The 248,847-nt window shown below is 53.0% G+C and overlaps 32 protein-coding genes, 13 non-coding genes and 3 pseudogenes across 46 annotated transcripts; 22 read left to right on the forward strand and 26 right to left on the reverse strand.

The window, feature by feature from the left end:
- Positions 1–3,201: 3,201 nt before the first annotated feature.
- LOC129063939 (sodium-dependent phosphate transport protein 3-like) lies at positions 3,202–18,911 on the reverse strand. 2 transcript variants are annotated; one of them, XM_054565058.1, is made up of 12 exons: positions 18,840–18,911; positions 12,870–12,980; positions 11,597–11,808; positions 9,821–10,054; positions 9,650–9,737; positions 7,527–7,613; positions 6,120–6,238; positions 5,833–5,994; positions 5,250–5,382; positions 5,018–5,165; positions 4,243–4,333; positions 3,202–3,865 (listed from the first exon to the last, which is right to left on the reverse strand). In XM_054565058.1, exons 2-12 carry the CDS (start codon positions 12,895–12,897, stop codon positions 3,731–3,733), a joined length of 1,437 nt encoding a protein of 478 aa, XP_054421033.1. In that variant the 5' UTR covers positions 12,898–12,980; positions 18,840–18,911; the 3' UTR covers positions 3,202–3,730. The 2 variants fall into 2 exon arrangements, with proteins under 2 accessions (XP_054421033.1, XP_054421032.1); XM_054565057.1 differs by lacking the exon at positions 18,840–18,911 and adding an exon at positions 15,995–16,215.
- Positions 18,912–24,987: 6,076 nt separating this feature from the next.
- On the forward strand, positions 24,988–32,435 carry TRIM38 (tripartite motif containing 38). Its single transcript, XM_054565035.1, has 6 exons — positions 24,988–25,533; positions 26,254–26,349; positions 28,789–29,019; positions 29,843–29,865; positions 29,950–30,062; positions 30,279–32,435. Exons 1-6 carry the CDS (start codon positions 25,126–25,128, stop codon positions 30,800–30,802), a joined length of 1,395 nt encoding a protein of 464 aa, XP_054421010.1. The 5' UTR covers positions 24,988–25,125; the 3' UTR covers positions 30,803–32,435.
- A 6,296-nt stretch (positions 32,436–38,731) lies between these two features.
- H1-1 (H1.1 linker histone, cluster member) lies at positions 38,732–39,391 on the reverse strand. The gene has a single exon (XM_054564833.1). It carries the CDS (start codon positions 39,389–39,391, stop codon positions 38,732–38,734), a length of 660 nt encoding a protein of 219 aa, XP_054420808.1.
- Positions 39,392–43,050: 3,659 nt separating this feature from the next.
- LOC129063805 (histone H4) lies at positions 43,051–43,471 on the forward strand. The gene has a single exon (XM_054564870.1). It carries the CDS (start codon positions 43,104–43,106, stop codon positions 43,413–43,415), a length of 312 nt encoding a protein of 103 aa, XP_054420845.1. The 5' UTR covers positions 43,051–43,103; the 3' UTR covers positions 43,416–43,471.
- Positions 43,472–45,793: 2,322 nt separating this feature from the next.
- On the reverse strand, positions 45,794–48,350 carry LOC129063812 (histone H3.1-like; annotated as a pseudogene).
- A 741-nt stretch (positions 48,351–49,091) lies between these two features.
- On the reverse strand, positions 49,092–49,533 carry LOC129063779 (histone H2A type 1). The gene has a single exon (XM_054564846.1). It carries the CDS (start codon positions 49,528–49,530, stop codon positions 49,138–49,140), a length of 393 nt encoding a protein of 130 aa, XP_054420821.1. The 5' UTR covers positions 49,531–49,533; the 3' UTR covers positions 49,092–49,137.
- On the forward strand, positions 49,368–50,336 carry LOC129063797 (histone H2B type 1-B-like; annotated as a pseudogene).
- A 3,823-nt stretch (positions 50,337–54,159) lies between these two features.
- On the forward strand, positions 54,160–54,621 carry LOC129063778 (histone H2A type 1). Its single transcript, XM_054564844.1, has one exon. It carries the CDS (start codon positions 54,196–54,198, stop codon positions 54,586–54,588), a length of 393 nt encoding a protein of 130 aa, XP_054420819.1. The 5' UTR covers positions 54,160–54,195; the 3' UTR covers positions 54,589–54,621.
- Positions 54,622–57,782: 3,161 nt separating this feature from the next.
- H1-2 (H1.2 linker histone, cluster member) lies at positions 57,783–60,994 on the reverse strand. The gene has a single exon (XM_054564835.1). It carries the CDS (start codon positions 60,955–60,957, stop codon positions 60,319–60,321), a length of 639 nt encoding a protein of 212 aa, XP_054420810.1. The 5' UTR covers positions 60,958–60,994; the 3' UTR covers positions 57,783–60,318.
- A 10,208-nt stretch (positions 60,995–71,202) lies between these two features.
- Positions 71,203–78,328, forward strand: HFE (homeostatic iron regulator). Its single transcript, XM_054564825.1, has 6 exons — positions 71,203–71,284; positions 75,428–75,691; positions 75,814–76,113; positions 76,826–77,098; positions 77,188–77,301; positions 78,173–78,328. The coding sequence occupies exons 1-6, from the start codon at positions 71,203–71,205 to the stop codon at positions 78,211–78,213; spliced, it is 1,074 nt and encodes a 357-aa protein (XP_054420800.1). The 3' UTR covers positions 78,214–78,328.
- A 5,876-nt stretch (positions 78,329–84,204) lies between these two features.
- Positions 84,205–84,578, forward strand: LOC129063802 (histone H4). The gene has a single exon (XM_054564868.1). The coding sequence runs from the start codon at positions 84,218–84,220 to the stop codon at positions 84,527–84,529; it is 312 nt and encodes a 103-aa protein (XP_054420843.1). The 5' UTR covers positions 84,205–84,217; the 3' UTR covers positions 84,530–84,578.
- A 2,766-nt stretch (positions 84,579–87,344) lies between these two features.
- Positions 87,345–87,983, reverse strand: H1-6 (H1.6 linker histone, cluster member). Its single transcript, XM_054564836.1, has one exon. The coding sequence runs from the start codon at positions 87,981–87,983 to the stop codon at positions 87,345–87,347; it is 639 nt and encodes a 212-aa protein (XP_054420811.1).
- A 2,617-nt stretch (positions 87,984–90,600) lies between these two features.
- On the reverse strand, positions 90,601–95,751 carry LOC129063783 (histone H2B type 1-C/E/F/G/I). The gene is made up of 2 exons (XM_054564850.1): positions 95,339–95,751; positions 90,601–90,983 (listed from the first exon to the last, which is right to left on the reverse strand). The coding sequence occupies exon 1, from the start codon at positions 95,725–95,727 to the stop codon at positions 95,347–95,349; it is 381 nt and encodes a 126-aa protein (XP_054420825.1). The 5' UTR covers positions 95,728–95,751; the 3' UTR covers positions 90,601–90,983; positions 95,339–95,346.
- A 292-nt stretch (positions 95,752–96,043) lies between these two features.
- Positions 96,044–96,503, forward strand: LOC129063776 (histone H2A type 1). Its single transcript, XM_054564842.1, has one exon. The coding sequence runs from the start codon at positions 96,069–96,071 to the stop codon at positions 96,459–96,461; it is 393 nt and encodes a 130-aa protein (XP_054420817.1). The 5' UTR covers positions 96,044–96,068; the 3' UTR covers positions 96,462–96,503.
- A 3,743-nt stretch (positions 96,504–100,246) lies between these two features.
- On the forward strand, positions 100,247–102,640 carry LOC129063853 (ubiquitin carboxyl-terminal hydrolase 28-like). The gene has a single exon (XM_054564942.1). It carries the CDS (start codon positions 100,247–100,249, stop codon positions 102,638–102,640), a length of 2,394 nt encoding a protein of 797 aa, XP_054420917.1.
- Positions 102,641–117,428: 14,788 nt separating this feature from the next.
- Positions 117,429–118,181, forward strand: LOC129063770 (histone H1.4). The gene has a single exon (XM_054564834.1). The coding sequence runs from the start codon at positions 117,485–117,487 to the stop codon at positions 118,139–118,141; it is 657 nt and encodes a 218-aa protein (XP_054420809.1). The 5' UTR covers positions 117,429–117,484; the 3' UTR covers positions 118,142–118,181.
- Positions 118,182–119,092: 911 nt separating this feature from the next.
- LOC129063796 (histone H2B type 1-M) lies at positions 119,093–119,474 on the forward strand. Its single transcript, XM_054564863.1, has one exon. It carries the CDS (start codon positions 119,093–119,095, stop codon positions 119,471–119,473), a length of 381 nt encoding a protein of 126 aa, XP_054420838.1. The 3' UTR covers position 119,474.
- Positions 119,475–137,968: 18,494 nt separating this feature from the next.
- On the forward strand, positions 137,969–138,409 carry LOC129063785 (histone H2B type 1-C/E/F/G/I). The gene has a single exon (XM_054564852.1). It carries the CDS (start codon positions 138,000–138,002, stop codon positions 138,378–138,380), a length of 381 nt encoding a protein of 126 aa, XP_054420827.1. The 5' UTR covers positions 137,969–137,999; the 3' UTR covers positions 138,381–138,409.
- A 2,037-nt stretch (positions 138,410–140,446) lies between these two features.
- Positions 140,447–140,581, reverse strand: LOC129063979 (small nucleolar RNA SNORA70). Its single transcript, XR_008528411.1, has one exon. It is a non-coding gene; the product is annotated as a small nucleolar RNA SNORA70 (small nucleolar RNA).
- A 724-nt stretch (positions 140,582–141,305) lies between these two features.
- Positions 141,306–141,685, reverse strand: LOC129063801 (histone H4). The gene has a single exon (XM_054564867.1). The coding sequence runs from the start codon at positions 141,652–141,654 to the stop codon at positions 141,343–141,345; it is 312 nt and encodes a 103-aa protein (XP_054420842.1). The 5' UTR covers positions 141,655–141,685; the 3' UTR covers positions 141,306–141,342.
- A 6,121-nt stretch (positions 141,686–147,806) lies between these two features.
- Positions 147,807–149,080, forward strand: LOC129063773 (histone H1.3-like). The gene has a single exon (XM_054564839.1). The coding sequence runs from the start codon at positions 147,856–147,858 to the stop codon at positions 148,489–148,491; it is 636 nt and encodes a 211-aa protein (XP_054420814.1). The 5' UTR covers positions 147,807–147,855; the 3' UTR covers positions 148,492–149,080.
- LOC129063774 (histone H3.1) lies at positions 149,081–150,133 on the reverse strand. Its single transcript, XM_054564840.1, has one exon. It carries the CDS (start codon positions 149,905–149,907, stop codon positions 149,497–149,499), a length of 411 nt encoding a protein of 136 aa, XP_054420815.1. The 5' UTR covers positions 149,908–150,133; the 3' UTR covers positions 149,081–149,496.
- Positions 150,134–151,011: 878 nt separating this feature from the next.
- Positions 151,012–151,443, reverse strand: LOC129063777 (histone H2A type 1). Its single transcript, XM_054564843.1, has one exon. It carries the CDS (start codon positions 151,441–151,443, stop codon positions 151,051–151,053), a length of 393 nt encoding a protein of 130 aa, XP_054420818.1. The 3' UTR covers positions 151,012–151,050.
- Positions 151,444–151,764: 321 nt separating this feature from the next.
- On the forward strand, positions 151,765–152,176 carry LOC129063787 (histone H2B type 1-C/E/F/G/I). Its single transcript, XM_054564855.1, has one exon. The coding sequence runs from the start codon at positions 151,765–151,767 to the stop codon at positions 152,143–152,145; it is 381 nt and encodes a 126-aa protein (XP_054420830.1). The 3' UTR covers positions 152,146–152,176.
- A 2,778-nt stretch (positions 152,177–154,954) lies between these two features.
- LOC129063784 (histone H2B type 1-C/E/F/G/I) lies at positions 154,955–156,381 on the reverse strand. Its single transcript, XM_054564851.1, has one exon. It carries the CDS (start codon positions 156,331–156,333, stop codon positions 155,953–155,955), a length of 381 nt encoding a protein of 126 aa, XP_054420826.1. The 5' UTR covers positions 156,334–156,381; the 3' UTR covers positions 154,955–155,952.
- A 240-nt stretch (positions 156,382–156,621) lies between these two features.
- On the forward strand, positions 156,622–157,095 carry LOC129063781 (histone H2A type 1). The gene has a single exon (XM_054564848.1). The coding sequence runs from the start codon at positions 156,669–156,671 to the stop codon at positions 157,059–157,061; it is 393 nt and encodes a 130-aa protein (XP_054420823.1). The 5' UTR covers positions 156,622–156,668; the 3' UTR covers positions 157,062–157,095.
- A 9,369-nt stretch (positions 157,096–166,464) lies between these two features.
- LOC129063854 (histone H2B type 1-K-like) lies at positions 166,465–169,364 on the reverse strand (annotated as a pseudogene).
- Positions 169,349–179,410, forward strand: LOC129063813 (histone H3.1-like). Its single transcript, XM_054564878.1, has 2 exons — positions 169,349–169,702; positions 179,046–179,410. The coding sequence occupies exons 1-2, from the start codon at positions 169,363–169,365 to the stop codon at positions 179,360–179,362; spliced, it is 657 nt and encodes a 218-aa protein (XP_054420853.1). The 5' UTR covers positions 169,349–169,362; the 3' UTR covers positions 179,363–179,410.
- LOC129063767 (histone H1.3) lies at positions 173,744–174,523 on the reverse strand. Its single transcript, XM_054564832.1, has one exon. The coding sequence runs from the start codon at positions 174,473–174,475 to the stop codon at positions 173,810–173,812; it is 666 nt and encodes a 221-aa protein (XP_054420807.1). The 5' UTR covers positions 174,476–174,523; the 3' UTR covers positions 173,744–173,809.
- A 4,528-nt stretch (positions 179,411–183,938) lies between the features above and the next one.
- On the reverse strand, positions 183,939–184,279 carry LOC129063810 (histone H4). Its single transcript, XM_054564876.1, has one exon. It carries the CDS (start codon positions 184,274–184,276, stop codon positions 183,965–183,967), a length of 312 nt encoding a protein of 103 aa, XP_054420851.1. The 5' UTR covers positions 184,277–184,279; the 3' UTR covers positions 183,939–183,964.
- Positions 184,280–187,605: 3,326 nt separating this feature from the next.
- LOC129063855 (uncharacterized) lies at positions 187,606–193,503 on the reverse strand. The gene is made up of 5 exons (XM_054564943.1): positions 193,073–193,503; positions 190,760–190,874; positions 189,185–189,318; positions 188,615–188,639; positions 187,606–188,132 (listed from the first exon to the last, which is right to left on the reverse strand). Exons 1-5 carry the CDS (start codon positions 193,477–193,479, stop codon positions 187,638–187,640), a joined length of 1,176 nt encoding a protein of 391 aa, XP_054420918.1. The 5' UTR covers positions 193,480–193,503; the 3' UTR covers positions 187,606–187,637.
- Positions 189,043–189,452, forward strand: LOC129063788 (histone H2B type 1-C/E/F/G/I). Its single transcript, XM_054564856.1, has one exon. The coding sequence runs from the start codon at positions 189,071–189,073 to the stop codon at positions 189,449–189,451; it is 381 nt and encodes a 126-aa protein (XP_054420831.1). The 5' UTR covers positions 189,043–189,070; the 3' UTR covers position 189,452.
- Positions 193,504–194,808: 1,305 nt separating the features above from the next.
- On the reverse strand, positions 194,809–195,207 carry LOC129063780 (histone H2A type 1). Its single transcript, XM_054564847.1, has one exon. It carries the CDS (start codon positions 195,205–195,207, stop codon positions 194,815–194,817), a length of 393 nt encoding a protein of 130 aa, XP_054420822.1. The 3' UTR covers positions 194,809–194,814.
- A 305-nt stretch (positions 195,208–195,512) lies between these two features.
- Positions 195,513–195,923, forward strand: LOC129063794 (histone H2B type 1-C/E/F/G/I). The gene has a single exon (XM_054564861.1). The coding sequence runs from the start codon at positions 195,513–195,515 to the stop codon at positions 195,891–195,893; it is 381 nt and encodes a 126-aa protein (XP_054420836.1). The 3' UTR covers positions 195,894–195,923.
- Positions 195,924–203,504: 7,581 nt separating this feature from the next.
- Positions 203,505–203,933, reverse strand: LOC129063800 (histone H4). Its single transcript, XM_054564866.1, has one exon. It carries the CDS (start codon positions 203,870–203,872, stop codon positions 203,561–203,563), a length of 312 nt encoding a protein of 103 aa, XP_054420841.1. The 5' UTR covers positions 203,873–203,933; the 3' UTR covers positions 203,505–203,560.
- A 1,013-nt stretch (positions 203,934–204,946) lies between these two features.
- On the forward strand, positions 204,947–205,018 carry TRNAM-CAU (transfer RNA methionine (anticodon CAU)). Its single transcript has one exon. It is a non-coding gene; the product is annotated as a tRNA-Met (tRNA).
- A 1,111-nt stretch (positions 205,019–206,129) lies between these two features.
- On the forward strand, positions 206,130–206,202 carry TRNAR-UCG (transfer RNA arginine (anticodon UCG)). Its single transcript has one exon. It is a non-coding gene; the product is annotated as a tRNA-Arg (tRNA).
- Positions 206,203–208,806: 2,604 nt separating this feature from the next.
- Positions 208,807–208,888, reverse strand: TRNAS-GCU (transfer RNA serine (anticodon GCU)). The gene has a single exon. It is a non-coding gene; the product is annotated as a tRNA-Ser (tRNA).
- Positions 208,889–211,844: 2,956 nt separating this feature from the next.
- TRNAQ-UUG (transfer RNA glutamine (anticodon UUG)) lies at positions 211,845–211,916 on the reverse strand. The gene has a single exon. It is a non-coding gene; the product is annotated as a tRNA-Gln (tRNA).
- Positions 211,917–212,427: 511 nt separating this feature from the next.
- TRNAS-UGA (transfer RNA serine (anticodon UGA)) lies at positions 212,428–212,509 on the reverse strand. Its single transcript has one exon. It is a non-coding gene; the product is annotated as a tRNA-Ser (tRNA).
- A 388-nt stretch (positions 212,510–212,897) lies between these two features.
- TRNAM-CAU (transfer RNA methionine (anticodon CAU)) lies at positions 212,898–212,969 on the reverse strand. Its single transcript has one exon. It is a non-coding gene; the product is annotated as a tRNA-Met (tRNA).
- Positions 212,970–213,328: 359 nt separating this feature from the next.
- On the reverse strand, positions 213,329–213,399 carry TRNAG-GCC (transfer RNA glycine (anticodon GCC)). The gene has a single exon. It is a non-coding gene; the product is annotated as a tRNA-Gly (tRNA).
- A 2,738-nt stretch (positions 213,400–216,137) lies between these two features.
- On the reverse strand, positions 216,138–216,209 carry TRNAW-CCA (transfer RNA tryptophan (anticodon CCA)). The gene has a single exon. It is a non-coding gene; the product is annotated as a tRNA-Trp (tRNA).
- A 1,570-nt stretch (positions 216,210–217,779) lies between these two features.
- Positions 217,780–217,852, forward strand: TRNAR-UCG (transfer RNA arginine (anticodon UCG)). Its single transcript has one exon. It is a non-coding gene; the product is annotated as a tRNA-Arg (tRNA).
- A 2,480-nt stretch (positions 217,853–220,332) lies between these two features.
- TRNAS-AGA (transfer RNA serine (anticodon AGA)) lies at positions 220,333–220,414 on the forward strand. The gene has a single exon. It is a non-coding gene; the product is annotated as a tRNA-Ser (tRNA).
- A 1,964-nt stretch (positions 220,415–222,378) lies between these two features.
- Positions 222,379–222,450, reverse strand: TRNAM-CAU (transfer RNA methionine (anticodon CAU)). Its single transcript has one exon. It is a non-coding gene; the product is annotated as a tRNA-Met (tRNA).
- Positions 222,451–223,420: 970 nt separating this feature from the next.
- Positions 223,421–223,492, reverse strand: TRNAW-CCA (transfer RNA tryptophan (anticodon CCA)). The gene has a single exon. It is a non-coding gene; the product is annotated as a tRNA-Trp (tRNA).
- Positions 223,493–236,344: 12,852 nt separating this feature from the next.
- Positions 236,345–240,251, forward strand: LOC129063856 (butyrophilin subfamily 2 member A2-like). The gene is made up of 6 exons (XM_054564944.1): positions 236,345–236,692; positions 237,020–237,301; positions 237,575–237,754; positions 238,101–238,121; positions 238,216–238,242; positions 239,629–240,251. Exons 1-6 carry the CDS (start codon positions 236,386–236,388, stop codon positions 240,249–240,251), a joined length of 1,440 nt encoding a protein of 479 aa, XP_054420919.1. The 5' UTR covers positions 236,345–236,385.
- Positions 240,252–248,847: the final 8,596 nt, after the last annotated feature.

Below are 248,847 nucleotides of genomic sequence, written 5' to 3' on the forward strand. Positions count from 1 at the left end.
TGACCTTGTCAGAGAGCAGGGCTAGGTCGGCTCCCGGCACAAGTCCCATCATGTAACGTGGTCTCCCAATTTAATTTTTAACTTCCCTTTGAGGTGTTCATGCGTGGTTGGTTCTTGCGTGCTTCTTGGTAGAAACAGACTCAAGATGTCTCTGTGCGTGGAAAAATTTCAACTTTGCTTCATGTCTACAATCAACTTTTAAACACTTGAATATAGGCAGCACTATATCCTTGACTGAGACTTCTTAAATACCCACCTTCTTAAAAAGTCTAGATGTTTTCCTTCAGAAAAAGGTTGCTTTTCAAGTGGCTGTGTTTTGGCGATGAGAATCCTTAGAGGACTGAGTGCCCGCGTCTCCCTTGGTATCATCACCCCTGCAGGCTGCGGACAGGCCGGGGAGCGCGCGGCGGGCGTGGGCTCGGGGTCCGGGCGGCGTTTCCTGCCTCCGGTGCCCACGTTGCGTTGCCCACAGCCTGCTGTTCCTCGTTGTGAGAGCAGGCCGGGCCCTCAGGCGGGCACTCTGTCCCAAACCCCATGGCGCCCGGTAGTGACGCAGGTGAGTCGGGGGCAGCTGCGAAGCTGTCCCATCGGGGGAACCTTAGCCCTGAAACGGGAGACTTGCCCGGGTGCCACGGTCGCCTCGTGGAGCCCATGCGCCGCATCACGTCGGCTCTGAATGCCTGGCCCTCGCCCTGATTCCGGCAGGCCCTTCCTGCTCCAGGGTCGAGTCAGGCTCCTGCTCGGTGTCACCAGCCCCGTGACAAAGGGAGTCCAGCTGGTCATCCAGCTTGTACTGGAAACTGTCTCTGTGATTTTGCCTTCTGTTGCTCGTCCCTGGCTGAGCACAGAGGCGGGTCTCTGGTTACCTCCACGATGCATTCAGTGACGAGTTCAGCTGCTGTCCCCCTGCCTCTTCACACGGGGCCCAGGAGGGCAGAGCAGCTCCCGCCGCGGACACGGCCAGTCTGATGGCAGAGGGCAGAGAGAAAATAGGGGAAGTTTCTGGCTAAAAGCAGTACTTGTCCTGTTGGCTCAGCATGCATTGGTAGAAGTGAGTCACGCGAACAGTGTCGATGGTAACGAGATGGAATTATAAACCTTCGCGTAGGTGGGAGGCGAGGATGCGCAGGCGCGCCCTCTGCGGCTCGTGCGGGTGGACGCGGGGTCGGGAGAGCTGGGCTGCTTGAGCCACGGCTGCGCCCTGCACCGTCCCACCAGGCCCTCCCACCACAAAGCCGGCAGCTCCGATCTGCTGCTTACCTCACGTGTGAGCACTTTTTTCTTTTTTCTTTCTTTCTTTTTTTTTTAATTCCAATGACTAAGTGTGTGTTGTTTATTCACTTCTTATGCGTGTCTAGTTTTGAGAGTGTGTTGTTACTTCCTTTTGTCTGTTATTGCTTATGTTGTTTTGTCTGCAGATTTAGCACAGGTTTTGTGGCCTCGCGACTGTCACTCGTGGTGGACCATCGGCGCTCCCGCTGTGGAAGGGCGCCAGGCGAGCCCATGGCAAACGGGGGTCGGTGTGAGGGCGTTCTCAGCGGCTGGAGGCGGGTGAAGCTCCCGCCCGAGAGACCGCACTTACGTCGTCTCTCGTCCCTCTTGAGAGAAGCCAGTGTAACGTTTCCTCGTATCCCTCCAGCAATTTTAAAAATATCTTTTCTTTTTAACAAAAAGTATTGCATGTTGCATTTAAAAAAATACATTAATGTGCCTATTTTTCTTCTTATCGCTATTTCAAATAAATTTGAGAAACAGGAAAAACTGCCCAGTAGCCATCAATCTAACACAACAAATATTTTCAATCATATGTATTTATTTCTCTGTTGGTTCTTTTTTATTCCACTTTTTTAAAAAAAATTTGATTGGCAATCCCAGTGCAGATAAAATTCAAGGCGAGTACTTTGAGATGCTGCTTTTTCTCTGTCACCAAACTTCGGGAGCACAGGGGGCTTCGCCGTTGTTTTCCGTTGTGTTCACCATTCACAGTGCTGTTCCGCATGTGCGCTTTGTGTCCGGCCCTTTGCTGAGACTGAAAAGGAAAGATGGTCACCGCCCCCTAGAAGGTGCCATTCAGGTGGAGCAGGAAAAGGCGCAGGACTTTACAGAAGGGGGCCAGGACTGGGCAGGGCGACTGCCTCCGCCTGGGAGTGTTTTTAAAGGCCCCTGGGAGGGCGGGGGGGGGGGGTCAGGGTGGGTTTGCACAAGAGTTTCCAGGTGGGAAGGCACGTATCTTGCAGGAGGGACATGGGAGACTGCTGGCTGGGGAATGGGGGAGGGACGGGGTGTATGTGGTGGCTTGTGCCAAGTCCTGGGGTTTGGTGCATTCCGGCGGCAGGTCCTCAGGACACGTGGGACGAGGACAGGCAAGAAGACACAAGTCTGGGAACAGGAGGCCAGCAAGGGGGGCAGGGAAGAGAAATGACAACACTGAGATCAAAGCGTGAGGAGGGGGAGGGTGGCGGATGCTGGGCAATCCTTCCCAAGGGCAGCGGGGCAGTGACCCGGGAAGCGCTGAGCCAGCAGCAGTGACACACTCGGCGCCACATCTCCTGGTGGAAAACAAAGCGTCAGGGGTGGAGGGAAGCCCAGGCACAGGGAAGGGTGCCTCAGCCAGGAGGCCGACAGGAGCTCCTCTCCGCTGGCTGGGTGAGCCCAGGTCCTCCCCTGCGGTTGCCCCAGACGTCTCAGGGCGCTGGGAGCTTCTCGCCTGCCTGGGGCAGCGGCGAGCGCGCCCGGAGCCCCTCGGCGCGGGCAGGCAACCCGGGAGCCAGGACGGACCAACGCCTGCGGGGGGTCGTGGTGCCCATGAGGACCTTAGGAAAACAGGGAGTTCCAATGGCCACTTTCGACCTTGAAGCGGACCTCTCTGGTGTGTGATTCGCCTCCTCCGTCTTGCCCCACAGGCCTTCGGTGTCCTCCCCGTGCCGATGGTCATCTCCTGTGCCCGCGCCTCTGCCACCTCCCTCCGGAGCTCAGTACGCGCCCACCTTGGGAAGTACCCCCACGGCCTGCACACTGCTCAGGGCACAAGCTCCGATTCCGCCTTCTCTCCCCGATGCCCAGGGAGCCCCGCCGTACCCTCTCCCCCTGGTGGTTCATCTCCTGGAATTTCACCAGGACACGGAGATCCCTGTTTTGCCTGATGGAAATAATCCTAACCCAAATAATTTAAAAACGGTCTATTTAATTTTAGCATGCGAGCTTTAATAGAATTTAACCATATAAATAAACATCCAAGTTTCACAGTATATAAAAATAATAAAAATGTTAATTCTTCGGATTACAGATTTCGAACCCCGCCCCGTGCGGAGCTCGGTAACACGGCTGCGGCTCTCAGGCGGTCCTCGCTGTGTCCGTAATCATCCCGTGGAAGTTCTTCTCAGTGATTAGTTTCACGTAGATTTTTATTCGCCTGGTACTTTCCAAAGAGGGAAGCTCAAAGGCAGCAGGAACTGGCGTTTCGAGCCTGTCCTGCAGCTGCCAGCCCTGGCTGAGCGCGAGGAACTCCGGGGAGTGTCGAAGTCAGCGGTGCCTGGGTGCTGGCCCAGACCGCGCACTTGGGGGCCCCTGGCGGGGCCCCCGGGTGCATGTGCGAGGCTCCCCGGAAAACTCCACACGCACCCCAGAGTCGGGAACTGCTGAGTCGGTGGCGGAGAATACAGAGGGAGATCGAAGTGAGAGGGGGCGGAGAGGTTGCCGGCCGGTCCCCGTCTGCTTGCGCTCCGCGTCCTCAGAGGCCGGCGAGGCTCCTGTCTTTGGCCCAGTCCTGGATGTCCGCCCGCCCGAACGCGAGGTAAAAAAGCAGCCCGCACACGTTGATGGCGGCAGACAGGAAGAAGACATTCCTCCACCCGGACACCGAATCCTGGGGACAAAGAGCGGAATTGCCAGTCTCAGCAGTGCCGTCCCCGCCGGCCCTCCAGACCCTCCGACTGGTGCGCGGCAGCGCTGACCGCAGGGAACGGAGGGGCCAACATGCGGTGACCGCCTACCTCAGGCTATCAGAGGAGGTTCCGCGAGCCTTGGAAACAAAACGACTCCCAAATGCACACTGGGTTCTGGGTTGGGATGGATTTTTCTTTAAAGTGAAATAAACTAACCTACCCTGGTTTTGTGGATTTGGGACCTCAGCATTCATGAAAATACCTCATTGTCGGTGCTTGCTGGTCCCCTCGGACACTGTGCGTCCCTGTGCCCGAAACAATACCTGCTGCTGGCACCTGGTCAGTAAGTGGGCCCCACCTGGCTGATGAGGAAGCCGGTGGCGGTGGAGGAGATGATCCCCGCGACGAGCCCGAACCCCCGCGCGACGCCCATGAGGAAGCTGGCGTACCTGCGGAGACGACGCCGGGCGGGTTTGCAGGCAGCCGCGTCCTTCTTAGGAAGACAGCTTTTCCGCAGCTCAGCTTGGACGCACTCCCGCTCCCACGGCGAAGCTGTGCTGCCTGGCGCTGCGTCTCCGTGAACTAAGACACCCAGGGCAGCGTCCCGAGCGCCACCCGGACACCGCCTGCTGCCGAGTCAGCCACTGGGGGCTGCTCCACCCTTCGGGCGCCCAGGCGCCCTGCAGCAGTTGGTGGGGTGGACAGAGCCCAGACTCGGGACAAGCTGCCTGGGCTTCAATCCTGGCTCTGTCTTTGGGTGGTGCTGGGCGTGTCGCCTGACCTCCTGAGCCTCAGCATTTGCCCCCCTGCTGCTTGGGTGCGGGGACAGCCGCCTTGTGTGGCTGTGAGGACCGCGTGTGCGGCCACGCGAGAAACCGCCGTGTCCCCTGAGGGTCCAGCTGTCGGTGAGCGTGTACGCTGGTGGGAGGGGAGGCTCCCAGTACCCGGGGGCCTTTCCCTGAACAGCAGCTCCGGCTCTGCTGCGGAGGCTGGGGGCGCTCTTGGTCTAAAAACGCCTCAGCTTATGGCCTCATGCTCACATTTCTAGTCATTTGTCACTATTCTGCCACTGTATTTTAAATGTCGTCAACGCGAGGGCCGGGAGGCAGGGAACTAGCAGGCGGGGACGTTACCTGGGGGCGATGTCCAAGCTGTTGACGATGAACCCCGCGTCACACAGGTTGCTGGTCCCAGGAATTAGTATCAGCAAAGCTATGGTGGCCGTGTGGCTGGAAGCCACGAAGGGCAGGGCCACGGCACAGAGGGACGGGAGGAGCAGCCCTGGACAGGAAGGAACCACGTCAGGACCCGCTCAGACCATGCGCAGAAAGGGGGCTGTCCCTGAGCCCACGCGCCTGTCCTCACCCAGGGATGAGAAGAGTTTTCGTACGGTGACCAATCTGAGGAGTTTCCTGGACAGAAGGAAATCGGCCAGCTGACCCCCCAGTATCGTGCACGTCGAGGCAGCGACAAAGGGCAGAGAGGATAAGACGCCGCTCTGGAGGGAAGACACGGATCCGGTGAGGACCGAGGGGCACAGGGCACCGATGTCACGGGCCACCGCCAGCCTGGCGCCCGGTGGTCCGAGCTGTGGTGAGGGGGTGAGCATCGCCGTCGGGGGCGGGGGGCGCACCGCCTCACGCTGTCTCCGGAGACAGTGATGCTCAGTCCTATGGGAACCTGAGGGATTAGGACTCGAGTGCGGCCGTGCAGCGCAGCGGCTAGGATCACACTCTGCAGCCGCTCTTCCCCGAGCAGCCACACTGCCCAGGCCAGCTGCCCCGTTGTCTGTCTTGCTGCTGCACCCTGCATGGGGACCTTTACGGCGCCTCTCCTAAGGCCGCTGTGAGGGTTAATGGTTGCAGACAAGGCCAGAATGGAACGGGAAGGGATGGAAATACTTCTCCCACGGCCACGATCATTTCACGTGGTGGTGAAGCGCACTCACCTCTCTGATGTTGACATGCAGCACAGAATGAATGTACGTCGGCAGGTACGTGATGATGATGGTGCAGAGCCAGAAATGGCTGAAAAACCCCATGAAAATGGCCCACAGTGGCAGGCAGCGGACCATGGCCTTTACGGGCACAGACCGTCGACAGGAAGTGGGCTGAAAGGAAGTAGCCAATCAGCGTGGGGGCGGGGGGGCTTTGAACAGGCCAGAGGGGCCCCTTCCGGGAGCCCCGCACCACCCTGCGGCCTCTGTGTGGCCCTAGGCAGAGGGGACCCCGGTACCTGCTGAGCCAGCGAGGACACGATGTGATCCTTCTCCCTGACGCTGATGCACGGGTGCCGCACGGGGTCATCGTAAATCACCGTGAACCACAGGAGACAGCACACACAGCCGATGCCGCCTGGAAGCCGGGACCCTGTTAGTCTGCAGGCAGCTTTGTGAACTGGGGGGGTTCCCTCTGACGTGCCCCCCCCCCAACACACCCAGTTCACGGTCACTCCATCTCGAGGACCTCAAGTGCCCACTTCTTTATGTCGATTCTTCTACGAATCTCCTTTTAACTAAAGCTCTCCCAGCACCGTCTCTGAAACAGAGGCTCGGCGGTCAGCCTTGAGCCCTCTGGAGACAGCAGGAGCGCGAGCGAGTGTCCCGTGGCCCAGTGGACTAATCCCTCCGAGGACTCGGCGCTCACAGTGCCACGTGCCATCAGCGGCAGATGTTAACTCACACCTTACTGTCTCGTTTTGGATGACCCGAATAGTCAGGACTGAGGAAGAGTGCCATCCAACGCACACGGAGTGGCCTGCATAAAATCTGCGTGGCGAGGAGCAGCCTCTAACACATTTGCAAAAGACCGTGCATGTGTGCCAAACAGCACACTGGCAACGGGTTTCCGGAAGAAATACTTCTTGATGGTCCTCGATTTGCATCCTTGGACCCAAGAGACCTGGGATCAGCATCGTTAATGAGAGAGCCGTCCGGGCCCGAACCACATTCAATGACACCATTCGGTTGTAACAACAGAAGAGAAACTCGAGTCATTGCTGAGACTGGTCATTGGAAGAAGGTTCTATGTTAAAAGATTGCGGGGACTCGTGTTCTTTAAATTCCCCCTAATGACTGGATCCATCCACTCTTTTATTTGTAACAGGTAAGTCAGGAGCTATGATGGTCTATGTTACGGAACGGATTCCGTGACCGGAGCATTTCACAGTCTAGTGGAGACAAAGAAGTTGAAATAGATAACCAGACACCAGCACGGCCTGGTGAGAAGAGGCGCACCGAGGGCAGGGCGGCTGACCGACAGGACCAGTCCCGGAAGTCCCACAGGAAGGTGCGTTCACATGGGGGTTCACCAGATCCCCCCCGTGGAGAACAGGCGAAGGGCATCTGGCAGAAAGAAGAATCGTCCTGAAATACGAGGCCGCTCTGACGGTGTAGGCACCAGCGCTGTGTCTCCGCCACGTGTAGGAGGCCCGGCACGGCAGACGGCGGTGGAGACTTTACAGAGCCGTCCTCGGTTTCTCCAAAGCCGGCGACACGCCGTGCCTGGCCAGACTAGAGCGAGAGAGCTACCAGCCCTCACAGTCTTCGTCGCCTTCCGTTTGACAGAGGACCCTTGCTGTCATGCGGGAAGAGTGTGGCTGAACGCTTGGGACAGGGACACATCGGGAGGGAAGGTGACTCACCAAAGATGTAGAAGATGAAAGGCCAGCCCAAGGCCTGTGAGATTAGTCCCCCCACACAGAGGATGATGAAGGACCCAAACGCTGCCCCTGAAGAGAGGAGGGAGAAAAACACCTATGAACGTCGCGAAGGCTGAGACCCAGGTGCCTCTCTCCCTGGACAGCGTCCCGACAGGGAGGTGGCAGACGTGTGATTGCTGGGTGACGAGAGTCTTACCCCTCAGATCTCCCCAATAAAGTCATGCAAAGGAAATGAGAACTAATAACAGTAACAGTAACAACAACAACGAGCCCCCAACACTTCAGCGGCTCCCTGACAGCGGCCGGACCGAATCCACACCCGCCTGTGTTTCCTCCTAACCAGCTATGTTCCGGTCCAGTGTTGGGGACGCACTGGAAAGGCAGCATGTTGGGGACAGACAAGGAAAGGCTCACAACTAAGTTACAGGCCCTGCTCCCAAGGTGGGGCCAGGCCAGTTGGAGAGAAAAGAGGGAACAAAGTTCACTGGCCCGAGTACAGATCCTGGAGTCTGAGCGTGATTTACATAGACCTGTGGTAAGAAACGCATTTTACACAGCGACGCAATACACACACAAACACAAAACGACACGCACGCACCCCTCGAACAAGTCTCAAGACTCAGAACTTAGCCTTACCATGCGCAATACACGCCCATTCCATTCTGTTCCATTCCATTCCATTCCATCCATTTCTAAATACTGGCTTTGACCACCTAACTGACTTTATGATCCTGCCAATGGGTCCCAATGTGAAGAGAGGATGCAAATTATAAGTGTAATAAACTACAATGCTCTCTGAAAGCAAACAGGGGGAGAACAGCGATGGCGGGCTTGGGAATTGTTTGCACAGCTAAGCCGGAGGGTGGCTGGCATTTGGTACTGGAAGCTGGAGGCACAGGGCTTTTCAGGAAACCCAGCAGAGCTCCGGAAGCTGAGCGCTGAGCGCTGCGGGTTGCCTGCGCGCACTGGGGCGTGATGGGGCGTGATGGGGCGGGCCCTTGGCAGCCTCCCGGAGCTGCCTGTGACCCGGCCAGCAGGAGGACCATCTGCCTCTGCGCTGGCGCTGGCAGGAGAGGAACAGGCTGAACATTGAGCGGCAGGGGAGCAGACAGGGCCAGCTGGGCTCTGGGGAGGGAGCGTGGCTTGGTGGGCGGAGGCGGCTGGAGGAGAGGCAGCTGGCAGAGCGGGCAGAGCAGCGGGACACACACACACTGAGGGGCCTGACTCTGCACCCGAGGGCCGCCTTGGAGTCAAAGTCGGCAGGGGGCGCCTATTCTATTCTCTGCTATTCTCTTCCATTCTCTTCCATTTCTAAATACTGGTTTTGACCACCTAACTGATTTTATGATCCTGCCAGTGGGTCTCAATGTGAACGGAAGAGAGGATGAAGAATATAAATGTAATAAACTACAATGAGCCTGGGGAGGCTGGAAGGCAGCCGGGTTCTGGCCTCCAAGGGCGCGCCCTCAGGGCGTCAGGCGGGCACGGCAGGGAGGAAGCGTCCCTTCTTAGTGAGATGCTGCACTTTGTCCAGCGTGGTGACAGGGCGCACTGTGTGTTGGGGTGGAAGGAGGGAGCCCACGGCAGGGGCTCAGACTGTGGTCCTACCTCCTGCCGCCTTTTGCCGGTGGCTGTGGGGCTACTCACGCTCTGCTTACTGCCACTCCTTCCTTTGTGAAGGGAAGTCAGACACAGTACGCACAGTGCACACGGGAGGGCTGTGAGGGTTTGCTCGAGCCCCCTCCTGAGATGTTTAAATTCTGCCTTCCAGCCTTTCTCTCCTTTCTGCTCTGAATTCCAACCTGAATTCTCACTTCTGTGTCATTGCTAAAGGGTGTTTATACTGTTACTTGATCTTTTCCCACTTACACAGTTGCTCCAAGCTCTACACTGGCTGCCCCCGCGATGCTTTGCCAGTCACAAGGGCCTCTCCGAGCCTCCGTGACTTCCAGCTCAGATGGATCTTCCTTGTCTGCTATGTAACCGTGTTGTTGAATTTGGGGGACGCCCTTTATCCCTCTCCCCCAAACCGTCCCACGTGTCACAGGGGCGACGTGGGAGGGTGAAGGGCAGGGCATGGCTGCGGCCCGCGGAGGAATCCCTACCTGACCCCGCGATGCTGGTGAGCTTGCTCCGCTCCAGCGGGGGCGCCCACTTCGCCCAAATGGTAAACTGACCCGTCCAGGCCATTCCCTGAAATGAGAATCGTGAAGCCCTTGGGTCGCGCGTGGGATGCGGGAAGCTGTCCCCGCCGCTGGGAGAAAGCACCTGGGTACCTGGGCCATGCCCTGGACTGTGCGAACCACGATCAGCAAAGCCACTCCGAGGTCGGCGGCCCACGGCGTGAGGAGGGTGAGCAGGGAGGAGATGAGCAAGCCGGCACCCAGCATCTGCTTCGCTCCGAATATCCCCGCCAGGTACCCGCTCGGGATCAGCGTCACGATGATCCCGTAGCTGATGGAGCTGAAGATGACGCCCTGGGTCGCAGGGCTCCACACGTACTCGGAGGTCTGGGGGGAAGGGAGTCTTTGCTGAGAAAGCCCGTGCCCCAGCCAGAGCTGCTGGGGTGGGGCAGGGCCCTGCAGCAAAATGTCAACGTCGGTTTTTCTCTACTTTTTATCCAGCGGAAATACTCCACCTTTTCCATTTACCCCATTAGACCCCGAATTCACTCCTTTCCCAGGGAGAAACAGCAGAGGAAGTGAAAGAGAAAACAGACAAAGGAACGATTCTGCCCACAGATGGTAGGGAGATGAAAATGGAGAGCAGACAGAGGGAGGGTTCATCTGCGAGGGAGCCTCCTTCAACTATTTTGCATCTGGTCAAAGTCAGGTGACATGTTGACTCTCATTTCAAAGAGGGAGGGAGCCGCAGCTTTCCTGAGCTCTCGTGGAAATCAGTGCCTACAATCAGGTTTAGGAGCGATCCTCTGTCTTGCAGGGCGGACTTCCTAACACTGGTTTTATGTATTAACAAGGTCACATGCTGTTTGGGTAGCCCACTACATAAGAAGTCATCACGTTATAAATTGAAGGAAAGAGCCAAAAGGTGTGAAATATATTTCATCCACTTAAATAACGCAGGCTCTGTGATCTGTGTCAGAATTCCCGTTGGAGGATGAATTTCAGTGGCACAGGGACTTGGAGAGGAGGGAAGGACACTTTGTTTGGGACGGTCCCAGGAAGGCAGCAGTATTTGAACTATCCTTTGAAGAATGACTACGGTTTGTATTTTTTTAAAAAAGGGAAAATTTACTCCCATTGAAGGACACAGAAAAGCAGGCTTCCAGCGTTTGAAGTGCGACCAAAGGATCAGAAGTGGACTTTCCTGTGGCGCAGGGGACCGTGCTGAGAAGTGGTCCGCGCTCCAAGGAGCGCAGCGCGACTCGGGCAACGGGCAGGCCTCCCGATTCTCGAGCCCCGGGGGGCGGAGTGGGATGACTGGGAGGGAGGGGGTCGTGAATAAGCTGGGCCCGGGGAACGAGCTCATGAAATACGAGGGTGGCAAGACGTTACAGCTAGTGCAGAGGAGAATTCAAAGGACCACAGAAAGTAACGCTGGAAAATATTTTAAGTGCATGGCAAAACCGGCCCATTCAGCTGAGGGGCAAATGCGGAAGTGTCGCTGGTTTTCCACAGGACAGACTCAGCCGCAGAGCTTGGCACAGAGCCCTCGGCGTCACCATCTGTCAGTGCAATTTAGAGCGTAAAGCGACCGGAAGACACACAAAGGTGCGGCCCCACGCGGAGTCGGGCGGAAGGATGCGCTTAGACGGGCCTACATTTTCCTGGAGGACGCACCGCAATTTGTTCCTTTTTAGAAGCTTTCACATTTTTTTGCCTGTATTCCTCCATCTTGTAATTATAAGGACCTCAGTGACAGATTATTTTTTATCATAGAGTTCATCCAGGGCTCAGAGAAAGATAATTTCAGTTCCGAAAAGTTTGTTATCGAACATTCACACTTCTCCGTCCACGGAACGGCCGTCAGGGTCCCCCCTCCCCCTGGCGACCACCCCACCCTCCCGACCGGGGCCTCCCCCTGGTGCTCACCTCTGCGCCGAGCTCCTGGCGGGCCCTGCCCGCGTCCTTGAGCGCGTCCGCCCGAGGCCCGTCCGCAGAGGCGTTGGCTGCAGCCGGCTGCTGAGTGCCGTTGACCATAGCGATGACGGCGATGCTCAGACTCACGCGCTGCGTGATCATGGCGAAGTTCGACAGGTGCATGACCACGGCCAGGCCGCAGCGCAAGGAGCAGAGGTGCGGGCCTGGGGGAGGGCGGGAGGGCGCAGGGAGGCCAGATGAGCTGCGCCTCCCACTGAGAGCGCGGCAGTCCTGCGCCCGCCCCGGTGCCCGAGACCGCCGCCCTCCTGAGTCCCCGTCTGCAGTTGGCGTCAGGCCGGTGAATCTCGGGCCTTATAATCGAGTGAAACAACAAAGGGAAGCAGACGATAAACACAGGAATGGCTCAGTGAAGGCATTATGTCACATGGAGTGACCCCAGGGGAGATGGCAGAGCGGGACACGGAACACTTCTCCCAGTGGCAGGCCCGGGGTCCCGTCCGGTGTGCCTACCCGTTGACCAAAAATGTTGGCAGTTTATACTAGGCAGCTGCCTTTGAATGGAGCTAATCAAACACCCAGGACCTTCTTTTAAAGTTTCTGAGGACGGAGCGGAACTGAGCACTTCCACTAAATCTAGTGTAACGTTCACCTGGACTTGCCTTCGCATGTGTTCAGCTTTTTCAGAAAATTAACGTGGAGAACCATCTCCACCGAGTTTGTCGGTGACAAGGTGCTGGAGGAGCATTCAGTATGTTACAAGAGCAATGTTATTTTTTTTAAGTCTCATGACGTGGAACAAGGGGCCGCTATTGAAGGTTTCCCTGTGAATTTAGGGGGTTGGCGGGGAGAGAGAGAGAGAGAGAATTTGTATATTTGGAGAACTTGGACTAAGGAGAAGCAGGCGAGAAACTATGAGGAAAGAGATGAAAGTATGATGAAAGAAACCCCTTGACCGGCCAGCTGGCTCAGGGATGGATACAAAAGAATCACTTCCTGCGGACTGGAGCCTCCCAAGCTCAGGGGCAGAGCTCCCTACCCAGCGGGGACTGCAGCGCAGCCTGGGGTCATCCCTTCCCCCGTCCCAGGGTTCACTGGTCGCTGGCTTGGTTTCTGATGGGTGACTCAGCAGGGCTCCAAGGCCGGAGCAGCAGGTGGTGGGGCGGGGGCGGGGCCGACCCCCTGCCGGGGAGCAGGGACTGGAATGAGTCCCGGCGCCGCCTCTGCTCCTCCGCCAGGCAGCTGCAGACAAGGCAGGCGGCTGTACCTTTCCTGGGGGACGGTTTCTCGTCCATGTGGCTCCTCTGGGAAGTGTCACCGCGCGTGGAGGCAGAGGTTCCCTCAGCCCCGAATCTCTGTCACCACGACAGGCCTTGATCTATGGGAGAAAAACAATGCAGAGCACAGCGCGCGGGTCACTTTCTGTGCTTATTAAAGTTATTGCACATAAATTTAACAAGACCCACCCATGCCCAGAGGGGAGTTGATAGCCTACAGCCTTCGAGAGAAGAGGTGTAAGGAAGGGCACAGGTGAAGCATTTTGCCCCCAAATCCTGTTTGCAGTATTAGCTGTCGCCACGTAACATTAGAGAGACGTGAACCTGACAATAAGGTCTGTGAGTCCATATTCACAGATGGTCATTATGGGCTTTATTAAAATAATGCTCTCGGTAGCATATGGAGATGACTCTGCCCTTGTGTGCCACGCAGGCGCTGAGCCTGTGTTTCCACATGAACATCCATCCCCGGGGAGACCCAGACTCGCGCAGTGGCCACATCATGCTTCATGATTTTCTGCATTTACCAAGTGTTCTTTTTGCACACTTAGTCGTACACATACTCCGAAGCGGCTGAGTGCCTTGGAAGAACAGTAATTAGGCTTCGTTACCATGGTCAGCATAGATTCCCGCTTGCCGTGTGTGTCTGGAATCCGGGGAGTAAGATCTCCCCACTCAAGCTTTGAAGTTTTGTGTTTTGATTCCGATGAACCCAAACAGATGCCCACTCGCTAACGAGACCAGGCCGGAACCAGGGAGCTTGGCGCTGGTCTTGCCTGGAAGGCGCTTGGTCCTCCAGGCCCCAGGGGAAGCTGGTCAGCCCACCCCTTGCACCGGGATCCTGGCTGAGCAACTGGAAAGACGCCTGGCGGACCTGGACTCAGACCGTTTTCACGTCCCTTGTTCTGTTAGGTCGCAGACGTGGCGGAAGGCAGCTCTCGGCCTGGGCCTGCAGCCACAGAAACGTGCACTTTGTAAAGCTTTCCCACCGCCCTCTGCACATCTGCACGCCGAGCTTGGCAGCTGAAGGGACTCAGCAGGTCTCCGGCCAGCGCTCACTCCGCCCACGGGAAGGCTGCTGGGCACCAGCTCAGACAAGCGCCCGGGGCTGCAGCGCCGACTGAGCCTGCACGGGCCTCCCAGCGCCCGGCCTGGCTCCCCTGCCACCATGGCTTCTGCTCCGTGTGCGCGCTTGCAGCACAGGCGTGTTGTGAGCCCATAGGTAGCTTCACTCTGAGGTATTCTACACAGGAAGGGACAGCATTTTAAACTGTTTCAGTGTAGGAGGAAATTTCACGATGAAACTACTTTCAAGCTGAGCTTTTTGAATTCTGAAAAAAGTTAAAATGGCAACTCCTCTTTCTTGCTTTCTTGGTTAGCGAAATTGCATCACACGCCATCCCATCTGCTCCCTTTCCCCTCCCATCGGCTGCCGCCCTCGCTTTCGCTTTTATGGTGTCAAACGCCCCTTTGAATTCTGTCGCCGCGGCTAATTTGGCTTGTTGATTCCGTTTCCTTTGGATGAGACCAGTACAGTAAGTGGGCGGACATCCCCGACCATCCAAACCAGGGTCTTTCTGCGAGGCAGCAGGTTTTCCCAGAATAATCGGAGAAGGGCGAACTTGTGGGGTCTGCGTGCCGCCCTGACTGAGGCGCGCGCACACAGCGGGGCGAGGCTTGCCCGCGGCAAACGTGGCCCCGGACGGCCCGCTCCGCAGGGACACCTGCCCCGCAGGGACGCTTGCGGAACACAGAGGACCCCGCAGCCACGGCTGTGAGAGGACAGGGAAAAAATGGGAGTGAAATTAAGGTAAAGGAAAATTCCTTATTAGAAAAGTCTTTTGATGCGATAAAGAGTTGCATTTGATGTGAAATTCATAATCTAGACATACCGTTTGTGCACAAATAAGATTCGTTCTCCTCCCTGTGGCCTCGCACACATGATTTTTCTATTACGGTCTTTCTCTTGCCCTTGGGCCCCCCAGGAGTCAGCCTGCCTTGCGTCACCCCTGTGAGTGAGTCCCCGGTCTGTCACCCTTGTGAGTGAGTCCCTGGTCCATGCAGAGTAAACATCAATGGGGTTGAAAGAGCCCGAGCCTGCACTTCAAAGGGCCCGGTCTCTGCTATTCTGGGAACGAGGTCAGAGAAAACCAGAGCAGGTTCCGTAAGCTCCCAGGCTTTACCTGTTTACAGGAAAAACGGGGGCGGGGGGGTGCCCTGCCTAGGACTGCGGGGACGGGGAAGCAGAGGCGCGCGGCCTGCCTCCTCCCGTCTTACATGTGAAATGTGACTGACAGTAACAGCCACAGTGACAATAGTCACAGTGTTGGCTTCTCTCGGAGCACAAAATAGAGGCTTACGGCAAACAGAGTTCCATCAAAAGGCTTCTGGTCATTACATTGGTGTTCAACTTTTAAAATTGGGTTCCTGTGGACTGGAACCCACGCAAGGGAGGAGGAAGGGACGCACGTGACTCAAACACCAGAGAATGCGGGAAGATGGGACGTTGTCCATGTTAGTGGGCCTGCCTGCCTCTCAGGAGATCGGTGGCTCTTTCGGCGGCTTGTTTATGCCCCCTATGGTTTCGTTTATGAATTTAAACACGGAACAAAGGGCCCTCAGCGCGCGCCATGGGTGATCCTAGAAGGCAGGGCTGTGCCAAACAGAAGGTGCAGCGGGGCGCTGCCCGTGGGCGCCCACAGACCAGCTCCTCAGGGACCCCCTCCTGGGACCGCCTCGGCCCCGCCACCCCGGCCCCGGGCGAGCCCCGCTGTGCCGTCTGCTGGGTGCCTCCTGCCGGCGCCCCTGCCAGGCGCCTTCTACATGCACCCCGTCCCCTGGCCTGCACTGCTACGCACAGCTTGGCGCGCGTTCTCCTTTGCTTGAGAGACAACTCCAAACCCACCGAGACATCTGAAGACTCTTCTGTCGCAGTCACGTTCCCCAATCCCGAGCCTCGGTAGCTCAGATCCTGTGTTTTAATCCACAGTCTGCCCACTGCGGCACGGTGTCCCAGGGGCCACCCAGAACCCTCAGGGCAGCCACCGTGGTCCCCAGTGTCCCTGGCACTGTTGGCCCCCAAGCCCTGCTCGAGGGTCTTGAGTGAATCGATTACCTCTTTTTAGAAAGACTTCATGTCGGACCCAGAAACCATTCCCAGGCGGGGGTCCTTAGGCTGCCGTCCGGGCTCCTTCCCTGGACCCGCCCCCTCCCGCTGACGATCTCAGGTCCATTCGCAGTTATCGTCCGACCCAGAGAGGAGAGAGCCACGACCCTTCACCATGAAACCCGTCCCCGGGCCCTCGCGCCGAGGCCGCCTCGAGGTGCTGTCCGTCCTTCTCCCCTTTCAAAGGCTCCTGTAGTTTCGCAAAGGCAAACAAGGGCCACGTGGCAGGCAGGCAGCAACGGGTTGGAGGGCCGAGCCGGGCTCTGCGGCTTAATATTTAACCTCCCTCTCACGGGCTCGTGTCTGGAGTGCGTGGCTCGGAAGATGGCTCCACATCCGTCTGCTCTGAGCTGTGCGCACAGCCGGAAAGGGCGACGGGGCTCTCCTGCAGGGTGGTGAGCTGCGGGCTGGCGAGGCCAGGCCACCTTCGCGTCCTCGCGTTCCCAGCGGCCCTGGGACCAGTCACGTAGCCTCTTTGGACGGGTATCCCCATCGGCACAGAGGGCTATGATGCTGGACTCATGGGGTCGTTGGCAAATTAAATGGGGTGCCCGTGCTGACTGCAGGGGGTCTCCCCCAGTGAGAAACCCCCTCAGAAGGCTCCGTGCAGCCAGCGTGTCTCTCCTAGGAAACGGGCACTTGGGCAACTGTACTCTCTCCCCAGGAGGCTTCCCCCCACCGAACCCCGCCTCCGCTGGACACTTGATTCCTGAACTTGCGTCCAATTTGCGACTCTTAAAGTGTGGACTGTGGTTGCTGCTGGGCTTTCCCACCTCGACTCTCGATCCTTGTAAAGCCCGGCCGGCCAGCCGGCCCTTCCGGCTTTATTCACTTCAAACTGCCCTGGCGGAGTTTCCCAGTCCCGGTCAGTCCCGCCACGCCCCACCCAGCACCTTCGTTTAGCTTCTCGGTTCCTCTGCATTAGTCTCTGTTGCTGCTGTGATAAATGAGCGCGGACTTACTGGCTTTACACGTTTTTGCAGTTCTGCAGGTCAGCGGCTACGGGCGAAGGTGCTGGCAGCCCACGCCCTCCCTGGAGGTGCGAGTGGAGATGCCCGGCCCCCTCTAGCCCCGAGGTGCCTGCTCTCCTGGGCTCGCGGCCCCTTTGGTTACCCTCAGCCCTTTCCTTGCGCTGTGAGCCTCCTGCCCCGCTCCTTATCCCTGTAATTATATTGGGCTCCCTCAGGAAGTCCAGCACAGTCTTCCCATCTCAAAGTCCTTAACATAGTCCCATAGGTCACTTGCCCCTGCACCAGGTTCCCCGGGTCAGGGCGTGGGGCCCACACCCTCCCCTTTTGAGGAGCGAGTAAGCGGGGAGACTTGAAGCTACATCGCCTTCCTTGCTCCACATGTAAACCCTGGTTATTACTTATCAGAAAGTCCCACGCGCCTGATCAGCCAAGGACAGTAGCTAAAAAGAGGACAACGGAGGACGATCTTTGCCTCGTCCGCCCAGAAGGTGTGGCACTTTCTAGTTTGCAGGAAGGCGCAGCATGACCACGCAGGGGCCCTGGTAGGAGAAGGAGCCAAGGGTGGACCCCCAGAAGGGCGCCGTGGGCGGCAGGGAGAGTCACGCCCTCTCTGTTCTTCAGCGGGTGACGTTCGTGTAACGAGCACAACTCTGCGCCTGGATTCTGCGCGCCCCTGCAGGCCCCCCCGTGGCCTGAGAGTCGCTGTGCCCGTGGCTCTGAGCGCGGGATCTGGCCTTGTGTGTGTGCTCCACACACACGAGTCTGCTGAGCGGGTGGATGGGGGGCCGGGGTCACACGCCACCGGGAGCTGCCATTCCTGGGGCCGGTCCGAGCGCCTCGGGCCCGTCATGATGCTTACAACTCAGTGAGCTATGCACTGAGAGAACGCACGTCTGTAACATAAATACCGAGCGGAATGTAGCCCAAAAGGTCAGAGATTCTTTAAAAAATTAGGTCTCTCTGGGCTGGTCTTAACAGCTCTTTCCAGTCAGAGTAGTTCAATTCCACTCTTGTTGTTGTTGTTGTTGTTGTTGTTGAGAATTTACTGTGTCCCAGATGGGGCGCTAGCTTCAGAGAACAGCCGTTTGCCTCAGACCTGACCCCTGACTCCCCGAGTGCAGAGTCCACAGAGCGGACGGCACCCAGAGATCGGAAAGTGGCGGCAGCAAACAGCTCAATGAGGCCCCCGCCACGATGGGGGTGCCAGAGGGAGGCGTCCGCGGGAAGCGGGGCTGTGGCCTGTCCTCACCGGTGGTGGGAAGGATGGGGTGCCGTGGGGAGAGACCTTCCCAGAGGAGCAGAGCCTTGCGTGGGGATGAGGGCTGTTCAGCAGGAGAGCGGGTAAAGCACACACTGTGCGAAGGGAGTTTGGTGAACTGACCAGGGGTGTGAGAAGCATGAAAAAAAACCCCAATTGCTTTTCGCAATAGCAGAGGTAACCAGTCAGGAACGGAAAGCACGGTTTTTTATTGTTCTCTAGCAATGGCTGGGGAACTGGTAAGTTGGTTAAAAAAACAAACAAACCTATAGAACTAAACAAAAACCCAACACATTTAACCTATTCACATAGAATTGTGTGTGTGTAAATGCACATTTATCTTGCGTGCATTTGTAGACATGCACATACATGTATGTATACATGTATACATACAGACACACACACAGACATGTGAGACCTCCGGCCCCCCCAGCCCACTGAGACCATTAGCACCGCGAGCAATTCACATGCACAATACATTCAAGAAGGGCTGTCTTAGGGCAGCGGAGGAACACGTCGAGGAATTTTCTCAGCACGCAGAACAGAAAGACAAAGAAAACCGTACCTGAAAACGCTCTTAAGAGTCAGAGGTTGTAGACAGAGGGTTCTGTCTGTCCCTCCAGCAGCCCGATCCAGAGAGCAGAGTAGAAATATTTGAAGAGATAACTGCTGAGCTTTTTTTGGAATCAACAAAGACATCGATTTTTCAACTCCCGAGCGCACTGCACGTCCTGGGCAGAGCAGACAGGGGCGGCCCGTGCCTCTTCTGGGCTCTGGCTTCCGGTTGAGGCTCTTCTCCATCGTCCCACCTGCTGTGCGGATGCAAAGTTGTTCCTTTTGTGGAGAAAATGTTACCTTTGCGTGGTAAACTTTAAGAGTATCTTAAAATTCTAGCGGAAGCTGCACTTGACCTTGGGGTGGGCCTTCTTTGCCTCTTCCTGCCGTTCAGGGTCTGACCCCCAGGGCTGGGGCTAGAATGGAAACTGGCCCTGGTCCCTTCCCTGTGGTGCCTGGCGCGTCAGAGCTAGAGGCCCACCCAGAGCCCCAAGCCTCGTAGAAATACCTTGTGTTCTCGTCCGCGGATCCCCTTGGAAATTCTTCTCTGGGGACGGAGGGCAACGTTTGGTGCCTGCTCGAGGACTGGGGATCTCGGGCCGGCACGACCTTCATTTACCACTGTCGTTCTGCTTCCATGCCACTTTGCAGCCAGATGCGCGGTGCTTTCCGGTGCCCGGTGACATGAGCTCTGCGGTTCAGCTCGACTTAGTCCCCACGCTGCAGGGCCGCCGCGGCCCACTGCTTGGGGACAGAAACCTAGTTCCGTTCTGGAGTTTCTGCTTAGGGGTGTGTTCGCAGAGGCATGTCCTCGCGTTCAATCCTCCAACCAGACCACCCGCGGAGGCTGTGCTTCTAAAGGTATAAACCTGATCAAGCCCGCGCCTGCTTATGACGTTTGAACAAACCCCGGTCACTTCTTTCCCCGACTAGATTATCTGTAACTACAGAGTAGTTCTGGCATGTACACAGGCTCCTCCTCAGATCTCTAGGTTTTTCTTTTTAAAATTCATGCACATTGTGTATATGACTGAATGGGATAAAAACAAACAACATGTTCCCCAACTGCTGTGTGAAATCGACACTTCAGAAAAACGGTTTGCCATTTCCCGGGGGCCTGGCGCGCTGCGTGTGTCCAGACGCCTGTGCTGACGAAGTGCCGGACCCGCAGCCGAAGGTCATGCTCCTGGGTGTTACGTAAGTGGCTTCGTGGCCTGCTCTTGCTGACCCCTCACCCAGATTCCCCGCTGTTCCCTGGCTTGGAATTTTGTTTCTTTAAAAATTTTTTTAAAATATTGATTTGAGAGAGAGAGAGAGACAGCTATTTGCGAGACCCGGGCTCCTCCCCCAGTGGGCACCGGGCCACCAAGGCAGGCCCGGAAGATGCCTCTGGGCCTGGCTCCAGGCCTGGGGCGGAAGCAGGGGAGGGGGTGGCCCCACGCACTTCTTCCTCTCTGGGTCCTCTCCCACCCCCGTCTCCAGGCAACGCCGCAGCCATAAGTCTCCGTGAGGTGAAACTTCATCTCAGTCGGCGGAGCTGTGGTCTCAAAGTGGTGCAGTCAAAGCCCATTTCTTTTTTCTCTCTGTCGCCACGGGAAGAATGCAACAGAGTAAATAGAGTCCCAGCTTTCTGGCTGAAGGGCGTCTCAGAAAAGAGCCCCGAGATGGAAAGTGCCTGTCGGGGAGGCGCCGGGGACAGCGGCCCCCGGCCGCGCGGAAGGGTGTGGCCGCGCCCCCGGCCTGCGGCGCGGTCCGCCGTCGAACGCACGCCCCAGAGTGCAGACGTGAGCTGTGGACACACGACGCCGTGGACCCCGGCTGACCGGGGGCGGGGGCCACACACGCGAGAGAAATCTGGAAAGTCCTGGAGACTGAGGTGACCCGCAGAAAACCGGGGGAATGTTACCACACCTGGGATCGAACGGGGCCGCATGTTTGCTAAGGAAAAAGTAGCAATATTCCCAATAGTATTTAGAGAAGACCCCAGGTCTCATGAAATGTTATTTGAATGACGAGGGCACAAGCCAGAAGTACGGGCCTGTGAAGAACGGGGGAAGCGGCAACATCTCAAAAGGAAAAGGTCATCGACAGATGCCAAAATGGACTCAGATGACTTGGATGCTCAAACTTTCCAGCAAGACTTAAAGCAGCTCTTTTAAAAAGGCTCCAACAAACACTTGCAAATAATCTTGAAATGACTGAAAAGATAGAATGTCTAGCAAAGAAAAAGAAGATATAAAGAGGAGCAGATGAAAATTTCAGAATTAAAAAAGACAATGTAACAGTCCCTGCCGTGCTCATGGCGGATGCAGCCCGAGACCCCCCAGTGGGTGCCTGAGACCACGGGTGATGCCAAACCCTGTACAGATGAGGTTTTTCCTGATATACAGGCCCATGATGAAGTTAAGTTTATAAATTAGGTGCAGGAAGAGATTAACCACAGTAGCTAATATTAAAATAGAACAATTATAACAGCACACTGTAACAGAAGTTACACTCGTATAAACGGGCTCGCTCTTTCTCCGCGCCCAGTAATGTTCATATTTTTCAGTTCAGACCTACCCGTGAGTCTGCATGACCGTCTCTCCCTTGCAGCGAAGGGCGTGGTGTCGCTGGTGTCGGGGAGTCCCTCGCTGAAGTCCTTGAAGCAGCTCCCTGCTTTCTGGTGCCACTCATTGCTGCCGATGGAGTGGGTTTTCTCGCCTTTTACTCACAAATTAACACCTTTTCCCTCTTAACTAAGCACCTAACACACGAGGCCAGAGTTGCTGCGGTTTGGGGAACGACAGGCAAGCGAGCATGAATTTCTTTTTTCTTTTTCATCATTTCACGAATAAAAAATTCATTCTTAGCCTATGCAGATCTTAGCAATTTTTTCCTTCCCTTATGACACAGAGAACGGCCACCTTTTCACCAAAGGAAGCGCGTCCTGGCTTCTCTTTGGCACGTTCCGACCGCCTGCCCGCGTCACCGCTCTCACACCCCGGGGACGTTATGAAGGAAACTAAGAATTACTTGTTTGTTTATTTTGTGCTTTAGACTCAACATACAAGTGAAATCCTATGGTATTTGTATCTCTCTGTCTGACTTATTTCACTGAGCGTGATACAGTCTGGGTCTGGCGATGTTCTCACAAATGGTAAGAGTTCATTTTCTTTTATTGGGTAAAAAAAGCGAAGGGATTAAGAAATACGAATTGGAAGTTACAAAATAGTCCCAGGGGAGTGAAGCAAAGGGAGCGCAGTCAACAACAGGCCTGGTGCCGTCTGGGCACTAGAGTTTACACTGTAAATAACGTGATTGTCTAACCAATATGCCGCGCACCTGAAACTAATATAGAATAATACTGGCTGTCGACTGTAATTTAAAAACACGAGGGTTCCCGGGACACAAGCAGCTCCATACCTGGTAGTGGATCTGGTCGCAGTGACGCTGTGACGGAGGGGCAGGGAGTGTGCCCAGCCGCAGACGCGGTCCCCAGGCTGGTTCACTTCTGGGGCGAGACGGAGCCGGACGGCTCCGCTTCCTCCTCTGCTCACAAGCAGCAGGCAATTCAAAACGGATGAATTGCTTATTTCTGGAATTTTCCGTTTCAGACTTTTGGACTGGGATTGGCCTCAGGTGAAACAGTGGGAAGTGAAGCCGTGGATAACGGGGACTCCTGAACCCCTCCCCAAGAAAATCTCGCTGGATCGCTCAACAGCAGAAAGTGCTGACAGAGGAAAGGCGTCCTCGCTGGACCAGGGACTCCGGGGCTCATTCCTCCCCTGCACCCCGCCCCGTCTGTGTGCTGGCTGCCTCAGGAGCCGGGGTGTCCTGACCGGGGGCTGGGTCTGCCGCGGCAGGACGCGCCAGCGCGTAAGGAGCCTGGGCGGCTGACTGGCAGCGCTGCGAGCACCCACAGGGCTCAGGGCTGACCTGCGGCTCCGTTTGGGGCGGGAAGACAGGAGCCCGGTCCCCACTTCTGCCTCCAGCCTGAGCGGCTGGGCCAGCGGGACTGAGGCTGGGCCTTGACCCCCGGCCTTCCTTCCGCCTGCGTCCACAACCTGGAACCCTGAACCATGCACGTGTGTATTGCCTAAGCACACCTTTGCCGTGCACCGATCGTGTGTGTCCCTGCGGCTCCATTTGCGGCAAGGTCTTGTTTTGAGGTGGTAATGTGCTCCCCTCTCCCCATTTAGTAGTAAGTCTAGATTGGGTGGGACAGGCCTTTTGCTCTTACTGTAAACTGCGGAGGCTAAGTGTGGACCCCACGGTGTTTTCCCCAGGGGGCACCGGCCCTGGGGTGTCACGTGGCTCCCAGGCCCCAGCTGGGTGGTGAGTGGCCATGTGCTGTCCTCATCTGTGGCTCTGCTACTCAGTATCTGAATCCTGCAGACCGACCCTGAGAGGAAAACGAGACCCGGCCACAGGACAGAGGGGACACGACCATCACCAGCCTTTTCTCACCCCCCCCCCGCCCCCGCTCACAGTAGCTGTGAAAGAAAAAGCGACCTAAAAAAAGCAAAAAAAAACAAAACCCAACAACCCCACATCCGTCCAGAGGCGGATGGGTCCCCAGGGGGCTGGTGGCAAAAGCAGAAAGATCTCCGGCCAGAGCCCGTGAACTGTGCAGCTCCTGACTTGAGACGCTCCGTGCCGGGGCACAAGGTTGTTCATTGCGGCACTTGACTGTCCCCTTCGCTCCCGGCTGCAAAAGACGGGACCTTCCTCCTGCTCCTCCCCTCCCGTTCTGCGCCTGCTGAGTGGAAAGATAAACTTGGTTTCCTGGTTTCCGCCCCGCCCCTCCCAGGGCCCCGCCCCCACCGCAGTTTCACTTCCCCGCCGAGTTCGTCCGTTTGTCCATCCGCCCGGGACTCCGGCGAGAGCGCGCGGTCTGTGGTGGCCGAGGTAGGGGCCTCCGGGGAGGGACGTGGTACCTGGGTGTGTGGACGGGAGTGGCGGCCCCCGGCGGGAGCGGGCTCGCCTCTAAGGACAGGGCCGCGGGCACGCTGAAATGCCAGGCCCTGCCTTGTTGCCCTTTCGCTTTCACCAAACTCCAAGCTGCACACACCCCAGAGCACCCCGGGGGGAGGTGCATGGAGGCCGGCACAGCCCCGCGGGACCTCCGAAGGGCAGGTCCGGTCCCCGAGGGCACAGACCCCCAGCCATGGAAGGGGTAAGGGGCTAGTGTGTTCCCGGGAAAACCACCAGCCATGGAAGGGAAGTCCCCGGAAGGCATTCCCTGGCTCCCGGACGCTGGTCTTGCTCTTTAGAGGGAAGTCGCCTATCCAGTAACTTCAGTGAGTTCCTCCTATTATTTTCACCATTGTCAGTTCAAGGAAGGTCGCTCCCTAAACTGCCTCGCGCGTCCCGCCCCTCCCGCCCCTCCCGGGGTAGCAGGGCTGGGCCCCCAAGGGCGCCACTTCCGCTCTCCCGTTTCCGCTGGGTCCTCACTGGTGCCCGTGAGGGGTCCCGCTTTCCCCATGGGCTTCCACTCCCCCGGCCCTTGAATTTCCAGTCGCCTTGAATTTCTCCTGGGACACCAGTCCTGGCCTGGAGGACAGATGGCGCCTGTCCAGCCCTCCACGACCAGCCCCTCCCTGCCCAGCTCGGTCCAGTCCCTCTCAGGCTGGGAAAGCCTCAGAGGACACGCCGGTTCTCCTGGGGGGCTCATTTGCCTTCACGGTGCCCCGGCTGGGTGGTTGGGTCTCCACTGAGACCGATCACCTGGTACCTTTGTTCTCTGTGGGGTGGGAGTGGGGTGGAGAGGCTGGGGTGGGGCTGGGTTCCAGGCGGGTCAGCCTGGACTGCCTCGGTGGAATCCTTCACTAACAACCCAGTTACGCTAATGCTCCAATGAAACAGCTCTGGAACTAATCACTCGCGACGTTCCTTAGAGCAGGGACGAGCTTTGCAGAGCCTCCCTGAGCTCCGAGCTGTGGCCCCGCTTGCTCCCTGGCTCCCGCAGAACTTCGCAGGGACAGTTTGTCCCCTCTCGGGTTCTGAGAAGCCACCTGTGGCTGCTAGACCGGTGGGAGGGAAAACCTGAATTTTAAAGTCTACGTTATCTTAATAAATTCAGGGGGCCACATGTGATGGTTGCGACCACCTCCCCCAGCACAGCGACATTTTTTGCATCTTCTAAACTCCAGTCCATTTCTTCCCCCCGGCGGGGAGACCGCGAGACCCGTGGGGGCCAGTGGCAGCCCAGGCGCTGCGCAGAAGCTCTGGCGAGGTATTTCCTTTGCGGCAAAGAAGTCCTCGCTGGGTGTCCCTGGCCATAGACCCTGTGTTGGGGACCTTCAGGAAGAGCCATGGCGTCAGCCACAAGCAGCAAGAAGATGAGGGAGGAGGCCACCTGCTCCATCTGCCTGAACCTCATGGCCGAACCCATGAGCATCAGCTGCGGACACAGCTACTGCCAGGCCTGCATCCTGCACTTCCTGGACAACCAGCCCCTCCTGCTGCCACGGCCGGTGGTCTCGTGCCCCCAGTGCCGCGCCCCGTTCCAGCGAGGCAGCCTGCGGCCCAACAAGCAGCTGGGCAGCCTCATCGAAGCCCTCAGGGAGATGGACTGCGACATGTCCTGTGAGGAGCACGGGGAGCGGCTCCAGCTGTTCTGCGAGGACGAGGGCCAGCTCATCTGCTGGCGCTGCGAGCGGGCCCCTCAGCACCGAGGGCACAGCACGGTGCTCGTGGAGGACGCGTGCCCTGGCTACAAGGTGGGTGCCGGCGGCCGCTGCGCGCCGAGGCCCCGCGCCCTGCAGCCCAGAGCCCGAGGCCGCCACCCTGCCGTGTAGCCTTCCTCGGCCATCCTCCCGAAAACTGGGCTAGGGTAGGCTGGGTCCTCCCTGAATCCAGTCCCGGCCGTCCTTCCCGACCTTCAGCAGTACGCTCGACTCTCCTCGTGTCCACGGTGGCTGTGGTAACACGATAACACGTCCTGGCTCTAGGATGCCGGATGGTAGTTTATTGCTTCCCTTGTGTATCTAATGAGACACGGCAACGTGCTGGCCCAACGTGGGCATGTCCGAAAGCACAGGGGACAGAGACGCCACTTTTTAGGCGTCCTCAGTCCAGCAGGGAAGACAAACCAGCGGAAGAGCTGCGTGGCGTCCCCAGGTTTGGGTGCTACAGGGTGCAGGCGGTATCTGGGGAGCCTTCCAGAAATGCCTCCTGACAGGACACAGAAGCTAATGCATGTGCAAGTGTGGAGAAAAGACAGGGCGCACCGGGCCAGGGGGCCAGGGGGCCAGGGGACCAGGGGCGGCCGCACAGCCAGAGGCAGGGGACGGGATGGTGGGGGAGCGGAAAGGCAAGGAAGGGCTCCGTACAGATTCAGCGTCATGCTAATCATCTTGGTGGCCTGGGATCCTCCCCCAGGTGCCTAATTGAAGAGTCGCCCAATTGAATAGACTTTACGCCCCCTATTTTTCTTGTAGGAAAAGCTCCAGAAGGCCGTGACAAGATTGAGGCAACTGGGAGAGGAATGCATGAACCAGAACGCATTCACGAGGAAGCAAATAGCCAAATGGCATGTAAGAATGCGGGTTCTCTGTCTCCAGCCGTTTTCTGGCCTAGAACCGGGTGTCGGGGATAATCGGGCAAAGAGCAGTGGCCGTCTCACTAGAGTCGACCCAACAGGTGAAACCTCAGCGAGAAACCGTGTTTGTTTTTAAGCCCTTCGTTGGCTGCATTACGGGAACTCCCCGCCTCCCACCTTCCCGCAGCAGTTGGCCAGCAGTTCCCGACGCCTGTCGGGAGGAGTGGAATCCCTGTGCCTCTTTTCCGAGAGCCACCCCTCACCGGCTCTCCGATTCTCAGAAGAGGTGTGGGGGCCTCTTGACCGTGACACGTTGCCCACAGCGCAAGGTGCAGCTCCCAGCGGAGCGCATCGCTCCAGGCCGAGACCCCTAATTACTCAAACTCACGAGTCTGGTCAGGGAAACCTGCTGGTCTGTGCGGAGGACAGGATCGTTGGCTACAAGGGCCTGTAACCACAGACCGTGGGTCTTGACCATTTCCACGGCTGCCCAGCCCCATGGCCGGAGAGGCATTGCTTTACGGTCGTGCTTATGTAAGAGGACAGCTGTCTGTGACCCCATGGGACCGTAGCCGTTGTGTTTTGCAGGGGCCCCTTCCTACCTCTGCCCTGACCCTTTGTGTGCGAATACTAGACTTGGGCTCTCAGTGGACACTCTCACTGCCCTCGTTTCTGGGACCTCGGCAGAGGGGAGGGTCCGAATCGCGCAGTGTGCGTGGAAGCACCGTTGATGGCCGTCTGCCCCGAACACCCGCCGCGAGGACGGGCAGTAAGGGGCACCCAGTGCGAGGCTGGAGGAGCCGCTAAGGGGCATTGCGGTTCTTTATCTCCCCAGATGAAAGCCGAGTCCACAGGGTGTATATCTGGTTTCGGTCAGTCTTACACATGAGGACGACGAAGGGGACCCTGGGCCGGTGGATGAATATTTCTCAGTTAACCACAGTGAAGCCCCGCCGCCCCCGCCCTGCTTGCTGGACATCAGGCCTGTCCGAAGCCTGGGCTGAGTCCACTCTTGGGGCAGCGTTCATTCTGAGCTTTCGCTTCATGAAATTGCCTCAGACTAACCTTCTTCCATCCCTCGTAACACCTCGTTTTAATCTTTGTAACTCAGCGATGTCCAGTCCCTGCGCTGTAGGAATTTTTAAAACATGCAATTCCTGACCGTTCAGTCAGGGGCACTGACCTCTTTTTCCTCTTAGGTGGTCAAGGTAGAAAAAATGGCAACAGCCAACACAACAATACACGTGTGGTGTGAATGCCCTGTCCTGAACTGAAAATATATAGGTCACATAATAGAGCTGCATCTTTTTGGTCGTATGGCATAATGTGGCATCTGACTGGTTAATTCTTGGTATCAGAAATAACTTTATAAAAATATAGGTACCTGATATTTAAATTTTTTTTATTGATTTTAAAGCAAGTGCAGAAGGGAAAGGGAAAGGGAAAAAGAAGCACTGAGTAGTTGTTCCACGTATGGGTGCTTTCACTGGTTGGTTTCTGTATGTGTCCTGACGGGATCCGACCCACAGCCTTGGTGCTTTGGGACAGTGCTCTCACCAACGGAGCTCCCTGGCCAGGACGGGTACCTGATTTTTTAAAAAGTCACTTTAGAGCAAAATGGGTAGAAATTACTACTGTTGTTATTTTGTAGACCAATCAAAATTACACCTATTTTTGTCACATCAGCAAAAAATGTAACGTATTTTTGGCGTGCCGCAGGATTTCAGTGATTAGTTTCCATGTGCCATGAGGTGAAAGAGGTTGAAAATCGCTGTTGTAACCGATACGTTTGACCTGGGGTCCCAGTTCCGCGTGATTCAATTATCTGGCGTCCCGTCCCGCATCTCGCCGGCGAGTCCGGAAGTTCGCGGGGCCGCCCCGCGACGGTGCCTCCCAGGTGTGACCGCAGGGGGCGCTGGAGGCCTCGCCCGGCGCCGCGGCTCCCGGGCAGGCGGTGTCACGGCGGGTGAGCACACTTTCTTTTGTATGTGCCTGTGCAGTAGAAATATAAATAACGAAAATTACCATTTTAGCCTTTCTAAGTGCACAGTGCAGTGGCATTAAGTCCTAATAAGTTGAACAACCATCGCCCTCACCCACTTCCAGAACTTTTCATCTTGCAAAACGGAAACACTGTCCCCGTTGCCCCTTCCCTCAGCCCCTGGTCACCCCCACTTTGCTTTCTGTCTCTGTGACGTCGGCTGTTCCAGGTCCCTCCCGTAGGTGGAATCACATACTGTCTGTCTGTCTGTAAGTGTCTTGTTTAACTTATACTGGCCTCGAGGCTCGTCCATGATTTAGCCTGTCGGAACCTACTCCTTCCGGCTGAATAGCACCCCATCACGTCCACAGGCCCCCCACCTTGTGTATCAGTTCATCCAGGGATGGACCGTGGGGTCGGTTCCACCTTCTGAGCATCCTTTCTCGACCCCAGGAGAAGATAAATATTAAGAGGCAGAAGATCCAGTCTGACTTCAAGAATCTGCAGAGCTTCCTGAAAGAGGAGGAGAGGTCTTACCTGTGGAGGCTGGAGAGGGAGAAGGAGCAGACCCTGGGGAGGCTCACGGACAGCGAGGCCAAGCTGAGGCAGAAGAGCCAGCAGCTGGAGAGCCACATCCTGGAGCTGGAGGAGAGGTGCCAGGGCTCCGCGCAGAAGCTGCTGCAGGTGGGGCTGTGCACTCGGAGGGTGGGGGGAGAGGCGACGGCCCCCCGGCCTCGCTCACAAGGGGCTCTTTAGGGCGGGGAATCTAAAGTGATGCTTCTCTCAGCTGCAGATGGGAATCTGCAAGGCGGCCTCTGATCGTCTACGGGGCCCCTTGAAGTGAATCGGAAAACTGCCCCCTGCTGGGGGGATGCGGGGGGCGGGGGGCGCTCCTCGGCCAGACACCAGATGGCCTCTGCGCCGCATGCACAGAACCCTGACCGTCAGACAGTGTCTGGAGAAGCTGGTCCGGGGGAGCAGGAGGGGCGCCAAGGTGCGCGATGAGCTTTGCCCGAGGGGTCCAGGGCGCGTGCCCAGCCCGCTTCCGGCCGCAGGGAGGTGGGCCGCGCCTGCGGCTGCGCGCTTCACGCAGGACCGGAGGTCACGCGGTCAGGCTGGCAGTGTCTCACGGCCGCTCCACCCCGTGTGACGCCTGTGGCCGCCGCCCCTGTGCCAGTCCAGGCGCTGCGCACGCCTCCCCCTCCGCCGCTGAGAGGCTGACACGCGGTCGCTCACAGCGTTCACGCTGGGGGACGCGAGGCCAGTGAAGGTGGGCCTTGCCCGCAGCAGCGGGGGGCAGCTCCCCTCGGGCCTCAGCAGGAAGGGAGTGGGCTCGGAGTCCGAGGAGCGTCCTGCGTGCCGGCCACGCCAGGGGTCGAGTGGGGGGTGGGGAGCGCTGCCCGGGTGTCATCCACGTCTTGAGGTGGAGGCCACTCCCTGGGAGGGACAGAGTGGACCCACGAGTGCAGGTGTTCCCACACCCACCTGTGCCTTTGTTTCTCTGCAGGATGTGAAGGCCACTGTGAGCAGGTGAGTGCTGAGTGCGCGAAGAGGGAGGGAGGAGGGGCGCGCAGCTGGGACGCTCTGCTGAGTCTCGGCCTCTGCTTGTCCCAGGAGTCAGGCGGTGCAGCTGGACGCCCCGGAGGCCCTGTCCTTGGAGGTGCACACCTCGTGCGACGTCCCGAAGCTTTACTTCGATGTGAAGAAGCTGTTAAGGAGCTACCAAGGTATGGGAAGGCATGGCGCCCGGCGCTGAGGGTGCAGTGGCTCGGTTCGGTCCTCCCATTGCGCCCCGGGACCAATGTGGTGACTTCTGCTTTGTGTTTCCCAAAACGGAGCCTCGCAGAATGACCTGCCTGAGCTCTCACCGCTGGTCCGAAACATGCCTCACCCTTAAACCCTGTTCTTGGCAACAACAAATCATGTCTCTTTCCCCCCGGCAGTCAGCGTGGTTCTGGATCCCGACACGGCGCATCGTGAGCTCATTGTGTCTGAGGACCAGAGACAAGTGACTCGGGGCTGCCCCCAGGAAAATCTGGACATGTCGCCTAGGAGGTTCACCGCCGCACCCTGCATCCTGGGCTCCGGGAGCTTCACCTCAGGGCGGCACTACTTCGAGGTGGACGTGGGAGAAGGGACAGGGTGGGACCTCGGCGTCTGCATGGAAAGCGTGCGGAGGGACGCGGGCCTGAGGCAGGAGCCCCAGGCCGGCTTCTGGGCCCTCCGGCTGTGCGCCAAGGACGGCTACGTGGCGCTGACCTGGCCCCGCACGCCCCTGTACCTGGAGGAGCAGCCCCTGGTGGTGGGGGTTCTGCTGGACTGTGAGGCCGGAGCCGTGTCCTTCTACAACATGACCACGGGCGCCCACATCTTCACCTTCCCCAAGGCCGCCTTCTCCGACGTGCTGCGGCCCTATTTCCAGGTCTACCCGTACTCCCCCCTGTTCCTGCCGCCGCCGGGGGAGTGAGGCGGGCGCGGCGCCCTGGGCGGAGCCGGCACAGAGAAGCTGCGCGAAGCCCTGTGAGCAGGGCTTCGCGGTCTTCCCCGCTGACTCCCTGCGCAGTGCCGGGCCCTTTGTTAGTGGGTCCTTGATAAATCCGCCTGGAGAGAAGGGCTATGAGGACTGAGAGCGCCACCTATGGGCAGGCTGGGCCTTGGCCTCTGTCTGCAGCCCCCTGCAGCGGAGTCAGAGCTTGGGTTTCCGCGAGTCCGAGTCCGGGGCTGACGCCCAGGTCAGGAGGTCCGCGTGCTCCCACTGTTTTTTTAACTCTCGCTCGAGGACATGCTTGTTGACGTGTTTTTAGAGAAAGGGGAAGGGAAGGGGGGAGAGGGAGGGAAACATCAGTCGGTTGCCTGTTGGATGTGCCCCACCCAAGGGCTGCACCCACAACCCAGGCACGTGCCCTGCCCAGGGATCGCACCTGCCATTTTTGGGATTTACTTCCGCTTTACAGTGTGACCCTCCAGCCGACTGAGCCGCTCCGCCAGGGCCGGCCAGGGTGCTCGACGCAGTGGGAACTCGTGTGCGGAGCAGCGGCCGCCGGCGTTCCTGCTCACTGCGCGAAAGGGCAGCAGAACCGGAGCTGCGGTGAGTCTGGTGGCTGCCGACACGTCGGTCACTCTGAGCCCCGGCCCTGGGAGACAGAGTGAGTGCAGAGGCCGTCGGACGGCTGAGCTCTGCCCAGACCATCGCCAAGCACAGACTGAGAGCGGGCGGAGGACTGGCCGGCGGGGAGGCTGGAGGGAGGAGGACCGGGACAGGCCTCCGTCCTGCGAAAGGAGTGGACATTTTCCAGAACGTGCGAGTGCCCGCTCTCCTGGGACGTTTTCACATCTCAGTAAATAGGCGTTGCTGGCATGATGGCTGGTGGTCCCGACGCCGCCTGAGGTAGGAGCAGATCTCGCAGGGTAGGGGTTTGGTCCCACCCACCTCAGGCGCCGGTCACAAGCCCAGGTCATCACCTTGCGAACCTGACGGCTAAATATTGAGGTCCCCATGACGCCCTCTTCAGAGTCATCATTTGCTAGAACAGCTCACAGATCGCAGAGAAATGCGTTGTTTAGTGGTCTGTCATACACTAAAGGGTATGATAAAGGAGACAGAGGAGCAACCAGACAAAAAGACACACAAGATGAGAGCCAGAAGGGGCCCCCGCAGGAGGCGTCCGCCCCTGTGGCGCTGGGAGTGCCAGCCTCCCGGCACGTGCTGGGTCCACGAGCAGCAGCTCAGTCTTACACTTTCGGGATTTTACTGGCGGCTCCATCATGTGGGCATGGCCAACCATTAACTTAATCTGCAGTTCCTCCTGCCTCCCCAGAGGGTGGGGCTGGGGCTCAGTGTCCCAGACTTCTAATCCCATTAGTCTTTCTGGTGACCAGCCCCTGTCCAGGAGACCAGAGTGGCCCCATTAGGAAAAAAGATCCCTCATCAGCCCGGAAATCCAAGGGACGTGGAAGCTCTGTGTCAGGAGTTTTGGTCAAAGACGTGTTTATTAGAAGAAAACATGCTTCCTGTGCTTTTACCACTCAGGGTATTTCCAGGGACTCAGGACCTCCGTGCCAGGAACTGGGGGCAGAGGCCTATATGTATATTTTCCAGTACCGTGTATCATGTTAATAAACTTGTTTTTCCTCTTACGAATCTACCTTTTGTTAGCCTAATTTACAGGGCTCGAGTTGGAGAACTTAAGTGGGTAGAGGAAAAATATTTTTCCTTCCCCAGCGCAAGGGCAGTGTTACTTGTCCTCTGTCCTCCTCGTCCCAGCACCGACCCGCCTCCACAGCCTCAGACCCACTGGCGGGCTGAGGGACCCCCGCCCCTTGCGCAGGGGAAGCCGCAGGCCTGGTCCGGCGCCGCCGAGCCCCACCTCCAGGCGTCTGGCCGGTCAGGGCTGGACTCTGCCCATCGGCAGGGCCTGCGGTGCTCGCTCAGAGGGGCCCCTGTGTCCTCAAACGCTTAGGCGGCTGAACAAGACAGGATGATGATAAAAGAAATCACCAATTCAGGAAAAGGAATCCAAACTTTCAGTTGGATTGGTCCAAACAGTACTGTCCTGATTGGTCGGCAAGATGCAAATGAAGCTACTGCCGTACAGACACGATTGGACAGCGCAGGTCTCAGCCCATTGGTCAAGTTACAATCCCGGGAACTTCATCAGGTTCAGACCAGCTGGCGGGAGCCCAGGAGGCGGGCGGGCGGCTCGGCCCGTGGGTCTCTCCGGAGGCGCGGGCATGCGTGAGAGGCCTCTGCCAGCCGCAGCTGCTGCACGCCGGGTATGGATTTCACCTCCATTAACCACGAAGGGCCCTTTTTACCAGCATATTTCCTCGAGGTTCTCAGTGCCTAATACAGTAGTTTTGTCGACCCCAGGAGTGAATATGTCTGGTAAGAAGGACTCTTGGTGGCTAACTGGGCTCGTTTATGAACAGTCGCAGGCATTGCTAAACAGGGACCTGCCATGCTCTCCGAGCTTCCGGGGAAGCTGCGCCGAGCTGCCAGCCTCCCGCCCTGGGTTCCTGCCCTCTGAGCGGACCCCAGAAAGGAAAGCAGCCGATGGGCGAAAGACCGTCCTTGGCTGAGCCGGGCGTTGCCCTGGTGTCCTCATTTGCATCTCTGCTGGCCAATGAGAGGTGCTCCTCTCCTGCCAATCATACGGGAAGATTTGGAGTGCTGATTGGCATAGAAACGGACCAGTCGGGGGCGGTTGGCAGGCCCTCGCCTCCTCGTCTTAGCCAGCCTCACCTCGGCCTCACCGGGCGTGCTCGTGAGCTTCCACGGAAGGCTGCTCTTTCCGGGCTCCAGCTTCAACTGGAAGCAGTCCCACTGGAACTGGGCTGAACCCCAACACTGGGGGGAGGGGGATGGGGGCCGGCACTTCCCAGTCTCTCACAGCTCTTCTGTCGCGTGCCGTCTCATAGCTGTGCGTTTTCACTGTTAAGTTCTCTTTACCGAATAAAGGTCCTTCACTCCAAATCGGGGTCTCCTGTTGTTGAACGGGAGCTGATGACCCTCTGTCGATGGCTCAGAGTGGATGTGTAGTCAATGTCTGTTGGACGAGTGAATGAGTCCCTAGTCTAAGGCCTTTCATTCTTAAGCCTTCTGCCAGGGGTTGAGACCTTGTCTTTTTGTCGGTGTGTAGAGGGTAGGGGTCAGCACCCAGGACAGACACACTGGGGTTGGGCACAGTGTTTGAAGTTTAAGTGTCAGCGTGCTCTGCAGTGCGTCTAGGCCCTGGCCCTGCCTATGGCATTATGGCTTGCCCATGTCGCATGTTTATGTCATCCATGTCTCCTAGGGTCCATAGTTGTGTGGAATGTCTTCCTACACTTAGCGTTCACAGGTCACCTTTTAAGAAAGCTTATTCCTAACCCTATTGTTTTGTCCCCTCCTTTTTCCTGCCATCGACGTCCCAAGTGTTCCTCTCATCGTCTATCCACAGACATCCTCCATGTTTTCTCGGGTATTTTAACGTCAGAAGCACAAATCCTTCCGTGGAAATGCCTGTTGTGATCAACTAAGAAACCTAAGCAAAGAACAGTGTACCAGGTACACCTTCTACAAATTCGTATTATACATATGGAAAGAAATGTAAACACCATTATACTGTGTAGTTATTAGGCAAACACAGTGAGCAGTGTTATAAATACACTCAATGTGACCTTTATACACTTCACATATTATAGTTCTGTTTTCACCAGCTGCTACGAACTACCTGGACATCTGGCATGAGCCATTTTATTGTATTGTTTATCTGCTGAAGGGTTAGAAGACCTTGTCTTTAAGGACACTTAAGAGGAACATATCCAAGTTTTAATGACTGTACAGGGACAGCCTGGACAGATGAAACCTCAAGTGAGGGAGGGTGGAGAATGATGTAGCGCAGGCGGGAGTCGCCTGATGCTCACAGGCAAATACCCCCAGAAGCCTCTTCTGTAAAAGGTGCTCAAGAACGTACGTCTCCAGGAGATCCTTGGGAATCCTCCAGGGAAACGTAAGTTTTCTGAGTTCAGCTGATAAGGTGGGAGCTGTCCGTATTTCAGACCAGCTACGGCCTCTGTGAATCATGCCCTGATCCAAACTATTTCACAAACCTTCAAGTCGGTTGAAACCTAAACGTTTCATGTTTGATAACAAGAGTAAAAAAACACACATAGGACACCCGTATGTTTTCTTTGGATAACAGTAGAGTATGAGAGAAAAAATCATTTGCTTGGGGGCTATTTAATATTTAGCCTAACAAACCTAGTCAACACAGAAATCTGCTGATTATATACTATTGGGTTGGTCAAAAAGTTCATATGAGTTTTCCCATAAAATAAAAGATGCTTTTATCATTTTTACCGAGAGCTTAATTGATTTGGAATTTTTGAGTATGTCAGCTGTCTCTCACGTGGTATAATGTTGATCGTTCTTAATTAACATCTCTTTGGTCGCTATCAACTTCAACGGGGCCGCCCAACTGTGGAGCGTCATCCAGCAAGATCTCCAGCACGAAACTTCACAAATCACTTTTGACACATTTGATCAGTCTCAGCACCTTTTCCATACACTGCACAAATTTTTTCTTGCATTTTTAACCTTTCTTGAAATACTGAAGCATAATATGCCAAAAGTGTTGCATGTTTTCTTCCATCTTCAATATTAAAGTGGCTACTCAAAAATTCACCAATTTGAATACTTTTTTTTAATGCACGCTGATGTGGCAGCTCTCGCAATACAACCTAACTAAATTGTTTTGAATGAAGTTAAAGGCAACGAAGCACTCTTGGAGCCATCTTAGGGGAAAAAACCAAGCAAACTTTTTGGCCAACCCAATTGTTCTATTAAAGTAGAAATATGCTTTAGAGAAAAAGGGGGCGTTTGAGCTATGAAAAGTAAAATGCAAAATTGAACATGTAGTACGACAAACTTATGGGAAATGTACTCACGGAGCTACAAAAATTAGAATGTAATACAGAAAACTAAACAGAGACTCATTTTGTTCTGAATTCAAAAACTCTTTTTGAGCGGATAACCCTTTTTTCTTAAGAGGTCAGCCGCGGTGGACAGGACGGCGGCCAGAGGCTGGCCGCGGGCTCCCTCTGCTGGGCAAACCTGGCACACGCGGGGAAGTCCTCGTTCCGGAATTGCTTCTCTCCCTGTGCTAGGTGAGTGCTTCCCCTCGGGCTTCCATACTTGCCCCTCTCGAAGCCCCGCACCCCGCTTCGCGGTGTCACCCTGTTTACCTTGCAGTCTGGAGTTATTTGTCAGCTCTCATCTCCCGGAAGGCTCCCTTTCCCCTCAAATCTCACTCTGACTTCGACCTTTTGGAAACCTTCGCGGTTTCTATCCCGGAGCAGGCTCTCGGGGCACTGGGCGCAGGCGGGTGGAGGTATGGGGTGGGAGACAGGTGTGGGCCGGAGAAGGGGTGCCGAGAGGAGGGAACCCGACGTCCTGGGAAGGAAATGCCACTCCACAGCCTGGAGGCAGGAATGCTCACAGCTCCGGGCTCGCGGTTGTGGAGCGCAAGGCAACCCCGCAACGAGGTGAAATCGCCGACAAGCAATCATTCAACGATATTATGACGCCCCGGAAGGAACAGGAGTGGCTCCTTGAGGAATAAGTCGCCCGGCTTCCCGGGTTCTCAGCCTGTCAGGAGGGGAGGAAAGAACCCCGAGATACCAGAGGCCTGCATGCTCCCTGCCCCGTTCGAAAACAGGAAGAAGTCTCTGTGAGGAGGCCCTGGGAACCCCAGCTTCAGGACTGGACCCCTCGATGTCTTCCTTCAATCGAACATTCAAGGATATTCTATTTTAAGAGGTGACGGAGGCCCTGGTTGGAATTGCATACGCAAAGACCCTGGCGTTCATTTGAAACTGACATTGCATGTCCGGATGACTTCCCACACAGGAGAATGGGGAGCTATCCCTTAGAAGCCAAGCTCCATGATGGTTTTTAATCAAGGGCGTTCTAAGGTCAAAAGTGGAAGTTTGGGGTTAGGGGGTCACAGGTGAGGCCGATCAGTCAGTTCTTGTGCAAGACCCCCCGGGGTTTCCTTAGACCGATTAACGTAGTTCTTGTCATCTTGTCCGCGGTCCTCCTAACTGGGGTTGGGTGATCTCACCAGGCTGAGGACTCAAGATCACGCGGACATTCCATGATTGTGTGTCAGTGACATTAAAGCTAAAGGCAGAAGCTAAACATCTTGTAATCATTGTTTGTAATTAAAATATTTAATATTCAAAATTCTATATATCTAATAAGTTATATATAATATATAAATGAAAAGACATCATAGACCAAAAAAAAAAAAAAAAGGAAAAAAATGCCCAAATTAGAAAACTATCTGCAGCATGGGTGATAAATATAAGGTAAATTTTTTTTTATTATATAAAAAATCGCAATGAGACAAGAGAAAGACAGACTAACCAATGAATAATTGAGCAAAAGACCCAAGTCTTTTCCCAGAAGTGATTATTCAAATGGTTAATGCACCTAAGAAAGGAAGTGACCATGTGAAATGATTTTACACAAATTAATGAGACCACACGTCGATTGCTGGAAGGAGGGGCGCTCTTTTCAGGGTGCGTCAGCAGCATCCAGCTGGAATGTCAGAGGCGCTGTGACCTCGCATTGCCAGCACGGGAACGCCCCATCTGTTGTACCCCTGTCAGCAGCGGGAAATGGAAACGCCAGTGCTAATCAAGGGCTCAATACGCTGTCCTGCTTCACGTGAAGGAACTTTCTAAAAGATTATCTCGCCTGAAAAGACTTTCTAAAGGTTTTAAGAAAAAAAAGCAACATGCAGAAAAGTGTGCATAATAATATCACCATTTTGTAAATAACTCCAACTCGACAACAAGACAACCGTGCACGTGTACGGGTGGGTGTCCAGAATGTGGGGATGGGGGCTGGCGATGTGAAATGCCTGGGTGGCAAAAGTTAGGGTTTGGAGGGAGCCGTGCAAAACCATGGGAAGAACAAAAAGACCCTCGAATAAAGAGCTCCTGACTACTAAACGATTTGTATGCACGTATGTAAAAATAGCCTTACAACTACTTGAACTATGGTAAGTAAAAGGGATTAAACCTGGCTTATCATATACTATTTTCTCCTTGGGTGTGGAAAAAAAAAAAGACATTACACTCTGAATCCCAGAATTGAAATTTCTATAGCTTAAAGGGACAATGCTGCGAGTGTCGCCAACAATTTAATGTGGTGTAGTGTGCCACCGGGGTTGAAAACGCTGCACCCGATGAAATACGACCTAGTGAAGAGAGTGAGAATTTCAAGCATTACCCAATCAGGGCCGCTGTGTTTCTATAAACAGGAAAACCAGGTAAGGGTTTTGAGATCTGGCTCTGGGGCTCCATTGCAGCCAAGCACCTTTGTCCTCACCCCGACCTAGTGGACAGCCCGCAGGTCCACGTGGGGTCAGGCGCCGCACCGACAAGAGCACCGGGTACGGTCATGCTCAGCCCCGGGGTTCTGAAGGAGGCCCACCTGCTCAACAGTAACCTGTGTGCCGTCCAGGTCAGTGACTCCCGCCACGGCGAAGGACAGCTCGCCTGGAGGCGGGTGTTAAGCCACAGGTTTCACTGGTTTCTCCCAAAGCATTCCCCACGTTCCTAAGGCTGCTGCAACCAATGCCGCACACACAGCACTCCCGGCCTGGGCTGAAGGTAGTCTCCTTCGATGACTAGTTTGGACTGGGGGAGTTCATCTAAACAGACGAGGGGTCCCCAATGGGAATTTTAATTATTGGCAGTTCTGATGTGGAAGAGATTATCATGTAAGAGGGGGGTAAAAAATACCCACAGGCCAGAACCTTGTGTACTTAAAAGCTCCTTTCCAAGAGATGTTGGTGGCTCTTAAAAGAGCCGTTGGGTTCTTGGAACAAGGTTCCAACAGGAACTCCTACTTTTTCTTGGGTGCTGCCTTCTTGGGCTTGGCAGCGGTCTTTGGCTTGGTCACCTTAGCCTTGGCCGCTTTGGGTTTCACAGCCTTGCTTTTGGCGGGACTCTTAGCTACTTTCTTGGGCTTCACAGCCTTGGGCTTCTTAGGGCTCTTGGAGGGCTTCTTGGCCACTGCCGGTTTTCTGGCCTTCTTTGGCGTTTTGACAGCTTTTTTAGCAGCCGCGACAGTGGTCTTCTTAGGTTTCTTGGAGGCGCCTGTTGCTTTGGGTTTCGCCGCCCCCTTGGCGGCGCTGGGCTTGGCCTCGCCGGAGGCCGCCTTCTTGTTGAGCTTGAACGAGCCCGAGGCGCCGGTGCCCTTGGTCTGCACCAGGGTGCCCTTGCTCACCAGGCTCTTGAGGCCCAGCTTGATGCGGCTGTTGTTCTTGTCCACGTCGTAGCCCGCGGCCGCCAGCGCCTTCTTGAGCGCGGCCAGCGACACGCCGCTGCGCTCCTTGGAGGTGGAGACAGCCTGGACCAACAGCTCGGAAACAGAGGGTCCCGCGGGCTTCTTCTTGGCGGCTGCCGCGGCCTTCGCCGGCTTCTTCGCTTTCTTGCCGGCTGCAGGCTTCTCCGGGGCAGTGGAGGCAGACGGAACAGGGACTGGTGGCGCGGTCTCGGACATAGCGACAGCAGTAAAGAAATATGTCAATTCGAGAAACCTGACTGGCAGGAAAACGCTGCAGTCCCGGGCGCCTCGTATTTATAAGGCAGGGCCGCTCTGTGATTGGTGCGCGCGGCAGCCGCGCCCCCTGCCGCCGCGGGCGCGCCTTGCTCCTCCGCGGCTCCGAAAGCCGCCCGGGCTCCCTGGCCTCGGGTTCCAGGTCTCTGTCTCGCGCCCAGGCTCTAGGACAGTATCCTGTCACTACCGAGAAAAAAAAAAATACAAGAAAAAAATACAGGGGAAGGCCGGGCCCTGCCGCCCATCAACGTCACGGCGCGCTACCGTTTTTCCTTTTCTCTTTTTTTAAAGCTCTTTTCATGGGTTGGGGTGGGGTCCTTTTGTAAATGAGGCGGTCACATGAGTCCCAAGGGCTTCACCTGAAACTTCGCCTAGAGGAAGCGTTCTTAGGGACATTGTAATCCGGCAAAAAAAAGTATAAGGGACGGTTTGGAATTGCTGGGAGGGGAGAACAAAGAGCGGGGTGTGGGCTCACTTCTCATCAATACCATTGCTTTTCCCCGCGACGCCGAACGTAGGCATGACCGGCATTTGGTCAAAAGAGAATCAGAGAGAACACCAGAGCTCGCTAACACCGCAACTAACGCTCAGGTTGGACGTGGAGACAACCTGATGTACAACGTTTTTGTAATTACGACTTATTTTTGCAGTCCAATACACTTCACGACTGTCCTACGCCTTTTAATCCTTACAACGTACTCCAAACAGATGCTAACGTGTATGACCAGGGTTTGCTGTCAGCAATGTTTATTCAAAAGATTTGCGAAACTCAAAACCGAGCATCCGAGTCATTACCGAAGCACAGTACCCCTACGGGCACTGTGCGGGGGTTTGAGAGCGTGACATTTAGAGCGTGATATTTAGAGCAAGTTTCCTCGTCTTTTTTTTGTGGCTTCGGAAGCACTTAAATTCACTAGCAATACTAGCAAGCAAACCGCCCCCCAGCGGCAAGAGAGGAAGACGGTGACGTCACGTTCCCGCGCTGGGCTGCGGTTCTCAAACAAGTCCGCCGGGCCGGTAGCTGGGTTCTCCTGGTTTCTTCAGCGACGCCAAAGCTCATTAGTTGAGGGAGTTCGCTAATACCACGGTACCGAATACTTCGCCTCTATCCTCTCTAACCACTTTTTCCTCCCTCGCATTTTCTGGGGACTTTATGTTTTTAAAATGCATCACGAAATTGCTGACTCAGAATTTGAAAGAGGACAATTGGGACCACGTGTCTTAGTTTGAAGGACAGTCAAATATAGTGACAGGTTTAAATCTTCAAGATTGGAGGGTTTCTCATGTGAATATTGTTAGAAAGGTGTAGGTACATATTTGAGGTAATAAACAAGGCATCGAATCAAATGCAGCCTTTAAAAACAAAAACACTAGATTGAAAAGTTTCTTATAAAAATACTGGGTTTTGCCTCTTGTAAGTCCCTTAGTCAGGAAGCCTATAAATCAACAAATGAGGGACGCTAGGTCTGCTTTCTTAATGGCTGCTCGGCATAATGGACTCAACCAAATTGTAAAATCTGATCTACTTTATCGCAGTATAAAAGAGCCACATTCACGTCCTTCAAGGTACAAAAAATTTTTAATAACTATGGTGTCTTCGAAATCTTAAGTAGTCATCCCTAGGGTCTGGCATCCAGTGATTGGGTCAGCAGCTAGCTCTCTGTTTAGCCTTGATGCTCGACAGCGTCACAGTGACAGCCTGCCCCGGGCAAACTGCTCTAGGACTCAGGAAACGCGAATTTCAGAAAATTGGAAGTGTAGGACTCAGACAATAAACCTCTAAGAAATGGGCCTGATTACAGGGAATATTTCTCTGAGCCACTGTGATTTACTTGAGATTATGTCTTGTAGTTTACAAAGAAGTCCCTCAGTCAACCGGGGTGTCCAATCTTACGGTATCTCTAGGCCACATGGGAAAAAATGTCTTTGGCTATACATTAAACACTGCAACACGAGAGCGCGCGCGCACACGCACACACAACCTAAAAATGTTTTAGGTAAAACTACAACTTTGTATTGGGCTGAATTCAGGGCCACCCAAGGCTGACTGCAGGTTGGACACCCCCTTGGAAAACGGATCTCGTTATTCAAAAGGTTATAGAAATTTGTCACGTGATTCTGGGTCTGCAGTAGGTAGTGTGGACAGTATGTAATACAGGTATTACATACAGGTATTGCTGGGTGGCAATATTCCCTCCAGACACCATCCCTAAGAACTAAAATATAACAGAATTGACAAACTATGGTACCACTGAGCCTAATGCTTTCAGTTGTACTAGAATATAATGCTCAACGCATTGCATTCGGAATATGATAATTGGAAGGGCTAAGGAAGAGAACAAAAGTAAAAAATTGGAACAGCCAATGAAAAACGGGGTTAGTCAATGGAACATGGGGGTAGTCAATAAAACTGCACGGTTGTGCGAAATATTAAAGATGCACCAATCAGAGCCTGTAACGTCATAGCTTCACATTTCTCTCATCCAATCACTACACCTCAGGTCCAATAAATAAGAGCGGAGCTTCTGGACGACAAAGTTAGCTCCCGTGTTTGGTGTCTACTGTCTATTCCTTAACATGGCTCGTACCAAGCAGACGGCGCGCAAGTCGACGGGCGGCAAGGCGCCGCGCAAGCAGCTGGCCACCAAGGCGGCCCGCAAGAGCGCGCCGGCCACGGGCGGCGTGAAGAAGCCGCACCGCTACCGGCCCGGCACGGTGGCGCTGCGCGAGATCCGGCGCTACCAGAAGTCGACCGAGCTGCTGATCCGCAAGCTGCCGTTCCAGCGGCTGGTGCGCGAGATCGCGCAGGACTTCAAGACGGACCTGCGCTTCCAGAGCTCGGCCGTCATGGCGCTGCAGGAGGCGTGCGAGGCGTACCTGGTGGGCCTGTTCGAGGACACCAACCTGTGCGCCATCCACGCCAAGCGCGTCACCATCATGCCCAAGGACATCCAGCTGGCGCGCCGCATCCGCGGGGAGAGGGCCTAAGGTTCAAGATCACCTACTCATTCTCCCAATGGCTCTTTTCAGAGCCACCCACGTTTTTAAGGAGAGCTGGAAGGACGTAGTACTTCGCAGTTAAAATACACTTAGCGCTTGAGTGTGTAATGACTTATATAAATACCTGGTGAGTCGAACAAGCTGCCCTTTAAAACAACACAAAGTCAATAGGAAGCAAGTGAAGGAGTGAGAGAGAAGACAACGTATTGCAATAGTTGCTACCGTCTCAAGTAAAACATTACACCCGTCTGTCATTTACTACAAACTGCTCGACTTTTATTTCTACCTTTGATCTTTGTATTTTTATGGTTACCAAGCCTTGCCCTGGAATTATCCTTTTGCTTTTTTATGTATTCCTCCTGCCTATAAGTTTTGGGAATCTTGAGTTGACTCAGCCTACTTTCTCTTAAATAGTTAAAATTAAGAAAAACCAACCAATGCGTTTTCAAGCTGGGCTCTGACCCCTCCTTACCCGCCAGTTCCCGGGCTTGGAGGAGGGGTTAAGGGAGGGGATATGACGTCACATCTCCCGCCTGAGCGCTGTCCAATCTCTACGGCTGCTGGGAGAGGGGGCGGTTAAGGGAGAAAGGTGATTATATAAGAACCGGCTCTCTACTGCGTTGTCAGTTGCTTTTAGTTCTCTGCTTGCAAAGCAATGTCTGGACGCGGGAAAGGCGGCAAGGGCCTCGGGAAGGGCGGCGCCAAGCGCCACCGCAAGGTGCTGCGCGACAACATCCAGGGCATCACCAAGCCCGCCATCCGGCGCCTGGCGCGGCGCGGCGGCGTGAAGCGCATCTCCGGGCTCATCTACGAGGAGACGCGCGGGGTGCTGAAGGTCTTCCTGGAGAACGTGATCCGGGACGCCGTCACCTACACGGAGCACGCCAAGCGCAAGACGGTCACGGCCATGGACGTGGTCTACGCGCTCAAGCGCCAGGGCCGCACCCTCTACGGCTTCGGCGGCTGAGGCGCCCACTTACCCACCTGATATTGTCTTCATTAAAGGCCCTTTTAAGGGCCGCCCACTCCTTCGGAAGAGCTGTGCGCGCCTTTCGCGCTCTGGTGGTCCTGCAAACGGCATTACTGGGTTTGATGGCAGCGGGGTCTTAACCTTTAAGTAGTAGCCGCAGACCGGGTGGTGGTCACTTCAGGACAGGCCTCAGTGCGCAGGGACCCACGAGCTGGGCACCTCGGCCCATGGGGAGGGAGCCGGCGCTTCTGAAGGTGATCGGCTGCAGGAAGCAAAGGAGAGGTCCTTGCCAGTTCCGGACTGTCACTGGAAAACAAAGCCCCGGAGTCCCTAGTGTTTTTTCCCCCCTGACAGGGACTTCTTGCCATTTGTCCACTGTGAAAGGACGCGGAACCCTGGGAGCGCCGCGGACCTGTTTCAGGGGATTCAGTAAATATTTCTGCGACTGAACGGGTGCGAGGGTGCAGCTAGCCTCTCCCGGGAGGCGAAATCGATCACATTTTCAGTAAAAATGTGAGTGTTTTTGGTATATTTACTCTGGGGGACGTCACGAAGGATGGACATACTTTGGACTTACCCGTATCCCCCCCCCCCCCCCGCCAGGCTTCGGGCTGCGTGTCGCCGCTTCCCGTCCCCCAACCAACCAGGTGGGTGTAGATATAGATGTAATTAATCGGTCTTGCTTACGTCCATTCTTAGGTCGGGCCCCTCCTTAAACCTGACACTAAGCAGTTTCCTCATGACATTGAGTAAACCAACGATTTTCAAGCCCCGTATCTAGAATTTTAAGCGGCTGGGGACGGAGCAGATGGGGCAGGTCGCGATGGGCACTCGGCGCGGGTCCACGAGACGCCGGCGTCAGTAGCCCGAGCGACTGCCGCAGCGGCGGCGGGGGAGACGGCAGCGAGGCCCAGGGGAGCAGCTGCTCGGGGGGCGGCGCGGAGCCGGGACCGTGGAGGGGCCGAGCGTCTGCTGCTAGATCTTGGTGGCCGGGCGCGCGGAGTCCGGCGACACGGCGAGGCTGTTTGTGTTCACCAGGGGCGCCAGGGACTTGAGAACTACACCGCGAGCTTTGCGCTAGGCAAGCGCTGCACTGAGCCCAATAAGAGGGACAGTTGAGCTCCTTACAGTGAGGGCGCTGACCCTGCCGTAGCGTGATTCGGAGGGTGTGCTCTTCTGCTTCACCATGAAACGACCGGAAACACGGGACATTGTCCTCAGGGAATGGCAAGGGGGAGACTCGCGAGTTTTGCCCCAATGCCAAGGTTATCCTGCTTGGCTGCAGCCGAGCCATGCGGACAGACCTGGCCACACTGAGGGAGCAGTCTCAGCGGCGGCTTATCCCTGTTTACACCTAAGCAGGGCACAGTGTTGGCCAAGCAGGCGGGACCCGTCCTAAAGTGCTCGTCCCGATCCTCTGAACGCAGCGTGGCCACAGGGGCCTCCCTTGGCCGTGGCCATAGGCAGGGGTCCCATCAACTGTCAGGATGGCCAGATCGAAGGAATCGGAAGGAAGACTAGATACCCAAGGATGGAGCCAAGAGTTGCAACCTCCTGCGAGGAGCCGGCGTGGTGGGTGGGGGTAGGGCAGAGGGTCTGGAGCGGGGTGAAGGGCTCGATGGCTCTCCCGGTTGCACCCTGGCTTCCTGACCCCCTCATTCCGGCTGGGAGTGAAGGGCAGGCTGAGCGAGCCTTTCTCATAGGCAAAGGGCCAAAGGCGGAGGGCGCCATTCTTCTCCACATCCTCTCAGCATGGAGGGCACCTCCTCACCCCGCCCGCCCCCATAACCTGGTCCTGGCTTCCTTCTCTAGGAAAGTGTCCGCTCCCTGACTGCCCCTTTGCTCCTCTCACTTCCACACGTGTTCTCACTCATCCTAATCTCCAGGGAACATGCACTAAATTAAAAAGCAGGTGGAGAAGCCCCTCTCAACTACCCACCAGTCCTAGCTAACCCGAGCACCCAACAGTCCCAGATAAAGCACATGTCCATGGGGAAAAATATATTTCCCCCCCGAAAACATGCAATAATGAATAGTTAGGACATTGACCTCTTCTCCCTTAGATTAAAAAAAAAAAAAAAAAAAGCAAACACAATAGCATCCAGTGTAAATAATTAAAAATTACAGCTTTTCCTTTTGTCAGACGGCCAAAATCTATTTTTTGGTGTTCCACAAAACATTGGCAATTTGTTTATGTGTGCCGTGAGATGAAGGATGATGAAAATCCCGGGCCTAGATTAAGGAGTCAGCTTTAAATTTCAGGTCTCTAACTTCCTGAGACCGGAGAGCCTCCCCGCCTGTGTGAATGGGTTTTCTCCCGCCTTCACCGGCTTCCAACAATGGCTCCTGTGAACCCTAAACTTGTCCCCCCGCCCCGCCTTTTTCCCCACGGATCACTGAAATACAATATGAATCTCCTCAGATTAATAAATCAAGCAATTTTAACAATATACATCTTTTACAAAGTTCCTTACGTACTCGTTTCTCCTCTCACTTTTTGATTTGGAGCATTTCTCCCTACGTGAGTGCAGTCAGCTCAGGATGGGGAAAACACAAGCTTGGCTTGAGAGGGCTACCTGGCTTTACGGGTATCAGACTTAATACTGCCTTTACTTTCCTTAATCCTGTTCATACGTAACTACAAAACTGACCAGCACATACAATGGTGGCTTGCCTAAGTTTTTAACAGCTCTTCCCGAGAAGGAGTGGGTGGCCCTGAAAAGGGCCTTTGCTTTTGCTGCAGGAGATGATTAGTGGAAAAGAGACTCAGCCGCCGAAGCCGTAGAGGGTGCGGCCCTGGCGCTTGAGCGCGTAGACCACGTCCATGGCCGTGACCGTCTTGCGCTTGGCGTGCTCCGTGTAGGTGACGGCGTCCCGGATCACGTTCTCCAGGAAGACCTTGAGCACCCCGCGCGTCTCCTCGTAGATGAGCCCGGAGATGCGCTTGACGCCGCCGCGCCGCGCCAGGCGCCGGATGGCGGGCTTGGTGATGCCCTGGATGTTGTCGCGCAGCACCTTGCGGTGGCGCTTGGCGCCGCCCTTCCCGAGGCCCTTGCCGCCTTTCCCGCGCCCTGACATGGTAGATTATGGCACGCTGCGACGTTTGTCCTCAGCACTCGTTCCTGGAGCCTCTTAAGTAACAACTGGGCGGAGCTGGTGTGAAAAGGACCTGAAAAGGCGGAAATCGGCCCTTAGTCCCCGCCCTGCGTGTAAAACCTCATGTGTACATGCAGTTGGGAGATTTTCTGGTATTTACAAAATGAGACATTCAGAACAAGAGAAAGCCTATTGTGCATACAAAAGACATCACCTGTTTTATGTGTACGGGTTTAAAGATTTATCCATCCTATGGATATTCCTAGGTCATTTCCATTTTGGAATTGCAAGAAGCCCAAACCCCAAAAACAAAGAAATGTGGGCGGGGGGGAGAAAAAAGTTGCAAGGAACCCAACTAAACTTTGGGTTTAGAACCAGTGAACTGCTGCTCTGAAGCTATTGGGCATGTTTGTTAAGCTGAGTGGCCTCCATTAAAAGAGTAAATATTTGTTAATCATTTGTACTGTAAGCTAGATGGCTTATATAGCCAATTCCTAGCGTCCCGACTTGTTTCAAATACACAATATTTATAATACAGACAGGACTAAAAGAGATTTCATAGCATTCCCAATGTAACACCAGCATGTAGAGTGTGCTTTGAACAAATTGATGATCTACATTTAAATAATGGAGGAAGAAAGAATGTAAACTGCCAGGGGCTAATACCTGGTTTTTCAAGCACTTGAATTACGGTAACTTCGCGCAAGTTAGGTGTTCTGAATCTGAATTTTGGGTGGGTCCTGCACCTGGTACTTACTCAAGCAAGTCTGTAGTTTTTGTTGAATAAACTTGGGAGCAGCAGATTTTGGGTTTCTCGTCTGGGCATTGATGTTACTGAAGTGCAGAAACATTGACCGAAAAACCTCGTAACCAATCGCACTGGATTAGGAGCTCCCTCTTGTTACCATACTAAATACAAAATTCGTGGGTTCTCTAGAGATACTTTAAAACTTGGATTTGGAAAAAAGTGGGAAATTTACTAACTCAGAACTTCAGAAAAGGCAGGATATTCAGCTTCACCACTGAAAAGCATTCTGGTTTACTGAAAAAATGTCAACTTCCCAGTAGGGTGCAGATTGTGTACAAAGACGTTAAAAAAAAAGCTGTGTAATCTTACCTGGTTTACCTGTCATTCACTTCAGATGTCACTCACAGGATCATCGCGCTCTGCTAAAGGAATTGCTTCAGAAATAAAGCTGGCTGAGAAATGGGAAACACTAGCAGAAGGATATGCAATTCAATAGGTACAAGCGAAGCAATTTACTGACAAAATTTCTACAACCTGCAGCATGTTGTTCTGAACATACCACACTTACAGCCCTTAAAGTTGAAAGTGTGAGTGGCTCTGAAAAGAGCCTTTGGATGCAAGGCTAACGCAAGGTAGAGTGACAGCTCACGCCCGCTCCCCGCGGATGCGGCGCGCCAGCTGGATGTCCTTGGGCATGATGGTGACGCGCTTGGCGTGGATGGCGCACAGGTTGGTGTCCTCGAACAGGCCCACCAGGTACGCCTCGCACGCCTCCTGCAGCGCCATGACGGCCGAGCTCTGGAAGCGCAGGTCCGTCTTGAAGTCCTGCGCGATCTCGCGCACCAGCCGCTGGAACGGCAGCTTGCGGATCAGCAGCTCGGTCGACTTCTGGTAGCGCCGGATCTCGCGCAGCGCCACCGTGCCGGGCCGGTAGCGGTGCGGCTTCTTCACGCCGCCCGTGGCCGGCGCGCTCTTGCGGGCCGCCTTGGTGGCCAGCTGCTTGCGCGGCGCCTTGCCGCCCGTCGACTTGCGCGCCGTCTGCTTGGTGCGAGCCATCCCCACCTCAACGGAGCACTCGGCCGGGGCAACAGGCCGAGCGCGCCCCCTCGCCCGCTATATATAAGGCGAGCCCCGCCCTGATTGGGCCACGCACCTGCCCGTCACGGTGCGCGGTGACGGCATCGGAAGCGGCGGCCATTTCCTCTGCGCGGGAACCTCCGGGGCCCGCACGCCGGAAACGAACTCCTCCCTCGCCCCCTCGCCCCCGCGGCTCGTTCCCTCCCCCTTCTCGCCCCTCCCGTCTGCATGCCTTTTCTTTGCAATGTTCTTTGACTTCTCTCCAGAGAATGTCACGTACGTGTCGCCGTGATATGTTTGCCCGGTGCGACTGTTAAGCTTCTGGCCCCGACCCTGGGCTTTCCTTGGGCTGTTTTGAAAAGCCGCGCGCCAGACGGGATTGGTCAGGGGACGACGCGGGGCAACCCCGCGACAGGGGGCGAGAGGGGGGTTTCACGGCCCCGCCGGCCACGCGCTCGGTTTGCCTCTAGACGCTCGCCTTTGACGGAGCGGAGCGCTGCCCTCCCAGTCACGGTTTCCTGGCGGGTGACCCTGAGGCTCTCAGCCGTACGACTCACTGAACTAACGGCCAGCCCGGGGGCGGGGGGCGGGGTCTGGACCCGACCTCCTCCGCCACTACGTTCACGCCCCCAGGGGCGCTCACGCCCGGACGCCCAGCGGCAGGTGGGCAGTGGCGGCGAGGGCCCTACCCGAGCAGCCGCCGCCACGCGAAGGGAGAGGCAAGCCCTTTTGGTGAGAACGGGGGTGGCTCTGAAAAGAGCCTTTGGTTACGGTCGGGCGAGGTCCCACTGCTGCGGCTTACTTGCCCTTGGCCTTGTGGTGGCTCTCGGTCTTCTTGGGCAGCAGCACGGCCTGGATGTTGGGCAGGACGCCGCCCTGCGCGATGGTCACCTTGCCCAGCAGCTTGTTGAGCTCCTCGTCGTTGCGGATGGCCAGCTGCAGGTGGCGCGGGATGATGCGCGTCTTCTTGTTGTCGCGGGCCGCGTTGCCCGCCAGCTCCAGGATCTCGGCCGTCAGGTACTCCAGCACGGCCGCCAGGTACACGGGCGCGCCGGCCCCGACGCGCTCGGCGTAGTTGCCCTTGCGCAGCAGGCGGTGCACGCGCCCCACCGGGAACTGGAGGCCGGCCCGCGACGAGCGCGTCTTGGCCTTGGCGCGCGCCTTGCCGCCCTGCTTCCCGCGTCCAGACATAACAGTCTACTTAAATATGGCCCCAAAAGCTGCAGGCAATAGGCAGCCAACATGTGTGTACTAAGCTGAAGAAACATTATTATAGATACTTCTTGGATGGAGCAATCAGCAATCTGATTGGTTAATATATTGTGTCCAGTAGAAAACAAGTATGAGTTCCTTATTTGCATAGACAGCTCTTTCTTGAGCCACGGCAGGGTGTAGCCAATCAGAAAAGAGAACCGTCCAGTCTTTATTTACATAATGAAACACGTGTTTAAGGAGCTCGGAGCTCTTCATCCTAATTTTTATTTCGGGAATTTTGAGGATCAGTTCTACAGTTTACAGCAGAAGTAATGCCCGAGTCTTCTAAATCTGCTCCAGCTCCAAAGAAAGGCTCCAAGAAGGCCATTAATAAGGCGCGATAGAAAGACAAGGGAAAACATAAGCGCAGCAGGAAGGAAAGCTATTTTATCTATATGTACAAAGCGCTGAAGCAGGTGCGCCCTGACACGGGCATCTCGTCCAAGGCCATGGGCATCATGAACTCGTTCGTCAAGGACATCTTCGAGCGCATCGCGGGCGAGGCGTCGCGCCTGGCGCACTACAACAAGCGCTCGACCATCACGTCGCGGGAGATCCAGACGGCCGTGCGCCTGCTGCTGCCCGGCGAGCTGGCCAAGCACGCCGTGTCCGAGGGCACCAAGGCCGTCACCAAGTACACCTGCGCCAAGTGATGCTTTTGGCACTCAATTCCAAAGACTCTTTTCAGAGCCACTCACCTTGTGTACGGAAATCTGTAACTGCTATTTCTGAGCACATCTTGTAACTAGCTATGTTCTCTATTGAGTCCTGAATTCTAGCAATTGATAGTTGAAATAAACTCAGCTCAGCTTCGATCTAAAAGATCTTCTGGTTTTAACTGAAATACAGCTCTGTTGTGCTGTACCCAAGAATCGGCTATTTCCCATTATTTTTACCTCACTTCCTATGTCCCCCTGTCCTCGAAGTGTTCATTAGACTGTACCTGCAAATGGTTAATTTTCACCTCCCTGTCCTTCACGTTTCTGATGGAGAATATTGGAGTTTACCAGCTGTGTAAAAAAATCCTGAAGGGAATATAATCCTGGGCTTTTGGAGGGCAAAGAGGAGGTCTGGGCAGCACAAGGGGCAGGTACGGGTTCTCCTTCCCAGACCAAAAATCCTTGGTCCGGATCATTGAGGAAACAGCCAGCGAGGTCGCGCGTGGCTCGGGCACTTTTTTCATAGGGCATACCTCGCACCCTTTGCACACAGGTGAACTGGGAGTGTTCTCAAATTTCGCATTATAATTTTTTACAAATAGCAAAGGTCGATCTAAAATGCGTTTGAATTAGCCTGGCATCGCAGACGTCCGGGCTCCAATTTGGGCCTTTGACAGTTCTGAGAAGCCCTTAGAGAGTCAGTGAGGGTGGCCTCCAACTTTAAAAGGGGACAAATATTTTTATTTCCCTCCCTTGCCCATTTGGCACCACCTCTTCCCTGACTGGGAGGGCAAGGGGGGGGCGGGCACCAGGGGGGCGGGGCGGGGAACCGTGCATGGAAAGTAAGGGGTGCTGGTTTTGCTTTGTAAATTTTTGTTCCATAGAATCTGGGACTCTACAGACATTCCCAAACCGACAGGAAAGGCCATTGATTGGGGCGGAGGAGTCAGGCGTGGGCATGCTTTCGGGGTGGAAAAATCAGCTCTGCATTCCTTATTACAAAAGGAAAAAAGTATTTTCTTCGGTTTTTGAGGGCTACGTGGGTGTTAGATGGTAGTGTCTTTGTGTGAAAAAATTTAAAGTTAAATTTTTCAAAAAGAAACTGCTCATAAATGAAAATTACAATTTAATTTTTCCAGTGTCTCACACGTCTGCGGACCACTGGATGAAAATTTTTTTTTTTCTCGGCTTATGCAAAATATAGTGGTAAAAAAGGACACTTGTCTTAAAAAGCAATAACTTGTTGTTTGGACTGTAAAAAGACATCCCCCCCCACCCCACCCCCGAGAAATTGTTTCATAGTGAATTCATGCTACAGTTTAAGAACCATTGACCCTTGTGTTCTTCCTCTGAAGGAGGAAGATCCAGGTAGAACTATTTCTTATCCTATTCAAAATGATCTTTCCAGGAGGAATTATTTTCACCACATCTAGTCACGTGTAACTTTCCCTGTCTGCTTACTTTCAACCTCTCTGTCTTTCTCTCTCTCATTCCTCATTAATATCTGATATTTTACCTAAAACTATATTCTTAAATGACAAGCTGAAATGAAAGACGAGACCTCTTAAACTCAAAGCCAGAACTTTTCGCCACATGTTGTTATACCTGATAGATGTTTTGCAAGGGCACTAGGAATGAACAGAACAAAAAGGATGCCCAGACAAAAAGGTGCACCGCGGATCTACAGTGGGAAAGAGTGAGAAGACAGGAAAAAAATTATAAATCTTCACTACTTGGTTAATTGCATGTTGATTTCTTATTTGCATTTGCTGAACCTCATCTTCTTGTGTACTGGTCAGGCTCATCTGGTTAATGCTGCATCAGCAAAATACTGTTGTAAATTTTAACATTTATCAAGAATACCATTTAATAAAAACTGACAAGGCCTAGAGACCCTTGTCCTATCTAACACAAGGGTTTATACACCGTGGTAAACAGCCAAATTTTCTCGAGGTGCTGCTGTCTGAGAGTTATGAAGAAAACTAAAGAAAAATAATCTGGACTACATCCCTACCTCTCCTTACAGTCATAGAAAGTTTTGTCTTCCGCCCTACTCAACGGAGATGGTCTGAAGACAGAAGGAACTGGATTTGAAGACAGAGGGAAAGAGCTACTGGCCTGGGCAGAGTTCTAGGTTCCTGGAACCAGACGAAGTATAGGGAAACTATTAATTTGGAGGGAGGATGACTCACAATTCTGGAAACTAACAAAAAAAAGTCCACCAAAGGACAGGAAGCTGGAGGTCTAGAGGCGGTTCCTGCTCAGGGTGAGAAGGTGCAGTTCAGACCTAGGGAATGCACTCGCCCCTGCTTCCTGGCAGAAGTGAGGGCCTGGGCTTCTCAGTTCTTTCTTCAGTGTCTCTCAGCAACTTGTTTTTCATGTCCTTTCATTTTCGGTCAATAATATACACATTTAAATGTTTTAAGTTCCTAGGAAAACAAAGCCTGCCCATTATTTAAAATTAATACCTACTAAAGCCCTAACTGGTGTGGCTCAGCGAACTGAGAGCTGGCCTGCGAACTGAGAAGTCACTGGTTTGATTCCCAGTCACAGCACAGGCCTGGGTTGCTGTCCAGGTCCCCAGCTGTGGGCGTGCCAGAGTCAACCTATGTATGTATCTCTCTTACATCCATGTTTCTCTCCCTCTCTTCCTCCCTCCCTTCCCCTCCATAAAAATAAAATCTGAAAAAAAAATACCCACTACAAGTAATTTTAAAGAATTTAACTTTAATCCCATCACCCAAGACTTTTCACTGGGTGATTTTCAGCCACCGATTTTCCGGAAATTTTCCTTGTGGAAGGCTGTACATACAGATACACAAAAGTGGTGTAAGTGAGGCCATCCTTTTTGTCTTCCTTTCAGATGAATAAAGAAAAGTCCTAATAATTATTTTCGTTACTGCATTTCATTGTAGAGAAGTAGGGAATTGCTGATACTACTTAACCTTCACATTAAAAAAAAAAACAAAAACCCAAAACTATTTCTTGGTATATTCAGGCCACTGTAACCAAAATATTACAGACTAGGTGATTTTTGACAAGGACCATTAATTTCAGTGTTTTTAGCCCTCTAACCATAGAGGTGCAACAGGATATGGGGCACGACGGCGCTACCTGAAATAAGCTGCATCCTCTGTGCGGTGCCCACGTGGGACTGGAGGGTGAGGGGTGGGACCCCCGGGGATGATGGCAGAGGCCTTTCCGGCCAGGAGCTCAGCGTCCTTGGTGTCGGTAACTCGGGGTTTCCTTTGGCACAGCAAATAACCAGGCTGGGTCCCTCACTTCCACAACCTCTAAAATGACATCACTCAGGCTACATACCTTCAAGGAGATCCCTGAAAGCCTCGTAAATAAAAAAATGAATGAGGTGGAGACATGCTGTCCGAGGTCAGGCAGAGGATCACCCCGGTCCTCCTCTCCGGTTTCATTGTTGAAATAGTTTAAGGAGACTTGAGAGACAACAAGGATTACTCTTCCTTTCTCGCTACTTTCTGACGTCTAAAAAAGCTAAAGGGACGCCTGGCATAGAAGTACCTCTTATATGTGATCTACTTAGAAATTGTCCTTAAAGTATTTTTCTACAATCATGAGTCACATTCCCGGAAAAGTACTAGTAACCAAATGTCAGGAAAGTGAAAGAGCTCATTACTGCTGCATTGCGTGTAACAATAGTATTCAGAGAAAACCAAACCGATTCCATTATGAGTCTGAAAGTAAAGGTCCAACAGACTGAATTAGACTGGAACGGGAAAAAACACAACTCCAAAAAAAAAAAGCCCACAACGACCTCGCCAAATATGTAAATTAGAAAGACCGCCTCTAAGTTCCCATTGGTCATTAACAAATTGTATATGCCAACCTCCAGTTAGTATAAATATTTGTCTGGCTCTCCTTTTTCACTCAGTTCGCTTTTTTCCGGAAGGCATTTCCACTTTTAAGAACCATGTCTGGACGCGGGAAGCAGGGCGGCAAGGCGCGCGCCAAGGCCAAGACGCGCTCGTCGCGGGCCGGCCTCCAGTTCCCGGTGGGGCGCGTGCACCGCCTGCTGCGCAAGGGCAACTACGCCGAGCGCGTCGGGGCCGGCGCGCCCGTGTACCTGGCGGCCGTGCTGGAGTACCTGACGGCCGAGATCCTGGAGCTGGCGGGCAACGCGGCCCGCGACAACAAGAAGACGCGCATCATCCCGCGCCACCTGCAGCTGGCCATCCGCAACGACGAGGAGCTCAACAAGCTGCTGGGCAAGGTGACCATCGCGCAGGGCGGCGTCCTGCCCAACATCCAGGCCGTGCTGCTGCCCAAGAAGACCGAGAGCCACCACAAGGCCAAGGGCAAGTAAGCCGCAGCAGTGGGACCTCGCCCGACCGTAACCAAAGGCTCTTTTCAGAGCCACCCCCGTTCTCACCAAAAGGGCTTGCCTCTCCCTTCGCGTGGCGGCGGCTGCTCGGGTAGGGCCCTCGCCGCCACTGCCCACCTGCCGCTGGGCGTCCGGGCGTGAGCGCCCCTGGGGGCGTGAACGTAGTGGCGGAGGAGGTCGGGTCCAGACCCCGCCCCCGCCCCCGGGCTGGCCGCTAGTTCAGTGAGTCGTACGGCTGAGAGCCTCAGGGTCACCCGCCAGGAAACCGTGACTGGGAGGGCAGCGCTCCGCTCCGTCAAAGGCGAGCGTCTAGAGGCAAACCGAGCGCGTGGCCGGCGGGGCCGTGAAACGCCCCTCTCGCCCCCTGTCGCGGGGTTGCCCCGCGTCGTCCCCTGACCAATCCCGTCTGGCGCGCGGCTTTTCAAAACAGCCCAAGGAAAGCCCAGGGTCGGGGCCAGAAGCTTAACAGTCGCACCGGGCAAACATATCACGGCGACACGTACGTGACATTCTCTGGAGAGAAGTCAAAGAACATTGCAAAGAAAAGGCATGCAGACGGGAGGGGCGAGAAGGGGGAGGGAACGAGCCGCGGGGGCGAGGGGGCGAGGGAGGAGTTCGTTTCCGGCGTGCGGGCCCCGGAGGTTCCCGCGCAGAGGAAATGGCCGCCGCTTCCGATGCCGTCACCGCGCACCGTGACGGGCAGGTGCGTGGCCCAATCAGGGCGGGGCTCGCCTTATATATAGCGGGCGAGGGGGCGCGCTCGGCCTGTTGCCCCGGCCGAGTGCTCCGTTGAGGTGGGGATGGCTCGCACCAAGCAGACGGCGCGCAAGTCGACGGGCGGCAAGGCGCCGCGCAAGCAGCTGGCCACCAAGGCGGCCCGCAAGAGCGCGCCGGCCACGGGCGGCGTGAAGAAGCCGCACCGCTACCGGCCCGGCACGGTGGCGCTGCGCGAGATCCGGCGCTACCAGAAGTCGACCGAGCTGCTGATCCGCAAGCTGCCGTTCCAGCGGCTGGTGCGCGAGATCGCGCAGGACTTCAAGACGGACCTGCGCTTTCAGAGCTCGGCCGTCATGGCGCTGCAGGAGGCGTGCGAGGCGTACCTGGTGGGCCTGTTCGAGGACACCAACCTGTGCGCCATCCACGCCAAGCGCGTCACCATCATGCCCAAGGACATCCAGCTGGCGCGCCGCATCCGCGGGGAGCGGGCGTGAGCTGCCCTCGGCGAGTGGCCATTTCCATCCAAAGGCTCTTTTCAGAGCCACCCAATCTCACATAAAGAGTTGTGCCACTCAGTTTCTTAGAATTAGAGGACAACTGTAGACAGTTTTAATAAGTTTGTTATTTAGAATATTGCACGTTAAAAGTAAGTTTCTTGAAAGTAGAGGTGCTACAAGTATGCAATTTTTTAACATAATTGCGTTCTGATTTATTATGGTATTTATGCACTACCCAAAAAAAGGCCAAAGTTGGCTTTCTCTAGCAGGATTTCAATTCAAGGAATTGTCTCTTGAAATTTTGTCGGAAAGAAAGGAATATCCGATAGTGTCTTTGCTTTGTTTAATTATGCGCTACTTTTGTGTGTATGCCTACCTAGAGGCTCCTAACCACGTGCTGCTCCTTCTGTTAATGTAACAACCTGCAGCTAAATCTTAAACAGCTGTAGTTTTTAGACAATTCTCAGTCGAAAACACTTCTGACTCCGTAGTTTAATGGCGGTCTACCTAGAAGAGGACTGCAGCGCAGGTGATAGAACCTGGTCTCACCATTCAACAGGAGGTCCAGTGAATTTATGTAGCAGGGAAAATAAAACAATTCAAAATTCAATAGAATTTAAGGTGCTGAATGTGTCAGCGTAAGAAATTTCCAAACCTGTAGATAATTTTTATTCGCTGCCAAAACTGCCAACATGTGCCAGGGAACAAGATGTCACATGACCTGGAGGGCAGGTTTGCAATTTCTTTTACGCATTTGAAAATAGGGAATATTACAAGGAGATGGAAGAAAGCAAAACAGGGATCTGAATAGTTGAGATTATGCATGGTGACTAGTTGGAAGGGGAGGTCTGAAGAGGGATTTGAAAAGTGTGTTAACCTAGGTGTACAGAAGGCATGGACAACGCTTGTGTAAGGTGAAGCCTGGGAGTTAAAACCGCCCAGAGAATCTTTAATTTTACATACATGTATGTGTGCATTCTTGGATCAACAGCCACAAGAAGGAAGCCTGCTTAACCATGAAACAAATTGCCTGCTAGACTTTAGGGGAGAGGGTGTGATAAAGACATTAGGAATAATAATAACAATGTGTGAAATTCACAAGCGTAGTTGTCACCATGCTCCTGAAGATAACCTAGTAACTACTTTTCAGCTACAAAGTGACCAAGTGAAACTGAGGGTTTTTATTTAATGTGTAATTTTGGTTTAATATGTAGCTCCAGACCTCTGTTCAGTTTCTTCCCAGCATGCTCCCTAAACCTTGGCCCTTCCCCGCAACTCAGGCGGCCAGGAAAGATACCCAGGCCCTAAGGGCCACGGCGTGTGGGGTTCTGTTAGCGGAAGAGAGCAGCATGTCCTACGCCGTGTCTCAGTTCGTGAGCCCAGTGCTGCAGGACCCTCCTGGCCAGTTCCACACGAAACCAGACCTCAGGACCCGAAGTAACGATTTAGTGCTCTTATGTCACCCCTACCCAGTCACCAAGACCCATGGCCCCAAACCTCTTCCTCATGATGACTCAGGAATTGTGTTCTCTAAGACCCTTGTCCCTACACTGTGGGGAGTTGGGCGCGTCTTCGGGGCAAGCTGCCAGTTTCCGCTGGTTCCTGGTTCTTTCCACGCACCACGGTGTCTGCATTAACTGACCCTCTGCAGCACCAGGTGGCCAAACTCTTTGCTGGGTTACAAGTTAAGCCTTCATTGAAAACTCTGCCTGGGCGTGACTGACCCGCTCTGACGTGCTTGCATAGGAGCCCGTGATTCCTTACAGCGCCCATTTTCCATCCACGGCTGTAGAACTTCCCTCTTTTACCCATGCCCCCTGTTAATACGTACAAAAACATCAAGTTAAGTGTACTTTCTTTAAGATTCCAAATATAAAAAAGATAATACAGAGATCAAGACATTCTGAGGCCTAAAGCTTATACAACTTGGTGACTCTTAAAAAACTACAGCACTAAACTACAAACACAAAAGTGGATAGTGAATATTAATTTTTAATGGGAAAACGGATCGACTACGGATGAAAAGGCGGTTCTATGGAAATTAATCTCACAGGGTGATCTTAATGGTATTTTTGACACATTGGGTTTAACACATTACAGTTTAAAATTGATTTCATCTGATTCTTTGCTCCTTCGCTATGTAGCTATGAACAGACCTGCTTAGAGATTAATTAGCTCGCGTACAGGTTCCTTCAGTTAATGGTCGTGTTCCAAGTGCCCTCCACGGGCCCTCCAGGAATCCAGAATATCAGGGTGCCGTGTACGACAGCAACAAAGAGGGTAAAGTAGCTGGAAATGATGATGATAAGACATGGGAAGAGAGATATTTGGAGAAAAGTAGAAAATATTTGAACAATGGAAAATATAAAATGTTCTTGAGTACTAAAACTCATCTCCTGAGTTTAATTTATAAAAACAACAATGCGAATAAGACTATCAATAGGGCGTTGACTGTTTCTGAGTGGCTGTGTGGGGAACATCCCAAACTTCATATGGAAAAGCAAAGCAAGTAACCCAACAAAAAATAACCAGAGAATTTTGGAAATGAGTAATGAGAGTAAATCGGTTGTTTAACTATTAAAGTCACAGTAGAACACCTCAGTTTATTTAACATTCCATTGTTATTTGCAGTATCTACTGGGTGGGTTATAATTCTCAGCATTGAAGAGAGCTGTGAACAGTACTGAAAAACAATAATACACAGATATTCACAACAGTGAAGTGTTTATAAAAGCAGTAAAGTTTATATAAGCGGTACACACAGTACTTCACAGTGACATATATATAAAATTTGAAAAACAATTTTTTATATATACATATAAAATTTAGGAAACAAAAACACATTAAAAAAGTGTGCTCTCGAACCTTAGGAATGGCCAAGAAGATCAAAGAACAAAGCAGAAAACTAAGAATTAGTCCACCTATCCCTGAAGTCTAGCCTGAGGTAAAGGCCTCTCCGGTGGAGGTCGGTGGGCAGGGAAGGGAAGGCAGAATTGGAAAAGGAAGTAAATGGCCTCGGGGGAAAATTTACCTACATATACACATATCTAAAATGTTTTATGACATGCACAGAGTCATATAACAAAAATTATCCATATATTATTCACTTCCCTAACTGGGCACTAAAATACAGAGGGCTCGGGGGAAGTCTTTTCCTTAGTTCTTACAAAGACAACGAAGATTGACATCTGTCAGTCCGGTGGGGCGGGGCGGGGCGGGGCGGGGCCGGCCGGATGAACTCAGGGGTCAGCAGCACAAACTGGTGCGGAGATTAACTCCTATGGCCCTGAAGAGCGGAGCTGCAGGCCCTCGGGAGCCCGCTTCTGGAACTTGTCTCGAGAAAGTCTGTATTCGCCATAATAAACACAGGCCGCTGGACTTCCTCCGGGAGAAACGCTGTCAATACGAAAGATTCCCCCAATCTTTCAATGTCAATGACGCTAAAGCTCTTATTGGCCTCACCGCCACTCGAAGACACACCCAAGAGTTTACCCGTTGTCCTCAATCGTGTACACACATTTGGGTTGCGCGCGCACACACAAGAAGTTGCCTCTAAAGCGTCAGCTTTCAGATGCCTAAGAGGAGGACGGGTCGCGGCCGGGTGGCTGTTAGAGCGCAGTCCTGTTAAAAGATTGCGGGTTCGATCCCCTATAAGGGCGCAAACGGGAGGCTACCCATCGAGGTTCCTCCCCGCCCCGCCCCGCCCCTCCTCTCTGTAAAGTCAACAAACTCTCCCCGGGTGGATTTAAAGGAACACAGTACGGGGAGCAGCCGGCCAGGACAAGATGGCGACGAGAAGTTGTTTTTGATGCGCTCAGGTCTGTCACACCTATGTCCCAAGTTACAGGGTACGAGGGGCAAACCCCCCTGCGCAGCCGAACCCCGGCGCGGCAGTCTTTGCTCAAATGCGCGTTTTTGCGGCTAAACAGACGCGAATTAGAGCACACGAAAACGAGTCCGTCCCCCCTCTTCCAAGGGCAGAACGCCACCAACGCCCCCAGGAACACGATCCAGAGCAAGTTAAGTGCTCCGATGCCAGATGTATTTCTACATCTAGCGGAAAGAGCAAGCCCAGCCCAATAGGAAAAAAACCCTCAGAACGGGCTGCTGCCCAATTAAATCCACAATGAAGAGAACGGCTTCCAGGAACGCGCCAACCCACGAGCAGGCGGGACTTTTAACTTCCTGGCCCGAGCAGCTGGCTGGGAACGGCAGTTTTCCCATCCCCAGGTCTGGGGTGGGGCCGCCGCGGACGCTTCCGCAAGCTGCCGCGCCGCGCCAGCGCCGGGAAAGCTGCCGAAAAGGGCCCGGAGGGTCCTCCTCACAGCAGTGCCCGTCCCAACGCCGTCTTCCGGGGAAGTGGGCACCAACCTCAAACAACTTAAGAGTAAAATTAAGGGAAGAAACGAAGGAAGTAGGGCAGGAGTGCACAGCTCTTCCGGAGGTTAAGTGGTGGCTCTGAAAAGAGCCTTTTTGGGTTTTAGAAGCAGAATGTGACCTACTTCTTCTTGGGTGCAGCCTTCTTGGGCTTGGCAACCTTGGGTTTGGCGGCCTTGGGCTTAACAGCCTTGGGTGCGCTCTTGGCGACCTTCTTGGGCTTGGCAGCCTTTTTCTTTGGACTCTTGGCTACTTTTTTGGCCCCTGCAGCCGCCGCAGGCTTCTTCGCCTTCTTTGGGGTCTTCTTGGCGCTCTTCTTGGGGGTGGCTGACCCCGCCGCCTTCTTGGGCTTCTTGGCGGCCCCAGCAGACTTCTTAGGCTTGCCCGCGCCCGCCTTCTTGGCCTTGGGCTTGGCCTCGCCGGAGGCCGCCTTCTTGTTGAGCTTGAACGAGCCGGAGGCGCCGGTGCCCTTGGTCTGCACCAGGGTGCCCTTGCTCACCAGGCTCTTGAGGCCCAGCTTGATGCGGCTGTTGTTCTTCTCCACGTCGTAGCCCGCGGCCGCCAGCGCCTTCTTGAGAGCGGCCAGCGACACGCCGCTGCGCTCCTTGGAGGCGGCCACGGCCTTGGTGATGAGCTCGGACACCGGCGGCCCGGACGCCTTACGGCGGACCCCTACGGACTTCTTGGCCGCCTTCTTTTTCACAGGGGCCTTCTCCGCAGGGGGCGCGGCGGCAGGGGCGGCAGGAGCGGTCTCCGACATGCTGGCGATCAGGAACTTGGAAACAAGTGGCGAAGCGCCGATGGAGCGGCGCGGGCCGCCGCTGTATATATAGAGCGCAGGCGCGCGCTGATTGGTGCTCCCGCCGCCCTCCTGGCTGGCAGGCTCCGAGTCGCCGCGGTGCGCCCAAGTTGTGTTTGTTCCACTTCACAAAAGGGGGGAAATATTAAAATGCCCCGCACCAAACCACCCAGTTTTGGCCGGGGAAGAATCCCAGAAGCCTCAGGATTCGTGCTCTGCATGTATTTTTTCCGTAACTGCAAGGACACCGCGTCCAGGCGCCTGCAAATCCCCCAACTCCGAGGGAAGTCCAGGGCGGTCGGAGACCACTTTCTGTTTTTCTTCTAAATTACCTGTTCGCTCCTTTGCCCCCGAAAGTTCTTTTTCTCAGGGGTGGTTGGGCACATGTTTACCTTCTTTTGTGGGCAAAAACGAAGTGCTTTCTACTTACATTTTCACGGTAATTCTGTTTCTTCGCAAGGGAAGTAACACAGGTCCTCTGTGAATTCCGCGTACAGACCCGCAGGAACTGGGGACCGGGACAAGGTTCTGGACCAGCCCGGAGAAGTTAGGGAGGGATGGAAGGGGGCTCACAAGTTTCGGAGGAGTCCTGGGTGGTGGCAGGTGAGAGACTTAAATCTGGTTTGAAGACATTGAAGCTCTTTATCAGCCCCTCTTTTCATAGATGGGGGCGGGGCACACTTTGCACTTTCCCAAGGCGAGAAAGTGGGCTGTTTTTAAAGCTCTCAGGTTCCCCTCTGGGCTGTACAAGCAGGGGGTCTGGCCCTGAAGAATGGGGGTACTAAGGGGGGAAGGAAGACCCACGAAGCCTGCAGAGTACCCCCAATACACTCAGCAGCGACAGGCGAGTAGATCTGTTTTCAAAGAAAACAAGCAATTACTTATTTTTGCATGCTGCAATTAAGAGATGAATTTTGGCATGTGAACCTTCTAGGTTTCTTCCAGTGACACCATCTAACACGTCTTGATATACAAGGACACCCTCAAAGTGGGAACACAAAGGCCCAGATGGAAATAAGCATGTTTTTAATAAGAGATACATTGACTTATAAGATGAGCTGTAGATTGCAAACAGGAATAAAAATGGATGGTGAAGTTTTTAACAGATACAGGAAAAATACTAGAACATATAAATTATACCACCATGTCTTTTATCCATGAATTAACGTCTCAGCCCTCCTAAAGCTGGCCTTCTGCGTACTGTTGTGAAATTTGCTTTGCCACTTCAGGTTTTGTTACTTCATGCTTTGCCCTTTGGTTCAAAGCAATTGCAACTTATTCTTGAAAGAAAAGGCTGAGAAAACGTTCTGCTCGTGTATTTAATATAAACTTATGTCACATTTAGGACACAGGAAATATTGCAATGCACCAGAAATTCCCGTTTAACGAGCACATGTCTACATGGAAATATGTGGTAAAGGTGCCGGGCCTAGACTGGCAGTGAAAAGTGTGAGGGTGAGGGTCTCAAGGGAGGGGCGGCTCTTACTAAAATGCAGTTCTTTTTCAGTTTTAAAATGTACAGCGGTATTTTGCAGACACAGCTGCAACCTTGTGAACTTGACCACGCTCAGCCCACTGCCAAGAAGTCGAGTGTCATTAACCAAACCCGGTACGTTTAGCTGCCTGCAAGGAAGAAATCGCCCCGAACGGTCGTTGCCCGTGGAGCCTTCCGCTGGGCATGTGCCCAGCAGAGCACGTTCTCCTGCTGTGGTACTGCTCCCGGGTCGGGGTCCTTCCTGCTGCGTTAGGGGATTGGGTCCCGGGGCAGAGGGCGCCCTGGGGAGCGTGTGAAGCCCCGGCTTCTTTGTGAAGCAGGCCTCAGGTCGGGTTCAGCTTCCCATCTCATCGGCTTGATGCCCGATTCTCTTTTCTCCCTTCCTTCATTAATATCTAGCTACCTACGCCAACATGTTTAACCAAATAGCGCGTTTAGGCCGTGGCTAAGCCTTTCTTCTGGGAGACAGAGCTTTCACAATTACTCCTGTGCCTCCTTCACTTGCCGCAATTAAAAATAAAAATCTTTCATCCAGCAAGACGTGTGCGCCTTTGGCTCAGACGCTCCCAGCAGTGAACCCATTGTATTAGGTTACAAAAGGGTTTATACAGGTACGTTCAGTGATGAGTAAACAACGAGGCGTCTCTTTTAGACCAAGGACAACCCATGGTTCCCCTGCATAACATCCGTTCAACATTGGAACTGTCGACCGCTGATCGTGTTCTCGGCAAACAGCCTAATGACTCTACTAATGGGTGAGTTAGCAGCCGTAAAAAACACTAGACCTGCCATCCATCCCTGTGCCTTTGGCTCTAAGAATTGTAACAAGTTATTGAAACTGTACAGACAACAAAAGCACCTTGAACATCCTACCATATTTTGGCAGAAAGATGACATAAAAGCGTGCCGCTCCTGTGCCACTCTGTGTGCCGTGAGCCACTTCTCACGGGAAACTCAGCTCAGCGCGCAGAACACCCGATGCATTGCGGTGTGGGGTCTCGGTTGCCAGGTTCCTGGACCTCCCTGCACTAGAAACTGGAGACCTGGTTTGTAAATCAGCAGCGTGTGAAAGTGAGTCCTGTGATTCGGTCCTCTGATGTGACCCTCAGCTCGAAGCCCCTCCCTGCGTGCAGATCTGAAGCGTAGATCCCGTCCGTAGGAGACCAGCCACCTGGAGCCTTGCTCCCAACCTTCTGGCCGCATGGTTGTAAAAGACAAACAAGTAACCTTTCTCCAGATCCTGTAACTTGTGTGGGAAAAGTTATCTAAAACTGAGAGACAAGGCAGAAGCAGTTCCTTGCATCCTTTCACGCTGTGTGAGACGCTGTCCGAGTTCACTTTTGGCTCCTCGGACGCGCTAGGCAACTCCGTGCAGTACCACGGAATGGAAGTCACAGAAGTCATTTGCAGTTTTCTAGTATCACATTGAAATAAAGAGTAAACAGAAAGAGGTAAACTTCATTTTAATAATATATTTTATTTAACTTAATATTTACATTGAAACTATTTTTAGTTCAACATGTAACCGAGATCTTAAAAAATGAGATCATTTATGTTCCTTCTTTTTCAAATGGTGAGTCTTCAAAGTGCTGTGCGCTTCACAGCCATAGGACATCCCGGTTCCGACAGGCCACGTGACCGGGGCTCCGTGGCCAAACGTGGCCGACAGCTGTCCCATCAGACAGCACTGCTTCAGCCAAGGCTCACTTTCCTTCCTGTTGACTTCTCTAGGCCCGGAGCATGTAAAAATGGGACTTTCACTTATAGAAAACTGATACGTTATTAAGGGTTTTGGAGAGTTGGAGGAGGCAGGCGAAATGCGCAGGGCAGAGCGGCCGCTCCAGGAGGCGGTGCCCAGCTGGGTTGGCGGCGAGACCTGCACGGCCCCAGCGCCCAGACAAGCGTGGGAGGAAAGTGCCGGGTTTTCCTTCCCTTCGTCCTGCCGCCCCGTCTGCCTTTGCAGGTAGCTAACCTGATATTAATAGAGCTCGTTACAGGCCCCAACGGGGAATAATTAAAACCTTTTCCCCTGGTCGCCGAGGGATGCGGTGCCTAATGGCAGCCGCTGCACGGGCTTGTCTGTGGGCGGAGAGCACCGTTGTGCAGACCGGGCGGAAAAGAGGAAAAAGAGCGCGGCCTGGGCGGCAGCACGCGCCTGTGCCACACCAGCGCCTCCGCTCCGAGGCGCTGGCGACCCTGCCCCGCTTCACTCCCCCTCTGCTAAAGGGGGTAACGCTCCCCCCAGGAATAACCGAGGATTACATGAAGTCGCCTGCGGGTAGCTCCAGAAAACGGGCTGAGCCCGCCGAGTCCTGCCTGAGGTTTGCTCCCACTAGAGCCCTGTCCCTGGGCCCTCCCGTTCCGCGTCCCGCCCTGAGAAGGCTGGCATTCTTCTGAAGTTGCAGGGGTGGGTGAGAGAAGACCAAGCCCAAGCCCAAGCCCAACAAGTTGGTTCACTCTTTCCAGTGACGCGCACTTCCCAAGGCCATCCCTGAAGTGTCACGGGACCTAGGGACCGTTCCAAGCAAGTTCCACAGGAAGAGGATGAAGTGAAGACAGACAGAGAGAGGACGAAGTCTGCCGGCCAGGAAGGGGTGTGTGTTGGGCATGGTCGGTGGGCACGGAATGCAAGACCATCGCTATCACTCGGGATCAACCCCACGTCCCTGGGTTCCCTCCTTGCCCCGTCCTCTGTGGTAAACACCATGGCGACACCTGCGTGGTCACCCAGCCCCGGCTCCTGCATCCCAGGTGCGCGCGTGCTCTCGCTGTCCAGCGGCTGAGGCTGTCAGCACAGAGGGGGACGAGGTGCTCCGTCCCCTGCCCCTTTGACCGCTGAGCTTGCCTGGCCCCGCCTAAGTTCGACAGAACTGCTGGGACCACATTATCATTATGTTAGTTTGTTTGCTGAAGACTTTGTTGTTGTGCTTCAATGGATACAAGATTCTTATCCTTTTCATGTTTTCTAGTGGTAGTACTTATAATTTCCTCTTAGTTATTAAATAGCCCAGTAAAACTACTAAGACGGATTAGAGTATCGAAGGAACTGGCTAAGATTAAGCTGTAATATCTGGGTTCAAATTCCACTTTCGTTTACCAGCTATATCACGTTGGGCAAGTTAATTACTCTATGCCTCGGTTTTCTCGTCTATTAAGTGTCACAATAGTTCCTGTGTTGTGAGAATTAATGACAATATATAGTTTTTAGAATACGATTTGGCATAAATCTTAAGTACAAAGGTGTTTACCTCTTGCTGTTTATCCAGTGGACACTAGATGGCGCTCCGCACCAACCAATGCTTATTTTAGAAGCGATGTTCTAATTCTTAGCCTTCCTGTAATTACTAATCTCTTGTTATACCCTTAACAGTTTTTCATCCTTTTTGGTGAAAAGATATCATTATCCCCACTTGACAGATGATGGCCTCGAAGCCACTGGAAGCTCTGAGACCACAGGAAGTGCACAGATGCGCAAGAATAGGAGAGGAACAAGTTAAGTGTTCTGGTCTAAGTGGTCTAGAGAAATCATGCCGATGTCCGTTCATTTGTTCCACAGAGACTTCGCCAGCACCGGTCTGGGCTCACGGAGTAAGAGAAAACAAGGCCTGCCCTCATGGAGGGGTTTGCAGGCTAGGGACCTAAAAGAAAGTAATAGCGCCTGTGAAAAAAGGCACAGTGGACAGGCAAAGGAGAGAAACCTTAGACTCAGGGTCTAGGCAGAGGCATAGTCTTACAAAAGAACTTTTAAAATCCGAAATTACTTCATTTCTACAGTAACATGGCCACAGTATGAAGAAGGCTGACAAGAGAAACATGTTTGTGCAAAAGTAGGAACGCTGGAACTGGCTGTATGAGGTTCCTGGTTAAAGTACATGGGCTGTGAGGATAATGATCGTAATAATAAACCTGTTAAACACTATGTAATAAAAAAATAAAAATACACACTCTGTACTAATAAGGATTAAACGATTTAAAGCGGTTGTGACTTTGCCATGAGCCTCGGATCAGCCCGGCACCCTGGTTGTAACACGCACACCAAACCCCCAAACGCGGCTGCGCTCGGGGTCGGGTGCACAGAAGGCCGGCCCGAGAGCCCCGCCCCCACTGTGACGTCACCGGGCAAAACGTAAGTCGTTTAATCAAATTAAAACCACCCAGTTGCTAACTAGTCATTGTAAAGAGGTTTCAGGTGAAGATCTTAATTTTTTAAGAACTAATTTTTAACCTTTAAAGTTTCCAAAACTAACTGAATTGCTAAAAGGTAATTTCATAGACCCGCGTCCTGAAGGCCTTCGCAGCGGAGGATGCTGTTTGCTCCCATGGCCACTAGATGGCGAGCAAAGTAAAAGGGCCCCTTCGCGGGAGGGCTGATGCCAAGGTGCGCAGCTGAGTCATCATCATCAATCATTTACTTCGGGTTGACATTTCATTGCTCAGGAGATTTCAAAGCTCGTTTGTATACAGACTTTGGAGGGAAAGAACTGATTATTGCTCAAAACTGACGAAGCTGTGACCCTGGAATCAGGGCGCAAAGTGGTCAGACAGCGGCTGGCTCCCAGGGCCTCTGGGAAAAGTACTCCTTATAGAGATGGATTGTTACGTGGACGGGAAGCTCGCCGCGGCAGCTCCACGGACTCCGCCAGAACAATCGCTGAGTCGGAGCAATACAGACACCGACCCTGTGGTGCCTGCAACTTAGGCTAAAGGGGGAAACCTGGGGAGAGAACGGGCGAGAACGGGCCACGACTGAAACTGCCGTGCAGAAATGAGTCCCCAGAAGGAAATGGGAGTAGGGAGTGTCCCATGGAGAAGGCACTTCAGTGTGTCTCGACCCTGAGCAGCCATTAAGCGTTAGAAACCCGGCGACGGGGAGAGATTGCACAGGTCTTCTCTTTATATTCTTATAATTATGTTAATAGTGAGGTGACCCTGACAACGGCAACCAGTGAGATGACACGGAACCGTCACTGGTAGAGCTCCATCCGCCGACTTGCGACGTCACTGGTACCGTGAGCATGACTATATCAGCATGTGGCAGTAAACGTGGCTGGCCTGCATCGTAGCTCAGGCCCTGTGCATTCAGGGATCCATTTCTGGCTTTATAGTTTTATTCTAAGGATCATTTTATGAAGAAGCCGTTATTACCGCCTGTTCACCAATGAGAGAACTGAGGCTTAGAGAGCCAGCGACTCTGTGATATCACTTCGCTCTGCAGATTGGGTAGGACTCGCAGACGCCCACTCGTCAGACGTGCGACCCAATGCGGCGGTTTCCCAAAACTCAAGGCGAACGTGAGAACAGACTCTGTTGCTCTTCTTCTCATAATGAAAAGAGTGTACAGGCACTTTTCACTGGACGTGAAACACTGACATTTTCCCCTTGAAGTGCCTAAGGCTGAAGAGGAATTGTAACACTTTACAAAAGCAGGTGACGCTCCGGCCTCCCGCTCTGCGGCCGGAACCGGACGCTCGCACTGCGGCGTGTGGGCCTGAGGGCAGGTGCCCCAAAGTGTGTCGCTGCCCGCGGCAGGGCCAGCCCGCAGCCCACGGGCCACGGGTAGCCCAGGGTGGCTGAGAATGTGGCCCCACGCAAAATTGTAGGTTTCCTTGAAACACGATGAGATTTCTGTGTGATTACGTGTCACAGTGTATTTCATGCATAGACAGAGACAGCTCTTCCTCGTCCAGTGTGGCCCAGAGACGCCCACAGGCTGGACGGCCCTGGACCCTTCCGTCCGCCCTCATCTGCTTCCCGTGTATCTGTTAACAGTCCGTGGTCAGAGGTCACTCACGTACAGATCATGTGCGGGTCGGAAACCACTGCCCTCATTTAACAGACGGGCCGGCGGAGGTTCAGGGAGGCAGGAGCGAGGCCACGGTGCCGGGAAAGGCCAGGAGCAAAGCAAGCAGGACTTTGGACTCAGAAAACATTTGCACCGAGAAATGGCCTTGTCGAGAGGCCCAGAGGCTTGGGGACCTTCATCCCTTGCCCAGCTGCTCCTGCGGCTTACAGATACAAGAGAACTTCTCTAACGTTCCCTGACCCAGGAGCTCTGGGGACTCAGGGAGCCATGAGGTCTTCAGGGGGGTTTGCAGTCGGCTTCACAATCGAACCTGGATCATTCATTCACTCATTCATTCATTTCTTTATTCACTCTGCACCTAAATACTTACAGCAGGCCGTAGGGACAACCTCCTTGCCCGAGCGCTCTCTGTGAAAAGCAACTACTAGGAAACACAGTGGTACAAAGACAGGGTTTTCTCTCTGGACAGTGAAGTTGCAGGTGGTTTTTATTTCCTTCTTTTTGTTTATCTGGTTTCCATTGTTTCCCCTCATAAACACGGATGGACTTTGTGAGTCAACTGCTACAACGAGCGGTGTGCGGAAGGTCCTTTGGCAAACAGGAAAGTGACACATTTTTGTAAAGTTGCTGGAACTCTTGTCGAGATGTAGTTTGAGCTGCAGCTGCAAAGAGCAAGCCCCTGACGTGCCGAAGAAGCGACTCTCAGGTGGACAAGGGCGGGCAGGGATGGACGCGGACTGTTCTGCGCAGCCCCCAGGCCCCGCGGATCAGGCAGGAAGCCGTCACCAGGGCTCCCCAGACTTGACCGTGCACCCGAGCACGGGGGGCAGGGGGGGGCGGGGGTGCTCTTACAACCGATGAGTACACCCCACTCCTCCTTCTGCGTTTCAGGAGGTTTGAGATCTCCCTGGAAATTTGAGTTTGCCAGGGTCCGAGCGACTCTGCGGCCCTGGGGCTGACAGTTTGAGAATCTGGGGTTAAGAAATTCAGCTGCCAGCATGCCTTCAGCTTCACCCTGCCCCCGCCCCCGGCGTGGGCGAGCCCGTGGTTTCTAGGCACCCAGCACGCGCACCTGTCAGACTGTGAGAGCGCGTGCGCGTCTTCGGAACCCCTGGCCACACCCGGCCGTGCCCGCAGCGACCGCCAAGCTCCCACTGAACGTCGCTGGGGAAACGCTCGTCTGCAGTGAGGTGAACTGCAATGTCTGGAGAGCATCCCATGGAGCCAGGCCCTCCTGCAGGACCCGCCTGGGCCCCGGCCCGCGCCAGGTACCCCCGCGACCCTGCAGCTGTGATCGTTCACCAGGGGGCCGTTGCTTGCTCCTCCTCCAGGTGCCCTGTCTCCCTCTTCAAATATATAATAAAAAAAACAATGAAAACTCTGCCCTCCTTCCCCTCCCAACAACGTGGGTTTGAACTGCAGTCGAGTGAATGAAAGACACGCATGTAAGTTGACCTGGGCCGTTCGTACAGCTGTCGTTCAAGGGCCAAGTGTAAATGACAGGTACAGAGTCCGCGAAGCTAGAGGGACGGGAAGTGGCTCTGTGACTGGCCGGGTCCGGGCGCGGGGTTTGGGAGGAGGCGGCAATAGTGAGGACTGAAGGTACGGGCTTCTCGGGGGAAGGAATGAAAAAGGTCCCAAAAGCTGGCTCGGCTGACAGTTGTGAACAGGCTCAAACGCCCTGAGTTTTGCACTGGCCGTGGAGGGATGGAACGGTACGTATGTTATGTCTCAGTATTGCAGCTGTTACCGAGGCGGTAGGAACAGGAAAAGCAACTCCAATGTACTCATCACCGACATTCTGCATATGCCCAATCCTGCTTCCTATCCCTTTACAGTTAAGAGGCCCTGATTTCCAAGTTTGGCTTTTTCCCTTGGCCAAGATTTCCATACATGCCATAAGCATTGCTTAATGGGTCTATCAGGTCTTTAACGGTTTTAGGAAGATCAGATGCGTTGCATTTGATACTATGCAACGTTTGGAATGTCTAAGGCAGCGTTTCCTGAACTTGGTTGTGTGTGTTGCGGGGGGCGGGGGAGACTTTTACACTCCAGAGGCCCGGGCGGCACCCCCTCCCACGAACGCAGTCTGAGCGCAAGAGCAGGGCGTCTGAGAAGTTTAACGATTCTCCAGGTGATTCCAGTTTGCTGTGAAGTCTGTGAAATTTAGAAAACGGACGTGAATTGTGAAAGATGTTTCCATAGGACCTAATTGGCTCATCTTCTTGCTAGATAAGACAGGGGGGCCTCGGTGTCTGGGGGTCCTTACTAAATGCTATTCTTGCTAAGTCTGCAAATGGAGCGCAGTATGTTGCAGACTCAGCTGTAAGGAATGAGCTTGACTGGAACCCAACGAGGTAACTGTAAAGAATAAATCAAGGAGTGATTGCCCCAATAGTGCATATAATCCGTGCCTGAGCCTCCCTTCTGGGACACAGAGCTTTGGGTGTGAACCCTCCTCTTCTTCCCTTGATGCAAGGAAAGAAAGCTACCGACTGACAGCCATGTCTGGTTCTTAAATAGGACATCCCAAAACAGCAAACCCCTTGAGTTCAGCATTGTGATTCCATTAATTCCATGAAATCTAATGATTCTAACTCAGATACCAACACAGCCATATGGAACTTAAAAGTTTTGGCAACGTGTAACTGAGTTTTTAAATTATTCAGTATTTAAATATTTAGATCAGGAAGCCCTTAGCCGTCCTTCCCTGGGTCAGTCCCCCCGGGGGGTGGGGGGTGAAGCCCCGGGCGGCAGTCACGTCCCTGGTTCTTTCGCACGCAGGGCTCGGCGGCAGGAAGGACAGTCCACGTGCAGGAGCCGCACTTCTTCCCACCAGTGGCCGGAAAAGGATCGCAGAGGCCAGGAAGTTTAGTTCGGGGCACCCCGAGTCCCGCGGCTGCCGGGGATGGGCCCGCGAGCCGGGCGCGCGCTGCTCCTGCTGCTCGGGGCGCTTGGCGTGTGGACCACAGCCGCGCAGGGCCGGGCTCGTGAGTACGGGCGGGGACGCGGGGGTCGGGGGACGCGAAACCGGCTGTCACCAGCCGGCAGGGTGTGCCGGGCTTGGGGGGAGGCGCCAGCCGAGCGCAGCACCCTCCCCAACCTTCTTGGAGGGCCCGGCCATGGTGCGCGGGTGGGTAACGCGGCCTCTAGCCCAGTGCCTGGACCCCACTCGCCGTCCCCGCTCTGCGGAGCGGCGCTCGGACCACCGCTCCCTTCCGGACCTGACGCTTCCAAGGGTCAGTCTTTGCTTCCCTCCTAGAGGCTGGTCTCGGTTGGCGGGTCCCTAGATTTGGGTCTCAGGTTTCCTGTCTCTCCGTCACCTCCCACCTACGTCCGCGGAGGTCCCCATAGGGCGCCACTGCGGCCAGAGCGCCCCTCGGCCTGTGCACACGGGGGACGTCCTGGCTGGGGAGCAGCGCGCGGGGGCGGGGGGCGGGGACCGGCCGGCGGGACCTGAGTCCCACACTGGGGCGACCTGGGTGTCGCCGCTGAGAGGGTCTGCGGGGGGGCCCTGCTGATTCTTGGCAAGAGCTCTGCCTGAAGACGAAACTTTCTGTTATTTTGGAAGGGAAGGCCAAGTTCTGGTTTTCAGCCGGGGTGGTTGGATCGCACGGGTAGCGGCGCTGCCTAATCCAGGGGCCTTTACTAAGGACGCCAAAGACAGGACTGTTACCCCTGAAGTAACGACCTCAGTTTTCAGACCTTCTTGTCTCGGAGCTGTTGACTCCACTTTGCATTTGGGAGGAAGGCGCTGTTCATGCGGAGATTTTGCTTAAATGGCTTTCCCCAGGTGACCGAGACTTCAGCCGATCTGGCTTTCTGGTGCTGAGTACCGCTGCTGTTTCCAATGAGGGCTGACGGGGGCCGACCCTTGGGCGCTGGCTCTGGGTTCCAGGCTGTCACAGCCTTGAAAGGACAGGTGGCCGTGTGTCCGCTCTGACCGATGGCAAGGGGGCCTGCTTGCCCACTGGCGATTCTGTTCCGTGTGGCCCTGGGCTTCGGAGGCCGAGCCCGGTCCCCCAGGTCATGGCTGCTGGGGTTCAACGTCGCCGTGCATCCGAGGCTCAATCGTGTAGCATTGATGTTGAGCGAAGGGTTCATTGCGCACAGTGGGGGACAACCAGCTGTGGGGCTCTGCGGGACCCAGGGGGACAGCAGGGAGCCCCGTCCCTGCCCCTGACACCGTGCGCTCCAGTGCAGGTGGGGGTGACGACAAGCAAACAAACAAGAGGACCTGGCGCTCAGGTCGGTGCTCCCGGGGAGCACGGGTGAAGTCCGGCGGCCAGGACAGGCTGCTCTAAGGCCGGCCTTGGAGCAGGGGTCAGCGTGGGCTCGCGGACTGGGGTCAGCGCCTCCCAGATCCGCTGCGGGGACCTGGCAAGACAGGTTGAAGCAGGGCTCGCGACCAGTCCCCGGAGACGTCTTGTTGCTCTGGGGACCGTGGTGTGTACTGTATGATGTGATCAGCATCCTTACCCTCCACTCACTGGATGCTGGGTGTGGCAACAAGAACGTCCCCCGACATTGCCGATTGGCGCCCCGCCCAGTTAGGAATCACGGGCGGAGAATGCCAGGGCGCGGCGCGGCAGGAGCGCGGGGCGCAGTGAGCGCTGCCACGCCACGGCTCCGCCCGGGCCCGGCAGGTCCCCGCGCCTCCCGCTGCTGAGTGCACCCCAGCCGAGGCGCGGCAGGGCCCCGCGCGGCTTTTGGAGGCCGCTCTGCGGGACGCGGGGATGAGAGGAGCGGCCGTGAGGGCTGCGGAGTTGGGCGCCAGGCCAGGCCAGCAACGGCGGCTCAGCCAGCCGCGAGAACGGCTGTTTTCTGGAAACGTTGGCGGCGAATGTTGAGCCTCGGCTCTTGAGTTTGGTTAACAAAGAATTCAGAGTCAAGAACTCTGGCACGAGAAATTTGCCATGTTTGCTGGGTATAATATGTACTTTTTTGCCCCAATTTTTGAGGGAAAAATAAGGATGCACATTATATGTGCATAGTACTAATTCTGTATCTATATTAGTGCTCTTAATTCTTTCACTTATGCTTCGGTGTTGAAAGTGTACCTCTAGAAAACATAACGATGTCCGTATGCAAAATAATACCGTGGAATACGATAATCGGTTTTCTTTCTAAATACAAATAAGTAAAATATGGAATTAAAAAATTAAAATGAAAGATTGTTTTCCTAAAAGTTTGGGCCAAAACCGTGGGTGCACATTCTCCACCGGAGTGCACTGTGCACAGCAAAATATGGTATTTAGAACGTCAGAGAGGCAGAAGTGAGGCAGCTGGGCTACACGGACTCAGGAAACAAGTGACAGCAGGAAAGGAAGGGCCCTAGGAAGTCAGGGGCGCGGGGGGGGGGGGGGGGGGGAGATGAGAGTGTCACGGAAAGCCAGGCTCAAGACGCGATTCAGGGGACGGAGCAAGCCTTTATTCACACGCGCGGCTCAGAGGAGGCAGTCTCCAAATTCTGAGCCCCGAATCGGGGTTAGACGGGGGTTTATAAGCCCTAGCATTCCCGCGGGAAACGGATGGGCTACCCGGGCGGGGGAAGGGATTAGCATTCCGGTGGGAGATTGATAGATTGATGTGCTACCCGGGCGGGGGAAGGGACGTGAAAACGGGCTACAGGAACGGATAAGCAATGATTCACAGTTACCCTGGGAGGGGTCTCTGGCTAGGCTGCTCCTCTTAAGTCATCTTGCCCTTATCAAGAGGAGCGCAGCTGTGCTGGGTCCTTCCCCTTAAGTGTTCTTGCCTGTTCCCCAAAGTGGGGGTTTTAGGGGAGGTTGCAGGGGAGGATCTCAATAGAATATCCACCAGGGTCCTTGTCTCTACTCAGGGCTGGCACCAGAGTAGGGGTCATTAGGCGCCTCAGCTGGTCCTGACCTCAGCCACGTATCATTTTGCCTGCTTTCGCTGCTTTTCCGGGCCTGGAGCTGGAACAGAGCCGAGGCCTAGGCATCATCTCTAGCTTGGCCGAACCTCAGCAAACCCGAGGCTTCTTCCTAAGGAGATCGGAGCCTCATTGTCCCGAGGGCTAATGCTTAATGCCGTGGCCCTGCAAAGGCTGTGGGGCTTCTACGAGGCTACCCCCGGCCCCTCTCGGGGGTCCAAACCGCACGCCTAAGGACCTGGCGTGCGGGTGGGGGGTTGCCCTGGCGGTCAGGTCCATTTGCTTCCTCTGGGTTTGCCCCGTTGCTAGGCACCCAGGACTCTCTGCCCGGGTGACAGTCAGTAACGGCCTGTCGTTGCTGCTCTGCTCGGGCCTGTGTCTGTACGTGTGGAAGGAAGCTCCTGAAGGACCTACGCATGGTGTGACAAAGAGTCAAAGGTGACTGCTTGGCCTGAGCTACAGTCTGATTCTGGAGATGTGGTTTCTGAGGTGGTGACGGGCAGAGGAGAGTAGTTTGGGGAAATTGGTGGTTTGGACTTCAGCTTGCAGTTCCAGCCACCCACCCCGGGGGGGAAGAGCTGGGAGCACAGGGCGGAGGCCAGCACTCGGGCGGGTCCCCGGGCAGCCTGCGGGGAGCCCTGCGCCGGGGCGGGCCCCCTCCAGGCGCTGTCCCAGCCCCGCACGCCCTCCCTTTGCCGCTGAGGGGTGATGCCGGCAAACCTGCCCGAGGAGAGGCCTGTCCTTCAGTCGCTTTGGGAGGGTGATGAGGCCGAAGAGCTGCCCTAAACTGTCAGCGCGTCCCACAGCCCGCGACAGCAGGCCTGCACCCGAGAGGTTTAGAGCTTGAAGTGCTGAAACCCAGCAGCAGACCTCCTGGCCTTACCTCTGATCGGCTCTGAGTGCCGATCCCTGAGCTCGGAGCTGAGCTCTGTGCCCCGGCTGGGGGGCGGGGCGGGGGGCGGTCACCACGGGGCTTCCTAGAGCTGTTGGCCTGCTGGCCCCAGGGCGGTCTGTCCTCATGGGTGAGTGCGGGGCAGCCCAGGGTGGCAGCCACGCCGGGCAGAGGGCAGGCACACAAGGGAGCAGACGGGACAGTCACAGGGAGGAGAGGCGCTCATCTCTGCCGGGCCGGGCCCAGGCGGGCGGGGCCCAGGCGGGTGGGGGCAGGAGCCGATGCCGGAGAAGCGGGCGGCCGCCTGCCCGCCCTGGGCCCACAGACGCCCGTTGCCGCCCCCAGGGCCCCACGCCCTGCGCTACCTTTTCATGGGCGCCTCCGAGCCGGACCTGGGGCTGCCCCTGTTTGAGGCCTTGGGCTACGTGGACGACCAGCTCTTCGTGTCCTACGACCACGAGAGTCGCCGAGCAGAGCCCCGAGCCCCATGGGCCTGGGGTCAGGCCGCTGGGCCGCTGTGGCTGCTGCTGAGTCAGAGTCTGAAAGGCTGGGACCACATGTTCACGGTCGACTTCTGGACCATCATGGACAACCTCAACCACAGCAAGGGTACGTGCCGGGGGGCTGGCACTTGAGGTCCTGAGGGGCAGGGGGTCGGGAAGGAGTTTGCTTCCTGAGGTCTCTCCGTTCCTGCACACGGTAGAGACAGCGCCCTGCTCCTTTGGTTTCAGCCACGAAGGTGGGGGTGCCACCAGAGTCCCACACCCTGCAGGTGACCCTGGGCTGCTGGGTGCTTGAGGACAACAGCACCAGGGGCTTCTGGAAATATGGCTACGACGGGGAGGACCACCTTGAGTTCTGCCCCGAGACGCTGACCTGGACGGCAGCGGTGCCGGAGGCCCGGGGCACCAAGCTGGAGTGGGAAGTGAGCAAGATCCGGGCCCGGCAGAACAGGGCCTTCCTGGAGAGGGACTGCCCGGAGCAGCTGCAGCGGCTGCTGGCTCTGGGGGCGGGGCTCCTGGGCCGGCGAGGTACGTGTGGTGCGCTGAGGTCCTGCGCAGAGGGGTGGGCGCAGCCCGCCCTGGAGTTTCTGGTGGCAAAGGCTGTGCGACTCTGGGCGGAGCCGAGGTCTGAGGTTCCCGCCCCCAGGTCTCCACCTGTGAAGGAGACCTGAGTCGCGGGCCCTGAGCCAGACAGAGCTTTAATTTGTTTTCTCCATGCGCGTGGCCAAACATGTAACTGGTCCCGATTTAACCAAGACCCCCGCCTGCGTGTGTGCCTTTTAAGGGTAGGCGAGGCCTGCTTTCACGGGAACACCAAGGCAAGAGACTGCAGAGGGAGGCGGCCGGTCAGATGGCAGCAGGTGGGGGCCTGTCCCCAGAGCTCCGGGTCCTGCGGGGCCCCTTCTCCCAGGGCCACGCCCCAGGCTGCGCAGGGGAGGCCGCGGCCGAGCACGATCGTTGTCAGGGCGCAGGAAGGGTGCTCTGCTCCGATCCCACATGAGATGCTAACAAAGAGCAGAGGACACGCCGACAGGTGTGCGTATGGCAGACAGGACAGCACCACAGGCCGATGCGGCTGTGGCCGTTCTGCACGTGACACCCGGCCAGGGCAGAGCCTTGGACTGCTTTTAGCGCACAAACAGGCGCCTCCTTCCTCCTGCTGTGGAGGAGGGGAAGTGGGAGCCCTGGTCTCCTGGCGAGGGGGAGGACCCCCTCCAGATTCTCCTTCCTTTCCGCCCAGGGCCGCCATCGGTGACGGTGACTCGTCACGTGGCCTCCGCCGTGACCACTCTTCAGTGTCGGGCTCTGAACTTCCACTCCCGCAACATCACCGTGAGGTGGCTGAAGGACGGGCAGCCACTGGGCGCCCAGGACGTGGAGGCGGACGTGCTGCCCAACGGGGACGGGACCTACCAGGGCCGGGCGGCCGTGCCGGTGTCCCCAGGGGAGGAGCGGAGGTACACCTGCCAGGCGGAGCACCCAGGCCTGGAGCAGCCCCTCGCTGCCACCTGGGGTACGGCCGGGCCGCGGCTCACCGCACCTGTGGGGGGACGGAGCGGGCCCGTGGCGGGAGGGTCACGCGCGTCCACTTTGCTGTTTCAGAGCCCGCGATGCCTGGGCCTCTGGTCATTGGAGTCATCAGCGGGGTTGCCATCGGCGTCATTGTCGTCGTCACTGGAATTCTGTTCAGAGTCCTACGGAAAAGGCAGGCTTCCCGTGAGTAGGAGGAGGGAGGAGGCGTCAGGTCCTCTGCCCAGGACGCTCTCGGTCCCGCAGGGAGTGGGCAGCGGGCGGCCCGAGGGGAGGCGCGCCTTCCCTCTCTCTGTGGGAGCTCGGACCCCTCCGCGGGAGCAGGAGCCGCCAGGTTCCCTCAGAATGAAAGCTCCTGGCCCCGCAGACGCCCCCCCTCGAGTGCCGGCTGCCCGGTGAGGCGCGGGCGGGCGGGGCGGGGCTGGGGCTCTGGGGGCCGCGGTTGAATTCTCAGGAGTCGGTTCGGTGCAGCACGAAATCGGTGGCGCCGTCCAGGTGGGGAAAGGGACTCCGGTCCAAACGCGGCCACGAAGCCAGTGCTCAGGTGTCACAGGGAGGAACAGCCTCGCTCCCTCGGGGTCCAGAAGGGCCCTGGGTGTCGAAGCAGCAGGGTTCCCGCAGGAGAAGCGAGGACAAGGGGACAGACCCACGGAGAGCGGTGCCCTGGGGCCGTGGGAGGCGAGAGCTGAGTATCACTCCGTGTCCCTGTCCTGCCTGTCTACCCCTGGACACCTGTGCTGTCGGGGAGAGAGCGGCAGGGGACCCGCCCCCGAGAGGGCCTGGGGGCCTGCGGGACGCCGCGTCCCGAGCACTGGGCGCAGTGTGGGGACAGAAGCGCAGGGGCGCAGGGCCGAGGTGCAGGGCCTGAGTGCTTAGAAGGTGAGACGCGAAGCCAGGAGGCCGCTCAGAAGGCGGGAAAGCAAGTCCAGGGGAGAGAGAATGGTGCCTGAAATGTAGTTGCTTGGGAAGGCAGCGGTCAGAGGCGAGGTGAGCCGGCGGCGGCGGCGGACGGCAGCGAGACAGCCGGTGCCCAGCCCGCGACGCCTTGTCTTGGCAGGAGCAGCCTTAGGGGACTACGTCCTCGCCGACTGCCAGTGAAGGAAGCCCACAGCCCCCGCGGGGAAGGAGACAGGCCAAGGCTCGGGCGCTGGCGAAGTGCGCGGTGTTTGAGGACAGAGGTGCACCCAACGGATAGGAGCTGGCCCACGGACTCCCTGCCCCTCGCCCTGCCCTCCGCGTTTACGGTTCTGACTTTCTGCCTGCCAGCAGCGCCCACGGGGCCGCGCCTGACCGGGCCGTGCGAGTCCCGGCTGACCCTGCGCCTGCCTTGGCGTCCTGCGCGTCCTCAGGCTCCTCGCAGCTGCGTCGGCTCGTCTCCTACCTCTGCCACGGGGCTCCTGAAATTTCCGGGACTCACGAGTCTTGCACGTGCGAGAAGAGCTAGGAGCCTCTCCGGGATGTGCATTCTCTTGTCGCTACCGCACGCACATCCAGGCGCCCCTGGGCCCGTTCGAGTTCCCGCGCAGTCCTCTCTGCCCCGCGTTCCCCTGGCTCGCCGTCCGCGCCCCCGCGGCCCCGCGGCCGCTTCCGTCAGAGAGCGGTGGGTCGCGATGAGGCCACGCGGAAGGCGCGCAGGCACCTCTTCAGAAGCGGCGCCGTGGCTGTGTGTGCGCCTTACGGCCGTTTCCCAGAACGCCGGCCGGAGTGTCCTGTCTGGAGGAGGGCGCCTCTGTCCTCACGGGCACGGAGGTGTCACCTGGGTTTCCCCCACGATGACACCTGCAGCACAAAGCCTCTGCGCGTTGCCAGGCTCGAAGCGGCGCAGTGATGTTCCCTGTGGTCTCTGCTGACCCTCTCCCTTTGTGCGGATCACAAGAATGGCGGTGACCGCACTATGGCTACGCTCACCAAAAAGGCGCTCGCTTGGAAAGAGACTCGGTTCGGAGCACCCACGTACCTGCATTTCCTCATGTGGCCCTTGCAGTAACCCTGTGACACGGGAGCTATTATCTTCCTTTTCTTTACTGAAGACAGTCGGGCACCGCTTGCCCGGGGATCGAGGCCGGTTTCAGACTCTGCTGGTCTGATCCATCCATCCCGCCCGCTGTGTCGAGATGCTTCTCAGGGCAGTGAACGGAAAAGGGGAGCCGTGGCCACCGGACGCTCCTCTCCTGTGTCCTTGTCTGTGTTCTCCGTGAGCCGGGAAGGCAGCGGCACAGCCCCAGCCGAGCCTCCTTCCCCAGGCCCATGGGGGGCCCTGGCCGGGCTGTGGCCGCAGGTGGCAGCCGGTGGCTGTGCCGCACCTCACGGTGCCCTCCCTACGGCAGGGCCTCCGGAGCCCGGCTCCTGGTGGTGTTTCCGTCCACGAGCCAGAGCAACCTCTGTCACGTTGCACGTGGTAGAACGAAGCCACCGAGTGGCCTGGAAGACACCCGGCATCTCCCTGGGGTTCCTGGGAGTCTGGTTCTTATCCCCAACGGTACGCATGCAACAAACTTCGTCTAAGCAGCCCATCAGAAATGGGTAGATGCTGGCTCAGTGACGCGCCCGGCTCTGCCAGGAGTCCGGGTGCAAACGGCCCGGTGGCCGCGGGCTGTCCTCACGCCGCTGCCACGCGTGGCCGCGAAGCTGTGGGCCCAGGGGTCCGTGTCCGAGGGCAGCTGCCTTGGAGCCCACACGTTGCTCAGAAGCTTGCTGCTGGGTGCTTAGCTTGGGCACAAAGATTTCACTTATTTAAAAATTTTTTTTCCGGGTTGCAGAAGTTACGTGGATAAAGGTGCGTGTAATATAAGCCTACTTTAGAGAAATTGAAAATGAAGTAAATTGAAGCTATCATTCCATTAGCAGGGATAAATTCTAAGTACTGTATCACGGTACTAAAACATGTGAAAGCATCAAATGCATATATTTGAATAAATGCATGACGGATTGTGTGGTGCACGGCGTGATTTTCCCAATGCGTTTGTCCACCGCATGTCATTTGGGGGTCATTTACAATGCATCTAAAAATGTTACATTTCGCTTCATGGAATATTTTCATTCAGCTACGATAGGTGAGTTCAGTGTTCTCTCTCACTGTTACAGCAGTATCATCTGAGCTGTAGCACCTTGCTTACTAGTCTGGACAACTCTTACCAACTGCTTTTCTTGCTGTTAAACGTCGCACTGATTTTTGAGGATGGCGCTGAAACAAGGTGATCTCAGGACACGGGCAGGTGAGTGTGGCCTGACTGCCAACGGGAAATGAATGTGTGAGTTACCAAAGAGCACGCGTGCGCCGTGGCTGAGCCTCCCCCGGGGAGACGACCTTGGATGTGGACCCACCTCCTTTGCTTGCTGCCAGCAAGTGGAGCTGGGCACTGACGGCCCTCTCCGCCCTGAGTAGGGCACCCCCAGGGGAAACGCGTTCCCTCCAAGTCACGCTGGAAGCTCACGGCCCAAGTGTCCCTCATTACGTACATATCCTGTCCTCAAGGCCAGCGCGAAGTTTTTCGGGTTCTTTTACCCAATTAAGGGGATGTTGCAATTAATTAGGCAAGTTTGTTCTCTATCAGTTTTATTTCACACAGGCGGAGATTTCAGGAAACAGCCCAGTGTTCCCAGTAACGTACTTATTAAACATCTGCCACTTTGACCCATTGATTTTCATTTTTTTAATAAACGAAGTTAGAAATCTCCATTGCCCTTCAGTATTTCTTAGGTTCAGTTTTCTGGTCGTGTTCATCATTTCAGCCCAACTGTATTTGAAAAAAAAAACCCCTACATTTTCAACTTTGTATCTTCACCTCTGGTGTAGGGACCTAGGAGGCGCGGCAGCACGGGGAAGGGCGCCACCTGGTGGCCACGGCGCCGCACTGGTCGTGTAGCTGGGGGGCGGGGCGAGGGCCCGGGAGGGCGTCGCGGGGGGAGGACAAAGCCTCGGTGCCCGAGGAACCAGGAGGAAGCTCCTCGCCAGGCGTGCGGAGCGCTGCGGTCCCAGCACAGGAGGAAAACCAAACGGACCATCTCTGAGCAGTTGGGAGAGGTCGAGGCAAAAATTCTCAGTCTGTCACACGGTGATGATGATGATGATGACGACGACGACGCAGTGTTACAGTGCAGTGTGCACTCGAGGCCTCCCTTCACACGCACACACTCTAAATCAAGACGCCTTCTTCAAAATGCCAGAAGGTTCTTATGAGCCAAGCCCCACCCCCACCCCTACCGCAATCCAATAACGACTATAATTTAAAATGATATTCCGATCAAGTTAGTCCGTGGAGGGTAGTTCTGGGCGCTTCATATTTTATAAGACATCTGGTGAACATCGTGGTTTTATTTGTTTGATATTTCATGTGTCCAGCGGCCACAACTCGCTCTCAGAGTTTCTGTGGGGAGGGCCCCCAGGCGGGAAGAAGGGCGGGGGCGGGGAGGCTGAAAAGGACGGAAGACAAGTAGCCGCGCGTGACCTAGCGCAAGCCGCCCTTCCCCGCGCCCCACGACAAATTAACACCCGTGCTCTACACACGGCTCACAGATCCGGTGTCACAGAAATCTACATGCGTGTACCTTTAAAATATTTCCCTTCTGACGTTCGTGATCACCAAGTCAATGTCCATGAGAAAAATTTAGAAACGGGGCAATTAGGAGGGAATAGAAGAAAGGGAACCACAGTGTACACATTCTACTTGTATTTTTATGCATTGAAGTACATTGTGGAAATTTCAGTTTTACCTGTGACCTCTGACCTTGCACTTTTTCTCTCTAATCCTTGACATTTCTTCCGGGCCAAGTCTCATTGTTCCTGAGTCCATGTGCCCAAGTCTTCAGAAGGCCAACACGTGAAACGTCAGGGTGTGCAGTGAGGGAAAGGGTTTGTTGATCGGGCCGTCCCCAGCAGGGGGGACGGGAGACGTGTGGGCGTCACGTCCACTTGGCTCACTGGATAAGGGGTTCTAAGGGTCCAGGGGGAACAGGTATTGGAAAGCCTGGTGGGCAGATTTTAATCAGAGGACCTAGGCACCTACGGTGCGGGTGGAAAGAGGCCACACGTCCGCCCCATCAGCTCAGGGGAGGCTTGCGAGGCCGACTTGCAAGCTCGGGTAACTGCAAAGGGCAGTCGAAAATTAAATCTTAGCTAAAGGCAGTTTGGGGGGGGTAGTCACGCCCTAGGCCACTACTCTTTCCTGGCAAAGGACGGCCTTGACCTGAAAGAGCCTGTCTGTCCTATTTTTGCATCTATAACGGGCCTTTGGAAGGTCAGGGTAACGTCCCTCTTCTCCCAAAGCCCTGGGCACAAGCTGAGGCCACAACCCCCCTCGTTGTTGTTGTTATCGTGCTAATTGGTGACTGTTAGCTGTCCCTTACCCACCTGTGTAAAAGTGTGTCTGTCATTTTCCTTTTGACCCCGCCCCAGAGCCCCCCCTTCCTCCTGCCCCCCGTCCGTCCCCAAGGGGCCTCTGTCAGCCCTGCGGCCCCTCCTCGCCAGTCCCCGGGGCCTCTCGCGATCCGCTGGGGTGTGGCTTCCCTGCAACTGTCGCCAGTTCGGCTCCAATAAACCCACCAACCATTCTCTACAGCTTTGAATGTTTCTTATGTTGACGACGCTAAGAGCCTTGGACGGTGCCCCTTGGCTTCTGAAAAAGATCCCTGTTTAAGTTTCCATCGTGTCCCAACTTCTTGGGTTCCTTTTTCCGGGTTCCGCTGCAGGTCAAATCTCTCTTGTCAGGGCCGGTCTCGGCAGCGTGTCTTGTGACCTTGGCCTGTGGTCTCCAGAGCAACTGAGTAGCCCTTCAAACAGGCGGGGCGGGGTCCGCTGGTGCTGCGGTTACAGAGCCCTTGGCAGGGAGGGAGCAGTCAAAACGGAGCCTCCAAGCTGCAGCCCCCGGTCGACCTTTTTCTAAAGTGACACAAACCAAGTGTCCTTCAGAGCTTTCTTCCCTCCCCGAAAGCTTTTCTGCTCCTCCCCCTTTTTACCTAAGTCTGAGCATATAAAACTGTGGTCATTCTGAGGCCTATCTCCTGCAGTTTCCAAGGTTGGTGTTTATTTAATTATTAACCAGGATGGAGACAGGTGCTTCTTTTTTTCTTTTTTCTTTAAAGAGGAGTGCCTGTTACAGGTGAAATTTTCAAAAATTGCAGCAGGAAGGCAAGGAAACCATTTTTATGTATAAGAAGTCCCTCTGAAAACTACATTCATCCAATTCTGCTCTGTTCTGCCTTTTTTTTTTTTTTTTTAACTGGGCTTAGTTTTATTTAAAACACCTAATCTCATCAAAGGCCTCTCAGGGGAAGGCCCTGAGGGCTTTGCATGCCCTTTATTATTAGCCCCACCCTACAAGGAATCCTCAAGAAACATTTGTTCTTGTGTGGAAAACCGAGAAGGTCGACCGGGATTAACAAAAGAGGGAAGCGGCGGGCCTGTGAGGACCTGCAGGTAGACCTGCCGCGCGGCCAGAACCTCCGCAGGTGCAAGTTCAGCACTGTGCTCGCGGACTCGCACATTTTGCATAAAAAGGAGTCAGCCAAGAGGTGTTTGGTTGAAGATAAACGAGAAAAAGAAACAGTTTTAGTGTGCAATTCTTGTTCTACGTTCTGGTCTTTCCAAACACAGGACTTTTAGGGCCTGAGCTGCTCAGAGCCAGGTTTATACTTTCTCCCGCTAAGGGAAGGCGGCCTAAATGCGACCTTTTAAATAGGAATATTAAAAGGACTGAAAGGGAAAGTCCCTTGACTTACAAATCCACGCTCCTTTACAATTTCCACGTTCCCCAAGAAACCATAACATGACATCAGTTACTAAGTGCAAATAAATGAGTGGAACGCTTTGTTCCGCGTCTTAGAGCAGACACAGACATGGAATTTACAAGTTAGCACGGAACAGGGGCAAGGTGAGACGAGAAATTAGCATTTCATTGCAGTGATATCTTCCCCACTCCTTCCAGTCCCAACGACGCGAGGTTCATTGGCCAATCAAAATGTGGAAATGTTAATATCCTCCCTTTGCTCCACCCCTGGGAAGAAGTAATTTAGAAAAAAAACAGGGCGGATGTTTTCAATCAGGTCCGCCAACATCCTATTTAAAGGAGTGTATCAAGACTGAGCACCCACTGACACTGCAATCATGTCTGGTCGTGGCAAAGGTGGCAAAGGCCTTGGGAAGGGAGGCGCTAAGCGCCACCGCAAGGTGCTGCGCGACAACATCCAGGGCATCACTAAGCCCGCCATCCGGCGCCTGGCGCGGCGCGGCGGCGTGAAGCGCATCTCCGGGCTCATCTACGAGGAGACGCGCGGGGTGCTCAAGGTCTTCCTGGAGAACGTGATCCGGGACGCCGTCACTTACACGGAGCACGCCAAGCGCAAGACGGTCACGGCCATGGACGTGGTCTACGCGCTCAAGCGCCAGGGCCGCACTCTCTACGGCTTTGGCGGCTGAGTGCCTTTCCACAATCCTCATTTCCTCCCCAAAGGCCCTTTTCAGGGCCGCCCACTCTCTCCTGAGAAGAGCTGTGTGCTATTGTCATGTTCAGATCGTCCTTACAAACGCTGTTCGGTGTTTGCTGCTAGCGGGGTCCTAACCTTTTGAGGGACGGATGGTGGGTGGCGGCCTCACGACAGGTCTCCGTCTGCGCGCTGGGGCGTGGGGGTGACTGGCTGGAGGAAGCAAACTGAAGGCATTCGCGCCAGTTCCAATTTCTTTAAATGCGAGAGGGTTTTTTTTTCTTTTTTTGGCAAGGATTGCCCCTGCGTTTTGAATCTCATCAAATAATCGACTTCTGGTCCTCCTTGCGAGGAGCAGCCTTTTGTAACGTGGAGCTTCTAAAGTCCTCCGAGCTAGGTCTTACACCAATGGCTGCAATAAGTATTTCTCCAACCCGCGAGCCTGCCAGGGTGCAGCCTGCGGCGCAGCTAAAGCCAGGTCGGTTAGAAGTCGTCATCGCCAGAGCTGTGTCAGGAAAGGTCTGCACACTTTGGACTCACTGTCCCCATTCCAGTCTTAGGGCTGCGGACCGTCAGCCCCAAACACGGTTCGTGTTAAAATGTAACAAACGGCCTAGCAGATCTCCCTTCCCAGGAGGGGCCCCTCCCTGAGCCCGACGCCATTACCTTGGGCCGCGGGCGGGGCGGGGTGGGGCGACTCGTGTTCCAACCCGAGTCTCTAACTTCCTCTGAGCCCCCAAGGCTTTTGCGTTTGTGAAGGGCAAGCACCCTCAGGCGGAAACGGGTCTCTAGTACTTCAGCAGCCCCATTTCCCTAACTCCCACCTCGTTTTCCTGTTTTCACCTGTGCTTGCTGTCAACTTTATTTAAGGACCAAACACTATAATAGGGTTACAAAAGTTTTGTTTAAGTATGTCCTCAGAGTGAACCCACGAACTCCCTCTATGACAAAACCGGAGGCCCTTTTCAGGGCCGCCCACAAAAATCGCATGAAGGGCTGTCAGCAGTTGCCAAAATGTTGGTAATTAGGACCAGCAGTTCACATGAGCTTGGAGAAAGGGAGATGAATAATTTTGCAGTGTGATTCTATAATTCATTCATGGCACCTTGCAAGACTAAGGTGTTAAATTGTTTCTTTACAAAGCAGAAGAAGTAGATGCGTTGTAAAAGGAGTGTAAAAGCAAGCGTGAGCAAATTATGGCAATAAATCAATGGGCTCCTTAAGAGAAATGCGTGTAGCCTGTACATTTTGAAGGCACCGCGAGCAAGGTCCTTTGGACTCAGCGGGATGCTGGGCAGCGCGGGTGGCGCAAAGGTCTACCCCTGTGGCCTGGACGCACCGTGGCTGTGTGAACGAGGCCTCCAGGGGACAAGCTCCCAGAGGCCAATGCGGGGTGCGGTGTGGAAAATTATGTGAAATCGCGGAGGGCGGGATTCCAGGCCATGTTGGCTACAAGAGAGGGCTAGTCGCAGTCCCCTGAACTGGAGGAATAAACTTTTTATCTTGATGTGCACCAGGTGCTAAAGGGCTGGGAGCGCACACGTGCCCAGGGGCGCGGAAGCAGGTCTAAAGGCTCCGAGCAATGCTGGGAGGGCGGCGGCCGCTGCGCTGGATGAGGCCAGATGCTCAACCTTTTCCTCTGTGACTGGAAGGTCTCCAGGTCCGAGGTCCATCCACCGCCTGCCCGGCAAGCGACGCCTGTATCTGATGCAGAAACATTCCCGCCTCAAGGGAAACTGGACAGCATTGCTTCCCTAGAAATTGAAGTGGGCATGCTCAGCCATTTTCCACATAGGATACCATGTAACTTTTTCTCAGATACTCAACTGTATAAACGAGTTCTGAAAGTTTAGGTCCTAATGAGCCACCCGTAGAAGATGCTCGAATTCAGAGTGCACTACATCGTTTTGCACGAAACTGCCAAGGCCGAAAACAAGATTAACAGCATGAAATTAATACTTCCGGTGGCCTTTAAGTGAGAATGCTAAATCACAAGTTATGTGAAAACTGAAATGAACCGATTTTCTCTAAAACGGGAAGCGCGTTAACGCACATCACGAGCGCTTTCCAATACGACCAGCTTTCCTCCTGCAAACGCTTGACTCAGCCCCTGCCCACTGCGCAGACGCCAGCATTTCCACAGAAGCTTCAGGTTTACATTTCTCTGCCTGTGAGACCGTGTCTTCGAAAACAAAATACACGGAATTACAATTGTATTAAAGCCATATTATCAAACCAAATTTTTTAACTATGACAATGTAAGTGCTTAACTGTTACAGTACTTTGGGAATGAGAATAGCATTGCTTTCGTGACAATCGAAAACTTCATTTTCAGTGGTTTGTTATTCTCAATGTAGTTAAGCTTCAGTTAAAGAGATAAAGAAAAATCCCTATGATGTGGACACCTCGACTTCTCCCTCTGAGCCCTACAAAGCCTGTGGGCACGGGCTACAACGTGCTTGTTAGGCCAACAGCTCAGGAAAGTGCAGAACGGAACCCGCACCTGTCCCAGCACAGTGCGAACGCCAGCCGAGCCGGCCTGCAGCCCTGGGTACCGCGCGCTGCCCCTGGAAAGTTCTAGTTCACACAGGGCACACGTGCTCATCTAAACGGTGTACAACCCAGCATTTTGGGACTCGGCAAGAACACCGTGACGAAACGCTGTATTTCGCCTCACCACAACTTTGCTTGTTGTCAAGGAAGGTTGACCTGCAGCGTGACGCTTCCAGAGCAGCAGTGTTACGCCATTTTACTGTTACTTCGGTGGCTCTTAAAAGAGCCTTTGGGTTGGTTTTTTCAATATCGACCTTTTACTTCTTAGGTGCTCCCTTCCTAGGATTGGCCCTCTGCTGTGTCAACGGCGCCCTCCCGGCGCGCGGCTTGCCCGCCCGGGCCTTGGCCGGGCTCTTACGCGGGGGTTTGCCCTTGGCGCCGGCAGCCTTCCAGACGCCCCGGGCAGCTTTCTGAGCTGCTGTCGCTCTTGGCTTCTGGGCTGTCTTATTGCTCTTGGTGTTCTTCGGAGTCTTGGACTCCCTGGACAAGGCCAGTTTCTTGGACTTAGTGGAAGCGGTCCTCTTGGACTTGACGTTGGTGAGCTGGGCAGCTGCCTTCTTGCTGAGCTTAAAGGAACCAGAGGCGCCGCTGCCCTTCGTCTGCACCAGGGTTCCCTTCCGCACCAGGCTCTTGAGCACCACTTTGATACGGCTGTTATTCTTGTTCACGTCATAGCCCGCGGCCGCCAGTGTCTTCTTGAGCGCGACCAACGACATACTGGTTCGCTGCGGCGAAACCAACAAAGCCTCAGTGATAAGCTTGGACACGGACAGATTTGGAGTCTTGCGATTCACACCCGCCACGTCCTTCTGTTTCCTCCCTCGCTTCTTGACTGTAGGCTTCCCCATGAAAGCTGGGCCAGGTTCAACCTGGTCCAAGGGTGCAGTCTCGGACATCACAAGACAGACCACGAAAGTTGAGAACCAATGGGAGCGTGGAGTTCGCAGGCCCCGCACGCCTTATATAGGGCAGGGTGCGCTCTGATTGGTGCATCACCTAGACACAGCCACGCCCCTCGGGGAGGACCATTTGTGTTTGTTTCCCCCACAAAAGTTGAATCCCACAACAAATCGCCTGCACGGAGCTACCCGGAGCCACTGCGGGGCGGTCCGTGGAGACCTGAGTTTCATACGCCTTCTCACTTTTTAATCAAAAATGACCCCGCACGCGGAAACTATTCGATAACGTCCTCGACTTTCAGCAAAATTCAAGGAGAACAAAGTTTCCTCTTTTCTTTGTGGATTTGAAAGTCATTTTCAGCATGATACTTTTCTCACCTATTCTCAGTGGTCTTCCAAACGGCTGTCGGCCGATGGGTGGGAAAAACAAGTCATACCCTGACTTTTATGGACAATTATGTAATAGATAAGAAAAGTAACACAGAAGCCTGAAATGTCTCAGTGCGGAATTAGAGGATTATAGCATTGTAGCAGGGTGGGGGTCCAGCCCAATCGCTGGGCAGAGCTCAGCCGGGACCGCAGGAGCGACACCCACATAGGGGCGGGGCTGGGAAGTGCTGAGGACTGCGCAGGAGCAGTTGCCCGGGCAACCGGGCTGCGCAGGTGAGTAAGAGAAATACCCTCCGATGTGCTTCCCCCGTGCAGAAGATTTTGGTCCGGTCTGTGTATGGGGAGAGCGGGCAGTCGTTGCTCTAACTGTTCTCCCCTGTGTGTCAGCCGACAGGGCCCGACTCCCTGGGCCCTCACACCCTCGAAGCCGCGTGGTTCAGAAAGGTTCCGGGTGCCCCTCCGCAAAGGGGGCCCCGGACTGCCTGGCCAGGGCACAGCGGGCGCTGGGCCAGTAGGGCACGAGGGGCAGGAGCCCAGGCCCGTGGGCCTTGGGAGTCGCAAGCCTCCCCCACGCGGAGGCTGCGCGGCGCTGGCCGCAGGAGTTGCGCTGGGCACACAGACGCCCCGGAGGCAGCGACCGGAGCAAGAGAGCAGCGCGCTGCGAGCAGGCCGCCTGGATGCGTGGACTCGGAAAGACGCCTGAAGCCAGGCAGCTGCCGGAAACCCGCCAAACCACCTGCATTTCTTAAAGGGCAGTCATTTCGGGTTGGAGAAGAGGTGCCGGGCACAGCCTTGGACTGAGCTGGCGGAGGTTGGCAGGGAGGTTTTCTGTGGATGTCAGCAGGCTTTGTGGCAGAAACTTGCCACTATTTCAAACCCTAGCCTTTGAATAAAAGATTCCTCCCCCTTTCCACCGAATTCTGCCTCCAGAGGTTTTGCCTGTGGAGGCAAGTGGTAGTAACACCCTATTGGTTGTTCCGTTACAGAATCATCTCAAACCTGTAAGCTAGGATCTTATTTGGGTAAACAACCTAATAAACCATAATCTACACAGTGTGTGGGCTGCTTGTACCAATCCCCCGCCCCCTAGTCCCTGCAGCGCGATGGAGTGAGAGCGCGGTCCCCAGGCCTGACGCCTCGGCTCCAGTCCGGTGGCCGGCACGGCGGGTGCCCTCCCCTGAGCGGTGCTGCTGCTTTCAGTGGCGCCAAGCCTGACCCCGACCCCTTCCCTGCCCTTCGCCCGGACTCCAAATACAAGTCACAGAGAAGGAGATACAGTTCCTGCCTTCAATTAAGGGCGAAATGCAAGGCGGCAGCCCTGGGCTGAAGAGCTCCGCGGGAACCGCCCACCCCGAGCGCAGACCCAGGGCTGGGCTGAAACGTGCCTCTGCGGAGCTGTGGGCCGGGCGGCCTCCTGACTTGGCCCGGAACTCATCTTAGTCCAAGGTAAGGATGTGAGTTTGCGCCCCAAGGCGGGGTCTCCCGGATACCGCCCAGGAAACAGTGCAGTGGGGTCAGAGCCCAGGGGTCAGCTGAAGAAAATCCTATGGGACCCATCGTGTGGAGACCCCCGAAAAGCCTCCCTGAGAAACTTGGCAGACATGGGAGGTCTTTAAGGAGTTTGTGTATTGCAGTTCCTATCACCAAGACAACCTTTGTAAGGGGGAATTTAGGAGCCTTGTGAGAAACAATGTAGGTAAAAAAAGTTTCAGTTGAAAACAGCCAGTTTACTCCAGCAGAGTACGGGGCAGGAGGCACCTGAGAAATATTAGTGGTGTTGTTTTTTTTTAATCTTAATCTAAGATCCTACTTATTTTTTTCTATACTGCCTCCCCATGCAATGATTACAGTCTTGTCCATTTTTTTTCCAGTAGGTTATTTCTTACGGGGTCATGGCCAATAAAAACATGGGCAGGGGAGAATTACCTATGGTAATGATGAAAGAAATAAAAACTTCCCAGAAACAGCTTTGCCAGCCTATCCAGTTAACAGTGCTTTAAAAAACAAAGTTCTGTGTAAATTTGAGTGCTGTAACACAGAAATTTCCATACTATGTTGGTATGAGAAGTTGACGTGGTGCTTCTGGATGAAAATTTGGCAATGTGTGTTGAGGGCCTTAACACTGATTTCCCCTTGTGATAGAGTATTTGTATTTCCAGCAGTCTGTCTGCCCCAAAAGAATCAAATATTTAAACAAAAATTTCTGTACAAAGATGTGTGAGGTGTAGGATCTATAATGCATAAAGGTGAAACGTAATCTAAACAGCCAATAACAGAGGACTAATTACACAAGGAGCTGTACATCTATAAAGATTGTGTCTCTAAGCATGTGGCCTAGAAAATTATCTGTACGTATATGTGGCATGATACCTACATTTGCTGTATATATTTCTCATTTCATAAATTTCAACAGTGAACATTTAATATTTTTATATTCAAGAAAAAAAAAAAAAAAGATGTCTTAGCCCGGTTCTTAGTGATCCTCCCACAATTGTAAAAAATGTCTTTATCTTCTAGTATCTCTTATTTTCTTGGGTTCTGAGTCGCCACAGTGTCCAGCAGTGATCAGTGTTGGGAAGAGACATGCCCAAAGTTTGTTTGTTCTTCCTGAAAAAAGAGAGAAATTGATTAATTCACTTCCGTAATTCATCAGATACCTGACATCGCACTCAGCTCTGACAGCAGCCGCGCTAACGATGCTGGCTAGTGTTCATCGCGGTTTGCTCAGTGCCAGCTGCTGGTCTAAGCACTTTGTTGACACCAGTGCATTCCACAGCCTCCGATTTAGAGGTGAAGACATGGAGTTTCCCAGGGGACACACGTGGTGGATGGATGGCCCCCACCCCCAGAATTTGTCTGTTGTAGTCTTAAGTAAAGGACGAACGTAATCTACTCAGGGCCCTGTAACTTTCCTTTGGAGGCCATGTAGGAATTTGCCAGGTGGAAAACTAGTTAGGGCTTTTCACTGAGGAGACATAGTAACAGGTGAGGGCTTGGGGGAAGCTTGTGAGGGAAGAGCAAGGGCCTTGCAGGACAGCAGACTGAAGAGTTCACGGCCATTGCTCACACCTGGAGCAGCTGCAACAGTTCCCCAAAGCCCCCTCCCCTCAGGAGCTCGTCCCTCTGGCAGACGTGGGCAGCCCTCCCCTTTTTTAAGTCAGTCAAATGGAAATATGATTGAAATGCACCCAAATAAAGGCTTAGTCTACTTCTGGGAGTGGTACAAAATGTATTTTTCCTCCTGCTGAAAAATGAGCAAAGACAACCCTGGTCTTATGTGGACAAATAACTGTCGAAGTTTCCATGGCAGAAGCTGGCTCCGTCGGGCCCCTCCGTGGCCAGCACTTCACTCGTTGGCTCCCTCCCACACCCTCTCCCTTGCCCTGCGTTTGTTCTGTTTTGTTCTGTTTTCTCCTTGGCACTCACCTTCTAACAGACCAGATGTGTAACTTACTTCGCATGTTTTTACATCTTATTCTGCTGGAGTCCTAGCTCTCAGGGGGGAAATTTGTGCTTTTGTTCACTGCTGTGTGCTTAAGGGGCTTGATACATAGTAGACATTCAAAGCACGTATTGAATGAGTTCATCACTTCAGTTATGGGTGTGCACTTAGTGAGCACCAGGCTCAGGAACAGCCTCTGCGGATAAGGTGGCGACCAAGGCAGAGCTCTGAGCGTGTTGGGGTGACATCTAGACAAGGAAGGACCATCCACTGCAAGCGTCCCGATACACAGAGCCACCGGGAGGGGCCGGTCTCCGGGGAGGGCGTGCGCCAAGCGGATGCCTGCCCAACCGGGAAGAGTCTGCGAGGCGGGGGAGGGGAAGGAGGCGAAGGCAGCGCTCCAGGCCGCGTGGGAGGCAGGAAACCAGCAAAAGCTGGGTGTGGGCGAGTCTGGCTGCAGAACAGGGGCAACAGGAACAAGACAGGCCACAGACAGTGGGCGGGGCAGGATCCCTGCAAACTATGTGTCAGGCATTTGGAAAATGTTAAGGGCCCCTTCCAGAGGCGACACTTCCCTCAGCACGGAACAATGTGGTGCGGCCATTTTAGCAACATGACACCCTTTCTGGTACGTGTTTCGTATCTGCTGTTTCATTCACTCCTCACTCCACCTTCGCGAGCAGGCCCTTATTACCACCCTGCCCGCGCAGAGTGGTAGCGTCGTCAAAGGAGGTCAAAGACATTCAGCTAATTTTTAGCGCTTGTATACTGTGTAAGCAACAGATTGATTTCATCCAACCAAGTCAAAAAGATAATTCACGTAGCAAAGTGAGGAGAAAACTGCCGGCAGTCTGCCCGGGAGCAGCGTGTCACGGCTGCACACGATTTTCGGGAGGAAAAAGCTTCATAGGGGCAATCAGTTCTCGCAGAGAGCAAGACGTTTCAAAGAAAACAGCGTTTCTCTAGAAACTTTCATGACTGGTTGGGGAGCACCCGTGACAGCGTGCCTCCAGGTGCCCCGCCGTCCGCACCTCCTCCTTGGCCAGCCCCGCCGGGGCCTTTTCGGGTACCCCCGCACCTCCGCTGTGGGCTCCTGAAGGGCTTGGCCGTCTGGGGTTTTGGTCTCTGTTCCATTTACTCTCTGTGTATTACAGAGAGGAAGACGGCAAAGAAGTCAGGAGGACCATCACAAAGAAATGTTTGATCCTTTTGTCTCCACGTGTTGAACTGGCTTTTCTTAATTAGAAGAATAGGCTTCAAAGATTAGTTCGACTGACTGTGGTTTAAGAGAGTGTTATTTAAGAATGATTTGAAGCCTGGCAAAGGCACAACACTACACTGGAAGTTTCATTTGGATACTGGATTTTTTTTCTCTTCCCGGTAGTGTTTTGTGTTCGTTTTTTAACCAACTCCAGTAAACCTTAGATAAACATAATGATGAATTCATCCAATGATAAATCCATTTCTAAAGTCTACATTATTCTCTACATTAACAGACAGTAACTTCCTAATAAACAGACTAAGCATAGCCATTCCCGCGTGTGAATTCTGTGTTCTCTGGAGCTGTAGTGCTTGGTAGAGCATTGGACGGCCGTGCGAAGGCAGCCAGTCCCCTTGCAGGCACAAGGCTCTGGGAGGCAGTCTTGCTGACGAGGTCCGCTGGCCCCCCTCAGCACCTGACATGTCCCCTTTACAAACTGAAAGCGGCAAAAACACGTATCTATTTCCATTCCCCTAATGCATCTATATGTTCTCTAACCTGTTAATTTACGGTCCTTCTAATCTGTGTAAAACAATGAGACTTGCATAAATCAAATTTGTTATATCGATGCATACATATGTCGCACCCTCCAAAGCAGAAACTGCTCAGGTTCCCGAAGATTAGGCACGAATATGCTCCGTTTAATATTCATCTAAATTCTTAAAATTACCTATCCTTTGTGAATTCAGTATCTGAGCTGACACATTGAATCCTAGTGATTTGTGACATAAAAATCTACTGCATTTAATGACATCATTTATTAAGATTTTATGTAGTTCAATGTCTAATTTGCAATTGCAAAAAGGTTTTAAAAGTGACAATACCTCATACAGCCTGAAAACCTAGAGGGAGAAATTTAGGAAATTCAACTTAATTAGTATTTTTTTTTTAAGAAAATAAATTCTAGACTTGTGTAAAATAAAATACCATGCTAATTTTATTTTCCCTTAAGGCAATAATATGTAAAAAGTCATAGACCTATTTTTAAAGCAAAATTGAGCCAATGAATTTGTCCAAAAAGTTATCTTGGTTAGAAATGTGACCTTCCCCTAAAAAATTATATACCATAAATTAAAAATTTAAATGGTTCAAAATAGTGGAGTGGTTCGTTTTGTTTCTTATTAACCCATTAACTTTTAATATACTACCTGTTAACTAAAACTACCGATAAAAAGCACAGCTGAACTTCTTTTCTGTTACAATTTAAAAACTTACATTTAAAGCATCAAAATTCTGATTCTTTGATTTTGCTGTTTTAAAATGATATTTTTAGTCTGTATACAAGCCATTTTAAATTAAACTTCACGTTGAGTTTATTAATTTCCTAATGAGGTAAACAATTTGCTCAAAAATAATTTGCGTTCATGAAGACAAGAAACATTCTCAACCGGGAGAGTTAGAGGAGCAAACTGTGAATCTGGAACAAAATTTAAAACAGGCAAGAAAGACCGAGGGAGAGCGCGGCCACTACAGAAGCGGACACGTAGTCGAGGTCAGAGGTCTCGCAGGAGCGGCCTCGCAGAGCATCAGCGAAACCCGCTCTCTTCCCCAGGCTGCGGGACAGTCGAGGGCTCTACCCTTTACAGTGAACTCAGTAACGTTTAGAAACTTGGGTTTTTATCCCTGCGTTGCAAGCACCCCCCTCCGTGTTTTTGGGGGTTTTTTTTGGACCCAACAGTCCTATTTGCAACAACACTTTCTTTTTCCTAACCTTAAAGAACCTCAAGGAACGGTAATATGGAGCTGTTAGTGAATGATAAATCTTGGAGACGATCGATACTGTCTGGATTTAACACAATCCAGAGAGCTTAGAGCCCTGCCCTTGCGCGGCCGCCCTACTGGGGCCGCCGCTGCCCCTCTTCCCGGCGGACGCAGCCGCGCAGCCGCGTTCCGGGGGAGACCCTTCAAATGCCCTACGAGCCTTTTCATTGCCCCGGGGGTCAAAGGCTGGTGCAATTTTGGAAAATCACAGGATATTTTTAAATTAAGATCGTTTTATGTAAAGTGCTTTTCAACACATTTCGTTTCTTTACAATCCCTTGTTTCTAACAGAACAGCACACCACCACAAGCTCAAAACATGTTCTACCTTTGAACATATTGAAATCAGTCCTTTTGCACTTTATCCCTGTAGTCTTTTTATCTAATCAAGAGTCAACAACGGGCCCCACATCCAGTTTTGAGTTTCTGATTACAGCTCTTTGAGGACATGTGGGTGGCTCTGAAAAGAGCCTTTGGGGTTAGGAGTCAGGCCGCTTACTTGCGAGTCTACTTGGAGCTGGTGTACTTGGTGACGGCCTTGGTGCCCTCGGACACGGCGTGCTTGGCCAGCTCGCCGGGCAGCAGCAGGCGCACGGCCGTCTGGATCTCCCGCGACGTGATGGTCGAGCGCTTGTTGTAGTGCGCCAGGCGCGACGCCTCGCCCGCGATGCGCTCGAAGATGTCGTTGACGAACGAGTTCATGATGCCCATGGCCTTGGACGAGATGCCCGTGTCCGGGTGCACCTGCTTCAGCACCTTGTACACGTACACCGAGTAGCTCTCCTTGCGGCTGCGCTTGCGCTTCTTGCCGTCCTTCTTCTGCGCCTTGGTCACCGCCTTCTTGGAGCCCTTCTTTGGGGCAGGCGCGGACTTGGCGGGCTCAGGCATCCTAAAAAGTGAACACACCAGAAATAAAAAGAAACTGCGGCCGATCTCTGGTATTTATAGGGCCTTTATGCTAATGAGGGATACAGAGTACCTTTCAGTTTATTGGAAGACAAACACCAAGTCTGTCATTCATGGGCTGGCCCATGTAAATAAGGTATGGAAATAAAGCCTTTCTATTGGCTACTTGGCTGAGTTTGCTTTTTACCAATCAAACAGCCCTATTTGCTCCCAGGAACTGCCTATAAAAGCAGCCATATTACTTCTACTCACACAAATCATCTGTTTTGGTGAGTGACTACTGTTTTTTTTTTTTTTTTAACAGCGGCCTTCCTTTGTTTCCAATGTCAGGGCGCGGGAAGCAGGGCGGCAAGGCGCGCGCCAAGGCCAAGTCCCGCTCCTCGAGGGCCGGGTTGCAGTTCCCGGTGGGGCGCGTGCACCGCCTGCTGCGCAAGGGCAACTACGCCGAGCGCGTCGGGGCCGGCGCGCCCGTGTACCTGGCGGCCGTGCTGGAGTACCTGACGGCCGAGATCCTGGAGCTGGCGGGCAACGCGGCCCGCGACAACAAGAAGACGCGCATCATCCCGCGCCACCTGCAGCTGGCCATCCGCAACGACGAGGAGCTCAACAAGCTGCTGGGCAAGGTGACCATCGCGCAGGGCGGCGTCCTGCCCAACATCCAGGCCGTGCTGCTGCCCAAGAAGACCGAGAGCCACCACAAGGCCAAGGGCAAATGATGTGACAGACACCGAAGTTTCCGCAAACGCTTTAAAACCCAAAGGCTCTTTTCAGAGCCCCTCCCTCTCTCAGAAAAAGAGCTTATTACACTTTAGATTTCAGGGAGAAAGGTATAGAAAGGTAAGCTAACTGCCCCGTCCCCCGCCCCCAGCTATGGTTAGGTAAAAATACACTTCAGAGATTTAGGAAAGAAGTGAGGTTGCCTCTAGAAAACGCTGAGTTGGCATGTTCGCGTAAGCAGGTGGTGCACTCGTTCCATACAGTCACCTGACCTGGCAGCGGCCAAGCGGGATTGCGGTCGCTAAACTTAGACCGCCCTACAGATGATTGATGTCCCGAAAGGCGAACTTCCGGGGCGGGACTGTAACCTCCCCGCCCTATCCCCGGAGGGCATTAGGCTCCTGGCTCTCGTCAGCATTCTAAGCTCACCTTCTGAAGCTTCACTGGGCGGTGAAAGGGGCGGAGATTCCCTGGTGAGCTCGGAACACGGCCTGAATAAACCCGAATTGGACCGCCTACCCTTTTACGGATTGTGAGACGGGGGTCAATTTCTAACCTCTGGTATTCGGTTTTGTCATCTGTAAATTGGGGGTAGATTAGTGGTGTCTTCCTATTCTTGTGCGAATTAACCATTTAATGATCCTAGCCTAGATCGGTCCCTGACATTCAAGGAACAGTTTTATACAAATGTTAATGCTACCAGAGGCTCTGATGCCTGTGTTTCCAAACACAGCTGGCGAGGGAGTAGCCCCGGGCCCAGACTTCCCTGCAGCAGTTGTTGCCAGGGAGGAACAGGGAGGGAAGTGCTCGAGAGGAAGGTCGACCCTAAGCTTTTCCTGTGTTAGGCACATTTTTACCCGCTTCCAGCGAATGAATTCGTTTACCCAGCACCCTTAGAGGTCAGTACTCTCCTCCTGAGGTGAAAGCTGAGGAAACCAGAACAGAGCAGAGCAAACTCCCGATGTCAGGAAGCCAGTACTTCTAAGCGCAGGCTATTCTATAGCTACTGGTCCCACAGACCAGCAGTTATAGAATAACTAGTAAACAAGGAAACCAATAGAACTCTGCATGTAATCGGTTGGCTTTTCCCACATACCAGAATGTTAAAAATTGCACCTTAAACTCGGTGAAGAACTTAAGGGAAGAAGGCGAGATCTCAGGACATCCATATATGGCAAGGCGTGAATCTTCAAAGTATGTTCGCAGTGTAAATGCATTAAAAAAAAAAAGCCAATACACGTTTGCTTGAGGGTGGGACAAATGGGGAGAAGGCCTGATAAAGTATAAACTAATGTGATGAGTAAGGAAAGGACACAGAAGACTTGAATTTGAAATCTCCCCACTGGGCACCAGTATCAAAACTTCCTATTTGATTGCTTAATAGGGAACGGTACTTGTGTTGATTTCATTCGTTTGTTGCGTCTGCAGCAGAACCTTAAGGTGAAGGACACCATCATGTTACACTGCTGCGCGCAAGCCCTGGTGTACGACAAGCACGGGGACATTCTCTAGGGGGCAGTAAACTCAGGTGCTTCCGTTGGTTTCCAGCCCTTGAGCAGATATCTCTGTCCCACGTTCCCAGCGGCCGGGGAGGACCACTTACATTGAAGAAAGTTGATAAGAATGATAAACCCAGGGCCTCCACTTCTGAAGGCCCCAGGCTCCAGGAACAAAAAAAGGATTTCAGGGACTTAGTGAGATGCCAGGCAGAGGCAGAATCAGTATTTGGTCGTACGGGGTGTTCCAAACATAGCAAATCAGCTTGACACACATCCCCGGTTATTAAATCTCTTTTTAAATTTGTAAATAATTCATGCAACAGTATCTTTTCCTGTACTTCACCCACCATTCACTTGAGATTTTTTTTTATGTATCGTTTGAACTCTTTTTTACAACCATGGTAAGTTTCATAATCAGTTGTAAAGAACTACATGTACTTTAAGGTTAGAATTGGTAACATATGTTTGTCATGTATGGATCCCAACTTAGAATTATAAATGTAAATAATTTTGTTAAGTATAATGTATTTGCATTAGTAGAGAATACTAGGAATTTAATTGAAGATTCCTCGTGCATACCGAAATTGAGACTGAGCTGATATGGAGCCCCAAAATTCTCCCTTCTCTCTTTTATTCTGATACCTTAATATTGTACCAGAGATAAGCATCCCCGGGAGATCTACTAAAAGGCATCCATCGCCTGCATTTACACCTAGAAAATGGTATCATTAATAAACAAGTCTATGAAAAGAAAATTAAGTACAATCATTGTAACTCCAAGAGAAATGAGAATATGATATGATTTCAAAATAAGGTGAATTTTCGGACATAGCATCAATGTAGCCATATTCAAAAAAATATCAGAACTTCACTGGCCTCCTTCCGACTCAGATGTTTGGGTCACAGTGTGACGGGAGACCCAGCTCCCACGATGCACCATCCCCCACTCCCACCCAACACATAAAGTGGGAGGGGTCAAGAAGCGCCAAGGTCTGCGCGTGCATGTGTCGTCCCGGCAACGGGAAGTACGCACGCCTGACTCGGCAGAAGCATGTAGGGCTAAACTTAAAGCTAGGGAGGTGATTGGATAGGAGGGACAGGCCTTCCCATCGACTTCCGCCGTAGGGAATTATGGGGGCCATCTTTAAAAGCAGAGCACGCAAACGCTCAGCCCATTGCTCTCTCCACTCTTGGCTACTTGTGGGCTCTTGGGGGCTAGGTTCCCGAGCTTGCGGGCGTTTTGGGGGCAGCGTGGTCCGGGAGCATTCCCCGCCACTGTCCCCAAGCACTCCCACCGGCCGGCCCGGGGTTTCTCCTCGGCATAGGAAGCCACCTACGCGCTCCTCCAGCGAGGCATCGTCAGCCACCGTCCCCGCGGCCGCTCTGCCCACTCCAGCCCGGGCAGGGCCTCGGACCCGCTACGCCAACCTGCGAGTCGGGGTTTCGCAGACCAGTCGGTGCCGGTTTCAGAAGCTGCGTGGCCAGGTGACGAGCCCAGCGCCTCTCCCGCACGGAAGCCGCAGCTGCACTGACAACCCGAGGTGTGCCGCCCGGATCCCGCCTAGCCAGGCCCGCAGACGCGCCGGAGGACATCGTCCAGAAGAAGAGGACAGCGCGAGCGCAGCGATTTGAACGCCTTCACGTACAGACTCCGAGGAACTCTTGTCTTCAGAGTTTTGCCAGTGCCAGCGAGCGGTAGGACCCCAGCGGGTTGTTCGGCGGCAGTACTGGTACCCAGCGTGCCACCCTAGACTCTCCTGGCAGGTTGACCCTTAGCAGGTGGAAAGCAAAGGGCTTGGGACGGAGGAAGCGCCATTTGAGATTTTAGGCCCGCGAGACGGCTCGGGTCTGAGTGAGGACCGGCCGCGCTTCGGGGAGGGCGTTGCTTGCGGGTCGCTGTCGGAGCAGTGGTTGCTGTGCGCGCGCTTAGAGCGATGGAGCCCATGCTGATCGTGTTCATATGCTCCCAGTTCGCCTGGGGTGTGGTCGCGTTCATACTCATGGGCCTGTACATCCGGGCGGTCAGGAACTGTCAGATGTCCACTCTTGGAGGAAGCCCACTGGGTCAGATTTTAGATGAGTTGATTTTTTATTGCAACAGTGTATGGCCTATGTATGTTTTGGACTGTGGGGAAAAATGGCCCCTCAATGGTTCTTTAAACTACTACACCATCATGCAGTTGAACTTATATTGCCAGAGATTAGGCAAATGGGACGAGATCCCTTACGTTAGAGCGTTTATTTCCTTGCATAATAAGGTGTCAACAGGAGCAGGGAACCGTTTGATGTTGCAGAGGAAGCAGGCGGCCTCAAAATCCACCTTTCGTAATAAGATAAAGGAAGGTCTCAGTGCCCTGAATTCGGGGGATAGGAGACCGGTAACAAGAAGGTCTATCCCCTGGTGTCCTGTGAGGCTGGGCTGGCGGCTCTCCGCCACGTCTGCAGAGCTCCAGCGGGACGAGGTGGCCGCAGCAGATCGCCATGACGCGAGCTGCCAGAGGATGTTAAGTCAGCCGAGTGAAGTCACGGACGTTCGGGACTCTTCCTGCCTTCGTCGAGGTCTGAAGGCTAGGGACGGTGACGCGCCTCTGGCAGGCAGTCTTGCTAGTAGCAGAGCAAAGGAGCCTAGTCTAGGCACTGGTGTCACAGAACCGCCTGAAGTAAGGGAGAGCGCTGTCAACAGAAGAGCGTTAGCAAAAGTAATAGGTTTTACTCCTGAGAGCAAAGAGGAGGTTCAGGCTGCCATTGCCTTGAGTCTGCTGAAGTCCCCCAAAGTTCAGGCCGGTGGAAGGACTCTTAGAAGGCATGAGGCAATCTCTGCTGAAAGTAAACGCTCTAAAAGGAAACACTGTGAAGTCTGGGGAGAGAATTTCAACCCCAATGATTGGAGGCGAGTTGACGGCTGGCCAGTTGGACTGAAAAACGTTGGCAATACCTGCTGGTTTAGTGCTGTTATTCAGTCTCTCTTCCAGTTGCCGGAACTTCGAAGACTCGTCCTCGGTTATAGCCTGCCCCAGGATGCATTTGAAAATTGTCCAAGTCACAAAGAAAAGAGAAACATCATGTTTATGCAAGAGCTTCAGCGTCTGTTTGCTCTGATGATGGGGTCAAACCGCAGATTTGTTGACCCTTCGGCGGCCCTGAATCTCCTGAAGGGAGCCTTCCAGTCAACCGAGGAGCAGCAGCAGGACGTGAGCGAGTTCACCCACAAGCTTCTGGACTGGCTGGAGGACGCGTTCCAGCTCACCGTGCAAGCCGACAGCGGTCCCAGGGACAACTCCAAAAACCCAATGGTGCAGTTATTCTACGGTACTGTCCTCACCGAAGGGGTTCGCGAAGGAAAGCCCTTTTCTAACAGCGAGACCTTCGGCCAGTATCCTCTTCAAGTGAACGGCTATTGCAACTTGGACGAGTGTTTGGAAGGGGCCATGGTAGAGACTGACATTGAGCTCCTTCCTTCCAGTCATCCCGTGAAGTATGGACAGGAGCGTTGGTTCACAAAACTCCCTCCAGTGTTGACTTTTGAACTCTCGAGGTTTGAGTTCAATCAGTCTCTCGGTCAGCCAGAAAAAATTCACAATAAACTGGAGTTTCCTCAGGTCATTTACATGGACAGGTACATGCACAGAAACAAAGACCTCGTTCAGAGTAAGAGAGAGCGCATTCGGCAGCTGAAGGAGGAAGTGCGAGTCCTGCAGCAGAGACTGGAGAGCTGCGTGAAGTACGACCTGAGCCCGGCTCCGTTTCCGCTCGTGGACGTGACATCGCAAAGTGACACAAATGTGACATTGCCACTTTCTTCAGCGACAAGTAAAGAAAGCTCTCTGGATATTGCAGGTATCTTCTCTGAAGATTCTCTGTCCAAGTCTCCCCCCGAGAAGAAGCCACTGACGTCTTCCTGGCCTTCAGGGGAAATGCCTGCTACCCCAGCTCCCCAAACAGCCACGGATGAGATAAACTTTGTTAAGACCCGTCTCCAGAGACGGAGCAGTGAGATTGAACGAGATATAGAGGATTTAAAGAATTCTATTGCAAGCACTATCCAGAGCATTAAGCAGATGTATTGTGATCCTCTCCTCAGTCAAGTGCCTTATCGCTTGCACGCAGTTCTTGTTCACGAGGGACAAGCAAACGCTGGGCACTACTGGGTCTATATCTATAATCAACCCAGGCAAGTCTGGCTGAAGTACAATGACATCTCTGTTACTGAGTCTTCCTGGGAAGAACTTGAAAGCGATTCCTACGGAGGCTTGAAAAATGCTAGCGCTTACTGTCTGATGTACATTAAGGATAAGCTATCGCTCTTCGACGCGGAGGCGGGTGAAGGTGGACCAGAGCCAATGCCGGGAGACTTGGAAGTCTTATCTGCTGAACTTCAGCACTACGTTCAGGAAGACAACCGGAAATTTGAACGGGAAATCGAGGAGTGGGAAGAAGAGCGGTCTCGGAAGATGACTCAGATGGAATCCTCCGCCAGTTCCCTGTCGCGGGATTTCTCTCCATCCCAGCAGCACCCTGTAGCCTCGTACGGGGTCCGTGGCTTGCCCTCCGGGCCCGTTACAATCGTCAGGGAGCCGACCGCCCAGGCCGCCGCAGCCACAACGCGTGCCTACGGGAAGAGCGGCGTGGGAGCGGTCTGGGGCGAGGCGTTCCACGAGAAGTACTCCAGGCTCTATTAGCGGGGCATGGGGCCGAAGAGCCTGTGTCTCAAGTAGTTAAACACTGGGAGTTTCCAAAGGCCTTATGTATAAGTGTTTATGTAGTGACATATTTATGTTAGTTCCTTAATAGCACTTATAATTCATCCACTTCTTCACTTGAACTTGAGAAGTGGAAGCATGTTTTCTCATATTTATGGGTGGTTCCTATATTATTTTCAAATTGTAAACAAGTTTAAATGTTGGTGTGGCCAAAAAAAAAAAAAAAAAAAAAGGTTAAGTAAGTTTATGGAGGAGAATGTGTTTGCAGTTTGCGGGGCTTGGAGCTCCCAGATACTGAGTTTGAATGTGGTCCTTTGCGCTGTAAAAAAGGACAAGGATTGAAAGTGAGTTACGGTTATTCCTAAGTGGTTGAGAAGGTCTATGGAGGTTGCAGAAGGTGCAGAAAGCTGTGTATAGAAAGCTGAGAAAGGTTTGTGAACCTTGTCTACTCCATAAAAAGGTGTGAAGTTTTTCTGAAAGGAAAGGAACTTTGGTGCTTGGGTTCAGTTACTCTTTGCCTTAGGTTTTGTTTTAATTCATTTCTGATCTTTCGGGGGCGTGGGGAACTCTGCTGTTCTGTGTCCATCTCTGCCATTGGGGCCCTGTGCCATTTGGGCTCTGCAGAGGTGGTCTTTGTACCCAATGGGGCGAGGCAAAGTCCTAAGGCTGGTTCTAGTCTCTTCCCCGACCCCGCCTTTTATTTTGAGACTGTCTTTGCTTTAGGTTTTATGTGTGTTTTAAAAAGAAATTGATGTTCCTAAGGGTTAAAGTTTAATATTAGATTAGGAAGTAAAATGAAAGCTATAAAACATAAAAATGCAATTTCAGTGGATATTGAAAGGAGCAGGATTTTCCTTTTTTCTTTGTATTTTTCTCCCTACCTGATCCCTCCACATTTTGGCATTCTTAAGGAATAATGACATAACACTTACTTTGCATGAAACCAATAAGACCAGTTTCAGACTATGGTTTTAATAGCCAAGACTCTGCCTGGAACGTGATGCCGGAGAAGGCGCGCCTGGCTCTGGTCGTGACCAGAAAGCCTCGCAGAACTGAGATTGACTTTCGAAGCTAATGAAACCCCACTGAAGAAACGGCCTGGTACCTTGTTTTGTCGTGTGGTTCATGGCAGTCTTTCCAGGGAAGGAACGAAGGTTGCTTTTCTGAAAGATGGCAAGGAGGAACCTTAAGACGCGTTGGGAACCTCAAAGTCTCAAGGAGTACGGGCACGTCCAGGTCCAGCTGCGCGGCAGGCGTGGGGTTCGGCCTCTGCGCCCTGAAGAGCCGGCATAAGTGTCAATCGAAAGGTTCCTTGTGTAAGTTCCAGCGAAGCAGATGTGAACAGTCTCTGTGATGAACTGCTGCTCTTGTTGTTTTTATGCAAACAGTGAGGCACAATGGAAAAAATGACAGTCTTTTTGACGACAGTGAGGGTGATCTTAGGGAGAGGAATTAGGTTTTAAGGAAGATCACAATATTTGGTCGTGAACATCCGACTCTAGTGCAGCTGTTCTCAAAGTTTGTTTTCACTTGGGACTTAAACTGGTTTCACCAGATGATAGCAACAACTGGACGTCTCCTCAGAAGACAGTCTTGTGAAATTAGAGGCAGTATATGCCTCACTTATCTGCATCAGCACCTCCTGAGGCTCGGGTTTGATTAGACCGGATGGGTGAGTTAGCGAAGTATAGGGTGGCCCATGGGCTTTGTTTTGAAACTGGCTTCCTTTTTTGCAGTAGCAGTTTTGATAGAAAGGGTTCAGAATTTTTAAAGGGGTGAATCTCAGGGTATTCCTCTCTGCCTAATGTGAGTACAGTGGGCAATAGGGCCTCAAACAAGTGTGCCACTCCTCGAACACCTACCTCCAAGGAAGCCACTCTTTCTTAACCAGGGACACTGTAGAATTATTCCCTACCTTTGTCATTTAGTATTTATGGTTCTGATTGTGCCTTCTAATCCTCTTGCCAAATTTGCTGCCTCCAGACTACAAGGCTGCCCACTCGCCCAAGCAGTGCCACCCTTCGGACGTCACGCACGCCGTGTTCCAGGGGTGACCGTCTGACCTGGACTGGCGCAAGATCCTCCTCCCTTGTGGGAAGTCTTCCCTCCGCTTCAGACCCCCTTTACTCAGGGTCTCTGGACCAAGGTGTAGGTAGGGCTACGGCCTCGCCCAGCAGGAAGCAGTTACAGAAGAATGAGACCTTCGCCCATGTCCCCTTCTAAGAGCCCAAGTGTCCAGATTTTTAAAGGGGGGTTGTAATGGGACCCCCTCCCCCGGGACATGGGGAGGAGCTTGAGAGGCACGGAGGAGTGTGCGTGCTTGTGTTACCCCAGCAACCAGTGCAGACACGCAGAGCGTGTGGGCCGTACTTTCCCGTCTCCCTCAGCTGTGCAGGGTGTGAATGGGGTCGTCTTCAAACGCAGAGCATATGGAAGATGGGCTTTGCCCTCCCCTGCCCTGGCCTGTGGGTCGGCCACCGGGTACTGTTGCCCTGGGGGGGGGCTGTGTGGTCCAGGAGCCCTGCCCGTGGCCCTCGCTCACACAGCAGCTGCAGCAGCGCTGCCACCCGGAGCTGTGCCAGGCGCGCCCCGCCCCGCCCGGCGCACAGGTGCCCCGGAGGCCGCCGTGGACGGAGAGGACGGAGAGGACGGTGTGCCGCGGCCGAGCGGGACGCCTGCCACGCGGACTCTACAGGATGCCGGCGACCGGACAGCGGCTGGAAACCAACTAGACTGCCCGCTTGCAGGGGTTTTGTTTTGTTTTTTTTCTGTTTGTTTTTGGAGGAAAAGGCCTTTGAGGCACAAACCTGCCATTATTCCATACTGTATGTATGTTAAATAAAATTCCTTTCCTTTCCACTGAGCTCTGTCTCCAGAGTTTTTGCCTATGGGCTGCAAATGGTAGGACCCCACTGGTGGTTTGGTTAAAATAATTTAGGCAAAAGGAGAAAAATCACCATGTCTTTTGACGACATACGCGAATTAGAGTTGAGGCTCTTTCTGAAAAAAAAGCAGGTGTGCAAAGTAAGCTCCGGACTGTTACAGGTTGTTTGCCCCTTGGACTTTAAGTCCCTACTGTGCTGCTCTCTCAGGGACACCAGGGCGTAGCAAGTGAGGACAAACTGCTAACCTTTATAGTAGTTTGTCGCACATGTAAGCGACACCATTCCTCACCATTAAATCTGAAAGTACCCAGGACTGCTGAGAGTGAGGGATTCCCACAGTCATGCGAACTTTGGAGAAAGTGTTGTGGTAACGTTGCAGTTTATTAACAGAAACTAGGCCTTTCATCCAATGAGGTAATACTTGATAAAAAAAGTAGAACAAAAAAGAAGAAAAATGGACACTTGGGTCTTACATTTGTAACTTAACACATGGAATATAAAAAAGTAACCTGCCTACTTCTCGTGCCAAATCTCATCCTGCTTACATTTCTTAAAACACGGCCTGAGGTTTTATTACCAGGTTTCTTATTTACCTCTGTTCATCATTCCATGATACAGAGACCGGGTCTGCCTACCCACGGTGACGTCCCAGCATCTATAACAGCCTGGCACCCAGCTCTCTGGGCCTGTTTGGACTCAGCCTGTAGTTATCTGAGTTTCTGCATGAAAATTGGCCCCTCACCGCTGCGCCAGGTGTGCAGGAGAGTTAGGAAGCACCCCCCCTCCCCCCCGTGGTCCACACTCCTTTTCTAGACTCAGTGCCACGTGATCACACTCAGGAAGCCCTTAGTCCCAAGGTCCTCTTTTCTGGCTGATGGGCATGAGAGAATCCTTTTGAATATGCTAGTGGGTCTGTGGTTACTAGGTGTTTGAATCATGGAAAGAAACTGTTCACACCGTGTTGGAGGTTGTGAGAAAAATCGATGCTGTTACCCCCGCTGAGAGGGTCGGCTCTGTGCAGAAGGGCATCTCGCCGGGTTTGCAGGTAAACGCCAGGACTGGCCAGTGAACACTCTGCTGGGCGCCATCACGCTCATCTGTACCCTGGCTCTTCACGTGCTCCCTGTAGAATAGGCCTTCAGTAAGTGCTCGGAGTGAGTACTCGCAACAGATTGGTTGCCCACGCCTATCTCTACCCAAAAATGGAGTGATCGCTAAGCCGCAGGGACTTGTGAGTTTGCTCCTGGGGTATGTTCTAGCCACTACGCAACCTCACGTGCAAGTTACAGAGTTCGGAGGGAGGTTCATAACTGGTTGACTCAAGAGCTGCTCTGTCCCGTACAGTAGCCACTCCCCCGTGACATTTTAAATCAAAGTAAAAATCTAGGCAGTCCCTTGCAATAAGCACATCGCAGGTTGTTGGCAGCTACTATATAGTATAACAAAGGTATAGCCTGTGTATCATCCCAGAAAGTGCTATCGGTAGCATCTAAAGAGAAAAAGCAGAGAATCTTCCCAGGAGGCTGGGTCCCCTCACCACAGAGTGATTTGATGTCCAGTATTGAGAAAACAGGTCTGTGTGTCTTCTTGTGTTCAGAAAACTGAGGAAGCAGTTTTCAAATACATTTCTTTGGCTTCCTCTGACCTCTTAGGTTCCCAAAGCTGCTCACTGCAGAAATGCCTGGGTCTGGAGTATCTGTTAAACTCATCGGTTCCTGGAAATAAACGAATGGGTGACGTTCTTTTGACGTCACCAACTGACCTGGGTTAATTTCAGCGTGTGGACCTGCGTGCCTTCGGGATGCGAAGAATGGGGGGCAGACACTGAGGAGGGAGAGCTCTCTAGTAGAAACACGTCTACTTTTTAGAATAAGTAATACATTCAGAAGGTCAAACGCGTCACAGCAGCGTGATGTATAATGACAATCTACCTCCACGGGACAGACGGCACTGTTCCCGGGTCGTTATTTTTCTCGTATATCTGCCCGTTGCTAATTCACAGAGATGTAGGAATGTATGGATGTTCATCCTTCCCGCCTTCATTCTTAAGAGAGAAAACTTGTTATTCTGCTCCGCACTTGCCTTTAACAATGCATCTTGGAAAACTCCCGGTGTGAGCAGCGGAGCGTCCTGCCCGCCGTCCCTCGCCGCTCCACTGCGTGGGTGCATCGTAGCGCCTGCGGTCTGTTCCCTGGGGGTCGGCACGTGAGGCAGTTTTGGAGTGATGAGCCCCGACCTGCAGGGCGTTGGGAACTGTCACATTCTGCTAGGATGGTGGGACTTGGACAGAAATTGAAATCACTTCTGGGTTGGCCTCGGGATCCTTCCCTTAAAAACTCTGGTTTTAGCCACATTAGTAATTTCAAATCTCTGTTTTCTTCTGTAAAATGCTGGTGACGCTTTCCCAGCATGAAAAAAGATCACGTGTATGAATTGTTTGAAACCCTGAACAGCAGCACCGATGAAATCTGAGTTTTGGACACCGGCCTGTCACAAGGAGAGGGAAGACGGTGGAGGCGGTAAGTGGTTTGATTGACCCCCTGCCTGGGGCACCCGCCTGGTGAACGGGCTGCGCGCCCTCCGCGCGGGGACCCGAGGAGCACACCCCCGCCCCGCCCACCCCGGCCCCTTCGGCTCCCCGGCAGTCAAGGCCGGCTTTTGAGAACGCCACCCAGTAAACTGTCGAGCGCTGGGGGCCTGTCTGCTGGTTGTCGGCGTGGTGCCCACCGTCGACGGGCAGGTGCTAGGACCTCAAGAAATACCTGCTGAATTCATGAGGCTGGGTTGGAGGAGACACCCGACATAACTTTAAATGTCTCTACACGGAGTCTGTACAGAGCAGTTTGCACACACGCACACTTGTCCTTACAGCAGGACAAGCCGGGCGTTGGGGACCCACGCGGCCCTGGAGCTGCGCTGCTTGGGGTCGGGTTCCAGCTCCCCCGGCCAGCAGCGCCGCGCCTCGGGGCTGGGGTGGGGTGGGGAGTAACCGGTCACCCCTGAAAATCAGGCTTTTTATCTGCAAAATGAAACAGCACCTCCCAGAGTTTTGAAAACCAACCAAAAGAGAAGACACATGAGAAAGCACTCTGTTCCTTAAAAACCTAATAAATGTAAACATACAAGAGCACATAAAGAATACAATAGATACGAATCTACACATCTGTCTACCAACCTGCGTACCTGCAAATGTGGGGAAGTGAAGGAGAGGGGCTAGACCTGCAAACCTGCCAGCTTCGCTCACTGAGACTGGAGTGACGGGTTTTGCTGAAGCGGAGCACCGCCGGCTCCTGGGCCCGCAGCCCGAGGCAGGAAGAGGCTCCTGGAGCCGGGGCGGGGGGCACCCGCTGACCCCGCCAGGTCCCAGGTGCAGAGGGAGCAGCCCCGCGAGCAGGTGTCAGTGTTCCAAACTCAGCTGAGCCTCCTTCCAAGAGCAGGGCCCCCCAGCAGGGATGCCTCGCGCTCCGCCCACTCTGGCTTTTGGTCGGTGTGACTCCCTGGGTACGGACAGTTGCCCCTGTTGGACACCTGAGCAACCTCGGTAGAGAAGAAAACGGGGGAGGGGAAGAGGGGCCCAGGAACATTGGCCCCCGGCGGGCGAGGGGGTGGGCGGGAAGGGCACGCGGAGGGCAGAGCAGGGAAGGAGGCTTCGGCTTCCTTTCGCTCAGGCCTTTCCCCGTGGGCGCCGAGAGACGGGCCCCAAAGCAGTTGGCCTTTGTGCACGGCCGCAGGAAAAAGCTGTGGCTCGTCCGTGTCCGTACCTTGCATTTTATCGTTGCCCTCAGCGTCCCCATCCTCTCAGGCCTCCAGTGGAACATGGACATGTCGCCCTGAACCCTGCGCCCCTTTCCACTCTGTTAGTGTGTCCCTGGGGACCTGAAATTGGCGGCAGCGGCAGCATTGGCACCGCGGGCACCTCAGTGCCGCACAGTGGCGTTTCTTCCGCCCGGAGAGCCAGGCGTCGGGCCTGTACCAGCGCGCCGCTGCCCCGCGCTCCGCCGCTGCCCAGCAGGGGGGCTCTCAGCGCGGTGGGTGCGTGTGTCTCTGTGTCTGTCTCCTGCAGTCAGTCTGTCTGTCTGCCCTCCCTCCCGTTCTCTCTCTCTCTCATGCGCACACAAGTTGGATCGCACTACGGTGCCTTTTTCCCACCCAGAAGGGTCCTCGCCCAACGCCCAGTGACCCTCATGCTTCTGGGCTGCCTTCGGTCGCGCTCCTGTTCGTACCCACGACAGGTCTTTCTGTATTGTTTCCCGTCTGCTGTGGCTTCATGGCTGTTTTCCAAATTTTGTGAGGAAGCCCAGGACACTCTTCAGGCAGATGCCCACCTGCCTCACGCCTGACCTCACACTTTTGCACCATGTCGCCCGCTCCGTGAGGACCGTCCGGCTCCCGGAGTGGGAGACCCGGTCCCCTGCGTGGTGTGGGGGCGGGGCGGCCTGGCGGACGGTCTTGCCGGGAGTGCGCAGGGCCAGCACAGCGGCGCTGGAACGGCCTTGAGCAAAGGCCCTGGAGGACGTCAGCAGGGCTGTGCGACCTGGGACTCGCCAGGACTCGCCCTGGGTTGCCTGGCAATGAACCAGGAACAGTGCTGCTGCCGTCCCTATGGGGGGTCAGCCACCGTTCCCAGGCGCCCCGAGGCTGGCGGTCGGGGCTGCTCCGACACAAAATGTTTCTCCTTATTCAAGTCTGCTCTCGTGCTTTATTAAAAAGGGAACATGCAGCCCAGGCGACAGTGGGGGCGGGGGAAGGGCGGGCAGGCCCCGCGGGAGCGCAGACCCTCCGCCGGAGCGGCCCTCCCCGCCCCCTCCCCCGCCCTCGGCTCCTAGGGCTGCCGAACGGGCCCTGCAACCTGCTGACCTCCGCCGACTCCGCGGCGGCGAGTGGCCGAGCGCCTGCTGGCCGGCGCGGCGGGCCGAGGCGGGAAGGCGGGCGAGGGGTGGGCGCGAGCTTTCCGGGGGGGGGGCCTAGCCTGCTGATCGTCATTCTAATAAAGCTGCGGAAAACCAGAGCTCTCTCAGCAAGTTTCCTTCCATTATTATTTTCATTATTTTTAACTTCAGAGAGAGAATTGGGGAAGAGAGAGAGAGTTGAGAAAGAGGGAGAGAAAAGAAAAATAGGAAAGGGAAGGAAAGAAGAAAATAAACACGGATCAGCCGCCTCCTGCTGGGACCGACGGGGACGGGACCCCCACCTGCGCACGTGCCCTGACGCAGAGCCGAAGCCCAGGCCCTCCGGTTGCCCGGATGGCGCTCGTGGCCTGAGCTCCACGCGCGAGGGCTGCAGCTTCCCCTCCGTCCCCTGGGAGGCCCCGGCCCCAGCATCGTCCACTCCCCCCCCCCCCCCGTCACCGCCACACCTTCCTCTCCTTGTAGCACCAACTACGTTTACGGAGCCCTTTAGAAGAGCAGTTTTCTTGTTTCCACACTCGGTGGTCAGTGCAGACAGATGCGGACCCCGCCCACGGGTGCGCGGCAGGCCGCCCCGGACTTCGGGGCTGGACCTCGGGGCTGGCGGCGCGGCGGCGCCGGGGTCCCCTCGGGAGCCACGCCCCGGGGTATCCCGCGCGCCTCGGGACGCGGCAAGCACTCCCCGCCGCCGCCCGACGCGCGTCCCAGCTGCAGCTGGAATGCAGGGAATGCGGTTCCTACCTGATCTCCTTCGTTACATTGTAACGCTCCCTGCGTGGCTGACCCTCGCTCACTTTATTTACTCTCCCTAATAAGCATCCGAGCTAGGCGAGGAAGAGACCAAAGCACACACGGCTCGAGGCACTTGCCCAGGACATTCGCCTAGTGAAACGGACGGGCCGGGGGTGCAGGCGACGTTCAGACACGGCGAGTCCGGCTCACAGTGTCACTGGGAAGACCTCCGAAGAGCGCCCAACGCGCAAGGGACCCTCGACAGATGCTCGCTGTTGCTGTCAAAACGTCCTTGGCTTATTACACCACGACAGCAGCGGCCCAGCGGCTCAAGCTGCTGAGAACTGCTCCTCTGGAGGTTTTGTTTGGTGTGAGGTGGTTAGTTGGCGCTCCAATTCCATCTTCTTCTCTGTAGTGCTTTGGTCTTTAAGAAATGCCAGGAAATAATTTCCATGAAAGTCCAGGCAGAGCAGAAGGAGGGCACATAGGTGCGCCGCCTTTCTCTGCGCTGGGGGTCCCTCGGGGTTGGGGGTGGGGGGTCCTTAGGTGATGCGAACCCTGCCTCTCCTTACACTTCCCCCCATGATTGCAGCATCCATCTCTGGATTTTATCAGCATCAAGCTGTCCCTACTCATCATGTAGGGATTTATTTATGGATTTATATTTTATTCTATGAGTTAAAATGCAATATTACCGGTTTCTGTTTGTCACTCAGATGGTACCGGCTTCAGCCAATTGTGGCTCCCGGAGGCTGGCCTCCCTGTGTTCTCACCAAGTTTCCATCTTTTAAAAAAACACCTCCTTGTTTCCTAACCACACAAGAAGCTCCAGGCGCTTCTGTTCCTCCCCAGCTCCAGCCTTGGAATCAGCTACTTCTCCAAGGAGCCCTGGCTCCTCGTGGTGGAGACGGTGCTCAAAAAGCGACCGTGCTGCCCCAGGTGCCGCGATCGCTGCTGGGGCGTCACCGCTGTCAGGCCTTCCGGGGGGCAGAGCACGGAAATCTGTGCGCCTGTTAGCCCCCTCCGCCCCCTCGGCACCCCCCCCCCCACACACACACACCTGTCTCTGTGGCTGCGTAGCTACCTATGTTTGGAAATGTAAGTTTCTATTAATACTTCTGATTCTAATCCAGCACCACAGAAGAAAGATTCAGCCAACTCTTTCTTTTATGCTCTAATGGGATACTGGGTCTCATTTCTGACAACGTATTTTCTCCTCTGTTCAGTTCCGGCAGGCACACAAGTAGCTTCAGAATTGTGACTCCATATCTGCAAGAGAACTACTTTTATTCGATTCCAATCTTTATATATTATAGTTACTTTTGTCTTCAGCCACACGGCACGCAGTTGTGATGCTGTTTCCCAGTCACTGGAGTTAATTTTCATCTTTCTCAATCATTTCACTGATATTATGCTATCTTTTAAATTCTATGTATTCATCTTTAGAGAGGGGGAGGGGGGAAGAGGGAGGGCAACATTGATGTGCGAGAGAAACAGACTGGCTGTCCCTTGCACGTCCCCCGCCGGGGACCTGGCCCAGGCCTGTGTCCTGGCCAGGAATGAAGCCGGAGGCCACCTTTCAGTTCACAGGCTGCCGCGCAGTCCCCTGAGCCACGCCAGCCCGGGGGCGGGGGGGGTTGTTTAATTCAACACCGTTTGGTTCCCTCGTTAGTGCTTAGACGCCCTTTTGGCTTCTCCCGTCTCTCTCAGCTGTTTATTTTGCTGCTCCCTGAAACGTTACTGTAGCTGGAACAGTGAGAGGCGCACAGAAAGATGGGCTCAGAAAACCGCCCCTCCCTCCCCGCCCCTGCGGCTTTCTTCCCCTCCTCCCCTTTCCCCGCTCATTTCTAACCCAGGCCCCACGGATAACCAATCTGGTTTGGTTTTTGGTTTGTCCTTTCTGCACAAATGAGCAGAAAAACGCATTGTTCCACCCTCCTTCCCTCACCAGGGCCTCACGCTACGGACACTGTTTTGCGCTTGGCCTTTTCAAATAACCGTACTTGTACATCCTGGAGTTGACTCCTTCTTAGCTCTCAGAGATTTTTCTCATTTCTTCTTCTTGTGTCCATCACCCCACCGGGTGGGTGGGCCCTAGCTCATTCAACCACTCTCCCACGTGTGGGCAATAAAGTTCTTGCCAACACTTCCCCGTTCCAGTCAATGCTGCCGCGGATAACTTTGTCTATGCAACTCGCTGTCTTTGGTTGTTTAAGTAAGTAAAAAGAGCTTCAAATTCTAAAGATTCCCTTTTAAGGAAAGTTTTCCAGAACGCCAGCAAGGAGAAGCCCGTCCCAACAGATAGCGTCCTGTGGCTGGTCTTCACAGCTCGCCATGCCCACGCTGTGTAGGACAACTTCCATGAGGGGTCTGGGAGAGGCGCATTTCTTTAGCAAAATAACACCTCTTCCCCACACTCTGTCTTCAGTAACGCGGCCACGGTAACACACTAAAACATCAAAGTCCACCATCAAGCGTTTATAACCGAGAAAGGTGGAGTAAAAGCAACCAAGTCTAAGCCTCCCTCTGCTTTCCACCTCTCTACCAATCACACTGTTCCTCAGCACAGTTGCTACACTCAGGGTTCCTTGCGGGGCTTAAGTGGCAGTAAAGCACCTTTTTTAGCTCCTGCAAGACAAATGCAGGAGAACAGCTCCTGACCGCTGTGGAATGAGGCCAACGCCTCCCTCTCTGGCCGCAGAGGCAGCGCAGTGACGGCGGCGTTTGAGAAGGGCTGCCATCGCGCAGCCAGCTGTACACTACCCGAAACTCCATGCACAGAGCTCTGCGTGTAACGTTCTATTTTACTTCCCTAAAAAGAAATGTGCTGGCTTTGGGCCACTAAACTGACTTCATAACCTTTAAGGATTGTTCAGACATGCAATTTCTTAGAGCCCCTGCTTCAGGGTCAGATAAGAACTGGAGCCCTGCAGGCGACTCTTACGAGCGGCCTTCTCGGAAGAATTCCTAAACCCGCTTGAGCTTGCGTCATCCTCAGTGAAGCGGGGGCCTGGCCCAGACCTGGGGCTTTTTGCCTTGACTCAGTCAGAATGCAGGCGGCACACAGCACAGCGGCGCATAAGGGAGAGGCGGGCTTCCATGGAGGATGATGAAATGGGATAAGAGGCAGAGATGCCGGACCAGGGAACTGCGCAGGGCTGCAGGCAACCAACGTCCAGTCCTCCGCCTGTGGACGGCCCTCCCTCTTCCTCTTCCAGGGCCACGCGAGTGCCCAGCCGGGCATGGCCCCACAGACGTCAGTCAGGGTAGGGTGGCCGCTGCCCGCATGCTCCCCCGCTGCGGTCATACCCGGCATGAGCTGCTTTGGTCAGGTCTCACACGCAAGCCCAGAAATGCACAGGAACACCCACGTGGTTTGAAACACATTTGACGCATGACCACCTCCAGTGGGTGCAGCCGGGGTTCCCAGACCTGGGCGGGCGGCAGAGGAGCCTGAGGAACCTGATCAGCGTTGAGAGTCTGCAAGCGGCTGGAGTTACTGGTTCAGAATCATCTGGAACCAGACCTTAGAGTCTGTACGTGAAGTTTTTATTGAAAACACCACAGGCCCAAAATGACGTCACTCATGCTAAGAAACCCAAGATGCCGAACCTAGAGTCAGCACCTCCTGTAACCGCAGTTCCAATCTCTCCCAGAAATGGAATCAACCAGCGCAGAGTGTTCCAGGCAGGCGCCGAGAAGCAACCTTTCCCTCAGAAAGAAGAGGCGACCTGCAGGACACAAACCCTCCCTCCCCCACAGCGTAGGTGCGCAGGTCCCAGGACAGTCCTTTCTCTCCTTGTGCGAACTGCTCCCTTGCCCCACCTTTCCTCCTGCAAAATCCCGCCGTTTTCTGCAACTTCTCGGGGAGCCCTTCTGGTTGCTAGATGGGATGCCCCCCAATTCCTGAGTCACGTACTGAAGCCGATTAGACCTTCGCCTTCACTCGGCCTGATTTTGTTTTTGAGCGACACTCACGCGCACACATTGTCACACACGCGCACACATTCCCACAGGGCAGGGAGCTTGAGGGCCGGCCCAGCCGACAGCATCAGGGGACCGTTTGATGTTCCTTGAATGTCATCGTAAAAGAGCATCAAAGAAATGCTGGATTTCCCCGTGGCAGAGCCTCAATGCCTTAAGTCTGTCCAACGCATTTATTTATAGAAAAACACCCTGTGCCATGGAAGACTGCCATCGGGGAGTTGAAACATGGCACAATTTGGAGTTTGAGCCCCTCCAAGTCAGAAGGAGTAAGAAGCACACCGAGGAAAAAGAGGCAGGCAGGAGAAAACTTCCATTTCTTAGGCAGATTGAGCCATTGACCGGGGTCGTTTTCTTAGAGAAAAGGAGATAACGCCTTCTTCTGGGACAGAAGCCCGCACATCGGTTTCCCTGGTTGGATGGTGAGTAGTCGGTGCGTTTTGGAACCCAGTCCCCTCCCTTTTTATTTTAACATACACCACAGGACGTATTTATTTTTCACTTGCATGAGCTAATTACACTGAAAATGTTTACACATTAAAACTTTTAAAAACGGGGAATTTTTGCCGCTTTTATAACAGAGTCAGCGTTCATTTTGAACAAGACTATTTTGAAACATCTCATTAGTGTTGCACTGAAGGTTTGTATTCTTGTGTTTATTTCAGTATAACTAGTATGTTACAATGAGCCAAGAGAACTCAGCGAGACTGCGGACAGGTTCCTCAAAGCGCAGCTCATCTGCACAAAGTGACATCATCTGTAGGGTCTCTTATGTACGAAATTATGCGACAATAAGACTAGAAAGCAATGTGTTGCCCAAGGCCATGTTACAAGCAGCCACACGGACAGCATCCCGTTGTATCAATTGTAGCAACGTCCACAATTGTATCTGGTCTCCCTCAAGGATACAGCTTATACTCTTTAGAGACAAGCTGATCCAGTTCATTTTGCTGGAATAATTCCTTCAGCTGGGTTTTCATTGCCGACCGTACTCTTTGTGGATTGGACACCCGTACAAGACCTTGTGAGAAAAATTTCTTCAGAGGGTATTCGCTTAACTTCCATTGTCCCTCAGAGCACTGCTTCTGAGATGGACATCTGAGCTTGTCATTCAATCCTACGCCTAACTCGTGTTCTTCTTTACCGAGGTCTGGGAAGCATAGAGCCATATTCTTCACCATTGAAGAATATCTGGGGTGTGGATTAGTCATTCACTGGCTCTTCAGCAATTGTAGCGCCTGGGTTTCTTTAACCATGGGCATAGATGTCTTATAACCTACACGTCTCATTTACTTCCCCGTATGACCAATATTTTCAATTCTTACTGCTCCCTTACGACGGGATCCTAAAGCGCCGGCCGGAAGGATCCGCAAGAGCGCAGGCGGCGTCCTCCGAGCGCACCTCCGCTCTGGTGACCTTATGAGCATCAGCGGGGGACTGCGTGTCAGTTGGTCCTCGTCCGTTTCCGTGCCCCTCATGTCTTGGGCTCCCCCTCTTTCCCCGTATCCTGACCTCAAGGTATCTAAACTCAGGGAGCAGTTGTCCAGAGGAACAGAAGCCACAGCCCCGCCCCCAACCCCTGGGAGCAGAAAGGAAAAGAATTTTTCCAGGGAATTCCTGAAAACCTGGGTGCCCCAGACAAAAATAAAACCATGGCTGCATAGACTGATGTCCCGGGGCTCCAAAATGTTACCCCTAATAGGCATTAATTTGTTTGGCATTAAAGTAATCCAGTTTGATGAACTCAAATGCCCTCGGCTCAATAGGCAGGACTCTCCGAGGAGCCTGTGTTACTTCCCTCACTTAAGCGCAGATTTGTAATAAAAATCTTCATTCCAGGGGCATGGTTTTTGGACATATAAGAAGCTAACCACTTGGAGAATCGTATTTGAGAGGTCAGGAAACTCCACAGTTAAAGATCGGTTTATAATTTACGAAGAAAATAGAAAGTTTTGTTTCTCAGAGTTGAAATCTGACAAGCACGGCGGGAAATATTGCTAGTTTTTGGCATAAAGTTTCGTGCTTTCCTCCTAATTTGAGACCTGGATGAAGCCTGAGACTTCGGGGATCCGTTTCTGCGAAAAACCGGGCAATTCGGTGGAGGGAATTTTGATATTTTTGGCATTTTTCGAGGTGTAACAAACACAACTCGGGATCCGAGAGGACACTCTGCGGCTGCCAGCGAGGCGGGCTGGACAGCGCACCAATCACGGCGCAGCTCCGCCCTATATAAGCGCGCGGGCGCAGCGGCGCGGCCGAGTCCCGGCCAGTGTCTCGCTTCCGGCTCGAGTTCTCTTCCCACGCCCGCCCGCAGCATGTCCGAGACCGCGCCTGCAGCGCCTGCAGCCCCGGCCCCCGCCGAGAAGGCACCGGTGAAGAAGAAGGCCCGTAAGGCCGCCGGTGGCGCCAAGCGCAAGGCTTCCGGGCCGCCGGTGTCCGAGCTCATCACCAAGGCCGTGGCCGCCTCCAAGGAGCGCAGCGGCGTGTCGTTGGCTGCGCTCAAGAAGGCGCTGGCGGCCGCGGGCTACGACGTGGACAAGAACAACAGCCGCATCAAGCTGGGCCTCAAGAGCCTGGTGAGCAAGGGCACCCTGGTGCAGACCAAGGGCACCGGCGCCTCGGGCTCGTTCAAGCTCAACAAGAAGGCGGCGTCCGGCGAGGCCAAGCCCAAGGCCAAGAAGGCGGGCGCGGCCAAGCCCAAGAAGTCTGCCGGGGCCGCCAAGAAGCCCAAGAAGGCGGCGGGGTCAGCCACCCCTAAGAAGAGCGCCAAGAAGACCCCGAAGAAGGCGAAGAAGCCGGCGGCAGCTGCTGGACCAAAAAAGGCTAAGAGCCCGAAAAAAGCGAAAGCAGCCAAGCCCAAGAAGGCGCCCAAGAGTCCCGCGAAGGCCAAAGCGGTGAAACCCAAGGCGGCTAAACCAAAGGCCGCTAAGCCCAAGGCAGCCAAGCCAAAGAAGGCGGCCAAGAAGAAGTAGAAGTTCCTTTGGCCAACTGTTAAAAATTCAACACAACCCAAAGGCTCTTTTCAGAGCCACCCACCCATCTCAAAAAAGAGCTGTTGCACTTCCTATATGGGCGTGACGAAAACAGACGCAGCGGGTAGGGGCGGGCCTCTGGGGAAGTGGGGTTACTTCCCCCTTCGGAACGCCTCGGGAGGGGCTTCCTCAAGCGCCCGGAAGTGTGTAAGGGAGGGGTTGGAGGCACGGCCGGTTCGCTCGTAGCTTTGTAGGGCCTGTTGCCACGGCACCTGTAAGTGCGTTGCTAGGAATCAGCTCCTCATCCAAGCGATACGTGCACCTACATAAATACGGGGAAAGCAGCTCAGTTCTAACCCCTATAGCAGTTGTCTCGAGTGCCCAATTATTTCACACATTGACTCAGACCGAGAAAATGATGCGAGGCTGCAGAGTACCGAACAGCGCGTTCCCGACTTCCTGCTGGATTTGGTTAGTTGCTGCGGGAGCGCGATGATTCGCTTATCAGCCATCGTCTATCAGTTTAGGCATCCACGATATAAGCCCGCCCACTAGGTGTCCGCTGGTGCGGGCCCCAGGCTCGATGCGTGCAGGTATCCCAGCGCGCAGGGATTGCGTTTCCCCACAATCCTACAGGAAGTGTATTGTCAGAAAGTCGCGAACGCTTTCTGAACTACACAGCACAGTGCTTGAAGAGGCCTCTACAGTAGCTCCGCGTCGCGTATCTAGGCCCTGTGATTGGGCCAAGCAAAAGAATGAAAGAGCCAATGAAACGGTACGTGGAAAAGTTATTTCCATTCTCATTTGTGATGACACATTAAGATTAATCCAATCAGGAGCGAATTCTTACTAACCTTATTTGAATACCGCATTTATAAATAATCATGGCGCAGCGGGTGGATGATTATTTTCCTAGGTGTTAGTGCTGGTGGTGTAGCGTTTAATGTTACAATGCCTGAGCCCACCAAGTCCGCGCCCGCCCCGAAAAAGGGCTCCAAGAAGGCCGTGACCAAGGCGCAGAAGAAGGACGGCAAGAAGCGCAAGCGCAGCCGCAAGGAGAGCTACTCGGTGTACGTGTACAAGGTGCTGAAGCAGGTGCACCCGGACACGGGTATCTCGTCCAAGGCCATGGGCATCATGAACTCGTTCGTCAACGACATCTTCGAGCGCATCGCGGGCGAGGCGTCGCGCCTGGCGCACTACAACAAGCGCTCGACCATCACGTCGCGGGAGATCCAGACGGCCGTGCGCCTGCTGCTGCCCGGCGAGCTGGCCAAGCACGCCGTGTCCGAGGGCACCAAGGCCGTCACCAAGTACACCAGCTCCAAGTAGACTCGCAAGGAAGCCGCTTGAACTCCTGAACCCCAAAGGCTCTTTTCAGAGCCACGCATTCTTTTAGCAAATGAGCTGTAACCCTTTCAATTCTCAGGTTTCTCATACTGAATTTAAAGCTACAGTAGCATTCTGTCCTATGGAAGCAGTTTAGGGACTGCTTGGAAATTACCCAACAATAATGGCTTCCACAAATGGCATGCTTTTGACAAGTCCAGTTCTGTGCGACTATTACACATACAGTGCCACACAAATTTATAGTGCCACATACATAAGTGTATATCCCACAAGTATAATTCGATCTGAAAATGCACGTTGAATTGTACAACTCTGACTTGCGTGTGCAGTTCTCCAAGTTGATCCTGTACTTGGTGATAGTTTACCGAGAGTATAGGACATCTTGTGACAACTTTGTTCTCTTAAGAGTTTTCTGTGTGTTTGTATAGATTAGTGTTGCTGAAAAAAGGTCTGACAACAATGAGTTTTCACGAAATACCCAGAGGTGTTTCTGGTTTGCTTGCTCTGTAGTTGGTCCAATTTGTGCTTGAGGTTCTGACCAGCGAGGCGGGGGCTGGGAGCCCGCGCTGTATCTGGAAGAAGAGGAGGAGAGGAGATGGAGCTCGACTGTGAGAGGCCTGCAGAGGACCCCTGTGGGCCACAGGGCCTGAGGGCCCTGCCACCTAGACCTGTCTGGGGAGCTTATTGACTCTCTAAAGCAGCGTTGCTATTATCGTCGGGAAGAGAAATCATAGAATGGGAGAGTGGCCACAATAGCTCTTATGACCTAGTTTCCAATGTCACACACTGTCACTTCTAACACTTTCTACTCATGAGAAGCAAGTCACTTAAGTTTGTCACATATTCAAAATGGGAATTAAGGTGCCACCATTCAAGGTACGGATAGTACAGTATGCGTGAGCATATTTTAAAACCACAACCACATCATCTTTTTTTATGCTTTAAATATTTGAATGTAAAAATTATTTGTGCTTTAAAGGTTAGATAGAAACCAGCTGGAAAATCACCTGGACCTATCACCTTTTGGTAGATTTTTAAGAATCCCAACAACTTAAAGTGCAATTGACCATTATCCACAAAGACAAAAGCCCATAAAACTCCCACGTGCTGCCCTGGTGGACTTCCCCCTGAGAATGTGAAGGACAAGACAGCTGCCCCTGCAGTTAAACTAAACCAGCACATATCAGGTACTATAAAAAGGTGTTGAGAACACTGAATTCCTTCATCTGGGGACTCCTGAATTGCGCTGTGGTAAACAAGTCTCCGGTGCATGATTGTTGTTGGAATGTCCAACAAACTAAAAAGGCTTGGCCTTTTTAAAGAAAACCAATTTAAAGAGAGAATAAATATCATAAAATTTTTAACTCCCCCAATATACTGTGGCATATGAAAATATAAAATATTTAATAATATGAAAAAATAACAAATTAATAAAAATTTAAAGTTGAACAAGTTAAAATTAATTTAATATATATTTTTTAATGTAGAATTTAAGATCGAGGAACCACTCTCTTTGGGGCAAGCCTATGCCTTTCCCCACCCCCCTCTTTGCCAGGTACGTTTTCTTTGCCTTTCTTTAGTTCCAAGGGCCCTTCTTTTGCGTCTGTAACTTTCTGGGACGGGGACGGGGCGGGGGGGACTTTTGTTTCATGCTACACACACCAAAAAAAAAAAAAAAGGATTGAGTAATACTTTTTTAAAAACTACAATGTTTAACGTGTAAATTAACAGATTAAGAACTAGCAGAGGGAGATATAAGGAAGAGAAACTGAATAGATTTTAGTCCTGAAGGCTTACAAGGGGATTGTTTGCATGTGTTAAAATTCTCTAGTGATCAAGGAAGCTTACAGCCTATTGCTTTAATCATTTTATCTTTCCTTAAGAGCTAAACAAGTGGAAGAAATAAGAAGAAGGGAAAGGAGAAGGAAAAAGTGCTAATCACTCTTTAAAAATCTGCAGGCAGGTAAATAGAGTCGAGCCGTTTACTTGAGATCTACCAAGCTCATTAAGTTTAGGTAGAAATATTTATTGAAATTTTGTGTAATAAAGAAAACATGGCAATAGTACCATCATTGTGACATAGTGCAAAGTTAAGGAACAGTCTGTAAGATTGCCCTCACATGTGACACCAGCTGCAAAATTCAGAGGTCTCCAAAACCACCCTCATATTTAATAATTCACTAAAAGGACTCGCAGAACTCTCTGAAAAGCACTACATGCAAGGTTAGGTTTTCTTACATCGAAGGTACGTGGGTTAAAATCAGACAAAGGAATCAGCACAAGGAGCCGAGTCTAGCAGGGTTTGGAACTCCGAGCTTGTAGGAAGGAGTCTTTCCCCGGGGTAGTCATGGAGCGTGTTAGCACCTGGCAGCCATGATGCTGGATGTTAACAGACATTGCCAACTGGGGAAACCCACACGCCTTGGTGTCCAGACTTTTATAGAGGCTTTATTATATAAACATGACTGACTTCCCACACAGCTGATCCTGAGTATCCAGTCTCTGGAGACAGGGACTAGTTATAGTCCAAAGCCCCGATGTCTTGCAGCATGACGTAACTAATTAATTTAAGTGTACATTTTTCTATAACAACAGGGTTAGAAGCCAAGCTGAGCTGTGCCTTTCTGGGACCACTTCCCTCATGTAAACAACAGGAATTTTAATAGTACAGTTCTTCTTAGAGGTATTTTAAGGATTGAGATAATTCATGCAAAGCTCTTAAACACAGTTATGGACGTGTAGTAAGGACTTAGCAATTGGTAGTGATTATATTTCCTTAATCTGTGATTTAAAATGTAAATCAGAATTGCCAAGTCTCTTCAGGTCAAAAACTAAGGGGAGAGCATATGAACTTTTGATTTGTTTGAATTGCATCCTGAGGGGGTTAGCTGTTTGGATTTGGAGCAAACAGCCTCTTTTTTCAGAAACATCTGTTCAGTCAGTATGAATTGAGCCATTATCTGTTTATGTTAATAAGGACTGAAATGTAGGTGAGTCTGCAGAAATACTTCATAGCACGTTATGCAAGCAAATGTAAAAAAAGACCCTCTTCATTGTATAACAAATATTAATGCAGGAGGCAAAATGGCACCTAACAAAGAAACACCTTTTATTTTCTCAATTAGGGGAGAGGTGAATGCCGAGAATGCAAACAATAACTTAAAAGTGTGAATCATCCCATAGAAGTTATAAGATGTGAAAACTCTGATCTACCTGAGAATATTTCGTGTTTATCCCACAGAAATCCTACCCATCCTGGTGCAGTGCACACTGATTTATCAAACTATCATTACCTGAGTGGAGGAGCCCAAACAAGGTGCTCTAGATTTCTCACTTTATTGTTTGAATTATAAAAGCAGAACTTACGTCTGCTACAAGCCTACGTACTGGTAATTCATTATTTCCCAAGGACTACCTTTGTTTAGGGAGGCCTGAATGGGGGATGGCAAAAAAAATCTATAAATGAGATTTTAGGTTTAATAAAATTTGTGGAGAACTGGAATTCTGTATTTTGTAATTCAAGTCTTTCTCCTAACATATCCCTTTTCTAAACATAGTTTATTTTTCACTTATCTTCTGGTAGCAAGGTCTGAGTGAGTAAGACCTAAGACCTAAGCATTGTGTCTTTGATGACGTTCTGGAAGGGAAACAGATTTGTTTAGTTAAGCCGGTATTAGAGAGATCATCTGCGACTTCTGAACCCAGAGACACGCAGCGCTTCGGAGCAGTCTCAAACCTGAGTATGCACCCAAATCAGGAACTCCTGGGCCCCACCCAAATCAGGAGCTTCTGGATCACTAGATCGGAGGTAGCAGCCGATCATTCGCATTTTGTGTTACCCAGGCGGTGCCAATGTAGCTGTGCCGGGGATGACACTTGGGGAAAGAACTGTGCTTCGCTGAGACACTGATATCAAAGAGCCACGCAAACCCGAAAAATCACTGAGGTTTAAGCCGGAAGAGAGAAGTCCTAAAAATTGCCAGAGGCCACCCCCTGCCCCCAAGGGGGGCGTGCAGGGGCGCAAGGGAAACCGCGCCACGCCCCGCTACCACCGACTCCCCGCTTCCCAAAACCCCCCGCTCAGGCTTCCCATCAACCACGCCCCGCCTCCGCCGTCTCCCCCATAACCACGCCCCCGATTCCGTCCCCCGCGCCCCGCCTCCGCCGTCTCCCCCATAACCACGCCCCCGACTCCGTCCCCCGCGCCCCGCTTCCTCTGTCTCCCTCATAACTACGTTCCGCCCCCTCTCTCCGTGGCCACGCCCATCCGCGCCGACCTCCTCGCTGGGCCGCGTCGCGGGCCCTCAACGTCCCCGCGGCGGCGCACACTACGCATGCTCGCCGTGTTAGGCGCTGCGGCCCCCTCCCCGAGGGGCGCTCGTGCGCACCGCCGCCTGTCCCCTGCCCCTTGCTGGTCCGCAGACCGCAAGGGTCCGGTCTCCCCCTTCGGGCTGCCACGGGTCACCCTGGCAGTGCGAGCAGTCGCCGGGCTTTCTCAGGTAAAAGCAGCAGACCGAGCAGTTTGGAGACCGAGAAGCCGGGCACCGCGCTCCGCCGTCTGTTTGCTCCTTTGCCGGCTGTTTCCGAGCTGAAGGCTGACACCCTCCGCCCCTCCCGAGCCGCCAGGGTCCTCACGGCCGCCACACGCGCGGGGCAGTCAGTGTGGGGATGGAGGGTGTGCGTGCAGGGACGTGTGGGTTATTTCCTATGCGAATAGGTCTTTTTTTCAGGCCCACGGCCCACAGTGCCTTTAGAGGCTCACAAAGATATTTTAATTTCTAAAATAATAAGGAAAATAAACTTTGAGGGCGACGAAAGTGTAATGTTAACGTATTAATCTTCATATCATTTTCGTAGGCTTATTTTTGTTAGTTATTTTAATGGAGGAAGCGGCCCAGGAAGGCTAAAGCCCCTAAGGCCCACGGAGGACAGCGCAGACGTGAATGCGGGCAGCCCTGGAGCCTCGCCCGAGCCGGGGGGGCGGGGGGTGCCCCGGCCCGCAGAGCGCCCCCGGCCGCGGCGGGTGGCGGAGAAGTCGTTCGGGACGCTCGGTCTGCCAGGAAAAGGGGGTGGCGACTCCCTGCAGTGGAGAATGCCCGGAGGCCTTCCCTTGAAGTGGCTTTTACTGAGAACGCCGTGCACAGGGGTACACAGCCTATCAATTTACTTCAGAGGGCAGCAGATAATAAATTGTCTTAAATCAGGGTATGCCAGACAAGCTGGCACCAGATGCTCGTTAAGCCACAGTTTTCGGGGCTCAGGAATTCTCTCCTTGTTTTGAACCGAAACACCTGGTGTTTTCCTTATCGGGGCAGTGGAAGCTTCAGTAAATACAATGTCTTCTTTCGCGGGGCTGCAGTTCCAATACCTCACACCGTGGTCCCCAGCTCTTCCCCGTTGTTTGTATTTCATTTTTAAAGGAAAAACAAAACAAAACAAAACACTTCACAGACAGCCAAATTTCCAGTACTTTGCAAATGTTACCTGGTAATTCTCATAACACATCTGTGAACTACTGTTATCCCAACTTTGCCCACGGATTTACTGAATCACCCAAAGCCTTAAATGTGTCCAGTGTCCCACAGTTAAGAAATGGCAGAGGGGAATCTGACTCACGCAGTTTAGCTCCGGGGTCGCTGCGCTAACCTGTTACATGAAGGGGATGATCTCTTGGTAACTCCAAGCAATAGATCCACATGCCAGCAGGTAAGATTTAGAGGGGACTTTTGCCAGGCTCATCGGAGCCCCCGTGCCACCTAGGCCTGTAAAGGTTTGAACAAACACTAGCACAGCTTTGCACAGCTTTTCACCGCTGCATCTCAGGGTGAGCCTAGCTCTCCTTAAAGTGCCTGCCCTAAGGCAAGACCCACCTCCCTTCCTTTCTCCGCAGGAGGCAAGGGGAGACCCGGGCTATCACCCTCCCTCACCGACATGAATTTTACAATGCTTTACCACAAACGCATCAGGGTTTTCTGACATAACGTTGAATTTTTAGGTTCTTTTGGATTTTATGAACATTTTGTCACTTTGAATCATCACAAAATATAAACATTGTATACCTGTTAACTGAATCTTGTTTTATATCCTTCAGTGACATTCCCTAGTTTTATTTACATAGATCTCTTCATAGGAGACTTTTTTTCTTGGTCTTAGATCCTTAGAATCTGTTGTACTGTTGTGAATGGTGTCTGGTTTTTGTATTTCAATTCCAGATAGGTCGCTGCTACTATAGAAAGGCCATGATACTCCTAAGTCGACTGACCCTACTGAGCTCTGTGAGATCCGTTTATAGACACTCATGGATTTTTACAATGACATTTTGTTCCTGAACAGCAAGTAGGGTCCTGCCGCCCGCTGCCACCCTCTGGGCAGAATTCCAGAGGCAAAGGTTTGGCGATAAAGAAAAGGAGTCTTTACTCAGGAGCTTCACATTTTTGGAATAACAGCTTTTCACATGCGTCAGTCACATGTACAGGGAGAGCCAGAGAGACCTTCTTGTATTTTAGATCTTCTAGCCCCTAATTCCACGGGCTCTGGGGGCGTTCAGCCCCTCAGCCAGCCGCGTCCTAGACTGTTCACTGTCGTCCCAGCGAAGTCCCCCCACGGCCCCTCCGCAGGGCTCCCCAGTGATCTGATCAGCTGTCTCTGTATCACTGCCTGCCTTTAACAAGCCTGGACTTTGTATTCTTGCAAAGGCACATGGGCGACGGTCTCACTCTTCTATAGCTTCTTCCGCCTGGCCGTGGACATATTCCCACCTATCCCCTGGTCCAGGGACCGGTCACAGAACGGGGGTCTGGAGTGGAGGGAGGCCTTCACGTGACAGAGAAGGATCTGGCAAAGTCCAGGTCAGTTGGCTGTCCCTGGGAGGTGGCATGGGCAATGTCTAAAGGACAGCATTGCTGGACACGTTGGCATCCTTGTCTCACTCTAGAGGCAATAAATTCGGCAAGAGGGTTAAGGAGGCACAATGGAGGTACAATCAAAACCATAGCCACCAAATGACTAAGGTAGGGGCCAATTCTGCAATGTCCTACATTAGGAAAAGAGTGGCTTCCCTGGAGAAAGGTGTACAAGGCGTGTTACACTTGTCCAAAGCCCCTTTGCCCACTACACAAAACTCGGTGAGAGGAAGTAGAATTCTGCCCTTTTAACACCTCCAGGCCCTGTCCGTCCAAGCTATTAAGACAGAAAAGGAAAGCAGTTTTTTGTTGGGGTTTTTTTTTTTTTCCGGTTTTATTTATATTTAGAGAGAGTGGAAAGGAGGGAGAGAAACATCAATGTGCAAGATATACCTTGATTGGTTGCCTCTTGCACACCCCACTGGGGACCTGGCCCACAACCCAGCCATGTGCCGTGACTGGGGATTGCACCGGTGACCTTTAGGTTCACTGGCCGGCGCTCAATCCACTGAGCCGCACCAGCCAGGGTAGAAACTGGTTTCAAAGTGAAGTCCACAGATCGCCCAGACTCACCAACCCAGCCACTTAGTCCATCCAAACTACCGAGTCTCAGGAGGTGGCGAGGCAGGCGGGCCACTCAAGCGAGGCCTGTATTGTGTGAACAGCCGCCCAGGTAAGGTCGCAGGCATATGCCCTGTAAGGAGAGAAATGAGAACACAGATTAATTCACACGGCAACTCTCGAACCCATCTCTGAGTCCCTGAGATTTTCTCGAGAACACGTCCAGTTGCAAGGCCTCTGCTGGGTGACATCAAACAATGACAACTAGACAGATCCTTCTTGCCCATAAGCTGAACATCTCTGCTGCTGTCACCAACCCAGTTTAACTTCCAAGTGGCAACAAAACTTTGAAGGCAGCTGCACTAAACCAACGTCCGCCCCAAGCAACGCGACTTTCGTTGTAACACAATTTTTCCCTTAAGATCACCGTCACTGTCCTCAAAGGGACTGCGCTAAGTCCAGCTTTAATGTTTGCCTGTTTGTTTGCATAAACACAAGGAGAACGACAACTGACCGCGGGGCGGGGGGTGGGGGGGGGTCTGTAAGCCGGCTTTGCCGAGGTCCCCGAGGTCCCCGGGCCTTAGCGCAGCAGCCAAGCAGGGGTCTGCCTCCCTCAGGCATGATTTCCAGTCAAAGCCTTGGCCAACAAAACCGCCACTGGAAACCGGTCTTACTGGTTTTGTGCAAAGAGACTTCTCACCATCTTCAGACAGCTAAGTTGTGGAGGGATGAGTTCGGGAGACAAATACAAAATGTGAGGAGAATCTGCGCCCTTGCAGTGCCCACCAAGGTCGCATTTCATGCCTTAAGCCTCTCATTGTTTACTTTCCACTTGATGTGACATTTAACAAACTCTCAGACAGCTCATTCTCCTTCCAGAACAGAAGCAAAATGAAATCTAAAACAAAGACAGTTACAAAAGAGGGGGCAGACTGGAACCAGCCTCAGAATCTTGTCTCCTTTCCCACTGGTCCCACAGGCGACCTTTCCGAGGTCCCAAATGGCCCAAAGCCCCAGTGGTAGAGACATTCTCTCCCCGCCCCGAGCGCCCACGGGTCTCCCAGCGGAGACGTGACTTCTCCCCACCTGACCTCATGGCCAAGACATGCTCTGGCCAGGGGCCGCATTCCTCCCGCGTCACGTGGCCCCTCCGAGGCCCCACATGCAAAGGCATCCTCTCCAACCGGTTCCGCAGGTGACCTCCCTGAGGTCCCAGGGCCGGGTGGCAGAGACGGTAGATTCCCGGGGCACCTGGAACAGTGAAGTTCAAACCAGTCCCCATAAGATCGCAAAACAAGCAAAGAAACCAGGCCAGCAGAGAATAATCAGCCCCAGGAGGGAGGTTCCTTTTTCTCCAGGTTCAAAACCTCCACAACCGTTCCACGCGCCTCTGTCTGCTCCGAAGCTGCCCGAGCTCCCCTTCAGTCCTTGTTTTCCTTACACCGGGAAGGACCGCACTCAGTGTCCGGCTGCTAAAAAGTTCATGGTTTTGCAAGCACATGAATAAAGTAAAAGAAACACTGTCCCCCTGTATGGGGGGGTCACTGTCCTTTTCCAAAAGAGGAATTTCAAATCTCCCCTGGAGCACAGGTCCCTCTTCCCCTTTCAGCATCGGCTCCGGCGGCAGCAGCATCACCGTCCTCCGCAGGCGGTGCCCGCTGTACCCGCGTGCAGGGGTCCAGGGCCGGATTCCCCATCTGCCTCAGGGAAGAATGCGCGGTCCATGGCACATTGCAAGGACCAGCCACCTGCTGCTCGGGGCCTGAGCCTTCCAGGGCCCCCTCTGTCTGTGGGCGTGGTCAGTACCGATGGCACTGAGTCCCTGAGCGGGGTGTTTTCAGCTATTTACCCTCTGGTTGCGAAGTATAAACCATTTATCCTTAAGTGTCCTTGGTTCAGGGAAGACAGGACTTTGCATGTCACTAGCAGGCTGTAGGCCGCTTGGCAACAGCCTCCTTCGTGTGCCTCTCCCACCTGTCCCGGCTTGCTGGCTGGTCTCCTGTTTGCGCAGCTGACACAATGACATCAACAAATCCCAAGAATATTTTTCTAACCGCATAGCCAGAGAGGACATACTGTATGATTCCGTTTATACAAAATTCTAGAAAATTCAAACCTGGCCTGTTCTATTTTTTCTTCTTTAGTTTCGGGCACTCCCTTCCCCAGCGGCCCCTCCGTGCACCAGGTGCATCGATGGGCGCCGACCGGGCCTCTCCTGCTTCCTCCTGGGGCTGCACCACCCGGTTTCGAAGAACACCGTGGCCTGCTTTGCCTTCCCTGCTTCCCGGGCATCGCAGACTTTAAGGGCTATGCCGGCCGGCTGAGAGAGATTCACCCCCAATGCCCCCTCTAACTTCCGGAGCTCCCTGCTAATAGCTGGGTCGCGCTGCCCAATGAAAGTCACGTTGGCCATCCGCACGTTCTCTGCTGCCCCTCGGGCCGCATCAGCGGCTTCTCATAGGCCCGATGGATCCTCCCTAAAAATTCAGAAGGGTCCTCCCTTGGTCTTTGTGGAACAGCCAGTGCCCTTTTCAGGCTCTTTTCCTTGGGCACCCCCTTGTTCCAGGAAGGCCCCCCCCCCCCCCGCCCCCAGGCCCGCATTTGTGTTTCGGGGGCGGGGCTCTGTCAAGGGAGCTGCCCCTCGGGGCTGGGTTGGAGGTCCCATTGCGACTCCTGGTGGAGACGGGGCCTCTTCGGGAGCTCTATTCATGACCAGCCGTTAACAAGATGTTGAGGCAAGGCTGTACAGCTGCCCGGTTTGGATGCCGAGTGGCAAAAATGGTGGCGATAAGAGCTGCCATTCTCTGAGGATCGTCCCTGTATGAGGGCTTTCGGGCCCCCTCCCTTCTCTGTACCATCAAGAGATTCTCTGTGCCGGCGCAGCGCCGCTACGGCCGACACGAACGCACTGACAGAGCGGGTTCGCCCCATCTGTCTGACTGTTGGCGGTAAATACCGTTTCAACCGCAGGACGGCCGATCGCTCAGGGACCCTTGCACTGCTCTTCACAATCCCGGGCCTCCGTGGGCCACACGGTATTACCGCAACCGGCCAATGCCCCCTTGGGCACCGGGTAACGCAGCACGCGCCCCGCTCGGCCAAATCCCTGCCCGGGAGGCCCCTCTAGGAGGCCGCGCAGCGCTGCCCTCGTTGGCCCCGACCTACAGCCCAAACGCTACAACCAGAAGAAAGTTCAAGAAACCTGAGGGCATAGAAACAAAAGCAGCGTCCACGACTCCATTATCCCAAAGAGCCCTCGCAAACCACGGCCCCCACACCATGGCTTCCCCCGAGCAGTCCCCACCTGGCCGCGCTGCACGGCCTTTCCCAGCCCCGTTTCCTTCCACCGGCCTGGCGCGCTTAGGCTGCCAAGGCCTGCGGCGGGGGCGCGGAAAAACTCCCGGGCGCTGGGGAGCCCCGGTCCCACTCCTGGGGCCGACCGGCCACAGGCAGCGAGGGGCCCACCAGAGTCACAATTCCACAGGCAAAGGTTTGGTGATAAAGGAAAGGCGTCTTTATCCAAAAGTTACACAATTTTGGAATAACGGCTTCCCACCTGCATTAGTCACTTACGCCTATCAATGTGGGCTAAACTAGTTAACTCTTTAATTACAGCTTTAATCACTTAAGCCTCTCGGTTAAGGCGAGATCTTTAACACCTGAGTTCTAGCAGCCCCCTGTTAATTTTTAATGACCTTATTTCTGTAGGGTTAGTTTTCACACTGAAACAGCCTAAGATACAAAAGCTACCCGGTTCCGGAGGAATGACAGGCTCCTGCCCCGCAGCCGCTCCCCTCCAGAGCACCCGCTGCCAGGCCAGCCCGACCGAGGCTGCGCCCGGAGTTCCTTCTCCCACCCAAAATCCATCCAGAGTACCTCACGCTGGGAAACACGGGCAGCTGCAGCCCTGTCGCCCAGCCAACCGAGAAGGAGAGAGAGCCGGACTGAGAGCCCGCAGCCGACAGCCCGCAGCCCAGAGCGCTTTCATTGCACTTCTGGCCCATAATCCCCGGTGCGGTCCGCGTCTCGGGCAATCCTGTCCGAGGCTGTTTCACGGAGCCTGGGCAGCCTCCTCCTACGACCCTCCCCACGCCTCCCCAGCGATCTGATCACATCTCTCTGTATCAATATTATTTTCAAATAATAAAGATAACGTCTTTTTTGCCTGGCTGGGGTGGCTCGGTGGATTGCACACCGGCCTGCGAACCAAAATGGTTGCGAGTTCTATTCCAGTCAGGGCACAGGCCTGGGCTGCGGGCCCGGGCCCCTCTTGTGGGTCCCTGAGAGGCAACGGATCACAGTTCTCCCCCTGTCTTTCTCTATCCCTTTCCATCTCTCTGAAAAAGGAAGCAAGAGCAGCCCTGACCACACAGCTCAGTTGGTTAGAGCAGCGTCCGCGCCCGGCAAGGGTGGAGGTTTGATCCCCGGTTGGGGCACATGCAAGAATTGAACAATGAGGGTGTAAAAAAGTGAAACAAGTTGGTCTCGCTCTGCCTGACCTCCTTCCTTTTTCTTAAATAATTAAGAAATAAGCCTTATCACTCCTGTGGGATTAAGCACTGTTTGAAAAGTAAATAAAATCTTTAAAAAGAAAAGATAACATCTTTTCTTATTGAATCCTCCTGCTTCTGACTTGTCTTTGTCTCCTGACACCGACTGGGCTCTTGGCGCCATGTTGAATAGGAGGAATACCGCAGAAATTTGTCGTTTTTACTTTCTGGGAATCCTTTCAAAATTGATCATTAAATATTATGCTTCAAGTATCTACTCCTTATAAAGTAGCTACTCTTTCTTATTCTAGTCTATTGAAAATATAGAGGATAAAATAAAAATAAAATTTAAAAAGAAAATGTATATGATGAAAGAGAATTTTATCTTCTAGCAAATATTTTTCCAGTACTATGGTGATTACCACATAATTTTTCTCTACTAATATCTTTTACTGGAAGATTTATGATTTTAAACTTTTCTTCCCTTATTGTAATAAATTCGACATGTCTACAAGTATCTTTTTAAATAGTATTGCCTCTTGGTTTCCATTTGCTTGTTTTTTAAATAGCACTTTTTTTAATGAATGTTCATGAGACAAGACTACAATTTTCTGCCTTGTCTTTTTTTTTCTATCTAGTTTAGATAATAAAGTAATACATTTCCAAAGAAAGAAAAAGAGAGCTATTATTTTTTATTGAAACTTTGTTAAATAGGGATTATCAATTCCTTAAACTAAAAAGGTTAAAATCCAGCTATGCTTGCTATCATTTGGGTTGAAGTGTATATTAAAGATTTTTTTTAAAACTGCCTATCCCATTTTCTCATAATCATAACTTTTTTCCCTGAAAATTATCCTCTACGTTGTCTTGAAAATTATCCGTGAATGTTAAGTTTAACTTTTTGTTAGAGTTGTCCGTGGCATTCTAAACCTCTCAGTTTGGTGGCTGCTTTCCCTTCTTTTTCAAACATTTTATTTATCTTTAGAGAGAGGAAGGGTGGGAGAGAGGGAGAGAAACAGCAGTTTGTTGGCGCCCCCTACTGGTGGCGTGGCAAGCCCGGCACTCCGTCCGCGGAGCCACACCAGCCCCGCCTCCTCCCGGTCCTTTCTCTCTGTGCGTCCATCTGCAGAACTTGGGTTCCAGGTCCTAGCGTCCTCTGGGGTTTACCTTTCTCTCATTAGGCACTAGGTGGCGCTACGAGCCCGCGGCAATTTAATCAGAAAGCTTCACTGAATCTCCGTGCTCTGGTTCTGTAGTTAAAGGGTTGTGGGCAATTTCCCCTGCTCTCCCCCTGGACCCTGCTCAGGCCCTCAGGCTTTCTTAGGAATCTTTTAAAAGCAAATTTTGTCCCCTCTACTTCATGCTTTCTCAAGGGACCCTGAGGCTGGGAGTCTCCAGTCCAGTCCAAGGGCCCTCTTCCCCAGGGACAGACTTTAATTTACAAACCTCAGAATCTTGTTAATGAAATTTGCCCCAGGGAAACCGGTCTATTGTGTTTATCGCTCTGGTTTCAGTTAGCTCCCACATTTTTATTGTTCTGGGAGATTTCAGGTTTCTTTTTATTAAACGAGAATGTTTCATATTGTTCTGGGGTATTTGGTTTCTTGTTATCAGCAAGGCTTTCTGAAGTAATGTGGTTACGGGAGAAACTCCCAGAAACTCTGCTCCTCCACGGCCCCCCCCCCTCCCCGCCGCCCCGCCAATGCAGTAAAGAATGAAAGATGGGCGAGTCTATTAGCGCTCAAGCTGTGTTTCTGGGCGATCCGTTCTCACGGAAGAGAACAGGCCAACGTAAGGTGAGGGCTGAAAGGCAGAGGTTCCGGGGAAGCCGGTAAGGGCGGCCAGTGGCCGGGGTGCGAGCCCGCGTGGCCAGAGGCAGGGCCTGGTCCAGCGGTCAGAGCGCCAAGAGCGCCAGGCCCCCAGGCCCCTGTCCGGAGCACTTAGGTAAGTTGGCGGGATGGGGGAGGGTGAAGAAGTTACACATCGACTGGCAGGTAAAGGTGTGGCCAGCTTTCCCCAAGGACGGTGAGACTACCCAGAGGTATTAATGGAACTCTTCCTTTAGGCACCTTGGGCCCTTTCCGGCCTTTCAGGCCTTGGGATGAAAGTAGCTTCAAAGGCTTTCTTTCCCAGATAATGAAAAAGATACACAGCATTTCAAGGAGGGCTGAGTCCTTGGGTGGGACTTGCAGCCCTCCTCCTCCCTGCCTTTGTTTGCTAACTCTCCTTCCTAAAGCGCCTTGTTTTCACATTGGAAAAGAAAGTCCTGAGTGGGTGTCCCTTCTAGCCCTACCAACCCTTTCAGCTTTGGAATAGGTTTGGTATTAGCATTGCTATACATGCTATGCTGTCTCTTGATAAATATTGCCCAGGCATATTTTCTCCTCATTCTTATTTTTTCTTATAATTTAAGAAGCCCATGCATGATTTTCAGACTCCAATAAGGAAAGCACTTTCTAATGCACATTTGTATTACACAGGTTCTTGAGCTTTACAAATAAAAGTAAATGCAAAAAAATAAAATATTATACATATTCCAAAATCCGGACACGGCACTTTTCTGAGAAAGGCAAATGAAAACTTATGAAACTTTCATGAAACCACATTCACGTAACAAAATACTTACATAATACACTTAAGTTAATGCTTACCTTTATTTTGGAGTTCTGTTTCACGTAAATCTTACAGAATGGATTACCGCTTTTGGGTCTGGAGAGAATTTTTATGGGGATTAGTCCATCAGAGAAATCCACTTATTTAACAGCAAGGTAGTTTTATTTTTTAACGAACGAGCCTGCGGTCCAAGCGCCCTCCCGCCCGGCACCAAACGCTCACCGTCAAAACTGGACCCAGATGCTCCGCCCGGAGAGGTGACCTCCAAGATGCCTGACGTGTATTTTTATGAGTGATTGTTGTATTTCACTAATTTCATTTCAGATTAAAGTAAAACCAAGTATGTTTCATATTTTACACTTTTAATTTTTTTTTAAACATCAGCCCTGGCTGGCGTTGCTCAGTGGATTGAGTGCCGGCCTGCAACCAAAGTGTTGCTAGTTCGAGTCCCAGTCACGGCACCTGCCTGGGTTGCAAGGCCAGGTCCGCAGCTGGGGGTGTGCGAGAGGCAACCACACACTGATGTTTCTCTCCCTCTCTTTCTCCCTCCCTTCCCCTCTCTCTAAAAATAAATCATTGGCATCTTTAAAGAAAATCAAACCCAGCAATATTTAAATGGTGTATCATTGAATGTAACTGAAAATATAGACTTTTATCTGAGATTTGTGGATCCTAAAGAACAGAAACAGTTATAGGATTCCCCATCCTTCATATTCCAAAAATGGCTTACTACACAGAACCACCTTTTTCCCCAATGAATTAGGACTCAAGGATGAACTCTTCGGTTGACCTATGAAACAGATCCTCCAAATTTCCACTCTTTGACGTAAATCATTCATTGAACTGCTAGTTCCCACTGGTCAAAGGCAATACTGTGCTTACCAGCCGAACAGTACATTTTCTCAGTGCCCTCAGGGCTGTGAACTTTGACCCGCCCTCGGCCTTCCTTAAGGTCCCTCCAGGGGACTGGACGCCCTCAGGATCAAACGTTCTCTGACCCCCTATTCAATCAAAGCTCCTGGTCATCTTATTTTTCTCTACAAAGTTCTTTCCAATCTTAACCTTTCCCTAAAAAAAAATCCCTTTTGCTTAACCATTGAGAAGGCTGCAGAGCTAACGCAGCCGTCACCCGGGCGCCAGGGCCACACCCCCTCGCCCCGTCAATAACCCTGTCCCAAACTTCTCTTCTACTTTAGCGAACTGGATTTTAACTAACACAGTTCATGGACTGTTTTGTCTGCCTGGTAGCCTGTGTGTGTGTCACTAAACTCACGCGTGGAATGAACACTTCACTTTGGGTCAGTCCTCACGGCTCTTCAATGTTTACATAGAGGCCAGGTTCGCCTTCTGGAAACGCAAAATTTGGCCAAGTCACTTTTAAGATCTAACTGTCTTTTACCAATTTATGAATCAGGGAGCATTTAGCAACCAGAAGGGGCTCGGAGGGGTTGTAGTGCTTAGAGAGTTTTCAAAGGAAAAAGGACGGGGCAAGGGGGCTAAAAACAAAAGAAAACAAAGGCCTATTCTTGGGCCAGGGCATCTTTTCTCTGGGGAAAGGGGCCGGGAGGGCTTTATCCGGCAGACTGCCCGGTCTTTCTAAGGGGAATGGAGGGGCCCCGGTGACTGCCTTCCTGAGGCTTGACCGGAAAATTCCAGATTTGTTCACGATGATTCCGTTTCTGAGAGAGGTTGAAACGGTAATTGGACAGGGTGGTAAGTCCAGGTTTGGCATCTTGGGCTTTGAGCGCGTGTTATGTCATTTTGGGCCTGCGCTTATCTTTAACAATTTGTGGTTCACACACTTCAAAGATTAGTTGCTTGATCCCTTATCTCCGTTATTTAAATCCTGTAAACCCAATGGTTATACTTGAGCAAATGGTCAAGGATTACTGACTTCATGTTCTCATTTATTCTTCATATTTTTTTTTCTGAATTGGAAATGAGTCAGGCCACAAGCATCTCGTGTTGCACACAATGTGCCTTATTCCTAGAATATTTACATATATTAGAACAAATAGGAGCCGAATTCATGGGAAATTTCATGAGGATGAAATGCGAGTCAAGTTAGCGAAATTTTCTCTCAAGTGACGCATACTGAAGTAACTCCACAGCTTTGGCTCTCTATGGGTGGCTTTCAACTATACCCAGACAGGACACGTTACCACTCCCAGCCCGTACAGCTAACATAAACAAACCAAAAGAGCCAATGGCCCTGCTACAACCAATGATCCTAGACAAAGAATGGAAAAGGAGTGTTTAAAAATATGGGTGCAAAATGGAAAGGATTCCGGGTAAATGTGCCCCTTTATGCCCTCAGTTTTTTCTCGATGCAGGTGAAGATCAAAGATCCTTCAGTGCCTCCCTCCAGATGCTGCGTCCGCGCCCGGTCACCCGGTCACCCGAGGATCTCCGCAGCGACGGGGTCTGATTTGTAGGCCTGCCGTGGAGCCTTAGACTCTGCGTTCCTAACCAGTTCCTGGCTGACTTGGTGCTGGTGGTCCAAGGACCGCAATTTACTAGCCAGTCCCAAGTAGGAAATAAGCTATTAAATTAAGTGAATAGCAAGGCTCAGTAGAAATCGAGCGCATCGCTCCAGGAGGTAGGCCCGTGAAGGACAGCGGGGCGCAAGGGGCTCCCACTGAGACCAGGTGCGGGCCTCTGCGAGAAAGCGCTGGGCTGGGAAAGGGCTGGGGCGGCCGGGCCGGCCATTCCGCCGACGCGCCGCTCTGCTGGCAGCCCAGTGCTTCTGACTCACCGCAGGGGCTGAGCGAAAAGGGGCAGCCGCTGTCTTATCAGTTAGAAAGGCGAGGCAAATAGTTTACAGTTACAGAAAAACCCAGCCGCTGCTGTTTTAGGTATTTATCTTGTTTACTGTCCTGTAAAATGAAATAAAAAAAATAGTAGCATTCAATCAGGTAGGGGGTTATGATTAAATAAACAAAAAGCACATGAGCTACAATTCTGAAAACGGCTACACTGACCACCCTGGGAATAAAGGAGAAGCAATGAAGTTGAATAGGTGTTGGGGGAGGTTCCTCATCGCCGAAGTGAGAACACAACTTTCCTGTTGTCTGGACAAAGGCCAGACGCCGTCAGCTCCGCGGGGAGGCCTGCTGAGCGCCAGGCCGACGCGCACCTGCTGCCGCAGGCTCGCCGTTCGGGAAAGGGCCAAGTGCAGGGCATTTCTGCAAAAAGACAGGGCTGGCCAGGCGAGAAGCCGATTTCAGCCACAGGATTATAGTCATTAAAATAAAACTGTTAAGCACGCGGTTTTTTCACTTTCATTTTTTCTAAACCGTTGAACTAGTTAGACTGGAAAACCACGCCTGATCCACCTCTGTGGCCAGACTGGGAATGATTTGATACTTTCCGCAGCCAGGAAGGGGAGCCATGTTGACCCACAAATCCCTCCCCCTCCATCCAGCTTCCGTAGCGACGATAGTTCTGCTTTCTCACTGAGCTTTCACTCCCTGCCCTTTATTTTCACTGCGCTGCGTCTACAGTGAGAAACAGTGCCCGCGGATTCGTCTGGATGACAGATGATCACCTACTTGTTTCCAGTTCTTTCTCCGCCCTCCCCGGTGCCGCATCTACATTCAAACGGACAGATGTGCTGGTGCCTTGCAACCCCGGTTCCCGCGCACAGACCCGGTGACCTTAGCACAGTGCAGGGGCGGCATTTTTTTCTAATCCTTTTTAGGCGAGAAAAAGAATTGGGTCATTGTTTAAAAGTGCAACTACAATTTAACGAATGAAAAGGCACATTTGGGATTCTTCCCTTCTGATTGGGCAGAGCCTATTCTTATGACGTCGCTCTGAATACCAACCAATCAGACACAGGGCTTTAGTTTAGCACCTTATTTGCATACCAGGTTCTATATAAAAAGGCCCCGTCGCGATGTGCTGTACTTTTGCACTTCCAGACTCGCTTTACTTGCGATCATGCCTGAACCAGCCAAGTCCGCGCCCGCCCCGAAGAAGGGCTCCAAGAAGGCGGTGACCAAGGCGCAGAAGAAGGACGGCAAGAAGCGCAAGCGCAGCCGCAAGGAGAGCTACTCGGTGTACGTGTACAAGGTGCTGAAGCAGGTGCACCCGGACACGGGCATCTCGTCCAAGGCCATGGGCATCATGAACTCGTTCGTCAACGACATCTTCGAGCGCATCGCGGGCGAGGCGTCGCGCCTGGCGCACTACAACAAGCGCTCGACCATCACGTCGCGGGAGATCCAGACGGCCGTGCGCCTGCTGCTGCCCGGCGAGCTGGCCAAGCACGCCGTGTCCGAGGGCACCAAGGCCGTCACCAAGTACACCAGCTCCAAGTAGACTCGCAAGAAGCCGCTTGGACTCCTGAACCCCAAAGGCTCTTTTCAGAGCCACCTACGCTTTTATGTAAAGAGCTGGGCACGGGCCTGACTAAAGTAGAAAATCCTGATGTGAATGTGGGACGCCCTGTAGGTGTCGCTGCAGCTCTGCACCCGCCTTTACTTGTGTAGTCTGAGTACCTCGCCAGCCCCCGCCCTTTGCCTGAGGCCTTTAGAGTCCTTGCCAAGCGCTTTGTCTCGGGTGAAGCCAGTTCGGTGGCTTCAGCTCTAGGGAGGGAACAAAGGTGACTGCAACTTTCTTTCCCGATCTTTAACGAGATGCTTAAAATTCGGTGTTTTATTTTCATGACAAAGCGCAAAATCCACACTCGCTGAAGCAGGCTACAAAAAGAACTGTCAGTGTTCAGTGTCCACTAGGTTGCATGGCTCTGCAGCCTCCAATCTGTCCAGTGTCCCGGTCACGCTTTCCCTCCTGAGCCCGTTCCCACCGTCCTGTCTCCAGGCCTCCCAGCTCAGCTGCAGGCCCTTAGGCCTGACCGGACCGAGGGGGCCCGGGGTCGGTCAGGACGTGCAGGGGAAGAGGGATGCGGGAGCGGGAGATGGCCATTTGACGTCTGCGTGCCGGGCACGGAGGTCTACAAGCCTACGGTTTGTGATCCCCTAATGCCAAGCAGACTAAATCCAAAGAAAGAAATCGCATGATTTCCCTCCTCTGGAAGCTGAGGCGGAGGCTTCCCTCCCGGAGAGCCTGCACCGCCCCGCCCCCCCCCGCCCCCCCCCCCCCCCCGCCGACTGTGGTAACACTTAGGCAGGCAGAAGCCCTCACCCCAGACAAGCGTCCCAGCCGGTCTATCTGGCGACCTTAGTATCTCAAGGTAAAATAAGCACAAAGATGCAAATATTTTTTTCTAGGTTATCAAACCATTACTGCCTTTCAACTTTTCTGGTCACCTTGGATTTACTTGAGCTTAATACAGAAAGTCCTCTGTCCTGGAGAGTCTAGTTTCTGCTCCAGCCCCTGTGGCTGTTTAAAAAGCGCTCCTGGTCCCGGGTTACTCCTGAGCACAGCCTTCCGGTGGGTCCCGCCCGCACGCTGTGCAGAGGCAGAAACTGCAGGAAGGTCTCAGGCCCAAGTCGGACCCACGTCTGAACCGACATCCAACCCAGCCTCGGAAGATTTTTTTTCTCCTTTTTGCTTTTTGTTTCTCTGGCATCGTTGTTCAGCTTTTGTTTTTGCCCCCCCACCCTCCCGCTTACTGTTGTTGGAGAAAATGTGATCCTCTGCAGCTTTCAGTCCCTTGCAGTTTTGTTCTGCCTGATGTGCCCCTGGTCCCACATCCGACCCCTTCTCCCTGCAGTGTATTCACCACCTCCCATTGCTGGGTGCTCATCACGTGCCTGGCAAGCCGGCTTCCACCCTCCTGGCCTTGCAGCCCCGAGGGCTCCCTGTGCGCCCGGCCCCACGCAGGGCGTTAGACTGGTGCGGCTGCCTTAGGCCGCGGTCCCAGAGGCCACCGTGGAGTTCTGCCTTCCCGGGAGCACACGGCGGGGAGGACGACAAGGGGCGACTGAAACGGGCCTGTATTGGAGAGAAAGAGGCCGAATGACCATTGGGTAGACGCCTGCAACTGCTGGATGCAAGACCTTCTGGGCAGACAGCTTCCTCTAAGTTCAGTCCTATTTAAGCGCCAAGCACTGAATTATGAACTGGGGGCTGTAGCAGTGGTCCCCGAACCAGACTGTGCATCACAGTCACCTGTGCGGGGCGGGGGCAGGGTGTTGCTGAAAGTCCAGAAGGCTGGTCCGGCACCCACTTTGTTCCTTGGCTCTGGGGGAGATCTAGGAACTGGGCTTTCGAGCTCTCACAACGCACACGCGCTGCCCATCTGGTACTAGGTTTTGAGAACATCTAGATAGAGGGCAAAGAGCAAGCGAATCGAAACCGCTGATGGTAAACAAGGCCCATGAAACGTCTATGTCCATATGCGTAGTTTTCAACGTATTCTCAAAGTTTTGCTAAGAACTACTCTCCTAAAGAGACACATTAATTTTTTTTTTTTTTTTAAGGGCTGTATCCAAGGTCCCTTAAGGCAACCCATACTAGCAATAGGCTGCGTACACTACCAAGGATGCTACTGTCTGCAGACATTGCACACCAGGCCCTCATGGGTAAAAGAGCTTGGTCGGCTTAATTGGCTGCAGTAAGAGACACATTACTTTAAAATATCCACATTGCAAGTGCCTCAGGCACACATGCAGTGCCCACGTCCCCCTCTGCCATGCAATGAGGCCCCGTGTTCTGTCCAGCAGGGGACACAGTGGAAGCACCAGAGAAAAAGCTCACTTGCTATCAGACTCTCTTAAAAGGAATTTCAGGTCAGCACAATCCATACTGCTCAATAGAGAAAACCTGAGTTCAGGCAAGCTAAATTACTGTCAGAGAGACATTAACACAGCTGTTATTTTTGTCCATTGAAACAGATGCTTGATTCGTCCAGCTCTGAAACTGATGTGCTCCTCTCGGTCGCTCCTAACTCCCGTCCCTGACAAAATCATTGCTCCAAGTCCTGGGGCCGGCTGCTGTCTGCCCAAACACCTGCCCCTTCCTTACCCTGGGCCTGGGACGGACTCCCCTCGCTTACCTAGTACGTTATCTACATGAACCACACCGTTGTTGCCGACGAAGCCAGGAAACATTCCTTGAAAAAGGGATGAACCTCCATCTCAATGTTCCTCTCACTTATGTTAATGCGTGCAAACTGCAAATTGACTTAAACCTACAGATTAAGACAATCGCGGAGTAAAAAGTACACCAAGATTATAAGAGTTTATAAACCACCAGGAAAAGTAACAATCCCCACCACAGGAAAACTGCTGTGAAGTGACAACTCTTTTTTGTGAATAAGTAGGTGGCCCTAAAAAGGGCCTTTGGTTTTTAGTGTATTTGCGAGTTGCTGGGCGCCTCAGCCTCCGAAGCCGTAGAGGGTGCGGCCCTGGCGCTTGAGCGCGTAGACCACGTCCATGGCCGTGACCGTCTTGCGCTTGGCGTGCTCCGTGTAGGTGACGGCGTCCCGGATCACGTTCTCCAGGAAGACCTTGAGCACCCCGCGCGTCTCCTCGTAGATGAGCCCGGAAATGCGCTTCACGCCGCCGCGCCGCGCCAGGCGCCGGATGGCGGGCTTGGTGATGCCCTGGATGTTGTCGCGGAGCACCTTGCGGTGGCGCTTGGCGCCGCCTTTACCTAAACCCTTTCCACCTTTGCCCCGACCAGACATGACGAAAACAGCTGCTGAACTCACAACGCTGTGCTGCTGCCTACAAAGCTCAGCATTTTTATAGGAACCTGTCGGACCTGATTGGAAACCGCAAGAACATGGGCGGTGACCTACTCAGTTCCAGCCCTTCGTTCATTTGTCCTTGCTCGGCGCTACGGGGACCCGGAAGCTACACTGAATCCTGGAGGGGTAATTGAGCAAACGCTCTTATATGTGGATGTGTGTGTTTCCACACAATACTCGGAGCTATTAAGTGGGACAATTTCCTACTCTTTCCACAAAGAAGGTTAACACTTGTCCTTCAGATTTTCCAAAATATGAAATAATAACTTAATGCATGTTGTTCCTTAAAAGGCACTTATAAGAGCTAACTTATGCAAATCGTTTAACACCGGTAAATAGCCAGCCAGACAACATTTAGTGCACCTCTCTGCGATGTGCACCCCTCTAAAACGGTCAGCCTGACAGAGGACCCGAATTTTCTAAACCTTCTGTGGAACTGTGGAAGAAAGGAATTTTCCTCCAACCTCTCCTAGCTGGTCTAATACACTGAAAGGGACAAGCAGTAGAAAATCAAATGTTAATACAGGCGTAGGGGGTATTCGTGTAAGAATGAAAATTCCAAAGACAAGCAAGATGAGATGTATATATGTCCTTTTGGATAAAGGAGAAAGGGGGAGGGGGTCTGGGATCTCAAAGGGAAAATAGGCAATTTACAGGGAAACTTGGAAAAAAAGTCCTGCTAGACAACTCAGCACCCAGGGTGCAGAGGAAAATCTGGCGAACAGATTTTGGCGTGGATCCTTTCTGTCTCCCATACTTAAGTCATATGTGCTAAAGTGAATGTGCTAAGACAGTCACGCTCATGTTGCCTTCCTGAAGCAGGTTTTTTACATCTGAATCTCATTAAAAGAAAAGAGAAATTCTCCCTCACTTTATTGGGTTTTAAGTGACTTCAGCTGCAAATTATCTGCGTGCCAGGGTGGCACATTTCAGGGAGTGTCATTCCTGACCCCCACACTTCTTTCAAGAATGACTCAAAATAAAAAAATACTTAAATATTTAATTCACCGTTCATTCTCTTGTGGAGTTCGAGCTGACGTTCCTAGCCTTGGCTTTTCCTCCGTGGCCTGTGTTAGGCAGGGGAGACAGCAAACCAAGGCGGGGTGGGGGCAGAGACATGTCTCATTCATTTACTCAGCAGCCCGGGGCCTGGTCAGAAGGTGCACAGACGTTCCGAAACTCCCAAGAAACATTGTGAAGGTGCAGGAGGAAGAGAGCCCTTGAAATTCGGTCTGCATGTTTTCCAGTCTTTGGGAAAGAAAGCCTTTGAAACTGTGTGTGAATCGCCAGGTCTAGAGAGGGGAGGAGGAGGGGAACCAGACGCTGGCTGCAGGCGCAGGGCCCCCAGCATTTCAGACGGGCCGAGTGCCCCGTGCAGCGCAAGTGAATTTCAGAATCACACTTGCTGTCTCACTTCCGCGATATGCGTTCCCTCTCATCTGCATCCCTCACTCAGGAGCAAAGCAGAAACTGAGGATGCAGAGCACCCTAACTCAGGCCGCCCAGGTAAACCTGTGAGGAGGCCCAAGCTCATCAAAGCCGCTCCGTGACGTTACAGAAGATGGAAACGAATTCCAGAGTGGAATTCGTAAGCTGGGATAGACAGACAGAGTCCGGAACATCTGGGAACTTGTGTGTAGAGAACGAAAGCTTCATCTTTCTTCTTACCATCCCCCAACTGAACGTTCACATTTCCTGTTTATGAAAACTGGCTGCAAACAGCCTGATTGGCTGGACCTGCGCTGCATTCATCTCGCAACCCACTTGCAGCTGTTAATGTCTCAAAATATCTTTTAAATGTATTTCTCCACCTAAACTGTGGTAATTTTTGCTCATGTGGGCAATCTTGTGGTTTAATGTATTGAAATGAAGCACACACGTTAATACTTCACCAATATGAGTTTTGGATGTTAATAGCTATACTTTAAAATAATGGTTTTTCTTTGTATAATCCTAGGTATATTTCCTTAAACGTTTACCAGTGTTATTCTGGGAATTGGCCCAAACGCTTTCTCGGTTGTAGGGAAAAGTCAATGACACAAAAGTGGCTGAGGATCCCTCTTCCGTCGGGCGCCGGAAGCCTTGAGAGGCTCCGGATTTCGGGGAGAAGCAGACAGAAGCATCGGCGAAGTCCAGCACGTTGGGATGAAACGCATGTTAGTGTCAACACTCTGTGGAGGTGTCAGAAACACGGCGACGATTTTCTCCACTTGTGAACAGGAAGGAGGTCATTTCCGCTCTCTCTTTTCTTCGCGAGTTTTCTTGGAGAAAGAATGAGTCTGAGTCTTCACTCTTCCCTTAGAAATAGAGAAGTTTTCCACAGATCCAGCCCCGCCTTCAGTTTTCACAATGCGACGTCTCTCCTGGGCGGTGGGACGCATAACCTGCAGGTAAGTGGACCGCTGGAGTTAGTGGAGTGGCCTCTCATAAGAAGCACAGATGGGAGACGGTCACAAGGCGTAGCCCGTCTCTAAAAGCGATCGAGTTTTTGTTTCCTCTGCATTCTAAGACATGCAAAATTTTTTCCTAACTGTATGCACTTTCGTGCCAACTTACAAAAAATAATGTTTTTTTCTAAACCATATTGATACAATAAGGTATTCTGTAGACAGAATTGTTTTCTTTCCCCAACATCTGAAAAAATCAATGAGGCTACGAACTCCTTTACCATGTCGAATGGGGACATGGCTGTGAAACTCGAGTTCCTCCGCCTACAGAAGTGCAAGGACTGACGCTCTCAGGAGAGGCATTTAGGGCCACTCCAAGGTCAATGGCAGGAATTCACAACAGGCGATTTCCTTCATAATGGTTCTGCGCCTTCAAAGGTGTCTAAGACCCCCACCAGTCAGGTGGGGCTCCCATTCAATTCAAAATGATAACAAGTGTTCAGCAGGACTGTGTCGGCAGCACTGTGCAGAGCCCAGTAGCACAGGAAACAAGCCTTTGGGCAGTAGCGACAGAATAAAACCCTGGAATGGGATTCGGGATCCTCTTGCATTCTGGCTCCGCAGAGGCTCCCTGCACGCATTTGCGCACGTTCCTGTATAAAAAGGACTGTAGGCCATATCGGCGAGGTCAAACATAGTCTTGGTTGTGTCGTCAACGAGGAAGATTTCGAAGTGGACAAGTATGCAGATAACATGAAGCACGTTATAATAGCTGTAAAGAAATCAATAGAGCAGCTCAAAAGAGGGAGCAATTTTATCCAGTTTAATGGATTGGGAATGACATAAACATTTCAAAGTATGTCATTAGACTAGTTTCATATATACCTTGACTTCAAAATAGGGTAAGGGGTCGGGAACAAAGACAAAAACAAAAAAATCCTGAAACATTTATTCTAAAAGGTTAGATGATTTGACCAATATCATGTAGCTTTTAAACTGCAAAACCAGACTAAAATACATATCGTGTGTTTGAAAATCCCATGCTTGTTCTATTACAGCATGCTACCAAAATGATGATTTAAGGCCGCATAAAAGAAATCGAAACCCATCCTGAAATGCTTCTTCTTAAATCAGAAGGCTAAAGGAAGATGGGACAACAAATGTAAAGCTCACTTGAGGACTATTCATTGACAGCAATACAGAGGATGAAATTACAGATTATGAAAGAAGCCCATGAAGTGAGAATACCCAGTCCTGACAAAATATACAGGAGCTATGCCCTGGCTGGTGTGGCTCAGTGGATGGAGTGCCGGCCTGTGAACAAAAGGGTCACTGGTTTGATTCCCAGTCAGGGCACACGCCTGGGTGGCTGGCCAGGTCCCCAGGAGGGGGTGTGCGAGAGGGAGCCACACATTGATTCCCTCTCTTTCTCCTTCCCTTCCTTTCTCTCTAAAAATAAATAAAAATCTTTTTTTAAAAAAAAGATATACAGGAGCTACAATTACAACAATGATCAACAAAATAGATGAGGAGTGATGATTTTAGGAAGAGTGCACTGAATTTGGTGACAGCCTGGATTTAATAACAAAGGAAATGGAAGAATTGAAATGTTTTTGGGTGAGTTAATAAAAGCATGGTGTTGTTGCCAAAAGATCGTATAAAGACATTGACTGGAAGTTTCCCTTTCGATGGTAACTACTTAGGTGAGGGAGGTCACGTTGAGAGTCAGGTAGCCGTAGTGGCATTTCCCAGCAAGCACTCAGAAATGCAAGTTTGCCACATACGCAGAAGGACAGATCTCACAAGAGAGACTCGGGAATTAGCTACATAAATGTAGCTCATGAACTGACAAAGGTGAATGGCAGCTTTCCCACGTTTTGGTGGCTGAGAGACGGCTGTTCCTTGGTGGTGCTGAAGAAAACCAGATACAATGGGTCAAACCATTTTTAAAATGCGAGAATATACGAGCTGCAGAGCAAGTGAATACACGCTACGCTTAAAATGATTTGTATTGAGTTGATGATTCCTCCTCCTCTCTCATGCCTCTGAGCCACGGTTTTAATTTCTATTAACTCATTTTTTTTCATGTCCGATCTGGATGTTCTGCACAAGTGAAATAGTCACTTGTTGACTCTGATTGTACCGAGGACAAAGCCTGACGGACTTTGCTCTGCTGTCAGGTCCCAGAACTTTCTGTCACAGCCCTAGTGAAACACAGACCTGCGTGTGCTTCGTGACACATGTCATATGCCGAAGACAAACATATAGTTGAGAAGCGAAGAAAAAAAAGTCAAATCACTCTGTTACCAAAATCAAGGAGTTCGCTGCCTGGTGTGCTCTGTTCAACAATGAGACACAGTTGTTGGCGGGTAGTTTCATTTACGCACAGCAAGAAAAAGAGACAGAGGTTCATGTCCAAAGCTCTGTCCCCTTGAAAGGAGGCCTAGCCATGGCTTATGGACACCATTTAGTTCATTGCATCCTGATTTCTATTTTTGCCATTCATTGAACAGATATGATTCTGGGCAAGCTCATTTGATGACAGCTGCATCTGCAAAGCACCGCACATTTCAGCATGTGGCAAAAATAGCTTTTAGTAAGAATTGCCCAGACCTTGATACCCTTGTTCTGTCCAACGACTATGCGATCAATCTATTGTCTACTAACCATAAACCATAAGCTCTAATGCGTTTTCTGTGAGGCGATTTCCTCCCTTAAAGGACTGTAGTAGTAAATATACAACATGCTTGTTCTTACATTTCAGCCTTAAAGAAATTCTATATAAGTGTGTGTGTGCTGTGTGTGTATTCCTTAATAGCGTTATTCCTTGACTGCTTCGCCAGCATTTATGTTCCCCAAGCATGACAAACTTCTACACCCAGAAGATGGTGAACACTTGAATAGCTGATCTCCCCTAAGAAAACAACAGTATTTTAACCCATAAAAGGATCCAGCTCCCTGTTAGGCCTCGGCCTGAGTCTGCTCTGCCTTCAGCCACCGCAGCCGCCCCAGCTACCGTGCAACACAATCTCTGAATAAACCTTCCGTCTCCCGTTCTCCTAAATGAATGCTCACTGCTTGCGGCCAAAAGTTACCTAGCGCTCCCAAAAGTCAGAAAGAGCCATGATAAAGCTTTTTCAGACAAAATAAGGTCCTTTCTTATTAGAAATTGTGGGTATTGCAAGCATTCTTTGGCATGGTTCTTGTAGAGAAATCCTTTAAGGGTCTGTGTTATTTCTCTTTATATGAAAGAGGTTTTCTGGGTAAGTCTCAATGAGAATAAAGCACTTGTTGCAGTGTATGGGGAGCCAAGAAAGTATAGAACATTATGAGAGAGGAACATATCGAAGACACAAGGGGGGAAATTTATAATTTAAACAAAAATCAACAAGTTGACTCTCCGACCGGTGAATCTCTCACAGTGTCGGGGGCTTTTCACAACGGCTGAAACCGAAGTGATACAAACCAGGAGGAAAACTTATGACGGCCTCAAAGCTTGAGCTGCCCCTGTGCATTGTTGAGTAGACCTGGCGTGATTCCTTGACAAGAAATTTTAATTTTTCGGCTTTCCTGAATTGGAACAAACACAACCCGGGCCTCAGCGGAGCCCGGGAGCCGCCAGGACGGAAGGCTGAGCTGCGAGCCAATCAGCGCGCAGCGCCGCGGTGAGTTTATATAGACGCACGCCCCGGCCTGGCCACTTAACTCACAGACCTTATTTTTTTACTACCAGGTATTCGAACCTAGAATCATGTCCGAAACGGCCCCAGCCGCGCCTCCTGCGCCCGCTCCGGAGAAGACACCCGTGAAGAAGAAGGCCAGCAAGTCTGCCGGTGGCGCCAAGCGCCAGGCGTCCGGGCCGCCGGTGTCCGAGCTCATCACCAAGGCCGTGGCCGCCTCCAAGGAGCGCAGCGGCGTGTCGCTGGCCGCGCTCAAGAAGGCGCTGGCGGCCGCGGGCTACGACGTGGACAAGAACAACAGCCGCATCAAGCTGGGCCTCAAGAGCCTGGTGAGCAAGGGCACCCTGGTGCAGACCAAGGGCACCGGCGCCTCGGGCTCGTTCAAGCTCAACAAGAAGGCGGCGTCCGGCGAGGCCAAGCCCAAGGCCAAGAAGGCGGGCGCGGCTAAGCCCAAGAAGGCTGCCGGGGCCGCTAAGAAGGCGGCGGGGTCAGCCACCCCCAAGAAGAGCGCCAGGAAGACCCCGAAGAAGGCGAAGAAGCCGGCGGCGGCCGCAGGGGCAAAGAAGGTGACCAAGAGTCCGAAAAAGGTGAAAGCAGCGAAGCCCAAGAAGGCGGCTAAAAGTCCAGCCAAGGCCAAAGCGCCGAAGCCCAAGGCAGCCAAGCCGAAGTCAACCAAACCCAAGAAGCCTGCTCCACAAAAGAAGTAAGGATTCAGATCATTTAAAATACAAAGGCTCTTTTCAGAGCCACCCAAATAACCTGATAAAGAGCTTATGACCTAACTGGCTGCGGGGTAGGGGTGATGAGGAGAGTGATTACATATTCTGTCTTGCTTAAGAGATTTCAGGGTAACAACAGCATGTACACAGATACGTTTATCAGAAAACGTTGTGCTGTAAAGGGCCTTCGTGCCCAAGGTTAGCACTTGCTGTTCCAGCTGGTAACATTTCCCTGCATACAAGCGTTTTTATAAGCATCCTGCTATAAGCGCTTTTTATTGCTTGGTAGGATTTACTGGTTCATGTGCGAATTTGCAAAACCATTTAATAAAATACAAACTGTCTTCCATTTCAATAAAACTGTTCAGAGCCATAACAAATTTGAGATTTACAGTATAAGGTCGTTTTTATTCCCAGCCAGCCTCAGTGGTCTGTTTTGTGTATCCTACATCGCACCTTTGTTTTAGGTTTATTAGTGCTGCCTATGTAACCAGAGAGCCAAACACTTTCAATATTCAACTTGAAATAATATGCTAATGCTATTAACACTTGCAAGTTTGCTTATGGGTAAATTCAGTGCACTCAGCTGCTGGGGTGTTTTGAAACAGACTTGAAGGCTGAGGATTACTCAGTCACCTTTAGAACTATAGGCATTACATGGCTTGTGTTTAGCAATCGCCCTGGGCTAGGAGACCCCTTGGTTCATGTATGGCAAATACACTGACATACAAAACCTGTTTCCAAACTGAGGTGAAGCTGTGATGCAAGGTTGAGGATTTCTAGGAAGCCAGGGACTATTCAACTGTATCTGAGTGATACATAACATGCCTTGAATACGTTTACTTACAAAAAAAGATGTCGAGCAGACATCCCCCAGTATTCGCTGCAGACTCTCAATTGTTACAATTCTCCTATCCTTACAGCTCTAGTTGAAAGTGTGGGTGGCTCTGAAAAGAGCCTTTGGGTTCAAGGTTGCCACTGGCCGAGGGCAGCTCACGCCCGCTCCCCGCGGATGCGGCGCGCCAGCTGGATGTCCTTGGGCATGATGGTGACGCGCTTGGCGTGGATGGCGCACAGGTTGGTGTCCTCGAACAGGCCCACCAGGTACGCCTCGCACGCCTCCTGCAGCGCCATGACGGCCGAGCTCTGGAAGCGCAGGTCCGTCTTGAAGTCCTGCGCGATCTCGCGCACCAGCCGCTGGAACGGCAGCTTGCGGATCAGCAGCTCGGTCGACTTCTGGTAGCGCCGGATCTCGCGCAGCGCCACCGTGCCGGGCCGGTAGCGGTGCGGCTTCTTCACGCCGCCCGTGGCCGGCGCGCTCTTCCGGGCCGCCTTGGTGGCCAGCTGCTTGCGCGGCGCCTTGCCGCCCGTCGACTTGCGAGCCGTCTGCTTGGTGCGAGCCATTCCCACAAACCAGAAGACAAGGAGAGTGGAAAAATGACAGAGCACAGCCTCCACCGATATATATAAGGCAAATCCAGCTCTTATTGGACCACGCAACTGTCAATCAAGGCTCATAGCGAAATACTGAAACAGAGGTTAACCTCTTAGTCGCTGGAACATCCAGTGATTTAAAAGAGAAAATTAACTTCTTCCTTCCACGCACCCTTTCAACAGCATATTTTTACCCTTTCACGCCTCTCCTGTGTCTATATACCGTTTCTTCATAGTATTTTGGCTTTTCCCCTCACAAGTAATTACAATTACATATCTTGTTTCCTTAATAAGAATTTTAAATTTGGCGCCTTAATCTGCTTTCCTGTATTTTGAAAAGACACCCTGGGAGACCGGGGGGGCGGGAGGGAACTACAACTTTCTTTTTAGCCTCATTCATTTAGGAATGCGAATTTAACATCAATTTCTTCATTTCCATGTTCAAACTTAGAGGGGTTTTTTTTTTTTTCCTGAACTTCCACGTTTCTAAATATCCTGTCACAATATACCTTTTCTAAGTGATCCAAGAACATTAACTGAAGTACTTTCATTTGCTATTGTAACTACATTAACATAAATTCTCATAAGAAGCACTATGCCTCACGCCATCAAACGAGGTTTGTGTAAAAGTGAAGTTAAAAAATACTCGTTTATAAATGATACAAAAAGGTTATTTCGTGCCCTTTTAAAAATACACTGAAAGCCTGTGGAGAAGCCCTGGCCAAAAGACACGACTCTGGGCATGTTTCCTGCTTTCTTTACAATCGTCTGGGGCCAAATGGAGCTGGAGAAAATGGGTCCCACTAGAGTGCAAGGCAAGTCGGCAGGAGGCTGAGCAGTGGCTCTGCTGCAGCTGCTCACTACAGGGTTTGCATGTAAACAACCATCTTAAAGCCTCTGTGCTTTTTATTTGGCTGCTAACTTTCCCTTTCATTGTACTTTTCAACTGGCTGGTTAATTTCGGGATTATGGGGTTATTTGTTAACAAGTGCAGTATCATTTTAAAGCAGCTCCTTGAAGGAAAAAATGCAAGCCCTTTTGGTGAGAAGGTGGGTGGCTCTGAAAAGAGCCTTTGGTTTCAAGTGCCGAGTGGCCGCCCCGCGCTGCAGGCTTTTACTTGCCCTTGGCCTTGTGGTGGCTCTCGGTCTTCTTGGGCAGCAGCACGGCCTGGATGTTGGGCAGGACGCCGCCCTGCGCGATGGTCACCTTGCCCAGCAGCTTGTTGAGCTCCTCGTCGTTGCGGATGGCCAGCTGCAGGTGGCGCGGGATGATGCGCGTCTTCTTGTTGTCGCGGGCCGCGTTGCCCGCCAGCTCCAGGATCTCGGCCGTCAGGTACTCCAGCACGGCCGCCAGGTACACGGGCGCGCCGGCCCCGACGCGCTCGGCGTAGTTGCCCTTGCGCAGCAGGCGGTGCACGCGCCCCACCGGGAACTGGAGGCCGGCCCGCGACGAGCGCGTCTTGGCCTTGGCGCGCGCCTTGCCGCCCTGCTTCCCGCGTCCAGACATGACTCGCTCAGGATGTCTACACTTAACAGATAACGCAGTGATCAATGCCGCAAATGGAACTTTTATGGTCGTTTTTGGGCGCGAAAATTGAGATCTTTTATTGGTCAATACTATAGCTTCAATTCAACAAATCACAATGCACGTTTCTGATTCCTCCGTTCTGATTGGAGAGAGGCAATTCTTATGACGTCACTGTGAATACTCACCAATCAGACAAAAGACTATAGTTTAGTACCTTATTTGCATACCGGGTTCTATATAAAAAGGACCTGTTGTAGTGTGCTCTGCTTTTCCTCTTTTACTTTCGCTTTACCCGTAATCATGCCCGAACCAGCCAAGTCCGCGCCCGCCCCGAAGAAGGGCTCCAAGAAGGCGGTGACCAAGGCGCAGAAGAAGGACGGCAAGAAGCGCAAGCGCAGCCGCAAGGAGAGCTACTCGGTGTACGTGTACAAGGTGCTGAAGCAGGTGCACCCGGACACGGGCATCTCGTCCAAGGCCATGGGCATCATGAACTCGTTCGTCAACGACATCTTCGAGCGCATCGCGGGCGAGGCGTCGCGCCTGGCGCACTACAACAAGCGCTCGACCATCACGTCGCGGGAGATCCAGACGGCCGTGCGCCTGCTGCTGCCCGGCGAGCTGGCCAAGCACGCCGTGTCCGAGGGCACCAAGGCCGTCACCAAGTACACCAGCTCCAAGTAGACCCGCAGGGAAGCCGCTTGGACTCCTGAACCCCAAAGGCTCTTTTCAGAGCCACTCACGTTTTCATGTAAAGAGTTGCGCACGGGCATAGCCTTAAGTGATCATCGGTGCCCACACCACCGATGGCGTCATAGACTTTGCGAGCGGTAGAGTCAGTCTCTTTCCACAGTGTTCCCGTATCACGGGGGTCTGAGGAGTGTAAGAGAGCACAAACCAGGGGGCTGTTTTTCTAATCCTTGGAGCTTGTTTTTAAACATTTGTAAAGGGGCTTTGAGGGACTGTAGGCTGCTTCACTGATGATTTGGTCTGTTTTCATTCAGCGTCATCCCTTAGCGCCTTTCCGGCGCGCAGCAACTTGGGAAAATCCTGCTCTATAAACGGGATGTCCTCTAGGTGTCGCTGCGGTTCTCCGCCCGCGTTCTCTTAGGCAGTCCAATTGCTTCCCTTCCGCCCTTTGCCCGAGGCCGTTAGAGTCCTGGCTGAGGGTTTTATCTAAGTGCCCTTGGCACCGAACCTCAAAGGGTCTTTTCATCAAGTGTTGAATGCGTTGCTCTTCCCTTAAACACCATGTGACACCCAGATTTAATGAGCCATCCTCCAGGGGAAAAAGGCAGCTATAGGGAAGCCAGTGTATGGACTCAGTAATATAGGCCTCTCTCCCTGCCTCAGGGACTTCCTGGAGCTCTGTGTTTTCTGTGGTAAACGGGCCGCAGGTGTGCACACAAGAGTTCGTTTGCAGTCACTCCTAGTCAAGGCTTGCCGGTCTGGAAGGGGGGAATGACGAGGGAGCTCTCCTTCCTGTCTCACCTCCTGCTGCAAGGCTCAGATCCCTACCCAGCTGCGGCCTTGCCCCCCAGTCGGGATCTGCACTTCCAGCATCAGCTCGAGAAGCGCCCCTCTCCCGAGTTCTGAGCCTTACCTCTTCCAGGCTCCCCTCAATTTCTAGGGTGTGATCACGTTTGTGTGCGTGTGCGCGTGTGCTCTGAACCCTGCTTCCTCCGGTGACTCCGGAACAACAGCTCTACTTTTGCCTTTCAACATTCCAACACCCACATAACGTTTATTAAATTATCTTTGTAAAACTAACCAGTAGTGTCTTCTGGGTTTTTTGTTTGTTTCCGCATGGACGCTGGGGCGCCAAGCGTCCCTTGATCGAAAAAGGTATGTCTGCTGCTTAAAGAGCCAGCTTACGGGGCCTCAACTTCGTGCACCTTGATGACCATATGGGCCCTTTTGCTTGCTCTCCAGGAAGGCGCAGCCTCAGGAGCGTTTGCCATCGTCAGCTTCCCAGGGAGGTAGAGCGTTTATTCCAGCAGAGCAAAGTGCAGGCTGCAGGCGCCTGCGGCTCAGTCTCCCAGCCTAACCAAGCCCTCCTTTTTGGCTGATCCGCAACACACGAAAGAGGAATTGGGATTCACCAAGGAAAAAGGAGTAGCCTCGTGGTAGGGAGAGGAGAAAATCTCTGCAAGGCTACTTCCTAAAGTGTTAACAAATATATAGATTTCCATAAAAGTGATTTTGAATTCTATGTCGACACCTTTGAAAGATCATAGCATCAGAAGACATCGGCTGGAATTTGAGTTCTGCCAGCTGAGCACACGTGGTTCTCACACTCTCTGTCTCTTATTTACAAAATGAGAATGTTACTAAAATCAACTTTTTTGGATAGTTTTGTTAATACACGGATAGTAATTACAATAAATATAAGTACTTTAGGGATATGTAGAATTCCTGAAGTTGTTTATGGACATCTCATCATTACTCCTATACATTAGCAATCATTGAGGCCAGCTTTTTAAAGTAGCAGTATAATCACAAGTAATAATAATAATGCAGCGGGTAAATGCTTATCCGTCACATTAGACTTTCTGTTGTTATAGTCAGACATTGCAGACACTAGCAAAAAAGAGGTAATGTAAATTGCAACTGTTAAAATTAAAGCAGTTACGAAATTATGTGGGCCTGAAACATTTAGAAATAATTTACTGGCACCTACAGTGATTTTGATCATATTTACACATTTAAATTTAAATATATAGTTATGATATTTAAAACATCACTGAATACATTAGGTAATAGTTCTTCATTACATGTAAGTGCATTAGTTTTCTCTTGCTGGCCGAATAAGTTACGAACGCGGTGAAACACACCCTCGGAAATTTTCAGGACTTTGATCAGCATTTGAACAAGCATCGCACTGAGGTCCAGTCCAGGTGTCAGTAGGCTGCGTCCCTCTCTGGGGCTCTGACGGGCAATCGGCTCGCTCACCACTCCCAGCTCTGGGAGGCCACCCGCCCTCCGTAGCTCAAGGCCCCTGGCTTGGGTTTTGAAAGCCAACAGTCTCTGGCCCAAGCATCCCCGCTCGTTCTGTGTTCTGATCCCGTCTTTCACTGTGAGGGCCTTTCTGATTACATTGGCTTCACTTGGGTAATCTCCCTATTTTAAATCCAAGTGATTACCCACTTTGATTTCAGCTGCAATTTAATTGCCTTTGTAATGCAATCTAACATAGCACAGATTTAGTTCAGAGGTTAGTAGGTAGACTAATTGGGGCGACATTATTCTGCCTAGCACACGAGATATAGTATATTTAGAGTCTGAAAGAGAGGCACATGCAGTTCTCTCCCCGCTGAGGGAAGGGGGGAGAGGCACATGCTGGTGAGTTGTCCTAGATGTCAGAGGGCGCCCAGCTAGACCGGTTTAAGAGTTTCCTTAGGGGACCAAGGAAGGCAAAAACTGTTTTTAATAACTCTCATAGACTACAGCTATTTTTCTATTTTTTATTTTTACATTTTTTTTGCTTCTGTACTTTTGTTTGAATGTTTATATACTCATTGCTTATGTTGTTTCCACATGTGCACATATATGTGCTGTGTAAAGTGGGAAATTAAAGAAAAAAATACAAGAATATATGGAATAGTATGACTGTTTTCAAACCTGATTTGAAACCCTAAGAGTATGTTGTAGGTACATTTGTTCCCTTTATTCCACATGGGATTCCATACATGGCAACTTACAACCTTAAGTTTGTAATCATAAATACTAAGTGTAAATTTTCATTACATTTGTCTACAGAGGGCAGGAGGGTGGGGGGGTAACAACTAACAAAACATTTTTTCCATTTAAAAAGTAAAATGTTTGCTGACTAAGATAAAAATACACTGACATAAATTCAACCCTATAAAAAATTAACATAACTTAAAGGAAAGACACAAAGGGTCACTACTTCCTGCACTTTCCATACCACAGGCTGTAACATGATATACACCTACATACGCAGCCTTCGAAAAGACATGGGAATTTTTTCATTAAAATTAAGGGGCTCTATCCTGGAACCTTCAAGTGCCTTCCCAACTGTAATGCACATTAACTGTCCAGCTCCCATTCTGTTTAGAAATTACTTTGCTTTAAGCAAATACACCCACTAGACATGTGCAAGGCCGTTACAATTGAAGTGGAATTAGAAAACCCTCTCTTACCACTAAGGGGTATTATTAGAAAACTGAAGTTCTCTTCCCTTTTCTTGGAACAATGTAAGGCGCAGGACATCACAGCAGTAGAAACAGCACGGCACCACCGTAGCCAGCTTTGCAGCGGAATGAGGGATGAAGCAAGAAACTAGCCTAGGACCAGGACACCTATGTCTCTGTCAACCAACGTCTGTGCTCAAGGTGCTGCTCCCGGACAGCAGCAGAACACTTCCAGCATAAACCAAGCAGCCCCAGGAAGTGAAGTCCTTACAACTCTTACTCTGGAAAAGTGGGTGGCTCTGAAAAGAGCCTTTGGGTTTGCAGAGGCTGAAGCGCATCACTTGGAGCTGGTGTACTTGGTGACGGCCTTGGTGCCCTCGGACACGGCGTGCTTGGCCAGCTCGCCGGGCAGCAGCAGGCGCACGGCCGTCTGGATCTCCCGCGACGTGATGGTCGAGCGCTTGTTGTAGTGCGCCAGGCGCGACGCCTCGCCCGCGATGCGCTCGAAGATGTCGTTGACGAACGAGTTCATGATGCCCATGGCCTTGGACGAGATGCCCGTGTCCGGGTGCACCTGCTTCAGCACCTTGTACACGTACACCGAGTAGCTCTCCTTGCGGCTGCGCTTGCGCTTCTTGCCGTCCTTCTTCTGCGCCTTGGTCACCGCCTTCTTGGAGCCCTTCTTCGGGGCGGGCGCGGACTTGGCCGGTTCAGGCATCTCAGTTGAAAAAGGAAACAAAGAGAGGAGAAAAAAGGAAGTTGTAAAATGTCCGCCGAGGTCTACAGTGTCTTCTTTTATAGAGGCTTTATGCAAATAAGGTACTAAAGAATTTCCAGATCTGATTTGATAATGTGTCAGTGACGAGCATATGTAAATTTAATTGCATCACATCATCTTTCTTATTGGTTGAAGATGTCACACCTGATTTTTAACCAATCCTATCTCGCGTTTAGCAATTCCACCCAGCACTATAACTGGCGTCCTGTTGCTCCCGCCAGTACACTTCTTTTATTGTTTTTTCTGCGGCTCTTCTCCTTGTGCTACGAGTTAGCATGTCTGGACGCGGGAAGCAGGGCGGCAAGGCGCGCGCCAAGGCCAAGACGCGCTCGTCGCGGGCCGGACTCCAGTTCCCGGTGGGGCGCGTGCACCGCCTGCTGCGCAAGGGCAACTACGCCGAGCGCGTCGGGGCCGGCGCGCCCGTGTACCTGGCGGCCGTGCTGGAGTACCTGACGGCCGAGATCCTGGAGCTGGCGGGCAACGCGGCCCGCGACAACAAGAAGACGCGCATCATCCCGCGCCACCTGCAGCTGGCCATCCGCAACGACGAGGAGCTCAACAAGCTGCTGGGCAAGGTGACCATCGCGCAGGGCGGCGTCCTGCCCAACATCCAGGCCGTGCTGCTGCCCAAGAAGACCGAGAGCCACCACAAGGCCAAGGGCAAGTAAAAGCCTGCAGCGCGGGGCGGCCACTCGGCACTTGAAACCAAAGGCTCTTTTCAGAGCCACCCACCTTCTCACCAAAAGGGCTTGCATAACCGTCGCCGTCATTTCTCCACCTACAAGTAGGTGGCGGTATGAAAACCCCCAGGACCTGCAAGTACCCACTTGAAATCTGCAATAAAAAAGAACTTGCTGCAGCCCCGTAAAACAGGCACACAGATACTTTGTATCCTGTAATGAAGGGGGTCGAGCAGCAGCCCTCAGGCTTGGAAGTGAAGCGCTTAGCGCTCTCAGTCCCCGGTAGGGAAATAGCACCACCCACTTCCCTTGAAAAGCCAAAATGCTGTTATCTGCGTGTGTCCTTTTTTTCAATTCTAGGGTTTTACGTGTTATCACAAAGAGTCAGTTCAGTCAGCGTTGTAAGCCGTTGCTCACACTTTATACACCAAGAAATTCCAAAAACTGATGAAACGGGCCTTCTGGCCCCTCCTTTACTGAGGGTAGATGCAGCTCTAGGCCAGAAGTTCTGACTTGTGGCCACGTGGGAGACATCAGGGAGGAACTGAGACCACGCCTCAGCGTGTTCAAATTGTTTTGTGAGTATGTGCACTGTAGACGCGCGCGCGCGCGCGCACGCACACACACACACACACACACACACACACACATAATCATATGCACCCTGTATATTCAAGGAAACCTGCTCTCAGGAAGCCTAAAATATGAATAAAAGAAATAACAGAACTGAGGAGAAAGGAGTGATAACTGACCAATTGCATGTGTGGGTGGCCTTTTAAATGTTGCTGATGGTGCTTCGATGACGATTTTTTAGTTTGTGTCTTTTCAGAAAACAAGAAATGAAGTGCACAGAAACCAACACTAAATGAAACCTCGTATTTATGGACTTACTTTAAAGTGGTGTATAAACTAAAAAAAAAAAAAAAGTGTATTTTATTTCAACTGTTAGTGGAAATCTAATCGTATTTCTCCAGAAAGCAAACAAAAGCAAGCGGGTCACAGTGTGGGACCTACGAACCAGACCGATCTGCTCTTAGCGCATAAGCTCATAAGCCAGCTTTTCTCTGTGGCCTCCTGGCTTAGGCCACGGCAGCTGTTAGCCCTGAACAGAAGGCCGTGCACAAAATCATAAGTAATGAGCAGCCTTATACACTTACGTAATGCAAAAGCGATGTCCTTGTAATCAGTGGATTCCACGTGGTGGAAATTAAGTGAAAGGAGCCTTTTAAGGAGCACCTAACTCACCAGCTAGGCCTTCGTAGCCTATAAAGCAAACACAGACCTGACTTACTTCACATAGAGAAACTGGTCTTCCTGCCGTTACCAAAAGACAATTAACAAAATGTAAAATTCAAAGTAATGTACCAAGCCTCAAAAATCTTGTAAATATTTCTAATATATAATTTCTTGTTACGGGAACCATCAGAAAGATAAGCTTAGCTCAGAAGAGCATAGGAGATCATCAAGACTTTATCTACAGGAACATGAAGGAAAACAGGTCAGCCACTCCAAAATACGCATCTTTGACATAAAAAAAAAAATATTTCGAGCAGAAAGCAGTGAAGAAGATGAAGTTGCAGAAGAGGCTCTCTCTTCCCTCTCCTCTTCTGCTTTAAGTCAGAATATAAATTCCAGGAACCACCGAGCCTTCCCAGTGACCCTCATGCGGCCCACAGGTACAGGAGGAACCGGCAAACAGAGCTGAGTCGCGCCCTGCTCCTGGGTACTCTACCTTCCCAGTTGCCACGCCTCGAAGCCTAAAACTGCTGCTTCGTTTGTCCTGCTATCTCTCTATGAACCGGCTTTACTTGGTTGAAGATGGTGTACACACTGAAGCTTAGGTCCCGGCCAGAGAGCTCAGCTGGTTAGAGCGTCCTCCACAGGCCAAGCTGGTGAGGGCACACACAAGAATCCAGCGAAGAATACACAAATAAGTGGAAAAACAAGCTGATCTCTCTCTCTTTCACTCTAATTAATCAATAAAATAAACTGAAGAGCTAAGCCCGCTCTATGAATTACTCTTTCCCAGGTCTCTCCCATGTATATGAAATATACCTGTTAATAAACTTTCTTTTTTTTTTCTCTTGCTGAGTGTTACATGTTCACAGTCCCCAAGTCAAGAACCAACATGGATAGAATTTTCCACCCCTACAAAAGAAAGAAGATTGACATAAAATCAAGAGAGTAAATTTAGATTAAAAAGTGTTATTGTTCCATGACATGGTTGTAGCATAATCTTTAGATTGTGTTTTGTGCTGTTTGATAGGACCACCATCTCAAGGTGGGGGTGGTTCTTACTAAATGCCATTCTTGCTGAATGTTAAAATGGTGCACACATTTTGCAGACCTGGCTGTATAGGGAGGCGCTTGACCGGAACCCAACTGGCTAGGTGTAGCCAATGGAAAGAAGAAATCAACACGTAATGACCCAGATAGTGTATATAAGCTGTGACGAAGCTTCTCTTCAGGGACGCAGAGCTCTGGAAGCAAATCCCTGTGCTCTTCAAGTGCAGCCAGTGAGTACAATGGCCTTGTGACAGTCATGTCTTGTTCTTGAATAAACAAAGTGGCGAACCCCCGGGATAGAGATCATTTCATCTCTTATGGGCGCAAATCATAACGTTCTCAAGTATCCTACAAATTAACATCTAAATTCACAGAGAGTGCGCTCTACAAAAGAGAGAAACCGAAGCACACCCCTCAAGCACACTGAAAAAACCCTCGGGCAGGCCTTTCCGGCTACCATTTCATATAACAATGAAAGGATATTCACTGACCCCTTTACCTGCATTCAATATTCAGATACTTCTTAGCAGGCTTCGGAGCTGCCCCGCAGTGACCAGCGGTTTCTCCTGGTGCTCAGGGAGCCTGAGCCTGCTGGGGAGCCGGCTTTCGGGTCTAAATGTTCTGCCTTCCTGGGTGGGGTTTACCAGTGCTGATCTGCGAGGCTTTGAGGGAAAGGCGCTCGGGGCCCCAGGCGGGAAGAGGAAGGGGAGAGGACCAGCAAGGCTCCTTAGACCCTCCACCTCCAGGCAAGTCAAAGTCACCTGAAGTCTCCCACTCTCCTACTTTCAGAAGGTAAAATCATGATTCACTAACTAAATAGAAAATGAACACATCTCGAAGAGTTTATTTCACTCATCAACAGGGTAATTCTATGATAGATTCAAAAAACATTTAACAAATGAGGGTATTTATAGGAAATTTAACTAAGAAATGTTAGAATAGTATTATTGAATTAGATAAAACAAAATTAATGTCCATAAGGTTATAAATCTTTGGAGCTATATCTATTGACTGGACAGAAGTTATTTGTATCTCTACCAAATAAAACCCAGTAAGTTAACAAGTAACCTCACTAAGTTTGGTACCTTTAATCAATAGTCAAGAGTGAGATGATCAAAGTTCATTTTCATAGGATCCTTGTGTGGCCTTTACCTTTTATGATATTGGACAACTTGGCTTATCTTTTTCCTTACTTTCAAGTTTCAGACAATTTTCTTACCGTGTGAAACCTTGCTTGGAAAAACAAAACAAAAAAACAAAAACAGAGCTTGCAAGAAAAAAATCTCTATAAAACTTTACCATATAAATCCTTGACGCTCTTATCTCACTCATTAACCAGATAATAGAAAATTTAACTTTTTATTCTTTCCAGACTCCAATGTAGCTGACGTGATTTTGTCTCTGTCTCTCTTTTTCTTCACCTACCTTCCATAAATGATCAATTGTTTCCTGCACTTCCTTCTTTTTATGAAATGCTTTGGTACTTTCCCTAAATAATCCCTTCTTTTTCACACTTCTGGAATGCACATTCTGTTGTACAGAAGCTTAAGCTCCTTTGGATAATAATTCCTTCAATAATCAGTTTTTACTGCTTACTCTCAAAAAACAAGTGCTTGGGGAAAAAATTATTGGGAAAAAATTATTAGCCATGGATGTTTCAGGTGGCCTCCACCTCCTCCTATCCTGCCTGCGAAGAGCTCTGAGGCCGGCAGTTTCTCCGGCATCCATCTTTTCTTGCAGAACGCGCCGGCCCAAAATGTGCCCCTTTGGCGTGTGGGCTATTTTGAGCTAAAGTCAATCGAGATCCAACAGAACCAATAAAAGTTTTTGCCTCTCCTTCATCCACCTGGAGGAGTTTAAATGAGGGGCCTGTCGCGGAAGGAGAACTTTTGTGACAGGTAGTTTTTATCTGCACGACCTAGGACCGAGCGAAGCGCCGATTACCAAACTCCTGCTGCGCCCCAACCCTGACACTCTGGGCCGGCGGGCTGTTCCTCCGCGCAGGGCTCTCACCAGGCCTCACGCGCCCCGCGGCCCTTGGGGCCCGGGCTTTTATGAGGTTTCTGTTGTGCAAAATTAGCTTTTCTTCTCTTCACCTGCCTTATGTCCATTTGATTATGAGAGCAGCTCAATAATCCGGAAAGAGAGGAAAAAGTTTGCCCTCCCCTACGCCTTGATGAGTCATGTTTTATCTGACAAGCCTTCTTTTGTTTGCTGAAATAACTTTAGTTTTTCAAAGAGTGCTTCCCAGTAGTTTGAGGCCAGTCTCTGTAACTGGGTTTCTTAGAAACACGGTGTCTGCCTGTCCACTGTATTCCAAAGGCCGTGACAGCAAGCTTGGCCGGAGATCAGGAAACAGAGAGGGGAAGGAAGGTCTGGGGCTAGAGAGCGTTGCGAGCCCCAGGCGTGATTCCAGATTCTCCGTAACCGCCTTTTGAGAAGTAAAAGGGCGCAATTATTTTAATAATAAGTTGTATTCAGCCCTGGCGGGGGGCTCAGTTGGTTGGAGCATCGTCCCATGCACAGAAAGGCTGCAGGTTTGCTCCCCAGTGGGGGCGCGCGAGAGGCAGCCAGGCACTGATCTTTCTCTCCCTCTCTTCCTACTTCCCTACCCCCCTCTCTAAAAACAAATAAATAAAACCTTTAAAAATAAAGATAAAATAAAAGTTTAAAAGCATAGAAAATTTAAGTTTTGGTTCCTCAACTTCAGCCGCATTTCGAAGGCTCCCAAGCGGGCCTGGCTGCTCTGCGACAGCGCCGCCCCCCGGGCGTGCGTCTGGGGCGCAGGTGTGGGCGTCGGGACCGGTGGCTCAATCCCGGAACGACGGGTGGGGCGGAAGTACGTTTACAGCTGATCGTATGAAAAAACACTGGTGAGTAAAAATAATAAACTCTGTATGTAAATTTAAATGTTATATAAATTTGGCACTGACTTCAAAAATCAAAACTTTGCTTTTGATACAGAGCTATGGACATTATGAAAGAAACACACACAGAAGTCCAGACTGCAATATACACGATTGAGAGATGCAAGGATGTTGGGGAGAAAATCAGTCCATGGAGCATTAAGATTAACTCCCTGAGGAAATTCCAGTTTCCCATGTAAGAAAGGTCCAAACCTGGAAAGAACGGTACAGCATGTCATGCTGGGAAGCAAGTTCTCAAAAGCTCTGAGATCAACAGCTTTGCAGTTTGCTTGGGGTTTTTGTTTGTTTTGTTTTTTTTAAATGGATTTGGAACTAAGGAAGACGCGTAAAGATGGAAGAGAACAAGGCAGAGATTGGAGTAGAAAACAGTTAACACTGTGTGTTCGGAGGGCGGTACAACCTCAAGGGGAGCGGGGTAAAGAGCAGGGGCTGTTTGGAGGCGCGGTGACCCCTACACACAGGAACAGAGCCGAGGCCTTGCTAGGACAGCGAGAGCCTTTTACTAAGGAAGCAACATGCGGGGACGTGTCTTCCCACCCGGCCCGCCCAGCGAGAAGCTTCTGAGCAGATCACCCTAGGAGGTTATTTCCATAGAACCCCCCTTTTTCCTCCTCATTGATTATATTGAATATTTGACCCAAAATGTTCCTTTCCATTGTCAAAGCAACACCTTTGTGGTGTTGACATGAACATTTCTGTTCTACAGATGAAACTAAAGGGAAGATGAGAGAGGCCAGAGCACGGAACAGGGCCCGGCCCCCCACGCGGGCGACGGGAGCGCTGAGCCCAGACAGGGGGCCAGGCCCCAGGACCGGCAGCCAGAGGCGGGCGTCCGCTCCTTCCCCGACCCTGCAGCCGCCTCCCAGCGTCGCGATTTACCTTCGTGTGAAGGGTGCGAAGGCTGCCTCTCCAGCCCCAGAGAAGCCTGGGACGCGCTTCCACGTCAGGTGGGCGTTCAAAATACGACAAATGTGTAATTTCAACCGACCCTCCCCCACGGTAAGGATCCTCATAATTTAAACTAAAAAAAAAAAAAAAAATTAGTTTTATATAGGTACAATTATTTCAGTATCTTGATGCACAGCAGAATTGCTTTAACTGTCCTTACACAGGCATTTTAAATAAGGCCAGGGAAGGAGGACGGACACACAAAGGCCACTTTCTCTCCGTCGGCCCCGCCCCGCAGCTCCGGATGCACAGGCGGCCGGACCGGTCCCGGCCCCGCCCGCCCGCCGGCCCTCACCCTCGCTTTGCAGTGCAGAAAAGGCCCGCGCAGCGCTAGAAACAAGAATTTGAGCTTTCTTTCAGCGGAGCTGCCCTGCTAGTGCGCTGCTTCTCCGCGGTAACCATGTCTGGTCACAGCCAAGGCGGGAAGGGCCTCGGGAAGGGCGGCGCCAAGCGCCACCGCAAGGTGCTGCGCGACAGCTCTCGCCACCTGATCTGGCCTCCACCAAAGGCCCTTTTCAGGGCCGCCCACTCCCTCTCGGGAAGAGCTGTGCGCGCCTTTCGCGCTCTGGTGGTCCTGCAAACGGCGTATTGGATTTGATGGCAGCGGGGTCTTAACCTTTAGTAGTAGCCACAGACAGGGTGGTGGCCCACCCATGACAGGCCTCAGTCAGTGCGCAGGGACCCGTGAGCTGGGCACCTCGGCCCATGGGGAGGGAACCGGCGCTTCTGGGGGGAAGCCAGGTGGAATTAGAAAGCAAATGGGGGCGAGGGATGGAGTATTGGGGGGGTGAATAGGCAGGAATGAGCAAACCGGTGGAGTCCTACCAATTTTCGGATCCCTTCCCCATGGGGACAGAAGGCTCTGAGTCCCCAGCCCCGTCCCTGAGGGGACCCGCCGACGCCTTTCCCGGCACAAGGGGCAGCCGCAGGCCGCGGTCAGAGAGGAGCGGTTTCCAGCACCGCCGAGCTCGTTCTGAGTCTGGGTGTTCAGCGACTCCACAAAGGAGGAGCCCGCGAGGGGGCCGCGGCCTGCGGGGAACCTCACCGATTAAAGCATGACTTGAGGGCAGAAGGCTGGGTATTAATTCCTCCTGTATTTGCCCCAGGCGACGGCAAAAAAAGTCCACAAACTCTGAACTCAACCCGCCCCCGCCCCCCAGCGCCACCACATCCCAGGCCCCGGCTGTCGCCCCCACCCCTCAGCCGCAGGGGGCCAGCGGCTTTAAGTGGAGCTGGGCTTGGGCCTTTGCATCCCCAGGCAGCCCAGCCGAGCCCGAGCCCGCAGCCTACGGTCCTCCTGGACCAGGCCAAGGGGCCGGGCTCTCACCCCGAGTCCGGCTCTCTCGCGCCCAAGGCGGCACTGGGGTCTGTGAAGGGGGAGCCCCTCCTTCCACCCGCACCTCCACCGTCCTGCTGTGAATGAGGTTTTCCTCGTTTTTTATTATGGATAATTCAAACACTGGTTATCAAAAGTTATTTTTAAGAATTTAGTTCTATTTATAAAAGCTCAAGAGACTTGTAAAAGGCCCGACGGCCCAACGACGTCCAGGTTCAATATAAGACCATTCTGGGCCGGCACCTGCCAGCATCTCCGTGACTCCGGCTTCAGCCTGATCCTTGTTAACCGAACACCTGGAACACTCTCCTGGGTGGGTCGCGGCGGCTTCCCAGACCCCGGTGTCTTTCGGCCACGGCCGTCAGTTCCTGAGCAATGACAGCTGCCATGCCTGAAATAATCCCGAAAGGTCTGCGGATCCGCCGTGAGGTCCCTTCTCCATCACTCCTCGGAGCCAAGGCCCGTGACAGTGGCCCTGAGCAGCCGCTGGGGCCGCGCGTGCGGCCTGCGGAGGTGGCGTCAAACGCGGCTTGTCCAGATTGGAGACCAGCGAACACCCCTCAAAAGGAAACACCTGAAAGGGTTTTCAAAGTGTGTCCTCAGACTGAGAGGCCAGACAATTTAACAAACTGTGTCTTTGGGGAAAGTGCTGGCGGCTGCTTACGACACAAACTCAGTGGCCGGGCCAGCCTGCTGCGGGGCTCCCGACGCAGGAGGAGACGCTGCAGGAGGAGACGCTGCACCAGCAGCCGCAGCCGCGTGAGGTTCCTGAGCTCAGCGGAGGCCCAGCTAGAGATGAGTGGAAACAATGTAAATCGTCGTTAGATGAGACCAGATACATATTGTCTACATCCATAAAATGGTGCCTTACCTCTGTCTGCTGTAACAAATACCAGGGATTGGTTGGCTTAAAACGACAGACTATTTTTCACAGCCCTGGAGCCTGGGATGTCCACCTAGGTGACAAAGATTCAGGCAGATTCGGTGTCTGCTGAGGGCCCGGTTCCTGGTTCATGGACTGCTGTCCTCACTGTGCCCTCTTCGGGCAAAGGGACGGGCACAAAGAGCTTTCTGGGCTCTTTTAGAAAGGGCGTTAATGGCACTAAATCTCACTCATCTTTTGGAAAGGGCTCCATCCTCCTGGGCTAATTACCTCCCAAGGGCCCCACCTCCAAATACCATCACACGAGGACTTAGGATTTCGAAATAGAAATTTGCGGGGACACGGAGTCCGTACCAAGCAGGGGCTGCGGAGCCCTGCGGGGGGGGCGGGGCGGGGGGCAGGGCGCGGCCCCACCCTGCGCTCAGGTTGCCTCGGCTCCGCTCTGCGGCCCCTTTTCTGCTCCTGGTGACCTCACCCGTCTCACCACGTACACGTCGTCGGTGTCCGACAGGATGTCGCTGTGGCCGCCAGCGTCAGGCCAGCTTGCAGCTCCGGGAAGGCCGTGGTGCGTGGGCATGGCTTCGCTGCCCCCACCCCCAGGTCCTCCCGACCCCGTGCCCACCGGAGCGCTGCTGTGATCAATGCTCCTTCTCCTTCTAGAATTCCTTCCACGCCTCCGCCTGAGCCAGTCGGCACGGCAGCATTTCTCCGGAAGGTCTGAGACGATCAGCCCAGGCAAGTCGGGCAGCATCATGCTTGTTCTAAACCAGGACTTCGTGGGCGTGAGGAGCGGGGAGACCCTGAGCGGTCGCCCAAGGGGACGGCAAGTGTGCCTGAAATGAACATGACACTCTCAGCAAGGCCGCCAGCGGGAGGGGCCGGGCGGCCAAAACAGCAGCCGGCCTGCCTGCGGTCACACCACCCCTCCCTTTAGGACGCCTGCACCCACCCACCTCTCCACGGATATTCACTCTGTGTTGGGGACAGGAACTTCTGTCTCATCGACCCACTGATGTGTCCTGATGCCAACAATGGGACCGGGCACATCACATGAGGTCCATGACTGCATCTCGAAGGGACCTGAGCTGAGGGTGACATACAATGACACTCGTCCCAACCAGGCCCATGTTTCCTCCTCTGACCCCATGAATATCCTGACTCCATGGCCACCCAGGATGCAGCTGTGCACTCCCCTCGTCAGCTCAGATTACGCCCCGCGAGGAGCTGCCACCGTTCCCCCCAAGACACCGTGGACAGTTCTGAGGCAAGAAGCAGGAATCAACTTCGAGAGACACCAGACAAAACTACCACGTTGAGGCTAAAGTCAGCCTTTTATTGAAAGGGTAGAAAAAGAACCCAGTGAGGGACGCAGCCGCCAGCATCTCTGTGGATGAGAACGAGCCGATTCCTGATTAACTGACTTCCAGGATCACGCCCCTTCTCCAGGGGATTTCTGCCACCTGATGCACATCTGAAACACGTACGTGGGCCGGGGCGGCCTCGCTCAAAAGCCCTCTGTTACCACCCCGACTGGGTAAGCCAAACCCGCATGCCCAAGTCTAGCAGGAGAGGCCTAACCTACCCGCCGCCTGACAGGGGTCTTTACGGGAAGGTGTCTATACACAGCCCAGTTCACGCGGGTATTGGGGGCCACATTTGAAGTAATTATCAAAATAGTGCATGGCTTTAAAAGACAAAATGGCTGTCTGCCTTTATTACATGGAAAGAAACGCACTGATCTGGAACTATAAGGATTACAAGTTAAGGTTAAAGCAAATAAATTAGCAGTATTGAAAGCATGCAATGAAATGAAAGGCGGTCCTCCTTAGCATGTCAAAGTCCCTGAAGTGGTAATGAAATTCTAATTATTTCACCCGAGGAACTGAGATACGAGTACTGTGGCTTCTTTGGGTGTTTTTACTTGTTACTGAGCCAATTCAAGCACAGTCACTGGTCACCCGTGGGTCAGGTGTTGAGCCATATGAGGGACAGACAAGGCACGATGTGATGTGATCACGTTTACTGTACCTCAGTGTAGGTGCGGCGTGTACAACAAAGAAGCCAGGAACAAAATTATTTTAAAATCTAACCGATTAGACAGTTTTAAGAGCAATAAAAGGTGTTGATTAAAATACAAAAAACAGGATATTAAACTTTTTAGGACTACATGACAATAGTTCCTGCTGCACGCGCTTATTGTAAAGTCTTTGCTGTACTAATAAAAGTTCACAACGAAGCTGTCACACTATACTTACATTTTGAAGAAGGTCGCCTACAGAAACAAAATACGGGTTTAAATATCTCCAGATGCAGGCGTGAGTGGCTCTGAACGGAGCCTTTTCCTTTCACAGAGGCTGCAGCACGTCACTCGGCGCTGGTGTACTTGGTGACGGCCTCGGTGCCCTCGGACACGGCGTGCTTGGCCAGCTCGCCGGGCAGCAGCAGGCGCACGGCCGTCTGGATCTCCCGCGACGTGATGGTCGAGCGCTTGTTGTAGTGCGCCAGGCGCGACGCCTCGCCCGCGATGCGCTCGAAGATGTCGTTGACGAACGAGTTCATGATGCCCATGGCCTTGGACGAGATGCCCGTGTCCGGGTGCACCTGCTTCAGCACCTTGTACACGTACACAGAGTAGCTGTCCTTGCGGCTGCGCTTGCGCTTCTTGCCGTCCTACTTTTGAGCCTTATTAATGGCCTTCTTGGAGCCCTTCTTCGGGGCGGGCGCGGACGTGGTGCAGAGTAACGAAGGCAGGACGTTTGGAGATTGACAGGAACGGAACGAAGGCAAATCCTGACTGTTTGCGGCGCCCTCTGCACGGACTCACAACTCTAAGCTCTGATTGGATGAAAACTGGCCAATAAACTGAGGGAATATAAAGGTGGTGTCACACGCTCCTTCTCTATTGGATGAAAACAAACGCTTTCAGGAGGCCCTACAAATAAAAACAATTTTAAGAAATGTTTTGAAGTATGTTTTAAGGATTATGTTATTACAATTGTCCCCTTTTTTAATTTTAAGAACTATCTTGAGAAAACGTTTTTTAAGTTTGAGAATGAGCGGGAACCTTCCCGTTGGACAGAAAACCAAGGGGGAAGCCCTGGCACCCACGGGACCCGCCGGAGCGCCTCCGCGGGCTCGGGCGACCACGGCCCGGGCCACCCCGGCTCTCGGCCAGAGGCCCGGCCGGGGCCTTCGCGGCCTGTTTCATAAACGTCCTCGGAAGACTCCGCGTCGCTGCTTCTAGGTCAAGCTTCCTTAGTGCAAAGCTAGCTTATCGGTTCCCGCCGTTACAGCCGCGCTCACATTTTAAACGCATCAAAACCAGAGGGCATTCAAATTACCATTTTGAGTCAAACCCGAAGTAAAGGCTCCAGGGATTCGGAGGAATGAGGAGGCTGAGTGCGCTCTGACGCCGCAGTGAGCTAGCAATTTGCCTACCGGGCGGGGAACAGCGCCCGCGAGCGGCTCCGAAGGTGGATGTGTAACTGGGGGAGAAGGCGGTGGCGCTCGGGATGAAAGCGGGTTAACTCTGCGCGAAACGGCGGGTGTTTAAAAAAAAAAAAAAAAAAAGCACTTTCCATTTCGAACGCATTTTTTCTCCAAAGAGAAAAGCTCAAGTATATTGGCTGTTTCCCAGGGTCAAACTGGTGTGTACAAGGGGAGGAGGCACTGTTCATAAACCTAAGAAAATGATTTTATTTAAGCTACTTGGGAGAAGTCCTCTAATTCAAATTGACCAATGAGAGGCGCGCCGAACGGAGAAGGCCGCCCCCAAAGGGGCGAGCGCTTCCGGGATCTAGCGACCGAGGACCAACGGGAATCGCCCGCAATCCAATCAGAGTAATTCTGTTTTTGTATAAATACAGGGTCAAGCCACTTGCCTCAGTGCACTTACGGGAAAGCGCAGGCATGGCTCGCACCAAGCAGACGGCGCGCAAGTCGACGGGCGGCAAGGCGCCGCGCAAGCAGCTGGCCACCAAGGCGGCCCGCAAGAGCGCGCCGGCCACGGGCGGCGTGAAGAAGCCGCACCGCTACCGGCCCGGCACGGTGGCGCTGCGCGAGATCCGGCGCTACCAGAAGTCGACCGAGCTGCTGATCCGCAAGCTGCCGTTCCAGCGGCTGGTGCGCGAGATCGCGCAGGACTTCAAGACGGACCTGCGCTTCCAGAGCTCGGCCGTCATGGCGCTGCAGGAGGCGTGCGAGGCGTACCTGGTGGGCCTGTTCGAGGACACCAACCTGTGCGCCATCCACGCCAAGCGCGTCACCATCATGCCCAAGGACATCCAGCTGGCGCGCCGCATCCGCGGGGAGCGGGCGTGAGCTGCCCTCGGCCAGTGGCAACCTTGAACCCAAAGGCTCTTTTCAGAGCCACCCAAAGTGTCAATTTCAAGAGCTGTTAGCAAATGTGATGGGTATGTGGGTATGTTCCCCAAACGAAGCGGCGGACAAGGACGGGTACTAATTGCGGCGGCTGCGTGGGAGTACCTGTGGACGCCCTACTCCCTCGGTCATCCCGAGTGCACCCCCTTGTCCCTATGGCACCATCCAAATGCCTGGCTGAGCCGACCGAAATGTCCCCGCACCAACAACACTGCACCAACTAACACCTGCGGGGTGAGGGTGGGGAACAGCATCTCGCTAACGTTCTAACCCGGAATTCAGGACTGTTGCAGCAACTTAACGGCAACCTCATTGTGCAGAATGTCTGCCCCAGCTAGAGACACATGACATTGTCACTAAATCAGTGCCCAGGTCTTGCAGAAATAAAGCTGAATAACTCCCTATTTGCTGCAATCTTCAGTGAGAAGGCAGCTTCCACCTTCCGCCAAATGCAAGTGTTGTGAAACCCTCAGGCAATTGCAGAGCGTGGATAGGAACGTTGCTTACCGAACCGGGAGTGCCACCGTGGGGCATTTGGTAAACAATGGAGGCTCTTTAGCTAACAGCTCTGCTCTTTAGTAAAATCAAGACCTGGTCTTGAACCACAGAACGTGGTCTTCCCAGACCTTCATTGAGCAACTGAAGACTCTCACTTGAGAAAGTCTTCAGTTACAGAGCCCAGAATTCGGGTTCAGAAACACCTGGAATAGCTAAGTGGAATACAGAGCAACATAGCGATTTGTAAGTGACTGTGCAAGAGGTTTGCAGGCTTCCAGTCAGAATATCAACTTCTTTAAGAGATTATTTTAAGGCGGAATTCAGGAAAGCAAATGGAAGCAAATGAAAACTGGAAGAGGGGTAAGGAAAGAAACAACAAAAACTGTGCTTCCAGCTATTAACACCTTTATTTGTAATAGCCTTAAAGTGGAAACAATGTAACAACTTTGTCTCTTTCTATTGGCGAATGGTTACATAAATTCTAATACAACTGAACCCTATTCAGCAATTTTGATACATGTAACAATCTGGCTGGATCTCAAGGGTAAAATGCTTAGTCGAAGCCTGTCTCAGAGGTTACATAGTGTATGATTCCAGTCAGGCGGCCTTCTCAAAACGGCAAAAGCAGAGAGGGAACCCAGGCAAGTGAGCGCCCCAGGACAGGGAAAAGGGGGTGGATGTGACTCTAAGGGGGTCACATAAAGAGCCCCTCGGTGATGGTGAAGCTTTGTACGGGCATCGCAGTCGTGGTCACGTGACTCCGCGCCTGGTGCAGGCTTGCTCAGGGCTAGCCGCGCGCAGGCCCAAATGAGGGCCTGTAAAACTGGAGAGACTAAGGCCTGGGGTCCAGCTGAGAGTGAGTTGCCGGTGTCAAGTGCCTGGTTTAAATACTATAATATAATTGCATAGGATGTCACCATTAGGGGAAACTAGATTCAATGGAGGGTTTGAAACTAACAAGGAGAAATAAAGCTGTATCTATTGTTTAGCCGTTGCTACTTAGCATTGCTTAGGCTTCTGTGGTTTGCTTAACAAATCAACATTTTCAAGTTTGTTTGCTTTATAAACAGCAGAGAGAATCTGGCTTTCTTCTGTCGCTTGCGGTGGTGACATACCCCTTTGGCAGAGGTGTGTTTCCGTTATGTTGGCATGTGATTTTGTACACATTGCTGCCCCTACCTCAAAAGTAAACTGTGTTTCCAAGTTTGATGTTTGTAATCCCCAGTTTTCTGACGGGTTCTGGCTGAGTTGATCCACGGTGTTTAGGAGAGTGTGCTTGGTGCATCACAAGGGGACAGTGTTGAGGGACAGACACCGCCAGCCCACAATGGCACCGCCGGTGCTGAGCGCTCAAGGCGCCATATCCGGATTTAGTGCCTGGTCTCCCTGCCCTTTGAACTCTGCCCCGGATCATAGTCTTAGGCAGCGAGGTGAGGTTTCTGACCGATCACCAGGAAAGTGATTCTGTTCAATTTATCTTTCTACACCAGGTTTCTGAACTATAAAACAAGTATTTTAACTATTCCTAATGCAAATGCTTTATAGTGAAGCCACCATAAAAGTGCTTTGTAAACTGTTGTAAGAGACAACAGAGATTTTTTATATAGTTATGGTGACCACTCGTTTGAATATCTAATTCCCCCATAATTCTTATTCCTCATCACTCTTCTCAAATCCTAACTCTCTCATCCTGGATATGAAAGGCCTCACGGCTGTCTTCCCGGCTTTCCTACTCAATGCAATCTCTCTAGTTCAGATTCTTTTCACATTCCCCCACGTACCCAGGTCTTCTCAAACAAGCCTCTCCCGTAAGAGGAAGAAATTATGGGATGCAGCTGTGACTGGGAACAATTAAACTCCTGGTTAGAAAGATACAGGTTACAGGTACGTTCGTTTAAAAACAAGTTTAAATAATAAAATTTAAGAAATGAGTGTCCAATCGTGGGTGCTGTAAGCAGAATAACACCTTTACCAGAATAAAGTGAAGACACATTCCAGCCACAAGATACTCGGGGCGCAGGCCTTGGGCTCAGGGGCTCAGGACCGGATGCCTGGCCCCTGTGGGTGCCCGAGGCCTGCAGCTACCTTTTCAAAAGGACATGTTTAAATACTTAAGGGCCACAGGAGAGGAAAGTTAGCAGCATTAAAGTGTATGGAGGGCATTTGAGTTTGTAAAGTAATACGTGTTTCACGAGTAACACATCAACTAACAAGGAGCAGGCGGGAATAACTAGGACCGGAGTCGAGGACTCAGAAGGGGCACCAACTTTGTCTCAAGATACGCACAGGACCTGCACATCGACTCGGAAACATCGCCGAGTGCCCCTGTCGGAGAAGCCGCAAGGGCGCCGTATCCCTCGGGATCAGCCGCCTGCGCACATCATGACTGGAAATGCTCACTCCTCATCCAGTTTACAGCCCCAAAGAGCCTGTAGAACTCAGAACTTTGTCAAGATTTGCCAGTAAAATTAAGTGGGCTTCCCTGAAATTAAAAAAAGCCTCAGTCGCAGAGATGAAGCAGAAACCGCGGGACAGGCAAGTGAGCCGCTCTTAACGCGCCAGTGCCGAGCCTGGTCGCCCCCAGCCCAGGAGCCCTCCGCCTGCCGCCCGCGCTGCCTCCTGAGCCTCGTTGTTGTCGCTCCTCCCTATTCTCCTTGTTCTGCAGCCAACGGTGGCTCCCTCGATCCTCCTAGCAACCTGGGGGAGAAACCTGTCAAAGAGGGCCGATTACACACCACGGGGGGGGGCGGGGACGGAGGTGACACTCTCACCTTGGCCCCAGGGTGGCAGCTCACTTAGCCGCAGAACAATCGCGTGCACACCCCCTCCCCCTCCCCGAGGAGAACGCCAGTGGCCCCAAGGGGAAAAAACCCAACTTTTCTGACTGCTCCCCAGGACGGAGGGGACGCGATGTTTCAGCCTCTCCTGGGCACTTTGGCCCGCGCCCACGCACGTGCAGCCGGGGTACGTCCTGCGTAGCTCTCAGTAACCTCTGCAAACCAATGGGAAAGGCAATTTTAGGAAACACCCAGACGAGAAACCCTTTCCTCGGATTGGCTGATGTACGAGAATTACTTTTTCCTCTCCCAACGTGTCTGCGCGCGGGAAGCGGGGCGGCGAGACGCGCACCTGCGGCGGGCCGGCTGCGGCGAGGAGCTACGCACGCAGTCCCGGGCGGCGCGACCACCGCGCAGGGCGGGGTCCTGCCGTGCCGCTGCGCGAGACACCTAGATCGGCAAGGGCAAGGGAGAGTGGAGAGATTAACGGATGTCCCAGACCCAGAAAGCGGGAGTTTCCTCCAAGGTCTGCCCTTGACCCCGTCATATATTTAAAAGGCGCCCCCCCCCCACTAAGTGAATCAGTGACCTGAAGGAAAACACACACACACACAGTTTGTGGTTAAGCTCTTTTTCCTGAAAATGGTGGGTGGCTCTGAAAAGAGCCTTTGAGATTTTCAAAGCAGGGCCTGCCTCTAACTTTACTTTTTCTTAGGAGCCGACTTCTTTGCCTTTGCAGCCTTCGGTTTCGCAGCTTTGGGCTTGGCCGCCTTGGGCTTCGGCGCCTTGGCCTTGGCTGGACTTTTGGCCGCCTTCTTGGGCTTCGCTGCTTTCACCTTTTTCGGACTCTTGGTCACCTTCTTTGCCCCTGCAGCCGCCGCCGGCTTCTTCGCCTTCTTCGGGGTCTTCTTGGCGCTCTTCTTGGGGGTGGCTGACCCCGCCGCCTTCTTGGGCTTCTTGGCGGCCCCGGCAGACTTCTTGGGCTTAGCCGCGCCCGCCTTCTTGGCCTTGGGCTTGGCCTCGCCGGACGCCGCCTTCTTGTTGAGCTTGAACGAGCCCGAGGCGCCGGTGCCCTTGGTCTGCACCAGGGTGCCCTTGCTCACCAGGCTCTTGAGGCCCAGCTTGATGCGGCTGTTGTTCTTGTCCACGTCGTAGCCCGCGGCCGCCAGCGCCTTCTTGAGCGCGGCCAGCGACACGCCGCTGCGCTCCTTGGAGGCGGCCACGGCCTTGGTGATGAGCTCGGACACCGGCGGCCCGGACGCCTGGCGCTTGGCGGTGGCGCCGCCGGTCTTCTTCGCCTTTTTCTTAACAGGTGTTTTCTCCGCAGGGGCGGGAGCAGCAGGAGCGACTGGAGCGGTCTCCGACATTTTTCCTGTTTTGCCCGGAAAGACAAAAAGAGACTTAAAGTGTCGGAGCGGCGTGGCGCGGCGCGGCGGCGCGGGCTTATATAGCGAGTCGCTGGGAGGTGATTGGCTGCCGGCGCGCGCGCCGCGCCGCCCGGGAGGCCCCTGCGCGTTACCGGCTGGCTGTGCTTTTTGCCCCTTGAAAAAGAAGAAAAATATCAGAAATCTGTGCACGAAGCAAGTAGGGATTTGGGGGAAACGGCCCCGAGGGTCTTCGGGCTGCCCCCCGCCCTCTTCGCCGCGCCTGCGTCCGGAGCCGGCGCCCTGATGCTGCCCTGACTCCCCCAACTCCCTTTGGAAGTGCGATCCAACTGAGACAACTTTCAGGTTTTCCTTAAAAATACTATTTTTCTCTGGTTTCCTTGCACATATTTTTTCCAGGGCGTCGTTCTACACACTCTTTTCTTTGCAAGTTTGGGTAAATAAACTCGTGTCTACTCAAATACACAAGGAAAACCAGGTTTTTCATGTGAGCAGTAGCACAGCTGGAGACGTTTGCCCTGGGCCCCGGGGATTCGCGGTGGGGGAGAAGGTTCTGCGACTGCGAGGGACGCTATTTTGGAAAAGATATTTTGTTTTCAAGTTAGGTCCCAGGGTTCTCGGTGATTTAAACATTTTAGGAAGGATGGGGGCAAGGATGCTCCTTTCGTTTTTTAAGTGGCCAGTTCTAAGTAGCCAGCAACCTTCCATAAAAAATTAGTCTGGTCTACTTCCCAGAGCCAGAGTGGGCATTAGAGAGCCACCACTCTTCCCACAAAGAACAGTCACAAAGCAGCAGAGTAAGAGTTCACGAGCTGTCGGCTGAGGGAGCCTTGCCAGGCCACGTGCGTTTTGTCCCGTCGCCTTACAATGGTAAGTTACTTAATTACAGGCACCGCATCCAACAGATTTTTTCCCCTCTAATATTCAGCATAGAGTTTTGCACATTATTTCCTATATTTCAAGGTGCTATTTAAAAGGCAAAACTGATTTGGCCTTTTCAACAGTGCAAGCAGGGACACAGGCTTAGAAAGACAAATTTCTCATTGAAATCACGGTGTGAATTTCCGTGAAGAAACTGTGAATCGCAGCTTAAATCTGTAGCCGAACGTGTCCACGGAAGGGGCTGAAGCGGCATTGCACCACAGGCGTGCGGACTCGCCCAGACCACCCTTGCAGCACAGCAGAGCTAACGGAGTTCGGTGTATAGTGCTAATTAAGCACAAACCAACATTGCCCACCAAATAACCAGGTACTGAAATTAAACCTCGTGTTGGTTAAAATCAACAAACAAGAAAAGTATTTGGTGTCTAGTGTTTCGCCTGATAAATACCCCTATTTCCAAAAACCTAGTCGACCTGGCCTGCATTCCGTGCAATTGGAGAGCTTCCTCATAGAACACCAAATAAAATTATCCACGAAAATCACTTGGGTTGTTTTTACATAGTCCTTCGCTGGCAGGCACTGACTGGAACGGCGTCTCTGGGACGGAGACCACATTGCATCCCACACGCGAAGGCTGCGCGTGAGGCGATGCGCTCACGGGGCTGGGTGCTCAGCGCTCGCCCCGCTCGGCGGGATTCCGCGGTGTCCAGCGGAAGGGCCGCTGGGCTCCGCGGCGCCGCTGTGGGCAGCAACGGCCACAGCCATGTGTTAGCCTTTTCCCTTTCTGTGCAGACCCTAACGTCATCCAGCCCTAAAGGTAACAGTAAAAGTCAAATGCGTAAAAGCTCACTAATTTGGCCACCATTCGAGGGACACTATCCGTTGTTGGCAATTGCTGGAACTGTCCCCGTGTGGCGTGCATTTGACGCGCGACGGTGGAGCGCGCCTTCCACAGCCTCGGGTTGCTGCTTCAGCGGCCGCCTGTGGTCCCTTAGGTCACAAGCAGGGGAGAGGCATTGGAACGGAGGGCCAGCTCCTTCCTCCTGTGCAGTTCACAGCGGTCCTCCCTGAAGGGCCGGAACCGAGACAAATGCTGTCACCTGAAGAGGTCTCCCCAGCGGCCTGTAAGGGGGCGGGGCCGCGCTGCACAGTCCCCGCTGTTGCTTAAGACCCTCGCTGGGGCTGTTCGCAGCACAGAGGCGGCTCCTGGACACTGGCTCGGGGCCCTGTGACAGTGACCTTGAAGGCTCCCCCTCTGACTGCGGCAGCCCAGCGAGGACGCTGTGCTTTTACTTCTGAGTCCTCAGGCTGTCCACACCTGAGGACCCTGGATTTCCACCAGGACAAGATGTAAGGCGCGGCAGCGGCGACCTGCAGACAAGCGGTGGACGGCCAGCTCTCGACTTCGCATCCTCTTGGGGGCCGTGTTCGCCCCTCGCCACGGCGGGCGACGGGGAGACCCGGCGAGCGCCCACCGGTCCAACACTGGGCTGAGCGAAGGGGGCACAGAGGCCTGCGCGGCACAGGGACAGCGCCGTGGGGCTGCACAGCACGCCGGGCTGTGCGTTAGGATGAAATGTGCTCAGAGGGCCAGGAGGAGTCACCTCTATTTTAATTTCCTCTCAGATGGTCTCACCGGAGGTTCTCTCCCACCTGAAGCTCCCCTCCAGGCACTACTGCATCTTCTTAATTTTAGTTCCTAAAAAGGGCCACCACGCTCAAACTTGCAATGTCCTTCTTACATCTCTCGCCCCCCGCCCCCCGCCTCTCCACCCCCCCTCTCCCCACGCCCCCTCTGTAATCTGGGAAACCCAGGAGTTGGCTAATTTCCAGTGCACCTCAAAAAAAGCCCAGACTCCACTTCCTCTCAGCCTCCCACCCCCGCCCCCATCTGCGCGGGAGGCTCTCCGGAAGGGGTTCTCGCATCAGCCGGCCCAGCAGCGCTCAGCCTGCGCCTGTGCTGGCAGAGGCCTTGCTCGAGGCTCCGTAACTGAAGACAGGACTTTTCAATGTTTTTTAGGCCTAATCGATTTGAATTGAAATCAGCGCACGTGGCTAGTGTCTAATGCAGGGCAGCACAGCTCTACTGAGCTCTTCCCCAGCCTGCACGCGCCCCCTGCCCCCCCACCCCGCCCCAGGAGGCAGTTCAGTGGACTCAGGGTTGGACGTCCAGGCGACGCAGCCGCACAGCTGCCCCCACCCGTCCCCCTGGCGGAACCAGGAGCCTGGGAGCTGCCTCGGGCTGACCTCTCACCTGGACCTGATTTTTCCCTCCCCTGTAGGTGGCCGTTTCTTTAAAAGACCGTGTTCGTCGGTGCTCTCTCCCTCCCGGGAGCACAGCCACGCCTTCCACCCTGTCACGCGCGCACCCCCTAAACCCCGAGGGTTCCCATGGCGCTTGGGAGCAGGAGAGCGACGGGCGGCAGCAGCTCCGCGCGGCGTGGCCCCTGAAATCCTCTCCGAGGCCCCCTTTCTCGGACGGCCCAGGAAGCCAACTGGGGCCCCGCCCCCACGCTCTCCTGGTGCTTCTTCTATTCTAAGCGCCTGTTTGTTTCACGGTCCCCAGCTTTATTCAGCTTACATCAAAATTAAAAAGACCAAACAAACAAAGCGTTTGTCATAGTAAACCTGGGGTTCGTACACTACCTCGGCATACAGTAGGCCCTAAGTTGTTGACTCACTCACTCGCTCAATGATGGTCGTTTTGCGGTTTCTCCAAAAGATGAGTGTGGGCGATACCGGCCCCTGAGTCGGCTTCCGTCTGTCTCAGGCTCTGGGTGGAGGGAACGGTTCATCTTCTCGTCGTGTCCACGGAATAGGGTTTCCACGCGTCACCCCTGCTGCACGTAGAAGGCGCTCAGTGTGGTCGTGGGGACAGGGGCCGGATGCGGGCCTTTGTCTGTTAAACGCCCCAACCCGTCACCTGCGACCAGAATATCACTGCAGGTGCTTTTTTTACTGGGACAGCATTTCACAGCGTTTGTTCGTGTTATTTTTAATTCTGTTAATTTACACACTCGTGTTCACCAGGACATACTTTCACGTCTTTCCTGGCACAGATCAGAGTGGGTGGCAAGGTCACGAGAATCCAGAATCGTAGGCCTCAGAGCTCCCCCCGCAGCACCAGGCGCTGGAACAGGTTAGCTCTCCAAGCCCGGGGGCCTTCGTTTTTACAATGCAAACAGTGCTTTACAAATATTGGAGCGGAAGGCACTGGCTCCCCTCCCTAGGGCGCCCTCTCAGGAGTGCGGACCACGACGCGCAGTATTACGCCCTGCAGGTGAGAAGCTGCGATGGCTCGCCCAATGCTGTATTGCCAGAGTTGTAAAGGTCAATACTTGTGGTCTTTAAATCGATCCTCGCACTTAAAATTAATTTAATTCTGGGATCTCCCGCTTTTGTAAATAAATGTAGCGTGATTGCTTCTTTTTATAAGCGGTCATAGTGGTCAGGACACCCGCACGGTACCAGCGATCGCAGCAACGCGCGGGCATAGGACTCGAGGCCACAGAAACCAGCCACTGCGGACTCCGGCGGGGAAACAGGAAAGAGTCAGACGCTGAGCGCGATTCCCCGCCCCCTGCGCGTTCCGTTTCCTGAGACGCGCGCAAAAGTCATATATAAGGGGCTGCAGCCGGCGCTTCTGCGGAGTGTGATCTTTAATTGCGCTTCACCATGTCCGGTCGCGGCAAAGGCGGGAAGGGCCTCGGCAAAGGCGGCGCCAAGCGCCACCGCAAGGTGCTGCGCGACAACATCCAGGGCATCACCAAGCCCGCCATCCGGCGCCTGGCGCGGCGCGGCGGCGTGAAGCGCATCTCCGGGCTCATCTACGAGGAGACGCGCGGGGTGCTCAAGGTCTTCCTGGAGAACGTGATCCGGGACGCCGTCACCTACACGGAGCACGCCAAGCGCAAGACGGTCACGGCCATGGACGTGGTCTACGCGCTCAAGCGCCAGGGCCGCACCCTCTACGGCTTCGGCGGCTGAGCGCCTGTCCCCGCGGCCCTCGCCCTGCGGCCCCGGCTCGTCCACAAAAGGCCCTTCTCAGGGCCACCCACCTGGTCACACGAAGGGCTGTTTGTAACCTCAAGGTAGTGCGCGATACTTTGTGGCGGTGATCTGTTGACATTCTTTTAACAAAATCACTCCTTTGCAAAGGCCGCCGCTCTCCTTGGGGGGCCCTTTCCCAGTCGGCGGCCCTGAGCTAAGATGGCGGCTCTCGCGTGAGCCCAAAGAACAAAGCAAATTGCGGGGGGTGGGGCAGGGCGGTGCATCCTCCTGCGTCTGGAAACACCCTGTTTGTTACCACCTGGAGCAAGTTTCTTTTGGGATGGCAGCAGTTCTCCAGTGTAAACGATAGCTAATTGGTTCCACCGTGTTCTGGGGGCCTTAGAATTCGTTTGCCCGGGAGGTTGCACTGCCTTGCACCTGGTGTCCTGTAGGGGGCGCCCAGGTTCCGCGCGGGCCTCTCTGCGGAAAACCCCGGGAGAGCCGCGGACAGAGTTAAACGCTGGTTCTGCTTTTAGCAAAAATCAGGCCTGAAAGACCACCTAATCTTTGTCTCACTCAGTGCATTCCTGAGGGCGTGGACCTGTAGCCCGACTTAGGTCATTGCTCCAGAACTGTGATGATTAACTCAAACCCTCCTTCGTGAGTTCTGTCCACCGGCGGCCTTTTCCCCCGGTGACCCGGCCAGCACCCCTCCTCCGTTTCCCCGCAGGCAATAGCCGCTGTGTAGGTCAGGTCCTGTGCATCCTAAACCCCTCCCCGCCCGCGCCACTTAACCCTGCCCCCAACCCCGTGAAAACACTCCCAGTCCACCTGTTCGGCGTCTTAGGACAGTTGTTTACGGAAGTGCCGTCCGCTATCAATAACTTACTTGGGTGGACAATAATTTAGCTGGTCCTCCTACTCTAACCATAACATCCCAACTTAAATTTTTAATAGTCTCTCTCCTGGTTTCTTCTCTACCATATGCAAGAAAGAGTAGGTTTACAGTTGTATGTGAAAGTTTATTCTTGTATTATATATTATTGGATTATTTTCCATACGAGCAACTATAAACCTACTTTTACCCCATCCTGAATGTAAATATATTTCAGTATCTCTCAGCTTGATCCCCAACCCCGTCAATTACTAGACAGATCCTTCCCATTTTATCAAATTTTCAAGGCTTGAATACTCGAGTCACTAAGATTATGGTTTCTGAATGGACCACTCACTAACAAGTAGAGTTGTCATGGGTAACAGTGACTTACTCATCTCCAAATGCAAAGTTATGCTAAGGGTTTAACCTCTGCTCCACCTGACCCCGGTTGTTCCCCTGCCTTCCCAGGCTCCTCATGAGGCTGTGGGGCGCCTCTCCTCGCCCAGGTCCTAGGTTTCCCCCTGATCTTTCCCAGCTTTTTGGGGTCCTATGCCTGTTTCCGATTCTCCCCAGAGAGCTACCCCCCGAGGTCCATTCTTGTCACTTCCTAGGTCCTCCGGGAGCCAACCCCCGGGAGTGCGCTGGCAGATCACCACTCAGGCGCCCAGGGAAGAACCGGAGCGTCCATGCACGGTGGCAGAATCCGCCCCTTTAAAATATGCCTCTTTGGCATAAGGACTATTTTGAGTTAAAGACAGTGGAAATGAAGCAGGTGCAAAAGTGGGGCCCTGACCCCGCCTGTCCTTCCGAGAGAAGATGGCGGCCCCGTGTGAAACGCGCCCTCCTTGGACACGCCCAAACGGGCGTTCCTGTAATCGGAAGGGAGGCTGAGGCTGAGAGAAACCTGCACCGACAGACCTAGTTAGGGAACCCTTATCTTCCTTCCGCCTGTCCGGACGTTTTGGTCATGAGTTGACAAAGCCCATTCTGTTAAACGCAGGATACAAGGGCCAATCACTTTTGGGCTCTTCACTTTCCTGGGAAGACTTGCCTATACATGGAACAATATTAAACACAATTTGTTCGCTTGTCTCCTGTGAATCTGTCTTATGTCCACTTAATTTTCAGGCCCAGCTGGACGTCCTTCAGGAGTAACTTCTGCCTCCCAGGGTACCATCCGGGTCCTGCAGTGGCCGCACTCTACCCGCCTGCGCCCTGCCCGACGGTCGCTCCACACCACGGCGGCCAGGTCACAGCGGCTTGCCCAGGTCTTCCTTTCCCTACGACGGTCCCCAGTCAGGTAAACTCTCTAGTAGGTGCCCTTGCACACTTTTCTCCTGTTAATGTGTTTCTTCGGGGCGAACACATTTCCTCTTCTTCCCTTCTGGGCTTTTTGGCTGGTCTAACAATCAAATTCACATAGGACAGATTAACAGGAGAAAAGCCATGTTAATTGTGTTCATACAAAAGCACCAGAAAAAAGAAGACCCAATGGCAGTGGGGCCCGGAGACTCGTCCCCGGCCTGAACTCGGAACGAGGCGGGGCCTGGCGCCAAAGGGAGGAGGCCGCTCACGGAGCTGGGAGCGGAGATCTGGTGATCGGTCGGCTCCTGGCCCCCAGGCACCCGTTCAGGCCAAAGCAACCGGTAAACGGCGCTCGTCACGGGACAGGCCGCTACTCGATTCTCTTAGGCATGAAAGTGTTTTCTGAGTCTGCTGGGTCTTCACTGCCTTGAGGTCAAAATAAGTCACACGCCGACGTGGTCCGTGTTGGGGGTGAGCTCCTCTGCCCCCCTCCACTCTTACATCCCTTTAATTCGCAGGCCCAGCCATGGACGTGGAGAGGGAAGGCAGAGGTCGCATCGGACTTCCCTGCAAAGGCTAGAGCGTCAAAGAGGTGTCCCGCCACGACCCCAGGGAGAGAGAGGGGAAGGAAGTGTGTGCTGTTATGGGGACGTGGCGGGAAAGAAGGACCGCGCGCTCCCTGGGGCCCGCGCCCGGGACAACTGCGGAGTCTGCCTCTCGGGGCAGTTTGGAGTATGAACGGAGTTTAATGCGTCCACAGTTTTACCGTAGAATGGCCCACTCTCATTCTCGTTTATTAAAGTTGCACAGAAAAACCTACAAATCAGACTATCCAAGGGCCGAATACCCTGCGATAAACTGTGCATGTTGCGGTTTCTTTCAAATGTAAACTCAAGTTTGCAGCCTTGAGGGGGCCTCCCCACCTTTACCCCCCACCAGGCATGACGGAAACGAGGCTCCTGGACCTCTGTCCCCACCGGACGCTGCAGCCTCCGTCGGTCCGCCTGCCGATTCCGATTCCTCTAGTGTCAGGGAGGGACCCTCGGCAGCGCCGCGCCCCAGGGGCATTATCCTGGGCAGCCCAGCGCGGCCCAGTTTACCTCGGCTCCAGGTCTAGGGCAAGCAGCAGGCACTGTGTAATGCAGGCTTGATATCAGACTTCCTTTGCTGGAGCCTGGTACTCCTATTGTATACAATACAGATAGTAAACATTTTTAATCTATAATGATTTCTGTAAACAACATTTTCTCAAATGTCGGACATGACTTGTGTATATGATAAACTTCAGTCTTCCATTAAAAACTTTTCTCAAAGCAAACAAAAATGCTTTTCTGAAGCGTTGCATCAAAAATGGAAATAATTGAATTGGCTGATGCATCCATTTGAGGACATACTTTGTATTTAAAAACTTTTGATAAACACTGTTGCGTTTGAATGGTCCATTTTTTTTTTTAAACGAGGAAACAAACCTTACGATTTACGGAAGGCAGAGTTAAGATTAAGGTGAACTAAGGGGGCGGTAGGCGAGGAGAAAGGGGCCTGGGGCCGTGACCGCGGGAGGGGCACCCCCTTCGCAAACGCGAGGTGAGGCCTCGGGGCGCAGAGGGAGCAGAACATCCGAGTTAGAGCCCGACCCCTTGGCCTGGCGCAGGGTGACGCGCAGGCTGTTCGGCCTCGGGCTCAGGGCGGGGCGGCTTGAGGATAGAAATCGGCCAGACCCAGTCAGTTACATTTTAACTCAAGCCCACCTTTTCTTTGAGGGGCGGGCACAAGTGAAGACAGTTAGGTACCTGGGCGGAGGAGGGCGTTAAGTGAGGCCAGACTGGGCCCTTCTCTCCCCGGGCAAGTTACGAATTAACACCCAGCATTTTTGTTGCAATTCTTATTTTAGTCTCTGGGTTCCTGTGGGCGGCGGCAACACCCTCTCGGACTCGTAATTTATGCACATTTACCGATCCCGCGCCGCCACCCAACCACCACGGGACTAAAACCGGGCTCAGCGGCGCGCCCAGGCCCTCTGGCCAACCAGGCCCGTACCTGATACTCTCCGGCGGACAAGGGGCGGGGGAGTCCCGGCCAAAGAAAGATCTGGGGACTCCAAGTCCCTCCTGCGTTGCGCGTGATAGTGACTAGCAGGGACAACCCCACTCCAAGTTTGCTTTGGCGTTGTACCGCCTGCCCCTGTCCCAGCCTCGCTCCCTCCCGATGAGCCGAGGGCGATGCGAAACCTGTGCCCCTCCGCAAAGATTTAGGCCGTTCACGGAGGAACCACCGACCATAAAATGACGCTGGAATCAAACCCAAAAGGCGTGTTCGCAGAACCATCTAAACACGAAAGGCGCACACAGCTCTTTCCGAGAGGTGGGCGGCCCTGAAAAGGGCCTTTTGGTGGAGACAAAGACGCGGGGACGGATGGTTCAGCCGCCGAAGCCGTAGAGGGTGCGGCCCTGGCGCTTGAGCGCGTAGACCACGTCCATGGCCGTGACCGTCTTGCGCTTGGCGTGCTCCGTGTAGGTGACGGCGTCCCGGATCACGTTCTCCAGGAAGACCTTGAGCACCCCGCGCGTCTCCTCGTAGATGAGCCCGGAGATGCGCTTCACGCCGCCGCGCCGCGCCAGGCGCCGGATGGCGGGCTTGGTGATGCCCTGGATGTTGTCGCGCAGCACCTTGCGGTGGCGCTTGGCGCCGCCTTTGCCGAGGCCCTTCCCGCCTTTGCCGCGACCGGACATGGTGAAAGAGTAACCGCTGCGACGTTTGTCCCTACAGCAGCCGCTGCAGCCGCTTAAGTAACCACTGGGCGGGCCTCGGGTGAAACAGACCGGAAGGGGCGGGGCGCCCAAGCCCCGCCCCTGCCGCGGAAGCCCGGTGTGACGGCGGGGCCTGGAGGTTTTCTTACTCAGAAAATAAGAAATCCTAAACACGGGTGGCTATCGTGTACACAAAAGACACCACCTCGTTGCTGTGTGTGTTTCAGGATTTGTCCATCCCGTGGATGTCATTGGATCATTTCCACGCTGGAAATGAAACAATTACAAAGCGCAGGAAACAAAGGAATCGGCAAGCTAGTTGCCAAGCAACCCAGCCAGGCCCTGGGCTTGGAGTCCCTGAGCTGCCGGCCTCAGCTGGTATTGGCCGTTTGTTAAACTGGGTTTCAGTGGCCTTATCCATAAAAAAGGATACATACTTGTCAATAATTGTGCTGTTGTCAGCCACATGGCTGGCTTATGCAGCCAATTCCCGTCGCCCCGACTTCTGACTAAAGCACACGGAAGGATTTGAAAATGTTTCCAGAATAACACCAGCAAGTACCGTGTGCTTCAAGTTGAAAAAAATTGATCATAGGCGCTCACACAGTGAAGGATTTCGGCGGAAAAGAGTGTGAACCGCCAGGGGCCTGTTACTCCGGAGGGTAGGGCGTGGGGGGGGGGGGCGCGCGTCCTTGTCCGGGCCTGGGGCCCGGCATTCCTCTCAGGCTGTTGTCAGCTCGAAGGAGGAAACGCAATTTTATGCAAATGACAATAATAAAAACGCAGTCCTTGTGAGATGTCTGCGTTATTTTAGAAATGCGTTAAGGCGACATAAAACATGAGAGCATTAGAATGGAAATGACAGCCTTAGAATACAAAGTTCCAAACAAGAGATGGTTTTTATTGTTGTTAAAAACAGAATTCAACCGAGTAAATTTGAAGATCTAATTGGCTTTTTAATCAGTTCGCAATCAGACCACACCCCACTTACAGCTGGAAGGGTCCCCAGAGCGGGTCCCCTTAAGGCGTGGAAAGCTTTTGCAGGGCCAAGGATGGGGCAAGCGAGCCCCAAAGAATGCAACAAAGAAAGGAGAGGATCTCTCTTTGGGGAAAGTGAGCGGGAGGGCTTTATCATGCAGATTTTCTCATCTTTCCAGGGGGCGGCAAGGGCCCAGGTGACAGGTTACCTTGCTGCTGCTCCACCAGACAATTCCACACTTGTTCATTATGCTGTTTGCGGGAGAGATTGAAACTATAATGAGATCAGGTACTGAATCTAGGTCTGGGGATTTTAGCGCAGGCGACACCATTGGGGCCCCGTGGTTTCTGTCCCTTAACATTGTGCACTTTTGATGCACCCAGCACACTGTCCCAAAGGCCATGGAAACTCACCCAAGTTACAGCATCGAAAAATTTGAGGTCACAAATACCACTGTGAAACTCCATTTAGTTTATTTTTAGGTAGAAGCAGCAATTATTTCCAAAAACATGGACCAAGGTAAACAAACCAAAACTCAACCAAATGGATATCTCATCACTAGAACAGCCAGAAAGAGAAAAACTGTGTTTTTGAAAAATCACATTGTTTTGTTAAGCAAGTCATAGAATCCTAAGCGATACACAGTAGCGACTGCTGATTGGTGCAGCTTTTTAAGAACAGTTAACTGGGAATACAGTCCCTAAACCCAGTTTCCCTTAATATAATTGTAATATCAAAACCAAGAAATGGACATTGGCAAATTACAGTCACAAGACTCCAAGCTTTGTTCAGTCGACCAGATGGCGAGGGTCTCGCCTGGGCCTGCGCGTGGCAGACCCTGCGCACGCCTGCCCCGCGGGCGGAGTCACGTGGCCACGACTGTGCTGCCCTTACGAAGCTTCTCTGTCACCGGGGGACTCCGTATGTGGCCCCTTCGTGCTCACACGCACGCGCCTCTCCCCCCTCCCGGGCCTCACTCACCCGGTGTCCCCCGCGGGGCTCGTCCTTTTCCGAGGGGCACGTGAGCGGAACCACACGCTGTAACCGCTGACATTGGCTGTCCTTCCCCACTCAGCATTATGCCCTTGGGATGCAGCCAGGTTGTTCCAGGTATCAATAGCTTCCGGTTTGACGGCTGAGTAGAATTCAGTTGTATCGGGGAATGGGAATTTGTGTCGGCAGTGTAAGGGACGTTAAAACCTGTAGAGAACTTTAATGATTCTATCGGAGCCAAACTGAGGACAGTTGTCACGGAAGCAAATAATGGACTGAGGAAACGCTCCCGGAAGTGGCCATTGGAGCGCTTACCTTTCACCTCAGGATCAAAGGGGAGACAGGAGGGTCACAGGGGATGCCCTGTCGCTCGTTCAGGGAGCTGGGAGACAGCAAAACAGGGAAGCTCGGGCAGTGGGTGAAAAGTCACACAAACAAGCAGTTCTTTTGCATTTGTATTTCATAGTGAACCTGCAACAATTAGCATGATAACAACGACAATGAGGGGACCTGTGGCCTCCATTCCGCTGCAGGGGTCTGCGCCCGGAGGGTAGGCAGAAAGGGGACACCCCGACATCCCAAAAGTTTGCTGTTAGAGGCAAACAGACCAGAGGCAGGAGCAGTTGAGGGGAAGACTGGCCTTTGTCAGGGAAGATACCGGCCTCGGAATGGACTGCCCACGGTAACTCGCTGTTAGGTAGAAAGCTTTTCCATTTCAGACCATCCTAGGTCGTACCTTCTGGTCCCTAAGCTGATAGGGCGCCAGGCAGGCCTCCCCTCAGCTGGTCAGGTATCATATGTACCCCACCCCACAACTCAACACTTTAGTCTGTGTACTAACCATTTGTCCCCCAAAAGATAGTTGTTTCTATTTTAAGGCTGTTGCAAATAAAACTATTAAAAGCTTTCTGCAGAGGGACTTTTTAAATTTCTTCCCCATTACCCCACCTCCAGTTTAATTAAACTTGGTACCCCTACCTTCCACCCATAAATTACAATGTATAAAGGAGCATCTAATATTACAACTTTAAAGTCACAATGTTCAAAACTGTTAAATAGGCAACCTATTAACCCTTTCCAGTCGCTTAGAAAACAAGCGGTTTTGCTGTCACCGACTGCGCAGCCACGAGTGCCCAGAGCCTGGGCGAGCGCTGTGCTGTCCGCGGTGCGTGCAGGCGGAGTCACCCAGGTGCTCGGAGGAGGTGGGAGGCCAGAGCTCTCCCCAGGCAACTGCGGCGCGTACTCCCCCGCCCTCCCCCAACACTTCCCTTAGGAAGATTACATTTCTTGGCTCACAGATCTTCTAACTGAAAGTGTGGGTGGCTCTGAAAAGAGCCTTTGGGTTCAAGGTTGCCACTCGCCGAGGGCAGCTCACGCCCGCTCCCCGCGGATGCGGCGCGCCAGCTGGATGTCCTTGGGCATGATGGTGACGCGCTTGGCGTGGATGGCGCACAGGTTGGTGTCCTCGAACAGGCCCACCAGGTACGCCTCGCACGCCTCCTGCAGCGCCATGACGGCCGAGCTCTGGAAGCGCAGGTCCGTCTTGAAGTCCTGCGCGATCTCGCGCACCAGCCGCTGGAACGGCAGCTTGCGGATCAGCAGCTCGGTCGACTTCTGGTAGCGCCGGATCTCGCGCAGCGCCACCGTGCCGGGCCGGTAGCGGTGCGGCTTCTTCACGCCGCCCGTGGCCGGCGCGCTCTTGCGGGCCGCCTTGGTGGCCAGCTGCTTGCGCGGCGCCTTGCCGCCCGTCGACTTGCGCGCCGTCTGCTTGGTACGAGCCATGCTAAGAGATTGCAAACAACGTTCACAACTGGAGATACTGCTGTGCTTCCTTCTATTTATAACGTCAAACTCCTCCTGATTGGTCTGAATGTTCAAATTTCGCGCCATAAATTCAGTAGCTAAATAGTCCTTGTGATTGGCTATCAGGTCTTTAAAAATCACCCATTGAAAGTGCTCAGTATTTTTTAACTAAGTCCTCCGCCCTTGATGCACCCTGTATTTTGACATGTTCTAAGCATTTCTTAATTGGTTTTGTTTAATCTCCTTAACAATTTCCTTAATCTCCTTTTTGGGAAGTTAAGTTTGGGAAGAGACAATAAAAGATCCAGGGTTTCTCAATCTTCTAAAAAAACTCCGCGTTTGAATATGATCAATGCCATCCAGTTTCATCTTTTAAAAAAACTTTTGACCTTGAAGAGATATTTTATTGCAGCAGTGCAAGCAGCCTATTTCACACTTTCTAGCCTTCCACGGACACTGGTACCCCTTTCGGATACTCTGCTTGGTGTAACAAAAATTCTATCACTGGAGAAGTGAGGTGGTTCTTTGAGTCTTCAAAAGCTTACTTGTTGCCGGCAGTGCTGAGAGCACCTGGAAAGTCCATGGCGTACCTTTGAGTGCATTTAAACATGCAGCTGACTTCTAGGTGCATTTTTCTACCATTAGCAGCTCAGTGATGATTTCACGGGAAAAGTACCGTCAAGAATTGGTGTTACGTTTTGTCTCTTTAGATCTGGATAGAAGAGACAAGGTTCATAAATACGTACTATTTTCAAAACATTACTTTTTTTTGCACTGTTGTGAATATTAAAACTTGCAAAAGGAAGAAGAGAGTTCAGGGCGACTTCCTCATTAAGTAGCTCTGAAATTCCCTTGATTGCGTGGAAGATTGCTACTGGATGACTTCATCCAATCAGGGATGAGCTTGGCTAAGCACCTATTTGCATAGAAGCCCTACAAATATAGCCCAGCCTTAGACACAACACTCATTCTTCTGTTTTCTTGTTAGAAAACTCTGCATCATGCCCGAGCCCGCCAAGTCCGCGCCCGCCCCGAAGAAGGGCTCCAAGAAGGCGGTGACCAAGGCGCAGAAGAAGGACGGCAAGAAGCGCAAGCGCAGCCGCAAGGAGAGCTACTCGGTGTACGTGTACAAGGTGCTGAAGCAGGTGCACCCGGACACGGGCATCTCGTCCAAGGCCATGGGCATCATGAACTCGTTCGTCAACGACATCTTCGAGCGCATCGCGGGCGAGGCGTCGCGCCTGGCGCACTACAACAAGCGCTCGACCATCACGTCGCGGGAGATCCAGACGGCCGTGCGCCTGCTGCTGCCCGGCGAGCTGGCCAAGCACGCCGTGTCCGAGGGCACCAAGGCCGTCACCAAGTACACCAGCTCCAAGTAGACCCGCAAGGAAGTAGCTTGGACTCCTGAACCCCAAAGGCTCTTTTCAGAGCCACCCACGTTGTCACATAAAAGAGCTCTAACGTGAGTGTTGTCATAGATGTTGACATAATTTAAAACGGACCATCTCTTTAAAGAAGCTGTTTTTATGGGTCACTGCTGACAATATGGTACTGTCTACTGGGTAAGGTTAGTTTTTAGTAAACGGAAGTGACTGGGCTAGGACGGAGCCTAAAGGGGACCTGTAAAAGAACTAATTCAAACCTTTCATTATGCAAGTAATAGGCCTTTGGGGCTGCTTTGAAAAGCATCGAGTGGGTTTTACAAGAGAAAGTTACAAACGGAAACCTGAGTTGGGCCAAAAACAAGGCCTCTTCGTTTGGGGGAATGACTTTGGCATGGTCAGTCTCTCCTTCTACAGACAGAATCAACAACACAGTTTCAGCTGTGACTTTTCAAGTCCTCGATTAACAAGCACATAGGTGCCTGAATGTGACCCGTTTGATCCACCCTCTTGGGCTCCTCCGTGGGCCCTGGGGTCGGGATGGAACGGGCTATGCCAGTCTGAGTGCCTGGACTTCTCTAACGGGAGGGCGGGTGGGGGGCTAGGTCCCTGGGTCCGCCTACGGAGGCCGGTTGGCGTTCAGACAGCGACAGGCGCTGGTAGGAAAAGGCCAGCGAGCAGCCCTCAGGGGGCCCCTCATCCAAAATGGGTAAACAGTGAGCAAACGACGCGGGGAGCGTCTGTCTAAAGGTCGACTTATCATTGGCAAAAGCTGAGTTGATCTTAAGTTTTCAGTTTCCCTGGAGGCAGCTCTGGGGGGTAGAGGGGGCCAAAGAAGGTGGGAACGGAGGAGACAGGGACACAGGAAATGCAAAAATGGGCAGCCTTCAGAGTTCGGTTGTGGAATGTAGTTCACAGGAGATTGAAGGCGTTTGATCCACCGTGTGTGCTCTGCTGGAGAGATGGGGGGCCAGGTGCACACTCCCGGTCCGCCCAGCCCCTGCTCCTCCAAAGACGTGGTCCTCCATTCCCCCCTCAGCCCAGAGGGAGCTCCTGGCAGGAAGGAGGGGGAGGGAGGAGGAAAGGTCAGGGAGAAATGTGTGAAACACAAAACCAGGCATTCAAGTAGGGCGACTGCCCCATTCACAGTCTATGAGGAATGTGGTATCTTGCCCAGCCTCTTTCCCGTCACGTCTTGCTGTACATTTAAGGTTCATTCAAAACAAATGAATCATGGAACACGGGCACTTCAATTGGTCTGTGAGCCATTCTGTTCCATGGCCTTGGAAATGGCCGGCTTGGCACTGGATTGGGCGCTTCCATTGCATTGAGGTAATGCCCCTGTTCTCCTTCATAGGCCCCATCCACCCCGTGGTCCAGGAGGTTTGCTCCGGCTTCGGCCATCACACTCACATTCTGTCTTGAAGGAAGAAAAAGGGGCAAGTTAGTACCCACGCACATTTGTTGAAGCCCTGAGAGGCGGTAAAATTTCACCTTTGCTAAGACGCCATGGACCAAAAGAAATGGCCTTGTCTGGCTGCCAAGGAAGCTTGAGGTGTTTAATGATGAACTAAGAAAGGAAGATCAAAATGGGGGCCATGGCAGTCCCTACCCCATGTCATGCCTACAGGCAGCACAAATAAGATTCAAGAAAGCTGATGAGTCCCCAAGTCTTCAGAAGGACAGAGACGTGTCCTAATGCAACACGAATGAATTGTAAATACTGGCAAGAATGGTTTCCGTGGGAAAGAAAATGAGTTAATATCACTCTAGTTAGAATGAAATTATCATTTTGACGCGCACAGGGCCTGATGGCACCGGGAGCCTAGAAGCAGCGGTGCGCAGTGAGCCCGGGGCTGCGGACATCGGGAAGATGCCCCAGACCCGGAGGGAGACCCGCATGGTCAGGCTCCTGCGTTCTGTGAAAGAGCTCAGCCTGAGTCTGGAGTCCAGCGACACCCAGCTGGTCCCAATGGGCATTGCAAGGGCACCTGTCCGGGACACAAGGTCCAGTCCTATCTGCCCCTGTGCAGCCTTTTATGTCGGTGGGTTTTCCTCGGCTCCTGCAGGAAACATGCCAGCTGTCCTGTGCACTCAACACGGAGACCTCGGACCTATAGTGGAATCAAAGGCCTTAGGTGCACTTGGTCATGGGCCATTGCTTTAGAGAACATTTAATTACATGATAGAAAGAAACATGCAATTTGCAAATACTTCCTACTGGAGAGAGTCCATAGGCAGGCTGCTTTTCCTGATGAGACCCAAAGAACCGCTTAGAGAACAGGCATCTAAAACTGGCCTCCGTGGGAATCGCCTGAGGGGAACTTGAACCGTCAGGCCGACCTGGATGGCTCTGCGACTCCGCATCTCCAGCAAGGTCCGAGCGGTGCCCATACTGCTACTTGTCCCCAGACTCTAAAGTCCTCTGGGCTCAGCCTTCAGTTCTGCTGCCAATGGGCTCATTAGAAATCCTGAGGACCGATTATCAGTGATACAATGCCCTCGTTGTTCTGTGAGAAAAGGACAAAGACTTCACAGGAAAGCCAAAACTACTTCCCTTTTAACTTTACCCTGCGATGGAAACTCACATGAAAAAGCATCAGACATGTCTCCACAGCACTAGTTTCTCAATGATCAATGACCAAACACACAGGAACAAAGTGCGAGGAGGGGTCAGTGGAAAATGCACACCCTACATCCAACCCTAGTCCTAGTGCAACACAGGATTGTGGGTAAGGAACCTCACCTCTCAGAATCGATGTCCCAAGGTAACCCAACGCTGCCCCTTCCCAACTACCTGAGACACAAGGAAACAACCCGGCTATCGCAGGCACCCCTCAGCGCACCTGCAAACCATTTACACCCTACCTCCCGGGAGTCAGCGCAGCTCCTGCTTTGGGGCAAACTTGCACATAACCTATCCACTTCCCGGGCACAAAGCTGTCCGGGAGGGAGGGTAGGAGACAGTGGGCGCTTCAGAGGAAACTGCAGACCAACCAGTCCCACTTGACTCCTGTAAACAAGTCAAGGATTACGCAGTAACTTTATGAAGACAAATCTCCACCTAAATGTCCCCAATCAATTTCAAGCAAAAACGTCAAGACAATTAAAACTGTAACTTAATACACAACTAGGAAAATTATAGCTAATTCTGAAAAAAAAAAAAAAAGGGAGGTGACCCTTAAGAACCGTGTAGTGGGTTAGATCAGCGCTGGGACAGGCCAATTCTGGGCTCTGACCTATTTCCTGATGCGCTCCTCTGCGTCCCGGGCTCCCAGGTGGGGGAGGGCCCACAGGGCTGTGCCCAGACCTGAGCAAACCCCAGCTGCTGCGCTGCTCGCAGGGGCTGAGGGGGTCTACCTTTATAGCACAAAAGGCGTGAACTGTTGTCAACAATTGAGGAGGATTGCCTTTAAGTTTGGAGTTACTCAGTTTCACCAGTGCAGGCGATGACACTTCCGCACGCTCGGTGCGTTCGCATGTATTTGCAAAAATCCCTGAATTAAGGGTGCCAGCTAGAGCCCAAGTAATTTGCATACAGCTCTTTTAACTGAAAGTGTGGGTGGCTCTGAAAAGAGCCTTTGGGTTCAAGGTTGCCACTCGCCGAGGGCAGCTCACGCCCGCTCCCCGCGGATGCGGCGCGCCAGCTGGATGTCCTTGGGCATGATGGTGACGCGCTTGGCGTGGATGGCGCACAGGTTGGTGTCCTCGAACAGGCCCACCAGGTACGCCTCGCACGCCTCCTGCAGCGCCATGACGGCCGAGCTCTGGAAGCGCAGGTCCGTCTTGAAGTCCTGCGCGATCTCGCGCACCAGCCGCTGGAACGGCAGCTTGCGGATCAGCAGCTCGGTCGACTTCTGGTAGCGCCGGATCTCGCGCAGCGCCACCGTGCCGGGCCGGTAGCGGTGCGGCTTCTTCACGCCGCCCGTGGCCGGCGCGCTCTTGCGGGCCGCCTTGGTGGCCAGCTGCTTGCGCGGCGCCTTGCCGCCCGTCGACTTGCGTGCTGTCTGCTTGGTGCGAGCCATTTCAAGAATAGTGATAGAAAGTACTGACTTGAACAAGGAGGAAGAAGTAGGCTTTATATATCCTCGAGAACATTCTGATTGGTTGTGCGCTTTTTCAAAAGTCCCGCGCAAGGAAACCACTGGCTGAAAAGTAAACGAGGTGATTGGTCAATTATTAGAAGCGGGGTGACGCGCTCCACAGTTAACGAGGTGATTGGTCAATTACTAGAAAAGGGGTGACGCGCTCCACAGTCCAATCCCTTCTCTGTTTCTGTTTAGGGCTAACAGCTGCCGTTGTCTGAGCCAGGAGGCCACAGAAAATAGCTGGTTTATGAGCTTATGCATTAAGAGCAGATCGGTCTGGTTCGTAGGTCCCACGCTGTGACCTGCTTGCTTTTGTTTGCATTCTTGAGAAATACGATTAGATTTCCACTAACAGTGGAATAAAAGTTTTTCTTTTGGGTTTATATTCCACTTTAAAGTAAATCTATAAAAACGAGGTTTCATTTAGTGTAGATTTCAGTGCACTTCATTTCTTGTTTTCTGAAAAGGAGATAAACTAAAAATGGTCAATGCCAATATCAGCAAAATTTAAAAGGCCCGCCCTGATGTGATCGGACATCTTTCACTCCTCTGTTCTATTATTTCTTTTATTCATATTTTACGCTTCCTGACAGCAGGTTTCCTTGAATATACAGGGTGCATATCATTGTGTGTATGTGTGTGTGTGTGTGTGTGTGTGTGTGTCTACAGTGCACATTTTCACAAAACAATTTGAACACGCTGAGGCGTGGTCTCAGTTCCTCCCTGACGTGTCCTACGTGGCCAGTCAGAACTTCTGTCCTGGCCCAGAGCTGCATCTACCCTCAGTAAAGGAGGGGCCAGAGACCCGTTTCATCAGTTTTTGGAATTTCTTGGTGTATAAAGTGTGAGCAACGGCTTACAACGCTGACTGAACTGACTCTTTGTGACAACACGTAGAACCCTAGTATTGAAAAAAAGGACACACGCAGATTCCAGCATTTTGGCTTTTCAGGGGAAGTGGGTGGTGCTATTTCCCTACCGGGACTGAGACCGCTAAGCGCTTCACTTCCAAGCCTGAGGGCTGCTGCTCGACCCCCTTCATTACAGGATACAAAGTATCTGTGTGCCTGTTTTACGGGGCTGCAGCAAGTTCTTTTTTATTGCAGATTTCAAGTGGGTACTTGCAGGTCCTGGGGGTTTTCATACCGCCACCTACTTGTAGGTGGAGAAATGACGGCGACGGTTATGCAAGCCCTTTTGGTGAGAAGGTGGGTGGCTCTGAAAAGAGCCTTTGGTTTCAAGTGCCGAGTGGCGGCCCCGCGCTGCAGGCTTTTACTTGCCCTTGGCCTTGTGGTGGCTCTCGGTCTTCTTGGGCAGCAGCACGGCCTGGATGTTGGGCAGGACGCCGCCCTGCGCGATGGTCACCTTGCCCAGCAGCTTGTTGAGCTCCTCGTCGTTGCGGATGGCCAGCTGCAGGTGGCGCGGGATGATGCGCGTCTTCTTGTTGTCGCGGGCCGCGTTGCCCGCCAGCTCCAGGATCTCGGCCGTCAGGTACTCCAGCACGGCCGCCAGGTACACGGGCGCGCCGGCCCCGACGCGCTCGGCGTAGTTGCCCTTGCGCAGCAGGCGGTGCACGCGCCCCACCGGGAACTGGAGGCCGGCCCGCGACGAGCGCGTCTTGGCCTTGGCGCGCGCCTTGCCGCCCTGCTTTCCGCGTCCAGACATGGTGAGCTCTAAAGTCTACTAGCAGATCCTGGCAGTGCAGAGGCAGCCCTTTTTATAAACCTTTTTGGGCGCGAAAGAGATACGTCATTGGTTTAGACTGCGGCTTCATCTTAACTCAAAAACAGGGCACATTTCTCATTCTTTCGTCTGATTGGGCAGAGGTATCTTTTTTTTGACGTGGCTTGGAATATCCACCAATCAGACAAAGGATTTTAGCACCTTATTTGCATGTCAGATTCTATATAAAAGGGACGCAACACAGTGTGCTAAACCTTTCCCTTTCCAGGCTAGCTGTACTCGGGATCATGCCGGAACCAGCCAAGTCCGCGCCCGCCCCGAAGAAGGGCTCCAAGAAGGCGGTGACCAAGGCGCAGAAGAAGGACGGCAAGAAGCGCAAGCGCAGCCGCAAAGAGAGCTACTCGGTGTACGTGTACAAGGTGCTGAAGCAGGTGCACCCGGACACGGGCATCTCGTCCAAGGCCATGGGCATCATGAACTCGTTCGTCAACGACATCTTCGAGCGCATCGCGGGCGAGGCGTCGCGCCTGGCGCACTACAACAAGCGCTCGACCATCACGTCGCGGGAGATCCAGACGGCCGTGCGCCTGCTGCTGCCCGGCGAGCTGGCCAAGCACGCCGTGTCCGAGGGCACCAAGGCCGTCACCAAGTACACCAGCTCCAAGTAGACCCGCAAGGAAGACGCTTGGACTCCTGAACCCCAAACCCAAAGGCTCTTTTCAGAGCCACTCAAATTGTCTCAAAAGAACTGTAACTATTCAGGCTTTGGTGTAAAGTTTTCAGACTTAAACTATTTATGATTTCCTCACGTTTTACCTCCCAGGCATAGTCACTAAAGAATGCCTACAGCTGGGTTTATTTCGTTGCCACAGTAACCAGTGTGGGGAACACAGCCCGGGCCTGGTTTGATCTTTTAATCTTGCACCGCCCGGAGGCTTCATAAACGGCTCGTTTTGGGTTTAATTTCTCACACAAGCCCCCTAACGTCTCCGCAGATTTCCTCACCAGAAGTACCCTTGGGTTGTGTCAGGACTCTTGGCAAGGCCGGGAGTTGTCTGACCTGCCTGCAGCGTTTTCCAACCAGCTTAGTATCTAAGAGTGGTCGGAAGAGGGCTGTCCGGATGCCAGAGAGCAAATGCCCTTGTTATGCAAATGTACCCACGACTTGGAATTCTGCTGCCCGGAGTGACGGGGTTGTGCCCCCAGGGTCCCCTTTGGGCACCCGATTCCCCAGGAGGGCGCCTGCGACCTCCCTGCCCTCCAGTGACCTTGTGCACAGGTCGTTTTCTCCTCTTCAGTTGCTTTTGTTTCCTGGGACGTTAAAAGAGGACTTGATCCTACAGCCACTCCCATTAGGGGTTGGGCACCAGCGCCTGATGCACAGAAAGAAATAAAACAGATCTAAACGCCCATCTGCCTGGTGGAAGCACTGCCTCCAGGGTGCATGAGGCCTTCTCTTAAGGGGGAGGCTGGTTGCAACCTTAGGGACGTGGGAACAGGATCAGAGGGAAAGAGAAGGTGAGAATGAAGGAACAGTGGCCGGGAGACACGTGTGTTCTTTGAGGCCCTGGGAAGTCCTTGGACCAGCCCAATGTCTTTAAAGTCACCGTCAGGTGGGATTTGGAACAGGAGGATCGCCTAGTGGTGAATTTACCTCCCCAGAGCCCTGGGCTGACGGGGGAACGGTGGCCCCTGGCAGAAGGAGCCTGTGCTGAAAAGTCTCCCTGCAAATGCCTGTGGAGCAGATTGCGGCGAAGGTTAAGGAAGTGACAGTTTTGTAACGGAGCCTGTGACGAAAATTCCCTGAAACCCACACATACAGTATTTCTTGCTCTCCAAAACAAATTTTAAATACACTTTGAAAATAGTGTGTTCCTTGTAAAAGGAAAAGTGTGGCTTAAGGGGCACTCGCCACAGCCGGACACGGGCCTGCTGCCCGTTGGGATGCTGAGTTCGCCTGAATCCCCGAAACCCTCGCCTCTGACCTGGGGGTGATAGTGAGCAAGGCCCGCGCGTGGTGCGCGGGGCTGGCCCATCAGAGAACACTGAAAAGCGCTTAGGCGGCGTCTTCGGACAGAGGGAGTCCTCTGGGACACCGGCTGCGGCCGAGGCCTCTGGTCCCCGTGTCAGTGGCGGTGCCCTGGGCCCTGCCCGCCCGGAGTCTGTGTCCTGAGGCCTTGAGTGAGCAGCCGGCCAAAAAGCCCGCAGACCTTTGACATCGGCCAGGGCTCCTCGTCTGGCGGTGTGGACAACACGCAGCCTTTTCTAACGGTCCAGTCAAGCAAGCTGCCGTTCCCGGGCCCTTCTCTTCAGACGCGGGGCACCTCCTGTCACTGTCAGATGCGTTAGGTTATAAGAAAGGGACCCTGGAAACCCACAAGAGCTGCTCAGCGGGTTTTTTTATTCTCTTTCCGTCTCCCCATGCGTCCCGCACCCGGCAAGCATGAGGTGTTTGCCTCAGAAGGGCAGCCGCATTTTCACAGCTCCGAGTGAACCGCGAAATTACTGTCCCCAGTCCTTCCCAAGCTGGGAAAAGCCAGCACCGCCCTGCAGGCTGCTGTAGGGGTGCCCGCAATTGGAAGACCCCTAGCCCTCTCCTTTCATAAAAGCACCACCCTCTTATTGCCTCAAAGGTCATAGGAATGGATTTGAAATAAGAAACACTTGTCCCACCCCGGTGCGTGTGGCTCCGGGGACTGAGTGCCAACCTGCGGACGCAAACGCGGCGGTTTATTCCCAGTCGGCCCGCGCGGAAGGGGCAGCGCCAGTCACCGGTGAGGGATTCTCTTTGGGGAAAAGAGCATTTGTACCAAATACACTTGGTCCTTGATACCGGATGAATTGGATTCAATTTTGATATTAGGAAAGATTGGCGACACTGAGCTTACTTTTCTCATCTTTACACGGAATAGAGAAAACCGTAACACAGACCGATGCCATCCGTGACGAGCTTGCGGGGACCAGTGACTGGTACAGATCCCTTCCTTTCAGAATCGACAGATACATTTCTGAACCAGCTCAGCCAATCAGAGGAGCGGGCAGGGTTAGAGCAGATTTCTTGACTATTTGTTCTAAAATTGTATCTACTCCTAACTTCCACATACTTTAAGCACTTACGGTCTATTATACACAGTTCACACACGGACATTAATAGAATTATTATGAAGCAATCTACACAATGGACATTGTAGGGACATTTTGTATGTGAGCTAAGCGTCTTTTAGATTTCCTCCGAGGCTGCAGACACAGCACACGTCAACGGAGGGGGCTGGACGGATGAGGTGCGGTGCAGTCACACTGCCTGACACGGCCGTGACAAGTGAGCTGTAGCCGCATGCGACAACACGGCCACTTCGTGTCCCCAGAGTGCAGCAATTCCCAGAAACCAGATGCGATGTAATACATGTAGGCTGGTTGTGCTGTGAGAATTTCAATATCCCGGTGACTTCCTACAATAAAGGTTTCTGTGTTATTCATAATGGCTGTTGATGGTGGGTCAGTTCCTGCTGTCATTGCACTTGTCTCCTTTATTCTCAGAACCAGCTGAAGGGACCATGACAGGCCGCCCATGGTCCTAAGGTCCTGCTCAGGGTGGCACGTGTCATTTTCATCCATTTTTACTGGCTGAACAAATCAAAAACGCAAAATGAGATCTCTAGGCTGGTCTTTTCTATGTTACTGCGTCAACACTGTTTCCATGGCAGCAGAGTAGACAGAGATCTGTGTTCTCGAGGTCCCTCTTCTCAAATCAGGAGCGCGGAAGCCAAGGGGAGCAAAAGGCCAGCTCCGACGCGGGGCTTTCGAGGGGAGCCCACAGGTCGGCTGCCGGAGGCCTGGGGACTCCCTGGAGCTGCCCGCTAAGCCTGCGAGGCGCATGGGAGCCTTTGCAGAAGACAGTGTGTTTACCCCTGGGTCTCCAGAGCGACCCTCGCTGAAGGCACTTTCTCTCATCTGCGAACAAGAATAACAGATATTCTGCTTGTTCTGAGAATCATAGGAGAAAGGGAGACTTGCAGAAGAAACCACTTGTAAAACTGTAAGTTAGGAATCTGTGGGGGATGGTGAAGGCCAACATCAAAAGCCAGGTTAAGCGCTTGGCAAGGTGACACTCCTGCAAGGCAGGGCGGGCTGGCAGCTGGCGACAGCCCGAGCCGAGGGGTGGGGGTGGGGGGGTTAAGAAGGCAGAGATACCCGCAAGCTTGCGCTGAAGACGACCGCAACCTCTGCAAAAGAAAGCTTTACCATGCAGGCAGCCTGGGAGCGGAACAGTCCGCGCCCACAGCGCTCCCTCGGTCTGCGAAACTCCCTTGAGCTTCATCTAACCAACTCCTATAAAATAAACGCGGAGACCGTGGTCACTGTCATCGTCTCTCCATCAGTGGACAAGGTCCCATCTGGTCCCCGCTTCCCTCTAAACACTCTTTGCTGTGTCTTTGTGTTGTGCTGTCCTTTCTCAATCTCCCGTCGCTCCCACTCAGGGACCAACACTCCGCGCGGGTCGCGGCATGAATCCACCCGTTTCGTTATCTGCCTTAGGGCTCCGTTCTGGAACAGCTCCTTCCTGCCAACCCACTTTTCTGAGAGACTGCATCTCTCGCCTGTGGCTGCTTCCCTCCCATGGAACACCTATGACAACTCCCAACTATGTGTCCAGCCCAGGACTCCCCCCAAACTGCAGGCTCATGTCTCCAACTGCCTATTTTACATCCTCCTCTTAGATACAGTAGAGGGGTCTCAAACTGCATGTCCCAAACTCCGCCTGTGACCCTCCCTAAGACGCGTCCCATCCATATCCTTCCCATTTTAGCAACCGGCCTCTTCATCCCAGGTGCTATGGCGAAAGCCATTGTGCCCATCCCTGACTTTATTCTTTCAAACCCCACGTTCACGAGCTCAGAAAAAGTCTACCAAGACCGCCTTCAAAACAGATACAGTTCAGCCTCTTTCGCAGTCTCTCACATCAACACGTTGGTCCAGTCTGCTGTCGTCTCTCAAATGCTTTACGGAGGCAGCCTCTGAGCCGCCCCTGCTCCTACCCCGGTCCCTTCTGTGCCAGGCACCCAGAGAGCTTTTAAAATACAAATCAGATCATGTGCACCCTCTGCTCGAAACCCCACAATGGCTCCCGCCTCACTCAGAGTAAAAGTCAGCGTTACATCTGTCAGCGAGGACCACGGCCTGAAGGTCGGGGCAGCTCTTACTAAATGCTGTCTTTGCTCAGTGTTAAAATGTAGCACAAAATTTGCAGCTGCAGCTGTAGCTCTAACAGGCTGAGCTTGACAGGAACCCAACCAACTGCAAAGAAGAAATAAACAGTTAATTAACCAAATCCTGGATAAGTTTAGAAATCAACATGTAGTCAACAAAATAATGTACATAAACCATGGCTAAGCCTCCCTTCAGGGAGGCACCATTTTGGGAACTATTCCCCTGCCCTCCTATACTTGTTACAAGTAAAAACAAAACTTTTTCTTGCAACAAGACATGTGTTTCGCCCTGGCGGTGTAGCTCAGGTGGTTAGAGCATCGTCCTGATATACCAAAATCACAGGTTCCATCCCTGATCAGGGCACATACAAGAAATTGAACAATGAATGCATCAGTATGTGGAACAAACCCATGCTTCTCTTTCTCTCCTTTCCTCTCTCTCTCTCCCTCTCTCTGGAAATCAATAAATAAAAATTTTTTTTTAAAGACTTGTGTTTCTTTGGCTCAGCACACCGTGTTCCGTCACACACTGGCCTCCAAAGCCACGCAGAAACTCCTCCCCTCCAGCCCTCCTTTCCTCCTGAGTGTGAGCACGGTAAGCCCCTGCCGCCTCCAGGCTGCCTTCCTGGGCCTCCCTCCTGCTTGGCGCTCCCTCGATTTTCTTCCCCAAATCATCATGTAGGGGTAAAGCCTTCCAGGACCACGTCGTTTAAATGCGGCCTCTCCCGCACCCCCGCACCCCCCGCCCCCCCCCCCCCCCCCCGCTCCGGTGGTCTCCCGGGCGCTTAGCACACCCAACACACCATATGTTTTCCTTGTTTTGTTTGCCCCCCCCCGTAAAATATAAGTTCCATGAAAACAGAAATATTGTTTTGTTCACTGTTATTCACTGCTATAATTCCAACAGCATATAATTCCCAGTGTCTAGTATATGCTGTGTGCTCAATTTTGTTTTTTTTTAAATTAACATCTTCATATAGCTTTCTCTCCTCCAACCAACACCTTCGCTCCGGTAGCACCTGACACTCTCCCTCGTTAGGCACTGCAGCCCATACCTTTAAAGTAAATGAGATTTGCAATGACTCCGCGGGCTGTTTTCAATCCCAGAGCGTCACCCTACAGATGACTTGCGGGCCCTCACTCTAACCCTGATTTTATACTCATCCTAAGCCAGCAATCAACCTATTAGCCCGAGTTCAGATAAGGCCGACCTCCCGACTCCCCGATAGGGCGCACCAGCGCCTGCACAATAGCATCTACCAACTGTTCCGGGACTGTTGATCGAAAACTAACGTGATTTCAATCAAATCCATGGAAATTCCTTCTACCTTGAAGGGCATACAGGGTATAGACGTCAAATGAAGCGACCTCATCAGGAAATAAGACAAACAAGGGCATCCTCTAGGTCAGATCTACGGCAAAGAAAGGTTAAAAAAAAAAAAAAGTTGGGATAGGGGAGGAGGGAAAAACGTATACTAAGAAACCTGAGACAGAGCCGCAGGTGTAACTGGGTCCACCGCTGTGCAAGCCACGTCACCAAGACATTTGGGCCATAATAGAGATTTTGAAAATGTGAACTGAGTATTAGATATTAAAGTATCTAGTTTTAGTTAAGTGTGAGTATATAGAAGTTTTATTTTTTTAATAGTGTACATTTAATTTGGGGTGTAATATCCTGATACCTGTATGTATACTTTAAAAAATGGTCTGCCTCCTTGCTAATTAATTGTTACATTTGGGTGACCTTTAGGTGTTGTTCACTGAGTAACATTCTCCTATGTACTTGACGTTTTCATACATAAGTCAAACTATATTAAGTCTCCAGGCTGAGCAGTGCCTGCCCGCTCTCCCGCGTGGCCACTCCAATTCTCCCCCAGGGCCTTTGTACTGCAGGGAACAGCTGCGCACACGCCACACAGCGGGCTCCTGCCCGCGAACCCCGCGTCTGCTCCGGATTCGCCTTTGTCCCGGCCCCTCCTCGGCCGCCCGGGGACAGAGGCGGGCAGGGAGGATCCCCTGCCACCTCTCAGGCAGTGCAACCTGACTTCTCCCTGGTAGTGGGGAGCCGTGTACACGCTTCTTCCCACTCGAAGTCCTGGAAAACCGAGCTGGACAACGCTGCGCAAACTTCCTCGCTGCCGCCTGAAACCTTCCAATGTCCAAGCAGGCTTACCCTCCCCACACGATTGCCCAGCAGTGAACTGTCAACGCCTGAAAATGACTCGAAGCTTAAAACTAAAGCTGGCTCGTGATAGCTTTAACTGCGCGTGTCACAAAACAAAAGCAGCTCGTTATTACGGCAATATGTGCGTGACCGTGAAATGGGTCTTGGGTGGAAAAATGATCAAATGGCTGAAAATGGGCGACTTAGCCCCGGAAGCCGCAGACGGCACCCGAGCGCGCAGACCGCGTCCCCCTTGGGGAGCCGAGAGGCGGCGGGAGGAAGGAAGCGGGAGGGGGGAGGCGAGGAGCCTGGGACGGCGGCAGCACGCTTCCTCTCCCACGCACAGGCCCTCCAACTTCAAGGGGAAGTTAGACACCTGAGTTATAGCCCCGACCCCTTAGTCTACTCAACCCTAACTTACGGACTGCTTGGCCTCGGGCTTGGGAGGGGCCCAGTTTAATTACTTTTATACCCAAGCCCATCTCCTTTGAGGGTGCCGACACTCAAGTCTGAAGCCAGCGAAGGGGACAGATTGAGTCCGGAGTCTGCCCACCCTTCCTGACGTAGCCCAGGACAAAAAACCTTCTACTGAGTATTCTTATTTTAATCAACCTGGGCCCCTGCGGGCAGGAAGCAGCACAGCTGCTGACACTCGCGACGTAACATGCTCAGGGAACCCCTAGCAAATCTGAAGTACAAAGGTCGGCAGAGCTCCCAGGCGCCGCCACGTTTAAGTACTGCTCTTTGCCATCGCGGCCTATAAAACACACCGTCCCTGCTATAGAAAAAGACTTCAGAATTCCACGCAAAACTAAAAACGCTCCGAGAAGCTCCTTCCTTTCTGTCCCTCCCCACACCAAAACACGAAAATAGGCGCACAGCTCTTCCAGAGAGAAAATGGGCGGCCCTGAAAAGGGCCTTTGGTGGAGACAGTCAGGTAGATACGAAGGAAGGAATGGGCACCTCAGCCGCCGAAGCCGTAGAGGGTGCGGCCCTGGCGCTTGAGCGCGTAGACCACGTCCATGGCCGTGACCGTCTTGCGCTTGGCGTGCTCCGTGTAGGTGACGGCGTCCCGGATCACGTTCTCCAGGAAGACCTTGAGCACCCCGCGCGTCTCCTCGTAGATGAGCCCGGAGATGCGCTTCACGCCGCCGCGCCGCGCCAGGCGCCGGATGGCGGGCTTGGTGATGCCCTGGATGTTGTCGCGCAGCACCTTGCGGTGGCGCTTGGCGCCGCCTTTACCTAAACCCTTTCCGCCTTTGCCGCGACCAGACATGCTTGCAAGGCTCAGACAAGAACCGAACAGGCTGTAGGAAAGGAGCAGCCCAGTTATATACGCGGAGTGCGGACCTAATTGGAAACAGGAGGCACGCAAGAACTCCCGCCGGCTGTAGGCCCGCCTCCTCGAGACCAAGCGCCGGATGACATCACCGCGAATAGAGCTCCGCCCCTCCCCTCCCGAGGCCGTACGGCCTAGGTCCCCGGATGAGGATTTCCCGAACTTTTAACTGCTTAAAACTAAAGAAACTGACGTTCGTCCCTGTAGAAACGTGAAACCTGTACAGCATTTTGAGTTTATGTGAGCCAAACTGACCTGAGAGGGAAGCATAATCCGGAAAATGACAGTTTTGTATCTTCTTTTACGCAACTGCAATGAGGAAGGATTGCAGAAAAGCGGCAGAAAGCGAGGCGCAGGAGAGTTGACACAACCTGCCCAGTGAGGGGTTCGTGGTCGGTTCACCCATTCAGTACTGAGCCCCTTTATCCTTCACACATTTCGAACTGATTCTCTTCTGCTGGGTGGAGACAGTGCACCTTAGTGGGAACGCGGGTCCCTCGGCCCGATTTCTCGGCTCCTGGGGCTCTCCTGTTCCCGCAGCAAAGCCTTTCCAACCAAATCCTTCCCCCCGACCCCTCCCGCACCCGCAGGAGTCTAAAAGCTGCCAGACGCCGCGCTGCACACCAAGCTGGGGAAATCCTACCAAAAGGGTGTTCGTCCTGAAGACAAGGCCGCCACGGGAGCCCGGGTCCCTTCCCGGTGTGTCTTCTTCCTTTCCTGTATATTAAAACCTGTAATTCTCATTTTAACATCTAGCCACCCTAACTCACCTCTGCGCCTAGTAACTTATGTGTGTTAATGTTTACTTCTCTGATGCGAGTTTTGTCTTCTCCCTGATTGTGATAGCGACGTTATTCCAAACAATTAGTAACTTGTGGTAGTGAAAGTATTGAGATAAATAGGCACCACCCTCCCCACGCCGCCCCCAGCGAACTATTTTTAGAAGCGTTAGTGACGCGAGTCGTTTCTGAGCACTATTAAAGGCGTAATTATGAACGCGTTCACGTAGGCAGCAGAGTGGCGCAGCGGAAGCGTGCTGGGCCCATAACCCAGAGGTCGATGGATCGAAACCATCCTCTGCTAGTTGTGTTTTCCTTTTTCCCTCAGCTACAATTCCGCAGGTTAGTCTCACAATTAAAAAAAAAAGAAAACAAAAAAGAGCCTACACAAATGAGCCGGTAGAGCCACTGCTCCTGGAGCCTTGCGTTTTAGAAAATTAAGGAAGTGTCTTCAGCGCACAATGCTCACATTATCTTCAAACGAACTACCTTGAGGTCACAGTGACGCGCTGACAAGCTTGAAAGAAGCCATCCCAGATACAGTTTTAAATCTATATCACATCATTGGGCTGAGTACTCTACCGAACATTATAAATTCTACAAATATTGTCCATAAAATGATTTTACTGAAACACGTTTTTGTGTAGATTCAGCTATTACATGTAAATGTTGTTAACAGTCAAAATGTTTGTTATCCTACTGTAGTGCGATCTTTTTGTTGTTAATATGTGGAAGCCTCAAATAATAGTAACGGCCCTAAACCCCTCTCTACCCCTGAGAAATGCCAAGAAAAGCATTCTCTTCTTCAAACGGATAGAGACAGTGTGGAAAGCGCTCTGATGTCCCATTGTCACAGATAAAGCACCGGAAGAGCAGGGGAATGAAGGGGGAAATTGCAGCTGCCCGCGCTGGATGGAGAGAGAGACGGTCGGGCAGACGCTGCCTGACGGTAAGACCGCCCTCCGGGCGTGGTTTCCATAACAACTGCCCAGACAGATGTCCCAAGTACCTAGGGTCTGCAAATAGTGAATGTGAGCGAGTATTCATAAGGAAGAAACAATGACTTAGCTTATTGAAAACTATCCCTTGATGCAGACAACATGCAATACTTGAGCATCTTTTAGGAGCCACACACTCCAGTCTTTCTGCTCAGGGGAATGGTAGATTTAACAAAAAAATGGCTTTTCTTCCCAGGGAGGCCCCATACGCCACAAGACAGAAATGATTGTCAGTTTCAACCCTTCCGCAATCCCGACTCCGTGGCCCCAAATGACCTCACACGATCTAGACTTTCCATTTTTCTGCAGACGAAAAGCGAGGACGCCATCGCCTTTGCATCATTGCCTGGCTTACAGGACGCAGAACGGACTGAATGCTCATTTTATTAAATATTTCAATAAACACCCACCGTGAGGGACCACGTGGCCTAATGGATAAGGCGTCTGACTTCGGATCAGAAGATTGAGGGTTCGAATCCCTTCGTGGTTAACTTTAGTTTCGGTACATTCCTAGAAACACTAAGTACCTTACCTCGTGGAAGGGTCTAGGGTCGACCTACCGAACAAATGTCTCCTCACGTTCTTTTTCTTTTTTATTTTTGCATTCTTTCTTTTCCCAGCTCTACATTAAATAGGTCGTTCTAGACAGCCCTGGGGGAAGCGGTGTCTAGGGTGCTTTCCTAGACTGAAAGTCCAAGGAAATAAAGCTGTTCACAAACGGGGAGCTCTCGAGTTCTCCCCAGATTTGGATTTTGAGGGCCTGAGTTTCATTTTCCCAGGCTCAGCTTGTCCTGAGACACTTGGAGAAGGGGGTTTGGATCCTCTGGCCGAGGAGGTCTCTCCAACTGCTGAGTGGGAAATCTGCTGCTCTGTGGAGACCCCAGGCTCTTCTTCACGTTTCACTTCTAGCCTGACTCCGTGGGTCCCTCGAAATTCTAGCCGCTGTGAGTCTACGTTACAGTTTTCCACTCTCCCTCTCCTTTTCCGCCTCTCTCTCGTCCTTTGGTTGTGTTGCCAGCAGACGGAGAAGAACAGCTTGTTTTCCAACCTGAATTACAGCACAGAAACCCTAAGGCCCCTGAAAGGGCCCTGGGGTTTACAGTTGCCTGCAAACAGGGAAACAGAGAAGATGGCTGGGCAAAACACGCAAGCACGCATTCCCGTGCCTCAAACCTGGATTTAATAATTTAGGATGCAGACAAAGTAATTTCCAACTGTTGACTTCATGGTAAGATGGTAAGACATGGTGTTTGATTTCGGATCTAACATCCGTTCCAATGGGGAGGCCGTGAGTGCTCTTGCTAGAGGTCAAAGCAATGAATAATTAAAACAAGGCAGAGAAAACCTGCTCCTTTCCTCAGCCTCTTCGAGCTCCTGTCTCACTGGTTTCCTCTAGCCGCCTGTAAAGTCCAGACTGTAGAGAGAGAACAGAGAGACGCAGCAGTTTTCTACTTAATCTGTTCCTCTTTCCCTCCCTCTTCACTATACGCAAGGAAAACAACAGACCCTTTGGGTTTGAAAGGGGTGAAGGGCAGAGGCAAAATTGCCCCAGACCTACCTCCTCACTTTGGGGGACCCAGGAGACGGGTACACTTAAAATCATCCTTTCCCGTGTGTTAAAAGGAGTGACACACACTCTGGTCCCTTCTGCAGGATGAAGTTTCAGTCCCTCCCTCCCCCCGCCCCGCTGCCCCCCCCCCCCACAATGCCTGGGTTTATTTTACAACTATCTGTTGAATGTTTACAACGTGCAAAGTGGGAGAAACAGGATATAAAAGGGTGGCACACACCCTTAGAACCTTATTTTCAAAGGAGGTAAAGTGGGGAGAGGGCGGCGGGAGGGGGAAGACCGCTCAGGCACCCACGGCAGCAACAGTTCCCTGGTTCTTTGTTGGAGAAAAAGCAAAACATGCAAAGCATGTCACCTGTTTCCTGCAGATTCCACTTTGGCTTTCATTTGGGTCATCACCTCCTGAGCTTTCATGTCCGAGATTAAATGGTTAAAGTGTGCAAACCGTCTTTGAACCACATATGTTATATAAGCCGTATATTGTTACGTGAGATTGAAAAACAGATATTGCTTTAAAATCCATGCTCCCTAGGCCTCCATCTACATGAGGCCTCGAGAGGTCCACGGCTTATGACAAGTGTACTTCAGAAGAATTTTCCGGGCCTCAAAAGTTACAACCCCAGTCGCAGGATTTGAACACGTTGGAAAGGCCTCATCATCTCACACACCTGGTCTAAAAGAGCGTGGTCCCCACGATCCTTAAAAGGAAGGACTGGGTTCGTCTGGTCCCTACCTCAGTCTCCTCACCTGCAGGACCGAGGCAGGTGAGAGAGGGGAAGTTTCAGACGGATCATCCCTTCCACCTCTTCAAACTCTGCTGTTCTACGCTGTGTGCCTGGCCCCTTGCTCTCGTTTACTCGAAGATGAAAACAGGCGACAGATGAGATTTCTGTGGGATTATGTGCTAAAATTAAGACGTACGTGGCAGGATATAGTCAAAGACAGGAGAAATAAATGGAGTCTGGAGCGCTGGGAAAAGATCTTCGATTTACATTAATTCGACTGCAATACAAAGAGAAGAAGGTTTGCCTTAGCAGAGTCCACGGAAAGGGGATGTTTGATCCGGGTCCGGAAAAGGAGTTTTCCAGAAGGAAGCGGAGGCTCCCCTGGCGGGAGGGGCGACAGAAGCGAAAGCACAGCAGGTGGGCACCCTCTGCGCCGGGGGGGGGGGACGACAACGCCGGTTTGAAGGGCAAGGTGGAAGGACCGAGAGTGATAAGGGGGCCAAAGAGAGCCTTGGACTTGGAAACGTGCCTGAGATTTAAAAGGCAAAGGATGTGAGGCAAAAGCTGCCACTTCCGGGGTCCTGCGAGGGGCAGGGCCCGCACCCGAGCGCCGTGCCTGCCTCACCTGCGCCTCCCGCGCCGCCGCTCCCCTCCGAGGAGCATCCGCAGGATTGAGCCGAGTGTGCAGTCCTCTTTCTTCGCCCCAAGGCTGCAATACTCGGTTCACAAAGCACTAAAACAGCCCCTGCTGCGACGCGCTAAAACCTAGCTAGCGTCCACTACGGAGTGGAGCGCTAAACGACGAGGATGGGATTCGAACCCACGCGTGCAGAGCACAATGGATTAGCAGTCCATCGCCTTAACCACTCGGCCACCTCGTCTGCCACGCGGAAGTTTTGGATAAATATTACATTTCTTCAGTCAACAGACTCCTGCTTTGCAAATTTTATTATTTTATTCCAGTTTTCATTAATGGAAATGATGCCTTTGCGTGCATGAATGCTCCCCTTGCTTTGAGAAAGGAAGAAAAATAAAGAAGGGACCGCAAGAAAATAAAGAAGAAAAGGAAGGATGTGGCCCTGAATAAAAATGGCAAAATATACTTCCAAAGAAAAAATGTTGACTCTAAAAAAGCTGATCTCTCAGAAACAGAGAGGAGAAGGGTGGTGAGAAGGGGCTCGCTTGGGGTCGGGGACCTGGGGGCGTGTGGTCCAAAGAATGCAAAGCTTGCTGTTAGAAGAGGAACACCGGGAGATCTCGCACAGCACACCGATTGCAATCAACCACACTGCATTGTATAGTTTAACGTTGCTAAAAGGCTGTGTCTTAAATGTTCTCACCACAAAAAAGAAAGAAAAGATAAGAAAGAAAGAAAGAAAGAAAGAAAGAAAGAAAGAAAGAAAGAAAGAAAGAAAGAAAGAAAGAAAGAAAGAATAGAAAGAAAAGATAGAAAGAAAGAAAAGATAGAAAGAAAGGAATGAAGGAAGGAAGGAAGGAAGGAAGGAAGGAGGGAGGGAGGGAAGGAAGGAAGGAAGGAAGGAAGGAAGGAAGGAAGGAAGGAAGGAAGGAAGGAAGGAAGGAAGGATCATTCTGTGATGTGAAGGAGGTGCTGGCTGATGCTACTGTGGTAATCGCATTGCAATATATAGCCGTATCGGATCAACACGGTGTACAGCTTAAATTTACACAAAGTTTTATATCGATTATCTCGCTCTGTTTTAAAGCCCTTATAGGGTAGCATTTGTGTTATGTTGGGTGATTTGGAGAGGGTGCAAGAAAACCCGGCTTTGCTCTGGGTTGGTCTCTTTCAGGAAGGGAGGGCATGACTCTGTGATCGAGTATCTTAATAAACTTTATCTAAATGAAGGTAAGAATATAAGGAAGCTACAGCTGTAAACTAGTGGTCCCTCATTAGTTGAAAGGAGACGTTTGGTATTGTTGTGGTTGGCACAGTGACCTTCTATTATTGTCTGTTCTTAGAAGAGGTTATGAAAAGTTTTGTTGCTGTTTGTGGGCCTGTTGTTTCCGTCTGCTTTCTTTACCATCAGAGAATGACTGTGTCTGATGCTCCTGTTCTGTGATACTGTTTATGTTCAGCAGCAGGGTCCCGTGGCCTGGCAGTATTGAGCCGCCAGAGGAAAGAGCAACGCTGGTGGGGAGTCAGGGGCAGGGGCGAGGGCGGGGGCAGGGGCGAGGGCGGGGGCAGGGGTGGGGGTTCGAATCTAAGGGAGTGTCTGTACAGACCAGAGTGTGATCTGGGTCTGGGAAAACCCGAAGACAAAGCCATCAAAGCTGAGAAAAGGCCACTGAAGATTTGAAGTCTAGGTGCTGGCCATCCCATTATGTGTACCTTGAAGGTGGGTCTGCACGGAAAGGCTGATGTGTACCCCTAACAGATCCGTTTGTCTTCAGAACGATGTGGGCAACCATCGGCACAAGGAGCGTGGACGGAGCCTGTGACAGGTCGCAACAGCGGAGGCTCCGAGATGCGCAGGGCAGCCGTGCCGCGGCACATCAGGAGCTTGTCCAGCGAGGTGTCAGCGTTTAGGCGCTGATGGAACACTTTAAGGGGCTCGTGAAAGGAAGGACCTGGATTGGGGACTGTAAAATATAAACTCCTCATCACTGGGGCCAGAGCTCTAACTCATCAGGCCCTGGGGAACTCTGGGGGGAAAGGGACGTCAGTGTAAGTGGGTGCTCCCCCACTCAAACTCAAGACAATTTTTCCAGCGGCCAGCGGCTCAATGTCGAATGGGTTGTTGATGTGGAAGTAATCGGCAGCCAGGTGTGTCCACCTCTAAGGTTAGCTAGTGATTCAGACCCACAGGGGAAGGTCGCCAAGATGTCGCTGAAGTCCCAAAGAGATTTGGACTCAAATTGCTGGATTCAGAATCCAGAGTGCTACCCATGGGGTCCTTACATGGGGAGCTTTCTACTACAGATATTACGTATATTCTTGCATCAGTCAGCTACTTTTTGAGGGGGCTTCAGAGAAGACTTGTGGGAGGGGCCTCTGACAGCGGGACCATGAGGGCCCTGGGCAGGGAAGTAAGAGAATCTGCCTGACCTGGGGAACCCAGGCAAGAGTACATGTCAAGAGAAAAAGGAAAAATCAATTCTAAGTTAAGTCTTCTTAACCTTAAACTGAAAAGAGAGAGAGAAAGGTAGTATTCTACAAAGGTGATCTATAAAGGATGCTTTTCCGAAGGGCGAGGGCTTACAGGAGGCTCTCTGCGTGGCAAGGGTATGTGAATAGACGAGGATGCACCAGCGACAGGAGAGGAACACTGCAGAAGACGTCTCCACAAGAGCAGCAGGTCCCACCTCGATTTCGAGTCTGACCGCTGGGTTCAAAGTCCAGAGTGCTAGCCATTCCACCATGAGGCCTCTCAAAGGTATGTGAAAAAATCTATAAACATTCCTCACAGAGCTTGCCATTGTTTACTATTTTGTGAACTATAACTTTAGTTTAAAACATCAGTAACTTAAAAATCTGCTGTATCACAGACAGCAGAGGCTCCAAGACACCAACGCGTGGGCTCACACTCGCTGCGGACTTCTCAAGGCCAAGTGTGCATATTTGAAATTGATGAAACCCAAACCCAGAACTGAGGTCCCAGCGGGGAATGTGAATGAATGCTTGAGCACCCAGGAGAGAACCTAACTTACCAGGATCTCAGGAATCTCTGGCCCAATGTGGATGGAGGGACAGGGGAGGACAGATGGGGGATCCAGAAGAAGGCGTGGGGTTGCTACAGTGCAGGACAGCGGGATGGGTATGACTCTGTCCAGGTGCAAAGGTGATTGGAAGGGCGAGGGAGACACTAAAAGAAGAGCAGGTCCCACCGAGATTTGAACTCGGATCGCTGGATTCAAAGTCCAGAGTGCTAACCATTACACCATGGGGCCAACGACGTAAATTTTAATAGCACAGTTTTCCAAGTGCGTTTGCTATGCAGTCTGTGACTTTCAGGTAATTTCTTTCCTAGAGATGTGGATCCTAGAAGGAAATGCAGCGGTTTTGTCAGGCAAAAAGTCGAGTAGAGTTCACTCCTGCTTGGAATTTTTCTCCTACCCGTAGAGGGTTAAAGTAACAGCCTTCCTTGCAAAATCAAAACTGTATTTCCAGGCAATCTTGGGAATTAAGAAGAAACATTTACCTCTAAGTATTTTTACTTCCTTTCTTTTGCTTGTCCTCATTTCCCAATGGACCAAAGGAAGGTATAATAAAAGATACTTCTTGTTATATTTACTCTTTTCCGTGTTGCATATATAAGGGGCTAGAACTACCTACTTCCAATCTTACGAAGAGACACATTAATAACGACCAGGAAACCTGTATTTCGTGTTGTTTTAGTGTGTGGTCGAGTTTCTACAGTTGATCCAGCAGATGATGTACCGGCAAAGAAAAGTATAACTGCGTAGTCGGCAGGATTCGAACCTGCGCGGGGAGACCCCAATGGATTTCAAGTCCATCGCCTTAACCACTCGGCCACGACTACGAGACTCCGGTGTGTCCCTGGATAAATTCCCATGACGAATACAACCTTTCCTGTTACACAATTGCTCTTTCTGTTCGGCAGCTGTCCCGGAAAGTCTGTCGTCATGGTAAAAACAACAAGATCTGGAATGTCAAGATGTCAGTTGCAGAAGTTATTAGAAATTATAACAATCGGACTTGACATACGTATTACGAACTCTCACAGGTGTACTGGTCCCCAGACCAGAGATACTGAATCATAAGAACTGCCAGGTTAGTGAGTAGCACGTACCGCAGTTAGAGGCTGAGAGCAGCGCACCTGCAGAGCTGATCCACGGATCAGTGATAATCTTGATCCAATCCCCTTTCCACAATAAAAGGTGAATTGTAATCAAGAGGAAAAGCACACTTAGCAGAGGATGGTTTCGATCCATCGACCTCTGGGTTATGGGCCCAGCACGCTTCCGCTGCGCCACTCTGCTAGCCTGTAAGTTCTGCCCTTTCAAGTACTATTCGAAAAATAAATTTTGCATTTTCCTTCTAAATGATTGGTGGGTATATTTCAGTGACTTCTTCTAAGAACGGCATCAAAGGACACCTTCATGCACGTGCAAGACTTCAGTCCACCTCCAATAATAGCGGCTTAGAACTCACCTCCTACAGGCTCAGTCTTCAGATGGAAGTTTACTCGAGCTCTGACAGCAATACCTTCCAGGTTACAGGGAAACCATACACATGCTAATTAGCGTAATACATGAAGGTGAAATTCCAAAAGGAACGTTAACTTGGTTCTTTCTCAGCTCAGCCATCTCACTGCAGCGGAGGCCAAGAAAACGGGTGATGCATTGGCCGGGAATCGAACCCGGGCCTCCCGCGTGGCAGGCGAGAATTCTACCACTGAACCACCAATGCACAGGCACAGTAGTACCTTTTACATGTCCTTACATATAGGTCCTTACAAAATATACACATTGTCACTAAATTATTAAAACAATGAGCATGTATGTTTTCTTTCAAGAACTTTCTTAAACCTTATTCACTTTGGTCAGTACAGTTATCATGCTGAAGGGATCCAGCTAAGCCACTATGACAAAAAAAGAAATTATTTTGAGCTAAAGGCATCTGAATCTCTGAAATCCCTCACTGCCTAAAAGCAGAGCCTTCCAAAAGAGCTCAGTCGTCATAAATCTCGTCCCCTGAAGCAGCTCTCATCTTCCTGAGAGAGAAGTTGGTGTAGGTAAGGAAAAATAATTTTTTTCCCTCTACCATTCTGAATCCTTGTTTGGAACCCCTGTAACAAAAGACAGATTAGCAACAGCAAGGACAGATCAACAAGAGAAAAACAAGCGGAAGTGTAGTCACACGTAGATGGCAAGTGCACGTGGCGGAGACCCGGGGGACTGGTAACCCCCGAAGAGCAGCAGAGGAGGACAACAGGATTGTCATCCCAAAATAGGCCTCTGTGACGTAAGGAGTGTTCGAGGCTGATTATTTTTTGGACACAGCACACACAAGATCTGAAGACCGAGTGGAAGTTACCTCTTTGTAAGAGAGATTTACATTTTGTAAAATAATAACAACCACAACAATAAAACGGAGCCCGAGCTGCCGTCCGAGAACAACTGCCTTGCACATTTTATGTCTCAAACATTTGGGTGTTTAAATAGGACAAAATACCCTTTGGACTGGGCCTAAAGCGACCTTGTGCTCCCCAAAAACTGTTCTGCAAGGATAATAAGAAAGCAGATATGACAACTGGACTGAAAAATAAAAACACCCTTTAAAATAGCATCCCCGTGTTTGCTACGTTGTTATGTTTTGTTATATGTTTGTTCTGTTGTTGTGTTACCGGCACCAATAGCAACCCTTTCCTTCTAATGATGTCATCGTCGCCTCTCCCTGTCTTCTGAACACCAATCGCCTCTGCCTCCTAAGCAGAGCGGTGCGCGGGCCCTTCGGCCCGGGTCGGCGCCGGTCGAGCGGCGTGCTCCTTCCGCAGGGCGCGTGAGCGAGGCGAGCCGGGCAGAAGGGCCGCGCTCGGGGCCAAGCTCCCCTGCCTGACAGCCGTGCCCTGCGGCGCACGGCGGAGGCAAACGCTGGGCAGGCAGAGCCGCCGCGGAGGAATTACAGTCGCTTCACCGCCGGACTACAATGGGGGAGGGGGACCAACGGCAAAATGTCATGACTAATCATGAGTAAGGCATTCAGGGTCGCGAACTGTGCCGTTCGGTCCATTCCTGTGCAAGCTTCAACAATTTTCTTAATCTGGCGGGGTCTCCTCGACCGTGGCCAAGTGGCCTTTCCTGCCCACAGCGGTGTGCAAGACATCTTGGGATTGTGAGTCAGTGATGTTACCTTAAGAACAGGAAAAAATTAAATAAAGCAGAGCTATACCTCTTGTGCTTAACAGGCTACATTCTTCTTAAGCAAAGTACATCGTTATATTCTTCCCTGAAACTTGCTTTTCCAGCCGGACGTCCAGGCCACAGAACATGACTGCACAACAGTGTTGCGACGACTCTCAGAAGGACTAATTTAATAATTTTAACTAAAAGCCCATTTCTTTTAGGATTTGCTGTCGGTTGCACTGCTTCTGGCGAGTTCAGGCTGACTTAGATGGAGATCCGGGACGTGGACCGGGCTGCGGGAGAGACCGCCATTCCGCCATTCCGTCCCGAAATAGCAATAAACGCGCTCAGGCCGCAGGCCGCTGCCGGAGCGCGGCTCGTGGGAGGCCTGCGCCGCGTGCCCGCAGTAAAGGCCGGGGGCACAGGCGGGAGGGCCTTGCCTCCAGCTGGAAGAGAGGCCGCCGGGAGCGGCTGGCGTTCTGTGCACGTGGGCGCCGAGGGCGAGGGCCTGAATCCAGCGCAGGACCGGGACGGGCACTCCCACGGAAAGTGAGAGGTGCCTTTGAGAAAGCGAAAGAAGGCCGCGCCCCACAGAGGGTTAATCCGCACAACTGATTGTTTTGTTATAAGCAGGGGGGTGTCAGGAGAAGATTTGCGATTTGTTTTTTTAAAAACAGGCATGATAAGGCCGCTGATGTAACTGAGCAGGGGGCGGCCCGGAAAGAGTTAGAAACAGCGCGGGCAGGAGGCCCTTGCGGCCGTCAGAAGGGGATCAAACAGGATGTCAGATGCGAGGAGCGAAGCTCAGCAGGATTCCTCCGCCGACTGGAAAGTGGAGAGAAGTGTCCAGGTGGCTGCAGGCCCGTGGGCCAGGGGGCACAGGAGCGGGTGTCCGAGGGGGTAGGCCAAGCGACTGTCGGGAAGCTGAGAGCGCAGAGCTGGAGCCTACCTTGCAGGGGAGCGTCCTCGTCCGAGAACAGAAGCCTCAAAGGTCAAGTGGAAACCTGGACTGTGCATTGCCCGGTGGCAAAGAGGACAGTGTCTGAAGTAAACCTCTCAGTTGACAAAGGTTGCAAATGGGCCACCGTCCATCGGGCAGTTCGCCCCGTTTTAGAATAACAGTGGCAAACTAAGAGCAGAAGTGGAGCCGCGCAGACGTCCCACCCAAACTCTGACAAAGGCACGTCGTCTGTTCTCTTCAAGTCACCTCGGTCTTGGAAGTCGTAACTGATCTCCAGGTCAACTGTATATGCCTCAGAGAAAAGTCATTCCCTCCCCCCCGAAAAAAAAGACAGTTCCAGCTGACCCCGACGTGATTTGAACACGCAACCTTCTGATCTGGAGTCAGACGCGCTACCGTTGCGCCACGAGGCCACTGAAGGGAGAAGTTTTTTCTTCTCAAGTCAGGTTTGAATAATTTCCCTTCTCCCCAAATACTACTTTCTCTTTTTTCCAGGATCTAAAGATGCATTTCTTTTTCTTAGTAGATTTGGTCGTTTTTTCTCCCCACTACTCGTGGTTCGCCACCGCTTCGTTGTTAGAGACTAACCAGATAAAATAGTAACCCAAATGCCCCATAGTGCTTTCCTGTTTTGAGAAAAATCGTGTGCACACTGGGCTCGCATCCGCAGGGAAACAGGAGTAAAGAAGGCCAGGCCGCTGGCAGCTCTGCCTCCCTCCAATTCCCGGAGTTCGTCTGCTCCGGGGAGTCCGTGGGCCTTCCGGTCTCCGCAGCGAGCACGTGCCACTCGGTTCACAGCAACTCGAGGGAAATCGCCGGGACTTGCGGCGCTCCTCGCTTCCCACGGGCCCTGCGGGCGATCTTCCTGCGGCCGCTCTCCAAGGCTTCTTCCGGGGCCCGCCGCGGTGGTGTCAGCGGGGAGCTTGTTGGCGACGCAAAGCCGGACACACCGGGGCCTAGGGGTCACCGAGTCGGGGTGGCCCAGCAGGCTGAGACTGGACAGGCCCCCGGGAAACGCTTGAGAACTGCCGCAGCTTAGAGACCCCATACTTCTCTCTCTCTCTCTCTCTCTCTCTCTCTCTCTCTCTCTCTCTCTCTCTCGGAAGTAAGCGTGCGGCCTTCTCCGGCGCAGGGGCAGGGGCGCCGACCGGCCAGGGCTGCCGCCACTCAGTCCCCGGGCTGCGTGGCTCAGGCAACACGCGTTTTCTCACGCTTCTGGGGCCTGGACGTCTTAGGCCAACCTTCTCACCAGGTGCGGAGAAGGCCCCCTTTTGCCTGCTTCTTCACGCGGTCTTCTCTGTGCGTGTGTCGGGTCCTAATCTCGCTTTATGAGGACACCGGTCATCTTTGATCAGGGCCCGCCCCTGTGGCCTCATTTCACTTTACTTACCTCTTTAAAAGCCGTCGCAGCCTGAGGTCCTGCAGGTGGGGGGCGGGGGGGCGACGGCGGATTCGGCTCCCGGCCCGGCCGCCTCTTGCCCGGCTCGTTTGGGGTCCCGTTGTCCCAGGTCTGACCAGTCACCTCCCAGACCTCAGTCGGATCCCCAGTCACAGGATGGTGTTGCTCCTCTCCTCCGCCTTTTGCCCTGTCAGAATTTGATTTCGAGCTTCTGAAGCGCGCAAAAGTTAAGCCTGCGGCCGCTGCGCCACGCGCACCTGGGAGCCTGGCCCGCGCGGGGCGCCCGGGCCGGCGGCGCAGCCCCCAGCCCGCCTCCCTCGCGGCGGCCTCCTTCCCCGGCCCCCACCCAAAGCTCAGGCGCCCCGCTGCCGTCGGTCACTGCAGCAGCGAGGTCCCCTCCTGAGCGGTCACCTCGTCGGAGCTTTACAGCATTTGACTGCGCGGTTCAGCTTGTTTCCCCAATTAGAATGTGAGGTTTTCGGGGCGTCGGAAAAGCCTTGACTCACAGCAGTAACTTCTCTATGAGTCAGAGCTCGGAGATTGTCCCAACAAATTTCCTACTCACACGCTTTCTCCCGCGCGGGGACCACGTGGCCTAATGGATAAGGCGTCTGACTTCGGATCAGAAGATTGAGGGTTCGAATCCCTTCGTGGTTGTTTCCTTTAACGTAGTGGCTTTGCTAAGGTCGTAAATTCTTTTTTTCACCTTAGCAATTTATCTTCCAGGCTTTTCGGCTCCACGTCTCTTCCTTTATTTCTCGCCCCCCTCCTAATATCTGTTTCTCTTTCTCTCGGTAACATCAGCGCAGCCAGCTCTCGAGGCGGCGCTCCCCCAAATCTGGTCGGCGGACCAGAGGCAGCGCCTGGGCACGTCCCAGGATCGCAAGCTTCCCCGCCCGTCCTTCGCTCCAGCCGCAAAGCTAGGATGCTCGGGGGCGGGGCTTCCCCCGTCCGAGCCAGGGCCTGGCCCACTCGAGCCTGAGAACCACGGTGCCGTGGACCTCAAGTTCTCCGCGCCCGCTCACTACTTAGCGCCCACCACCTCCTGCACCTGCACCCAAGGTTGTTACTAAGGTTGTGTTGTGCGGCCTCCTGGGGGACCCCTCGGAGAAACTGGGGCAGAGAAAGGCAGGAAAAGGGTCCATAAGTTTGACAAAAGTGCCCCGCCACAAGCGAACGGAAATGGAATTAGAAACTCACCCTCGGCAATCCTCAGAAAAACAGTGGACTCAGGCCAAGAGCAGCGGGGACCTTATGGTTCTTAGGAGAAAGTGATTTGTGGTGTCCAAGGGCCAACCCAAGGTCCCTTGCTAACTGCAGAGGGAGAAAGGAACCCCTGGGAAACACCGGAGCAAGGGCGGCTGGCCAGTTACTCGGACTGCACTTCTAGTTTAGAAGAATAAGTTAAAAGTTGCCGAGATGGAAACAGTGAGAAAAATCCAGAAGGTGAGCCTTTCTGCAAGTCAGTTGTCTTGGACTTTTTAAAAAGTCAATGTCAAAACAACAACAAAGCTGGGAGACTGTTGTAACCTAAAAGGGATTAAGGAAACATTACAACTAAATTCGGGGAATGACCTTTGATTGGATCTCGTTAGAAAAGCTGGCTCCAAAAGACATGTTACAGACACTTGAATAAAAGCTGGATGTTAGATGTATTTATAAGCAGCGCTAGATTTTTTAGTTACGATCATGGTATTTTGGTTAGGTAAGACATGTTTACCGGTTAAGACAATATGGCAAAATGTTAACAGCTGTTGAATATGGGTAGTGGAGGTTCAGATAATTCCCTGTTTTTGCAACTTTTTATGTGTAATTTTTTTTCATAATAAAAGTTTGAATTAAGTAAACACAGCCTTGGCAGAAGGCGGCCTGCCTAAACAAAGGCCCTGGAGGAGGCGCGCAGGGCTCTGAGGCGGCAGAGGGCCCGCTTGAAGAAACCGGGCCAGCCAGGAAGGACCTCTCCTTCTGGCCTCAGGAGCCCCAGGCTCCCTGACAGAGAGGCCAGAGAGGACGCGGAGGTTAGACAGACAGGCGCCCACGGCGAGGGCCTCCCGCGCCGGCCGTCGGCGACCTTCCCTGCAGGCCACGGAGTGCCTGCAAAGGGCGCAAGACACAGTCGTATTCGCGTCCTCAGATGCGCACAGCGGTTGACGCTGCCGTAGCTCCACCTGCAGAAGCAGGAGCCGCGGTCTGGTGCCCCCTCTCCCTGCTGCACCTCCAACGAGCAGCGCCCTAGCAGGGCAGAACTTTCGGCAGCTTCTCTCGCATTCTAACCCCCTCTCCCTTTGGGCTCACTTCCACGTGTCCTTTAGATCTCAGCTCCTGTGTAATTCATTCCACACCCTGCTCTAAGAAACAGGCCTGAGGCTTGGGAAAAAGAGCCAGATTAGAGAAATAATTAGGAGGTTGATCTGGGTATTCCTTTCAAAAATTTGGGTTATTGGAGGAGGTTCAAGTTTGGAAAGAAAGGTGGAGCATTCCATTTGGAATGTATGCTTTTGAGATGCCCATAAAGATGCAACAAGAAATAACCAGGACGATTGTACATTCTGGATCCCAGAGAAATCTGAGCTGCAGATGGTTTCCGATCCATCAGCACACAAGCAGTCATTTATCAATCATGCCCTAGCCTCCTTCTGGTCATAGAATGGACCTACTGATGAACGACAGAATCCCCCACTTGTACACTAATAAAAACATTCTACCTGCCGCTTTAAAATATCTTGAGCTTTATGAAGAGGCAAGAGATAGACTTCCCCGTGGAACATTTTAATGGATCCTCATTCTTGAATTTTAAAATGATGGTGACAATAGCAGCTGACATTTCTTGAGCTTTTACTATATTCCGGGCACTGCATTAGGTGTTTGAAGGGGTAGGGTAACTCTCTACTGGGAACATCTTTGCCGGATTACTAAAGTTATTGCAACATATCGTCGATTTGTTTTCCAGAAAAGATCCAAAGGGGGATTCTCAGCTTACAACATACTAGAATTAAAATTGGTTGAGTCTTCTCCAGTTTTGCGGATATGATGTGATACGATATCCTTTGTCTTATCCTCTTATCACCAAGTCCTGAAGGAACGTAGAATAAATGATAAAACATAAACTGAAGGACCTCAGAGATCATTTCCCACTTGTAGTCGTGGCCGAGTGGTTAAGGCGATGGACTAGAAATCCATTGGGGTCTCCCCGCGCAGGTTCGAATCCTGCCGACTACGGCGGGTGGGTTTTTATGTCAAGTTACTTTCCACCACAAAGGAAAACTGTAGTACTCCTGCTTAATTCTGAGGTTTGCTTCGGAATTCTGGTAGCCGGAGGGAAAGCAAGTTGAAGAGAAAGAAATCGTGTATGCACCCTTACTTGTTTTGTTGCATTTTTCCATTAACGTGTGTTATACCCCGCGCCCGCCCTCCACCCCAGCAATCACCACACTGCTGTCCAAGTGCAGGAGTCCTTTTTCCTTTTTGCTCGATCCCTCCACCCCTTAACCTCCCCTTGCCTCAGCACAGAGTCGTATTTAGAACAACAAGTAATTCTACCGCTTCCTGTTTCTTAATATGTAAGTTAATATGAATATACAATATTCAGGTGGGCATCTGGTGCAATGGATGGATACCGCATCTGACTAGGGCGCAGAAGAGCCCCCCTTGACTCCTGGGTGCCTTGGGGTTTTTTGGTTTGTTTGCTTATGTGGAATGAGGCTCCTCTCATTCCCAGGCTTCCATGTTATGCGTGTTTTCAATTTAATTTCATTTCTAAATTTGATTTTATATCCTTTACACAAAATGACAAAAGTGTTAATAATATTAACATTTAAGCTCCAGCTTAGAGTTCACAGCTGTTCTTTTACACATATAAATTTTCTGTAAATCCCACTGTTAAATTGTTTCAAAACTGACCTACCTCCAAAATCACTTCTCTCCACTTAAGTTTTAAGAGCAGTTATAGGTTCAAACAAAAGTGAGAGGGAGGCACATGTGCACAGCCTTCCCCATTATCAAAACCCGCCACCAGGGTGGCCCATTCATTACATTCATTGATGAACCTGCCCTGACACTTCATAATCACTCCACGTCCATAGTTTTTATTAAAGTTTGCCCTTGATATTGTACATTCCATGGGTTTGGACAAATGTATGGACACGTACCACCTTCAGAGGGTCGTGCAGAGCATATTCACTGCACAAAAAGTGCTCTGTGCGCGCCTATCCATACTCGCTCTTACACACCCCCGCATTTTATTGTCTCCATGTTTTGCCTGCAACGTGCATCCTTTCAGATTGGCTTCTTTCATTTATTAATATGCATTTAAGTTCCCTCCACATCTTTTCATGATTTGGTAGCTCATTTCCTTTTAAAGATGGATAATATTCCATTGTCTGGATGTACTAGCTTATCCATCTCTGAAGCGCATCCAAGTTTTGGTTAAAGCTGCTCTGAACATCTGTGGGCAAGGTTTTGTATGGACATAAATTTCAAGTCCTTTGTGTAACTAACAAGGGGTGCAATAGCTGGATCTTATGATAGGAGTGTGTTTAGTTGTGGGAAACGGCCAAACTGTCTCCCCCGTGGCTGCGCCGTTCTGCGTTCCCACCAACGACGACAGAGAGGCCCTGCTGCGCCCCATCCTCGCAGCGTTTGATGCTGTTAGCATTTTGGCTCTTGGATGTTCTAATAGGTGTGTATGGTATCTCATTGTTGTTTTAATTTGCATTTTCCTCATGATATTTTCATATGCTTAAAAGGGGGGGGCAAAGAATTAGTCACCTCACTAAAAAAGATACACACATAGTACATAGCAAATTTTGTTAGGTTTTTATTTCTCGCCTTTTTACAGGTAAAAAGGTATTAAGTGGGGAGAGAAGACTAGATGAGAGAAGGTGAAGGGATTAGCCAAGGAACATGTATGCACGACCCACAGACAAACAATGTGCGGATGGTCAAAGGAAACGGGGAGGAGGGAGGACGGAGGAGGGGGAAAGGAGGGACATCTGTAACAGTGTAAACAATAAAAAATAAAGTAATACCCGTAATTTGAAGACTCAAACATTTCACAAGATTTGTAACTTGTAACAAAAGGCACCAGTTCTTTTTCTGCTCTCTGGTCTAGCGGTCCCCGTGGGAACTGTAGGAGAAGCCTCGTGTTGAGGCAGAACTATTCTGGAGGAAAATTGAAAACGACCTAGCAGAGGATGGTTTCGATCCATCGACCTCTGGGTTATGGGCCCAGCACGCTTCCGCTGCGCCACTCTGCTACTCCCTGTACGGTTTCTGTAGCTAGTATTTAGAATGTTTTCGGTTTGACTTTTTTTTTTTTTTTTTTTTTGGTTCTTTTTCTAGTTTTCACAACTAAATGCTTCTCTTTTTTTCTCTTTCCACATCAGTAATCTGCCTTTTGTAACACGAGAGCGGGGGCTTGAACTCACTCCTAAGGAAAGAGTTGCTAAAAAGTGGTTTGAAAAGCACACGGGCACGGCCAGCCGCACCTGATATTGTGCACCCCCTGAGCGTGCGCATTGCACCTGCGACAAACGCCTGCTGACGTCCCAGACGTCGCTTCAAAGGCATTCTAAATTATACAAATGATAATCTCTGGTGAAATACGCACGCCTTCCCCTTTTCCCATGCCGCAATGAGATGGATGGTTCATAATCTGTTGGGGGAGGGGAGGGTTCTCGAGGCCCAGGGGAGGGGGGAAAACGCACATTTTTGCACATTTGTTAAACATAGAATTTTAGGGTGTTCCGGGGGCTTCTAGCCTAGAGGATTAACCTAGTGTAATAGTTTATCGCCTATAATCCCATTTCGGGGGCGGGGAGGAGGGGTTCCGCTGGCCGCGCCCCATCCCGGCACCGAGAGGCCGGTCCCGCGGGGCCGCAGGCGGACCCGTCCTGCCTGAGGTCTGGTCCTGACGTCTGCAGAAGCGGGGTGTCCTCCAGCGCAGGCGCGAGCAGGGCAGGTGCGGGGGTGCGGGAGGGCTGGGCGAACCGGTGCAGAGTGAAACTAAGAATGTTTGCAATAAAATACGTTTCTATGGACCCAGAAACCAGCCCTTCAAACACAATACTGACAGCGTGCACTCTTCGGCCTTCCTGTCTGTCACGCACTTCGTTCAGGTGTTTAGGCGGGCGTCCGAGGTCGGAGAACGCAGGAAAGGCCTGTTTTCCTGCCTGCAGAGGATGTAACTTTACAGACCAAACCCCTCCAGGCAGTAAAAAAAGAGGATGACCCCGACGTGATTTGAACACGCAACCTTCTGATCTGGAGTCAGACGCGCTACCGTTGCGCCACGAGGTCCGCCGGGGCCCGACTCGGGAAGGCCGTCCACCTGGCCTGCGGCACCGCTCCTCGGAGCGCGGAAGCGGGGGCTTCCGCTTTCCTCGCCTGCCCCCGAGGCCTGCTGCGAGTGCACAGAGGCGTGGCGCTGAGAAGGACGCCGCCCGGCCGCTGCGAGCTGCCAGTGACTGCGGGTGAAACTGCTACTGCCACGCAGGGTGCCGAGATCCTTGCCTGCGCCTGCGCCAGCCGCGCCAGCCTGGCTCGGCAGAGGTCGTGGTAAAACTTCCATTTGCAGCAGTTCATTTCTTCCGTAGGGGGAGTGGTTGGCGTTAACAAACAGAATTAAATTGGCGTATTTCAGATGTTAGAATTTTCCTTTTATAAAGTTATTTTTAAACCTATATCTTATCGATTATGCTATTACGGTTGTCCCATTTTTTCCCTCCCCTTTATTCCCATCCTCCCTGTACCACCGCCCTTAGTTCATGCCCATGGGAATGAGCACATATAAATTCCTTGGTTTCTCCATTTCCTATACTCTTCTTAACCTCCCCCTGTCTATTTTGTACCTACCAGTTACGCTTCTTATTCCCTGTACTTTTTCCCCCATTCTCCCTCCTCTCCCTCCCTTCTGATTTCCATTTCTGCGATTCTGGTCCTGTTCTGGTTGTTTGCTTATTTTGTTTTTGTTTTTAGGTTCAGTTGTTGATGGTTGTGAGTTTATCATTTTACTGTTGATGGTTTCTGATCTTCATCTTTTTCTTCAATAAGTCCCTTTAACATTTCATAGAAGAAGAGCTTGGTGATGATGAACTCCTTTAACTTGACCTTGTCTGGGAAGCACTGTATCTGCCCTTCCATTTTAAAGGACAGCTTTGCTGGGTAGAGTCATCTTGGATATAGGTCCTTGGCTTTCATGAGTTTGAATACTTCTTGCCAGCCCCTTCTTGCCTGAAAGATTCTTTTGAGAAATCAGATGATAGTTTTATGGGAACTCCTTTGTAAGTAACTCTCTCCTTTCCTCTTGCTGCTTTTCAGATTCTCTTCTTACCTTTAGTCTTGGGGGATGTAATTATGATGTGCCTTGGTGTGTGCTTTCTTGGATCCAACTTCTTTGGGATTCTCTGAGCTTCCTAGATCTCCTGGAAGTCTATTTCCTTTGCCAGATTGGGGAAGTTCTCCTTCACTATTTGTTCAAATAAGTTTTCGATTTCTTCCTCTTCCTCTTTTCCTTCTGGCACCCGTATGATTCGGATGCTGGATCGTTTAAAGTTGTCCCAGAGGTTCCTAAGCCTCTCCTCATTTTTCTGAATTCTTGTTTCTTCATTCTGTTCTGGTTCACCATCTCTACCTTCTGCTCCAAATCGTTCATGTGAGTCCCAGTTTCCTTCCCTTCACTGTTGGTTCCCTGTATATTTTGCTTTATTTCACTTTGCAAAGCCTTCGCTTTTTCTTTCCATTTTGCAACCGTACTCAACCATTTCTGTGAGCATCCGGATTACCAGTGTTTTGAGCTGCGCATGTTAGGTTGGCTATCTCCTCCTCACTTAGTTCTATTTTGGGGGCTTTGAGTTGTTCTTTCATTTGGGCCCTATTTCTTAGTCTTGGAGCGCCTGTTACATGGGAGAGGCAGAGCCCTATGGATTTGCGGGAGCCGAGCACCCAGGTCGCTGCCTTGTGATGCTGTGTGTGGGGGAGGGAACAGTGCCACTTGCTCGGCTCCCTGCCGGCTTTCAGCCGCTTCCCGCACTACCCACAGGCCAATAGGGCCCTTCTGGTGCTGATTCCCCGGCGGGTGGGCTTGTGTTCATTCTGGGACCCCGTGGGTCTCTCCAATGGAGTCTCCTGTGAGTATGGGAGCTTCTCCTGCGCCACTGGCGCGACAGGTTTTTATAGCCAGAGGTTCCGAAGTTTTCTGTTCCTGAGCTGGAATCCCGGGTTGCGCTGGTGTTTCGCTCCCCAGCTGTTCCTCTGGTTTGTCCTCACGCAAATGTAGGATCGCCCGACCGCCCGACCGCCCGACCGCCCGACCACCAGCCACCTGGCCGGCCTGGTCTTCCAGCCACTGCCCCCCCGCAGGTCCTCGCTGCTAACCCCGCCCCCACCCGTCTAGGTGAACGTTTCTTTAGCTCCTTGGCTGTCAGACTTCGACACAGTTCGATTTTCTGGCAGTTCTGGTTATTTTTGTTTGTTTGTTTTTAAACTTGTTGTCTTTCTTTTGGCTGTGTGAGGAGGCAAAGTGTATCTATCTACGTCTCCATCTTGGCCGGAGAATTATTCTTTTTTAAAATAAGGAAAACAACAACAAAAAAGTAAACAAAATATGGCCCCTCCTTAATTTCAAATGCATAAAAGAAGCTGCAAAATTTATTCTTGGGAACATTTGAAACGTTGCTCCCCCAGCACATGTCATCAGTATGGCTCAAATAAACTCATAATTTTTTTAAAAAGTAGCTATCACCCCAGATTGCAGCTAAAATCAGACAGGACATTCGCAAAAAAGGGCTACAGATGAACCTGGACATTAACACAGACTCAAATTGGCAACTGGGATTAAAAGCTCAACGAAACAAACTCACAGAAGTTTCTTTACTCCCCCCTCCCCCCCCCATGATATTTAATGGCAATTTACATCGCAGCGGACTTGTCTGGAGTTTGCTATCAACCGCTGCAAGTCTGGGTAGCATCTGAGCGATCAGCTTGCGACTGAGCCTCAATAACGCCTTCCTGGCGCCCCTGGCGCAGAAGTGCCTTATTTCGCAGCCTCCGGACCCCGAGACCCCTGACCCCGGACACGCAGACTCCGTGGGGCTAATTTCCCTCTTTCAGTCTGAGCCTCAGGCATAGGAGTGTTCAGGACCCCGCGACCCCTGGGTTGCTTGTTTTGACCTCGGACCTGGTTCTGATGGTGGGCTTGGTTTTTGTGTCCATGTTGCCGTTTCGTCGGCGACGACAAAGAAAGGCAGCTGCTTAAGGCAAGGCCTCAACTGGAGAACAACGGCGGGGCGGCGGGGGGGGGGGGGGGGCGGTGCTGGAGGCGCTGAGTTTGGCGGTGAACTGCTGTTGCCTGCACGAAAGTGCACGGGGCAAACCTCACCTGGGCGCTAAGGCAGGTCGGCCTGACTTCCCTCTCGACCTCCTGACCTCATTGAGGGCGCCCTGGCATTGCCGGTGCAAGAAGGGCTCATGCAGGCGGCGGGGGGGGGGGGCGGGGGGGGGGCCGGGGGTAGAGAGGGTGAGATAAGAAAGCGTTCCTCCCGCCCACACTCGCGAGCATGATGTGGCAAGATCTAGGAGGGTGGAAAGAGAAGGCCGCCACTGTGTCCCATCCCTGCTGGTCCCGCTGCAGAAAAAGTCCAACCCTGCCCTCAGCGGAGCTGAAACAAAGGCCCGTGTAGGAGTGTCTGTTCCGTATTAGCTCGGTCCGGTCCAGGCCTCTTCACCATCTGGCTGGCTAAGTCTGTGCTCCCCCCGCATCCCGCCCCGAGCGGCCTGGCCCAGCCTCCACCTGGAGCCTGCGTTTGGGCTCTGCCTGGCTGCAGGCCCCGCTGCGGCCAAGGCCGCATGGGGAGAAAATGCGCAGGAGGCAGAGAGCAAGTGTGTTCCTGAGAGACAAGAGAAGGGAAAAGAAGGGGATGGGGATGCGAGGGGGGAGGGGATGCGAGGCGGTGGGGAGATCGAAGTAAACCGAGAGAGCTTCTTTAAGGAGGGCTAGATTGCCTTGGGCTGGGGATGGAGAAGGCATTTTTTCAAAATAACCAATCAACGTCCTAAGCTTTCATGGGCTTCTGACAGGCCCACCAGCCAACCAATCCCTTCTTTCCCCAGGCTAGATTGGCAGGTCTTTATGGTCTATTTCGGCTCCTATTGCACAAGCCTTCTAAAAGCACCTCCCCTGCCACCCCCTAACCCTCACCCCAACCCCACTCCACAAGACCATATTTAGAGGAGCAGCCACCCCCCACATGGGAGAGGGGAGCAAGGCAACCCCCTCCGTGGGGAGATGTGGGGGTCCCCTGGAGTGCGGGAAGCTGCAGCTCCCTGATAGCACAGCCAGGCATATGCTCCCTGGCTGATGATGCTTAATGTCTGACTCCCTTGGCTTCCCTCCTTGTTAATGACTAGCTACTACTGCTGGTAGCACTGGTATCAGTGACAGCAGCTTAGTTCACAATAGCATAAACCTCCTAGGGAGCCACAAACAAGAACATGCTTCCCTCTAACCCGGGATCGGAGCACTTTATCTGTAAATGGCCACATGTCACCCATTATCGGCCGTGCAGACCAGGCCGCCTCTGCCACAACGGCTCCTGGAGCCCAGTCTCAGGTGGAGGGGCTGGCAGCGTCCCAAAAGCCCTCTAATGGGTACTGACATTTGAGTTTCATATCATTTTGACATGTCCCAGAATAGGCTTCAGTTTCCCTGCCTCTCTAGTTAGGAAAGACCACTATAAGGATGGCTGTGGACTGCGGCCACATCCCAACCTCAGGACTGTGTGTTAAATGAGGAAAATCTTTATGATTATACCAAAAACACGGTCTGACACCCAAGGAGGTGGGTGGAGAGCTTAGACCTTCTGAACCTCAAGCCCGTTCTCCCGCACCTGCCACCCTCAGTCACGTCGGTCCTTTCTCTCCCCCTGACTCCTGTGCATTTAAAATATGAAACGGAAGAGCCCAGACGTGAGGCCCTCAGAGCAGACGGTGCCGCAGCCGAGGTCAAGCGGCCGAGGGCCTTCCCACCGACACCGAAGGGGAGTTGCTGTCGTCTGAGCATTTGGCAAGAACACGGGCCTGACCCAGCGTCTTCCCTCCTGGGAAACGGGAGAAAGTCGTTTCTCAGGGAAAAGCCCTGGGAGAAGGACGGCGGAGGCAGGGCGGGGCGTTCACAAGCCGGGAAAGGCCCGAGGCTGCCAGCAGCCCCGACCCCCCAACCTGCACCTCCCCCTCCACCGGGGCGGGGCGGAGCCGCCCCTCGGACCCGAGCTCAGTCTTCCATTCGCGGGGACGGAGGCGACGATGCTGGGTTGTTTCATCCTCCCCGTTGTGGCACCTGGTGCAGCCAGGTCGGGGGACTGAGGTGCCGCTGTCCGGTGGTCCCCAAGGACGTGTGCTTTGCAGGGAGATCCACTCACAGACGGGGGAGGGGTGGGCGGGAAGGGTTAACTCGTATTTCTCCTTGTGCATCAGAAAACTCTGTGCTCGGCCTCTTGCCAAATGTAAAGGTTCTTACAACATTAATATGAAGGGAAATAAGTGCACTTTTAGCTTTCAGAATTATTCCTAAAAATCCATATCAGAAACTAGTTTGAAGGTAAATTTCTGAGTGTCCACGTCCTGTCCTTTGGACAAGAGCGGAGCCCGCAGGCGGGGGCGCGGCGTTCACGTTGCCCGACGCCCGCCCTGGAGCAGCGCCTCCCGCAGGGCCCGGGCCGCCGGTGGGTAGGTAACCAACACATTGCGGAATGACTCACGTTTATTTTTAAAAATTAAATGGACCGATGAAATCATATAGTATATATGTTTGATTGCCCTCAGTTACAATATATATTGTATTTCTTACTGAGGATCAAAGTAAAAAAAAAAACAGAGATTTGAGATTACATTAAAGGAAGATGTGGGAACCTGGGGGAACCGCGCGGTGGAGGGAGGGGCAGACGCGGTCCCAGGCACACGGCCTGCAGTGACGAGCGGCGGCCACTAGGGGGCGGAGAAGCCTCAAGATCGTCATCTGAGAAGATAGAGGAAGACGGGGGAGAGGCCGAGGGAGGGGAGACAATGCTCAGATGATGGGGGGCGGGAGCAGCGGAGAGAGAAGGAACCCGAGTCCTGCAGCTCCCGTCCCCGGAATTAAAGGACAGGTGGCGCTGTCCAGACTCCAACCTGCATCCTGGGGTCCAACCGCATCAGCCAGGCCCGGGCGAGCCCGCCGCACCAGCTGTGCCCAGTGCGCTGCGGACCCACGACAGAGAAAAGGAATGTCCATAGACTCCCTGAGTGTTGGGTGTTTGCTTTGAAGAGCGATTGCAATAGTGTCTATGGAGGCTCCAGGCCTCTATTTGTCCCAACAGACACATTCACAGCCTGTCCCGTCTGACCTCAGAGAATGCAGATCCTGCAGGGGAGGAGGAGTCCCCCTGCACATCCAGACGCCACTCAGATGAGGCTCAGAGGATGATGGGTCTTCTCGGCAGCCCCCAAATCAACCGTCTCTGAGAAACGCAGGACCTGCCCTTCGGCCCCTGACAGCACAGCCTGTGGGGACCTGAAAACCTTGCTATTTTGGAAAGGATCTTAAACCTGAACGTCACTGGCTCCAGGAAAGGTGCCGAGGGCCTGCTTCCTCTCGGTCACGCCCTCACTGGACTCTGCTGCCAAAGATGGTAGCGAAACACGGCAGTGACCGTTTTATTACTGTGCACCGTCCTCTCCTCAACATTGCCACCTGTTAATTTGTCTTAATTCTGCTGCTGAACACAGTATGATATAAGGGTCATAAAGCAGGCGTGTGTAATGAGATGCTGCTCGCACATCCCCACCCCCAGGACTGGTTCAGCAGGTGACCGGGCAGAGGGTGGGGTCAGGGCTGGGAGTGGTCTGCCCTGGCCCAGCGTCCTGAGGTCCCGGGTGACAAGGGCGCCGACTCCTCCCGTTGTTCCCTGCAGGGTGGAGAAAGATCCAGTACCTACCTCGTGAGTGTCCTGGACGCGCATCCCAGCCTCTCTGTGCCAATATCCCAGCCCCTTCCTTCACCCCGAAGCGCCAGGGGAAGAAAGGAGGACGCTGATGAGGGCCCAGGCCGTGGCTTCTCTCCACCAGGGGGCGCTCGCGCGGGACGCCCCGGGAACCCCGGGAAGGGGACAGAGTGTCGGGGGACGGGAGGATGGAGATGGACTCAGCATGTGAAGTCCTTCCCTTCCTGGTTGGTGTGCAAAGTCTCTAGACCCCTGGGAAGAAAAGAAGCAGAGAGAAGAGTGTCTCTTAAAAAGAGGGTGGCCAGTGTCAGTTGTCACAGATTTATCACAACTACTGAAAAAAATAGTACCTCAAAATTTCTCATTAAGTTGCCCAGTTATTTCCGGAAGTAGGCAGGAAGTACACACACTGAGCGGACGGGTCCTCCTTGGGCGCAGCAGGCGGGCGCAGGCCTCGGCACACCCAGGCCCGGAGTGCGGTGCTCGCCCCGGACCTGAGCAGGATGTGCTCCAAGACCGCAGACAGTAGCAAACTCTGAATACACTATGTTTTTTCTTTTCACCTACAGAGAAGGCACATTATTGGCTCACCAGCAATGCAGCCTCACTGTTCTTGCCTTGGGTCCGCTATTAAGTAAAATAAGGGAGACCGGACCACCAGCGCTGTCACAGGCAGCAGGCCGTCTGTCGCAGAGACGCTCCTCAGGGACTGATGGGAAGGCCCACAGGGCGGACGTGCTGGGCTGCGGGTTGGTGCCCGAGGGCACAGATTGGTGCAGACAACACAAGAGCTCGCTGTGCTGCTCAGAGTGATGTGAAATTTAAAGCTTATGAATTGTTTATTTCTGGAATTTTCCATTTAACACTTTCCTACCACGGTAGACAGAAGGTAACTGAACCTTCGTAAAGTGAAACCCCGGATAAGGGGTATCTGCTGTCTAGACACATAAAGGACAGCAGTGCAGGTGTCTGTGTCCCCTTCCTTCCAGAGTGGAAGATGACCCTCTTCCAGCCTGGAGAGTGGGTCCCTCTGTGTCCCCAGGACAGACCCCGGGGCCCCTGCCCCCTCTATCCTCTCTGACTCTTCACTGGGACAGTTCTGGGGAGAGGTGACCTGAGGTCCTGATCTCAGAGGTGCGCCCACCAGCCGCCCAGAGCCCAGGGCCCAGGGACAGCAGCTGCCCTGGGGTCCACAGGACCCTGTGGGAGGGAGAGGCCGGAGGGGCGGGGCTGGAGGGAGGGGCTGCAGGGGGAGCACGGGTGGGACCTGCCCAGGCTACCGCCCCTCCTGCCGCTGTGTGTCCTCTTGTTCCTCAGTGTTTCTGAGCTATTGTCCCCGTTTTAGAAGATGGTGGTAATTCCTGCTCAGTGAGGTTGAGACAAACACTGAATGAGGTGATGACTGTGTATTGGTCAGAACCCCCACAGGACGCAGACGGCCTGTTGAAATCGGTGTTTGTCTGACGGTAGTGACCCCGGTGAGGAGAAGGCATCTCAACACCTAAACACGATGCTGGCAACTCCTCCGACCGTAACAGACTGTGTCACAGGGCGACTCACTCACAGGCCGTCGGGTCGGAGAGGACAGAGGCCCCGGCAGCCGGCACAGACTGTTCCCTGAGAGCAGACCCGTCACAGTGATTCCTTACACTGTAACTGGGGCACCGATGACTGACGGGAAAAGGGACAAAGAAGGTGGCAGCACCAGCCATACCTCATGGGGATCCTGTGATGAATGATCCTTTATAATTGATACGATCACCAGTTGGGTGTTGCCCTTGGTGCTCCTGTCCTGTCACTAACAAAAGTGCTCGCGGCTGTAGTTAGGGAACACGGGTAATCCTCACCTAGAGCCCTGGGTGTGCTGGCTGAGGCCAGTGAGGTGGGTCAAAGGTCACAGCATGAAAACAGGAAAGGAATCCGTGACACCGAGATGAGCTGGATGTGCTCACAGCCGCAGGTGCGGTGGCACTAAGGGAACCCACAAGGACGACTGGGCCCCAGGGCTCACAGCAGGGGCTGCCGTGCCCACCCGTGGGCCCAGGGCAGGGGGACAGGGAGGGGCTGCTGGGGGGAGGCTGCTGGGCGGGAGCGGCCCCCTGGGGACGTGGGGCCGGCGCTGCGCCCCCTGTCCTTCCTCCTTCCTGTCCTCAGCCTGCGCCTCCCGTGGCCCCACCCCGCAGTCACCAGGGGCCCGGGGCCCAGGGATGCTGTCCCCGGGGACCGACTCCTGGGGCCGGAGGGCGGGGACAGGTGGGGGGGACCCCAGATCACACGGAGCCACAGCCGGGCCCCAGCACAGGAGGGACACGGCGTCTGTTATCACAGCAGACACTTCCTCTGTGCCCGGCCTTGGGCTAAACTGACCAGGCAGTTGTCTCATTCCACCCTAGAGACGAGTGTCTTACCCCGTCCACAGATACGAATTTGAGACTCAGCCTGTTCCATAGCTGGTGTCTATGGACAGAGAGACTGTGCAGAAAAGGACGTCATGGAGCTCGGGGGGGAGAGCGAGGGCTGCCATTTAGCCCACATGACTGTGCAGCACAGCTGGGCAGGGACAGTGTGGGGCAAACAGGGAAATGGGAGACCCCAACCCTCCTCACCCTCCCCTTCGCCACCTAACTCGAGGCTCCTCCAGGATCTCCTGGCCTGTCTGAGGGTCACGTCCTGGGGGGCCAGGACCCCGTCTGGGCTTGGCCTCCTGCCCAGACCCGGGCCTCGGAGGCAGAGACTCCGAGGCCCGGGAACCTCGTCTGACCCCACCCGACACCCCGTGCAGCGGACGTGCTTCTGGATCCGGACACCGCGCACCCCGCCCTCCGTGTGTCTGAGGGCGAGAGGAGCCTGAAACGGGCAAACTCACAGGAGGACCGGCCGGACACCCCCAAGAGATTTGACAGGAATGAGTGTGTGCTGCCCTGTGAGAGCTTCACGTCTGGGAGTCATTTCCGGGAGGTGGACGTGGGGACAGGGAACAGTGGCGTGTTGGGCTGTGCAGGGACAACGTGGACAAGAAATGTTGGATTAAAGTGGCCCCCGAGAATGGGTTGTGGACAGTGGGGTGGTCTGGTGGGAGTGACTACCGGGCTCACGGACACCCCGACCCAGCTCACCAACGTTCGCGGCCTGCGAGAGTGGGCGTTTTCCTGGACTGTGACGCGGGGCAGGTGTCATTCTACAACGCGCTCGACGGGTCACACATCTTCACCTTCCCGCACACCCCCTTCTCTGGGCCTCTGAGGCCTGTTCGTGCACTGTGACCACAAAAAGTCCCTCACGATGCCCAACAACCCGAGAGATAGGGAAAAACCCCCAAACCCCCCCAAAAACCCCCCCAGCAGCCACGTGTAGAAAGTGTGGAGACCGAGGCAGGGCCCGATCCCTGCCGTCTGCGATGCCCACGGATTCCGTGCTGCTGGGAGAGGCTCGCCCTCTGCCCCTCCCGCTGCCTCTCGTCTGTCCCTTGGCAGCCGATTGTTCCTGTCGGGCAGGGTCATGGGTCCCCTGAGGTTCCCTTCCCAGGGCTCCAGGGGCGAAGGCCACATCATCACCGTTGTGACTGTTCACCACGTGTCCCCTCCCTCTGCATGGGGTTGTCACGTTACATTTGTTAAATAAATTTGTCAATAATCTTTACTCTTCCACTGAGCTTTTTCTCGATTTTAAGCCCCCAAGGTTAAGTCACCACAGATTCACGGTTTACCTCCTTGGAACATTTTCACAAAATGCCGATAGTATTAGTTTGGTATTGCGGCAGTAATGAAATACCCACAGATTTCATGACCTAATACAACACACGTGTATTGTCTTAAAGCAAGGCTCTCGCTGGGCTGAAGCCAAGGCATCACAGGCTGGGTCCTTTCGGGAGGACCCGGGACCGGTCCAGGTCCTGCTAATTCTCATGTGGGCGGAGCTGCGCTTCCTGCAGCGACAGGACCCAGGCCGCCCTCCTGCTGCATCAGCAGGGCTGAGACACCCCAGGCTGGGACGGTCTGGAGCCGTCCTCGCAGGGACAGACGTGGGGGGGACGGGTCAGGTGGAGGGAGGGACACGGGGACAGAGTCCCGGTCCTGGAGTGGCTGCTGGTGGGGCCGTTGCCCCTGAGCTAATTGCAGCGTCATGTTTTCGGGGAAGGTTATTCTAGAAGAAGCGCAGGCAATGGCCCGACTGGGATCCGTGAGGCAGGGGAGCACGTGTGTGCGCGTAGGGCTGCTGGACACTCTCCCCCCCCCCCCCCGCCAGAGCGCCCGCTGGCAGAGGAGGGAGCCTCGCTCGCTGCCCGCGTCCTGAGGGCACCGGAGACGCCCCTCCCGAGGGAAGGGCGGGGCTCTGCCTGTCGCTCCGTGTCCTCCCGTGTCTCTCTCCGCAGCCTCTGCCTGAGTCACCGGGTCTCCCAAAGTCCCTACAGCTGCTGTCTGGCTCTACTGTTTACCGCCGGCCCCACCGCTGCCCAACTCCACCCCGCGCCCCCATCTCCTCCCCACCCCCCTCGCCCAGCGCCTTGAAGGAGACTCCTCGGCTTTGGAAAGTGGGTGCTTATTCACCTCAACCCCTACCCACCGCTCGCCCCCACGCGCAGGTCCACAAGGCACGCAAAACAGCCGTCTGCCCTATTCGTTAGCAACGACGCCACTGTACGGAGTCGCAAGAGAGTGCAAACAATAAATAAATAAAACAGTACATTGCCTTTGAAAAGAGAAAAGGAAACTAAAATATCAGATAATCTCAAAAGGCTATTTACTCGCAGTTGTGCCCGTTTAACGCAGAGGCAGTATCCGCGTATTCTGCCTAGCAACCGGCGCGGACCCGACTCCGGGACGCCATTGGCTGGCTGGCCCGCCGCCGGCCAATCCTGGACTCCGAACGGTCCCTGGAACTGAGACTCTGGTCACAGGAGGCACAGAGTCCCAGGTCCCCAGCCTCACGGACACAGTGACGGGAGAGAGAATTTCCTCTCCGCTTTGCGCACCGTTGGGTCTCCGGTTGTGACTGTACCCAAGGGCTGCTGAGGGAAGGACAATCGGAAGTCGTCGTCTGAGCGTCGCTGGAGGAAAGGAGACGCCGGAGTGAACTCTGGCAGGTGGGACCGGAGGGCGCTGCGCTCCGCGCGCAGGGTGGGGGCGGGGACCGACGCGTGCGGGGAGCGGGGCGGGCCCTGGGGGAGGGGCTTCCTGGGGGCTCCGCACCTGACCTCGCCTGGGGTCCCAGAGCCGATGCCTGGAGGAGGGGGCGGGAGGAAGGATGTCAGATGACAACTGCACAACCTGAGCTCTGGCCCCAGAAGCGAGCCGAGCGGGGCGGATCGTGGTTCCTTGGCTGATTCCGTGGACTGTGCTCCAGTCCGTCTGCGGAAGACGCCTGCACCGCAGGAGGGACGGGGAGCCCAGGACACAAGTGGGGGCTCTGATGGCAGCCACCCGGGTCACAGGGACGTTCCCCTAAATCTGGGCCGTGGTGCCAACTGTGCCTGCGATTCTCCACGTCTGTGCCCTCAGGCCCTCGGTCCCCCCACCCCGCCCCGCCCGGTGACTGGTCGCTGGTGCCATGGAGCCGGCTGCTTCCCTGCGCGTCCCCCTGCCGGACCCGCTGCGCTTCTTCCCCCTCCTCGGCTTCTCTGCGCTGGTCTCAGGTACGGCCGGCCCGGCTCCTGTCGGCTCAGAAAGGAAACCCCACGCTCCTCGCTGCGCTGCCCTCGCTCCTCCTTCACTCAGCACAGTTCTCTCCGATCGTCCCAAACCACCAACATATCACCATTCAAACTTTTAATTAATGTAAACGATTAATGAGACATTCAACACCCTTTTGTTCCAAATTTCCACACTGTCTCCGTCTATGTTACATGGACCACAGTGTCACCGGGGACCCGCTGGCGGCCGCCTGGTGGACAGCTCTGGCCCCGCTGCGCTCAGGGGCGGGGCTGCCTGGGAGCAGGAGGAACCTCTGTGCGCCCAGGGTCTCAGAGGTCAGGTCCGCCCCTCTGGGTTCTGCCCCGAGGCGCCCGCAGCTTCAGCAGCTACACACTCGGCCCCTCTTGCCCCGACCAGGCACAGCCGGGCCCCCAGGGGCCTCAGCCCAGGAAGCCGTGGTCTGTCCCCTGGAATGGCCGCTTCCTTCCCTGCCTTAGACGCGGGGCCGCTGCGGCTCCGCCTGACTCTGCCCGTTTGTTGAACAGCCCAGTTTACTGTCGTGGGTCCAGCGGAGCCCATCCTGGCCATGGTGGGAGAAGACACCGAGTTCCGGTGCCACCTGTCCCCTGAGAGAAGTGCCGAGGACATGGAGGTGCGCTGGTTCCGGTCCCAGTTCTCGCAGGCGGTGCTGGTGTACAAGGGCCAGCGCGAGAGGCCAGAGGAGCAGATGGAGCAGTACCGAGGACGAACAACCTTCGTGAGCGAAGACATTGGCAAGGGGAGGGTGGCCCTGGTCATTCACAACGTCACTGCCCGTGACGACGGCATCTACCGCTGTTATTTCCAACGAGGCAGGTCCTACGACGAGGCCGTCATGCGCCTGGTTGTAGCAGGTGCATCGTTTCTCTTTATATGGTGGCTTTTCCACACTAGGACGCTTGGGGACACATTCTCTCTGAACCTCAGGCCCCCCACAGACCCGCACAGTTTTGCCCCGGGTCCCCTCAAACCTGGCGCCAGCCCGAGGGCCTCAGGAGTGGGTTTGCCCCACGGAGCTGGGGGCACCGAGGCCTGGGACGCACACTGAGCTCAGCGGAGCCGTGAGCGGGGGAGAGGGTGTCATCCCCCCAGAGGATGCTCGTGCCATTTCTCAGAGATCCCTACGGGTGCAGTCACATGCACAGGGATTAGACAATTTAGACATGTTTGTGTGTCCCCAGGCCTGGGCTCCAAGCCCCTCATTGAATTGAAGGGCCACGAGGACGGGGGCGTCCGGCTGGAGTGCACCTCCGGAGGGTGGTACCCAGAGCCCCATGCAGTGTGGAGGGACCCTTATGGTGAGCTCATGCCCGCCCTGGAGGAGGCTTACACCGAGGACACAGACGGTCTCTTCAGGGTCACCATAGCCGTGATCATCGACGACAGCTCTGTGAGGAACGCGTCCTGCGCGGTCAACAACACCCTGCTGGACCAGGAAAAGGACTCCGTGATCTTCATTCCAGGTCAGCTCCCTGCCCCCTGGGGGCCCAGCCCGTGGAGGCAGGACCCTCAGCAGATGTAACTGTCCATTTGTGACGAGGGCCGCGGGGGCGGCCTCTGCCTTGTGGGTCCACATGCAGGAATGATCATCCGCCCGCGGCCGCGGCCCCCACTGTGCGTTTCTGAGAGAAGCGGGCGGAGCGGGGACCAGAGCGCGCTCCGCGGATGGGCACTCAGGTGCCCTCACCCGGGTTCCCTGTGTCTCACTAATTGGACTTTTCTAGTCCCCCTTCCAGAACACTTGGTCCCCAGCTCGCCTCCCTGGACGTTGGCCCTGGCGGTCATCCTGCCGGCTCAGCTCCTCCTCATCGTCGGGAGCATCTGTCTCTTTTTGAAGCGCCGCAAGGACAAAGAAGCTCTGTCACTGGAAAAAGATTTTGAAAATAAAGAGGAAGATACTGCATCCAAAGAACTGGGTAAAGAACACGTGGAAAAAGAGAAAGGGTTCGCTGTCACTCAAGGGCCCAGCTCGGACAGCAGCTAGGCATGGAGTTTTGTGTCCTGGTCACCAACCCCTCAGCTCTCTTTCACCCCCTCAAATGTGCCCTCCACTCACCTGGCTCCAGAGAGCACCATGTCCTTGAAAAGCAAACCTCAGCAGGGACTGACTGTAGCCCGGCACCTGGTCCTACAGCAGGACAAATCCCTACCCGTGGCGGGAGGGGACACTGACTTCACAGAAAGGGCCAAGCCTGTGCTTGCTACAGACTCATGTGCTTAATTCTTCTCTTGAGGACACTCATTTGTGTCTTTATTTTTCAGAGCAACTTCAAGAAGAATTGCGTAAGTTCCCCATTTCCTGAACAGCTCCATGCACGATGCATGTCTGTGGGTTCCTGTTGTGTCGTGGAGCTGCCTCTGTGTCTGTCCCTTGCAGGATGGAGAAGAGGCCTCTTGCACGCTGGTGAGTGTCTCTGACGTCCCCTCAATCCTGAGCCTCGTCCCCACTAGCCAGCCCCGGGGACACGGGAGCCGAGAAGAAGAAGGGGCCACAGGGGCCTGGTGCTGGGACGGGCCTGGTCCCTGGGAACACCTCACCCAGTGCGAGGGTCCCAGCTCGGCTGTCAGGGAATGCCCATGGCTCTCGATCACTCTTGGCTTCCTTAGCCACTGGTACCTTAACATTTAAAAAAAAAAAAATTTCGTCCACAATTACCAGGTCAGGTGCACACAGTGACCTCCCCAAAGCTCATGTTGCAGTATTTGTGGGCCTCGGACCCTGGATTGACCTCAAAGGAGACAACACAGGCTCAGCCTGTTGTGACCTGGGCGAAGGCAGAGCACACAGTGAGCAGACGTGGAGGACAGGACTGAGCTGCCCCAAACCCGTCTCAGGGCAGGACACACGGGGGCCAGGGGTGCCTCCCTGCCCCAGGTGCGCCCTGATACTGGCTGAGTGCCCCCGGCAGGGGTGGGGAAGGGGCCTCGGGGTCCCTCCTGACGAGCACCCGGCCTTTGGGGCTCCCCCCTTCTGCTTGAAGGCAGCGCAGTGCCCAGGCCCTGCCGGACGCCGCGTTGCTCGGGCCTTTCCTCTTCGGGTGGATTTCAAACTGTCAGAGTTGGACACAGAAATGCAGAGAAAGGACAGTATCCAGTTCCCACAGTGGAAGTGCAGGTGACAGCAGCTTCAGGGCGCAGGTCTGCAGGCCATCAGTGTCTGGAACGTTCCCTGTCCCCAGAGCAGAAGCTGCAGGCCCAGAAGCTAAAGCTGAGCCGGACGGAGACCGCTCCCCCGCTTCCCCCAGGCCCACCTCTCAGGGGGCAGGTTGACTTCTGGGACATTGTCCTTTCTTACTTTCTGAAGCGTATTCTTGTTAGGTACTTAAGTCTCATATCACTTGGTTAGACGAGTGAACACAGAGGACCAATGAAGGGACTCTCTACTGCCCAGAATCTAAGGACAAAATGGCTTGAATGGCTTTACTGATTGAGGGAAGGGGACAGGGTCTCTGGCGTTTGAAGCCAACTTGGAAAGTTTCTAGCTGAAAAGTTCCCAGAGGCCCTCATTTTTCATCAGAAAAGCGGCAGGTCTGAGAATGTGCAGAGAATGTGGGAGACATGAACTTCAGCTCCTTTGCTGAACTCCCTGTATCGCCAAGCGCCCAGGGGGCCCCTCCCTGGGCCCCACTCCCCTCACACAACAGGTGGACATGCAGCCTCAGGGACCCTCGCCTGTGAGCAGCCTGGGCTCTGGGTCACGGGCCTTCGTGGAGGTCCCGCCCCGTGGGGATGTCCCCGCTTCCTGGGACCTCCCTGAGCGCCCAGGCCTGACCCTGTGATTCCCGTGCAGCGGACGTGCTCCTGGACCCAGACACCGCCCACCCTGAGCTCTTCCTGTCCCAGGACCTGAGGAGTGTCCGGCGGGGCCCCTCCCGGCAGATCCTGCCCGACAACCCGGAGAGATTCGACTGCCGGCCGTGCGTCCTGGGAGCGGAGAGGTTCTCCTCAGGGAGACATTACTGGGAGGTGGAGGTCGGAAACGTGATGGTGTGGGCGGTGGGGGTCTGCGGAGATGGTGTGGCCAGGAAAGGGGAGGCCCTGCTGGTGCCGCAGAATGGCTTCTGGACCCTGGAGCTGTTTGGGAACCAGTACCGGGTCCTGTCCTCTCCCGAGAAGATCCTTCCCCTGAAGGAGCGCCTTCGCCGGGTGGCCGTCTTCCTGGACTACGAGTCTGGAGACGTCTCCTTCTATAACATGAGGGACCGATCGCACATCTACACGTGTCCCCGTTCGCTCTTCACTGGGCCCCTGAGGCCCTTCTTCAGGCTGGGGTCTGACGACAGCCCCCTCTTCCTCTGCCCAGCGTTCAGAGGGGCCCAGGGGGTCCCCGTGCCTGAGGGTGGCCTGGTCCTTCACGGGGCCGGGACCCGCCGCAGCCACCAGCACCCGCTCCCTCGTCCCCGAGCCCAGTAGACGAGCCCTGGGCGCCCCGGCTCGCTCAGCACAGCGCCCCGCGGACACGGCGCCGCCCTCTGGGCACAGCAGGGAACGTCCCCCACAGGACCGGGGACCTCCTCCCGTCCCCGCCCCTCAGGCTGCTGCTCTAGTGACTGGGGAGCTGGTCCCCAAGGCGCCGGGGCCAGTCTCAGGGAACGAGAGCGGCCGCGAGGCCCCAGCCAAGAAGAAAGCGCGAGACAGCAACAGGGCGGCCGCCTGCTGCTGGGAGTCAGGGCGACCTGCCGGAGCGGACCCGAAGGGACACCAGACACGGTGGCCTGACGGCGAGGACGACAGGGTGCGGCAGGGCCCGGGGGTGAGGGGCCACGGCTGGTGGCGTGGTGGCCCCACCGTGACCGCCAGGGGCCCGCCCAGGGGGCTCCTCCCGCCCTCCCCCCGGTTCCCAGCCTCAGGGCAGAGCTCCCGGCATCAAGGCTCAGAGACAGGGACAGGGGCACGACAGACGAGGTCACCCGCGCCCGGCCTGGCTCAGGCGTCCCTGCAGTAACCCCCTCGGTCGGTGAGGGCGGCCCCGGGGGGAGGCCCTGGCTGAGCGGGTGAGCAGGGGACGCGTCCGTGCACGGCCGGGGCCAGCGCGGGGCCGGCGGCGTCCGGCCTCTTGCTCCCAGGAGGCACCGAAAACTTCAAAACTACCAACACCACGAAGGGTTTGTGCTCACTTTGCTCATATCTGACAGTATTTACTCTACTGGACCAAAAAAGCTTTAAAGACAGATTTATTTATATATTTAAATCACACTCAGTAATTCCTCACAGGCCTATATAACATTTTTGTGAGAAATACCTTGGTTGCAAAGCAAAATAAATGCTGGTGGCATTGCTTAATTGGCTGCACCTGGCTTAATAGAGGACTGGACGCTCATATCCGTCGCTGTAAGAACATGGAAACCTGTAGGGATTTTTATGAGAGTTCATTGGAGCCAAACTGACGACGCTGCGAGGAGCAGGACCGGAAATGCTCGGCAGAAGGACGGGCTGCGGCTTCTTCTGCCTCGGGAACGAGGGGGCGGGAGGCCGACGTGCCGGCGGAGAAAGCAGAGGAAACGAGGCCCGGCTCCTGCAGGGCGGTCGGTCCCCGCGGGTCTGAGGGAGAGGACCCGCCCGGCCTCGCCAACGGCCGTTCCTCTGGGTGCCCGCGGGCAGCGGCCGGGGTTGCGGAAGGTGCAGAAGACCTTTCACTGAGGAAGGGTCGGCCTGGCCGTGACCCCGCCAGGACCTGCCCAGTGGGGGTTGTGGTCAGATCGCCCCGGGAGGTCGCTGTGGGTCACTGATTTGTTCCAGAGCCTTTTTCACCGGCCACACTGGAGTCTTGAGAATGAGGCAGAGCAAGAGGCATCTTAAAAGCCAAAGTCCAGATAAATAGATGACTCTGGTTTCGTTTTCTGCTGGGGAATGTGCTTAGTGAGAATTTCCTTCTTCCTTTTTCTGGCATCATCTGTCCCTTCGCATAATCAAACCCATTTCTGGGAAATGGTCACTGTTTGTCCAGTCTGTTGCTTTCCGGGAGGACCTCACGTCCAACCCTGGCCTCTATTTGACCCGATCAAAGCTCACCCAGCCAGAGCAGCCTTTTCTTTAGGGGCGTTTTGTGACAACAGTTGGTGGCAGCGATATAAGCTGGATCTGCCTGACCCGGTGCTCAGCAGACAGAGAAAGAAAGGCCACCCCTGCCGCCCATGGAGGGGCGTCTGCCTGCAGGGGACAGACAAGCCCCTTCCTCCACCAGTGACAGCGCAGCTGACAGAACAGCAACCCTGAGCAGCCCCCCAGGGCCACACTGAGCCCTTGTCCCCCTCCCCCACCCCGACTCCCTGCTGTGACTGTCCCACCACAGCGTCAGAAAATTCTGTTCTCGGCCTCTGCCCAGGGAAGGGCTCTTACATCATTAATATGAAGAGAAACAGGAGCATTTTGAGCTTTCAGAATTATTTTTAAAAACCCATATCAAAGACCAGAATTTGAAAGTAAATGTCCACATCCTGTCCTTTGGACAAGAGCGGAGCCCGCAGGCGGGGTCGTCGTGTTCACGTTACTCGACACTCGCCCTGGAGCAGCGCCTCCCCGCAGGGCCCGGGCCGCTTGTTGGTATGAAATCAATAATATTAGATAGTGTCCAAATTTTATTTAAAAAAATCAAAGGGAACTATGAGGTCATAAAGTTTATATAAATTTGATGTGTGTCATCAGTTACAATATAATATGTATTTATTACTGCGAATCACAGTAAAGAAAAGATATGAGGTTACGTTAAAGATGTGGGAACCTGGGGGGACCTCCCGGTGGAGGGCAGGGCGGACGCGGTTCCCAGGCGCACGGCCTGCAGTGACGAGCGGCGGCCACTAGGGGGCGGAGAAGCCTCTGAGAAGATAGAGGAAGAGCGGGGGGGGGGGGGGGGAGGGGGAAACAATGCTCTGATGAAGTGGGGCGAGAACAGGGGAGGAACAGGGAGCCCGAGTCCTGTAGCTCCGGTCCCCGGGATGGAGAGACCCGTGGCGCTGACGGGACCCCGACCTGCAGCTTGGAGCCCAACAGCATCAGCCAGGCCGGGGCGGGCCCGCCGGACCCGCTGCGCCCAGAGAAAAGGAATGTCCATAGAGTCCCTGAGTGTTGGGTGTTTGCTTTGAGGCGCGATTGCATGAGAAACGTGTCTAATAAGCATGCACCCCGTACAGATAAAGGTTAGTACCGTTACTATTATTATTTTTTATTATAACGATATCTCCTTCCCACTGATGAGTTGGGCGTCTCTTCAGGCCGGTCCGCGGATCCGAGCCGCCGCCCTGTTTGCTGCGCAGGGAGCGGGGGAACAAACACGGGAAGGCGGGGAAACAGGGGTACCGCCAGGGCCTGACTTGGACCCGGTGCCCCCGGGTGAGGAGACCCCTCCCTGCACCTGAGAATGTGTTTCCCACCCGCGCACGGTCCCTGACGTCCAGGGAAGTGAGGAGGTAGCGTTCATTCCACAGCGGAAGTAGGAGACTTCGAACGCGATGTGACGGAATGGCCCTGGCGCGGTCCGGATAAATCAGGGTGGTGCTTTCTCTGTGTGTGTGTCTGTCTGTGTCTCTTTTTGCCACCAGGGGTTTGGGCACCTGCCTCTGTCGCTAACTCTGTTCCTTCAACTATGCCAATGTGAACAGTTAAGGGCCTGGCCTGGGATGGGGTGTGAGTCAGCCATCAGGGGGCGTTTGAAACTGAGAACTGGGAGCAGAGTAGGGACCCGACCCTGGAGGCAAACTTCTCCACTGCCACCCATTGGCCTCGGGCGCAGTTCAGTTGTGAAGCACGGAACTCGGGGTGAAAGGCACGCGCTTCGCTCGGTGCGCGCCCCGGAGCGGCCGTTTCGGGCGCCCCGACTCGGGGAGACGTTCCGGTTGCAGATGGAGACGGAGTGTGGGCTCTTGTGGCCCCGAACCATGAGCTGGGCTGACCACGCAGACACTGTGAAGCGACACAAATCAAGCGACTCTTTGCTAAGGAGACCGCGCTTCCCTGGACACTGCCGAGGCCATCAGCAGCCAGGGGGCGGCGCTCCCTCCGGGAGGGTCCGCGGCTTCTTGGGGGGCTTTCCCTTGAGCCGCGACGACGCATGCGCTCTCCCTCGGTCCTCCTTGGTTGCCCTTCGAGGGGAAAGCACGTGCTAATTATTATCAGGTGTCACCAGGAACTCAAGACGCCGACGAGGACAGCTGCAGTGTCTGGGGTTTCCTGTTCTGCACCCCACAGCGCCTCCATCCCTGCTGCTGGGAAGAGCTCCCGTGGTGGGCGTCTCTTTGGCTAACAATGTACCCCCGGCCACCCACGCCCCCCCCCCCAGCCACACACACAGCAGAAGAGATTACCTGCCGCACAGCAGTTTTCTGCTGAAAATGGACTTGCTGAGCATATTGTCCCATTTCACACGCGCTCGCCTCCCAGCGTCACCTGCAGACCTGGGTGAGAAGGGCACCTAGGACCCTATTTGCTTGAGGGCTCTAAAGAGATGAGAAACCTTCTGCCCAGAGACCCTGCGCAGATCACGGAGGCTCACATCTGGGGCGGAAACGGGGCTGCCTCTGTGTGCCAGTAACCCGGGGGCTGCAGACGAGGCTGGACCGTGTCCCCAAGTGTGGCCTCTCTGGAGAAACACAACCAACAACTTCCGCCTGCAAATCATCGGTTCAGACTCCCTCCCTCAGCCTCTCCCATCAACAAGCAGGTGATGCCCTGCTCCTCCCAACCCAGGTTTGTTTACAAGGAAGTTGCAGGAAACAGACAGGGCACAAGGGAGCAGCCATCCCCACCCCAGACCCACCTTTGGACCTTGTCATGCAGTCACATTCCACCAGCCACGGCCACACCCAGCCCTGGGGGCTAAACTCAGGGCCTTGAGGCCTAAACGAAGTGTCTTTGGAGGCCGCAGGACACTGGGAGACCCTGCTGTTCCTAAAGTCCCGTAACAAACACATTCACAGCCTGTCCCGTCTGACCTCAGAGAATCCCCCCAAAAATCCAAACCCAGCTCAGCTGAGACGCAGGAGATGATGGGCCTTCTCAGCAGCCTCCAAATCAACCGTCTCTGAGAAATGCAGGGCCTGCCCGTCGGCCCCTGACAGCACCGTCTGTGGGGACCGGAAAACTGTGCTGTTTGGGGAAGGGTCTGAGACCTGAATATTACGGGAGCCAGGAAAGGTGCCGAGGGCCTGCTTCCTCTCAGTCACGCCCTCACTGGGCTCTGCGGCCAAAGACGGTAGCAAAGAGCCAACGTGACTGTTTAATCACTGCGCACCGTCCTCTCCTCACAGTGTCATGTGTTAATTTGTCTTAGTTCTGCAGCTGAACACTTTATGATATGAGGGACGCAAAGCAGGCGAGTGTCATGAGATGCTGTCCACACCCCCCTGCCCAGGAGCGGTTCTGCAGGTGACCACACAGAGAGACGCAGAGCCAGGGGTGGCCTGCACTGCTCCTTCCTACAGGAGGTCAACTTTCATCCTAATCTGTCTGATGGTTTCTGCCCAGCAACTGATGAAACACATGGATACGAGCCAGTCAGAACACAAGGACTTGAAAGATGAACTGGACATGGTTTGGCTTGGTGAGCAAACTTTCTTTTTCCTCAAGCGTTTCCTCCAGCTCAGAGACACACCCATGATATAGAACCACGGAGCGCCCGCGCTCTGGGAGTTCCCGCTGGGAGAGCCAAGGGTAACTGGGGAGCTGGGGAAAACCAGGGCCCTGGCCCCTCAGGAGAGGGGCTAAGAAGCTGGGGAGCCTGCAGAGCACCCTTCCCCCTGAGGAAGAGTGGGGGGCCCTGAGCCTGCAGGTGAGGCCCAGAGGGAGCGTGGAGCCAGGGCAAGGTAAAGCCACCCTGGGAACCTGTGGGAGGGATACAGGGAACCAGGGAGCCAGACACCTGCCCATCCCCGGGAACCTCCTGTGGCCAGAGAGGGGCAAGGCCTCTTACCGTTTCTCTGGCTCGTCTCCGGAAACGTGTTCTAGGGGATTCTAGAAGAGACATTGATATCAAATCCGGGTTTGCTGCCTGCTGCTCCTAAGCCAATAATCGAGGGACAGGGTCTGATGGGAGGAAAGCAGGTCCATTGAAGGGCCGGCAGCTTGAGACGATGGGGTCTCCGCTCACAGACCATCTGAACCATTGGACACGGGCAGGGGTTTTGTAACGAGAGAAAAGGAAGGGGAAAAAAACAGAAGAAAGACAAGAAAGGAGGGTGCTGGGAGTTCTGTGTTGGGGGACAATGTGGAAGCAGCACAGTCTGTGCAGGTAACCGGCGGAAGGTCAGCAACTCTCCAGGCGCTGAATGTTGAAGGGCTCAGCGAGCTCCTTTTGAGGTCAGTTTCTAGAATTTCAACCAAACAGGCTGTTCATCTGCAGTCACACAGAAGTTAGCAAGTCCTCGTTTATGGAATTAGTGTTAAAAGAACAGTGGGGAGGGTGACAAAGTGTGTGTCTTAAAGATTTATAGGTAAAGCTGTTTGCTACAGAATTATTTGTTATATAAAAACAATCTGAACCAACTTCCATACACATCAGCTGGACAATGGATCAACAACACATTGTCTGACTATAACGGGAATTCTAGTCTATACAGCTGTTGGGCATCTGTTCCATTTCTGTGGAGAAATGTCTAGTCAGGTTGTCTGGCCACTTTTAAGATCAGGTTGTTTGGTTATTTGGCGTTAAACTGTCTGAGTTCTTTATAAATTTTGGTATTTTCCCTTGATTGAATGTATCATTGGCGAAAATCTTCTTCCAGTCTTTAAGTTGTTGATGTTGTCTACAGTCTTTTCATTTTGTTGATGGTTCCTCTGCTGTGCAAAATCTGTCTAGTTTGATGTGGTCCCATTTGTTTAGTTTTTCATTTAGTTTGTTTCATTTTCATTTAGTTTGTCCTTGCCCAAGGAGACAGATCCAGAAAGACATTACTAAGAACAGTATCAGAGAGTTCCTTGCCTATGTTTTCTTCTGTTCTTATGGTTTCAGGCTTCACATTTAAATTTTTAATCAATTTTCTGTTTATTCTTGTATTTGGTATAAGAAATTGGCCCAGCCACACTCTTTTGCATGTCTCTGTCCAGTTTTCCCAACATCTTTGGAAGGCAGTTGTATTTACCCCATTGTATATTCTTGCCTCCTTGGTCCTGGGTGAACCCACCATATAGTGAGGGGTAATGTCTGGCTCTCTGTTCTGTCCCATTGAACTACGTGTCTGCTTCTATGCCGGTACTTCGTTATCAGGGAGTGTGATACCTCTAACTTTGTTCTTTCTCTAAAAAATTTTTTGGTTACTTGGCATCCTTTGTGGTTCCATGTACATTTTACGATTACTTGTTCTACTTCTGAAAAGAGGGCCATTGGTGTTTTAATGAGGATCCCGCTGAATCCGCGTATTGCTTCAGGCAGTCAGGACCTTTAACCAATGTCAATCCTTCCGAACCAGGTGCACAGTGTGTCCTTCCATTTATTTGTATCCTCCTCATGTTTCTCTTCATAGTCTTATAGTTGTCAGAGTACAGCTCTTTCAGCTCTTTCGCTAAATTTATTCTGAGGTATTTTATGCTTTTTGATACAATGGTAAAAGGGATTGATTAAATTTCTCCTTCTGAATATTCCTTTTTGCTGTATAGAAATGCAGCAGGTCTCTGACTTTGTATCCTGCACCTTTACGGAATTCATTTAGGAGTCCTAATAGTATTTTTGGTGGTTTCCGCAAACTTTTCTACCTATTGTATTGTGTCATCTGCAAATAGTGAGAGTTTTCTTTTCCCTTGATTTGAATGATTTTTATTTCTGCGTCTTGTCTGATGGCTGTCGCTAGGACTTCCAATCCTGTTTTGCTTAAAAGCGGTGATCGCGGGCATGTTTTTTTTATTCCTGGTCCTACAGAAACGCTTTCAGCTATTCACCACTGAGTGCTTTGTTAGCTGTATGTTTGGGAGTCATGATTTTAGTAACGAGTTTTTATTTATAATTGTAACATTTATTTATTTATAACTGTAAAATGGATGCAATTTACACTGGTTGGTCTTGCAGATATTACTTTGATGGAGAGCATTAAATGTGAGTTCTTGTGTTAATGCTTGTTGTTGTTTTTTTAAGAGTAATTCCTGCAAGTGGAATCTATGTAACTAAGGATAAAACATTTTTAAGGCATTTGGTATAAGAAGGTGGATCAAAACAATAAAACAACCCTGAGTTATTTTCAGGAGGGCGGGCCTCTTGTAGGACAGGCTTCCCCCGCGAGGCGAGAATCCTCGGAGCCCATCAGGATCAGCGCACCAGCTGGTGTTGTTCCGCGAGGCTGCGTTTGGCTTCAATGAATTTTTTTTGAAGAGGCTCTCAGCACGTTTGCCCATTTCCTGAGAGGTGATTTACAAGTGCACCTGCCCACACCCTGCCGAGTGGACAGCAGGTTTGACCAAGAGCTCCCGTGGCCCACCCTCCCTATTCATCTGGTCTTATGCAGAACGACTATTTTTCGTTTTCCGGATGAAAAAAGTCCCCAAAGGGAAATGTTGCTAATGCGGAAGACATGAAACAAAAACGGTAGAAGCACTAAAAGGCATGAAAATTGAAGAGCTCAGCAAGGCTCTGAGCAGTGAAAAACGCCTCCCTGGGCGCACTGTGTCAAATAGAAGTTAAAGTGCTGGGGGCGGAATTTAAACATGTGAGAATGAATACACAATTTTTATAAATCACTTGTTTCTTTCTGCCCCCTCCCCTTGTATATACATGGCCAAACACATCCAGAAATGCTTACATTCATATGGAACAACGGATATACTTGCCATTATAAATTATTTAAATTTTATTCTTTATGTTTTTTATTTTAAAAATTCTCTATAATCAGGAATGAAAACCAATATTTTTGAAAATCTGTGGGAATATATTCCCCACTCTGAAGACTTTTAAAATTTAAAGTATGCAGATAATTTTAGAAGTGCAACGTGCATAGGCCTTCGCCTCTGCTCTGTATGAAGAGCCCCCGGAAGGGGCTGAGCAGGAGGGAGGAGAGGGGTCAGGACGTGCTGGCTGCTGTGCGGGGCGCGG

The sequence above is a fragment of the Pteronotus mesoamericanus genome, unplaced genomic scaffold (genome assembly GCF_021234165.1).
Source record: "Pteronotus mesoamericanus isolate MK-2021 breed Mesoamerican mustached bat unplaced genomic scaffold, CSHL_Meso_final scaffold_99, whole genome shotgun sequence".
Lineage (NCBI taxonomy): Eukaryota > Metazoa > Chordata > Mammalia > Chiroptera > Mormoopidae > Pteronotus > Pteronotus mesoamericanus.

Coding starts and splice junctions, on each gene's coding strand:
- LOC129063939 (XM_054565058.1), bottom strand. CDS start 12,897: ATGGACGAGAAACCGTCCCCCAGGAAAG. Junction 5,995..6,119: donor TGTCCTCGCTGGCTCAGCAG/GTACCGGGGTCC, acceptor ACTTCCTTTCAG/CCCACTTCCTGTCGACGGTC. Junction 5,166..5,249: donor AAAACTCTTCTCATCCCTGG/GTGAGGACAGGC, acceptor CTTCCTGTCCAG/GGCTGCTCCTCCCGTCCCTC.
- TRIM38 (XM_054565035.1), top strand. CDS start 25,126: ATGGCGTCAGCCACAAGCAGCAAGAAGATGAGGGAGGAGGCCACCTGC. Junction 26,350..28,788: donor AGCAAATAGCCAAATGGCAT/GTAAGAATGCGG, acceptor TCTCGACCCCAG/GAGAAGATAAATATTAAGAG. Junction 29,866..29,949: donor GTGAAGGCCACTGTGAGCAG/GTGAGTGCTGAG, acceptor TGCTTGTCCCAG/GAGTCAGGCGGTGCAGCTGG.
- H1-1 (XM_054564833.1), bottom strand. CDS start 39,391: ATGTCCGAGACCGCGCCACCAGTCCCTGTTCCGTCTGCCTCCACTGCC.
- LOC129063805 (XM_054564870.1), top strand. CDS start 43,104: ATGTCTGGACGCGGGAAAGGCGGCAAGGGCCTCGGGAAGGGCGGCGCC.
- LOC129063779 (XM_054564846.1), bottom strand. CDS start 49,530: ATGTCTGGACGCGGGAAGCAGGGCGGCAAGGCGCGCGCCAAGGCCAAG.
- LOC129063778 (XM_054564844.1), top strand. CDS start 54,196: ATGTCTGGACGCGGGAAGCAGGGCGGCAAGGCGCGCGCCAAGGCCAAG.
- H1-2 (XM_054564835.1), bottom strand. CDS start 60,957: ATGTCGGAGACCGCTCCTGCCGCCCCTGCCGCCGCGCCCCCTGCGGAG.
- HFE (XM_054564825.1), top strand. CDS start 71,203: ATGGGCCCGCGAGCCGGGCGCGCGCTGCTCCTGCTGCTCGGGGCGCTT. Junction 71,285..75,427: donor AGCCGCGCAGGGCCGGGCTC/GTGAGTACGGGC, acceptor TGCCGCCCCCAG/GGCCCCACGCCCTGCGCTAC. Junction 75,692..75,813: donor CAACCTCAACCACAGCAAGG/GTACGTGCCGGG, acceptor CTTTGGTTTCAG/CCACGAAGGTGGGGGTGCCA.
- LOC129063802 (XM_054564868.1), top strand. CDS start 84,218: ATGTCTGGTCGTGGCAAAGGTGGCAAAGGCCTTGGGAAGGGAGGCGCT.
- H1-6 (XM_054564836.1), bottom strand. CDS start 87,983: ATGTCCGAGACTGCACCCTTGGACCAGGTTGAACCTGGCCCAGCTTTC.
- LOC129063783 (XM_054564850.1), bottom strand. CDS start 95,727: ATGCCTGAGCCCGCCAAGTCCGCGCCTGCCCCAAAGAAGGGCTCCAAG.
- LOC129063776 (XM_054564842.1), top strand. CDS start 96,069: ATGTCAGGGCGCGGGAAGCAGGGCGGCAAGGCGCGCGCCAAGGCCAAG.
- LOC129063853 (XM_054564942.1), top strand. CDS start 100,247: ATGTTGCAGAGGAAGCAGGCGGCCTCAAAATCCACCTTTCGTAATAAG.
- LOC129063770 (XM_054564834.1), top strand. CDS start 117,485: ATGTCCGAGACCGCGCCTGCAGCGCCTGCAGCCCCGGCCCCCGCCGAG.
- LOC129063796 (XM_054564863.1), top strand. CDS start 119,093: ATGCCTGAGCCCACCAAGTCCGCGCCCGCCCCGAAAAAGGGCTCCAAG.
- LOC129063785 (XM_054564852.1), top strand. CDS start 138,000: ATGCCTGAACCAGCCAAGTCCGCGCCCGCCCCGAAGAAGGGCTCCAAG.
- LOC129063801 (XM_054564867.1), bottom strand. CDS start 141,654: ATGTCTGGTCGGGGCAAAGGTGGAAAGGGTTTAGGTAAAGGCGGCGCC.
- LOC129063773 (XM_054564839.1), top strand. CDS start 147,856: ATGTCCGAAACGGCCCCAGCCGCGCCTCCTGCGCCCGCTCCGGAGAAG.
- LOC129063774 (XM_054564840.1), bottom strand. CDS start 149,907: ATGGCTCGCACCAAGCAGACGGCTCGCAAGTCGACGGGCGGCAAGGCG.
- LOC129063777 (XM_054564843.1), bottom strand. CDS start 151,443: ATGTCTGGACGCGGGAAGCAGGGCGGCAAGGCGCGCGCCAAGGCCAAG.
- LOC129063787 (XM_054564855.1), top strand. CDS start 151,765: ATGCCCGAACCAGCCAAGTCCGCGCCCGCCCCGAAGAAGGGCTCCAAG.
- LOC129063784 (XM_054564851.1), bottom strand. CDS start 156,333: ATGCCTGAACCGGCCAAGTCCGCGCCCGCCCCGAAGAAGGGCTCCAAG.
- LOC129063781 (XM_054564848.1), top strand. CDS start 156,669: ATGTCTGGACGCGGGAAGCAGGGCGGCAAGGCGCGCGCCAAGGCCAAG.
- LOC129063813 (XM_054564878.1), top strand. CDS start 169,363: ATGGCTCGCACCAAGCAGACGGCGCGCAAGTCGACGGGCGGCAAGGCG. Junction 169,703..179,045: donor CACCAACCTGTGCGCCATCC/ACGCCAAGCGCG, acceptor TTTAATTGCGCT/TCACCATGTCCGGTCGCGGC.
- LOC129063767 (XM_054564832.1), bottom strand. CDS start 174,475: ATGTCGGAGACCGCTCCAGTCGCTCCTGCTGCTCCCGCCCCTGCGGAG.
- LOC129063810 (XM_054564876.1), bottom strand. CDS start 184,276: ATGTCCGGTCGCGGCAAAGGCGGGAAGGGCCTCGGCAAAGGCGGCGCC.
- LOC129063788 (XM_054564856.1), top strand. CDS start 189,071: ATGCCCGAGCCCGCCAAGTCCGCGCCCGCCCCGAAGAAGGGCTCCAAG.
- LOC129063855 (XM_054564943.1), bottom strand. CDS start 193,479: ATGGCTCGCACCAAGCAGACAGCACGCAAGTCGACGGGCGGCAAGGCG. Junction 189,319..190,759: donor CAATGGAAGCGCCCAATCCA/GTGCCAAGCCGG, acceptor CGCTTGTTGTAG/TGCGCCAGGCGCGACGCCTC. Junction 188,133..188,614: donor CTCAGCACTGCCGGCAACAA/GTAAGCTTTTGA, acceptor TTGAACATTCAG/ACCAATCAGGAGGAGTTTGA.
- LOC129063780 (XM_054564847.1), bottom strand. CDS start 195,207: ATGTCTGGACGCGGAAAGCAGGGCGGCAAGGCGCGCGCCAAGGCCAAG.
- LOC129063794 (XM_054564861.1), top strand. CDS start 195,513: ATGCCGGAACCAGCCAAGTCCGCGCCCGCCCCGAAGAAGGGCTCCAAG.
- LOC129063800 (XM_054564866.1), bottom strand. CDS start 203,872: ATGTCTGGTCGCGGCAAAGGCGGAAAGGGTTTAGGTAAAGGCGGCGCC.
- LOC129063856 (XM_054564944.1), top strand. CDS start 236,386: ATGGTGGGAGAAGACACCGAGTTCCGGTGCCACCTGTCCCCTGAGAGA. Junction 236,693..237,019: donor CATGCGCCTGGTTGTAGCAG/GTGCATCGTTTC, acceptor GTGTGTCCCCAG/GCCTGGGCTCCAAGCCCCTC. Junction 238,122..238,215: donor GCAACTTCAAGAAGAATTGC/GTAAGTTCCCCA, acceptor TGTCCCTTGCAG/GATGGAGAAGAGGCCTCTTG.